We start from the raw sequence: 288,358 nt of genomic DNA, 5'->3' as shown, positions 1-288,358 counted from the left end.
CCTTTCTCATCCAACAAAATTTTTCTAAACAATTTCACCTACTGGAGTTCCCATAGTGGCACAGTGGTTAACGAATCCGACTAGGAACCATGAGGTTGCGGGTTCCATCCCCGGCCTTGCTCAGTGAGTCGACGATCCAGCGTTGCTGTGGTGTAGGTTGCAGACGCGGCTCGGATCCCGCGTTGCTATGGCTCTGGTGTAGGCCGGTGGCTACCGCTCCGATTAGACCCCTAGCCTGGGAATCTCCATATGCCGCGGAAGCGGCCCTAAAAAAGACAAAAAAAAGACAAAAACAAACAAACAAACACACAGAAAAAACCAAAATCGCCTAGTGCCACACCTTTAATTACTATCAATAAGTTATTTTAAATGGGGTAGTAAGATGAAACTTCCACTGGGAAGGGGGAAGCTTATGTCAAATCCATCAAGCGGCATTTAAAAATTACATGCCCCTCCGATCACCCAATACAATCCTCCACAGGGAATTATAGCCTTCTGTTTGGGTTCATTCCTTCCTTTCTTCCTTCCTTTCTTTTGCTTTTTAGGACCACACCTGCAGCACACAGAGGTTCCGAATGCTAGGGGTTGGTTCAGAGCTACAGCTGCCAGCCACAGCCATGCCACATGTGAGCCGCATCTGTGACTTACACCTCAGCTCACAGCAACGCCGATCCTTAACTCACTGAGCGAGCCCAGGGATCAAACCCACAGCCTCATGGTTCCTAGTCAGATTCATTTCTGCTGCACCACAATGGGAACTCCTTGTTTGGATATCATTTTTAATGTGAGTTATTGCCATAAAAAGAGGTACTGTATAAGAATACTAATGAGTGTTGAATTCTGGTGAACTCATCAGAATTTAATGTAATTTTATGCCTAAAACTTCTTTCCTGGGATCCAAACTTGTATTTCCAATGATCTGTGGACATCTGATATACACTTCAAAAGCAATATATCAGAAGTGGAATTATTATTTTCTTTCACAGATTAATTCTGCAGCTTATTTCCCCAAAACAATAAATAACATGTGGCAAATGATTCTACCTCTTAAAAAAATGAAAATTGAATATAACTACCTTCCTTCATGTACACTATTGCTACTCAAAGTCAGGTCACTGGGTTTCCTCACTTATCGTTGTTATAACAGCTTTTAATATTCAATTATGTTCCCGGTGGTAAACAAATACATAAAATTCCACACAAAACCCTGCTCAAAAAAAAAAAAAAAAAAAAAAAAAAAAAAAAAAAAGCTTTATTCATAATTGCCAAAACTCGGAAGCAACCAAGATGCCTTTCAGTAGGTGAATGGGTAAATAAACTGTGGTGCATCTAGACCACAGAATACTTTTCAGAACCAAGTATAAATGAGCCATCAAGCTATGACAAGACATGGAAGAAACTTAAATGCATATTAATAGGGGAAAAAAGCCAATGTGAAAAGTCTACATATTGCATTATTCCAACTATATGACATTCTTTAAAAGGCAAAACTATGATGACAGTAAAAAGAGCAGTGGTTGCAGGAGTTGACTGGGGTGGGGATAAGTACACAGAGCACAGAGGGCTTTTAGGGCAGTAAAAATACCTTGTATGATGTTGTAATGATGGATACATGTAATTAGACATCTGTCCAAATTCAGAGAATCTACAACACCAAGAGTGAATTGTAATGGAAACTATGGTATTTGGGTGATTATGCTATATAGCACTGCAGCTTTATCAATTATAACAAGTATTCCTTTCTGGTGGGAGATGTTGATAATGGGGAGGCTACGCATATACAGGGACAGGAAATATATGAGAAATCTCTCTCACTTTTTCTATAAAACTCAAAAAAAATCAAGTCTTAAACCACATAACATAAACGTGACCATCTTAACCCTTTCTAAGTATTCAGTTAAGTATAGTCACATTGTTTTACCCAGATCTCTTTTTCATCTTGCAAAGCTGAAACTATTGTCTAACCATTATCTCCTTCTTTCTCTCTCACTCAGGCCCTAGTAACCACCATTCCACTTTCTGTTTCTATGAGTCTGACTACATTATATATTTCACAAAAGTGAAACCAACAGTATTTGACTTTTTGTGTCTGTCTTATTTCACTTGGCATAATGTCCTCAAGGTTCATCCATATTGTAGCATGTGACAGGATTTTCTTCCTTCTTAAGGTCAATGATCTGTTATATATTGTTTTTATTTTATTTCTAACACAGACAGGCAAACCAGTTTTGTAAAGTCTAAATGTAATGACATCATTCACTTCCTTAAACACCTTTAGTAGAAAGCTTTGACATCTGGATAATTTTCAATATGACTGGTATGTAATTTGTTAATAATTTGCTCTGCTCTTTTTTTTATACATACACTCTCATCTCTCACCATTCTCCCTGCCTTGCCTTCTTCCTTATAACCTACATTTATTTATAGTAAACTTATTTTAGAGTCTCAAACTCCTTAGATTATTTTCATTTATGGGCTTTGATTTAAACTGTCCTCTCTTGGGAGTTCCCGTTGTGGCGCAGCACAAGTGGATCCAACTAGAATCCATGAAGATGTGGGTTTGATCCAGTGGGTTGGGGATCTGGTGGTATAGGTTGCAGATGCAGCTTGGATCCTGAGTTTCTGTGGCTGTGGCATAGGCTGGAAGCTACAGCTACAATTTGACCCCTAACTTGGGAACTTCCACATGCCACGGGTGTGGTCCCTCCCCAAAAAAGCAAAAAACAAATAAATTGTTCTATCATGAACATTCTATTTTTGTTTAGCAAATTTCTATTTCATATTGTATACTAAATGTTAGTATCTTGTGAGGATGGCAACAGCACCTTTATTTTTCATTATCTTATTTCAAAAGCTAACAAAATACATGCTTAGTGAATGATTACTGAATAAATCGAATATCGAAGAAATTAAATAATGAATGAAGATTCAGCCCAGTCAGTCATTTTTCTCAAACTGCATTTTTAAAATAACAAAATAAATTGCTTTGTACTAATCAAGTAAGACAGGAGATATTAGAATGAATCTTTGCGATATAATCTAGGAAGTTGTTCAACAGTGTTAAGAGGCAAGTGTTTGCAATTAAATAGGAACTCAAATTAGCAGAACTCTCCATTCCACAAGCATTGAATTTGATTAAAAATTCATCAGTAATGCAAGGTTGAGATGATGCAGTAACAAATAATTGATGTCTAGCTACAATTCCCTGGCTCCTTAGGCTTTCAGAACAAATATTTCCTTAGCAGGTGACTACAAGGAGTAATGGAACTCAGACATGAGCACAAATTCAAGTTTATTTGATTCTGGCTTGATGAACTCATTTCACAATTGAATCCTTGATAGTCTTCTTTAAGTCAAAATATACTTCATATATTTTCAGCTACATTAGGTTACTTTTGAATTTCAGTCAGTTTTACTGAGCTCCTGGAAAATAAAATTCTATCCTAAATTCTAGATCCATTGCTGAAATTGTATGGTGTATTACTAGATCTCACTTATACTGAATCATTGCCTATTAACTGGGATTTCTATATATTCTCTAAGATAACCCATTACATGGATATGCCTATGCCTGCCTACCTTAAATACCACCTGCCCCTATATTCACCTGTATCCTTTTCTACTTACCTGTACAGATGTTTGCTTATTCAACAAATCTTTGAGTGCTTACCATGAGCAAAGCATAAACGTAAAACTGCAACTGTGAGAAGTGACATAAAAGAGCATAGGTATGAAGAAGAGTGAACCTCATAGAGCACAGATTGTGGAACTGTATGGCTTAGATTTATATACACTGTATATTTTGGAGATTAGGCCCTTGTCTGTTGCATTGTTTGCAGATTTGTTCCCATTCTATAGACTGTCTTTTCATTTTTTAAATGATGTCCTTTGCCACAAAAAAGCTTTTGAGTTTAATTTGCTCCCATTGATTTATTTTTGTTTTTATTGCCATTATGTGTATCAAACAAGATGTTGCTGTTATGTATGTCAAAGAGCATTCTGTTTTCCGCTAGGAGTTTTATAGTATCTGGCCTTACAGTTATGTATTTAATCCATTTTGAGTTTATTTTTGTATGGTGTTAGAGAATGTTCTAATTTCATTCTCTTACATGTAGCTGTCCTGCTTTCTCAGCATCACTTATTGAAGAGACTTTCTTCTAATGTACGTTCTTGACTCCTTTGTCATAGGTTAGTTGACCATAGGTGTTTGGATCTATATCTGGGCTTTCTATCCTGTTCCATTGATCTATATTTCTGTGCCAGCTCCATACTCAAATCATACTGTTTTGATGATTGTAGCTTTGTAGTACAGTCTGAAGCCAGGGAGCGTGATTCCTCCAGCTTTTCTTTTTCAATATTGCTTTGGCTATTTGTGGTCTTTTATGTTTCCATGAAAATGTTAAAATATTTTGTTCTGGTTCTGTGAAGAATGCCATTGGTAATATGATAGGAATTGCATGAATCTGCAGATTGCCTTGGGTGTATAGTCATTTTCATAATATTGATTCTTCTAATCCAACAGCATGGAAAAATATTTCCATCTGTTAGTGTTTTCTTTCACTCGTGCCTTAAAGTTTTCAGAATACAGGTCTTTTGTCTCTTTAGTTAGATTTATTCCTAGGTATTTCATTCTTTTTGATGGGATGGTAAGTGGGGTGGTTTCCCTAAGAAGGCACAGAGGGAACATACATCAGAATAATAAAAGACATATATGACAATGTACTACTAACATCATTCTCATTGGTGAAAAGCTGAAAGTATTTCTGTTAAGATCAGGAACAAGACAAGAGTGTCTACTTTCATCACTGTTATTCAACATAGTTTTGGAAGTCCTAGCCACAGCAATCAGAGAAACTAAACAAAGAACTACCATATGATCCAGAAATCCCACTCCTGGGAATACATCCAGACAAAACTATAATTCTAAAAGATACATGCACCACTATGTTCACTGCAGGACTATTCACAATAGCCAAGATATGGAAGCAACCTAAATGTCCAATGAAAGATGAATGGATTAAGAATATGTGGTAAATATTTACAATGGGATACCAATGAGCCATAAAAAAGGACAAAATAATGCCATTTGCAGCAATATGGCTGCAACCAGAGATTCTCATACTAAGTCAAATAAATCAGAATAAGAAAGACAAACACCATATGATATCATTTATATGTGGAATCTAAAATACGGCAAAAATGAACCTATCTACAAATCAGAACCAGACTCACGGACATAGAGAATAGATGTGTGGTTGCCAAGGGGAAGGGGTGGAAGTGGGATGGACAGAGAGTTTGAGGTTGTTAGATGCAAACTATTCATTTATAATGGGTAAGCAATGATGTCTTACTATACACTTGATGGAAGACAGTATAAGAAAGGGGAGTTCCTGTCGTGGTTCAGTGGTTAACGAATCTGACTAGGAACCACGAGGTTGCGAGTCCAATTCCTGGCCTTGCCCAGTGGGTTAACGATCTGGCATTGCCGTGAGCTGTAGTGTAGGTCTCAGGTGTGGCTCAGATCCTGCATTGCTGTGGCTGTGGTGTAGGTTGGAGGTTGTAGCTCGGAGTTGACCCCTAGCCTGGGAACTTCCATATGCCATGGGTGTGGCCCTAAAAAAGAAAAAAAGAAAAAAATGTATATATAGGTATGACTGGGTCACTATGATGTACAGCAGAAACTGACACAAAAGTGTAAATCAACTGTACTCTAATAAAAAATTTTAAAAGAAAAATAAAAGAAAAAAATAGAAAAAAGAAAAACGAAGTTGCAAGAAGATAAACATCAGAGAACAAAAATGACTAAATTTGAAAAATCGACACTATCTCTTGCAAAACAGGAATACTGCTACTAAGTATACAGAAAAATGTAAATATTTCAATTTATGAAAATGATTATTTATATCTTAATCCACTGTATTGCCTAAATTTCACACAGCCTTGGGTCTTTTTTTTTTATGGTTCCTCATTTCTTGTTAAAATTATCACTATACTCATCTATTCTTTTCCCTATTTCAGTTAACATTTTTATTATCAATGCTTCGAATTCTTATTTGGTAAACTGTTTATTTCTATTCATTTATTTTTTCAGAGTTTTTCTCATGCTCTTTCAATTGAGAATAGTTCCTCTATCTTTTCACTTTGCTTAACTTTCTCTGGCTTTATGAATTTAGATGAAACAGTTTCCTATTATGGTCTTGAAGAGGTATTCTTATGTTGGAGCATCCCTACACAGACTATGTGTGCTCAATGCCTTTGGAGAGAGAACTGGATTTGGTGTAGATGGAAGTCACATCTTTCCCTAGGGTGTGCAGGTACTATCACTTTGGTGTTGTAGATAGAGGGGCTAGAGCTTGAGCCAAGACTTCCCTCTACTTAGTGGTGGATATCACCCTCTGGGGGCTGAGATCTAATTCCAAGGTCGTGGAGCAGAAGCCCTAAGTGTCCAGACTAGTTGGCTCAGTTCCCTTTAAGTGTGAGTCTTCTTCTATTCCAGCACTAAGATCCTTGCCTCAGAGTAAGGGAAATGCTGAAGCAATGGGGGCCCATGTGGTATCTCAGTGCTTGCTGGCCATATACAGAGGTCCGGGCTGTCTCTGATTGACAGCATGTGTAGGCACTCACTATTGTTTCTCTCAATCTGAACAGATGCAACCTTGTCCAAAGGGACAAGTCCTCTTTGTCCCTCGTAGCTGACGCTACCCCCAGCCTCCACCACATCTGCTCTATTGTGGAGTCACACCACAGGGTAGGTGGGGCCCATGCATATATTAGAACAAGTTGCAGTAGAGCAGATGCTTCGAATGTGCTGCTTGAGTAAGTGCCAGCATTGACCACCATCACTTTATCCAAGCTCTACCCCAAAACTAGGTCCCTCTGCATCCCATGACCCAGTCTTTTTCATCCTGGCCACCCAAGATCCAGTGCTAAACTGTGATGGGAAGTGAGCAAGGCAAGAGCTTCCCTTTAGCTCAAGCTGGGGAGCATGCCAGATGGCGGTGAGAAACCTGGCAGCTGCCAGAGCAGCTCTCTCTCTACCCTGCCTCAGGGGCTATCCAGTAAACACACACTCTTCACAAGCATAGTCTGGGCTTCCCACAGCCTCCCTGTTAAGCCCTAGGAGTCCTCCAACCAGCCCAAGGGGCTCATCTCTCCTGCATGGGACCCGAGATCTGGTAGTCCAATCTGTATCTCACTACCTTCTCCTTACAGCAGGTCTCTACCCATGGATTCTCTCTTTTCCTCTGAGTTTCCATCCAGGGGTGCATGTACCCCCTGGATCACTTTTCGTTCCTTCCTACTGAATATGTGGATCTTTTATACAGCCTTGGTTGTACAGGATCCTTCTACCAGTTTTCTGTTAGTTTTTGGTGAGAATTATTGTGCACATAAATGTGCTTTTGATGTGTTCATGGGGAGACGTGAGTTTCATGTCCTGTTACTCCACCATCTTGATCCCCCTCTACTATAGCCTCCACATGGGTAGATGAGGTGAGGTGAGCATTAGCATAATGGAGTTAAAGTGATCTTTTGATAATCAGCTATGGAGTGTGAAAAAAATACTCTAAAATGGTAAGGAAAAAAATAGGGCATTTACACTATCTTCTTAAGGGTTAAAATGTCCTAGAAGTTACCAAATATGTGCATGGCAGTGTATTCAAAAAAAGCTATATTTTCACATTCTTTAAAAAAAGAGATCAGTAACTTTAATGACATAGAAGTTATAGGTCTCAAGTGTCCATTACAGTTGTAGCTGATCTAATTTCTTTTTAAAAGTATACATGTGCCTAGTCTTTGTTAGACGCCCAAATAGATAAATGTTATCTTTTTCTGGAGGTCTGCTTTTTGCATATTATAATGTTCTATTTTAAAAGGCTTAAAGGGATTTCTTGGGGTAAATAAAACTTCCTAGCCCTAGTATAATTTGTTTTTAAGGACAATATTCCTGACAGGGGACAATGCACAAAATATTCTTTACACTGGGTGACATGAGTGTTATAATACCACAAAAGACAGTTTGAGGACAGAGATTTTCAAATCTCATGTCCTTAGACAAACATGATGCAATCTTTATAAAGTATTTTTTCAGAAACAGGGGTGAGGATTCACTAAATTAATTTAAAGGGGTGCACAAAATTCAACTTTGGCACTCTAGAAATCAATAATATTAAAAAGCACAAAACAAATTACTGTTATTTTGCTTGAAAATAAGAATGTTTTAAAGACTGGGATAACTACTTATTAATTTCTCAAAAATACCAAAAAAGGGGAGGAAGCTTGTCTTTGATTCATCACTAGTTATCCACTAAAACCGTATTATAGGTTCTTAGTAGTTTCATTACCACCCTTGTTTTTCCTGACCCATATTTCCCCAAATGATATTGCTTATTTTGCTTTCCTCCAAACCCTAAAGGCTGCTTTTGTTTGGCTTTCACATGTCAAAAAGGTAAATATACTAATTAGTACAAGAGATTTACACTTGATAAGACTGAGAATATATCCCTACCCTCAAAGGTAAATATCCCCATTCTCAAAGCTGTTTGCTTGCTTGCTTGCTTTCTTTCTTTGAAAGAAAACATTCATAGTTTTCATAGAAGAGTCCCTTTAGCCACAATTCTTCAATAATAGTTGAATAGAAGTGTTCTTGAAGTGTTTTAGACTCTGAAATCAGCAGTCTCACAGAGGAATACATGGTCAGGAGCAAAGAATTCCCCCTTAAGACGAGTTTGAATTTCTCTTGAGATTTATAGATTTATTAGGGTATAACATTCCCTATTTCTCCAGACAGGGCAGAAAAGTTAGGTAACATAGCTGGCGGGGGGAGGGGGGGGAGCCATGGTCTGAAGGTGATAGGGTTCACTCAAAAAAAATGACCAGTGACAGAATTGGGACACCATTTACTAGATTTTGTTATCAGAAGCCAGTAGGAGAATCAGAGACACCACGGGGGAGGGAATCCTGAAAATCAAATCAATAGCCTATGTCTCAAAGAAGAGAATAGGTCTGATATAAGTTTAACCATTTCATAACATCTCCCACGATGTCACTGAACTGTTTTAGCCAGGCAATCAGAAATAACCCAGGGAAAAGAAGACAGAGTGGGCTGGGAAGTTTTAAACCAAAAGAAGTGAAAAGAGTCTTGAATTTGATTTTGTTTTCTTAGATATGATTAAATTTTTGACAGCAGACTGAAGTAGAAATGTGAGATAAACATGAAGTTCAGTATAAATCAAAACTGACAGTTTGGTTTCTAAATATCAGAATGTGTGACTAATGAAAATCATAATCACTGAGCTTTGCATGTGAGTTAGCTAACTACCTTATGATATATCTCTTTGAACTAGAAGTTACCCTATTGGAGGTACTTTTAGAGTGCATATGAAATTTCTGGTAATCTTATTGCCTCTGGCTTAGAGTGAGCTTACAGTAAACTAAGCCCCCTAAACTTCCTTCAAATGACTTTTAATGCAAAATTCTACAGGTACTTGTATATTTTTAGAAATATAACATTTGTGAGCTTAGACTTCCCTCCACTAAAATGAACAAACAGAAACTTCCTATATGGTATGTAGTAGAAAGCACATGAGAATGAGAATTCAACCAACCTAGGTTTGCATCCAAACTGGTTACTTAAAGGAGAAAATGTGCATAAACTGTCTTGGACAAGTACACATAAAACGAAGGTTTTCCTTTCTTTTCATTCTTCATGCTATATTAAATTTGATTAATTATTCCTGTCTATAAGGTATTTGAAAATGTTGATTCTATTTGAGTTCAGTCCCTAAAATTTATAAATGTAATAAAGGCAGATGATCTGTGTTTTAATTATCTACTCATTATTCATTTCCTCAGTTTCTCTGAAGAGAGAATACATTGTTTCAGGGAAGCCACATCTTCATATTCACATTCAGTCTCCCTTATAGCAAAGAAGGCAGCCTAATTAGTGGAACACAGTGTGGGGTTTTGAGAAAGCTCTTTTTTTTCTGTTTAAGGAATACAATGTGGCTGTTATTACTGTTAGTTCCTTTTCACTCCTACTTCTGGTATTGAACATACACTTGGCATCTGAGGCTGCAGCAGCTATCTTTTGACCATGACATAACATAAAAGGGTAACATTTATAGGAAATGGAGTATAAAGACAGGTATAGCTTGCGTTATTATCAAGCTAAACAATTAAAACAACTCTAGTGCATTTTTCATGGAAATAGAAAAAAATAATCCTAAAATTTGCATAGAACCACAGAAGACTGAAAATAGCCAAAGCAATCTTGAAAGAAAAAAGCTGAAGGCATCACACATGCTGATTTCAAAATCTATTACAAAGCTATTGTACTCAAAACAGTATGGTATTGGCATAAAAATAGATACATCAATCAGTGGAACAGAACAGATATTCCAGAAATAAATACATGCTTACACAGTAAATTAATTTTCAACTAAGAAGTCAAGAATATACACTAGAGGAAGGATAGTCTCTTCAATAAATGGTATTAGGAAAACTGGATAATTACATGCAAAAGAATAAAACTGGAGCCTATCTTATATCATATAGAAAAATATTAATACTAAAATGTATTAAAGATTTTAATGAAAGAAATGAAACCATAAAACTCCTAGATGAAAACAGAAGAGGAGGTAATAAGCTCCTGAATACTGATCTTGGAAATGATTTTTTGGACTTGACAAAATGAGCAGAGACAACAAAAGCAAAAACAAAAAATGAAACTATATTAAACTAAAAAGCTTCTCCTCAGTAAAGGAAAACATCAATATGCTCATGCAATTTAAAATCAAAAACAAACAAACAGTAAGAAATTGGGCAAAAGAACTGAATAGCCATTTTCCCAAAGAAGACATGCAGATATCTAACAAGCACACAAAAAGATGATTAACACCACTAATCCTTAGGGAAATGAAAATCAAGACCACAATGAAAGACTTCACACCTGTCAGAATGGCTATCATCAAAAGGACACAAATAACAAATGTTAGTGGGATGTGGAAAAAAGGAAACCTTGTACATTTCTGGGGGGAATGTAAATTGGTACAGCCACTGTGGAAAACAGTATGGAGATTTCTCAAAAAAACTGAAAATGAAATACCATAGGACCCAGCAATTCCACTCAGGAGTATATATCCTAAAAAAACAAAAACAATAATTCAAAAAGAATTCAAAAGGAAACATGCATCTAAAGGCTCACAGCAGCATTATTTACAGTTGCCAAGATATGGAAGCAACCTAAGAGTCTATCAAGAGATGAATGGATAAAGAAGAAGTGGTACATATATGCAATAGAATATTAGGCAGTCATAAAAAGAATGAAATTTTGCTATTTGCAGTGAGATGAATGGACCTGGAGGGCATTAGGCTAAATGAAATACGTCAGAGAAAGACAAACACTGTACATTACCATTCATATGTGGAATCTAAAAAATACAACTACTGAATATAACAAAAAAGAAACAGACTCAAAAATAGAGAACAAATTAGTGGTTACCAGTGAAGAGAGGAAAGTAGGGAGTAACAAGATATGGATAGGGGATTAAGAGGTGTAGACTATTAGGTATAAAATACACTACAAGGATGTTTTATACAACTGTGTCATATAGCAAATATTTTATAATTATTAAAAAGGAACACATCCTTTAAAAAGTGTGACTTGCTATACTGTACACCTCTAAGATTAATATTCAAATATATAAGAAACTTATACAACTTGATAGCAAAATCCCAAATAAATTAAAAACTAGGCAAAATACCTGAATAGACATTTTTCCAAAGAAGATTTACACTGTATAACAGATATATGAAAGATATTCAACATCATTAATCATTGGGGAAACGCAACTCAAAAGCATAACGAGATTTCACCTCATGCCTGTTAGAATGGCTTTTATTAAGGGGGGTGGGGCAGGAGTAGAAAAGTGATGGCCAGAGTGTGGAGAAACTTAAGAGAGGTTGGTAAAAGGTACAAACATTCAATTATAAGATGAGTAAGGTCTGAGTATCTAATGTATAACATGGTGACTAAAGTTGATAACACTGTACTGCATAATAGAAATTTGCCAGGAAAGCAGAACTTAAGGTAAATATGTGAGGTGATATATGTGTTAATTCAATGTGGGAAATCCTTTCACAATATAGACATATGTTAAACCATCATGTTATACACTTGAAATATCTTATAATTTTATTTGTCAATTATACTTCAATAAAGCTAGAAAATATGACCCAGCAATTCCACTCCTGGGTATATATATTAAAAAACAAAACAAAACAAAACAATAACCCACTAATTCAATAAGACACAAGCACTCCACTGTTGCATCGGTTTAAATTTAGTATTATCACATTATTTTAAAATTAATATTCCCAGGTTCATTCAGGTTATGTGGGGAATTAGTGACAAAGCATTAGAATTATCAAAATATGTACTGGCCTGTGCAAAGACAGGCAGAGCTGTCAGTTTCCTCATTATATACTGCAATGCAGTTTTTAATTATACATAGAGAAGCAGATGAGGTATAGACCTGACTTCCTTGGTCTGTACATGGAAATGTAACTTTTCATCTTTAGAATGAGAATAAATAGGGCATACTTTATGTCTGATGATCTGTTCAGCTGTCAAAATCATTTTCTGTGCAATTTCTGACTTAATATTGTTTTACCTTGATAGATTTAGTTATAGGATTTTTCTCTCAATGGTATGGGGATAAAGATCAATAGTTTAAACAAGAAAAAAAAAAAAAAAAAAAAAAACTCTGGCATATTCCTAACTCCATATTTTCGCAGTACAATGAAAATAAAATCCTATTTGTTTAAGCCACACTGAAATGTATTTTACCACAGCTGAGAACAATCCAGAGAAAGCGATAATATGCCATCTTTGCCTTAATCCAAGTAATTATTGTTAAATATTAAACCATATATAAATAATAGAGGTCTATGACATGTTTATAATCTTTTAGATTGATGGGAATTTATTATTCATCCTATGTACAAGTGTTAAATAATTTATAAATGCATGTTAACTCAAACCTACAATTGTTAAATTTTATGATTAGTGTCATATAAAACTATTACTTATAAAAGTACTTGAAAATATTTAATAATGAAAGTATATAAAAATTAAAGTTTCAAAAGAAACAGGTAGATCCTAAAACATATTAAGTGCTTACTATCAAAAAAAAAGCCCGCAGAAAGTAACAAGTGTTGGTGAGGATGTGGAGAAACTAGAATGCTTACACACTAGTAATAAGAACATAAAGTGATGCAGCTACTATTGAAAGCAGCATGGCGGCCCATTAAATTTTTTTTAAAGAATTGTTATATGATCCAGCAATCCCACTTTGGAGTATATTCCCAAAGGAAATGAAAGCAGGATCTAGAAGAAATATTTATAAAGCTATATTCATAGTAGCACTCTTCACAAGAGTATAAAGGTAGAAATACTCTAAATGTCCTCTGGCAGATGAATGAATCAGCAAAATGTGGTATGCACATTCAATGGGATATTATTAAGCTGTAAAAAGGAAAAGAATTCTGAAGTATGCCACAACATGGATAAACCTTGAAGACATGGAACTAAATAAAATCATCTAGTCACAAAAAGACAAATTCTGTATGATCTGACTTTATATGAAGTACCTAGAAAATAAAATTCATAGAAACAGTATTTTTGTACTTCTGATGTTAATAATTAACTTGATCTGTACATCTTTTGTTTTCTATATTTCCATCACTAATTATCTGCAATGAAATTATAAATACCTCTAAATAGTAGTCTCCATTTAAAACTACACATTAATTACACAGAAATCCCTTCCTTTTAACTACATCATGATAAATCCCTCATGAAACACTTTGTTTTCCTTCTTCAATCTGTACTGTTTCCTGACTAGGTTTGATCAACAGCTATTTTCCTGAAATTCTTCTTTGCCTTTGTTCTGGTTAAACCCTGTTTCCCAGATTCCCTGCTAATTTATTTTCTGGTTGATTCTATCATTTAATGCCTCATATTATCCAAAGTTTCTTATGAATTGCACATGTTTTGAGAAATTCAGTTTGACAGAACACTGTAAACCGGCTATTATGCAAAAAAATTTAAATCATTTAAAAATAAATTCTGTTTATAAACAATCTCTTTTTATAGTCATTTTTATGGGTACAGATTTTTAACTTATAGATTTTTTCTCAGAACTTTAAAGAGATTTTTACATTGTTTTCTAGCATGCAGTGTTGTTAATAAGAAATCTTTTCAATTTGAATTTCTGATCTCTGGGAACTAATCTATTTTTTTTCCATTTCTTGGGCTTTTCTTTGGTTTCTGTGACCTTTGTGTTGAATTCTTTCTCAGATGTCTGACAACATTTGCTGTTCTGTCATATAAGTTTTAAAAGGAGTGTGTGTAGGGAAAGTCAGTCACCTGCTGTGCTTCACTATGTGGTGACCAATTAAGGAATAAATCATATTGTTAGGTAACCCCAAATAATGGAATATATAGTTTTTAAATTCTATTTCATCTGAGCCAGCTTAGTTTCTCCAAAGAAGGATCCTCTCACCTCCTTCCTTCCAGGGGGCTTAAACACTTAGCTGGACTTCAGTATTCTTAAAGTCTAACAATGCAAGAAGGTTGGAGGAATGAGTCCTTTCACTTATCCCTCTGTTTGTATTCATGGCCTTTATCAGCTTTTTACTCTGTCTTAATTTCCTAGGACTTTAACCTCTTTATTCCAATTTATGCATAGGAAATATATTAGTCTTTGTGGGAGGGGAGGTCCTTATGCAGATATGCAAACAAGAGAGGGGACATGAGGATCTCATTACATTTATGTGTGCCTTCACCTGCTCCCCTAGTCCTTAGTCACCTTGCCTTCTTCATGATACCTGCAAGCTCCAATCCCTGAGGCTTCTGGGAATATACGACTCAAATCATCTTTCTTACAAGAAGCCCCCTGTGCAAGCCCTTGGTATTTAGCTTTTTCAGCAATGATAAATGCCTTTATTCATTTCCTCTACATGTTGACAATATTTATTCATTCATGTCTCCTTTTGTGCCCCGTTAATCTCTATTTTTACAGGTTTATACATTTTGTTGTTCTCACATTAGCAAAGTTTCAGTATGGGAGAAGAGGTAAACATTTTTGTTTAAACTGCCATATGACAAACATTCTTTATACTATTTACAGGGCTGGTTAGGAAGGTCTAATGAAAAAAGAATATAAAACTATTAGGTAAACTTAAAAATATTATAGAATCTAATGCTATAATTATAAATAATATGCTCACTAGTCTAAAGCTTTATTTTCCTCTTTTATAAAACCTAATGCCACTGTGGAATCCTGAACAGAATCTGCCAGCACCTTGATCCTGGACTTCCTAGCTTCCGAAACTGTGAGAAACAGTTATCAGTTGTTTAAGCCACTCAGTCTGTTACAGTAGTCACAAATCAGACATCTGAAGACACACACTTTATGACTTGTACCACATAGAGACACGGATTTAAAATTTTCCATTTTCCATTACGAAAAAGTGAACAGTATAACATTTTAAGCCTCAGCCCCCTGCCCCTAAAAAAGTATTAGAATAATCTCAGGTATCAGTGGCAGAAAATCAGGATTCTATTTCTAACTTTGCCATTTCTCTCTATGGTTTTCATGCAAATATTTCATCATTTATGATGAATTTATTAATTTTTATAATAATAGGATTGAAATGAGTATGTATACACACACACATCCTCCTAGTCTCCTTATAGAACAACCATTCCATAAATCTATCATGTTTTAAAAATTTCAGATGATTAAGTAGAGTATACATGATGATAATAGTATTAGGAATACTGGATTCATCTACAGATTTGCCTAAATTTTCCAATCATAACGCTTTTATTAAGAGGTAGGTGATACAACTCAGCCCAGAAATAAATTTAGCTTTATGTTTATGTGTTTTATACTCATACAATGATATTACTGATTTCCCCCCATGGTTCATCTCTTGAGTCTCATTAATCCCTTGGCTTCCCCCTGTCATTTTCCTATCACTTCTTAAACCACTGTATTCTAATAGATGCTCTTTGTTTTAGAGAGTAACTTGGACTGCACATTAAGATTACAGTAAATCTCTCACTGCTGTGCATGAGTTAACAGCTAGAATAGCAAAGAAGACGTTTCAACCAAATATACTCTAGGTAACAATAAAAACCTGGATAGAGGCCTTTTATATCTTACACATTTTTGAGAAAGACGAGTGGGTTTTTTTTTTTTTTTTTTTTTTTTTTTAGTTGATTTGCTTGTTTGTTTTATGAAAGAGGAAAAAAGAGATCTACCTATCAAGATGCTGCTTTAGAACACGGAGAGAGACTATTACTGAACCTATTATTTCTCTATGCTTATCTAAAATTGAGTAATGCTGCACATTAGAAAAAAAAGGTGAGCCATTAACTGAATATAAAAATAAACGTAAAACTTTCTACCTAGTAGGAGACAGCTATCTCTGCAAGTATCTCATTGGCTGCTTAAGTGATGGGGAAGATGTGAAGCATGACAGACACCAACTCAAGTTTCATACCTCTGAAAAGCACAAAGAATCAACTTGAGTTGGAATATTTAGCTTTAATTCTCATTTTTTTTCTAAAATATTTAATACAAAGAACTATGTGAGGTGTCTGCTGGGGGAAAATTAAAAGGCCTGAATTTCACTTAGGTATGAGCAGGACAACACAAGTGAAATACAATATCATTCTCAAATTTAATTACTTTAGAAAAGCAGGATCTCAGAGCCAGCAGTAATCATGAAAATGCTAGGCCCAGGGAATGTGAAGCAGTCTTTGAGAAGGCACTGTTCTTAGGCAGAGATATAAAAAAGACACTTTAAATATTAAGGGACAAAGAGACTCTAGGTGGCATCTGGTTATAAGTGTGTGACTTTTGTCTTAAAAGTACTTTACAAGGTGTTTTAAGAAACTGAGAATTCTCAGATAAAATTAAATATTGAATATCAGTTCACTTTTTGCGTCTAGAGGGATGCTGAAATTTATTTTTCTGTGTGCGTGAAAGTATTCATCTTTTTTATCCAAAATACTTTTATTTGTTCAGAATCATATGTTCTTTAAGAGATAGGGAAAATAGAAATGCTGAATACTTTAGCGAAAATGTAAGTCATTAACTAAAATGAAAATACATTAAAATTTTATTTAGGAGTTCCCGTCATGGCTCAGTGGTTAACAAATCTGACTAGGAATTATGAGATTGTGGGTTCGATCCCTGGCCTCTCTCAGTGGGTTACGGAGCCGGCATTGCTGTGAGCTATGGTGTAGGTCACAGATATGGCTTGGATCTGGCATTGCTGTGGCCAGTGGCTACAGCTCCAATTAGACCCCTAGCCTGGGAACCTCAATATGCTGCGGGTGCAGCCCTAGAAAAGATAAAAAAATATATATATTTACGTGGTAAGATTGTAATTTTATTGGAGGAGAGGGCTAAGATTTCAGTTAATGCCAGGAATGAAGCTCACAAGCCCAAACCATTGAGTTGGGAAATACTAGCCTGTTACAGTGCAGTCTTGGACTATCTGAAAGTAAACTGTTCCAAACATTCAAATATTTGAGAGTCATCATGATTTTTAGGGATCAGTTCTTCCTGAAAGGCAAAAAAAAAAAAAAATCTTACTATTGGTAGAATAAAGAAACCGGTTGAAGAATAGCTCATTGCTTAGAGTTATACACGTATTACCAGGTCATTGACTATATTTCTTAATTTTTTTTCTTTATTTGGCTGTAGCTGCAGCACATAAAAATTCCTGAGCCAGAGGTCGAATTAGCTGCAGCTGCTGCTTATGCCACAGCAACACCAGAACTGAGCCACATCTGTGACCTATGCCACAGCGTGCAGCAATGCCAGATCCTTCTTAACCCAATGAGTGAGGCCAGAGATCAAACCTGCTTCCTCACAGAGATAACGTTGCATTCTTAATCCACTGAGCCACAATGGGAACTTCTCATATAGTTCTTAAATTTGTTTTGCATTTAATAATTATGGTTCATATACTACTAAATATTCTCTCAACCTATATATTTACATTGTGGTAACTTCTTTACATTGATTTACTGGAGATAATTGGTTATCATTGTTTTATTTAGACTAAGGTTATTTATAGGTTATACTTACATTTTTCGCAGAACCATGTTCCTAAAATGCAAGGCAACAGCAAAAGCCTGTTCAAAGAAAATCAGTCATCTCCCTTTCTTTTAGGCACAAGCAATCTGAAGAAACTAATCTTAGTCTTTTGAGTATCGTCACCCTCATCAAAAGGATTGCATTGTCAAAAGTTCCTCCTGGTGGGAAAAGAGAAACAAAGCCAGGGTCCCTTCCTTCATGATTCAAAGAAACCTCTTCTTCTCTCCAAGATTGATGGCAGTACAAAAGAGGAGATAGGCCTAGGGCGATAATTAAAGGTAACAGAACAGGCTCTTCACCTGCTAATATGCTCTCCTTTCTAAAGACTTCTTTCTTGATTCCTCTCAACCTTTAACTTGCATTTCCAGTTGCCAGTGCTGGGTAAACTGTGAAGCTCCATTCAATATCTTAGCCCTGCTTCATGAAGAAATTTTAACTTTTTGATGGAAAATGCTACAAGTAAGTTCACTGACATTTATTTTAAACATTACTCCTAAATAGACAATATGTGAAATCAAAATATTCATTAAACATATAATGTAGTAGATATTTCAGCATTTTAGAAACTATAACCTTTTTAAAGATAACCATAGCCAAAACTTCCCTCAGAGAATTTTCTCTTCTTTCTTTTTTCAGGTTAACCACCCTTAATTCTTCTCATATACACAGATATACACATTTTAAACTATCCTAAATACAGGAGACAAAGCTTTTTTTTACTTTCTGTTTTGTCTTTTTAGGGCTGCACTCGTAGCATATGGAGGTTCCCAGGCTAGGGGTACAATTGGAGCTCTAGCCGCTGGTCTAGCCGCGCCTGTGACCTACACCACAGCTCACTTCAGTGCTGGATCCTTAACCCACTGAGCAAGACCAGGGATGGAATCTGTGTCCTCACGGATGCAAGTCAGATTCGTTTCTGCTGAGCCAGGATGAGATTTCCTACTTTCCCCTTTTTTGATAGAAAAAACAAACTATGGCCAAAGGACAACAAAGTAAACTATACTGTCAAAAAACTTTTTCTCTAAAGACTAATTCCTCCAAGGACATATTTTAGCAGCAATTATACTAGGATGAAGGCATTAGTTAAAAAAAAAATCACTTTTAATTTGGAGATATAAAAAGAGAATATACATTCAGATGATATAAAACTTAGGTAGGTTGATTCAGGTTTCCAGAAGATCTAAAATTTATTCTTTTTTGATTAGTATTTCATGAGTATGGAGACCATTCCAATGTTAGGAAGATTAACTTTAGGATAATATAGCATATATCCTTTATTTATTATTCTGTGTATTCAAGAAGTTCTGATTGGAGCATCAGATTTTATGTTAAAATATTTTCTCCAATTATCTAGGTGAAGGTGCTAAATCAGAACCAGCTGAAATTCACAATTTCACAAGTTTAACAATTTTACTCTCCCTAAATATGATTTAAAAGTAACTATAGCATTTCAGTGCTTTTTTGATTTTCTATACAGAGATACCATAAACATAACTGACACTTTTTATTTAGCAATCAAAACAGTATAACTTCAAAATATCCTCATGAAAAAAGCACTATGAGTTGAATAAGTTTTCAGGATAAAGTAATATTAAAAACTTATATTTACTCATCTCAGAATCTTTACAAGGAACTAAAAAAATTATTTAACTGCTGGATGACTTATTTTTTGATAAGTATCAATAGAACATTATTATTGTAGCATTATTATGGCAGTTTTTGCTATAGAGGAAGATACAGCAAATATATTTCCTTCAGACATTTCCAATGGAAAGAATTTGAAATTTTATGTATCTAAATATGTACAGAGGAATACTTATACATACGTACATGCACGTGAATATGCATGTTCCTGTGTATATATATTTACATAAGTATAAATATTTTTGTGTGCATATATGTATGAATGTACGTGTGTGTGTATATATATATATATATAAATAAAATCAGAAACATTCACTGATTTTTTTTGGCTGCACCCACAGAATATGGAAGTTTGCCAGCTAGGGATCGAATCCAAGCTGCAGCTGCAATCTATGCCACAGCTCTGGCAATGCCAGATTCTTAACCCCCTGTCCCAGGCTGGGGATCAAACTTGTGCAACCACAGAAACAATGCCAGATCATTAACTGCTGTGCCACAGAGGGAACTCCAATACCTGTATTTTAAATCAGATGTCAGTGAACTTTTCCTTTAAAGGGCCACATAGCAATATTCTAAATTTTGCAGGCCATTTGGTTTCTGTGGCAACTACTGAACCCTGCTATTTCAGCAGGAAGGCAGCCATAGACAGTACTTAAATGAATGAATTGGCCGCATTACAATACAATGTTATTTACAAAAACAGGTGGTAGGCTGGATTTGGCCTTGTATTAGCATCCCAGAGTTACCCTAACAGGTCACCACACATTTGATGACTTAAAACAACAGGTTATATTCTCATGGTTCTGGTGTCTAGAGGTCTGAAATCAAGGTGCCAGTAGGGTTTATTCATTCTGGGTACTCTAAAGGAGAACTGGTCTCATGCTTCCATCCTAGCTTCTAGCAGTTGCTAGCAATTCTTTAGCTTTCTTTGCTCATAGATCAATCTCGCCAATCTCTGTCTCCACTTTTATATGGTATTCTCCCTTTATCTGTCTCTGTGTCTCTCCTCTTCTTATAAAGATACCACCCATATTGAGTTAGAACCCACCCTAATAGGATCCTAACTCCAAATAAGATCACTGTCACAAGTACCATAGGTTAAGTCTCCAAAACATCTTTTTAGGGAGTATAATCAACATATAAAAATTCCCTGGGCTATAGTCTCCTTATCCCTGGTTTAAATAATAAATAGTTTAGAATGACTGGTAGGAGGTAGATAACAGCAGAGGAATATAAATATATAAGATGACCTTCCAAATACTTTTTCCATAAAATTATTTCGCTGCACTTTAAGTCAGAACTGCAATTTCATGACTTGTTTGGTTATCTACTGCTGTACGACAAATCATTTGGAAACATAGCAGATCAACTAATAGACATTTATTTCCTAAGGATTCTTATGATCAGGCAATTCTTTTTTGTCTTTTGTCTTTTTTGTTGTTGTTGCTATTTCTTGGGCCGCTCCCGCGGCATATGGAGGTTCCCAGGCTAGGGGTTGAGTCGGAGCTGTAGCCACCGGCCTACGCCAGAGCCACAGCAACGCGGGATCCGAGCCGCGTCTGCAACCTACACCACAGCTCAGGGCAACGCCGGATCGTTAACCCACTGAGCAAGGGCAGGGACTGAACCCGCAACCTCATGGTTCCTAGTCGGATTCGTTAACCACTGCGCCACGACGGGAACTCCTGATCAGGCAATTCTTAACTTCTCTTGGTTTTACGTTACTGGGATTTAAAAATGAACTCACTCCATTTGGTGCTAGCTGCTAATTGAGGGCTCAACTTAGATAGCCAGAGTCCTCTATTTTCTAACATGTCAGCCTCTTCTTGAGTCTGCTTGGGCTTCCTTAGAGGGAGATATATTGGGTTCCAAGAAGAAATGCTAGCAGATGAAAAGGCAGAACCTGAGATTCTCTTAAAATTTACCCTTGAAAGTTATATAGCATCCCTTCCACAATATACCATCTATCAAAATATGTCAAAAGGTCAGCTCATAGACAAGGAGAGAAGACATATTCTCCTTCTTTTGATGGGCTAAGTTATATCTCAAAACAGGAAGTGAGGTAAAAAATATGCTGACCAATCTTAGTAGATATTCCTCATATTCAATGTTCATATATTTTGTGTAAATATAAGTACTATAATATTCTTGCAATCTAGAATCTGATATTTGGAAGTGGATTAATTATTTCTAACAGAATAAATCAATAAATATATATTGGGAACACCACATATTGTGCATATGTGTACAATATTTTAGATGCATAAGTAAAAATGCATATTTCCCTGTTATTTCCCACTACCTGCCAATCTCTTCTTCTTTTACACATCTTTTCATGTATGATGGTGTTAGAATATTTAATACTTATTACATAATGAAAGGGATACTACCATAGAAAATAGACAAAACTGACTTTTAAGCTTCAAAAGGCTCTGTTCTGAAAGGGAACTCATAACCTTGGAGTTTGAGGACGTAGAACAGACCTTCAAGAAACCAGTGATGAGCCAGAGGTAGGCTTCTAGCTGTCAAAACTACAAAAAGATTTCTAAGGCTGAGAGTTTAACTTAGGTGGCCAAATTATTTAATGCTTTAATATTACATGGGTCCCAGAGTTATATCAGGCACTCAATAAATACTTGATAAATTAATTAACTTTCCTTCAGGAAATACAGAGAAATAAAAAATCTATAGTAAAATCTGTACAGTGTAGACTCAAAGACAGAAATGTAAAAATCAACCCCACTCTGTGTATCCATATTGATCTTGAAATTTTAGGCAAAAGTACAATGTATTCATCTGAATTGCTTAGAGGAGTGTTTCTTATATATGCATTTTCTTACCTCCACAAAGTCCTCGAGCCTTTAAATTTACTGTATATTTTAAAAATTTTAATATTAATCCTAAAATTAATATAAGCACATTTGAATCATCTGGATAATCTCCCTAACAATGAATACTCAATTTTATTTTATTGACCAAAATTTTGTTTCTTCAATTGTCAGTTGACATCATTTTACTCTGCATGTATGAATAAAAATCTGCAGTATTTTATTTTATTTATTTATTTATTTATTTTCAAAATTATGCCTGAGATCCTTTTTTTTTTTTTTAATTTATTTATTTATTTTGTCTTTTTGCTATTTCTTTGGGCCGCTTCTGCAGCATATGGAGGTTCCCAGGCTAGGGGTCTAATCGGAGCTGTAGCCGCCGGCCTACACCACAGCCACAGCAACACGGGATCCGAGCCGCGTCTGCGACCTACACCACAGCTCACGGCAACGCTGGATCGTTAACCCACTGAGCAAGGGCAGGGATCAAACCCACAACCTCATGGTTCCTAGTCGGATTCGTTAACCACTGCGCCACAACGGGAACTACTGCAGTATTTTAAAAGAGATATATAAAGGAAGAATTAAGAATGAGAAGTCATATTGTAAGACAGTAAAGATGGGTCAAATTCAAAAAACCTTGTACTGTATTCCATATTATGCTCTATATGTCCTTTAAGCAGATGTATGGTATAAGCACCATATTTCATTGAAGTAAGTTTATTAGTAAGTGCAGTTGTAAATCAACAGGAAAAACATTTCACTTTTTATCAAAATTATATTTCTGGTATTAACTAGTAAAAAGATTGAAAATAATGGATCTCAATCTAAAATTATCTTTTTAGGAGTTCCCATCGTGGCGCAGTGGTTAACGAATCCGACTAGGAACCATGAGGTTGTGGGTTCGGTCCCTGCCCTTGCTCAGTGGGTTAAGGATCTGGCGTTGCCGTGAGCTGTAGTGTAGGTTGCAGATGTGGCTTGGATCCTGCATTGCTGTGGCTCTGGCGTAGACCGGCAGGTACAGTCCTGACTGGACCCCTAGCCTGGGAACCTCCATATGCCACAGGAGCGGCCCAAGAAATGGCAAAAAGACAAAAAAAAAAAGAAAAAAAATCTTTTTAAAATTAAAGTAATAATTTTTGGAATTATCTGTATGATACATGTTAAAAGAAGTCTATAAGTGAAACACAAACTATAAAATTCATATTTTATTACTGAACTAATGTTTAAGCATTAATACAATTTTAAATTATTTTCAATATATAAAAATAACATTTTATTTTGAATTGGAGTCGTTTATAAATGTTGTGTTTTTGCTGCAAATATTATAGTTTGTATTACTATATAGTAAGAATATCTCATTCCAACTTGTAAATGTTTCAACAGTGTATTTTTTTCTTGTTGTTTTTATTTTTTAAAATGAATTCAGTACTGATAGTCCTCACGACTGTTTTCTGGAGAACATTTCAAATTTGAGATGAAACCTTTCGAGACAATTTCAACTATTGACATTATTTAGCATTTATAATTTGTTTTTAACTCTTAATTTCAGGCATACATATTGATATGATATACTCATCTCCGAAATTTGTGTAAGTAATTAGATAAGAACTGCACTATTTTGGAGTTCCCATTGTGGCTCAGTGAAAACAAGTCTGACTAGTAACCATAAGGATATGGGTTCAATCCCTGACCTTGCACAGTGGGTTTAGGATATGATATTGCCTTGAGCTGTGGTACAGGTCGCAGACATGGCTCAGCTTCTATTTGACCCCTAGCCTTACATCTTCCATACACCATGGGTGCAGCCCTTAAAAAAAAAACTAAAAAAAAAAAAAAAAGAATTGAGCTATTTTGGGGGACCTAATCAAACTTAAGAGCTTTTGCACAGCAAAGGAAACCAAAAAAAAAAAAAAAAAAGAAAGAAAGAAAGAAACAAAGAAAGAAAAGATAATCTAAAGAATGGGAAAAAATAGTTGCAAATGATGTGACTGACAAGGGCTTAACCTCCAAAATATAAAATCAACTCATACAACTCAACAATAAAAAGTTAAACAACCCATTTGAAAAACAGGCAGAAGATCTAAATAAACATTTCTCCAATAATGACAACAGCCAGCAAACAGGCACATGAAAACATGGTCAACATCACTTAATTATTAGAAAAATGCAAATCAAAATTGCAATAAGGTTTCACCTCACACCAGTCAGAATGGTCATCATCAACAAGTCTACAAAAAATAAATGCTAGAGCAGGTGTGGAGAAAAAAGAACCCTTCTACACTGTTGGTGGGAATGTAAATTGTTGCAACCACTGTGGAAAACAGTATGGAGGTTCCTCAGAAAACTAAAATTAGAATTACCCTATCATCCAACTATCCCACTCCTGGGCATATATCTGGACAAAACTATAATTCAAACCACACATGCACCCCTATGTTCACAGTGGCACTATTCATAATAGCCAAGACATGGAAACAATCTAAATGTCCATCAACACATGAATGGACTAAGAAAATGTGGTACATATGTACAATGGAATACCACACACCCATAAAAAGAATAATGCCATTCATAGCAAGATGGATGTAACTAGAGATTATCATAATAAGTAATGAAGTCAGAAAGAGAAAGAAAAATACCATATATGTCACTTATATGTGCAGTCTAAAATATAGCACAAATGAACCTATCTACAAAACAGGAACAGACTCATGGACTTAGAGAATAAGCTTGTGGCTGCTAACAGGGAAGCAGGGGAAATGGGATGGATGGAGAGTTTGGGGACAGCAGGTGTAAACTATCACATTTATAACTGATAAACAACAAGAACCTATTACATAGCACAGGGAACAATATCTAATCTCCTGGGCTAGATCATGATGTAAAAGGATATTTTTAAAAAATGAATATAAATATGCATACCTCAGTCAATCTGCTGAACAGCAGAAATTGGCACAGCACTATAAACCAACTATACTTTCATTCTAAAAATTTTTTAAAAATTGTTATTTGTTAAACATCTTACTACAATTATGCCAATAACTAAACTGCCACTCCAGGTTGGCAAGCTATCTACAGTCAAATGGTGGGATGTTAGCATTTTGTTCTATTGGGAAACCTTGATACCATTGTGTGGAGAATATTAATTGCCTCGATCACATGAATGATGTGATCACGTAGCTCATTCCCCCAAATTTATTTCCTCATTCTCCTCTGTAATGTCTCCTTCCCACCATTCCTTTCCTCCCCATTTCAATTCTGCAAGCAATAACCCATCTGCTGTCACTATAGATTTCTTTGCAATTACTAGAGATTTATACAAAATGAATCATATGGTATATATTCTTTTATATAAAAGAAGTATAAATAGTTTATAGTTCACTTACAAACAATCTTAAAATTACGCCATTCCTAATCTTGGTTATTTGTTAGGATTCCCTTTACTGATATTTTCAATATATAAACATTTTTAAAATTTTATAACTTCAAACAATTGAATTTTTCATGAACAGTCCTATAAAAGTTCAAAATTCTCTCCTAAATATGTGTATGTACACTATATAGGAAATATTTTATTTATACATGATATTCTTAGGCAACTGTTAAGTTTAAAGGCATGATTCGTTGTATCACTTTTGATCTTGTGAGTGAAAAGACAAATTAAAACTGAAACATAAGAGAATGATGATGGATTATTTTCCTTTAGGTACTTTTCTAAAGAATTAACATCTTCTCAATAGAATATTTTTAAGTTCTTGTTGATTTTGTGAATAAAAGCAATAATTTGTGAAGAAAAACTGAAATGGGAAACAGGGTGATAGTAGCACTGGGAATATAAAGCTCTGCACTCTATTTTCAGTATAGATTAGATTGCAAATCCATCATTTTGGTTCAGATTATACCTTTTATAATTGGTAACTGGAGAGCACTTACCTTTCAATTAAATATGCAAAAAAGAATTTTTTTTCATTTTCCAAGATTTATCATACAGAACATATTTTATTATGCTTTTAAATGTCCTATCTGTCCTCTAAAATTGTGATACCAAGGGTAAATTGAATACTTCTGCCAAGATATTGGCTTATATGGTGAGGCTGAGGATACATTAGTAAACAATAAAGCCAAAACAAATTTCGTAAGATGAACTGGTTCAAGATTATGAACACATGAGAAAAACTCTTCATCAAAAAGAAATTTTAAACCAAAATAAAATAAAAACAGCATTTCAAAGCAGAATTTAAAGTAAACTAAGGTGATGTTTATTCAAATACAATGAGTTTTTTAAATGGTTCAACTGAATACTATTGCAAAATGTATGGAAAGTTTCTAAAGTTTCATAGGGAATGTCAACTTATTGACAATCACTAAATTAATTTGTCTACTTCATGCCTGGACTTGAATTGTTCAATTAAGTAATTTGAATGAATGAGCCAGAATCTGGTCAATAATGAGGTATTGAAGGTTAGACGTGATGCTTAGAGGAGTGGCTTTCCTTGACATCCTTTCCAATATTCACTGAAAACGTAGCTTTGCTTATGTACTAGAAACTGTTTCTTGAAATCAGTGACTAAGTGATGAAACTGTCATAAGATTCACGGTATCCATAATCATATCAGAAGTAATTATTCCAATCTAATGACTTTCCCCAACCTACTTATCCCCTTAGTGAGTACATTTTGGGTCATGGAAGAAAAAAATGTGTTCATGTGTATATATTTTGCACGGGTTAATTTGTTTTACACTACATGAGCAGAAAAGTGAAAACACCATTATTTTTCAGGCACAAAGGCAATATATAGCAACAAGAATAAGTGCAACACAGAGCTAAGACAAAACAATCAAGAGTGTCCAAATAAAAATGCATTCTTCAAAAATGTTAATATTCTGCCCTGTAAAACTTCTAAAAATTACTTTACATTCTGTTTCTCTTTTAAGTAATTTCACTGTTACCTCTCTCCCTAAGGTATTTTGCATTTTAAGAACCTTCACTAATTACATAAAAATGTGTTTGCAACCTATAATCATCAAAGGGGACATACCTTTGACTCCCTGAAATAGAATTATGTAGAAACATTAGTTTGAAGATTTGGAAAAGTATCTTATTAGAAATTTGAGCAACACAGATTATCATAGGAGTGAAGGGCGCATCCATGGTTCACAATAAGACGTCATGTGTACGTAAAGTACACATGAGGCTTTAAATATGAACTATCAGAAAACAAAATTTCCATGAGGCTTTAAATATAAACTATCAGAAAACAAAATTACTTCTGTTAAATGATTATGACTACATCCCTAAACCTCCATTGCATTTGGAAAATCCAAAACAGATGTAAATATTATTAATACGAATTTAATTTTTTTGCTTTTTAGGACCTCACCTGCAGCCTAGGGAAGTTCCCAGGTGAGGGGTCAAATCGGAGCTGCAGCTACCAGCCTACACCACGGCTACAAAGATGCCAGATCTGAGCCACATACTACAGCTCTTGGCAACACTGAATCCTTAACCCACTGAGTGAGCCAGGGATTTAACCTGTATCCTCATGGATACTGGTTGGGTTCGTTACCGCTGAGCCACAATGGGAACTCCCTATTAACACAAGTTTTAATTAGGAGAAAAGGCTTAAAAAGACATAAGGCTTAAGAAGTGCCCATCATATTCTAGTATTTAACTTGGTTTCCCAAATGTTATTAATTCTATTATTATCCAGTAATGAATTAATTTGTCATTAAAATATTTAACTATTTTAATAAATGCTTTCAAGTACTAGATCCTAGGAAAATTAAATTTTAAAATGTGGCAAGATACCTGACTGCATTGAGATTTTTCAGAAACAAGACAACAAATATGTAGCACCATTTTAAACAGTTTTGAATTCAGTAGGGAGAATCACAACAGGATAAGATGCATGGGAAGGTAGATGACAAAGTATAATACTTTAGTGGTGTTATGGACTGAATATCCGTGTTCCCCCAAATCCACATGTTGAAGTCTTAACCTCAAAAGAAATAATTAAGGTTACATAAAATCGAAAGAGTGGGGCCTTGATTCAAAAAGATTCATGTCCTTATAGGTAGAGACACCAGAGAACTTGTTTTTTCTCTCTCCATGCCCAAATGCTGAGGTAAGGCCAGGTGAGAACAAAGCAAGAAGGTAAAAAGATACATGTCATAAAGAGAGTCCCACCAGAAACCACATCTGCCAGTACTTTAAACTTGGACTTCCCAAAGTCCAGAACTAGGAGAATACAAGTTTCTATTGTTTAAGGCATCCAGGCTTGTGACATTCTGTGACAGCAGCCTGGAAAGACTATAACAAGGGATAAAGAAAACCTCTCTCTGAGATAAAGATTATGTTTCTTACATGAATAAAGACTACAGGTAAGTGAAGAAGTAAGCCAGTAAGCAGATGGGAAAGCTGGACAGAATTTCATGTAAAGGAAACAACAGTAGTAAGGTTCTAAAGCCTGAATCAGATTGGTACGTTTGGCAAAGATGAACAAGTCCCATATAGCTCATCTGGAGTATACCAGAGGAACTTGTATGGAAATTACAAAAAAATTGGAAGGGATCAAATCATATAAAATCTAACTTCTAAAACGATTACAAGGATTTTAGATTTGATTCCAAGAATGATGGGAAGCTCTTGAAATGTTGTGAGCAAAGGAGAGACCTGGTAAGATTTATGTTTTTAGAAGATCAACTACAGCAGTTGTAATTATGAATAGGCATAGGTAGATTTAAGGTGACTAATAAGGAAAATTCTGAAATACTTCATGTGCTATCTTAAATAAATACTCCATTAGGCTAAGTGGCAAAATAGACAACTGACTCTTACTTGAGTAGAATGTTGAGACCTATGGAGGAAGAGCAGTAGTGTCTTCAGTTAATGAGAAATATTTCTAGCATGTTTTATTATTTATTTTTGGTCACACCCACAGGGTGTGGAAGTTACCAGACCAGGGACCGAATCCGCAGCACAGCAGTGACAACACTGGATCCTAACCCTGTTATCCCACCAGAGAACTCTCAGCATATTTTAAAAACGAAAACTTAATGTACCAACTTTAATACATTATTTGTTATGAATTCAGTGCTGCATCAAATGTTAAGGCAGAGGGTAAAGACAGAAATAGATATATTTAATGTATATATATCTATAAAATTATATATGTAGTTTTATAATAAAATATGTATGTGAAGAGAGATGATAAATCACAAAATTATGTTTTTATAATATGGATATATCCATAAAAATGGTATTATGATTTGGATAACGTGACTTTAGGAGATATAAAATCTTAGAGGTCTCCAGTATAAAAATAAGTTTATTCCAAAGAAATAGGGGAGAGACAGAAATTCTCAATTCTAAACTTTGTAGAAATAGGACCAGGTCATAAGAAAGTTATTAGCAGATGAAAAAAAGAGAAGATGAAAACCTTGAGTAATGAGAAGTTGAAATGAATTACTTTCTTTAATACAAGGTGATTTTTTTAAAGTATCAGTTTATCCATTAAGGGAAAAGGATAACTACTAGATTTCTGAAATTCATTTGTGGATGATGAGATCACCATAGACCTAAGATAAGAAGATCTATATTCATTTTCAAGTGGATAAGTGATAGGAAATAGGTAATGACATAGTTAAACAATGAAAAATATCTTGTGCAATTGAATATAGATTTATTTTTTCAATGGAAAAGGAAGACAGATGGCATTATGAAAATAGTTTCAATAAAAAGTAGATTTCCAAAAATGAGGAGATGTTTTAGACAGAGAAATCAAAACAGAAAGTCCTCTGCAAAAGGAGGCTAGAGAAACTTGTTCAGACACTACAAACAGAAATGTGTCATACAAACTCTTAATGCATGATAAAATCATCATTGTCTTCAGAGGAAGATGGCTTCCACCAGCAACCTCTCGTTTCATACCATTTAAGAGTAAATGTCAGACAATTTGACCTTGAAATGTTCATACTTTTCAGAAGAGCCTAGGATATACCATAGTAACAAATTCACACTCTCCTCTCAATGGCTTTCATGACAATCAATCTCACTCAAGGTTCAGGTCCAGCGCAAAGATTCTACATAAGTATCCAGGGAGCCAGACTCCTAGAAATTCCGCAAACCTTAGCTGTAGATTTTGAAACACATGCCATTTTCCACTTAAAGTTTATCTTACTGTTAAATAAACAGGGCTTTATAAATATTCATAGAAAAGACAAATTAGATGAGATCAATAAATCATCCAGATCTAACGTTTTTTTGTCTCTTATTTTATAGTCATAGACCTTTAGACTGATAGAAACACCAACCTAATTCTGCCTATTGCCTTCTTTGGGCTGGTGATGTAATCAACTGATAATTTAGTTTTCTGTTTTTTTGGGTTTTTTTAAAGGCATTTTTCCAGAGATGAATAAAAACCTCATTTTAATCTGAAGAATAAAAGAGGATGACTTCTGTCAAAACATTTATAAACTGTCATGATAGAGTTTTTTCACTATTGTTACAAATTGCATAATGCAATAATTTCATGATATTGACAAAAAGCAAGATTTCTACAACTTACACATTTGGGATGAAGTCATCAAAACTGACCCTGGATACACCAGGAAAATGTATAAGTGAATCAATTATTTATATTCCATATCAAGTCAACCTCATATTGTTTGCAGAATTGCTCTGAGAAATAACATTTCATAAAGCAAGTAAGTGTGATGTTTGCTGACCTTGATGTAGTTAAAAATGAGGAACACTATCCCCATGGCCTTAATCAACTCATGCTCAGCCCTATACCTTGGTTTCAGATGGCCTTATTTAGGGGATATGATTATTTATTCAAGGGAATTTAAATCCACCTATTTCTTGGGCTGATAGCAGGAATAGCTATAACTTAGGGAAAAATATATTTTTTCTAATAAAATCATATATATTAACAAAATATATTTAAAAGAAGAAATAAATATACCTACACACAGAGAAAAAAAGCAGTATATATAATGATTAACTATAACTTTCTGCTCCAGCTTAATACAATAACATCAATGAAGCAATGCCTTAAAATACAAAATTCTTAATTTAAAATGTAAATCTTACGTAAATATTTTAGCTGCACATTACTTGAAATACATGGGCTATAGGTTACTAATGCTATGTATTGCTCAAAATATTTTCTAATTCTTATCACTTTGTGTATGTGAATATAAACTTATTTGCTGAAAGTTATACCTCTTTGAGAACATTCTCTCAGTTGTACCTTATCTGAAAATGAATAAGGCTCTCTTGATATACTCGGAAATGGCTGGATACAGAATCACTTACATTAGCCAGATTTACATAAGACAAATGAATCATCCAGAATATCAACTTCCTGAAAGTAAATAAGAAACACAACTATTAAAAACTCTGGACCATTCATACCTTTCCTAGGAGTTAAGGTAGTAATGTCATATTTTGTTTTTCAGTATTCCCTAGACATGGTAACTGAGAGCATATTCATATTCTTCATTGTAATGAAGGTCATCCAGCATACTCCCCTAAATTTTAATTGATAAAAACATATTTGGGGTTTCAATGTCAGTTTGAAGCTATAGTTTAAAAAATAAATTATATATGTAAACACTTACACAAATGGATATTAAATCACAGGTTATAATTTTTTGTTGGTGTCTCTAAAAATAAATATGGATATGAATGTTAAGCATGGCATGTAATTATGTCATTTCTCCTGATTATTCATCACCAAAAATTACCTTCCAACTTACAGATTTTCTCTTAATATTCAGAAACATTTTAGTGTTCAGATTTTTTAAGCATAAAGTAAGCTGAAGGATATTCATTAATAAGAAACTGCATTAATTCATTACACACAAAAAAATACTTATTGAGAAACTACCAAGTATTTATCATAATTACTGGCATGGGATTACAACTTTGAATAAAGCCAAGTGTTCATTTTCAAGTAGTACATGTTCCAATGGAGAATATGGACAATCAATAAGAAAATATATAAAATAATTTGACATGTAGTGTTAAGTTCCATTCTCTTTATAAAGTGGGATAAGGTCACTAGAGAATGACAGATGACCGAAAAAGGGTTACGCTTTTTTATACTGACAGTGATCAAGAAATATCTTTCTATAACATTACATTTAGTGGAGACAAGAAATTGGAAAAAAAATTAGACAAACAGCAATCTAGGGGAAAGGTAAAAGAGAATGATAATAAACAATCTTCAATGATAGAAAAAGCACATCATGAAATGGATGTATAATAAATTATTTGACAGTTTTGTTACATAAATATATGATTATTTAGTGGGTTTCTATTTCCCAATATGAAAGAATGAATAATGACCATCTTTGAAAAATCATCTATGATTTAGAGAAGTGGAATATGAAAATTTATTATTACCTCATCAGTGGGGAAAAATTAAAATTAAAAAATAGGCTTGTAAAGAAAATTTACACTTTCACTACCATTGTCTGTCTCTTCATTACTACACTGAATTTTAGCCAGTGTTGATTATTTTTGAATATTATTTTTCTTTCTGTTTTTAGTAGGTGTTTATATGAAAAACACAAAATGGGAAATTCTATATTCTTCTGATTTCTAATAACATTAATTGGTTTAATTTTTTGAGAGGTTTATATTTCAAAACTTTTCAGCTATTATTTATATAGTAAAAAATCAATTAGCTCTTGCAGGAAAGTGGCCAAAATGGCAGGGTAGGAAAACTCTGAACTCGCCTCCTTTCACAGGCACACTAAAATTAAAACTACTAACAGCACAGCTATCTATGAGAATAACCTATATAGCATAAAATATTCTCCACAACTGAATGTACAAAAAAGGAACCCACACCAAGGTGGGTAGAAGGGGTAGAACATAGCATATTCAGGAATAACACCCCCAAGTCAGCAACCCACAAATGGGAGGAATATTACAACCTTAGAGGTCTCCCCCAGGGAGCAAGGGTTCCAAGACTCATATCAGGCTCCCCATCCTGAGGGTCTGACACTGGGAAGATGAGCAGACAGTAAGCCTGGATTTAAAAATCAGAAGGGGAGTTCCTGTCGTGGCGCAGTGGTTAACGAATCCGACTAGGAACCATGAGGTTGCGGGTTCGGTCCCTGCCCTTGCTCAGTGGGTTAACGATCCGGCGTTGCCGTGAGCTGTGGTGTAGGTTGCAGACGTGGCTCGGATCCTGCGTTGCTGTGGCTCTGGCGTAGGCCGGTGGCTACAGCTCCGATTCAACCCCTAGCCTGGGAACCTCCATATGCCGCGGGAGCGGCCCACGAAATAGCAACAACAGCAACAACCAAAGACAAAAAGACAAAAGCCAAAAAAAAAAAAAAAAATCAGAAGGGCTTACATCTGGGAGATACAGGCTATAGGAAACACAGACTACTCATAAAGAACATATACAATCTCGCACATGCTCCAAGCTTCAGTACAGAAGTAGCAATTTGAAAAGAGCCTGGGAGTTCCCGTCGTGGCGCAGTGGTTAACGAATCCGACTAGGAACCATGAGGTTGTGGGTTCGGTCCCTGCCCTTGCTCAGTGGGCTAACCATCCGCGTTGCCGTGAGCTGTGGTGTAGGTTGCAGACGCGGCTCGGATCCCGTGTTGTTGTGGCTCTGGCGTAGGCCAGTGGCTACAGCTCTGATTCGACCCCTAGCCTGGGAACCTCCATATGCCGCGGGAGTGGCCCAAAGAAATAGCAAAAAGACAAAAACAAAAAAAATGAAAAGAGCCTGAATCAGATCCACTTGCTGATGTTGAAGAACTTCTGACAGACACAGAAAGCAGCTGGCATTTCCAAATGGGTATAAAGCTAATGGTAGGAGCACTTACCGAAGCTTGTTCTACTGTAACAACACTGGTCCTGGAAAGTGTCATTTTGGAATCTTCTCTCTGGTTTATTACTACCAGACATCTGGCCCTACCCACCCACTTAGCACCAGTCTGAGCCCCTCAAGGCTGCAGAGTGTGCAGTAACACAGCCTCAGTCTTCAGTGGGCTGGCATCAGCCCTGAGATTCCTATGCTAGGAAGACAACCATGTGGTTGTCTTGCCCACCCACCAGCCTAATGGCAGCAACTCCATATCTCCTGGGCAACAGAGACAGCCATGTGGGGAGACAGCCATGTGGGGACCCAGCTACTATATACCAGCAGGCCAGCCCCAGCCTGGGGCCACTTAGGCCATGAAATAACTGTATAGAAAGTCTACCAGGAGTTCCCGTCGTGGCGCAGTGGTTAACGAATCCGACTAGGAACCATGAGGTTGCGGGTTCGGTCCCTGCCCTTGCTCAGTGGGTTAACGATCTGGCGTTGCCGTGAGCTGTGGTGTAGGTTGCAGACGTGGCTCGGATCCCGCGTTGCTGTGGCTCTGGTGTAGGCCGGTGGCCACAGCTCTGATTCGACCCCTGGCCTGGGAACCTCCATATGCCGCGGGAGCGGCCCAAGAAATAGCAACAACAGCAACAACAACATCAACAACAACAACAGACAAAAAGACAAAAGACAAAAAAAAAAAAAAAAAAGAAAGTCTACCACATTTCCGATGACCCCACAGCCAACACATAAGGCAAAGCCTTATAGACAATATGATCAGGAGCCAGACCCACCTATCAGTCCAGAGTAGTCACACTGGCCACAGAAGGGTGCACTCAGTCCTCACGGGGGGGGGGGGGGGGGGGAGCCACACCTAGAAATACAGATCCCTGACCAGAGAGAAGTGTGCTACTGGTCCCACTGGATGCCTGCATAAGGCTACTTCATGACTGAGGAATGTAGCTGACCTAATCAACACATAAGCACAGAGAATTTGGAAAATAAGGAGACAGTTCTAAATGATTTTTTTTTAAAAAAAGACAACCTGAATAGACATTTCTCCAAAGAAGATCCACAGATGACCAACAAACACAAGAAAAAATGCTCAACATCACTGATTATTAGAGAAATGCAAATCAAAACTACCATGAGATACCACCTCACACTAGTCAGAATGGCCATAATTAATAAGTCCACAAATAACAAGTGCTGGAGGGGGTGTGGAGAAAAGGGAACCCTCCTATACTGTTGGTGGGAATGTAAGCTGGTACAATCACAATGGAGAACAGCATGGAGGTATCTTAGAAAACTACACACGAACTACCATATGACCCAGCAATCCCACTCTTTGGCATATATCTAGATAAAACTTTCCTTGAAAAAGACACATGCACCCTCATGTTCACTGCCAGCACTATTCCAATAGCCAAGACGTGGAAACAACCCAAATGTCCATCGACAGATGATTTGATTAGGATGATGTGGTATACACACACTCACACACACAATGGAATACTACTCAGCCATAAAAAAGAACAATATAATGCCATTTGCAGCAACATGGATGAACTAGAGACTCTCATACCGAGTGAAGTCAGAAAAAGAAAGACAAACACCATATGATATCACTTATATCTGGAATCTAATATAATGCATAAACGAACCTTTCCACAAAAAAGAAAATCATGGACTTGGATATTTGTGGTTGCCAAGGGGGAGGGGGAGGGAGTGGGATGGATGGGGTGCTTGGGGTTAACAGACGCAGACTATTGCCTTTGGAATGGATTAGCAATGAGATCCTTCTGTGTAGCACTGGGAACTATGTCTGGTCACTTATGATGGAGCATGATAATGTGAGAAGAAAGAATGTATACATATGTGTAACTGAGTCACCATGCTGTACAGTAGAAAACGGACAGAACACTGTAAACCAGATATAATGGAAAAATAAAAATCATTATATATATATAAAAAGACAAACCTCAGAAAAAGAAGTAGATGAAGTGGAGATAAGCAAAAAGAGTTCATGGTAATGATCACCAGTGTGCTCAAAAACTTGAAGAATGGATGAAAGCAGTGAGAATATCAACAAAATCATAATATATGAAGAAGAACCAAACAGAGCTAAAGAATGTAATAACTGAAATTAAAAAATAATCTAGAACAAATCAAGAGTATATCATATCACACAAAGGAACAATCCAGTGATCTAGAACACAGGGTAGTGGATATCACTCAAGCTAAATAGAAAAAAAAAGAGTTTTAAAAAATGAGGATAATTTTAGAGACCTCTTGGACAACATTAAGTGTAATAAACTTCATATTTTAAGGGTCCCAGAAGGGAAGAGAAAGAAAAGAATAGAGAACTTATTTGAAGAAGTAATAGCTGAAAACATCCCTACCCTGGGGAAAGAAACAGAAATCCAACTCCAGGAAGCCACTGTAATAACACAGAAGACCTGAAGTATAGTATTCTTAATGAACTAATTCAAACAGAGAAAGACAAATAATGTATGATTATCTCCCATTTATATGTGGACTTCAAAAAACAAAACACATCAACATAAAAAAAACAGAAAGAGAATCACAAAGAACAAACATATGGTTTCCAGAGGGGATGGGGTTGAAGGGAGGAGAGAAATATGTTAGAAAGATTAAGAGGTACAGTATTTCTGGAGATTTGATCAAGGTGATGAAGGAGGAGGATGTAAAGTTTACTTTCTCCCACAAATATATCAAAAAAAAAAACCTACACGTAGGACAATTCTCACAGAATGTCTTTTTTTTATTTTTATTTTTTTAGTTTTGTAATGGTTCATTGTTTGATACCAAATAAAAGCTGTTTGGAAGTAGACTTGTTTCCAAGAACATTTAAGAAGAGAGATCATTTTTCTTGCTTACATTAAAAAAAATATATTTTTTTGGCCATGTTCTTGGCAGTGACAAAGCCAGATCCTTAACCTACTAGGCCATCAGGGAACTCCTAAATATTTTTAAGAGTTTTTTGTTGTTGTTCTTTTGGAGGTTTTTTTTTTGTTTTTTTTTGTCTTTTTTAGGGCTGCACCTATAGCATATGGAAGTTCCCAAGCTAGGGGGCGAATGTGATCCACAGCTTCCAGCCTACATCACAGCCACAGCCACAGCAATGCCAGATCCGAACAGCGTCTGTGACCTATGCTAGGACTCATGCAATGATGGATCCTTAACCCACTGAGCAAGGCCAGGGATCAAATCACATCTTCATGGATACTAGTCAGGTTCCTTACCGCTGAGCCATGATGGGAACTCCAAGATTATTTTCACAGAATGTCTACTGAACACTGGCAGAAGACCTCAGTTTCAAAAGGGGGGAAAAATATCCACATAACTGTTCAGTATAAAAGGGAAATGAAAAAAGAGAGAGGAGATAAACAGTAATCATGACAGGACCAGCACCTGGGAAGGAGGTGTGACAGAAGAAAGGTTTCTGCATACTAGAAGGCCCTGTGACTGACAAGGAGATTAGCTGGGAGAGAGTGGGAGCTTCAAAGTCCCAAAGAAAAGTACAGCAGCTGGTCTTAGAAACGTAAAGCAGAGAGGGAGCCACATAGATGGTCAGTGCCACTACCTCAAGCACCCCAGTCTGAGACACTCATCCACTGGGGCAAGGAAGGGAGGGTCTGGGTGCTGATACTTGGATTTCAGAGGTCAGTCCTGGTCAGAGGACTAGAATTGGCTGTGTGGAAATAGCCTCAGGGGGATAGGAGTGGTGTGCCATAGCCAACAGAGTGAGGGAGGAGGCATAGTACCACCAAAGAGGCAAGGCAACATTCTTGGGAAGTGAGAGAGGAGGAAGGCTGGGATGGCCATAGGAACATCCTTCTCTGAATACACAAGCTCTCAGGTAGCAGGAAACTACTTGTGTGGGCTATGGAGGTGGGCAAAGCTACTACAGCCACTTTGGACTCCAGAGATTGGCACAGCCCACTATCAAAGGACCTGACACTGAACATGGCCTGACAGCCCCACCTCTCTGGGGGTTGCTGCCATTGCTGTGGGCTCCATTACTGGTCACTGCCTCCCTACCACCCCCCAGAAGTACACATGAGCTGTCTGCATGCACAACCTATATCAAGGAGACAATGCCTCCACATGAGGAAAGAGACAGTAAGCATCCAAGCTAAAAGCAGCCCTCATGCCAAAAAAGAAAATAAAATAAATAGTAAACCCCCACAAGCTACCCAGGGAATATCCCTCATATAAATAGCTCTCCAAGACTACAGTAGAAAACTGGTTTCCCCAAGTTCACAGAATAAGGGAAATATAAGAAAAATGAAGAGGTAGAGGAATCATTCCCAGTTTTCTTTTTTTTTTTTTAAAGAGAGAGAGAGAAAGAGAGCGCATGAAAGAGAATTCCCCTGAAGGAGCAAAGAATAAAACAGACCTCTACAGTCTAACAGGCACCAAGTTCAAAAAGGATTTGATGAAAATACTAAAGGAATTAATAAAATCTATGGACAGAAATAGAAATTAGAGTTAAAAAGAACTAGAAAGTATAAGGAGGAGCCACAAAAAATTAGAAAATTAACTTCCCAAGATGAAAGTAGAACTAAAGGCAATAAATAGCAGAATGAATAAGGCAGGGTATCAAATAAGTGGCTTGGAAGACAGAATAATGGAAATTATCTCATCAGGAAAACATATAGAAAACCAGATTTTTTAAAAAAGAAAGCAATATAAGCGATCTATGGGATAATATAAAGTGTGTCAATTTATGCATAATAGGGACCCCAGAAGGAGAAGAAAGGCAATTGAAAATTTATTTGAAGAAATTATGGCTGAAAACTTCCCAAATCTGAAGAAAAAAGATATCCAGATACAGGAAGCATGTAGGGTCCCCCAAATAGATGAAACCAAATGGACCTAACTGGAGACATATTATAATAAAAGTGGTAAAAGTTAAAACTAAAGAGAGGATTCTAAAGGCAGCAAAAGAAAAACAAAGAAGTAATTACAATGGAATCCCTATAAGGCTATTAGCTGATTTATCTACAGAAACACTGAAGTCCAGAAGGGAGTGGCAAAATATATTCAAAATTCTTAAGGGAAAAAACCTGCAACCTAGAATACTCGACTCAGCAAAATTATCGTTTAGAACAGAAGAATAAAGAATTTCTGAGAAAAGCAAAAACTAAAAGAATCCAGTAATACTAAATCTATCCTAAAAGAAATATTGCGAAGTCTCCCCTAAATAGTAAAGAAGTGCGAAGATATAGGATGAAGATATAGGGGAAATCACAATTGGAAAGTAATTACTTAAATCAGACAGTATATAGATCACAAAACAAAACCAAAAAACCTATTTGTGAAACCAATGATACACACAAGAGCAAATGGATAAATAGGAAGATATAAAAAAAGGACATCAAAATCATAAAATGTGGGCAAGGAGAATAAGGAAATCTAGAGTTTTTCTTTTTTAGAATGTGATTGAGTCTATAAGACTATTAGTCTAAAACAAGTAGATATACGAAGTTGTTAACATACTTGAAAAACAGGACAACTACAAATCAAAAACAAACAATAGATGCACAAAAAAACCAAAAAGAGGACACAAGCATCAAATAAATCACCAAACCACACAACGGGAAAAAAAAAAAAAAAAAAAAAAAAGGAACAACGAAGAACCATAGACTCACCTGGAAAACATGGTTTAAAATGGCAATACATACATATTTATCAATAATTAAAAACCAATGGAATGAATGCTCCAATCGAAAGACACAGAGTGGCACACTGGATTAAAAAAAACAAATTCCAACAATATGCTGTCTACCAGAGACCAATCTTAGGACAAAACACACAGAGATTGAAAGTGAGGGAATGGAAAAAGGTATTTCATGCAAATGGAAAGACAAAGAAGCAGGACTCAAAATACTCACATCTGACAAAACAAACTTTAAAACAAAGGCCATTGAGAAAGATAAAGAACAGTTTTTAATGACAAAAGGTTTGATACAAGAAGATTTACACTCATCAACCTAATAATACATGAACACTCAATTAACGCCCCACTCACATCAAAGGATAGATATCCTAGGAAGAAAATTAATAAGGCAAAGGATCATAAATGACATAATATAGCAACTAGACTTAACTGATATTTTCAGGACATTACATTAAAAAAAAAAAAGAATAAACTTTTTTTCAAGTGAACACAGAACATCATGGAACATTCTCTAGGATTGACCACATTCTGTGTAACAAAACTTACCTCAACAAAATTAAGAGTATAGAAATTATTTCAAACATGAAACCAGAAATTAACCACAGAAAAAGAAATGAGAAGAAACCAACTGCATGGAGATTAAACAAAATGCTATTAAAAAAAAATGGGGAGGGGCACGGTTTCTGTTGCGGCACAGTGAAAACAAACCTAACTAGTATCCATGAGGACATGGGTTTGATCTGGCCCTGCTCAGTGGGTTAAGGATCTGGCATTGCCATGAGTTGTGGTATAGTTGCAGATGTGGCTTGAATTTGGCATTGCTGTGGCTGTGGTATAGGCCAGCAACTGTAGTTCCAATTCAACACCTAGCCTGGGAACTTCCATGTGCTGTGGATGCAGCCTTAAAAAAAAAAAGGCAAAAAAAAAAAATCAATGGGTCAATGAGGAAATCAAAAAGGAAATCAAAAAAACTTAGAGACAAATGACAATAAAAACACAACCACACACTATCTGTGGGATGCAGCAAATGCAGTTCTTAGAGGTAAGTTCACAGTGATACAGACTTTCCTAAAAAGAACAAGAAATATCTCAAATAAATAACCTAATCCACCACCTAAAAAATTTAAAAAAGGAGAAAAAATCAAAACCTAAAATCAGCAGAGGAAGGAAATCAAAATATCAGAGAGGAAATCAATCCAAGAGAGATTTTTTTAAAAAGTAGAAAAAAAATCAATAAAACAAGAGCTGGCTCTTTGAAAGGGCAAACAAAATTGACAAACCTCTGGCTAGACTCACCAAGAAGAAAAGACAGAGAACCTCAAATAAAACAACAAATGAAAAAGGACAAATATCAACTGATACTGCAGAAATACAAAAAAAAAAAGAGAATACTGTGAACAATCACATACAAATAAATTTGACGACCTAGAGGAAATATACAATTTTCTAGAAACACAGAGCTCACCAAAACTGAATCAAGAAGAAAAAGATAATTTGAACAGGCTGATAACTAGAAGTTAAAAAGAATATATGAAACAAACAAATAAAAAAACCTCCCTACAAACAAATGACCAGGACCAGACGGCTTCACAGCAAATTCCATCAAACATACAAAGAACTTATACCTACCCTTTGAAAGTTGTACCAAAGATTAAAGAGAAGAGAATACTTCCAAAGACATTCTATGAAGCCACACTCAAAACCAGACAAAGATATCCCAATGAAGAAAATTATAGGCCACTGTCTTTGATTAATGTAAGTACAAAAATTCTCAAAAAATTTTAGCAAATCAAATCCAACAACATATAAAAAGATCATACATCAGGACCAAGTGGGGGTTTATCCCAAGTTCCCAAGGATGGCTCAACACACACAAATCAATCAACGTCATACACCACATTAACAAAAGAAAAGTAAAAAACCACACGATAATCTCAATTGCAAAATTTAACATCCATTCATGATAAAAACTCTTCCCGAAGTGGGTACAGAGCAAACATATCTCAATATAATAAAGGCCATTTATAACAAACCCATAGTCAATATAATATTCAATGAAGAAAAGCTGATTGTTTTCTCACAAAATCAGGAACAAGACAAGGATGCCTACTCACATCACACTTTTATTCAACATAGTACTGGAAGTCCTAGCCAAGGCAATAAGACAAGCAAAAGAAATAAATGTTATCTGTTTTGGAGGTGAAGAGGTAAATTGACACTACATGCAGATGAAATGATAATGTATGTAGAAAACCCTAAGGACTCTACACAAAAACTACTCAATCTGATAAAGAAATTCAGCAAAGTAGTAGAATACAAGACTAACATTCAGAATTGGATGCCTTTCTGCATACTAGCAATGAAATATTAGAAATAGAATGTAAAAAATTTTTTAAATCACACAAAAACAATAAAATACCTAGGAATAAACCTGACCAAGGGAGTGAAAGATTTATATGTTGAGAACTATAAAACACTAATAAAGGAAATTTAAAAAGATGCAAAGAAATGAAAAGGTACCTCATGCTCATGAATTCAAAGAATTAGTATTTTTAAATGGCCACACTACCCAAAGCAATTTAAAGATTTAATGTGATCCCTATCAAATTATTCACGACAAGAGTTCCAGCTGCAGCACAGTGAGTTATGGATCCAAATGCAGTGGCTTGGGGCACTCCAAAGGTTTGATCCCTGGCCTGGTGCAGTGGTCTAAAGGCTCTGGTATTGCCACAGCTGTGGCATAGGTCACAGCTATGGCTTGGATTCAATTTCTGGCTGGGAACTTCCATATGCCTTGGATACAGCCATAAAAATAAATAAATAAATAACCCATGACACTTTTCACATAACTAGAACAAATAAGCCACAAATTTTTATGGAAATAAAAAGACCTATAATTGCCAAAGCAATCCTGAAGAATAAAACAAAGCAGGATGTGTAACTTTCCTAGACTTCTGACAACACTAAAAAGCTACAGTAATCAAAATAGTATGGTGCTGGTACAAAAATAGACATATGGATCAATGGAACAGAAGAGACAGCCCAGAAATCACACACATAATGTCAATTTATCTTCAACAAAGGAGGCAAGAATATACACTGGGGTAAAGACAGTCTCTTCAGCAATTGGTGCTGGGAAAGTTGGAAAGCTGCATGTAACTCAGTGAAATTAGGACACACCCTCACATGATGCATAAAAATAAACTGAAAGTGGCTGAAAGATTTAAACATAACACATGACATTATAAAACGCTTAGAAGAGAACACAGGCAAAACATTCTGACATAAATCACACACATGTTTTGTTAGGTCAATCTCCCAGGACAACAGAAATAACAAAAATAAACAAATGAGATCTAATCAAACTTATAAGCTTTTTCACAGCAAAGGAAATCATTAAAAAAATGAAAAGATGACCTATAGCATGGTAGAAAATATTTGCAAATGATGCAACTGATCCCTACTTAATCTCCAAAATACACAAACAACTCATACCACTCAACAAGAGAAAAACAAAACTACCCAATATAAAAATGAGCAGAAGGCCTAAATAGACATTTCTTCAAAGAAGATAGGCAGATGGGCAACAGGCACATGAAAACATGCTAAATGTCACTAATTATTACAGAAATGCAAATCAAAACTACGACACGGTACCTCTTCATACCTGTCAGAATGGCTATCACTAAAAAGTCTACAAATAACAAATGCTGGAGAGAGCGTGGAGAAAAAGGGAACCCCTGTACTACTGGTGGGTATATATGTTGGTACACCAGTATGGAAAACAGTGTAGAGGTTCCTCAGAAAACTAAAAATAGAATTACCACATGATCCAACAATGTCACTCCTGGGAATAAATCCAGACAAAACTTTCATTCAGAAAGATACATGTACCCATATGTTCACAGCAGCATTATTCACAAGAGCCAAGACATGCAAACAACCTAAATGTCCGTCAGCAGATGAATGGATTAAGAACATGTTGTGCATAGTTACAATGGAATACTAATCAGCCATAAAAAAGAACAAAATAATGTCTTTCATAGTGACATGGATGTAACTAGAGATCATCACACTAAGTGAAGTTAGAATGAATAAGACAAATTCCATATGATATCACTTATATACAGAATCTAAAATATAGCACAAATGCATCTATCTACAAAACAGAAACAGACTCTCAGACATAAAGAACAGGCCTGTGGTTGTCAAGGGAGATGGAGAGGGAGTGGAATGGACTGGGAGTTTGGTGTTAGTAGATGCAACCTATTACATTTTAAAAGGATAAACATTAAGATCCTACTGTATAGCACAAGGCACTATTTCTATCTCCTGGGATAGACCATGATGTAAAAGAATATAAAAAAGAATGCATATATTTGTGTATAACTGAGTCACTTTGCTATTCAACAAAAAAATGGCATAATATTGTAAAGCAATGACAGTTAATAAAAAGAATTAAAAGGAGGTACAACTTCCAGTTACAAAATAAATGAACCATGGGTATGAAATGTACAGTGTGGAGAATATAGCCAATAATTATGTAATATTTGCCTACAGTGACAATGTTAACCAGTCTTACCGAGGTGATCACTGTGATATATGTAGATATACAAGAATCACTATGTTGTGCACCAAGAACTAACACAGTATTCTGATTATAATTATATAATTCAATTATAATTATAATTCAAAAATAAACAAACTCACAGAAAAATAGATCTGATTTGTGGTAACCAGAAGTCAAGGTGGAGGGAGGGGTGATTAGATATAGGTAGTCACAAGGTATAACCTTATTCTAAAACAAGTAAGTACCAGGTTTATAATGTACATTATGATAAATGTAAGTAACTGCTATAGATTATATATGAAAGTAAAAGAGTAAATCCTACGAGTTCATATTACAAGGAAAACTTTTTTTCTATTTTTTATTTTATATCTATATGAGCTGATGGATATTCACTAAACTTACTGTGGTAATCATTTCATGATATATGATATATGTAAGTCAAATCATTGTGCTGTACACCTTAAACTTATACGGTGTTATATGTCAGTAATATCTCAATAATACCAGACGACAAAGAAAAATATTGTAATATGGGAGGTGATTCTCTGATTACTGTTCAATAAAATGATAGAGATGATGATTTATTATGAAAACATCTTCTATCTGTTCATTCTAGCCAAGCCTGTATTGAGGGCTAAACTTGGGATTTCATCCTTAGTAAGTAAAAATACTACATAGGTAACAAGATTAGTTTTATTTTTCTAGGTATGAGAAAAATGGTGTCAGCTGATCTACATGTTCACAGGAACTAAAATAGTTTTCAAATGACTAATACACATATTGATTTTTTAACATCAGCTACCTTAGATGGTAACAGATATAATACTTTTTGAGATATTCATACCTTTCATTTTCTTTTGGTGCTTAAATAAACACAAATCTTTAATATTTACTTTTGTTGACGTATTTCAATATCTTAATTCAGATTGTGTTTTTTCTATTCTAAGAGTTTTAGAGCCCGATTTACTTGTATCCTTTATTAAATCATTCCTGGAGGTGCTGTCAAAAGTTACCTTGGTACTCAAACCATGTTGAATGCTGATTTCCTACGCATTAGATTTAAATGATTATTTTAGTTTGATTAGGACACTCTTTGCCTTAGGAATCATCCATATCTTTATGCTGCTCACTATAATTAAAATTAATCAGATCCTTCCCTTTCAAGGTCTTGAGATTTAATATAAAATATGCTGGAGGCTTGGGATTCTCTATGAAAGAAACTCTCATTATTACATTTTTCCCCCTTGGCAAGATGAAATATATTTTTAGGAACAACTCAAAATTTTAAATTAATAGAAAGTGCAATAGTAAACATTATGTGGTTTTGGTGTCAATCCTGGGCTTAAGGTCAGGATCTTCAGGCAAATATTACAGAAATAAATATATTACAAGCTGATAACTTATATGTCAGTGTAGTACATATTCAAATTTACTATATACAAATATAAATTCTTATTTGTTCAAACTGGACTGCTTAAATAAATTTTTGGAACTGGAAACCCTTGCTATGTAATTTAAGATACAGAAACACTTTAAAGCTAGTGCTAATCCTTTAATGTAACTGAAGAGACTCGTTTTTATGAAGACAATAAACTTTTAGAAATTAAACTCAAGCTAGGGAACACGTTAACGAAGTTAGTAACCATGGAATTTTTATATATTATTATATAAAGTAGTATAGAAAACTATGCAGAAATCATCTTGTTGTGCTTCCAGCTATTTATTTCTTATCACTAAGAATACTTAAGAAACCGTAATAAACTGGATACTAAGTTCCTCTTCTATACCAATTTCTATGGCAGACACTTTTTTCCCTGTTTTATAGCTAAACTTCTTTATTCTTAGATCAGTCCCCCCCCCTTTTTTTTTTTTTTTGCTATTTGGCTTTGCTCAGGATTGTCTATGTCATGTGAGAGAAAGCAACAAATCTAGAATATTAATCTGTTCACAATTTGCCAATGAGAGTAATACTGAAATCTTTCTGAAGTTATTACGTCTTGAATTGTTCAAACTGACAATCATTAGAAATACCTTGAATTTGAGAACTTAAAATAGTACCAACAGGATTTACTGCATTCCCTTCAGAATGTCTGCTATATGAACCTGTTTCAGAGAAATTATAACAATTTTAAAAATAATAATTGATATTTACTGAGAGCTTCTTAAATGCTGAGCAAAGGTATTAGCTTTTTCACTTCACACCCTCAACCTTTGACTTGTGGTTATTTTAATACCCAATTTTACAGATGGGAAAAGTTAGATACAGACAGATTAAGTGGTGGATCCTTGTCTCTCAGACCCATGTCTCTGACTTTAGAGCCTGCAAAAATGGTCATTTTTCTACTTCTATACCTTTAAACAAAACTTTAAAAATTAGGGACAGGAATTATATATCCCCTTATTGTTTCAGCTATCATATTTGGAAATGCCATTTTAGTACCCTGACCATTCTGGCTATGGCCCTTGTCCTCTGCTTTGCTTCAGCCACTTATAAGATGCATATACGAGAGATGTCAATACCCACAACTCTACCATCTTCACTGCAAGCATCCCCCTCTGCAACCAGCACTTCTTTTTTTTTTTTTTTTTTTTAATTTTTTTTTTTTTTTTTTTGTCTTTTTGTCTTTTGTTGTTGTTGTTGTTGTTGTTGCTATTTCTTGGGCCGCTCCCGCGGCATATGGAGGTTCCCAGGCTAGGGGTTGAATCGGAGCTGTAGCCACTGGCCTACGCCAGAGCCACAGCAACGTGGGATCCGAGCCGCGTCTGCAACCTACAGCACAGCTCACGGCAACGCCGGATCATTAACTCACTGAGCAAGGGCAGGGACCGAACCCGCAACCTCATGGTTCCTAGTCGGATTCGTTAACCACTGCGCCACAACGGGAACTCCCAACCAGCACTTCTTAATGTTGCAGCTTTCTTCTGCTAGTATTTTGTCTCCAAAAATCATTTGACCTTCTGGGACTAAAAGTAAATCTATTATACCAACTTTTCACTATTGCTCAAGTGATTCATATCATCACTTTCTTCCTTCCAAGCAAAAAATCTCACAAGCCACTGTCAATTTATTCCCTTCACTGTATCCTCACCTTCTTTGCTACTGTCTACTTTCATCACACTTACCTAGCAAAACCTCAAACCTACTTAATCCCCACCCTCTTCCTACTCTTCACCTGCATATGTATTGCACAGGATAATGTGCCTGAATTGAGGTAACAAAACCAAAACCCTACACTAAACAAAAATGTGCTCACAAACATGCCAACTATCCTCAGTGAGAACTGATAAACACTTCAGGTCATTCTAAGTGCTGCCCAGTAGTCACTCTCTATTTTCCCAGATGACTAATTTACAAAAATGCTTCACATCTTCTCATCTATGTTCAAGCTTCAAACACCTTTCCACTTTCAGCTGTGAACACTGCAACTCCATGTTCACAATATGGCCTTTGTTCTTCATTGAATCTGTGACATTTTCTTCCTTTTCTCTTGTTACTCCTTCATCAAGCATGTTAGCTACTACAATAAACCCCATCTTCTTCCACTTACTGAAGAGTCACTCCTGCTCATCTATGTATGTTTAATTTTTCTCTAGTTAATCATTTTCCCGGGACTCAATACTCATCTAGCCACTACAATGCTTTTTCTGCTCCACTTCCAACTCCTCTCTGCCCATTCTTGCATCAGCTATTTGAAGCAGACTCTTAACTTACAACTTCACCTAAACCATCCTGGTCAAGGTTACCGATGATTTCAATATTGTTAAATCGAATTGTCCATTCTCAGTCTTCATCTTACTTGGTCAGCAGCAATTAACACAATTGATTACCTGATTTTTTTTTTTTTTTTCAATCTGGCTAAGGGACATTCTACTCTGATTTTATTCCTACTTCATTAATCATTCCCCTCAGTGCCTTTTGCTAGCTCCTTCTTATCTCTCGATCTTTAAATGGTGTAATTTCCTCAGGCTTTAAGTTTTAGACTCTTGTCTTCTCTGACTGTTCACTCTTCAGTAATGATATTTAGACTTATGGCTTTAAAAATAATTTACATACGGATGACTTCCCCAAAGTAGGCCTCCAGCTATTCTTCCCTATATTTAAGATAAACATTATCTGTGCTTTCAGTATCTCCATGTGTATATCTAGTTGGCTTCTTATACCTCACACACAAAATTACAAACTCACTCTTTTTATCCAAAACCACTCTTCCCATCCCTTCCCTAGCAGTTAACTGAAATTCTTCGCAGTGGAGTAGGCAAAAAATGTTGTCTCTCTTGCCTCTTCCTATCTCCTACAGCCAGCCTTTCAAAATAAACCTGCGTTTGAAAAAAAGTCTATAACATTATGTTATTTCCATTGCTTCCACCCATGTGTTCAAGCTACCATTATATCCCTACTATCTCTTAATACTACAGTTACACTGATATTATTATTTTTTTTTTAAATTTTTTTTGCTTTTTGCCGTTTCTAGGGCCGCTCCTACAGCATATGGAGGTTCCCAGGCTAGGGGTTGAATCGGAGCTGTAGCCACCGGCCTACGCCAGAGCCACAGCAATGCAGGATCCAAGCCGCGTCTTCAACCTACACCACAACTGACGGCAATGCCAGATCCTTAACCCACTGAGCAAGGCCAGGGATCAAACCCACAACCCCATGGTTCCTAGTCAGATTCGCTAACCACTGAGCCATGATGGGAACCCCTGATATTATTTTAATTGAAATAAATAAATTTATTTTGATAAATATATTCAACTTATTTTGATAAATTTGATTTAATTGAAATATAGTTGACTTACAATGTATAATAATTACAGGTGTACAGCAGAGTGATCTAGTATTTTTGTAGACTATAGTCCCTTTAAAGTTATTACAAAATAATAGCTATATTTCTCTGAGTTGTAAAATATATCTTTGTTGCCTTACGTCATATTGATATTCTAAAAAATACGTGCGAGAATATCAAACCGCTTAATATCCTCTAAGGAGTTTTCATGTAATAGTAAAATAAAGTAAAAAAAAAACAAAAAAAAAAAAAAACAAAAAACAGTGAGATGTAATGGCTTACAAAAGCAGGACATTGGCCATCTGGCAGATACTAATTACTACCACTTCCCTCCTGGCATACTCTTTCCTATCCAAACTTCCATATAATGCCAATATAGTGAGGATGTTCCTACCACAGGGTCTTTGCACTTGCTGCTGTCCTCTCACTCCTAGGTGCTCTTTTTTCATAATATGCATGATCCATTCATTGTCTTATCTTTTCTGCTTAAAGGTCAATATATTAGCAAAGCCTTCGGTACTACCTCTACTCCTCATGATTTGTCTTTTCTTCACAGGACTCATCATCACCTCACAAAATGTATATTTTCCTTTTCATTAGTTAACTATCTTTCTCCCTCATGAGGATGAAACACTGTGAGGGCAGGGGATTTTGAAAGAGTTTTACTGTTACATGCTGTCACTAGAAAAATGCTGCCAAAACAGAAAGGCACAATACACATTGTTGAATTAATTAATTAATAATAAGAGAGACAGGTATCTTGGTAAATATCCAGATGAAGCAATACAGTATGGTAATTCCAGTGAACTGCCAAGGAACAAAACAGAAATGAACAAACAAAACACCAATAAATACAGGGGAAACCTGACTAGATCAAGTGGAATAGAGAGAAAAACAAGAGAGTTTAGCTTGCTGATAGCTACCACACTCCCCCTCCAACCCCTAATATACATTTAACCTTGGGAGCTACTTAAGAAAAAAAAAAAACACAAAAACAAACAAAAATAGTCAACTCAGTGTGCCTTGGCTTTCCAATTAATTTCAATGAATGTTTTTAATATTCTAAGATGGTCCTGGCAGATTTCTTCTCAAGAATCTTTAAAAGGAAAAAAAAGGAAATAAAATTTACCATGGGAAAGTATCAAGAAGCTTTTAACAACATGGTAGCTAATAATGCGGCTAAGTATTTCGAGTTATAATCCATTCCTGATTTATGGTAAATTTATAAATACTGTCCCCCTTTTGATTGAATGCAGTTATTATTGCTACTTCTAATCACTGAGGTGTTATCATACACCTGCCACTTTTGGGCAAAAATTTAATTATGGGTATAAGACCCCCAAGAGCTTTGTTTTCTTTCTGGCAAACTGATCAGCAGCATTTGAGACTCCTGAGTGCTTTGTTAACGACCTTGGTTTCTTACTGACTATGAGGAACAGTCATCCAATCCCTAACCTGAAGTAACCTACAGGGCAAGTAGCATGACAGAGTGAAAAAAAATATATATATGAGTATGCCTATATCCTCTATATTTCTATATCTCTGTCTCTATCTCTACCTTTATTTTGACCTCTATACTTAGCCTATTCTGAATGTTCAAAAAGGAAGCCAAGAAAGCAGCCACATCTGTTAATACAGATATAGCTATACTTTACTGCAGGTAAAATATTCTTTAATTATACAAATTTTTGAATAACCATTCAAAATATATTTTGAAATCAACTGGGCTTTTCCTTATTGTAACAGTTACATACTACTACATAACAAAATGTAGCAGCTTAAAGCAGCACACTATCTTAGAGTATCTGTGGGTTGGGAATTCAGGAGTGGTTTCACTGGGTTCTCTGTCTCTGTGATCAAGGGGTGTGGTCAGCTCAAGGTTTGACTTGGGGAAGACCCACGACTGAGATTATTTTTGCAGGCCTCAGATTCTTGCTGACCCTTGGTAAGAGTCACCTGTGCCTTGTCTTATGGGCCTCTCTGTAGGGCAGCTCACACAGAGCATGGAAACTGGCTTCCTTTCAGAGCAAGCAAGAAAGATAATCAAAGAAGGTAAGACAAGAGACACAGACTTTATAACCTAATCTCTGATGTGACATATTTTTGCTATATTCTATTTGTTAAATACCAATCATTAGGTCTAGTCCACACTGGAGACAAGGAGACTCACACGAAGGGATAAATGCCAACCAGTGGAAATCCTTGGGGGCCATTCCAGAGGCTGCCTACCACATACGACTAGATCATTTCCTACTTCTGACTCAGTCATTTGGTCAGTCGGGGCTTAATTAGTTTTAAAAAGGTAACTTAAATCATAAATTATCTCTATTTTTAACCCCACTGGTTTTAAAAAATTAAACCAATATTCCAAACTTAAAAGAAAATACACTCTCTTGATCTTATTAAGAAATTTAAAAGACTAAATGTAAACTTTCTATACCTTGAACATTCCTCATCTATAAGAATTTGTGTGGTAGATGGTATGCCTTAGAGACCTGCCAATAAACTTGTAACTGCTTAATTTTTTCCCCCTCAAATCAAGTTATCTGACTTAACAAAAGTTGAAATGCTTGTTATGGATCCACTGTTATAAGATCTAATGTCTGAGTCAACATTCCTTTTATTTTACAATCTCTGTTTTCTATCATACTTTTAGTATAAAGTTTCTCCATATACATTTCAATTCTTTAGGGGAAAAAAGTCTCAAGAATTGACAAAATTATATAAACTAAATAGACACAGAGAAGAGTGCAAAGAGACTGCTTTATGACAATTAGAACTCTGAGACATAGAGCAATTATTTAAAAACTGAAAGGGTTGATACTAGATATCTTTAACAATTCCACTGGTGAATTAAAAATAAAAACCTGTTCCTAGCTCAGTTGAGGGATACTGTTGCTTCTCATAGGATTCCTTGGGCATCAGGAATTACCCCCAGGATCACAAGTAATATTCTCTCTGATGGAGTCATCCCTTATGAACACTGTTCCCTCACACTGTTTCCTATCAAATATAGAAAATTCACAGATCCTTCAAAGTCTAAGCATCAAAAATTTCAACATCTGGAGTTCCCCTTGTGGCGCAGTGGTTAACAAATCTGACTAGGAACCATAAGGTTGCGGGTTCGGTCCTTGCCCTTGCTCAGTGGGTTAAACGATCCGTGTAGGTCGCAGACACGGCTCGGATCCCATGTTGCTGTGGCTCTGGCGTAGGCCGGTGGCTACAGCTCCAATTCAACCCCTAGCCTGGGAACCTCCATATGCCGCGGGAGTGGCCCAAGAAATAGCAAAAAAAAAAAAAAATTTCAGCATCTTTTAGTATGTTTTTCAATTCTATTTAGAAAACAAAAATCCATAAAAAAGCTTCCTCATATCCTAAAATTATCAACTTGTAGTTGAAGTGAGTAGAAAAGTTTTTTTTGTTTTTTTCCACTTTTTGGAGATAAACATAGCAAATTTCCTTATAAATTATAAGATCACAATTGTTCTATTTTGAAAGTTCTTCTGCTAATTGGCACTGGATACTTCACAAGCCAGCTGTCACTTAATTACAGAACCCAAAAATATTTTAGGACGTTTTACTCTGAATTGAAAACTCCACATAAAAAGTGAAATTGCTATTATTTTTTAAAATCCTTAAGTCTAAAGTTTCATTTATTCCTTGGTTTCATATATAACAGGGTCTAAAAAAAGAAAATACAGTGTGAGTGACAGATGAGAAAGAAAAAAAAAATCAATTTGGGGGGAGAGAGAAATGACACCGAAGTTCTGAGTGAATAAGCAATATTCTTAATGTTAATTCCCCACATGGTGCTCACTAGTTTCATTTAACCATGTTTAATTCTTGAATCTGGCAAGTGGCACAAAATACTCTAGTTTGCTTGAAAATAAACCACTTGTATTTGTTTATCATTAAATCAGTTATCTAAAGAGTAACATGAATATTTCCTTAAATTCTAGGTTTGTACTTGTCGTTTAAAAAAAGTAGATTTAGATTTTCCTCTGTAATAAAAAACAAATATTATTAGTAAGTTAGAATAGCATAACTTGCACACTGAATCAAAACTTAGCTGTGTGCCACCTTTACAAATGCAAGCCACCTTATACAAAAAAGCTATTACTTAACAAAATGTTACAATACTGAAAAAACTTTGTCATATCAGATATTTCAATATCCATAAAACAATTACAAAGCAAAGTCGTTTCTCTTCAGTGTTGGCACATTAAATGGATTAGCAATGATTTAGGATAGCAGAATAAAAAAAAATAGACTAATATAGGTAAATAACTCCCAGTTATTTATAGCTCAATATTGGCTGTATTTTTTATTTTAGATTTGGCTGAAAATTTGAATGGATGGAAGGTAGTTCTTTACAGCACAGAAAGCAAATAACTGAATCATCTCTGCTTTTATGATTCTTTTCTCTAGTGGATCTTCTGCAAATCTCTTACCCCAGGGCTACTCCACAAGCCCTCTTCATCTTCAACTGTCATTTTACAGATTCACCTGTGTGTTTAACTCACGCTTTCAAAAATCGCCGATATTGTTTTGTTATATTCCAAATACTGTGTTTTTTTTTGGTTTTTTGTTTTTTATACAGAACACTTTAGCTATCTGTTACATTGCTCCCTTGAAATCTGGGTCCTATGTCATAGATTTTATAGTTAGAAACAATTATCAAGGTACTTTCAAAATCAAATGACATGGATTCTCAAAATAAATTATAACACTGTCTTTACAAGTGGCTCCATGCTAATAAATTTAGCACATCCTCTTGTATTTTTATATTCTTAAAATTAATAAACTTTATATCTTAGTACATTTTTAGATATATAGAATAACTTACCAGATGGAATATAAAATTCTATATTTCCACCTCCCACTTTCACTGTTTCCCCTTTTATTAACATCTTGCATTACGGTGGTATACTTCTTACAAATAAACAATCAATATTATTATTAAATATAACCCGTAATTTACATTAGGGCTCACTCCTTGTTCTATGAGTTTTGACAAGTGCATATTGCCATGTATCCACCATTACAGTTTCATACAGAATAGTTTCACCACCCAAAAATCCTCTGTTCTTCACCTACTCATCCTTTCTGAGATGGAACAAAATATAGCCTCCCAAAATATGGCATTTTGTCATACTGATTTGTCATATTGATTATTTTTAGCCAGATATTTTTAAGAAACAGTTAACATAGGAGAAATTTTGAAACCTGAGTGGAAGTTACTGTGTTGTAAGATACATTTATAACATAAGGGAAATCTTTTTTTTTTTTTTTTTTCTTTTTAGGGCTGCACCTTTGGCATATGGAGATTCCCAGGCTAGGGGTTGAATCAGAGCTGTAGCTGCTGCCTATACCACAGCCACAGCAATGTGGGATCAAATCCATGTCTGTGACCTACACCACAGCTCATGGCAACATTGGATCCTTAACCCACTGAGTGAGGCCAGAGATCAAACCAGCAACCTCTTGGATGCTAGTGAGATTCATTTCTGCTGAGCTACGATGGGAACTCCGAAATCTCCATTTTTAAGTCTCTCCCCTTCAGTACCAGGAAGAGAAGGATGACCATAAATCTCCAGAAACTCTTACTAGTGCAGAAGGCAATGACTTAAATTTGCATATTAACCTTACCCTTGCTTACTGTGCTACTCCTGGTAACCTCCTGTAAGTGGCCTGTCCTCACTCCCAAAATTTTCTGTCTTTAGCTGGAGATGGTATTTAAGGTAGGGGCTTGGGCCACTTGGGGAAATTACTCAGTTTTCCTGGTTAAATCCCACATATACAGGAGGTATACATGTTTTAGCAAACTTGTTTGTTTTTCTCCTGTTAATCTTTTTTTTTTTTTTTTTTGTCTTTCTAGGGCCACACCCACGGCATATGGAGGTTCCCAGGCTAGGGGTCCAATCGGAGCTGTAGCTGCCAGCCTATGCCAGAGCCATAGCAACACATGATCCGAGCCGCATCTGTGACCTATACCACAGCTCACGGCAACGGCGGATCCTTAATCCACTGAGCGAGGCCAGGGATCAAACCCACAACCTCATGGTTCCTAGTCGGATTCGTTAACTCCTGCACCATGATGAGACTTCCCTGTTAATCTTTTATTACAGAGTGTGTCTCAGCCAAGAACCTAGAAGGGTGAAGGGAAAATTACTTTTCCTCCCCTACACTTCTCTCCCTTTCAGAGAATATCAAGCAATCACCCATCTCTTTATTGTCTCTTTAGTTTTCCCTTTACTTAATTTATATAATTCAGAATATTCATTATTCCAAGGGACTTCTTTCACTCCAGATTAGGTATGAAATGTTCCTCCAGGTCTTACCATCACTTGATCGCTCATTTTTTTTTTTTTTATTACCGAATGATATTCCACTACAGATATACATAGGTTATCCTTTCATCTCCTGAAAGATGTCTTGGATGTTCCCAGTTGTGCATCATTATTTAATATTCATGTGCATATTACCGTGTGGACTTAAGTTTTCATCTCACTTAAAGTTCCTTAAGTGGCCTGTTAATATGGTAGCAAAGTGTGTGTGTGTATGTGTGTGTATGTGTCAGAGAGAGAAGCAAGCACTTTTTTAATCCTATGATTAAGTCTCAGTCTCAGAGCAAACCTATGGCCCTGGATCATGACTTCACAAGAGCTTCTCAGTATTTCTGGTCCCTTAGTTGATGAGGAAACCTAGAGGGAGCTGGACTGGGTAATTTCCTCTCCCTCAAGTCAGATACGGCTTAGTGAAGTCTTTTCTTTTACTTGATAGACATTTGTTGTGGAAGGCATTGGAGGCTTTTTTCAAAATACATTTTCTCTAGATGTATGTCAACATAGTGGCTTTTCCTTTCCCTTTGGCCATGCACCAGGGCATTTTTCTCTGATCTTCACCATGAGAACCTGGTGGGACTCCTAGAGGTAAAACCCACAAAGTGTGTGTGTGTGTGTGTGTAGGAGATGCTAACTCAAGGGCCCTAGGGGTTTTTAAACCTCAAGCTGATGACACTCAGCTTCCAGCAGGTTACTGAAATTACTCTGTTAGTATTCCAGCTCCAGCAACTTCTGCTTCAGATAAAACTGATGTATTTTCTCTGTATTCACATTCTCTCCAGTTTTCAGAGTAGTGGTTTATATTATGACCTCAATTCTCTGCAAGATGTAGGAAATGTTGATTTTCAGTTTCTTCAACTTTTTTCCTATTGTGAGGGTGAAAGTGATGACTTACACCTATTTTACACATTTGGGTGGAAATCAAAAATCCTTCAAATGTAGTTTTAATAACAAAGTTTTTTGTTTTTTTTTTCCCTCTCTTACTCTTTGCTCAGAGCGGGAAAAAGCATATATACAGAAGCAAGAAGTAGATCAATATTGTCTGTAAAATTTATGTTTGGAATATAGGTCTAGGAAACTATTACAGTTTTTGTTTTTGTTTTTTTTTTAACTAGCGTCCTATATGGACTTTTATGTTCCCCTCAGCTTGACTAAACTTTTGACAAGTTCCTTCCTGACTAGATCCCTGACCTCCCATTTCTTAGAGCTTTTACTTTAGAAAACAGATCATTGTAAGTTTTTCTCTATCCCTTAGATATTTAAACCTTTTAATCAACAACTTAGGAATATCTTTCTTAAGGACCTGGGAGTATCTCATTGAAATGTAATCTTGAAGGGAGAGAACCCCCTATCTCCCAGTCTTTATGAAACAGCAGGAGTATAACTTCACTAGTGCTTTGCTCCAAGTCGCAAAGCTTATCACAAAAAGAAATTCAACTTTTCCTATGGGTAAAGTCGATTAGCAAACATAAACAGCTGTTGTTGTTCCACTTGCTGCATTGCTTAAAAATCTCCTATCCTTTGTTTCAGTGGAGTCAAGTTCAGACTGAGTTCTGATCTCTTTTGCTATTGCAATCAAATGCTTACATGTGGGGGAGAGGGAGAAGATAGTGACTGACAGAAATAAAACTGGAGAATGTAATATAATTCACATGATCCTCTGTTTACATAAAAGGGAGATAATAGGATTGTAAGGAGAAAATTATATTGTCTTTATGAAAGATCAGTTCACTCTACATATCTTCACAGAATCCAGTTTTCCAGAATTTATTCAACATCTAAAAATCTAAATGAATATTAAACTATCATGGATAAATTACATAATTACCTGCAATTGCTTTACTGTCAAATGTAAAAGGTCATTTGCTAAATTTGAGACTGCTTCAGTTTCCTCATAACAGATTTAGCCATATAAAAATTGGCTTTTACGTGTGGGGAAAAAAATGGTTCTATATTGGAAATTTCATGTGCATCAACCTAAATACAATGTAATTAAAATAATGGTATTTCTTGAAGAATAATTTTGGCAACCTTTTCATGGAGCATTGTAAAATGTAATAATAATGACTGTAAAAAATAATTCTTTATTGTAAATTGGGGCTGAATTTCATTAGTGCTACAATTTTGTAAAAGGGAATCACCTTAAAAATAATTCCTACTTGTGACTCAGCAATCCCACTCCTGGGTATATAGCCAAGAAAAATGAAAACACTAATTCAGAAAGATACATGCACCCTAATGTTCATAGCTGCATTATTTATCATAGCCAAGATACGGAAGCAAGTTGTCTATCAAGAGATAAATGGATAAAGATATGATGTGTGGAATACCATGCAGTAATAAAAAAGAATGAAGTTTTGCCATTTACAACAACATGAATGGAGCATGTTACGCTAAGTGAAATGAGTTAGAGGAAGACAAATACCATATTACATCACTTTACATGGAATCTAAAAAATAAAACAGACTAACAAAAAAGAAACAGATCCACAGATACAGAGAACAAACTGGAGGTTACCGGTGAGGAGAGGGAAGGAGAGAGGGGCAAGACAGGGAGAGGGGATTAAGAGGTAAAAGCTATTATGTATAAAATATATAATATGTAAGGATATACTGTACAACTCAGGGAATATAGCCAATATTTTATAATAACTATAAATGGAGCATAAAGTTTAAAAATTGTGAATCACTCTGTTGTACATCTGTAATTTATATAACATTGTATATCTACTATCTCCAAAAATTTTGTTTAAATACTAAAAAAAAAATTAATCCCTACTTTTATCCCTCTCTAAATCTATTCTCATATGTGAAGAGAGGAATTTTTCTCCCATTTAGCATCAATGTTACAGAGATAAACAGAACAGATGTATGTTCAGCTGAATATAGCACACAAATATGCATTTTAATCATTTTATCTCTTACCTACTTTTGGTATTGTAAATTATGGTCTTTTTAAATTAGAGTACACAACAGATGGTAAAGAGTTAGTTTAAAGTGATGTTTCCCTTAATATAAACTACTGTGCCAAGTAATCTCACACAACAACAGTTTATCCGTTCACTGCGCTAATTTAGATACCGCATTAAAATATATTGGATTACATGGGCATTTCAGCCACATTTGCCATATCGTGAGTCTGTAGTGTACTCACTTTATCTAAAGGCAAGAAAAATAAATGATAGTTACAGGGAACCTAGGAAGAAATCACACTCTGGGAAATTACAAGATTCAACATGATAAGAAATTCAATTTCTATCCCACTTTCCTTTATGGGAAAAGAAAGCTTACATAGCCATGATTATAATAATAATACAATTTTAACTAAAGCTCATTTCACAGACAGCAAACTATTAGCCTGCTGGAATACTTTAGCTTCTCGTGTATGTCATTATGTTTTTATTATAAATAATAAAAAATACATATATGATACATACTGCAAGTGATGTGAGTTCTGATTAATGTGTGTCTATAGATTTAATACAGGCATTCAGTACTTATATATACATGTGTGTGTGCACATATATGTTATCTTGTTCGTGCAAGAGTGTTTGGACCTTTTCTGACAAATAATCTGACTATATCATTACATTTTAGGACACACTCAATAAAACACCCCCAATTTAAAAATATTTTGAGTTCATTAATTATGCATCGTAGAAAGGCTCAACTTATTTTGAATTCAATAATAGTCTTTTTCATGGTTATAAATACAATAAATTCAATATCCAGGAAATGAAAAATCAAAATACATTACAACACCTAAAGTAATTTGATCCTTATAAACTTTTACAAATCTTGATTTCTATTACATTAATGTATACAGGCTAAAAAGGTCCAATGTATGGAAATGGAGACAAAATTTAAATTTAGTTATTTGCAAGTGCTGGAGGGGCTGTGGAGAAAAGGGAACCCTCCTGCACTGTTGGTGGGAATGTAAACTGGTACAGCCACTATGGAGAACAGTTTGGAGATACCTTAGAAATCTATACATAGAACTTCCATATGACCCTGCAATCCCACTCTTGGGCATCTATCCGGACAAAGCTCTACTTAAAAGAGACACGTGCACCCACATGTTCATTGCAGCACTATTCACAATAGCCAGGACATGGAAACAACCCAAATGTCCATCGACAGATGATTGGATTCGGAAGACATGGTATATATTCACAATGGAATACTACTCAGCCATAAAAAAGGATGACATCATGCCATTTGCAGCAACATGGATGGAACTAGAGAATCTCATACTGAGTGAAATGAGCCAGAAAGACAAAGACAAATACCATATGATATCATTTCTAACTGGAATCTAATATCCAGCACAAATGAACATCTCCTCAGAAAAGAAAATCATGGACTTGGAGAAGAGACTTGTGGTTGCCTGATGGGAGGGGGAGGGAGTGGGAGGGATCGGGAGCTTAGGCTTATCAGACACAACCTAGAATAGATTTACAAGGAGATCCTGCTGAATAGCATTGAGAACTATGTCTAGATACTCATGTCGCAACAGAAGAAAGGGTGGGGGAAAAAACTGTAACTGCAATGTATACATCTAAGGATGACCTGACCCCCTTGCTGTACAGTGGGAAAATAAAAAAAATAAAATAAAAAAAATAAAATAAATAAATTTAGTTATTTGCCTAGTATTAGTCTTTTAAGTATAACCACTTCAAATTATTTTCCAGACCATGAAAATTGTCCCACGTCAACAGAGGTGTGTGAAATGAGGAACCAATGACTGCATCTTATAAAAGTATTACAACAGATATAAGTATTTCCACTGAAAATAGCACTATGAATCTTTCAGATTAATGCCTGGTGTATCCATTCTGAGTGGGCTGAATTTAGTGAGGAAAACGCTCTAGGTAATGGACTATCAACTTTTTACCAAATAGCTCTCTTGGTATTTGTCCACAGTCATATGATCCCTAGCATCAAATGCTCCTCCTTTAGATCATTTGCAGGGGACCTGATGTGTGGATCATTCATTGGCCCTGCCAGACCCTCTGAACTGTTCAGCTCTCAGATCCTGTGATGCACTTCCCAGCTAACCTCTTTCAACCTCCTTAGCATTTGCCCACCCCTACCCCGTAACACGCTCTGTAAACACAGCTGCAGTTACTTTGTTCCAACAGACCTCCTTGGTTGGATCCCCTCCAAGATGGCAAACATCCCACTCCTATGCTGGATGTACACAGTGCCTACTAGAAACTTGGGATTTCTTGGCATGAAAATTAAAGGTAGTACAGACTTCTCTAATGCTTTTCTTTCTTCACCCTGGCCATGACGGGAAGTTCCAGCCATCTACTACCCTCAAAATTCTCCAGCATCTCTCTCTATATATACTTTATTACATGACATCCAGTTTCAGAAAACAGATGGTGACTTTTCCAAAGAACTCTCTCACTAATTTTCTCTCTAGCAGACTGATGTAATTATACAATTTTCTATTGCTCACTCAGCAAATATCTAGCCTGGAAGAAAGACACTAGTTTTCTCTTTGTGAAGATAACTCATTCTCCCAATGAGTTGTTTAAAGTGGGGCAGAAACATCTCTGGAGAGAAGAAGAGGGATTTGTAGTGATAATCCACCAGGGCAACACAGCACAGGTCCTGGACTCATTTTTTCATGAGGAATGGGTAATCAGGAAGTTATTACCAAGACTTTTTTTTTTTTTTTTTTTTGCTTTTTTAGGGCTTTATTCATGGCGTACGGAGTTCCCAGGCTAGGTGTATAATTGGAGCAATAGCTGCTGGCTTACACCACAGCCACAGCAATGCCAGATCCAAGCCGCATCTGTGAACTACACTTCAGCTCATGGCAACACAGGATCCTTAACCCACTGAGCGAGGTCAGGGATAGAACCCACAACCTCATGGTTCCTAGTTGGATTCGTTTTTGCTGAGCCAGGATGGGAATTCCACCAAGACCTTTTTTATTTCTTTATTTCTTGTTCATCCTTCACAAACTGGTCTAGCACTTCTCTTTAGAAAATGGAGATATTTATTACACATGATTCCAAGATAATAAAGAAAAAAATTAAAACCACCATCCTGCTGCACAGGTTTTTGTTGTGACTATTTTGATTGCTTAGGGTTACACCAGTTTTTAAGCATATTGTTAAGTTTTTTTTTTTATTACTCAAATGCATTTATCACATCTGTAGTTGTATAACGATCATAACAATCCAATTTTACAGGATTTCCAGTTAGGTTGATTTTAAACATAAGCAAAATGTGTTAAATTATCTTTTGAAAAATTAAGACAGCAATATTTTATGCTAATCATTCCAAATCTGAAATATTAAGCATTTATCTTTTAAATGTTGATATACTTGCTACTTCCAAGATTCTGCCAAGTGAAATCCATTAAGTGGATAACATTTGAAAATGTGAATGGGATTTATGGTAAATATGGTTCATAACTATTAGGCCAAAATGCATATATATACTTGTAAGCATTTAAATTTACCTTTTTAAATGTCATTTTTACATTGAATCAAGTAAAAAATAATTAAGTCACAGTAGAATTTTATGTCTTGTAATATTTTTCCACAACCTGAGGTATTTTTAAAGAAATTATAGATTGGAATGCTTAGGGTTTTTTTTGGTTTTGTTTTGTTTTTGTTTTTTAAGCATCTGAACGAGGCTTAAATTACTTCTATTTCTTATTCTGTTCAGGCTGCTATAACAAAATACCATAGGCTGGGTGGCTTATAAACAATAAACACTTATTTCTAATGGTTCTGGAAGCTGGAAAGTCCAGCATCAAGGTACCAACAGATTCACTGCCTGGTGAAAGGCTACTTTCTGGTTTTCACCTGGTGGAAGGGATTAGCAATCTCTCTGGAGCCTCTGCTAAAGGCTCAAAATTCATTCATAAAAAGTCCCACCCTTAAGACCTAATACCCCATTAAAAACACTGCTGTCTAATCCTATCACCTTGAAGGTTAGAATTTCAACATATGAATTTTTCTTGGGACAAAAACAATCCAGTCTAAAGCAGTATAGTTATTTCACCTTTCTAGTTATTCTAATTTTCTCTTGCAAAGAAAAATGTAAAATGTAGTATTTGACATACATATATTTGTCGAGGTTTAAATTTGTGAGTTAATGTATAATATTCATGCCGTTTGAATGTGTGGGTGTATATGTGTGTGAAAAATTACTAGCAAAGGGAGTCTGTATATTGGCTAAAATTTACTGAATTTTGTATATTATTTCACTTTTTAATACTTTTAATTTTTAAATTTATGCCTCCAATGCACAAAACACAGCTTTTAAAAAGTGTTTCTTTTTAATAGACCTCTTCAAGATCACACTATATATGATTCACTACCAAGTCATCAAAATGAAACAGCAAAGTCCAACTTTAGAGCAGTCCACCTTGATAAGTTAAAGAATAGACCTTAAATATGTTATGTTTTCTGCAATCAATGTACGAATGAAAAATATGGAAAAACAAAACAAATGGCTTTCTGAAAAATGTTTTATATATATAGAGAGAGAGAGCATAAAAAGGTTTAATTAAAATGCAAATCATAAAACAATATCTGCAAAGTAGCAAGTTTTGTCAGTATGATATTATTAGTAGCAAAGTATTTATATACATTGTTAATAAACAATTTTCAGGCTGACCATTTCTAAATTACATTTGAAAATAAATACTCTCACAAGGCAGTTTTCCCTCTAATGAAAAATACTAGAGTACTTAATCATGTATTATAAAAGTCAAGCCAATTTTATTTAAAAGCCAACACCTTTAGCAAAATTTCAAAATTTTAACAGTACATTACTTTCAAAACCAAAAATAAAAAAGTGATCATGAGAAAACAAAAATCTCTAATAGGAAATAAGTAACATTTCTGAGATTTTTTTCATTACTGCTGAGTGATTATAAATAATGGTTAGCAAATGGATATATAAATATTTATGATACCATTTTGATTGCTACAGTCCAATGATGATACAGTTTTATTGTAATTTCTCATTCTAGTTCCTCTATCTCTAATGAAAATCACTAATTGTTTCATTTTCAGGCAAAGCTAACAGGAATAGTAATAACTTGATGAGAATGTTAAGTTCTAGAAAGAGAAACTCAACCTGAAAAACACACAGGGGTAGGCTAAACTCAGGGCTGTGAGTCAGAATGATAAAATCAATCTAGATTCATGAAATCGGAAAATAAGCCAGGGTCAGGATGAAGATGAATAATGTGTCAGAAATGAGACATGGTTCATAAAACCAGAGAAAATAGGAAGCTGAAATACTTCAATATCAAAACAGCATTTAGTATGATTCAAGCAAATAACTGATTCAACGCATTATAAGCAATAAAAATTGTACATGTAGGAAAGAAAATGAGACACCATCATGACACAGATTATAAGAACTGAAGTTATTAGAGATGAGACTTAAGTAGAAGTTAAAGCATATACATGAAAGCCTTTGAGGACTATGCTAAAGAAGGTGAAGTTTTACCAAGCACTAAGAAGCTATTGGGAGTTTGAATAGAGTTAGGAAACTGTAAGGTAAAATTATTCCTATGATATCTGATGTTAAAGTACATAGGTTGAATCCTTGTTTGGTCACTTACTAGCTCTGTGATATTGGGCCAGGCAGTTAACCTCCCTGTGCTTCATATTTCTTTTCTGTAAAATAAGCGTAATAATTGTAACCACTTTATAATCTTATAAAAATTAAATAATTTAATATTTGTAAAGGTTTTAAAATAGGGCCTCTAGTACAGGATGTGCTAACTGCATTTGTATAAATAAAATATAAAAGTAAATAAAATGAGGAAAGAAAATGTTATTGGCTCTTAGAAAATGGTGAACATTTACCAACAAAGTACTAAGTGAAACCTTTTCCCTAGGAGATGGTGATAGTGGATTGCTAAAGCTTCTCATACAATTCCTCTGATACCTATTGAGTCAACTGATCATCCATTAGAAATTTCTATTGTCCACATTTACTCTAATAAAAAAGTGTCTTTCATTCCCAATTTTGGATTTGCCACAGTTACTCAAATATCAGGTAATATCTGCTGGATTATGAATCTCTACAGATTTCTGGAAATTTACCAGATTACCAGTCAAAACTTCTGATCATTTCTGGGAGAGACTCAATGATAATCAATGGTCTAAACATTATATAGAGATGATGAGGCTAGGTGGAAAGGCATGTCATGCTAGACACCGAGATAAAACTAGCAGACGTCAGTGGTAACACACCTCTCTCTCTTATTCTCTTTCTCTCTACATACACACATATCATGGTACTGCTCTTGTTTGTGACACACAAGAAAATAAGTCACAGATACCAATATTTCACGCTAAATGTTTCCATTGCTTTGGCATAAAAACAGACAAATAAATCAAGGAAGGGAACAGAGAGCCTACAAATAAATCCACATATCAACTCATCTATAAGAGTGCCAAGACTACACAGTAAGAAAAGGATAGTCTCTTCAACAAACAGTGTTGGAAAAATTAGGTATCTACAAGCAAAAGAGTGAAACTGGACCTCTACCTTATACCATACACAAAAACCAACTCAAAAAGGCTTAAAGATTTAAACATAAGTACTGAAACTATGAAACACCTAGAAAAAACAGAGGAAAATCTTCTTGAGACTGGTCCTGGCAATGATTTTAAGGATATAACACCAAAAGCACAGGCAAGAGAAGAAAAAATAAACAAGTGGCACTATATGAAACTAAAAAAAAAACTTTTGAATGGTAAAGGAAATAATCCATAGAATGAAAAGGAATGGGAGCAAATACCTGCATACCACATATCTGATAAGAAGTTAACTTTAACACATGCATAAGGAATTGCTACAACTCAGTGGCAAAAAACTAATATCCCAATTAAACATGGGCTAAGGATTTGAACAAACATTCTTTTAAATTATAAAAACAAACAGCCAAGAGGAATGTGAACAGACGTTCAACAGCTCTCACCATCAGGAAATGAAAACCAAAAACACAATGAGATATCATCCCATATTTCTTAGGATGGCCATTATCAAAAAGGAAAAAAAAAATAGGGTGAAGACTGAGGGTTTGTAATTGCTGGCTGTAGTACAGAAAGGTGGGACCATGGCAGGCATGTCATGAGCTGGTGTGAATACTAGGTAGGGAGCAAATGCTCAGAAGTATGAGAGGGTGGAGTGAGCTCTTGAGGAAGGGCAGATTCCCCTCACTGCATGTGCGTGAGCTTGAAAGATTTCTGCAGTCCATCAGGCTTCTGGACAGACGGAGTGCTTAGGCAGACTGCCCAAGATGGTGGAATAGAAGGACCCTAAGCTCACTTCCTCTCATGAGCACATCAAAAATACAACAATCTTCAGAACAACTATCAATGAAAAAGTCTTAAACCTATCAGAAAAGATCTTCCATAACTAAAGACATAAAGAAAGAATCACAATGAAAGTAGGAGGGGTGCACTCAAAATATAATCAAATCCCTATACCCTCCAGGTGGGCAACCCACAATCAACCCATAATAATATTTTTCTTCCACAAAAGAAAATTTTGAGCCTTAAATCAGTCCTGCCAGCCTGGAGGTCCATCATGGAGAACAGAAGACCCCAGAGCATTTGGCTATGAGTGCCAGCATGTCTTGATGACAGGAGTTCCATGGGATTGAGATTAACAGAGACTTCACTCTTAAATCATGCACACAAAATCTCACATGCCATAGAACAAGAATAAAAACAGTATAGGAGACTGGGACTGACCTGTCTGCTGGTCTTAGAGGGTCTCCTAGAGAGTCAAGTGGTGGTTGTACCATACCCTGGGGTCACAGAAACTCCTTGTGGACAAAGGGGAGTGGGTGTTCATTGGCATGAGCTTTCCTAGAGGCTGATACCTTGTTTGGTTCATTAGCACCAAGACCTGGCCCACGCATTAGCCTCTAGTCTCCACTACTGAGATGCCTCAGCCCAAACAACTAACTGGTTGGGGACACAGCCCTGCTCACTAGCAAACATGCTGCCTAAAGACTCCCTGAGCCCACAGCTGCCTCTACACATGCCCCCAGACATAGTCATGCCCATCAGAGGGCCAAGACACATCTCCACACATCTGTGGGCAGGCACCTGTCCATCCCAACAGGAAGCCTGTAAAAGCCTCTAAACCAGCCTCATCTACCAGAGGGCAGAACCGGAACCAAGAACACTACAATCCTACAGCCTACAGCCAAAACCTGCAAACACAGGCCAGATACTACTCTGGGACCATCAGGCCCTTTGCCCTTGAGTATTGAGAAGGAAGTGCACTGTTGGGATGCATAGGAGGTCTCCTACGGAGGGACGCTTCTCCAAGGTCTAGAACCTTAACTAACCTACCACATACATTTAAAAGTAAACAAATAATTAGAGAAAAAGAGGTGACAGATTAATAAGTTTATGATAAAAGAACAAGATAAAACCCAAGAAAATCAACTAAGTAACATGGATATAAGCAACCTAACTGAAAAAAAGTTCAGAGCAACAAGTGTAAAGATGATCAAAGTACTCAGAATGAGGCTAAGTTCCCACTGTGGTGCAGTGAATTAAGGATCTGGCATTGTCTCTGCGGTGTCTTGGGTTGCTGCTGAGACATGGGTTTGATCCTTGGCCCGGTGCAATGGATTAAGGATCAGGTGTTGCCACAGCTTCAGTGTAGGTCACAGTAGTTGTGGACTGGATTTGACCCATGATCCAGGTACCCTACCTACTGAGGGTGTAGCCAAAAAAAAAGAAAAGAAAAAGGAACTCAGGATGAGAATGGATACACAGAGCAAGTAATTAGAAGATTTTAAAAAGGACAAGAAAATATACATATACAGAACTTCCAAAAAGAATTGAGAATATAATAACTGAAATGAAAAATACACTAGAAGGAAGGAAAAGTAGACTAAACGAAGCAGAAGAATGGCTTAATGAGAAGGAAGACAGAGTAGCGGCAAATGCCACTGAACAGAAAAACAAATGAAACGAAATGAGGACAGTTTAAGAGACCTCAGAGACAACATCACGCATGCAAATATTCACATTATAGGAATTCCAGAAGAAAAGGGAGAGAAAGGGCCTAAGAAAGTATTTGAAGAGAGAATAGCTGAAAACTTCCCTAATGCTGGAAAGGAGACAGTCACTCAAGTCCAAGAAGCAGAGAGAGTCTCATATCCAATTAGCCTGCAAGGAACGTTCAAGACAAGCTATAATAAAAATGACACATATTAAAGATAAAGAGAATATCGGAAGCAACAAAGTGAAAAACAACAAATAACATATAAGGGAACTCCCATAAGGCTATCAGCTGATGTTTCAGCAGAAAAGCTATAGACCAGAAGGAAGTGGCAGGATATATTTAAAGTAAAGATAGAGAACAACCTACAGCCAAGAATACTCTACCCAGTAAAGCTCTAATTCAGATTTGATAGAGGAATCAAGAGCATTATGGACAAGCCAAAACTAAAAGAATTCAACATCAACAAACTAACTTTACAACAAATGATAAAGAAACTCAGGAGGCAGAAAAGAAAAGGCCACAACTAGAAATAATAAAATTAGGAAAGAGAAAAGTTCACAGGTAAAGGCAAATATACATTAAAGGTAAGACACAATCCACATACAGAGGTAACAGGGAGAATGAAAGACAAAAGTAGTAAAATCATTTGCACCCATAATAAGCAGTTAGAGGACTAAAAAAAACAATTAGATGTAACATATGATATCTAAATCAATAACTGTGAATGGAGGAGAGTAGAAATACAGGATATTTGAAATGAAATTAAGAGATCAGTAAAGCAATCTACAGATTCAATTTTAACCCCTAGAGATTTAACATTGGAATTTTTCACAGAAATAGAAAAAAAAAAACTTTTTTTTTTTTTTAGGGCCACACCTACAGCATATGGAGATTCCCAGGCTAGAGGTCTAATTGGAGCTGTTGCTGCCAGCCTACGCCAGAGCCACAGCAATGTCAGATCCGAGCCATATCTGTGACCTACACCAGAGCTCACAGCAGTGCCAGATCCTTAACCCACTGAGTGAGGCCAGGGATCAAACCCACAACTTCATGGTTCCTAGTCAGATTTGTTTCCACTGCACCATGACAGGAACTCCCCCCACCCAAAAAAAAAAAGTTTGAAATTTGTATGGAAACACAAAAGACTCCAAACAGCCTAAGTAATCCTGAGAAAGAAAAACAGAGTGTAGATATCAGCTGAATTCATACTACAAAACTACAAGAATCAAAACAGTATGGTCCTGGAATAAAAACAAACACAGAACAATGGAACAGGACAGAAAGCCCAAAATCAAACCCATACATGGGTAGACAATTAATCTACAACAAAGTAGGCACATAGATACAATGGCAAAAAGTCAATCTCTTCAAAAGTGGTGTGGGAAAAAAGAGCCACATATGAAAGAATGAAATGAGAGTATACACTAACACCATTTATGAAAATAAGCTAAAAATGATTAATGACCAAATATAAGACCAGATAATATAAAACTCTTAGAGGAAAACAGAGGAAGAACATTCTTTTACATAACGCACAGCAATACCTTTTGGATACATCTATTTGAGTAAGGAAACTGAAAATAAACAAAATGGAATCTAATTAAACTTAAAAGCTTTTGCACAGCAAAGGAAACCATAAACAAAATGAAGACAACCCACAGAATGGGTCTACAAAAATAGCAACTGTCCAGGGATTAATCTCCAAAATATAAAAATAGCTCATGTACCTCAATATCAAAAAAACAAACAACCCAACCAAAAAATGGGCAGAAGACCTAAACTGACATTTCTCCAAAGAAGAGAGACAGATGGTTGTCATGGAAAGACACCTAATATCACTAATCATCAGAGAAGTGCAAATCAAAACTATGATGAGGTATCACCTCAAACCAGTTAGATGGGCTATCAACAAAATAAACTATCCAAAACAAACAAACAAAAAAACACAACACATATAAATTAAGAGTTCCTGTTGTGACTCAGCAGGTTAAGAACCCAAAATAGCAGTTTACATTGTGGCCCAGCAGAAACAAATCCGACCAGTATCCACGAGGATATGGCTTCAATCCTCGGCCCCACTCAGTAGGTTAAGGACCCAGCACTGCTGTGAGCTGTGGTGTAGGTCACAGACACTGCCGGGACCTGGCATGGCTGTAACTGTGGCTGTGGCTGGCAGCTGTAGCTCGGAATCGACCCCTAGACTGGGAAGTTTCACATGCTGCATCTGTAGCCCAAAAAATAAATAAATAACTAAATAGGAAAGAAAGAAAGAAAGAAAGAAAGAAAGAAAGAAAGAAAGAAAGAAAGAAAGAAAGAAAAAGAAAGACAGACAGACAGACAGACAGACAGACCATAACCCCAAATAGTGTCTCTGAGGACGTGGGTTCAATCCTTGGCCTCAATCAGTGGATTAAGGACAAAGTGTTGCTGCAAGCTGTAGTGTAGGTTCCAGATGCAGCCTGGATCCACTGTCGCCAAGGCTGTGGCATAGGCCTACAGGTTTAGCTCTGATTTGATCCCTAGTTCAGGAAATTCTATATGTCACATGTGTGGCCTTTAGGAAAAGAAAGAAAGAAAGAAAGAGAGAGAGAGAGAGAGAGAGAGAAAGAGAGAGAGAGAGAGAAAGAGAGAAAGAAAGAGAGAGAGAGAGAAAGAAAGAAAGAAAGAAAGAAAGAAAGAAAGAAAGAGAGAGAGAGAGAGAAAGAAAGAAAGAAAGGGAGCCCTCACATATTGTTGGTGGAAATGTAAACTGGTACAACCGCCATAGAGGACAGTATGAAGGTCCCCTGAAAACTAAAAACAGAACTACCATATGGTCCAACAATCCTACTCCTGGGCATCTATGCATAGAAAATCAAAATTAAAAAAGACATATGAACCTCAATGTTCATTGCAGCATTATTTACAACAGACAAGACATGGAAGCAACTTAAATTTCCATGAAAAGAAGAATGGATAAAAAAAGATGTGGTACATATGTACAGTGAAATATTAGCCATAAAAATAATGAAATGATGCCATCTGCAGCAACATGGGTGGACTTAGAGATTTTCATATTAACTGAAGCAAGTCAGACAGAGAAAGACAAATACCATATCACTTACATGTGGAATTTAAAAAAAAATACAAATGAATTCATTTATAAAATATAAAGAGACTCATTGACTTAGAAACCAAACTTAGAGTTTGGTTACAAACTTATAGTCACCAAAGGGGAGAAGTTTAAGAGTTTAGGATTAACACATACCCATTATTATACATAAAATAGATAATCAATAAGGACTTACTGTGTAGTATAAGGAACTCTAAATATTCTAAAGCAACCTATACAGGAAAAGAATCTGAGAAAGAATGGATACATATTTATGTATAAATGAATCACTTTGCTGTGTATGTGAAACTAACACAACATTATAAATCAACTATATCCTGGAATTCCCATTGTGGCTCAGCAAGTTTAGAGCCCAACATAATGTCCATGAAGATGTGGGTTCAATCCCAGGTATGGCTCAGTAGGTTAGGGATCCAGCACTGCTGCAAGCTATGTTGTAGATCACAGATGTGGCTTGGATCCAGTGTTGCTTTGACACAGGCCTGCAGCTACAGCTCCAGTTTTACTCATAAATGGGTTACTTCTATATGCTACAGGTTCGGCCATAAAAATGGAAAAAAAAAATCAACTATACTCCAATTTATAATAAAAATTAAATAAAAAATTAAGAGATTGGCAACCTAAAACAATATAGATTGCCATACCAAAAACTCATGGGGACCACAAACCAAAAATCTACAATAGATACACATGCGAAGAGAAAAAGGAATGAAAATCTAACACTAAAGATATGTTTAATGTTAAACCTGTCTCATCAAACCACAAAAGAGAATGAAACAAGAAAGAAGGGAAAAAAGAAATATGAAAACAAATCCAAAACAATTAACCAAATAGCAATAGCAACAAACATATTGATAATTACTGTAAATGTAAACATACTCCAACCAAAAGACATAGACTGGCTGAATGAATACAAAAACAGGACCTGTATATATGCTGCCTACCAGAGACTCACTTCAGGTCCAGAGACACATACAGACTGAGAGTGAGGGGTTCGAAAAAGGTATTCTATACCAGTGAACATTCAAAGGAAGACAGTAGCAATACTTACATAAGACAAAACAGACTTTCAAAATAAAGAATGTTACAAGGGACAAAGAAGGACATTCCATAATGATCAAGGGATCAATCCAAGAAGATATGATGATTGTAAATATGTATGCACACAGCAAAGGAGCATCATAAATACATAAGGCAAATATTAATAGACATAAAAAAGAAATCAACAGTGACACAATAATAGTATAGGACTTCAATACCCCACTTACATTAATGAACAGATCATCCAAATAAAAAATCACTAAGGAAACATAGTCCTCCAATAACACATTATACCAAATGGATGCGACTAATATTTATAGAGTATTCCAGTCAAAAGCAGCATAATACACGTTCTTTTCAAGGTATATGAGGCATTCTTCAGGATAGATGACAGGCTAGGCAAAAAAACAAGCCTCAATAAGTTTAAGACAATTGATGTCATATCAAACATCTTTCTGAACAACAATGTTAAGAGACTAGAAATTGACTATATGGAAAAAAAATTCTGCAAAAAAATACAAACCCATGGAGGCTAAATAGTATGTTACTAAACAACCAATGAATTACTGAAAGAAGCAAAGAGGAAATAAAAAAAAATGTTTAGAGAAAATTAAACATAAACATGATGATCTAAAACCTATGGGACAGAGCAAAAGCACTTCTAGGAAGGAAGTTTACCTCAGGAAACAAGAAAAATCTCAGAAGTTCCCATTGCGGTGCATCGGAAATAAATCTGACTAGGAACCATGAGGTTGTGGTTTCTATCTCCAGTCTTAAGTGGGTTAAGGATCCAGTGTTACTGTGCCTGTGCCATAGGCCAGTGGCTACAGCTCCAATTTGACCCCTAGCCTGGGAACCTCCATATGCTGAGGGTGCAACCCTATAAAGACAAAAAAAGAAAAAAGAAAAATCTCAAACAAGCAACCTAACTTTATACCTAAAGCCAAAAAGAGAAAGAATAAAACCCAAGTTTGAAGAATGAAAGATCACAGCAGAAATAGATGAAATAAAGTCTAAAAAAAAAAAAATAATAAGATTGGAGTTTCCACTATGGCTCAGCAGTAATGAACCTGACTAGTTATCTATGAGGATGCAGGTTTGATCTCTGGCCTCACTCAGTGGGTTATGTATCTAGCTTTGCCATGAATTGTAGTGTAGGTCACAGACACAGCTGGATCCTCTGTTGATGTGGCTGTGGAGTAGGCCAGCAGCTGAAGCTACAATTTGACCCCTCGCCTGGGAAACTCCATATGCCATAGGTGCGCCCCCCCCCCAAAAAAAAAAAAAAAAGATACGATCAATGAAACTAAAAACTAGTTCTTTGTAAAGATAAACAAAATCAATAAACTTTTAGTCAGACTCTTAAAAAAAAGAAAGGGAAAAAATGACAATCCACATCAATAAAATCTGAACTGAAAAAGGAGAGTTACAGTTGGCACCACAGAAATTCAGAGACTCATGAGCAATTACACACCAATAAAATGGGCAACTTACAAAAAAATGGACAAATTACTAGAAATGTACAATCTCCCAGTACTGAACCATGAAAAAAATAGAAAATATGAACAGACCAATTAAAAGTAATGAAATCGAATTAGTAATTAAAAACAAACAAAAGAAAAACCCCAAACAAAAATTTAGGACCAGATGGCTTCACAGTTAAATTTTACCAAACATTTAGAGAAATGTTAATATCTATCCTTCTGAAAATATTCCAAAAACTTGGCAGGGAAGGAACACTTTCAAATTCATTCTATGAGGCCACCATCACCTTGATACCAAAACCAGACAAAGATATTAAGAAAGAAAACTGCAGGCAATATCAGTGATGACCTATAGGCAAATAGCTCAAAGACAATACTAGAAAACTAAATGCCAAATCATTAAAAATTTCATACACTATAATCAAGTGGGATTTATCCTAGGGATTCAAGAATTTTTCATTATCTGTAAAGCAATCAATGTAATATAACACATTAACATATTGAAGAATGAAAACCATATGATCATTTCAATAAATGCAGAAAAGCTTCTGACAAAATTCAACTTCATTTATGATAAAAAAAAAAAACTTTTCAGAAAGTAGGCATAGGAAAAACAAACCTCAACATAATAAAGGCCATATATGACAAACCCACAGCTAAGATCATAATCAATGGTGAAAAGGTGAATGCATTTCCTCTAAGATTAGGAACATGACAAGGATGCTCACTCTTGACATTTTACTCAGCATAGTATTAGAAGTCCTAACCACAATTATTAAAGAAGAAAAGGAAAAAGGAAAAAATATCCAAAATGGAAAAGAAAATCCAGGTGACATGATACTATACATAAAAAGCCCTAAAGATGCTACCAGACAACTTACTAGCTGAGCTTTACCAGAGCTCATCAATGAATCTGGTAAAGCTGCATGATATGAAATTAATATAAAGAAATCTGTTGCATCTATATACCATATATTTCAATATTATAAATAAATATCAGAAAGAGAAATTAAGGAAACAATTCCATTGCATCAAAAAGAATGAAATACCTAGGATTAAACCTACCAAAGGAGACAAAGATGTACTCCTAAAAAGTATAAAATGCTAATAAAATAAATTGAAGTGGACACAAATAGATGGAAAGATAGACCACAGTCCTCAATTGGGAGCATCAGTATTAAGACGGCTACACTACTGAAGGTAATTTACACATTCAATGCTGTCTTTATCAAACAACCAATGGCATTTTTCACAGTTTTGGAGCAAATGAACAAACAAAAAAAAAAGTAAATTTGTGTGGAAACACAAAAGACCACAGATAGCCAATGAAATCTTGAGAAGGAAAAAGGTAGCTGGAGGAATCATGCTGACTTCAGACTATACATCAAAGCTACTGTCATCAAAACAGTATGGTACTAGCACAAAAACAGAGATAGAACAATTGAACAGAATAGAAAGCCCAGAAATAAACCTACACAATCATAGTCAATTAATGTACAATAAAGGAGGCCAGAATACACAGTGGAGAGAAAAGACAGTCTCTCCAATAAGTGGTGCTGGGAAAACTGGACAGCTATATGTAAAAGAATGTAATTAGAACATTTTCTAATGCCATTTACAAAAATTAACTCAAACTAATTACCTAAATCTAAGACTGGATAATATAAAATTCCTACAGAAAAATACAAGCAGAACTCTCTTTGACATAAATTGCAGCAATATATTTTTTTTTGGGGGGGGGAATCTGTCTCCTAGAGTAATGGAAATAACAAAAATAATCAAATGGTCCATAATTAAACTTAAAAGCTTTTGAATATTAAGTGTAAACTATAAACAAACAACAAAAAGACAACATACAGACTGGGTGAAAATATTTGCTAATGATGGTACTGACAAGGGATTAATTCCTAAAATATATAAACAGTTCATATAGCTTAATGTTCAAAAAACTCCCACAAAAACCAGTCAAAAAGTAGGCAGAAGACCCATAGAGACATTTATCCAAAGAAGACATACAGATGGTCAATAGGCACATGAAAAAATGCTCAATACCACTAATTAGAGAAATGTAAATCAAAACTACAATGAGATATCACCTTGCATAGGTCAGAATCACCATCATGTAAAAGTCAACAAATAATACATGCTGGAGAGGGTATGGGGAAAAAGAGGCTTTCCTACACAGTTGATGGGCATATAAATTGGTATGGCCACTATGGGCATGTACCTGGAGAAAACTAATTCTAAAAGATACACACACCTGAATATTCACAGCCACACTATTTTGAAAGCCAAAACATGGCAACAAAAACTTAAGTGTCCATCAATGGATGAATGGATGAACAAGATGGATATATAAAGAATGAAATATTACTCAGTCATAAAAATAATGAATAATGCCATTTGCAGCAACATGGATGGAACTAGAGATCATATAACTTACATATAGAATCTAAAAAAATGTTATAAATGAACTCATTTACAAGGCAGAAATAGACTCACAGACTTAGAAAACAAACTTATGGTTACCAAAGGTGATATAAGGGTGGGGGAGATAAAAGAAGTTTTAGAGATAAACATATACATACTACTATATAAAACATATACATACTACTATATAAAAAAGAGATAAACAACAAGGACATACTGTATAGCACAGGGAACTATATTTAATATCTTGTAATAACCTATAATGGAAAGAATCTGGAAAAAAAATGGTACAGTTGCTGTGGAGAAGAGTATGGAGACTCTTTAAAAATTGAAAATAGAAGTGTGATATGGTCCAGCAATTCCACTTCTCAGTATTTATTGAAAAAAAAAACTAAAATCAGAATCTCAGAGACATAATATCACTCCTATGTTCAGTGCCTCTATTCATAATAGTCAGATTGGATATCAAAGGCAATCAGACATTAAGGATGGAGGGTTCTTGCTAAAAGTATATTTTATAAGGAAAAGATGAGCCTAGAAGAAGGTTCAGGAGTCTGGCTTAAGTTTGATCAAAGTTTTATTTTTTCATCAGTGAAATATAAACTTTAAATAGTTAAAAGATGTCTGGGACTAGATGTTTGCACAATTTTGAGAATTGGAAGCAAACAAAAGATATAGCATCAAAGAAGGAATCCTGATTTAGGTCGAAATAAGTAAAAATAGTACCACAAAACAAGATTGTGTAATAATGTAATTATTTATCTAAATAAAAATCTTGAAAAAGACCAAAAAGCCTTTCTGTGTCCATAATATAGAACATGTAAATTAATTTCACTAAGACCAAAATAAAATAGAAATGAGATTCACCACCATGGAAAATCAAGTGTGTGTGTTTTTCTGCAGGTAGAGTTACAGACTTTCTTCCCTCATATTACTGAATGATTGGCTTTATTTTTAAATGTTATTGTTTATTGGCTTCAGGACAGTTTATTGGCTTCGTAAGTTAAAAAGTGGTCCTTTGTAAGTTTGTTTTGACTCTCTGGAAGCTTTCATTTAAAATTGATATCATTACTTAAGTATCTCATATAATTTACCACTGAATATATTTTCTTTGTAGGAAAGGTTTTATTTACCTTTTAAATTGATTAAACAACTAAAGGATCATACGATTTTTACTACTTTTTTCACTTCAGTTACACTTTTCAAGAAATATACCCATTTATCTAGATTTTTAAATTAATTTTCTTAGACGTGTGAATTGTGTACAATATAATTTATTATTTTAATATTAAAAAAACATAGTGTTAATCACTTTTTAAATTTCCAGTTGGCAATTTGTATTTCTCTTTTTTATCAGACTTGTAGAAGACTAATAATTTTATTTAATTTTCAAGGAATTTAAGCTTTGGTTTGCTCATCTTCACTTTGAACACTTTTTAATTTTGATTTCTAATTTTATCTCAATTACTTCCTTCTCACTGTATTTGTGCTTAATATCTCTTGTCTACATTATTAAGAGAGCTCCATTCAAGGAGTTTTTGCCTACCTTATTTTTATATATTATATATATATTACATATATATGTATATGCTACAGATTTCCCTTTAAGCACTGCTTTAGCTATCAAACAGTTGTTACTTTTTGTATTTCCATTTTCCATTTTGGATTACTTTCAAATTTTGTTTTATTTCTCTTTTAACCTATGGATTATTTAGAGGTACACTGCTTGCCTGCTTAATGGAGGTTCTATTACTTAATTTTAGCTAAACACATTATTGTCAAAGAATTTTTTTTTTCTAATTTTAGTCTGGCTTTTAAAATTTGTTGACTGTTGATTTTTACAACCAGGACATGATCCATTTCATTAAGTGTTCCAAGTACAACTGAAAATACTTTTCATTGTGTAGGTGTTGCTGATACATTTTATATGTCCTTTTGTTCAAGTTTCTTTTACAAGTTGTTCAGTTAGTCTTTATTTATTTATTTTGGTTTACATGGCCTATCAGTTACTAAGAGTCATTTTATTTTTGCTTCCAAATATGATTCTGAATTTACCCATTTCTCCTTTTTATTTCTGTTATGTTTGCCTTATATATTCTAAATTATATTAATGCATAAAGATGACGTTATTATATATAGAAGTTTAACTTAGTACTTTATTGTTATGAAAAGCCCCTCTCTAATTTCATGAATGATTTTTGCCTGAAATGCTGCTTACAGATTGTTAGTACTACTAAATTGGCTTTACTATTTTTAGTTTCCTTTCCTTTTACTTGTATCATTTCCATTTTCCAGTACAGAAGGGGGATGGGGGAAATGATGCTCCTGGATAAAACCTGATGTTTTCCCTCTGCATTTTTTTCCCTCATCCTTAATGTCATCCATGTAATGTTTATACTATGGTAAGTAACAAAGAAAAATAGCATTTGTTTAATAACTTATTTTTTAGGAGAAGAGTGAAAATATCATGGGATTTTTATATGATATTAAGAATTTACTTCACCCATATCACAGATCATTGCTTAAATAAACTGTTTCATAATACCATTAAGAGAAATTTAATCATCCTTTCAAATAATACACAGCTTAATACACCTTGACATTTAAAATAGGTAAATTATTTTTATTGTTAATTTAATTCATGTATGAGAAGGATGGTCAATGATGAATTGAGGAGAAAAAAATGCATGACTGAAGTAATCATAAAGTAATTTGACAGACAGATAGGGAACTGATGCAATTGAGCAGTTCAGGGAACTAACGCAATTGAGCAGTTCAGAGAATATGAAAGGTTTTAAGGTGGAATGTTTATAATTTAGACAACTTGAATACACTGAAGTTGACAAGCATGATCTTTTACTACTTTCTTCTTTGATGCTGAGAATAAACCACTTTGCAGAAGCATGCCACGACTGACCTTACTACCTATAAGATGATAATACAATATTTTATTTGAAAAGCTGAAATAAATCAGGAGCCATTTACTTGGTGAAAAAGAATATCAAAAATATGCTCTTCAACCCTTTTTACAAATAAACTAAAACACCTTTTTGTCATCTCATTATTTCTCAAATGACCTGACATTTAGCAGATTAAAATACAATTGGCACTGAATATTAAAAATTAATCAAAGAAAATTTAGATCAAATATTTATATTTCATACTTTAAAGGGAAAATGTTAATAGCACTAGTGATCTCAATTATCAAAGGAATTTCAGGAATGTTGGACTTAGAATGTTTACAAGACAACTTTTAGATAGTTAAGTCCAGAAAAAAACCGAAGTACCTGTGGTCAACTAATCTATGAGAAAGGAGGCAAGAGCATACAGTGGAGGAAACAGTCTCTTCAATAAGTGATGCTGGGAAAACTGGACAGTTACATGCAAAAGAATGAAATTAAAACATTCTCTAACACCATTCACAAAAATAAACTCAAAATGGATTAGACCTAACCATAAAGCCAGATACTATAAAACTCCTAAAGGAAAACATAGGCAGAATGTCTTTGACGTTTATCATAGCAACACATTGTGGATCTATGTCCTAGAATAGGGTCAATAAAAATAAAATCAGTGGGACCTAATTAAAATCAAAAGCTTTTGCACAGCAAAGGAGACCATTAAAAAAATAAAAAAGATGACTATAGAATGGGAGAAAAATCTTTGCAAACGATGCAGCAGTAAAGGACCCAATCTCCAAAATATACAAACAGCTCATACAACTCAACAACAAAAAAAAATCCCAGTCAAAAAAAATGGGCAGAAGACCAAAACAGACATTTCTCCAAAGACATACAATTAGCCAGTAGGCACATGAAAAAACATTCAACATCACTAATTTCTGGAGAAATTCAAAACAAAACTACCACCTCACACAGGTCAGAATGGCCATCATTAGTAAATTTACAAATAACAAATGCTGGAGAGGGTGTGAATAAAAGGGAACCCTCCTACACTCTTGGAGGTAATGTAAATTGGTTCAACCACTATGGAGAACAGTATGGAAGCACCTCAGAAAACTAAATACAGAATTTCCATATGATCCAGCAATCCCACTCCTGGGCATCTATCTGGAAAAACATACATGAGCCCCTATGTTCATTGCAGCCCTATTCAGAGTAGCCAAGATATGGAAACAACCTAAATGTCCATTGACAGATGGCTGGATTAATATGATGTTGTACACAGGTACAATGGAATACTACTCAGCTATAAAAGAGAACAAAATAATGCCATTTGCAGCAACATGGATGCAACTAGAGATTCTCATACTAAGTGAAGTAAGCCAGAAACAGAAATACAAGTACCATATGATATCACTTATATGTGGAATCTAAAATACAGCACAAATGTGGGTTTCCATTGTGGCTCAGCAGTAACGAACCCAACAAGTGTACATAAGGATGCAGGTTTGATCCCTGGCCTCACTCAGTAGGTTAAGGATTAAACACTGCTGCCAGTTGTGGTTTAGGTTGCAGATGTGACTCAGGACTGGCATTGCTGTGGCATGGGCCAGCAGCTGCAGCTCTGATTCAACCCCTAGCCTTTCCCAGGCTTCCATATGCCACAAGTGCAGCCCTAAAAATACAATAAATAAATAAATAAATAAAATAAATAAACAAACAAGTATGGCACAAATGAACCTATCTACAAAACAGAAACAGCCTCACATAGTGAACAGACTTGTGGGTGCCAAGGGGGAGGAAGGAGGAAGTGGGATGGATGTGGTGTGTTTGGGGTTGGTATGCAAACTATTATATTTAGAATGGTTAAGAAATGAGGTCTTACTGTATAGCACTGGGAAGTCTATCCACTCTCTTGGACTAGACCATGATGGAGGATAACATGAGAAAAATAATTACATATATGTATATATATGACTGGATTACCATGCTGTACAGCAGAAATTGACAACAGTATAAATCAAGCATAAAAAAATAAATCTTTTGGAGTTCCAGTCATGGCTCAGTGGTTAACGAACCCGACTAGCATCCATGAAGACATGGGTTTGATCCCTGGCCTCGCTCAGGGGGTTAAGGATCCAGCATTGCCCTGAGCTGCAGTGTAGGTTGCAGATGCGGCTCAGATCCCACATTGCTGTGGCTATGGTACAAGCTGGCAACAACAGCTCCAATTGGACTCCTAGCCTGGGAACCTCCATATGCTGTGAGTGTGGCCCTAAAAACACAAAAGCCAGAAAAAAAAAAAAAAGAAAAGAAAAGAAAAAAAAAAAGACTTTTGCTACATGGTTAAAAAAAAAAGAATGTTTACAAGAGAAGCTTTATATTTTCATCATGAATCGTGTTGTTCTTTCTTCTCTTCTGGTTGTTCACATTTTATTGAACACCAAATATCCGTGACAATTGTAAAATAATTTGGAGTATAACATTCAAAGTATATTCTTTGAGGAACTTATTGAGGCAGAATAATAACCCAGGTAGTCAGTGTAGGAACATGGGCTGCAATGCATGTTTTGATATGGCTATTGATTATATTGATTAACATCTGTGGCTTAAGGGCTCCAGGGAGTAATATTCCCACAGGCCTTGTTTACTAAAGGGTGTGTACCTAGCCCAGATGGACAGTAATCTCTAACCCCCTGTGACTCAGTTTACAGGAATAAAAGGGCAAAGAAACCATGAGACTTATGGGACATTTTCACCCCTAAGACCTCTATTGGACAAGGACTGATATAGGTAATTGGGCAAGGTCAATGGGAGAAAACCACCTCTGTCTGGATCCCACGTTGGTACCCCCCGATCTTTAAGGGATAAAAACCCCTATAAGACAATAGAGAAGGGGGGGTCTTCTCACCCCCTCAGCAGTCCTGGGAGCTATTTGCTTTTCTGTAATAAAGACTTTGCTTACTTGCTGCCTGTGTGTTCTCGAAGTTCATTCTTCGACTGTGTGAACAAGGACCCGGATTCTGGTAACATCTTTCCGGCATCATTATCTTTGATTCTTCCCTTGTTCAGAGCACATTAAGTCTGCAATCACTTAATCTAATTTCATGAATTGAGATTATTTGAACAAATGGGTTTGTCAGGGTTCCCTGTTGTGCTCTTGATACAAACTTCTGTTGCCTTAGCCCAAAAATTATGTTAAAACTTTAGCTGATTCTTAACCTACTCATTCTCATCAAAAAGAAAAAAAAATGTACAAAACAGAGCAAAGGGGCATCACGTGCCCTTCTCATGGCATTGAACTTTGTCCAGATCTAGCCTATATTTCTACACTAAATTGTTAGATATAAAGTGCCCTCAAACATATATATCACACACTTTTTCAAGTTGAATGGCTGGCCCAAATTATGTGGTCTACCATTACTCAAAGTCTGCATAGTACTTTCGACTCTCCAAAGAGATCTTTAATTACCTGAGAACACGGTTATAACATTTTTGGAAAAAGCTAAGTACAAAATTTAGCATTCCATTTAAGTAAATACAAATAGTTTATCACTATCATCTCTTTGGAACATTTTCTTCACATGGCTATCAGACCAATTCATTTCTCTCCTGTTTACCCTCCTACTTCAATGCCTTCTACACAGGCCCTTACGTCAGTTTCTCTATTTCCTTAACACGACAATTATTCAGGGCTCTGCCTCTTGACTTCTCTTTTACTTTTACAACCACTCACTTGATGAGCTCAGTCACATGCCTTTATCTGCATGCTATGCTTATGTATATTTTCACATATTTCAAATTTGTCTCCAGTCAGATTCTCTGAATTTTGAGCAGACTAATCTATCCAATTACCTACTAGGTATTTCTAAACTTACCCATTTCAAAATGCCCTGAATGGAACTACTAGATTTCTTCATCTTTAAACCTGCCTTTTGCACAACTTTTCCCTTCTCCATTAACAAAAATTCCATCTCCAGGTGAAAACAATAGCAACATGTTCAACATCAGTCTTTCTCTTACAGCTTCCACATGCTGTTTTTGGGTTTTTTTTTTTGTTTTGTTTTTCATTTAATTAATTAATTTTATTATATTTATAGGTGTACAACAGTCGTTGCAACCAAATTTTACAGCATTTCCTCTTTGAGCACATTCTTTTGCTTCTGTTTTAGAAAAAATAAAACATCCAGTCCCTTCTTGGCATATCCACTGCTATTTGCCTAATGCAAGCCACTATCATTTCTAACTTGGATTCATGAATTAGGTTTCAATGCTTCAATATATTCTCAGCACAACAGCCAAGTTATCTTATCAAAACATAAGCCAGATCATATCACTCTTTAAAATACTCTAAATGAAAAAAAAAAAAAAAAAAAAGCTCTTGCAGGGCTGTGACCAAGTCTGTGGGGCCACCCAAGGAGCCGAAGCTGTCTTTCATCTTCCACCTCCAATTGCAAACAATAAAGGCCAGTCATACGATAGTAAAATAAAAAATAAATAAATAAATAAATACGCCAAATGTTTCCTCTGACACTTAGGGTAAATGCCAAAGTCCTTTCCATCATTTACCTTCTTGATCTCTTCAAGCACCATTTTTCCTCTTTTTCAAAGCCTCAGCTTCTTTTGTTTCATCAAACATTCAAATGGTTTTTAATTCAAAACCACTAATGAATAAATTTCATGAGGATCATGTAAACTATGAATATCTAAATACCTGACACAATTGCTAGCAAAAATGATAACCAATTTTTGTTGTTGTTTATCTTTCATTTTTATTACATTTAAAAGGACCATATTTAGGTCATGAAAGCACACACTATTTTAAGGATATATGTCTCCATATCCTTGAATCTGCCTTCCTAAATGCCTTATTTAGAGTGACTCCATAAAAATATTAACTTTCTAAAACTGTATGATTTTTATGATACTGTCTTTTTACCTAAATTAGTTTCCAGCAAGGAAAAAAAAAAAAATACTTCCTGGAATTTAAAGGATAAGCACTTAAACTTGTTAGGCAATTCACTGTGTCTATTTCGGCCTTTTTCAATGTACTTATTTTAAAAAACAGTAGAGAGACTGCTGTTACAGAGTTTGTGATTTCCACTATCCACCATATTTTAAAATTCATCTGTAAAATATTAAGAGACAGTTATTCATTGATTTGTCCTTGCACAAAGTCCACTACCTGACCATGTTTTGACCCTTAAAGGGAATTTCTCCAAAGAAGAACACTAGGTGCCCATTACGATTATCTCAGCAATATAACAAATTGCTACCTCTGTGAACTTTTAGTCACTGATAGCGGCCTTCCAGATTTTACTGCCATTACAGTAATTTTACGAGAATTTTACAAGATTATTCGGGCATGAGTTTTACAAAAGAAAACCATTGAGAGGTTTTAGGTTAAAATTCATGTAATATATGATTATTATATCATTGGTATTATACAAACAACAGCAGATGAAGTACTTTCTTAATTAGTGTAAACCTCAACTGTATCTCAGAAGGACTATTTCAATCTGTTCTTTATAATTTATCAGTAAATGTTTTACTATTTGCAGCATCTGAAAAGCATATTAGTAAAATGCATTTTACCTTCTGAATAAAATATCCAAGAACTCAAAGGAAAGAGGAATAGTGTACTTTTTACTATATAGATTCCAAGAAAATATAAATGAAACCACCATATATTCCCAATTAGTCACATGCTAATGCTAACTTTAAGTAAATAATAGTCATACAACACTAGTTTCATAGAACAATATTAAATAAAAATAAGTAAAATAAAATAAAACTACTAAGTTTAATAGATATAAATTTTTACTTAAAATAACAATGCCCATTTTCTTATCTTTTCCAAACCTCAATTATCATAGACACAATAAATTAGATACTGATTCTCCTGAAACTTTGAATCTTTCCTATTTCTACTTCTGAAATTTTAACAAGACACTATTGAGTTCTTTTGTATTTTCCCTAACCTCTCTTGGAATGTAAGGACTTGGACATACTGCTGTCAGTTCTCTGGGACAAAAATGGTCACATTCTTAAAGATTAGATAAAAACTAAACCTGACCTTTTTTTTCAACTTTTCTTCAAATTTAATTGTTTCATAGAAGAAGGTACAGACGAATGTAGTTTACCATTGCTATGTGCTTAAGCATTTCGTGTCCAGTCAATAATCACAAGTAATCCATTTCGTTAACAAGCCTCTTTAAAGTGCTACTAGATGCTGTATACCCAAGGGTAAATCATATTGTTTACCTTTAACATCTGCAGTCTAATGGAACAACCACCACTACTGCTATTGTTCCTTCTGTCTGCCAATACTACAAATTATTCCTTGCATAACAGTTAGCTTATGCCAGATAGCTTTAAATTCTTTACATATATAATTTTATGTATCACACGTTACTTATTTGTATGAACAATTGTTCTAGTTAAGTCACCTTTCTAAAAGAGACACTAACAGTAACTATCTCATAATATAGTTGTCAATAATAAATGAGTTAACATATGTAAATTAAATAACAGTACCTGGAATATTATACTATCTAAATTATAATCACTGACCTTATTACTAGTCATTATTAATCAGTACACATTATTACTCAATGTACAAAGATGATCTTTGCAAAATGAAAAAAATATGAAGAAGTCATATAATAAACTTCAAAAACTTGTCATTAATTTATTATAAAAGATTGCTTGGGCTATAGGCACTAAGCTGTACCATGTCCTTAACAAGAGGAGCTCAGAAATATTCTATATGGTCACAATACCAAAAATGATTTTGCTTCTCATTAGCAACTTTAACTGTTTTAAACAATGTTTAAAAATGGTATGGATATTGATAAGCATATAATGACAATGGGTATTTACTTTTTAGTATCAAGCCGGTTTTCACTCATTACTAAAAGGTAATTGTTTTCTTAAAACTAAAATTTAACCTGTCACAATATTTAATTTCCCATATTTATTTTTCTGATCATTAATTCTATCTCTTTTTCAATTTTTAACTGCATTGTATCCAAATTTTACCGATAATATGCACGACAAAAAGCACTAGCTAACAGTTGCAGATTACATACTTTGGAATAGACACTATGATAAATGCTATATGTATATTATTGTTTTCAAATATGTCAATCATTACAACCTTTGAAATAGGTTCTGTTATTATCATTAGGATAAAATAAGATATTTGATCTTGTGGGAGTCTTAACATGTCAAAATGACAACGCTTCTGTAGATTTTTTAATATTTAGAAAATCATGTTGCCTGCAAATAATTTTTAATTTTTCCTTTCCAATCTGTACTTTATTTATTTTACATATTGCATTGTTTAAGACTTTCACTAAAATGTTAAATACAAATGGTTAGAATGTACAACCATGCCTCATTCTCCATGTCAGAGAGAAATTCAGTCTTTCACTATTAAGTGTGCTGATGGCTGTGGGTTTTACACAGCTATCCATCATCAGGTTGAGAGGTTTTTTTTTAATCATGAAAGAAGACTGAATTCTGCCAAATTCTTTTCATGTTCCCACCTAGGGAATCATCTGGCTTTTCTTCTTTAGTCTGTGAATATAGTGAGTTACTCAGATTTTTGTGTTACTCGGTCATGATATATTAATCTTTTAATATATTACTGGATTGATATGCTAGCTTTATGTTAAGAACCTCTGTGTACAGGTCCATAGATATCATTCATTCATAGGTTTTTGGTGTTTTTAAAATGTTTTAATGTCTTCATCTAACTCAGTTATCAGAGTAACACTAGTCTCATAAGCTACATTTTGCAGTGTTCTTTCCTTTTCAATCTCCCAGAAGTATCTTTATAGAATTGGATTTAATTATTTCTTAAATGTTCAGTATAATCAGCCATAAAGCAATCTAGGAGTAAAATTCTTTTTATGGAAAGATTTTTGATTTTTTGTTTGTTTTGTTTTTGCTGTGAAACCAATTCCTTTAATGGATATAGCACTAAATATATCTATTTTTTCTTCCATAAAGCTTAGATAATTTTTATTTTTCAAGGTATTTTTCCATTTTATTTAATTAATCAGCTTTCCTAGATGGCTGTTAATAATATTTTTTTATTATTCTCATTGCATATGTATGATTTGCAGTAATGGCATCTAAATGAATCAGGATGGGACCAGAGCCCGTGGAGGGAGCTGTGAAAGAGGAAAGCTTTCCACACACTGGGAGGCCCCCTGACTGTTGGAGAGATCAGCTGGGGCAGGAGAGGAGCTCAAAGCCTCAGAGAAAAGGCAGCAGCCAGTCTAAGGAGGGCAAAACAGAGAAAGAGTGCTGCACAGATGGTCAGTGCTGCCTCTAGACGCACACCAGCCTGTCATCTGCTGGAGTGGACAGGGTCTGGATCCTGAGGGTGAGTTGGGCTTCAGGGGTCAGACCTGGGGAGAAAACTAGGGTTAGCTGGGTGGAAACAGCCTGAGGGGACTAGGGTGTGGTGGGTCACAACCAAGGGGGTGCAGAAGGCCTAGGTCCACCAGAGAAGAAAGGTGTCATTGCTGGAGAGTGCAAGAGAAGGGGACAGGACTTCCATAGGAACTTCTTTTTCCATGTTTTCAGGCTCTCAGGCATCAGGGCACCACTAGTGCAGACTACAGGAGCAGGCAAAAACCTCTGAAGCCAACTCAGTCTGCAGAAATGGGTGCAGTCTATTGACTGGCACCATCTGCCACCACTGCCTCTCCACTGCTGTTGCTCTTTAAGAGCCCTGTGACAAGGGGCCGCCCCTTGCCCCCCAGGTACCTGGGAGCACACACATTCCATCACCACCACTGCCAAGGGGTCTGCCACCAGGTGCCTTCCATCACCATCTTCCCCAGGTGTTGCAACCACTGCCGAGTCCCCCATAACCAGGCACCACCCACCTCTGCAGCCTCCCCAAGAAAACATACAGACCACAGTCACTGCTGCCAAGGGCCCTGTGACTGGGTGCTGCTTGTTGCCTTCACCTCCCTTGGGGAATGCATGTCCCACCAATACTGCTGAAGGTCTGGTGACTAGAAACCACCTGTTGCCACAACTTCCCTGGGGGATGCCACTGCTGTGGAGGGTTGTGGGCCAGGCACCACCCACCACAACTACCTCCTCAACAGTGCGAGGAGCCCACAAGCAGCACCATCACCGTCAGGGACCACAGACCAGAAACAGGTTGTCACCAGCAACTCCCTGGGGGCTGTCACCCCTGCCAAGGGCCCATGCATGAAAAGGCACCACACATCATGCTTACCTCCCTGGGAATGCATACAGGGCATGCACTTGCAAACCCCCTATCATGGGGATAACAGCCTGCACACACTAAGCAAAGAAATAGCAAGCATTCAAAACAAAAGCAGCCCTTACACCAAAAAATAGTAAACCCATACAAGCTACTCAGGGAGGTTCTAAGAGTAGATAATTGTTTCCCCTATACTCACAAAGTAGAAAAAATATAAGAGAAATGAAGAAGCCCAGGAATCACTCCCAGTTAAAAGAATAAGAGAATTTCTCTGAAGGAACAAGGAAACGGACATCTTTAGTTGAACAGACACCGACTTTAGGAAGAAGGTAATAAAAACCCTGAAGGAGTTAAGAACAGCTATTAACACAAATGGAGATTACTGTAAAAGCGAACTAGAAACTGTAAGGAGGAGCCAGGAAAAATTAGAAAATTCATTTGCAGAGATGAAAGCTGAGCTAACGGCAATGAACAGCAGAATGAATAATGTGGAGGAGCAATTAAATGACTTGGAACATAGACTAATGGAAATCACCCAATCAAGACAAGAGACAGAATGACAAAACAAAACAAAAAAATGAAAGCAATATAAGAGAGTTATGGGATAATATAAAGTGTACCAGTCTACACATAACAGGGATCCTAAAAGCATAGGAAAGAGAAAAAGGGATGGGAAAAACACTTGAAGAAATGGCTGAAAACTTTTCAAATCTAAAGAAAGAAACAGATACTCAGATATAGGAAGGATGATGGTACCAAACAAGATGAATCTAAACAAACCTACAGCAAGATATGTCATAATAAAAATGATGAAAGTTTAAAAAAAAAGGTTAAAAATAAAGAGAAAATTCTAACAGCAGCAACAGAAAAAGAGTTAATTACCACGTGAAAGACCTAGTTAAAGAAAAAACACAACCTAAAGTCAGAAATAATGAAGATCAGAGAATAAATCAACCAAGTAGAGATTTAAAAAAATAGGAAAAAGAAAATCAATGAAACTGAGAGCTGGTTCTTTAAGAGTCAACAAAACTGAAAAAAAAAAAATCTCTGGCCAGAATCACCAAGAAGAAAAGAGAGAAATGAAATAAGCAAAATAAGAAATGAAAAAGGAAAACTCCCAAAAGACATCGCAGAAATACAAAAAACAAAAACAAAAACAAAAAAAACACACACACACAAGAAAATATCATGAATACTTATATGCCAACAAATTTGACAACCTAGAATAAACAAACAAATGTCTAGAACCATACAGCAAACAATTTTGGATACAAAATTGAATCCAAAATAAATAGATAATATGTAAAGACCAATCACTAGAAGTGAAATTGAATGTGCAATAAACACACACACAGATACACACACAAAACACTCACTATCAAAAAACATCTGGGATTAGATGGCCTCAAGGGAAAATTCCACCAAACAACAAAGAACTTAAACCCATCCTTCTTAAACTTGTCCAGAAGTGTAAAGAGGCGGAGACACTCCCAATGACATTCTATGAAGCCACTCTAATACCAAACAAAGTCTAATATCAGACAAAGGTACCCTCCAAAAAGAATATTATAGGTCCATGTCTTTGATGAATATAGATGCAAAAACTAACACAATTTTAGCAAATGTAATCCAACAAAACATAAAAAAGATGATACACCACAACCAAGTGAGATCATCCCAACTTCACAAGGTTCAACATTTGCAAATCAATCAAGTAAATACAGAATTAACAAAGGAAAGTCAAACACACTTGAACATCTCAATAGATGCAGAAAAAACATTTGATAAAATTCAACATTCATTCATTCATGATAAAAACTCCTATCAAAGTGAGTACAGAGGGAACATATCTCAACAAAATGAAATTTATGACAAACCCACAGCCAATATAAAACTGAATGCAAAAAATCTTAAAGCCTTCCTGCTAAAATGTGGAACAAGACAAGGACACCCACTCTCATCACTTCTATTCCACATGGTATTGAAATACCTAGTCATAGCAATCAGAAAAACAAAGGAAATCAAAGGTAGCAAAATTGGAAGAGGTAAAATTGTCACTATATGCAGATGACATGATACTACATATAGAAAACCCTAAGGACTGCTAGGTATGATAAAAGAATTCAACAAAGTAGCAGGATACAAGATTAACATTCAGAAATTTGTTGCATTTCTATACATTTACAATAAAATATCAGAAAAAGGAATGTTGGAGTTCCCGTCGTGGTGCAGTGGTTAACGAATCCGACTAGGAACCATGGGGTTGCGGGTTCGGTCCCTGCCCTTGCTCAGTGGGTTGATGATCCGGCGTTGCAGTGAGCTGTGGTGTAGGTTGCAGACGCAGCTCGGATCCTGCATTGCTGTGGCTCTGGCGTAGGCTGGTGGCTATAGCTCCGATTCGACCCCTAGCCTGGGAACCTCCATATGCCATGGGAGCAGCCCAAGAAATGGCAAAAAGATTTAAAAAGAAAAAAGAAAAAGGACTGTTAAAAAAAATACTTTTAAAATTGCACCAAAAAATACACCCAAAGAAACAAACAACAATTTAGGAATAAACCTGGCCAAGGAGGTGAAAGATTAATATGCTGAGGAACTATGAGGCGTTCCCATTTTGGCTCAGTGATAAATAACCCAACTGGTAGCCAAGAGAAGCAGGTTTGATCTCTTGCCTCACTCAGTGGGTTAAAGATCTGGCTTTGCCATGCACTTTGGTGTAGGTGGCAAATGCAGCTCAGATCTGCATTGCTGCGGCTGTAGAGTAGGCTGGCAGTTGTAGCTCTGATTCTACCCCTAACCTGGGAACTTCCATATGCTGTGGGTGTGGGCCTAAAAAGGGGGAAAAAAAAGAACATTAATCAGGGAAATTAGACAATTCAAAGAAATGGGAAGATATCCCATGCTCAAGGATCAGAATAATTAATATTGTTAAATGGTCATACTACCCAAAGCAATCTACAGATTTAATGTGATCCCTATCAAATTACTCATGAAATCTGTCACAGAATCAGAACAAGTAATACAAAAATTTATATGGAACCATAAAAGACTCAGAATTTCCAAAGCAATCCTGAGGAATAGAAAACAAAGCAGGAGGTATAACTTTCCCAGACTTCAGACCATACTACAAAGCTAGAGTAATCAAAACAGTGTGATGCTAGTTAAATACAACAATGACAAAAAAAAAAAAAAAAAAAAAACAGTCATGTAGATCATTGGAATGGAATAGATAGTCAGAAATCCACACACCTATCTACGGTCAACTAATCTTCAACAAAGGAAGCAAGATTATGAAATGGGAATAAGACAGTCTTTTCAGGAAGCTGTGCTGGGAAAGTTCTTCAGCTGCATGTAAATCTATGAAATTAAAGACTTAATTAAATCTATTAAAGACTTAACATAAGACATGACACCATAAAGCTTCTACAAGAAAACATAGGAAAAACATTCTCTGGCATAATTTGAACAAACTTTTTATTAGGTCAGTCTCCAAAGGCAGTAGAGATAAAAACAAAAACAAAAAAATGGGACCGAATCAATCTTACAGACTTTTGCACAGCAAAGGAAATCATAAAAACACATCAAAACAAAGCAAAAAACAAACAAAAAACTCTAAAAAGACAACCTATAGAATGGGAGAAAATATTTGCAAACAATGCAATCGATGAGGGCTTAATCTCCAAAATATATAAACAACTCATACAACTCAGCAACAACCAACAGCAAAATACTCAATCAAAAAATGGGCAGAAGACCTAAATAGCCATTTCTTTAAAGAAGACAGCCAACAGGCACATGAGAAAATGTTCAACATCACTAATTATTAGAGAAACACAAATCAAAACTACAATACCACCTCATGCAGTTACAAATGGCCATTATTAATAAGTCTATAAATAACAAATGCTGGAGAGGGTGTGGTGAAAAGGGAATCCTCCTACACTGTTGGTGGGAATGTAAATTGGTAAAACCACTATGGAAAACAGTACAGAGGTTTCTCAGAAAACTAAAACTAGAACTACCATATGATCCATCTCCTGGGAATACATCCATACAAAACTATAATTCAAAAAGATCTAGGAGTTCCCATCATGGCGCAGTGGAAACGAATCCAACTAGGAACCATGAGGTTGTGGGTTCGATCCCTGGCCTTGCTCAGTGGGATAAGGATCTGGCGTTGCCGTGAGCTGTGGTGTAGGTCACAGACACGGCTCTGATCAGGCATTGCTGTGGCTCTGGCATAGACCAGTGGCTACAGCTCCAATTAGACCCCTAGCCTGGGAACTTCCACATTTCATGGGTGTGGCCCTACAAAGAAAAAAAGACAAAAAAAAAAAAAAAGAAAGATCTATGTACTCCTATATTCATAGCAGCACTATCCACAATAGCCAAGATATAGAAATAATCTAAATGTCCATTGATAGATGAATGGATCAAGATGATGTGGTACATATACACAATGGAATACTACTCAGCCATAAAAAGAACAAAATAATGTCATTTGCAGCAACATAGATGGATCTAGAGATTATCATACTAAGTAAGTCAGAACAAGAAAGACAAATAGCATACAACATCACTTATATGTGAAATCTAAGATGTGGCATAAATAAACCTATCTATAAAGCATAAACAGACCAAGGGACATAGAGAATAGACTTGTGGTTGCTGAGGTGGGAAGGAGAGGTACAGGCTGGGAATTTGGGTTAGGCCATGCCAAGTATTACATTTATAAAGCATAAACAAGTTCCTACTGCATAGCACGGGGAAATATGTCTACTCTCCTGGGATGGACTGTGATGTAAAGGAGTATAAAGGGAAGTGTATACATGTGCATAATTGAGTCACTTTGCTGTACAGCAGAGATTGGCACAACATTGTAAATCAAAAATACTTTCATAAATTTTCTTTTAAAAAAGAGTATATATACTAAGTCAATAACCTGATCCAGTTAGAATATGAGAACCATCAAAAACTGAGTTTAACTTCAGTAGATGAAAAGATCAAGTTAAGTAGCATGATGGAGCTACATGTGAGATATTCTTATCTAGTCTTTCAAGTGTAATAACAAAACAAACTAAATATTTTTAAAGAACAATCTTATGTGGAGTTTACAATTCCTCACATATATGTACTCTGCATATAAGGTTTCCAAAAATGTACCTTTAAAATTACATAGGATTTTTAGACAATAATTTGAAGACTCCCACACATACTCATAACACAATTTTTACATATAAATGTTACTCAAGAAGTATTATATAACATGACATTATATTTCTATTTTTTTCTCTAATATAAAACAATTGATTAGAGAAGTGATAAAGGTTGTCTACTTCAGGTAAATATATACCCATATAGCATAAGACTTACAAATCTTACATGACAGCGCCATACGGAAAGAGTAAAAAAAAAATTATTTATTTATTTATTTATTTGCTTTTTAGGGCCACACCCGCTGCACATGGAGGTTCCTCGCCGTCTGTTGAATTGGAGCTGCAGCTACAGCCACAGCCACGCCAGATTCGAGCCACATCTGCAACCTACACCACAGCTAACAGCAATGCTAGATCCCCAACCCACTGAGCGAGGCCAGGGATCAAACTCACATCCTCATGGATCCTAGCTGGGTTCATTAACTGCTGAGCCACAAAGAGAACTCCTGAGAATTGAAAATCTTAAAAATTATTACCACTTTATTCAAAAATAAATGTATTATTGCTTGAAATATAGGAATTCAATGTATTATGATTAACAATGTAGTCTCACCATATTATTTAACTATCCTTTCCTTTAAAACAATTTAACCTTATTTTCCCCTCATATTGTCTTTTTTCTTAATTAATACCCATTCCCTACTGGGACACAAATAACCCCCAAAATACTCTACTTATAAAGTTTTCAAATTATTAGATGTAATTTAAATTAAGATTAACCAGCATGGGCAAAAGACTACAAAGGGAATATAATACTCTGATTACATATAAAAAACCCTGTTTGACTCAGCTATTTACCTGTTTCCCTGCAGTTTATTTCTAAACTCTTGTTCTCCAGCAAAATACCCCTAAGTATTTTCACCAATTTTCTGTGAACATGAGAGAAGTAAGCAACTCCAAATACTGTGCCTCCAATATGCTGCTTATCCTCTATCTCCAGGTGAGTTTTAATCATTTACAAGTAATGTAAGTATGTATTTATCATAAATGTATATAAAGAACTAGGAACACAGTAAATGTTAAATTTGAAAATAAGGGGAAAATCATCTCTTGGAAATTTTCAAAGGGATTATTAAGAATTATTTTCACAACTATTAGACCCCTAAATTTGATGCAGTTAGAAAATAGGCAGATTTGGGAGAAAGACTTATTGACGCATAAGAGCTCTCACGATCTGTAAGAACTGCAGAGGGGTGGAGTCTGCTAATCCCCAGAAAGTGGTGAAGTGATGCAGCTGGAGCCTTCTGCAGAGGAAGACAAAGAGAACCCGGACCTATCTCAAACTAGCATAAGCTCAGGCAGGCTGAAGCAGCCCGACAGAGATGGCTCACGAGGGTAGGCCTGCATTCATCCACACAAGTCTTTCCTATAAACCAGATTCAGCCACAAAGGTTTGAGAAACAGAGTGTGTGTAGGGATGGCCCACCCCCCCCCCACTCAGGTTCAATTAATTTGCAGAGTGATTCACAGACCTCAGAGAAACATTTTACTCACTAGATGACCAGTTCATTATAAAAGGACATAACTCAGGAACAGTTAGATGCCAGACATGCATAGGGCAAGGTATATGGGGAAGGGGCACAGAGCTTCCCTGCTCTCTGGGAGCACCGTTCCCTAGCATTCCCATGTGTTTGCCAACCCAGAAGCTCTAAACCCCACCCTTTGAGGGGGTTTCAGAGACATTTTTCAACATAGGCATGACTGATTAAATCATTGACCCTTAGGTACTTACTAAAATGTAACTCTTCTCTTCTCCCCAGAGGAGAGGGGGTGGACTAAAAGTTGCAACCCCCCAGTCACATGGTTGGTTCTCCAGGCAACCAGCCCCTTCCTTAGGATGCCCCTTAGCATTCTCAGGTGCTTTCCAAAAGTCACCACATTAATATATACTCAGGTGTAGTTGAAAGGGGGTTGTAATGAGTATCAAGACATGTTTATTACTCTTGGCACCTAGGAAATGCCAATGGTTTCAGGAACTCTGTGTCAGAAATGGGAATGAAGACCAAGTACCTATTTCTTACTATAAATCACAATAGCACTGTGTGTATCTGTTAAAGGATGGCGGAATTCCAATTCCACGAGAAAAGAACTGGGGTGATGCAAGATTCCTAAAGACTGGAATAAACTATCTGCCTAGATCAAAGAAATTGTAGGACAAAGAGGCCTACAAAAGGAAATTTTGAATGTCCGTAAAAAAAGACCACCTCACAAAGTTGGCTTTAAGCATCTGTCAATACCAATGATTTTCCAGTGGAAAATCCTTTCCTATTGCACTTCTTTTCCACATCTCTGGACATAAAGTGACTACTGAGAGAGAGACTGGGTGGAGGGAGGGAGGAAGAGGAGAAGCACAATGAGAAGAAAGAGATAAAAATCAAGTCTTAGCCCTCCCTCTTTCAATAAAGGGTTTATTGACAGCAAACCTGTGCTAGTTAAAAGGAAGTTTGCCATTAAAACAAGTTCAGAGTTTGGACTAATAATTTGTACTCAAAATTCTAATTTCTTAACCAAGATTATGTTTGTAATTTTTAGAAAATTCATCATGTTAGTTTGGGTACTTAAAGAAGCAAACATCAAGATGATATGCATATATTTGGGTAAATCTCTATGAAGAGTAAGTGATGGGAGACAGAGAAGGCCGGGAGAGCCTTCAGACTTGACAGAGGCCTTATGACCGTCTCCCTGAAGGAGACTGGGTAGAAAGTGTCTCAGACCACTGAACATGTCTAAGAAAGTTTTCCCAGGCAAACAGGGAATCTGGTCAAAGTCGCCCATGAGAGGAAGCCTGCATCTTGCATAAACATCCCTTTCTCAAACACCTGCTGTGTGTTACCACTGTGAGCAATCCGTGGGATTCGGTGTTAAGTCCAAGATGGCTACAGCTGGTGGCCATTAGACTATTAAGTTGCCTTAACTACCAAAATTTCTTTGATAATTTTTATGATTATCAAAGTCATATACTTTCTTGAATTTTCACCCAAGGCACAGGAAATGATGCACACTAAATAGATGGTAGATACAATGATACAGTTCTTTTTTTTTTGTCTTTTTGTCTTTTCTAGGGCCGCTCCTGCGGCATATGGAGGTTCCCAGGCTAGGGGTCAAATCGGAGCTGTAGCCACCGGCCTACGCCACAGCAACGCAGGATCTGAGCTGTGTCTGTGACCTACACCACAGCTCACGGCTGATACAGTATTTTTAATAAATCAGGATGCCTGTGTAATTCAAATACCTGTGGCTTGGACAGCCCATGGTCCACCAGTATCCTGTGGTCCCTATTTCATTTAATATAAGAATAAAATGACTCAAGCCCCATTCCACATAATAGCTCTGTGCTGTTAATTCTCATGTGTTGTCAGTGCCAGGCCCCCTGCCCTCCAGGAAAGGAGAAAAGTCAATTTCCTTGGTTAATTTGTTGAAAACTGTTTTGCTGCATGTGTGTTTCTGAGTCATAACATCCTATATACTGCTTTACATGTGCCATTTGGCTTTCATTTATGGTTCTTCCTCCTTAGAGTTCTTAGAACAGGAAAATCTACAATAATCTACTAGAACAATTTATTTTCAAAAGTTGAAAAATGTTTCTAGGAGTTACTGCTTAACAAGTCCATGCAGCTGCAGAAACTTCCAATTTGGTATATTTGTTTGGAAGACACAGTCATGCCAGGTAAGCAAACACTCGTTTGTCACAGCACAGCTATGACTTGATAGACGAAAGTGCAGTATTTGTTCCCGCCAACCTCATGTCATACCATAAAAATCACTAGACCTAGACCACAGGTTTTAGGACAAAGTAGAAGAAACCAAGTTCTTTTGGCCTCGTGTTCCCTTTGCTGTCCTTCTTCACTGGCCTTGTTTTCTTTCTCTAAGCTTCCAGCTGCCTTTTAACTAACAGAATGAATTTTCAATCTATGAAAATCTAACAATTCCAACTCATTTATTTCCAGACATAAGAAAGTATTTTCTCTAGTTTGAATTAATCTTTTGGGCTACCAGTCAGAGCATGTCTGGGGGGCGGGGTGGGTGGAGTGTGGAGCTTCCCAGGAGGGAAAATAGGGCACAGCTGGAGCCCACAGGGTATACTGTGTGACTGGGATTTTGTGGAGACATAAGGGCAGGTCCTGATGCGGTAGGAAAAGGAGAAGTTGGGATGTGCTGAGCTACAGATAAAATGGCTTCAGGGAATGGCATAACCACGTCCAAGTTGCTGCACCCTGCCCACCTTCCCAAAAGAAGCCCACAGGACAGATCCGTTACTATAGAATCAGGAGCCAAGTCCTGGGAAGAGAAAGCACCTGATTCCAGTGCCGCTGGTGCCGGGAATCCCTTCCTATCTTGCAAACACCAATCGACTGCTTCCACTTCTCCCCCCAACGATCCAACTTTCAGACTCACGGTGCAGTAGCTCGCAGCCCCAGAGGCACAGGCAGGTGTGAGAGAAGGGCTGTCACTCGCAGACCAGCATCGGGGCTGGGAGGCAGCATCCCAACTCGCCGCAGGAACAAACTCCGCGTGCGCGGCATGCAAATCTCAAGCCTATCAGGAGCCGGAAGTGGTCTGGGCAGGAAGGTGGGCTTTTAGCGGGGAATTCTGGGGTAGCGATACCTAGTCGGCGGAGGTCCAAGGCTGCAGCAACTCCGAGAGGCTCTATTGCATGTCCTCAGGGCCAGTTATTTATATCCTGTTAGCAGCTGAAAGGTAAGAGAAAACTACCACCTGTTCCTTGAACTTTTCCGCTCTGCGGCAGGGTATTGGGCTCTTTCCGACTCAGCTTATCTATCAACAGCCTGCCATGAGGTTACTGGCTTCTTCACTTTTTAATTTATTTTTGTTTGTTGGCTTGTAAAACTTTTATTCACTTAAAAACATTTATCAGGGACACTGTTCTAACCTGGAGTAGGAGATGTCCTTAACTTCCAGGGCGTCTCTGATCTTATCCCTTACCCACGAGGGACAAACGAGACATCTCCCTCCCCAGCAAAGAAATACAGACTGGAGGGGCCCTTAGGCATCCAAGTGGACACTCCAGACAAAAAGATTAGGGTAACTTCAACAGGTCAGGGGCTCTACCTTCTAGGTGGGGAAGTGTCGGGAATTATTTGAGGTGAGGGAGAACCAAGCACCCAACTCTCCATCTGGCTGCAGGAAGCTGGGACTAAGGCCATGAGGGACCCACTTGTCACCTTCAGTCCTGTGGTGGTGGGACTGCTTTAGGAGAGTGGGAATTGGGGTGTTTTGTTTCAAGGTTTTTGATTTTTTTCTAATTCTTAAATGAGTACATAAAAATAAAGTAAAACATATATATATATGTAAATAAGTTAATTAATTAAATAAATGTTTGCGAAGTGGGGTTGTGGATGGCCTGCCCTCCAATATTATTCTAACCAAAGTTCTGTTTAGGAGGAAATTACAGCCAAGTTCTCTGCTTTTTTTTCGCAATCAAAATAGTTCTGGAAGCCCAGGGCTTCCATCTTTCTGTAGCGTCTTTCTCCTGCATTGTCAGGTGAATGTAGTTGATATTCTGGGCCTCCTCTTCTAAAGACCCACCTCATGCTCCACATCAGAGATATCCACCAGCTCCCCAGTGTGCTCATTTCAGCATTTATATGAACTGCTCCTGTTGCTGGCTCATTTGCTGCAAAAGCTGAGGGTTCTCTTGGCCCACAGTTTAATAAAGGGGAGTGCGTGGATTTTAGCCTACATCTCACAGCAAAAATCAATTTAATAGAGTAGAGGGGTATAAATGAGCAATGTGAATTTCTCAGGCATGAATTTTTTTTTTTTAATTTGCTCACCAACATTGGCAGGTATAAGATGATCTTTAGTGGGTAATATTTATACATTGTAAAAATACTCAGACTGAAAGTTTAAGTGCAAGGGATAGAACTAAGCACAGAGGAGACAGCAATTAAACAACAGCGAAAAAGAGAATCACAAATTCCTGTCTTTCTGTTTGCTTAAATTTGATTGGGAATAAAAACAAAAATTAAAATTATGGAAAGAGTACTATTATGTAATTAAATATAAATATACATGTAATTTACAAACACACACTTAAATACATATATCTATGTAAAATATTAACACTGGGCTTTGAGAAACAAACTTTAATATCATTATCAATAGGTACTGGAAAAATACAAAACATTCACACACAGTAATTCATTAGGAAAGTAGATTTTACTATTACATAAGGTAGATAAAACTAATTTTTAATTAAAATATAATTGATCTGCAACACATGTTAGTTTTAAGTGTACCACATATTTGATATTTCTACAAATTTCAAAATTATCACTATAATAACTTTAGTTGTCATTTATCACCATACAGCTATATTACAATGTTATTAACTATCTTCCCCATGCTGTGACTTTCATCCCTGTAAAGGGAAGCTTGTACCTCTTAATCCCCCTCACCTATTTTACTCATCCCTTTACCTACCAAACCTTCAGAACTGGTAACCACCAGTTCTGTGAATATCTATGAGCTTATTTCTGTTTTGTGTATTCCTTTCTTTTCTTTTCCAGATTCCACATAAAAATGAAATATGGAATTTGTCTCTCTCTGACTCATTTCACTTAGTATAATACTAACTAGCTCCATCCTTCTTGTCACATTTGTCAAAATTTCATTTTTTATGGCTAATATTCCATTGTGTATATACCATATCTTTTTATTTATTTATTCATTTTTGCTTTTTAGGACTGCACTCATGGCATATGAAGTGCCCAGGTTAGGGGTCAAATCGGAGCTACAGCTGCAGGCTATCTACAGACACAGCAGTGTGGGATCTGAGCTGCATCTGGGAACTGCACCACAGCTCATGGCAATGCTGGATCCTTAACCCACTGAGCAAGGCCAGGGATCAAACCTGCATCCTCTTGGATGCTAGTCAGATTTGTTAACTGCTGAGCCACAACAGGAACTTTTGAATTAATGTTTTCTTCAGATAAATACTCAGGAGTGGAATTGTCAGATCATATGCCAGTTCTATTTTGATTTTTTTGAGCAATGTCTACACTGGTTTCCATAGTGGCTGCACTAATTTATATTCCCGCCAATAGTACTTTTCACATTCCTGTTGGCCATCTGTATGTCTTTGAAAAATTGTCCTCTGCCTATTTTTTAATTGGATTATTTGGGTTTTTCGATGTTGAATTTAATGAATTCTTTGTATATTTTGTCTATTTTACTCTGTATCCGATATATCGTTTTCAAATATCTTGTCTCATTCAGTAGATGGCCTTTTCATTTTGTGATAGTCTTTTGCTGTCCAAAAGCTTTTTATTTTATATTTATGTATTCTCATTTGTTTATTTTTGCTTTTGTCTAATTTGCCTGAGGAGACATATAAAAAAAAATGTTTTGAAGACTAATTGCAAAGGGTTTACTGCCTATGATTTCTTCTAGAACTTTTATGGTCCCAGGTCTGATATTTAACTCTTTAGTCCATTTTGAGTTTATTTTGTATATGCTGTGAGAAAATAGTCCAGTTTTTTTTTTTTCCATATTTCCACTTTTCCCAACTTGACTTATTAAAGAGGCTGTCTTTTCCCCATGGTATATAGCCTTGTCTCATATGTCATAGATTAATTGACCATATAAATATGAATTTATTTCTGGGCTCTTTTTCCTTTTCCATTGATCTATGTGTCTGTGTGCCAATATTATACTGTTTTGATTATGGTAGCTTCATAATATAGGTTGAAATCAAGGAACATGGTATCTCCAGCTTTGTTTTTCTTTCTCAGAAGCATTTTGGTTGTTGAAGGTATTTAGTGTTTCTATACAAATTTTAGAGTTACTCGTTCTAGTTCTGTGAAAAAAATGCTTTTGTATCTTGATAGGAATTGCATTGAATCTGTAGATTACCTGGCATAGTATGATCATTTTGACAATATTAGTTCTTCCTTTCCATGAACAGTGTGCCTCTTTCCATTTGCTTAATTTATTTCAAAAATGTCTTATGGTTGGGCTGTGAGATGGAAATCCTGTGAAATCAGATTGTTACGATCATTATACAACTACAAATGTGATAAATTCATTTGAGTAATAAAAAAAATGAAAAAAAATGTCTTACGGTTTTCTAAGCTTAGGTTTGTTATCTTCTTAGTTGGGTTTATTCTTTATGCTGCAATTATGAGATTGTTAATTTCTCTTTCTGATAGTTTGTTATTAGTGTATAGAAATTCAATTGGTTTCTGTATATTAATTTGTATATACCACAACTTTAATGAATTTATATCTTAGTTATACTAGGTTTTTGGCAGCATCTTTAGATTTTTTTGTATTTGACATGGGCAAAAAGTGATTTTTTTACTTCTTTTCAATTTGGATGCCTTTTATCTCTCTATCTTTTTTTTTTTTTGGTTTCATTGCTATAATTAGGATGCCTGATACTATGTTGAATAAAAGTGGTATAGTGGGTGTTCTTGCCTTATTTCTCATCTTACAAGAAAAGCTTTCAGCTTTTTATCATTGTGTGTGATGCTAGCTATGGTCTTGTCATATCTGACCTTTATTTTTTTGAGGTGTGTTCCCTCCATAGCCACATTATTGAGAGTTTCTATCATTAGTGGATGCTAAGTTTTGCCAAAAGCTTTTTCTGCATATATTGAGATAATCATAAGGTTTTTATTCTTCAATTGCCTAACAGGATGTATCACATTGACTGATTTGAAAATACTCATTCTTGAGCCGCTGGGGTAAATCCCAGCTTGTCATGGTGTATGATCCTTTTAAAGTATTATTAAATTTAGTTTCCTAATATTTCTTTGAGGACTTTGTATTTAAATTCGTTGGTGTTATTGCCCTATAATTTTCATTTTTTTGGTGGTGTCTTTCTCTGATTTGGGGTTAAAAGTGATGATGGCCTTGTAGAATGAGTTCCCTCTTAGGATTGTTGTATAAAGATATTGCTCATACATTGAAAAGCATTAGTCTGGGTTAAGGACAGAGGAACTCTTTGATTAGTGAATCTAATGAATTTTATTTGAATTAGTTTATGCATTAAATTTTGAATGTTCAGAAGGCTCTTTGCTTTATTTTTAAAATTAAGTCAGTTTCAATGAAATGCTCAGAAAACACAGTAGATTTAAAAAATGAGTACTTGATAAGTCAGGGAAAATACTTAAAATATAACTTCTTTGTTTTATTTGTAGGCCCCAGGAGTAGTTAATTTGCAACTACTCAATAGAAAACTATGTTCAAATGTACCTATTCTAAAGGCATGAAAGAACTTTATAACAGCTAATGAAGATAAAAATTTATATGGAAATTATTAAAAGAACACTCAAAAACCATGCAATGACTCTTGCTAAGAATTAGCTGCTGAAGGATCATTGACAGTTGAGAAAATTGTGCAGAGTTCCTCAGGTGGTTGTGGCATTATTCTTACAGACTATGTGAATATGGTGAAAAAGGAATCATGGCTATAACTAAAGTTGTAAAAACTGCTTTGCTGCATGATGTTGGAGTGGCCTCTTTGTTAACTACAGCAGAAGATGCAGTCACAGAAAATTCTAAAGAAAAGGACCCTGTAATGAGTAGAATGGATGCTATGGGAGTTGTTATGGGACGTGGTATGCTATAGTTCCTAGCGTAGTTCTTTATAGTTACTAATGAACTGTGATAGGAAGCTCAAGGCAGTGTTCTTCACCAATAACTTCAGAGAAGTCAGTTGTAGGAAATGACTAGAGAAAAGCCAGCTTATTATGTAAGGAGATAACTGTAACCATCAGCTACTGGCTTCAGTGAAAAACATACAATGGTTTAATACTGTTGCTGTCTGTGCCTACTGATAATTTATTTTGTGTTTTTGACTGCAAAGACATTTGTACATTCCCAATAACTGAGTGCAAGAGCCATGTCCCAAGTTACTGCTTTCTAACTACATCCCTGAAGCATTTTCCTACACTTTTGTTAAAATAAAGATTTTAGTACTTGCCATCATCAGGTAAGTTAAAAAACAATATTCCTCTGGGGAATAAAATACTTTTGTACCATATGGAGAAATACTCAATTATGTGGAAACTTTTCTTTAATAAAAATTTGCTTAAAGTTAAAAAAAGATTTTATTTTATTTGTGAGGAAAAAATCATATTCAGCTTCTGGCATAAATATTTCCACAATAAATGTATATTTTACTAGGAAATGAAATAAGTGTTTTGTTTTTTTGTTTTGTTTTGTATTTTTGGGTTTTTTTTGGTCTTTTCAGGGCCACACTGGGGGTTCCTGAGCTAGGGGTCAAATCAGAGCTTTGGCCACTGTCCTACACGACAGTCATAGCAACGCCAGATCTGAGCTGTGTCAGCAACCTATGGCAGCTAACGGCAATGCTGGATCCCCAACCCACCGAGTAAGGCCAGGGATCAAACATGCGTCCTCGTGGATACTAGTCACATTTGTTTCCAGTGAGCCACTATGGAAACTCCAGAATAAGTATTCTTGATGATTAAAATTGTAAATAATATGGAAATACAATGTATTTTGGTATATGAAAAATACCAAAAATACCAAAAAAACTGGTTAGTTATTTCTAGGTATGTTAACTTTCTAGCAATTAATATGTTCCTTATGTTGATTACTAATGTAAAAATAGAAATCTTTATCTCATATTTAGATAGAGAAATCTTCATGAAGAAATGGAGAAGCCATATATGCACAATCCTCAATACAGTTAACCTACATGTATAAAAATAGGAGACTCTGCTTTGAACATTTTAATGCGTTTAATATCTCAGAGCCATTTAATCCCTATTATGCCAGTGGGAAAATTAAAATATGGTGTATTTATTTTAGAAGAATTCAATTTCTTTTGACTGAAGCACCAAAAACCTGCCACATTTTCTTATTCATTTTTAATCAATTTTAGTATATTGCAATTTTCCAATAATAACTATTTGGAAGGCATAATATCAGGGAAGCAGTAATCCAGAATTGAAGAATATGTAGTCTTTACCTTCTAGCTTGAAAAAATAGAAAATACATACAGAAAAGTTTAATAATAAACATTTCCTGAATGTCAGATCTGAGGAAATTACAATGAGAATATAAGGAAGGGAAAGATTGAATCTGACTGAAGGTTGTGAATTGGATTGTGCTGGTCTCTTTTGGTGAATGCAGATTATTTTAAAGGAAAAAATGCTTTTGGCTCATATAACAGAAAAGATAGAAAATCAGGATAAGTCTAGATGAGGCTGCATCAAGAAACATAAAGATATAGCTAAAAGTCTGTTTCAGCTCACACTTCTCATTGCCTTATTATCAAGTAGCCTATTACCAAGTGATAGAAAAAGTGGATCTTGAAACTAGCTATCTCAGTTGATATGATTGAAAAATCCATAATATAAATTGCGTGTAAGAAAATATGGAGAATACTTAAGCAGTAATTGCAAGTTGAAGAACTGGAATATATATATTGTCAGATGGGCAATATGATAGGGTTAAGTTAGTTTAGTTGGTTAAGTTGAATTTTGGAGTCAGTAGACATGAGTTAAAATTTCACTTATGGGTTCCTAAATGGATGCTCTTGGGCAAATCACAGCCTTGCTAAGTCTGATTCTCCACATTTCTAAGAGGTGAGGTTGAGAGAGAGAGATGTCTCAGAGCACATGTATTGTCAAATAATAAAGGCTCAAATACTCTATACCAATGTTATTGTCATTATCATTTATTATAGAGGCATTGCTTGAGGAAGTAGGTCTTTTACTATGTCTAAAGAATTGCAGAAGTGGAGATTGGAAGCCAGGAAGAGAGATTATATTCATTTCTATGAAAATATTCTCTGAGCTCCTAAAACAATGTATTTCCATAAAATTTCTGTTAACATTCCCCATCACATCTACCTACCCACCAGTATTTGAATCCCATGCATGTCACTTGGATCATTCTATTCAGCATATAAAATGAGGTTATTTTTCCAATCTAAAAAATTAAAAAACGTCTTTCTTTTTGCAATTCAAAAGATTTGTTTATAAACAGTATTTCCAGTTTTCCTCCCTCCACTATGTTTTAATTCCACTCTGACATTATTATAATGTCTTCCTATAGTCATGTTAAATGACCATATCATAAATCCATGGCAGTAGAATTGCAAGGGTAAGAGAATATTCAACTTATTAAATATTGCCAAATAGTCCTTCAGAGTTAATTGTAATGATTTATGTTTCAATAGTAATTGATAAGGGATTATGATATTCTATATTCATGTCACACACAAGTGTTTATGTTTCTCCTTTTTTTTATGTTTCTGCTGTTTATTACCAATAACCAATTGAAAGCTGAAATCAAGTTACTTTTGTTCCAAAAATTAAGCAACGTTTGTCCAAAATATTAACATAATCTGTGAAGGATTTATATATTAAAAACTATGCAAAGCCGATAAAAGAAATCAAAGGTATAAATAAGTGGAGAGATACAATGTGTTCATGAATTTGAAGGCTCAATATGAAGATGTCATTTTCTTAAAATGTTCTATAGGTTGAAGAAATTCTAGTCAAGTTCCAGCAGGACTTTTTGTGGTATCTACATGCTGGGTCTAAATTGTTTATGGAACACAATGTTATTGGAATAGCCAAAATGATTTTGAAAGGAACAAAGCTGGAAGTCTCATTCTGCTTTTAAGTATAATTATTTTTTTCTTATTTTATTTTTATGGAATTATGGTAGATTTTCAATGTTGTGCTAGTTTTAAGTGTACAGCAAAGAGATTAATTTATACATGTACATATATCCATTCTTTGTCAGATTCCTTTCCCATATAGGTTATTACAGAACATTGAGCAGAGCTTCCTGTGCTATGGAGTAGATCCTTGTTAATTATCTATTTTTATATATGGTAGTGTGTTTATATTAATCCCAAACACCCCATTCATCCCTTCCCCCAGTCTTTTCCCTCTGGTAACGATAAGCTTGTTTTCTAAGTCTGTGAGTCTATTTCTGTTTTGTAAATAAGTTCATTTTTTTTAGATTCCACATATAAGTGATATCATATGATGTTTATTTTTCTCTGTCTGCCTTACTTCACTTAGTATGATAATCTCTAGGCCCATCTGTGTTTCTGCAAATGGCATTATTTCATTCCTTTTTATGGCTGAGTATCTTCCATTGTATACATGTGCCACACGTTTATCCTTTCTCCTGTCCATGGATATTTAGATTGCTTCTATGTCTTTATTATAAATAGTGCTGCAGTAAACATTGGGGTGCATATATCTTTTAGAATTATGGTTTTACCTGGATAGATGCCCAGGAGTGGGATTGATGGATCATATGGTAGTTCTATTTTTGTTTTTTGAGGGGCCTTCATACTGTTCTCCACAGTGGTTGTACCAATATGTATTCCTACCAGTAGTGTAACAATGTTCCCTTTTCTCCACACCCTCTCCAGTATATATATTGTTTTTAGACATTTTTTGATAGCCATTCTGACTGGTGTGAGGTGATACCCCATAGTAGTTTTGATTTGCATCAAAATCAGCATCATCTCTAATGATCAGCAAAGTTGAGCATCTTTTCATGTGCTTTTTGGCCATCTGTCTTTTTTAGAGAAATGTCTACTTAGATCTTCTGCCCATTTTTTGATTGGGTTGTTTGGTTTTTTTGATATTGAGCTGCATGAACTATTTATATATTTTGGAAAGTAATCACTTTTTGGTCACTTTGTTTGCAAATATTTTCTCCCATTCTGTACACTTTTTTTTTTCATTTTGTTTATGGTTTTCTTTCCTGTGCAAAAGCTTCTGTGTTTAATGAGGTCCCATTTGTTTATTTTATTTTTTGTTTTCATTACTCTAGAAGGTAGAAGTGTAACTATATTAAGCTACATTAATCAAACTAGTGTCATCTTTGTGAAAGGATAGACAGATGTATAAAATATAATACCGTACAGAAATAGATGCACACAAACATAGTCCATTGATTTTGACAAAGATAAAAAGGTAATTAATTGGAAAAGGATAGTCTTTGCAACAGATTGTGCTGTAACAACTGAATATCATTATACAAAATAATTTAACACTGGTCTTTGCCTTTATAAGGGAGGAAAAAATCTTTTCCTCTACTCATCTCAGGTTATCATTAGGAGCCTTGTAAGGAAGACTGGGCAAAAGCAGTTTAATGAGAGAAAAACCGAGGTTTAATAGCATGTGCATAGCATTTACAAGTAGCATTTATCAATTCGAGTGAGAACTTGGGTTTATATATCATCTTAAGCTAAAACAAAGGAAAAGGGATTTTTGGTATCCAGGCAGGAAAAGTAAGTTATGGGAAGGTGACCAGGGGAAAAAAAATAATAAGCAAGTGTTCTTTAGTAAGGTTTGTTTTTCAACTTTAAGCCAGTGCCTTCTCCATTAATAAGAATTGTTAAGAGTCCTCCTCTTCCTGGTAAACATTTCTAAGGAAATGGAAACTTCCTTATAAGTATAAATTTCCTTTAAAAGGAAAACTTGTACCCTGATTTTAGAGCTTTTCTGGTGTCCGTTGATTCTCAGTAGACTTTAGCTCAAAATGTTTCATGTGCTAGAGAGGCATATTTTTGGATGGCACAATCTGATACCTTTCACCTTATACTTTATAGACAAATTAATTGAAAATGAATAATATATCTAAATATAAGTGTAACACTATAGTATTTTTCGAAGAAAACAAGAAAAATTTTAGGACTGTGGAACTCAACTGTTCTTTGTTAAAACATCAAAAACACGATTCATAAAGGAAAAATTTGATAATTGGGTTTCATCAAAATTAAAAAAATTTGCTCTGTGAAAAATACTGTTGATAGAATAAAAAAGCAAGCTAAAGTTGAAAGAAAATATTTTCTCCATATCTGTTGAAGGACTACGTTTAAAATATTTGAATAAATTTGAATATTTGAATGATAATTTATCATTGAAGATATATTAATGGTAAATATGCACAGTAAAAGATGGTAAACATCATTAGTTATTGGCGAAATGTAAAGTAAAACCCCAATGAGATACCACTCCACACCTATTAAAGTGCATACATACTTTAAAGTGACAATAGTAAATACTGAAGACCTGAGGTTCTCAGGCAGGGGGTCAGATCCTAGCCACAGTTGGCATCTGTGTCAGATACATATCCTTGTTACCCACTATGCCAGGCCAGGGATAGAACCTGCATCCTGGTGCTAGAGAGACACAACAGATCCCATTGAGCCACGCCAGGAACTCCTGAGCGAATGTAACTCTTACACATTGCTAGAGGGATTGCAAGATCATATTTCTTGTAAATTAAACATAGTATATGATCTAGCAATTCCATTCTTAATTATATATTCAGAGAAATAAAAACTTTGTTGACAACCTCCATATGAATGTTTGTAATAGTAGAATTTATAATTGTCAGAATTTAGAAACAGATGTCTCTGGGTGTACTACTAAGCAATAAAAAGAACATGCAGCAATGTAAATGAGACTCCAATATATTATTCTTCCTTAAACAGTCCAAAATCAAGGTAGCTTTGTAGTATACTTTGAAGTTTGGCAGGGTGATACCTCTATCTTTGTTCTTTTTTCTCAAGATTGCTTTGGTAATTCAAGTTCCTTTATGATTACATATGAATTTTAGGATTATTCTACTTGTGTGAAAAACATCATGGATATTTTGTAGAGATTACATTAAATCTGTAGATTGCTTAGGGTAGTATGTCCATTTTAACAATACTAATTCTTACAATCCAAAAGCATAGGATGTCTTCCCACCCTTTTATCATCTTCACTTTCTGTTATCAGTGCTTTATAGTTTTTAGAGTATAAGCCTTTCACCTCCATGGTTTATTCTCTACGAGAGGAGATTTTATTTATTTATTTATTTATTTATTTTTTATTTTCCCACTGTACAGCAAGGGGATCAGGTTATCCTTACATGTATACATTACAATTACAGTTTTTCCCCCACCCTTTCTTCTGTTGCAACATGAGTATCTAGACAAAGTTCTCAATGCTATTCAGCAGAATCTCCTTGTAAATCTATTCTAAGTTGTGTCTGATAAGCCCAAGCTCCCGATCCCTCCCACTCCCTCCCCCTCCCATCAGGCAGCCACAAGTCTCTTCTCCAAGTCCATGATTTTCTTTTCTGAGGAGATGTTCATTTGTGCTGGATATTAGATTCCAGTTATAAGTGATATCATATGGTATTTGTCTTTGTCTTTCTAGCTCATTTCACTCAGGATGAGATTCTCTAGTTCCATCCATGTTGCTGCAAATGGCATTACGTCATTCTTTTTTATGGCTGAGTAGTATTCCATTCCGAATCCAATCCTCTGTTGATGGACATTTGGGTTGTTTCCATGTCCTGGCTATTGTGAATAGTGCTGCAATGAACATGCGGGTGCACGTGTCTCTTTTAAGTAGAGTTTTGTCTGGATAGATGCCCAAGAGTGGGATTGCGGGGTCATATGGAAGTTCTATGTATAGATTTCTAAGGTATCTCCAAACTGTTCTCCATAGTGGCTGTACCAGTTGACATTCCCACCAGCAGTGCAGGAGGGTTCCCTTTTCTCCACAGCCCCTCCAGCACTTGTTATTTGTGGATTTATTAATGATCGCCATTCTGACTGGTGTGAGGTGGTATCTCATGGTAGTTTTGATTTGCATTTCTCTTGTGATCAGCGATGTTGAGCATTTTTTCATGTGTTTGTTGGCCATCTTATTTACTTATTTTTGCTTCAACTAGAAATGCTATTGAATCAGTATACCTCTTTATGTAGTTGATATAACTAATTTTTTTCTTATTTATTCCAAAATAAGTATGTTGATCAGAGTCTGGGCTAGTGAGCCAGATTGAATATGTAGAGAGGGTATAGTTGGATATAGTTGATTTGCAATGTTGTGCTAATTTCTGCTGTACAGCCAAGTGATTCCATTATACAAATATATACATTCATTTTTTTTTCAGTCTTTTTGTCAGTCACATTTAGAATTAAAGAAAGCCATTACAGAATATGGGTATATCTGAATATACTGTAGTTGATCAAGAAAAATAATTTAAATATTTACATAAATGATTATTTTAAAACATTAAAGCATAGACTTGCAGTTATCTCATTTGGTCACAAACCACATCTGGTTTATTTTTATCTGCTTCCCACCTACTCATTATAGTTGATGATAATATTGATTTTAATTAAGCAGACCACTTCAAAATTTTATGTAAACAGTTATAATTCCTCTATCAAAAGTCATAAATGTATGACTAAATAGTTCATACCTATGAAAATATTTTTTAAATGTGATAATTTTAAAACACATACAATCTAACACTGGAAAAAAATCAGCATTTTTCTCAAGCATTTTGCAATCTACCCAAGAGCACAAAGCAGGATCTTTACTAATTTTAAAAATATTGGAATGAAAAAACACTTATTCAAATGAGAATAAATAAACTCGGCATGATTATTTTAGGATATATAATTGCTAAGCTAATAATTTAAATATAGATGTAATGCTTATGAAGCTATTGGCTCATTATTCTGTAAGGGAATGAAAGGAAAATAGCTATTGAAATTCCTTGTATACATCATTATGGTCTTCACATATTTAAAATCCTTTATAGACTCTTGAATCTGCTGGTTCATTCACTAAAGTCTCTAGCTTTTCAGCCCACAGAAGTAATTCCATTGTATCTGCCAACATGAAAGTTCTAAGTCCTTTTATGTGTTGGTCTCTTATGTTTTTTATTGTCATTGACCCTGCCCTTCTACCTCAAAATACAGTGTTTGAATAAGTACTAAATAGGAAGAATAAACGGGGAACACTGGATCCTTGGAGTAGTAAAGCAGTTGTCTAGAATAAAAAGTACAAAATAGTGGGATTGAAAAGTTAGGTATCAATGTTATGAGGAAACTGAAGTTTCCACCAGTCCAGGTTTTCTGGTATGTTGATGAGCAGAGTTTTAAAGAAAAAAAATTTATTAACGAAACACACTTTGAGAGTAACTCTGTAAACTGCATCTGAAACTAGTCTTTAAGCCAAGACTTTTCTGTAGTTGTGTTCCAATAAAAATGAAGAATAAATGCCTCTCTGGAACATTACTCTTCATTCGCAGAATTCCATTGCTCTCTATAATCTTATATCCTTTCATCACACATTTTATATTACTTTCTGTTTCCTGTAGGATATGAACTTGAAATCCCTGCAAAATATACAGGTTGATTGAAAAGAAAAAATCATGCATGTGCTCTGAAAAATCAGTTTCTTCTCTTAAAATTTTAAAGCTTGCTCATAGATACTATGGCAATAATTTTAGTTACCTTGTACTATTTGATATTACTCAATCTTCTCATTTTTTTTCTAACAGCTTTATATATAGTTACAAATGCTTCTACTCCAGATTAAGGAGAAAATGGTTACATGGCATTTACAAGGGCACACAGCTATATTTTAGAAATGCTAGTTTTCTAAGACTAAACAATAGAATGAAGAATCTATACTCGAAATGATAAACACTAGATAAAATATAATCTTTCTACAGCTGTATTAAAAATTATTATTTTCCATGTCTATAATATATATATATTTCCCTGAGTTATCCAGATTTCTTTTTTTCTTCTTATATAAATTTTTCAATGTCATCATTTGTTCTGTTATTAGTGAATAATTGTAAAATACAAAAATGCAGACAATTCAGGACACATAGCATTTATAAATACAGTTGTTGAAGTAGTTCATGTGAAGCTCTATTAAAAAGTTGACTCTTTCCTCTACTAAATCATTTTTCTCTGGTCTGGCATATCTTCTCTCTTGATCCATTATCTTCACTATCTTTTAGAGGATTCACCAGTGCCTCTAGATATACTTATATTCCTAGGTATTAAATTTATTTTCATCAGGTCAGTAGATTTAAGAAGATAATAGAAATGGAATTTAAAAGATAACTGTCACATTCTGTAGCATATGACTGAAATCTGTTTGTGATACTAAAGTTCTCCCCTGAAATAGACTTGGGTAAGGTCAGATTGTATTTAACTTCACCAATAACACTTGCTTTACAAAGATATAGTAATAATAAATGTCACTACTGGTACTTTTAAGATGATCCCTTCTAGATGAACTAAAGCAACACAATTTCCTGTTTTTCTGAAACAGCTAACATACAATGTTAAATAGAATGAATTGGCCAAGTAAACTGACAAGATTAATTTTAACGCGAAATAAGCTTCATCCTTTGGGAGAACAATATAGTAAGTACACTTCTTTTTTTCTGCCAAAAAATAAATGCACATGCATTATATGGTAAACTTATATAGAAAAGCCCCAAGTAAATAGAATTTGGTAAAACTAACCAAAATATGCAAACATGCATTTAACTTGGTTACAAATTAAGAAATTAAATTTAATAAATTAATACTAAGAACCACCTTTACCTTGTAAGGCAAATGTTCATAGTACCTTAAGGTAAAGAATCCCATTTCAAGAAGTTTAGATCATGGGTGGAATAAATCAGAGAAATTTTAGAGCCTCCATGCTATAGGTTGGGCTCTAACAGGTGTAGAAAGCCATTTCACACAGTATCTAAAGGTGAATGAAAATTAAGTTTCAGAAGAAATGAATTTCCATGAAGATCTAAGGTGGTGTGGGGAGACATGAGGGAGAATGGTGGGGAGAGTAATAGTCAAAGCCAGGTGGATTGCTAGGAGAGTAATCTATTTAAAGCCCATTTGTGTAAGTTAAATTGCTTAGCAGGAAGTTGAGCTATTTCTGGACACATAGATATCTATGTCTCCATATTGTCTAGTAAGAAATTTTCAGATACTCCAGATAAAAAGAATCTCAGTGTTAAGACAAATCTAGGATCCACTAATCTTGAGGGTAATGCAAGGCTAAACGCAGACTGGCTGAGCTTCACATCAGAAACAAAGTTTCTAGGTGGGAACCAGGAGAGAAAGGAAACACTGGGGTAATAAACATATAATTTAATTATATCATTTATAAATCTTAGTGTACTCTTTCATTTATTTTAATCAAAATTTTCATGCTTTTATCAACAAAGTATTTCATCTGATATATATTTCCATTAAATTATAAATTGAGGTTAAAAAAACTACAATTCTATATCATTATGTCATTCTTAGTTAAAATAATCGATGAACTGATTATTCAGTACTGCTTAGTGATGTTTACAACGCTGATGATAATGGTGGTGATTCAGGAAGCAGTGCAAAACATAAGAAAGTAAAAGGTGTTTTTAAAAGAGGATGTAAGCATAAATACATCCGGTATTTATATTTCTTTGAGAGAAGCATATATATTTAGTTTTCTAAGAAGTTGTATTACATTGCACGTAAACATGTAACTATATTCTATGATCTTGATAGTGCATGAATAACTTTAAAAAATCTCTACACATATATTTAAATAAAAACATTCATAACTTCTTTCATATTCCCTTTTATAGGTATATGAAAAACATTATTTTCCTAACAGGTATTTAGTCAAGTCTCAATTATCTGCCTTGAATGAAAGACAGAAGTAGCACATATATCCCCTAAAAAAAGGAAAAGTAAAAATCACATACACTGACTTTTGAATGAGTTATGTTTATAACATTTATAGCTTGCTATTAATGCCACACTTAAGAGAGTGTTAAAATGAGTTTATAAACCTGAAGCACACACTTAATGGAGAGGAAATAGGAACAAGAAAATTGGTTAGTGGTGGCACAAGCCTTCCTGACATTAAACATATGGCATAAATCATGTCCTTACTAGATAGTCAATGAGAAAAATGGACTGATTTTATACTTCAGTTTGGTAATTAAGACAGTCCCTTGGAGACAATCATTTGATCCCTAGTTTATCTGCAATATGGTTAAAATTTTAGAATATTCTACAATAAAATTTTAGAATATTCTACAATTATTACAACACTAATTCTGTAGTGTTGTAATACATTTTTTACTTATCGCAAAGGTGTGGTTAAGCGTGGTGGAAAGTTCTAGTTGTTTCAGTGTCATTTGGAGACCAATTCCTTTCTTTTAATTAATTAATTTATTTATTTTGCTTTTTTAGGGTCACACCTGAGGAATATGGAGGTTCCCAGGCTAGGGGGCGAATCAGAGCTGCCACTGCTAGCATACACCGCAGCCATAGCAACACAGGATCCAAAATGCCTCTGCGATCTACACCACAGCTCACAGAAATGCAGGATTCTTAACCCACTGAGCAGGACCAGGGATCGAACTTATTTCCTCATTGATAATTGTCAGGTTCATTTCTGCTGGGCCACAGTAGGAACTCCCGAGATCAATTCTTTGCACTGTTGAAGTTCCCAATCTTTTATGACAACGGTTCTCATTCAGGCATAAAATAACAAACAAGATCCTTATTCAACAAACTCATATTAAGGCCTGAATGTCTGAATCTTAATATGTCTTCAGTACTCCTTTATATTCACATTTATGAGAAAAACATAAAGTAACATGTATTTTATAATTAACAAAATTTGAATTGTAGAACACAATCACAGTGAAGAATTTTATCTTGTGGGAAATGTCGAGAGCATGATGTGGGTAGACCATCCGTATACTGCTTCTTAAATCTCTTTTTATATGAAGGCAACTACTCTCTCTGCACATAAAGAGTTGAAGCCAGAATATTCCATTTCTCTGTTTCACTAACTAAAATAGCCATGTATTATGCTCTTTTTTCTTTCTTCTTTCTACCTATGTTTCTCCCACTCTTCAAATGCTATTTATGGGATTAATGCTATCTTATTATATAGCTTTAGTCCTTAGGGTCTAATGTGAATTCTATCCACTGCACTATTTCGAGTATCTGAAAGAATGCCAAGGTGTAACCACTTAATGATAAAGCAGAATCCTTATAAGAAAAGCAAACCGAAGGTTTTACTTCATCCAGAGGGTTTTTGAAATTTTTATTGATCTGTTTCTGAACAATGCTAAGAAGATTGCATTATTTATCTAGCGGTGATGTTAGCATCCCATATAAGCAAGAGGCCTATCCATTTTTAACTGTTATGTATTCACCTTGGACTTGGATACATTAAACAGCCACTAGTAATGTTACATTACCGCATGTGTAATAAAATGCTCCTGAGAGAGGAAGAATACATGTGGTTGATGTGTGAAGAATTACGTAATAGAACTAAAAAACAAAAAACAAAAAACCCCACAACTCTCTGGAACTATTAAATACTACAGAATCTACCAATTTTCATAAAATGCCAAGAAAGGGAACACACACACAAACACATGCAGGTAAATGTTTTTGTAAAGGTATCTTCCACAAATTCTGAAGTTTTTTCCCTCTCATTAAAATTCAGAGAATTGCATCCCACCTTAGAAGAGCAAGAAGGGACATTGGTAATAGAGAAAGTGATTTCTTGAGATCACATCTGTGTGAATAGGGACTTCAGATTAGTACTCAAAGCTACCTTATCAACCATGCTTCTAGGTGACTTCCACTCTGTTTTCTTAAGCAAAAAAATAGAACTTTGGGGCGGGTGGGGGAAAGAGGCTAGTGAGTGAGATTTATCAAGCGTAAAAAGTTATTCTAAGCCCTTTGCTATATAGAAAAGGAAATAAAACAGTTTGAAGTGATTTTTCTCAAATTTGCAAACAGCTGTTTCCTATCAGAGCTTGTAAGAGAATTAGTTCTCTGACCATTGATGAAGACTCCAGATCTACACTGTGATTAAAACTAAAAGGTGGGAAAGATGTATAGAGTTAGGGGTTTGGATACTAAATACTGACAACAAATGATCTTCCAGGGACCATATTGAGTATTGTTGTTCAATAGAATAAGGCTACATCCTCATTCTTCCAAACCACCTTTAAAGGGTAACATTAGGAAATAAAGGTATTGACTAGATATAAATATTTGAGTTTTGATACCATGAGAAAGAATCTCTGTGCTTTCTCTTTTAAAATTATATTTTCTAAACTATTTTTGCCTTTTTTTATTTTTCCTTCATTTTTTAATTTTTACTTTTGATGGCACTGAAAAACCAAAAATGTCACTTTTTTTTCTTTTCATGGCCAACCTGCAGCATATGGAAATTCCTGGGCCAGGGGTCAAATCAGGGCTGCAACTGAACTGACGGCCTACATAGTAGCCATGGCAATGCCAGATCTGTACCATATCTGCAACCTATGCTGTATCTTGTGGCAACATCAGATCCTTAACCCACTGAGTGTGGTCAGGGATCAAACCTGCTTCCTCATGGATACTATGTTGGATTTTTTTTTTTTTTTTTTTTTTTTTTTTTTGCTTTTTAGGGCCACACCTGGGGCATATGGAGGTTCCCAGGCTAGGGCTCTAATTGGAGGTACAGCTGCTGGCCCACACTACAGGCACAGCAATGCCAGATCCAAGCCACATCTGTGACCTACACCACAGCTCACGGCAACACTGGATCCTCAACCCACTGAGCGAGGCTAGGGATTGAACCTGCAACCTCATCGTTCCTAGTTGGATTCGTTTCCGCTGCGCCCTGATGGGAGCTCCCTATGTCAGATCTTTAACCCACTGAGCCCCAATGAGAACCTCAAGAAATGTCACTTTGTTTGAGGAATTCACTTTTTTGGGAGCAAAGCAATAATCTGATAAATAATAATTCGAAGCAGTAAAGAGCTCTTAGCACAGTAAGAAATGTTTCTTTTAGAATACAGACAGTACCAACCCAGTTCTTCAGGGAACTGAGAAGGCTTCACAGAGGAAGTGACTGGTCAATTGAAACTTAACCATTGAGTAGCATATTGCCAGTGGCAGCAAAATGGGCAGCAAGTTATGCTGTTGGTGAAGCTCAATACCAGAACCTAATAAACCCAACTGGCACAGTAGGTGACTAGTGTGCAATTTATGTGGCTTTCACTATCATTAAATCATAAAGCACTAATAGTCAAAGTGGTACTTTCAAGTATGTCAATGCATGGCACCTGTCCTTCAAGAATAAGTAGCAAGGAAAGAGCCTGGAAGCAGAATAGAAGAAACTATACTCTCTTTTATGCATGAGGAGGCATGCTTCTTTCCCAAGAGGAAATGACTACCATTCTCCATGCTGACCAGGAACAAGTCTTTATTGTCCTCTGCAGCACTTAGCACACTGTGGATATTTAATTAATGAAGGCTTCTCTCACTACAGTGAGTGATGTTGAATTCTAACATACAGGCTTATGTTTCACTGGTCCTACAATGGAAATTTAGAGCTTCTTCTCAAGTGCAGAGTCAAGTGACAAGTTGATAATTGTTTTCTTTCAAATGTAGGGTCAATAACACTTAACAAAAAGTTCTTTTAAATTGTCTTGTTCAGTGGCTTCTATCCTGGTGTGTGTTTCTCATAGTTCTCCGTTATAACTTAATTCATTTATACTAGACCAACTACAATCTATTATGTGTGTATTTTAAGAATATTAAACAGTACACTTTAAATATGTTTGTCAGAAGAAGCTGTATGATTTGGCATTGGCTTTTAGTGAACTTTGGAACATTTTTCTACATTTAATAGACTTCAAAGCAAAAGAAAACAAAAGTGACTGGAACCTTTATCACTACGTTTCTGGTATTAAAAGAGGTTTGTTCTACCCCAGTAAAGAACTGTATTAGTGTTGAGTATTTAAATGAGTATCAATTATAAAAAAACTCTTTACTGTTTTTTATTTTCTTATTGAAGTGTAGTTGATTTATATGTTGTGCCAATTTATGCTGTAGTTTTTTTTTTGTTTTTTGTTTTGTCTTTTGTCTTTTTAGGGGCACACCCATGGCATATGGAGGTTTCCCAGGCTAGGGGTCTAATCAGAGCTGTTGCTGCTGGCCTACTCCAGAGGCACAGCAATGCCAAATCCGAGCCATGTCTGCGACCTACACCATAGCTCATGGCAATGCTGGATCCTTAACCCACTGAGTGAGGGCAGGGACCAAACCTGCAACCTCATGGTTCCTAGTCAGATTCGTTTCCACTGCGCCACTTCAGGAACTCCTCTGCTGTTGATTTTTATGTTGTGCCAATATATATATTCTTTTTCCATATTATCTTCCTTTATTTTCTTTCATGAGAAATTGAATATAGTTCCCTGTGCTATTCAGTAGGGTCTCATTGCTTATCCATTCTAAATATAATAGTTTGTATCTGCTAACTCCAAACTCCTGGTCTACCCCACTCCCCCGCCCCACCCTCTTGGCATCCACAGGACTGTTCTCTGTCTGTGAGTCTGTTTCTGTTCTGTAGGTAGGTTCATTTTGCCATATTTTAGATTTCACATATAAATGATATCATATGGTGTTTGACTTTCCCTTTCTGTCTTACTTCACTTAGCATGATAATCTCTAGGTGCATCCATGCTGTTAAATGGCATTAATTTGTTTTTTTTTATGACTGTATACTCCATTGTATACATTTACCACGTTTTCTTAATCCATTCATCTGTGTTGGGCATTTAGGTTGTCGCCATGTTTTGGTTATTGCGAACAGTGCTGTAATTAACATAGGATATTTTTCTAGTCATACTTTTGGTGTAAACTTCTATGAGGTGAATGCTAAGTAGCAATCATGGTCATCTTAGAATATAAAATAGACCCATAGATTCCCATATAGATTTGGAATATTCACACATCCGACCTAGAAGTAGATGAAATTAAATTTTTTGACCAGTGAAGACTAATTATGAAGTAGTGATTATTAACAACTGCAAGCATCATAAAACATTTATAAACATATACACGTACATACCAGTGAACACACCCTAAATATGTTTCACCTTTGAATAGCAGTTGTGGGATATTTCATAAAGAGAGAAAAGGAACAAACAAAATCAATAAAAAACAATAACACAGAAAACCAAAATAGAAAATTCCAAGTAATATTGATATTGACCCAACATTTCTTAATATTTTTAGCAATTTGTAAGCTAGTTATAATAATTGAATAAAACGAAGGCCAAATTTCAGTTACATTGGGAATTTTTTCAGCAAACACAATGGCAATAAGTTACAATCTCTAGGAGTAAAGTGAGTTTTCGTCTTTAATCCTTGAATTTAGTGCTCTTTTTCCATTCTCTGCTGTAATGTCAACACTTCTGTTTTACTAAGATTTTCTTGCCTAAAAGAAGTGTGGCTATGGCTATGAGATATTTCTTAAATAGTTTTTTAAAACTTTTTTTTTAATTTAAAAATATGTGTAGATTTATAGAAAGACTGTAAATATATACAGAGAATTCTCATTTACCCTTCACTCAACTTTTCCTAAGGATAGCATTTTACATAAACATGATACAATGACAAAAATTTTAAAATTAGCATTACTATATAAACTATGGACTATATTCAGACTTCCTTAGTATTTTTTTTGACTAATGATTTTTTTTTAATTCGAGGATTTAATCCAAAATCTCACATTGCTTCTAGATGTTCATGTCTTACTCCTTAAATAGCTAAATGTGAAGGCTGTATCATATGTTTCATTCTTAAAGAATTGAAGGCTATTTTCCAAAGTGATTGAGCAATTTTGAGCATTGAGCATACCCACCTAAATGTACAAGTATTCCATTTCTTCCACATCATTGACAATAGGTAGCACAACTCATCTTCTTAAATTTAGTGATTCTTTTTTTTTTTTTTTCCCCGCTGTACAGCATGGGGACCAAGTTACACATACATGTGTACATACTTTTTCCTCCCATTATTGTGTTGCGATGTAAGTATCTAGAAATAGTTCTCAATGCCACACAGCAGGATCTCATTGTAAATCCATTCCAAGAACAACAGTTTGCATCTGTTAACCCCAAGCTCCCGATCCCTCCCACTCCCTCCATCCCTCTCCCCTCAGGCAGCCACAAGTCTATCCTCCAAGTCTATGATTCTCCTTTCTGTGGAAACATCCATTTGTGCTATATATTGTATTCCAGTTATAAGTGATACCATATGGTATTTGTATTCCTCTTTCTGACATTTCACTCAGTATGAGAGTTTCTAGTTCCATCCATGTTGCTCCAAATGGCATTATGTCGTTCTTTTTTTTGGCTGAGTAGTATTCCATTGTGTATATATACCACATCTTCCTAATCCAATCATCTATCAGTGGACATTTGGGTTGTTTCCATGTCTTGGCTATTGTGAATAGAGCTGCAATGAACATGAAGGTGCATGTGTCTTTTTAAAGGAAAGTTTTGTCCAGATGTATGCCCAAGAGTAGGATTGCTGGATCATATGGTCATTCTATGTATAGATTTCTAAGGTACTTCCATACTGTTCTCCATAGTAGCTGTACCAGCTTACATTCCCACCAACAGGGCAGAAGGGTTCCCTTTTCTCCACACCCCCTCCAGCATTTGTTATTTGTGGATTTATTAATGATGGCCATTCTGACTGGTGTGAGGTGGTATCTTGTGGTAGTTTTGATTCGCATTTCTCTAATAATCAGGGATGTTGAGCATTTTATCATGTGCTTGTTGGCCATCTGTATATCTTCCTTGGAGAGGGTCTATTCAGGTCTTTTGCCCATTTTTCCATTGGGCTGTTGGCTTTTTTGCTGTTGTATTGTATAAGTTGCTTGTGTATTCTAGAGATTAAGCCCTTGTTGGTTGCATCATTTGAAACTATTTTCTCCCATTCTCTAAGTTGTCCTTTTGTTTTCTTTTTGGTTTCCTTTGCTGTGCAAAAGCTTGTCAGTTTGATTAGTTCCCATTTGTTTATTTTTGCTTTTATTTCTGTTGTTTTGAGAGAATGACCTGAGAAAATATTCATGATGTTGATGTCAGAGAGTGTTTTGCCTATGTTCTCTTCCAGGAGTTTGATGGTGTCTTGTCTTATATTTAAGTCTTTCAGCCATTTTGAGCTTATTTTCATGCATGGTGTGAGGGTATGTTCCAATTGCATTGATTTGTATGCAGCTGTCCAGGTTTCCCAGAAATGCTTGTTGAATAGACTTTCTTTTTCCCATTTTATGCTCTTGCCTCCTTTGTCAAAGATTAACTGACCATAGGTGTCAAGGTTTATTTCTTGGTTCTCTATTCTGTTCCATTGGTCTGTATGTCTGTTTTGGTACCAGTACCACACTGTCTTGATGACTGTGGCTTTGTAGTATTGCTTGAAGTCTGGGAAAGTTATGCCTCCTGCTTGGTTTTTGTTTCTCAGGATTGTTTTGGCAATTCTGGGTCTTTTGTGGTTCCATATGAATGTTTGGATTGTTTGTTCTAGTTCTGTGAAGAATGTCATTGGTAAATTCAGTGATTCTAATATGTGTCTAGAGGTATCTTGCTGTTTTTACTTTGCATTTCTTTAATGACTAATAATATTGCTCATCTTTTCATGTACTTATGGGCAGACTTCTGAGATATCACAGGTTTGGTTCCAGATCATTACAATAAAGTGACTATCACTTGAAAGTCAAAATTACTTCTTGATCCATTGGCTCCAGAATGGATATTATATTAGTAGGTCTGAAAACAATATAAATCTTATTATACATCTCCATTTGAGCACTTGAGTGACCAGGTACATTGTCAATGAGCAATACTATTTTAAAGGATTGTTTTTTCTGAACAGTAGGTCTCAACAGTGGCCTTAAAATATTCAGGGAACCGTGTTGTTAAGAGACTTGATGTGATGCAATATTTGTTCTATTTATAGGGCACGGGCAGAATAGATTTTGCCTAATTCTTTAGAGCCATAGCATTTTCAGAGCAGTGAATAATCATTGGCTTCAACTTATTGTCACCAACTGCACTAGTCCCTAACAAGACAGTCAGCCTATCCTTTGAAGCCAGACATTGACTTCTCCTCTCTAGTTAAAAAAGTCCTAGATGACATCTTCTTCCAATAAAAGGCTGGTTCATCTACATTGAAAATTTGTTGTCTCATCTAGTCACCGTCATCAATTATCTTATCTAAATCTTCTGAATAACTTGGTGCAGCTTCTACATCAGTGCTTGCTGCTCCACTTTGTACTTTTATTTTATAGAGACCAATTCTTTCTTTAAACCTCATGAACCAGTCTCTGTTAGCTTCAGACTATTCTCCAGCATCCTCATCCCTCTTAGCCTTTGCAGAATTGAAGAGAGTTAGCTCCTTGCTCTGGATTAGGCTTTGGCTTAAAATATTGTGGCTGGTTTGGTCTTCTGCCCAGACCACTCAAACTTTCTCCATATCTGCAACAATGCTATTTTGCTTTCTTTTTTTTTTTTATTTTTTTATTTTTTTTTTATTTTCCCACTGTACAGCAAGGGGGTCAGGTTATCCTTAGATGTATACATTGCAGTTACAGTTTTTCCCCCACCCTTTCTTCTGTTGCAACATGAGTATCTAGACATAGTTCTCAATGCTATTCAGCAGGATCTCCTTGTAAATCTATTCTAAGTTGTGTCTGATAAGCCCAAGCTCCCGATCCCTCCCACTCCCTCCCCCTCCCATCAGGCAACCACAAGTCTCTTCTCCAAGTCCATGATTTTCTTTTCTGAGGAGATGTTCATTTGTGCTGGATATTAGATTCCAGTTAGAAGTGATATCATATGGTATTTGTCTTTGTCTTTCTGGCTCATTTCACTCAGGATGAGATTCTCTAGTTCCATCCATGTTGCTGCAAATGGCATTATGTCGTTCTTTTTTTTGGCTGAGTAGTATTCCATTGTGTATATATACCACATCTTCCTAATCCAATCATCTATCAGTGGACATTTGGGTTGTTTCCATGTCTTGGCTATTGTGAATAGAGCTGCAATGAACATGAAGGTGCATGTGTCTTTTTAAAGGAAAGTTTTGTCCAGATGTATGCCCAAGAGTAGGATTGCTGGATCATATGGTCATTCTATGTATAGATTTCTAAGGTACTTCCATACTGTTCTCCATAGTAGCTGTACCAGCTTACATTCCCACCAACAGGGCAGAAGGGTTCCCTTTTCTCCACACCCCCTCCAGCATTTGTTATTTGTGGATTTATTAATGATGGCCATTCTGACTGGTGTGAGGTGGTATCTTGTGGTAGTTTTGATTCGCATTTCTCTAATAATCAGGGATGTTGAGCATTTTATCATGTGCTTGTTGGCCATCTGTATATCTTCCTTGGAGAGGGTCTATTCAGGTCTTTTGCCCATTTTTCCATTGGGCTGTTGGCTTTTTTGCTGTTGTATTGTATAAGTTGCTTGTGTATTCTAGAGATTAAGCCCTTGTTGGTTGCATCATTTGAAACTATTTTCTCCCATTCTCTAAGTTGTCCTTTTGTTTTCTTTTTGGTTTCCTTTGCTGTGCAAAAGCTTGTCAGTTTGATTAGTTCCCATTTGTTTATTTTTGCTTTTATTTCTGTTGTTTTGAGAGAATGACCTGAGAAAATATTCATGATGTTGATGTCAGAGAGTGTTTTGCCTATGTTCTCTTCCAGGAGTTTGATGGTGTCTTGTCTTATATTTAAGTCTTTCAGCCATTTTGAGCTTATTTTCATGCATGGTGTGAGGGTATGTTCCAATTGCATTGATTTGTATGCAGCTGTCCAGGTTTCCCAGAAATGCTTGTTGAATAGACTTTCTTTTTCCCATTTTATGCTCTTGCCTCCTTTGTCAAAGATTAACTGACCATAGGTGTCAAGGTTTATTTCTTGGTTCTCTATTCTGTTCCATTGGTCTGTATGTCTGTTTTGGTACCAGTACCACACTGTCTTGATGACTGTGGCTTTGTAGTATTGCTTGAAGTCTGGGAAAGTTATGCCTCCTGCTTGGTTTTTGTTTCTCAGGATTGTTTTGGCAATTCTGGGTCTTTTGTGGTTCCATATGAATGTTTGGATTGTTTGTTCTAGTTCTGTGAAGAATGTCATTGGTAAATTCAGTGATTCTAATATGTGTCTAGAGGTATCTTGCTGTTTTTACTTTGCATTTCTTTAATGACTAATAATATTGCTCATCTTTTCATGTACTTATGGGCAGACTTCTGAGATATCACAGGTTTGGTTCCAGATCATTACAATAAAGTGACTATCACTTGAAAGTCAAAATTACTTCTTGATCCATTGGCTCCAGAATGGATATTATATTAGTAGGTCTGAAAACAATATAAATCTTATTATACATCTCCATTTGAGCACTTGAGTGACCAGGTACATTGTCAATGAGCAATACTATTTTAAAGGATTGTTTTTTCTGAACAGTAGGTCTCAACAGTGGCCTTAAAATATTCAGGGAACCGTGTTGTTAAGAGACTTGATGTGATGCAATATTTGTTCTATTTATAGGGCACGGGCAGAATAGATTTTGCCTAATTCTTTAGAGCCATAGCATTTTCAGAGCAGTGAATAATCATTGGCTTCAACTTATTGTCACCAACTGCACTAGTCCCTAACAAGACAGTCAGCCTATCCTTTGAAGCCAGACATTGACTTCTCCTCTCTAGTTAAAAAAGTCCTAGATGACATCTTCTTCCAATAAAAGGCTGGTTCATCTACATTGAAAATTTGTTGTCTCATCTAGTCACCGTCATCAATTATCTTATCTAAATCTTCTGAATAACTTGGTGCAGCTTCTACATCAGTGCTTGCTGCTCCACTTTGTACTTTTATTTTATAGAGACCAATTCTTTCTTTAAACCTCATGAACCAGTCTCTGTTAGCTTCAGACTATTCTCCAGCATCCTCATCCCTCTTAGCCTTTGCAGAATTGAAGAGAGTTAGCTCCTTGCTCTGGATTAGGCTTTGGCTTAAAATATTGTGGCTGGTTTGGTCTTCTGCCCAGACCACTCAAACTTTCTCCATATCTGCAACAATGCTATTTTGCTTTCTTTTTTTTTTTTATTTTTTTATTTTTTTTTTATTTTCCCACTGTACAGCAAGGGGGTCAGGTTATCCTTAGATGTATACATTGCAGTTACAGTTTTTCCCCCACCCTTTCTTCTGTTGCAACATGAGTATCTAGACATAGTTCTCAATGCTATTCAGCAGGATCTCCTTGTAAATCTATTCTAAGTTGTGTCTGATAAGCCCAAGCTCCCGATCCCTCCCACTCCCTCCCCCTCCCATCAGGCAACCACAAGTCTCTTCTCCAAGTCCATGATTTTCTTTTCTGAGGAGATGTTCATTTGTGCTGGATATTAGATTCCAGTTAGAAGTGATATCATATGGTATTTGTCTTTGTCTTTCTGGCTCATTTCACTCAGGATGAGATTCTCTAGTTCCATCCATGTTGCTGCAAATGGCATGATGTCATCCTTTTTTATGGCTGAGTAGTATTCCATTGTGTATATATTCCACCTCTTCCGAATCCAGTCATCTGTCGATGGACATTTGGGTTGTTTCCACGTCCTGGCTATTGTGAATAGTGCTGCAATGAACATGCGGGTGCATGTGTCTCTTTTAAGTAGAGTTTTGTCCGGATAGATGCCCAAGAGTGGGATTGCAGGGTCATATGGAAGTTCTATGTCTATTTTGCTTTCTTACCTTGCCATTTATGTGTTCACTGGAGTAACACTTTTAATTTCCTTAGGTAACTTTTCCTTTGTATTCACACCTTTGCCAACTGTTTGGCTCAAGAGGCCTAGATTTTGGCCATTCTTGGCTTTCAACGTGCCCTCTTCACTAAACTTAATCATATACAGCTTTTGATTTGAAGTGAGAGATGTGAGACTCCATTTTACTTGAACACTTGGAATCCATCGTAGGATTATTAACTAGCCTAATTTCAATACTGTTGTTTCTCAGGGAACAAGGACCCCTGAGTAAGGGAGAGAGACAAGGAACAGCAGATTGGTAGAGCAGTCAGAGCACACATATTTAAGTTCACTGTCTTATATATAAGGGTATGGTTCATGGTGCCCCAAAATAATCACAATAGTGACATCAGAGATCACTGATCACAGATCACCGTAATGGAAAAGTTTGAAATATTGCAAGAGTTACCAAAATGTGACACAGAGACACCAAGTAAGCAAATCTGTTGGAGAAAAGGCTCCAATAGACTTGCTTGATGCAGGGATGCCACAAAACTTTAATTTGTAAAAATCTCAATTATCTGTGAAGTATAATAAAGCAAAACACAAGAAAACAAGGTACATGTGTACTTGCCATACCTGTATCTTCCTTGGTGAAGAATCCTCCTTGTTGGTATATGTTGATGTGCATTTCTGTCTACAACAATCAAAAATTCAGGATTAAGAATACACAAAACAACAGATTTCAAGACAGTGGATATTAGGCAGCAAAAGATCATGATCTTGGGTGATGAAAAACAAATCACAAGCATGAAGATTACCCTAGTTTACTCCCTAGAGAGATTTAACATTCGCTTGCAAATAGGTAGATGGGCAGGGGCTCCTTGAGTTTAAGAAATGAACTAAGAATTTGGAGAATATAAGGCTAGATTTTACAAGAGAATTCCAGAGAGGAGAGAGATGGACAAAGGGTGGTGTCAGAAACCTGAAAAGTGAGAATTTGGTAGAAAACTAATTATAGATACTTCTCAACATTCTAGCTGGAAAACCATACAATTCATGGGGCATTATTGATCATATCTGGTTTTAACTGAGCTTTTTTTTCCTATGATTTAGTTTTGTTTACTTCATTTTTTCTTTTTCCTTTTTTTTTTGGTGGTGGTGGCAGGGGGGCTCCAGGAATGAGATTAATCATCTTTAATTAATCAAACTCTACTTTGAGATACTCTTGTCTTTACCAGTAGTGTAATGTTCTTTACAACAGTGTATTTCCAAATCCCCCTCATCATTTGTATAACTCTTGTCGTATGTGTCACTTTCACATGTGCAGTAAACATATAACACATTGCTAATACTTTTGTTCAGTCTATTTCAGAGAACAATAAAAAATTTGTATGAAAAAAGAGAGATTAATTTTACATTCACTTATTCCATTTCCAGTGTTCTTTATTTCTTTTGTAGAGCCAAGACTCTGTCCTCATTTGTATTCTTCCTCAAGAACTTCCTGTAACATTTACTCCTACAATTTCTGTCTGGGGAAAAACAAAAACAAAAACACAGTATTTATTTTAAAGATTTCTAGTTATAAAATCCTGAGTTGATTTCTTTTTTTTTTTTTTGCTCTGTAATAATAGAATTCCACTCTTTTCTAACTTGTATGATTTCTGAATTTAGAACATTTGAAAAATTTTCTTCTACTTTTCCACTTAACTGCATAAATTTATTACCCCTTCCTTCCCAAATTAAATTTTTATTCTATAGAGGAAATACGAAGGGGAGGATATTAGGAATTTTTTAAAAGTGTTTTCCTCTCTCCACAGCTGCTTTTCTTCCCTTCCTCTAATTCTGCACCATGAGACATGGCTCTGTTCTCTTAGTTTTTCCACTGAGGATTATGGAGAAAAGCCTACAAGGAGCTGCAAAGATAGTGGAAACTCCTCACTATATTTGTAGTCCCCAGAGGCTGTACTCTTGCATTTGATCCATCTTCACCTGTATGCCCATAAAGCTAGCTGAACTCACAGCATTGGTATCTTGGTGTGTCTTGTTTAGATATGTCAGCCAGCACTCTGATGGGTTCAAGATAAGTTGTGAACTTGCTTTTTCCCAGGTTTTTTCCAGGTTTTTTTCATTGCCAGTTTGGGAGTGATGCAAACCCATGATATCTCAGCTTCTGTAAGCACATGAAAAGATGAGCAATATTATTAGTCATTAAAGAAATTTCATATTGGAATATAGTTGATTTACAGTGTTGTCTTGGTTTCAGGTATATGAAGTGATTCAGTTATGTGTATATATATGGCCATAGCATCCTGAATTCTCCAGATCTTGTCAGATATTGTTATTACTTGTCTGCTTCCTTTATTTTCTCTTTGCAGCATACCTTTAGAAAGGCTATATTAGTTAGATTTGCTAGAGCAAGAAAATAATGCCTAAATCAGTGTATTTGAATAATAACAAATTCCTTTCGTGGGTCATTTCTTTCTGCTCTCAACAGCTTAGTTTTGTTGTGTTCAGCTCTGCTCCTCAAGTTACCTTCCTCCATGACCTATGACCTATGGCCTCTGAACTTGAGTAAGCTGTCCTCATGCAGGAAGAGAGGAGCAAGAAGCCCAACTGAACTGTGCAAGTACATTTACACCTTCCTTTCGTATATGGTGTACCCATTCTCTTGGTCAAAAAATGTCACATGTCTGAGTCTCCAAATAGGAGAAAATTTATTGCATCTAAAAGGAGACTTGGCAAAAATGGGGAGATAGGACCCTCCTACAGGAGAGAGTACATTACTGAGGACAATAATATAGGGATCTTGATGCATTTTTATGTTATCTGTTCTTAAAGATTCTCTAGGGTCTATTTGTATGAATTTTACAATCTTCTGTCATGGTGGGCATGAACACCAGAATGTTATTTTCCAAAAGTTTTTAGATCCATCCTAGTTTCATATGAACAAATATTTGCCAGATTTACATATTATTTGAATTCTAAGAATGTGTTTTAAAAACATATTTGTTTACTAAATAAGAATGCTCCTTTCAGGTATTCCCAATCTTCTTAGGATATAAATATTTATCATTATTTATCCAGGTGACATAGTCAATTGAAGCTCAAAAGCACAAAGTTTTTGGAACATAAATATAAACCTGTAAAAAACTTCCTAAAAATAAAATAAAAAGAGGACATTTCTAAAATATAAAAACATAGTTTTAACAAAGAACGTGTTCTACTGTTAAAATTAAAACATTTATTAAGTGAAATGAATAATAATAAGATACACTGGAAAGTATACCTTAGAGTTAAAAATCAAATGCCTTTAAATATGACTGTCCTGATTTAACTCTCTCTGGGATACCCAAGTTCATGGGTTTCCACAAATTTCACAAAATCTGAAGTATGAAATATAGTAGATAATTTACATTATGCTGACTAAAAGTTAAGAAATTTTACATACACCTATGAAAAGTGATAGAAAGGAGGTAAACAACTTTATATGATAATATAAAATTAATTTTTAAGTGAGCATGGCAGTTTTCCTAACTTGATTGGATATGGACACAATATTGCCACTATATGAAGAGTCACAGAAAATTTTAAGACGAAAAATTTTCCAGTAATATTGATGAGTATCCCTAACCTTCTTTAATGAATGACAGTTTAACTCTGTATAATAATGTTAGAACCACTCAAAACCACCTTAAAGACAAAGACAACTTCTATTTAAATAATCCTAATATTTCTATTCAATCAAAATTATTCCTACTATGTTGTATCAGACTGTCTATAGAGGTCATTAGAATAATTGGCAAGAGCAGATTAAATACAGCTTTTTTCCCCATGTAACAGTCTGTTTATTTTGGAAGTAGCTTGTTGAACTGAGAACACACTTATTTAAAATCATTTGCTACTTCTTAGGAAAGTGAACCCTGGTAAATGATGACAAGAGCCAAGGTTTAAAAATGGAAATCCATGTTTTTCTTTTTTTTTTTTTTTTGGAAGAACTGGAGTCAAAGTAACACATTCTTTATTGAAGGTGTGGGAAATTTGGGCAGAAACAGGAGGAATCTAGGAACTAGCAGGGAAAACAAGAGACTGGGAAGCAGAAGACTGATCAAGGGCACTAGGAATGCTCAACCTCAGCTTCCACTCTTAGTTAGCAGTTAGATTTGGGAGTAGAGGCATTTATAAAGTTGCATGTTCTGTGATATGTTAAGTCTTCTCCTGTCTCTTTCTTTCATTAAATGTCTAAGTAAGTGTATTCTGTAAAATAGTGCTAAGAATATTAATAATGCTTCCATACAATGAAAGGATGCTGGCTTAATTACTATGTAATAGTAAGTTTTGTATGACAGCAGAGCCAACATATGAAGGAGCCCAGTATCTATTAGATGTTGGTTCTAACATTGACCCATCCATCCATTTATTTATTTAGAAATAGGTTAGGTATTTATTTACATAGAAAATAAGCATACAGTGTGCATGTGTACACTGTAGTATACGGAATAACTGGCTAAACAGAACCTGCTATATAGTGCAGGGAACTCTATCCAATATATTTGATAATCTATATGGGGAAAGAATCTGAATAAGAATGGATAAGTGTATATGTATAACTGAATCATTTTGTCATACAGAAGAAATTCTCACAACATAATCAACTCTACTTCAATAAAACTTTTAAAGATAAAAAAATAATAAAAATTATATTCAGATGTTAAAAAAATACAGCAAGTAAGTATACAGGTGTTCTCTTGTGGCTCAGTGGGTTAAGGTTCTGGCATTTTCACTACTCCAGCTCTGGTTCCTGCTGTGGTGAGTTTCATCCTTGGTCCAGGATATTTCACTTGCCACAGGTGTAGCCAAAAAAAGAAGAATGCCTTTAATGAAAATCACTAATTTATATATGGCACTTTAAAATTATAAAGTATTTTCATATATTTAGTCCTCATAATAACCTTCTGGAGTAAACATTTCTATTATCTTATTTTGCTGGAGTGTTATGCATTATATCCAGGAGATAGAGTAATCAGGACTGAAATGCACATCTCTGAAAAACCAAATTCTTACAAATCACTTAAGACAAAGAACAGTATTTGAGAAATACATAAGTGTTGATCCACTGTATAAATATTTCTAGTAGAGGATATTACACCCAGACATCTGTCATTCTGACCTTTAAAGAGGTACTGGAAATGTCATGTCTAGCCTAAATAGCATACCCATTACATGCTGAAATGTTCAACAAAATACAGGCTGGGGACAAACAAGGACAGTCTGTCAAGCCAGCTGTTCCTGGCATTTGATAACACTCTCCTTCAGAAAAAGAAGCTTGTCACTGATACCATTTTCCACTTAGTGATGATAAATGCCAGTATGTCAGTTCTTCACATATTAAAAGATGTCCACATATCTAGTCTGACACAACATGTGGGGTCTCCACTCAACAGGGCAAAGAAAGCCCTAAGACACTTGCTTATAATGTAATTAGACTCTGAATTTATAGATCATTTGATATTTTTGCTAATGGGTCAAACAGAAGAAGTAGGGTAAAAATATTTCATACTTTTTCTTTTCCCAAATTCCTATCATTTATTATTTCTTATAACATTTTTTGGGGGGGGGGTTGTTTTTTAAGAGCCTCGCACAGCATATGGAAGTTCCCAGACTAGGGTTCAAATCGGAGCTACAGCTGCCAGCCTACACCATAGCCACAGCAATGTGGGATCTGAGCCATGGGATGACCTATACTGCAGCATGACCTATACCGCAGCTCATGGCAAGGCCAGATCCTTAACCCACTGAGCAAGGCCAGATATCAAACCCATGTGCTCATGAATGCTAGTGGGATTCATTTCAGCTGTGCCACAATGGGAACTCCTAACATTGTTCTTTGTTCTTTTAATTTAAGATGAATGCTCAGAATGGCAACACTGCACATAATAGGAAAATACTGTTAAGTTAATCTTAGGGCACTTCAAGCCACTTTATGTCTTTTTTGTTAGAGAAAAACATTTAAAAAATGAAAATATGAAGATAAGTATGACTGCCTATTGAATAAAAATTTAGAAGGTCATTAAACCAGAAATTCAATTAAAATTGACTTTGGAAAATGTTTTATCAGATATTATTATAAAATTAAAGAGAAAATAAAAAGTAGTGATCAAAAATGGGACAGCATTTAATATCGTTAAAAAACTTAAAGTGGTCATCACAATGTAATATTTTTGTTTTCTAACAGTTATGGAGTGTATAAAAACTAGCAAAACAGTAGGGGAGGAAAATAAAGTTCTATTGACTCAAAGTTGCGGTTATTGCCTGGATCGAAAAATACATCACATATTGGTGCCATTTCTTGGGATAAAGAAAACTTTAGGCAAAAATAGGTTTAGACAATATCTGAATCAAGTTTGAAGCATATTAAGATGCATGTGAAACTGGCTTATTTGACAGTAAAGAGACAGGAGATTTAAATTTGAGTATTTTTAGCATGAAGATATGATCGATAACTATAAGGGAAAAATAAAAATGGTGCTATCAATTAAAGTCACAGGGTAGACAGAGAAGGGGTCTAAGTCTAAATTAAACAATAGAAATATTTGGGAATCTTACATGTAAAATTACAACTCTAAGAAAATTAATAATAGTTTAAAAATGGATAAAGTTTATCTACATGTATTTCTACAATTTTGGCTCTGAAGGGAAATGAGAAATGAGGTGAAAAGTAAAGTTTAGTATTTAATAAAAGGAACATTTTTAAAAAAACCTGAGATTTTTTATTTACGTTTGAGGTTTTTGAGGTTGGTTAAAAACAAACCTTTAGTTTTTGCATTGTGCTAATTATTTTGCATTTATCTCATTTAATCTGTGAATAACTTTATGAAATATGAATTGAGGTATTAAACTATAATTAACTCAGTGGTTCAAATGAGAAAGATGAGGTTTCTAAAGTGGTAAGTGGGGAAGCCACAATTCAAACTTAGGATGATTGACCTTAAAGCCACATATTTAACCACTCTACTACCTTCATGTTGGTAATCTGGTGGGGATGACTCACCAGAGGAAGAAGTTTGATGATGCACAAAGGAGAGTAGAAAAGAAAAGGGCTGCACTTGAAAAAGGGAGGGCATATGTAGAGAGGTTGGCCTTTGATAGCGAAATAGTATGTCTTCCATGAATGAGATGCTAAGGTAGGTACATATTTAAGTAGATTTTTGGTTTTACAGTATTCATGTATGCCCATTTTTTAGAGTCATGAGGCAAAATGTTGAACTGGAAGATCCTACTAAAAAAAGTTGACATTGACACATAGTTTTCATACATGTAATTAAGTATTTTCAAAGAATGAAAATTTGATAGCTAGAAACAGGGACAACATGCATTTCAAAAATCAAGGGCATTGACGAATCATTTGTATAGGAAGGTATTTTAATGGACCAGTTGATTGCATGAAGTTAATACCAAAATCCTAATCAGAAATAGAGAAGTAATGAGACAAAGAGGAGCTAAATGCTCTATATCATGATGTAAAAAAATGTCTTTCTGAACTGCAGCGCTGCGTGTATCAGTCAAGCTGGAGACAGCTCTCAGAGAGGGGAAAACTTATATTTTCTCATCTAACACCAGGAAGTAGTTGAATACCTGATTTGGGAGTGTGAAATAGGCACTGGGGATGGTTTGAGAGTGAGAGATGGGGGAGATGGAGTATTGAATCCTTTCAACATTTTAGCATGCTTGGAGAGAGATTGGCAAGAAACCAGCCAAGAAAGAGCAAGATATAGGTAGCTACTCTAGAAAAAGCAGTATCAGCTGTCTCATTTTAGGAATTTATCATTGTATTTTTTGTGATATGTCTAAGCTTTCAGTCATGTTATTTCCAATTGTAATAATAGCTTTTAAAAGTTAATTAAGGACACTGGATTTCTAGACCATAAAACCTCTCCTTTAGAATTCTTAAAAAATAAAAAAAAATTAAAAAAAGAAAGAAAAAGAAAAAAAAAATACCTTGGGTGGAAAGTCCAATAAAAGAATGAAACTGCTGAAGTGTTGCTGAATGAGACTGCACTTTCATTGGGTTAGAGGAATGGATTACATTTTGAAAGATGGAATATTTGAGAATATTTATGTTTCCTTATAAGATCCTCTCTACAGTTTATTTTAAACTCTGGTACACCAATTAACTGTATTTTGAACTAATTTCTGTCTTTAATCTTGAACAAGGAGTACATTTCAGTCTCATCACAACTGCCAGTGTTAGATATCCAGGCCATGGATTAAAAACAGACCTTGGTCAGACATTTCTGGATATCAGGTTACAGCTAATGAAGTACGAGGTTATTTGTTAAAATTTTCCCACTATCACAGTTCCAGGTGGATGTATTATTTGAGAGTGACATTATTTTTTGAAGTAGTATCCACAGATCATAATCTATGCTCTGATAAAATGCAACAAAAAATACTCATTCTGATTTTTCTATTTAGAAGAAATTTAAAAATTGACTTTTGGCCTCTGTGGGGATTTCAGATTGTATTTTAATATTCTAAGCATATCTACATTGAGTTTCTGTAAATTACTCTCGACTAGACTTTCCTTCACCTCTAATATTATAACCTTTTCACTTTTCTCTGAAAATTCTCATACATGATTAAATTTTGCAAAGGTTAAAAAGAAGCTGAGTGTACTTCAGTCTTCACAAGGTACTTTTATGTTTATAAAGCACTGTCTTATGAGTAGGATAAAATTAATCTCATACATCATACAGGCTTTACCAGCTAATCAAATTATGTACAAAAATGAAACAGGAAATATTTTACCATAAAGAAACTAGGAAATGGCAAGATTACCAATAGATAATGAAAGGAATTTTAAGTAATTTTTTTATTAATAATAGTTTATAAATCCTAGCAAACAGCTTATTATACTCATAAGAAAGTAGAAATTACATTTTCTCTCTCAGGGAGTTCCCATCATGGCACAGCAGAAATGAATCTGACTAGGAACCATGAGGTTGCATATTCGATCCCTGGCCTCACTAGCTCAGTGGGTTGAAGATCTGGTGTTGCGGTGAGCTGCAGTGTGGGTCGCACACACGGCTCAGATCTGGCGTTTCTGTGGCTCTGGCATAGGCCAGTGGCTACAGCTCCAGTGAGACCCCTAGCCTTGTGGAATTTCCATATGCCGCGGGTACGGCCCTAAACAAAAAAAAAGGACAAAAAAGACAAAAAAATTTTTTTCTCTCTCAAGATTTTAACTTGTTTTAGAACATCATTTTCTAGTTAATTTATGACTGACCGTGTCAATATGAATTTTTGTTTTTTATGGCCACACCCACAACATATGGAGTTCCTGGGTCAGAAATTTAATCCAAGCCACAGCTGTGACCTACACCACAGCTGCATCAATGTGGATCCTTAACCCACTGCACCAGGAAGGCAATCAAACCCATGCCTCACAGCAACCATAGCTACTGCAGTTAGATTCCTCTTTTTTTTTTTTTTTTTTAATCTTTTTTGAGGGCTGCACTTGAGCCATATGGAAGTTCCCAGGCTAGGGGTCAAATCTGAGCCACAGCCACCAGCGTACGCCACAGCCACAGCAGTGCAGGATCTGAGCATGTCTATGAACTATATTGCAGCTCATGACAATGCTGGATCCTTAACCCACTGATGGAGGCCAGGGATAGAACCCAAGTCCTTATGGATACTCGTTGGGTTCATTACTGCTGAGCCATAATGGGGATTTCCTGCAATTAGATTCTTAACCCACAGTATCTCAGGCAGGAACTCTGTCAATGTGAATTTTTTTTCTGTAAATTATTTAAGTTATTAATTTTTTTTCCTACTGCAGTAGACAGTTTCCAAATTAGCTCCCATTTACCACCATTTCCTGATATTCACACTAAGTTTTCTAGCCTTGAGTGTTGTGTTTAACCTGGTTCTTCTTTCTGGCAAATATAATAGAGAAAAGGTGATGGAATGTCACTTTTGGGTTATAAAAGACTGTGGCTTCCATCGTATTCACATTCTCTCTCATGCTCTTGTGACTTGTTCAGTTTGATGAAACAAACTACCACATTGTGAAATTTGAGGGTCATGTGGGGAAGCAAATCCTCCCTCAGTCCAACTTGGAAAAACCTGTAGCCTTGGTGCAAATCTTGGTTACAACCCTTAGCCAGAGAACACAGCTAAGCCTGATCTAGATTCCTGCCCACATAACTGTGTGATAAATATTGTTGTTCTAAGCTGCAAGTTTCAGGATATCTTTTATTAGGCAGTAGTATGTAATTACTGCACACATTATATGCTTTATACTGTTATATTTTGGAGAATTTTAAATTAACTTTTTTTTTTTAACCAGTGAAATTTTCCCTAAAGAAGGGAAATTTTGCCTTAAAGAGTCTGAAATGGAAAAGTGAAAGGCAAAAAGAGAATTATTTACCCTTTTTGGTTTATTAATATTATCCTTGTACTTTGTTTCTATAGATTTTTGAAATGGGCTGTCAGATATAATATTCTGTTACTTGTTAATAAAATAGTTATCATCTACAAAACAAATATCTTCATGGATCTTGGTGGTGGCTTTCAGAATTGTTCATCTGAAAGAGAAATAAAAGAAGTTGAATGGGGAAGGACAGTTGGGGCAGGGCATGTAGGATAGTAGTAGAACTACACAAGGAATAGTGAATTGAGTGTGTATTTTAAGTAAACTTTTGATTGAAGTAAGTCACATACACATAAAGTGCAGAAATCATAAGTGTACAACTCAATAATTTTACACAAAGTTAACACACCTATATAAACAAGCATTCAAATCAAAAAAAGAACACCTTACCTGTACTTTAAAGGCTATGTTTAAACTTTGATCTAGTCATCACATTAAAGGTTAAAAATGCTAATACATTATTTTTGCCTGATATAAAATTCTGTGTACTGGAAATATACATGAAATACTCTGAGTCTGAATTATTCTCAATGCTATCTTTGTCTGGATTATTCTCAATGCTATGTTTGTGAGATCTATTTATGTTGTTGTGTACAGCTGTAGTTTGTTCATTCTCATTATAGCAGAGAATTGCGTTGTAATTTATTGTATATCCATTTTACAGTTAATTGACATTGGGTTGTTTCTGGTTTGGGAAATTATGAACAGTGCTGGAATCAATATTTCTGTTAAGTGTCTTTTGGTACACATTTATGTGCAGTTTTCTTGGTTATGGACTTAGAAGTAGAACTGCTGAGTCATCAGCATGAGACTGTTGTATACTGGTAGATAATACCGAAAGGTTTTTCAAAAGTTATTAGTCAGTTTATACTTAGAGTAAATGAAAGCTTCAGTTGTTCCAAATGCTAAATAACATATAATATTCATCTTTAAAATTTTAATCATGGGGTAGAGGATGTAAGTAAAGGTAATTAATTATAATGTGCATTTTTCAGATGAAAGACAATGTTCAGTATTTTTCATGGTTATCGATCAATTTAGTATCCACATTTATGAAGTGTCTTTTTCACTCCTTTTGCTCATTTTTAATTGTGTTTCTTTTTAAATATATTTATTGTAATTTATTGTATATTTTGAATATGGTTTATTTTCTTTTTCTTTTCTTTTCTTTTTTTTTTTTTTTTGCCTTTTAGGGTTGCACCTGTGGCATATGGAAGTTCCCAGGCTAGGGGTCGAATTGGAGCTACAGCTGCCGGCCTACACACCAACCACAGCAACTCGGGATCCAAACCACATGTGTAACTTAAACCATAGAGCCTGGCAACACCAGATCCTTAACCCACCGAGTGAGTCCAGGGATCAAACTGGCATCCTCATGAATCCTAGCTGGGTTCATTAACTGCTGAGCCACGAAGGGAACTCCCTGGTTTATTTTGTAATTTTTGTTTTCTCGTTTCTTCAAATGTGTGAAATAATTAAACAGTGATAACTTAGGACTGTAAATTCTTATTTAAAATTATTTAATTGACATTCCTTCAAAAGATATAGTAATATTCAAATTTTCCATTTTTTCTTGTATCTTTTGGAAAGTTGAAATTTCAAGAGATACAATCATTTCATCTTAATTGTAAAATTTTAACTAGGAAAAGGTACTTTTTAAAGCATAGAGAAAATACAGACACTATCACAGGCCTTGGTTTATATTTAAGAATATCACTGAAGTTAAATTGGAAAACAAGAAATGAATTATGATCAAACTGAATCTAATAAGTAAAAAAAAAGAAACAAATTTTTTAAAGTTTTGTAACTAAAAAGTAGTCATTTTGTGTGTTCAGATTTGTAGAGTTCTGGCCAAGCTACATAGGACAAGTCAAGAGAATCATTAAAAACTCTAAAATAATAAATAAAAGCCAACAATCATCTAACTGTCCTTCTTGGTACCTGCTGTAGAGGTACTCAAGGAATTATAATTGATTGCAAAATTGGTATGTGAATTTCAGAGTATCTGCTTTCCTGAATTTTGGAGGTTTTTTTTTTTTTTTTTTTTTTTTTTTTTTTCCCCACTGTACAGCAAGGGGGTCAGGTTATCCTTACATGTATACATTGCAATTACAGTTTTTCCCCCACCCTTTCTTCTGTTGCAACATGAGTATCTAGACATAGTTCTCAATGCTATTCAGCAGGATCTCCTTGTAAATCTATTCTAGGTTGTGTCTGATAAGCCTAAGCTCCCGATCCCTCCCACTCCCTCCCCCTCCCATCAGGCAGCCACAAGTCTCTTCTCCAAGTCCATGATTTTCTTTTCTGAGGAGATGCTCATTTGTGCTGGATATTAGATTCCAGTTAGAAGTGATATCATATGGTATTTGTCTTTGTCTTTCTGGCTCATTTCACTCAGGATGAGATTCTCTAGTTCCATCCATGTTGCTGCAAATGGCATGATGTCATCCTTTTTTATGGCTGAGTAGTATTCCATTGTGTATATATACCACCTCTTCCGAATCCAGTCATCTGTCGGTGGACATTTAGATTGTTTCCATGTCCTGGCTATTGTGAATAGTGCTGCAATGAACATGCGGGTGCACGTGTCTCTTTTAAGTAGAGCTTTGTCCGGATAGATGCCCAAGAGTGGGATTGCAGGGTCATATGGAAGTTCTATGTATAGATTTCTAAGGTATCTCCAAACTGTTCTCCATAGTGGCTGTACCAGTTTACATTCCCACCAGCAGTGCAGGAGGGTTCCCTTTTTGGAGGTTTATTTTTTAACCTTTCTTTCTTACCTCTGGCCATGGAGACAATGTATAACAGTGTGTCTTCTCTACTAAGAATTTAAAAAATCCTTCGTTTATGTCTTAAGTTTCAGAGAAATTTTGCAAATATGAATGTTGGAACATAAAAAACAACAACAAATAAATACATATTTGTTTTTTTTCCCCACTTCTTGACACAGAACTTCTTAAAACTCTTGAAATCTCTGGAGTAATAAATGTGTCATTTTTATAATATTAAGATGACTGGTTACTGGGGATTCCTTAGATAGCTACAGAATGGGTGTTGATCAGCTTGGCCCCTGGCTTCTGGGAAGGGGAGAGAGCTGGAATCACCAATGGCCAATAATTTAATAGGTCATGGCTATTTAATGTCCTAAACAATGAGGTTTGGAGAGTTTCTGGGTTGATGAACATGTCAAGGTCCTGGGAGGGTGGTGCCCCTGAAGACATCATGGAAGCCCTCTGCTCCATCTTCAGCCTCCCCCACCATACCTTGCCTCGTGTATCTCTTCCATTTGACTGTTCCTGAATTGTATTCTTTATAATAAACTGGTAATAATAAGCAAAGCACTCTTTCTGAGTGTTGTGAACCATTCTAGCAAATTATAAAATCTGAGGAGTGAGTAGTGGGAACCCACAGCTTTATGGGTGTTTGATCAGAGGTATGGGTGGCCCAGACTTGTAATTGGCATCTGCATTGAGAGCAGTCTTTAGGGACTAAGTTCTTAACCTGTGAAGTCTGCATGAACTCTGGGAGTTAGAGTCGGAATTGGATTGCGTTCTAGGACAACCAGTTGGTATCCCGAGAGTTGGAGAATTGGTTGCTGCAAGAAAAAAAAATCCATGTTTTGGTGTCAGAAGCATTGTGAATAAAAATGGTTCACATATTTATGGGCAGCTTCTCAGGGAAGACTAGTTTCTAGAGTCATTTTAATGGCTACATTGAGAGAGAGAAACACAAACAAGGATTAAATAAAATTTCCAGGTATAGGAAGCTTCAGGGTCCAAAATATGGGACCTTCAGAGGGAATTAAACGCTTAGAGAACACCCAACTTTCAGTATGGAAGCTTGAGATTATTTGTAGGGGGAAATCATCAAGTAGATATGAAACTTCAGTGTGTGGCCCTGGTGCAGTGATCTATAAGGGAATACAAGTGTCCTTTGCATTTAGAAGTGTACATACCACTGGTGTTCATGGTGAGAGCTTTTATCATGAAGTTTTGAGGTCAACATTTTGAGCAGTACAAACTAGTGTTGTAGATGTTGTGATAGCTGTCTTGATTTAACTGACTAAAATCCCAAGGCTACAGGATATACATTTTTAGTTATTTCAGGCATATATAATTAAAAAGTATGTATACCTAGCAAATATACATATACTTACCTATCATATATTTAGTTATTTACTTATGAATTTCTTGATAGGTTGACATAAGGTTGTGATCAAAGAAACTATTTCTAACCCTGAATGTTTCCTTCTAATGCAATAGATTTCCTCTTGAAGTGGTTTATGATGAGGCAGTTTTCAAGTAGAATTTCAGATATTGTTGCTAGGTCAGCTGAGTTTGGTGAGAGCTTACATTTGCATGACTTTAAAATATTCTCACTTGAAAATATCAGAATTATATTATTTTTTTCCTAATCCTTGAGAATTCTTCAATATTTAAGAGATTTCTAGGGAAGAAATGTGAGTGCCATTTCCTTGCTTTGTAATTAAGCATTGTTTAAAATGATCAAGATTCTCAAAAGTCTTTTTATCTGCCTAGGTAGCTATATGTCTATCCAGAGAATGATCAGAATATATTAACAGCATATTTAGAAGATTTTAAAATGCATATACATATGCAGAGACATAGAGGTAATGCTAACTGCAACACTGTTAATGTGTTTCAGATATGACCACTAATTAGGCTATTTCATGGCTCATGAGAGTACATGTAAAAGAATGCCAGAAAATACTCAAAATCTTCCTCCATGTTACACACAGAAAACAGATGCAATAAATTATATCTCACCCTTATATTTTATCCATGAAGCACCTAAAAGTTATTATTACATGGCAGGTGGCCAGTACACATTTGCTGAAGTTTTATTTAATCAACTACTCACAATTTGATTGAAATATGGTTTGGAATTTTCTTTCTTCCATGTTTAAGACTGAGTATTACTAGCAATCTCTTGGACAAGAAAGGAGAATAGAAACTAATAGGCATCTAATCCCAATTAGGTATAGCAAAAGTTTGTAAGATGATTTGTGATTGAAACCAAACAAAGCTTTAAGTAAAAATATATTTAATTGCTTTTCTTGAGAAATCTAATATAATGTTTATATTAATCAGCTTATTCATATTTGAATGTAAGGCATTCCTGTTCCTACAAACACTGAAAACATTTAGAGAGAAGATTTATAGATTAGAAACACAGTAATTCATATCAAGTTGAAAGTTTTAATATTGCGCCATTGTTGTATTCATTACTTTTTATAACTCAGCATGACTTAACGTACTCGCTTTCATATTTGATCGCTTATGATAATCCATTGCTAGTAAAAGCCAAGCATTTACTTCCATAATAGATAAATTCAGTAGCCATGGGCTTATGAATTGGCGAGTACTTTTTTCTAATCTCTTTACTGAACTGTATAAATTCACAAAGGTTTCTCAGAAGTTAAATATGAGTCAAATTCATTACAATGTGAATTCATTACATCTGAATTTTGACATTAAATACAATTATATGTTCTATATGAAATTAGTTACTTCATACTTTTTATGTTTTAAAATCATTTTTATAATCTATTTTATTCATGATTTTTGCTACTTTATTCATACTAAATTTAATTTTTTAAATATTTTCCTATGTTTTTATATAATGTAGTTTTTACTTTTTTTGACATTTCATAATCAACTTATAATTGCAAAATTGGACCAAAATTGGACCAGGGATATATATTTTGTAAAACATGTTAAAGTTGAAATTTAGTTTATAGTCTGTCAGATGCATTTGGAATGAGGTTTGCCATTTAGATGATTTACATGAGACATAGAGATTGTTGTAAACACGTTTGATTCAGAGATAAGGTGGTGTCCTTATTCTGCCTGAATTATGAATTATTTTCTTTAGCTATATCATTACAGTGGTCATTTACATATATATTGGGAAACTACCACATTATCAGTGAAATTATATGCTACTGGTTTCTATAGTAATTTTAAGAATAATTTTTGGACTAATGCTAGCATATTATTAATATATATACTATATATACATATAAACATGGTATATTTTTAAAAGCACTCAGTAAATTCAAAAAATGAAATGTGTATGTACATTATAGCATGAAAACCAGCTGATTCTGTCAGTTGCTTATTGAAATTAACTGCTGAAATATGATGTTTCACAACACCATCTCAGGTTTTCTAATTGGATTTTGTAATTTCTTTGCTGCTTTTTAAAATCATCCTGACTTTACTCAATCTGAAATTAACGTGCTAACATTGGACAATTCTAATTGTCTACTTGAATCTAAGTGTCTATACTTTGAGGATTCAAGATTGTCAGGTTTGATAATGTGGTAGCTTCCCATTATTTGGGGAGATGATTTAAATCTTTGAAAATGTCAGGTTCCTTGCACTTCTCAGTGAGGATACTTAGTAGGAAAGCATTGTGGAGCTCAGTAGAAACAGAGTTATTCGTTCTGTATGTAGTTGTATGTGGTGGTGGTATGTGTGTCTTAAACATTGTAATTTAATATGGAACCACACTGAGTAAATTAGGGTGAAAAGTAGAAAAATAACACTACAGAATCCAAGGAGTTGCGAACATTGGAAAGACTGCCCATAAAATTAGAATTTGAGAAGCAATATTCATATGCCAAGAGAGAACTTCATTGTAGAAGCCATGACACATGAGATTTCAAAAAGGAGAAAAATGTAAGAACTGCTAAATACCTCACTGAGATCAAATATAATAATAAACTAAGAAGAGGTCATTAGTTTTAGTAATTGGAAGATACCTAGTGATTTTAGTCATCACAGAACAAATTGGAAACCAGATTTTGGTTGATTCTAGAATGAAAGGTATTTGAAGAACTTAAAATAGTAAATTTTTTGGATAATAGTAAACTTTTTAATCTTATTTTAATTATAGTTAATTTATAATGGTGTATCAGTGTCTCCTATGCAGCACAGTGACCCAATAATGCATATATCTACATTTTCTCATATTATTCTCCATCATGTTCCATCACAAGAAACTGGATATAGTTCCCTGTGCTATACAGTAGGACCTCATTGCTCATCTATTCTAAATGTAATAGTTTGCATCTACTACCCCCAAACTCCCAGTCCATTCCACTCCCTCACCTTCACCCTTGAAAACCACAAGTCTGTTCTCCATGTCTGTAAAATAGTAAATTTAATGTGTAATTTTTACTTGATCTGCTTTGTGTCACAATTCTGTAGTAATAGTCAAACTGTAAATAATGTAATATCTTTGTGTTATAAATTATATGGAGCTCTTTTAATGTATAATTTTATCATAGCTTCACAAATACCTTATGAGTTAGGTACCATGCACTTTATTTATGTGAAAATGAAGAGGGATTTGGGTACTTGCCGAGGAATGTGCAGTGAGGAATGAGGGAGATAGAATATGAATCCATGAGCATAGTCCAGCTTCAGTGTCTTTGCCTGTTAATGCTAAACTCAGCTTTTCTTGGTATTCTGAATCTCCTCCAATGAGCTCTCCAATTTACCAGAATTCTGAGTTGTAAGATGTACCAGTCTGCCATGCTATTATTTTTTAAAAATATCTCTTTATTCTATATTTTCCCTGAAAAAGTCAATATCGGTGGCTTCCCTGGTTAATGATACTTGCATCCACTGAGTAGGAGGGCTCCCAGAATAATTTTGACAATACTTAGCTCTTCTTTAGCCACTCCACTCCCTCCACAATATGAAAATACCTGTCTTTATATTATTCTAAGTTTTTGCCAACCCTCAGACTATGTATTATCCGCCTAGAACTTCTCAATCTGTGCTTTCCTTCCTCTTTCATAATGTTCCTTGCTGTTTATGTTCTTAGTTCTGACACTGGAGTGTTTTGAATGTAGCTCATTATTTCACAGTCCCAAACTCCTTAAATATGATGCATTGCCTTGAGATATTTTGATGATCATTCTATCATTAACAATTTTCAAAACAGAAAGATTCAAAGAAGTAACTCTGACCCAATGATTGGTCTCCCCTCACTGTATATTCTAATGTGAACCATGCAGGATCACAAGAAAGATAATGAATGAGAAATAGTTATGAACTAAATAGGGAAGGTGCAGGAAATGAACATCAGTGTATTTGCAGCCATGTGGTATAAGGCCCCATTAATGTCATTCATGGAATTTGTGTGCCTTTGGGGAGAGGGGCTTTAAAAGGAAGCATTGATTTCAACTAACTATGTAGAAATACGTATGATGGACAGAAAGAGCTGTGAAAAAAAAGGAAAGCCCAAACAAAACAAACTATCCATTCCAGGTCTCCAGGATTTTCTCCAAGCTCTTGCTCTCTCTCAGAGAAGGTTGTATTTGTAATTGAACATGTCAGAGTGATAGTTTTGATGGTTTCACTATAAAAAGCTCTATGATCTTGTTGAATGACCCTGGATTAGTGGAATTTGTAGAGTTTTTTTAAATTGTTCCTCACATTCTCTTTTCTATACAGTACTGTCATTATTTAGGTAAGTTGACATATAAGTATGAATATATTATTCATGTAAACATGAAGATTGATTCCATTACTTTTCCAGAACAAAGAAGATGTTAATTTTTGAAAGCAAGGAATAACCATTATTTACACGGTGATTTTCTATGTTGAGAAAACAAAAGCCTGTGGAAAAAACTATGTAAACTGTTTACCCACGTAGCATAATATATTTTAGTGAGATGATACTCATGAATACAGAAATGCCTGTACTTGAAAATATACCAGTCTAAACCCAGGCAACAAAGAGATGGGCTATTCAGATGTATAATTGAGAAGAATTTAATTGAGATATAATTTAATAAGACAAAAACTATTCACGAAGGACTTAGGAAAAGGAAGGTACAATATTAAAAGCTAATGACAATAGAAAGCTGCTGACACCCCTCAGCCTGAAATTATAAGGCTGAAGCATAGCTGAACTTAGAGAGCTAGCTGTATGGATAAGGTAGCCTGCACACAGAACTGTTATTTATAGCAGAAACAACCCTTGTACAGGAACTCAGTGAAAGGGGTGGGTAACAAATACCCTGATCTTACTTTCTTCCCTTCTTAACTTCTGTTAATGTCCTTAACAGGGAAACCAACTTGAAAAACAGAAGGCAAGAAAACAATCCAGGGCACATATCAAAGCTGAGAAGTATGAGACGTGGGTGTGGGGAGAAAAAAAGATAGCTGGTACATAGGTAGAATGCATTTTCAGTGAGGGTTTACTCTTTCACACATCACGCAAGTGAGATTATATTTAAAAGTCTGAAAGGAACTTTCTCTAAACTATTTATAAAGCTTACTTTCTGGAAACAAAATTGCGCAGGGGGAAGAAAGAACTTTATTATTTGTACCTTTGACGTGAAGGAAATGGGTGGCAAGAGGATAAAAGTAAATTTTAACTTCTTTTTGATATTTCCTGTGTTTACCAAATTTACCTTATAAAGAAGTATTGAGTTTGAAATAAAAGTTGAGATTTCATAAAATGTTAAAATTATGCCTACACTGATGGTTTTGTAAATTATGCCTACACTGATGGTTTTGTAAATTACAATATAGTAGAATAGACTATCACCACATTTATCATTTGGCGATTTAACTTTTTTTTTTTTAACCAGAGCTTTTAAAAACCAATAATACATAAATAATTCACAGCATACATCATATTCATTGATTGAAAGATTTAAGAGAAAAAAAGAGAATGTCACATTAAGTTCTTCCTGTATGCTAAGAAATTTGTTAAATGCTATTACATAAATTATCTTAATGTTTAAATCAATCTTGGAAGGCAGTTATTTAAGTGTTCCATTCAAATGGGTGAAAAAATTTATTGGCTAACATAGTAAGGGAAATAATAAGAACTCCTTTGTTAAGTTCTATTTAATACATATTTGGGAGAACTTACTTTTATCAAGTATGGTTCTAAACAGGGAATAATACTTCCAAAAGGATTAAAACCACATACAATGATTTTCATCCCTGTGTGCATTTTTATTTTTAATAAGCAAAATATTTGAAATGAAAAAAAGTATAATGAGATAAAATACTAGAATATTACCACTGATGTGATATGAATAGATTTTTGGAGAAACAACACTTTTGTAAAATCATGTTATTACTCTGTTGAATAATTGATAAATTATTTTGGAAAGTAGTGCAAGAATTGTGTTTGCTGAAGTTCATAGTATGTAGCTACTAATGACTATGGGGGAAAAATATATTTTGAAAATTTTTATATGACTTTTTCAAAGCTTTTATGCGTAGATATCTTACAGAACGTTGTATTAGAAAAGGAAACAAATTGGTCTTGAAGTGTGCATTTTAATATTTATAATATAGTTTAATTTTTGTTTTATTTGTGTGATTTATAGACAACATAGAAGTGAGTGCATTTTATACAAGATTTTTCCAGCAATTCTGAAGATCAGAGAATCATTAGAGTATTTAAGGATGAAATTTAGGGAGACCACGAATGGTTTTTAAAAGTACAAAAACCATGTGTATAAATGTGTATGTTTCTGTGGAGGCGTGTGTTTGCGTATAAGATTATATGCATTTTACTAAGAAGGTGATTTTCGTAGTTTCTGTGACATATTTTGTTGTAAACCCTGAGAGTTGATTTTTCTTTTTTGTAATGCCTATACTGAGGTTAGCTCTCTTGCCAAGGCATCCACTTCAAAGACAGCTATCTTGAATAATAACATTGCCATCCAAGGGAAGAGACAAAGAGATAGGCCCCCTGCCACCCAGACTTCTTAGGTAACTGACCATTTATGCCTCTGGTTTTCTCTCCACAGTGTATATTTCTGCTCTTATATTTTAAATTCAGCAATAAAGAATGAGCCCGCCAAACCCTAGGTCACCAACCCATGACCCACCATAAAAGCAGAAGCACAGGTCCATATGCTCTCAGTCTCTCTCTACCTATGAGCTTGATATGTGGCTCCAAGTATGTCTGGCAATTTCCAGGACTTTTCAATCATAAACTTTGTCTCTTTCGAAGTTTCCCAATGGTTTTTGCTGAGGACATCTTGCAGTCGTAAGAAGCACAGAGGCCAGTCCAACCACAACACTGGTTATCAACAGGGTGAGATGGGCATGAAACACCTATTCAGATTGTTACAATATGCAAAAAAAATGTTTTAGAGCATGAGCTCTGAATTTTGGACATGTGTGTTAGCAACAAATAACTCATTCTGCCATATTCATATTTTAAAAGACATATAAACAAAAAGTATAAAATATATAAAGCAGTATCTCATGCTGAAGGTCAAGAGTCATTAAATATCATTAGATTTCTGAAAGTTTGAAGATAAACAATTTAGGCAATCTGGGACCAGATGAACAGCAGAGACACCTCTGGATGTTCTTCTTAAGCAAAGAGAATATCTGGTAAATGAAGGGTGCTCTGGAACAATTAGTATTCGTTATCTATAACTGACCTGCTGTGCGAATTATGAAGACCTGGTGATAGGTTGCAGTTGGAGTTTTAAATCAATTCATAGTGTATATTTTCTTATAAAATTTTCAAACTTTGATTAGTCAAATGTAGCAAAAAAAAAAAAAGCTGTCCTTATATTGTTTGGGATTTCTTCCCTTCTTTAATATAAAATATGTCATTTTTTTCCAAATTTTTTCAATGTTTTGTTTCTTTAAATCAATTAGTATTTATTTAAGTATATAGATATAGGAACCCTATGTTATCAAAATGTTCTGTAATCATTGACAGTACATATAGAATCATTCCACGTAAACAATTTTCATTATCTTTAGTGTAATTTTACTCTGCTTTGCTAGTATTTTTTTAAGAGAGGGAGGCAACCTAATGTCTTAAGATAATATCGAGAGGATTAACACACATAAGAACAGCTTGTCTATACTGAAGACTAGGACACATCTCTTTTATCAGAAAACATGCATAGAAAAATCAGGTCCAACTTCCTCCATCACTTTTCACTTTTGTGAATTATTAACTGTGTTATCCTTTAACTAATGCATTAGTTTCCTAAGGCTGCCATAACACTTTACTACAAAATCGGTGACTTAAATCAACAGGAGTTTATTATCTGACAGTGCTGGAGGCTAGAAGTCTGAAACCAAAGTATCAGCAAAACTGGCTTATTCTGGAAGTTCTGAATAAGAGTCTTTTCTTTGACTCTCTTCTAGCTTCTGGTGGTTGCCAGTAACCTTTGGCATTTCTTTCCTTGAGGGTCCTTCTAATTGCCACCTCCATCATCATGTGTTCTTCTTTCCTATGTGCCTCTATGTGTCCTCTCATTTTCTTAAAGGACACCAGTCATTGGTTTGTAGCCCAGCACTATTAAGTCTGACCTGTGCTACATGATTCACTTCTACAAAGACTCTTAATTCCATAGAGATCAAAATCTGAGGTGCCAGGTGAACATGAATTCTGGGAGGACACTCTTCAACACATAATAATTAGGAATCATTAAATTTGGTCAATAATTGAATATTTATTTCTATCATTTGTACAGTTTGTAGAATAAAGATCAGGAGTGCACTCATCATTCCCTGCTGTTGTTTCACTTTGTAACAGAGTTTCAGCATATGTATTTAATTTGATACCATTTAAAAAAATTACCTTTCTCAGAGTTTCCATCATGGCTCAGAGGAAAGGAATCTGACTAGTATCCATGAAGACACAGGCCTTGCTCAGTGGGTTAACGATCTGGAATTGCCATGACTTGTGGTGTAGGTCGCAAATGCAACTCGGATTTGCAGTTGCTGTGGCTGTGGCATAGGCATTCGCTACAGCTCCAATTCAGCCCCTAGCCCAGGAACCTGCATATGTTACAGGTGCAGCTCTAAAAAGACAAAAAAAAAAAAAAAAAAAAAAAAAATCCCCTTCAAACATAAGAACTTGTTTTCTAGGAGTTCCTTCGTGGCGCAGTGGTTAACGAATCCGACTAGGAACCATGAGGTTGCAGGTTCAGTCCCTGCCCTTGCTCAGTGGGTTAACGATCTGGCGTTGCAGTGAGCTGTGGTGTAGGTTGCAGACGCGGCTCGGATCGTGCGTTGCTCTGGCTCTGGCGTAGCCCGGTGGCTACAGCTCCAATTGGACCCCTAGCCTGGGAATCTCCACATGCTGCAGGAGTGGCCCAAGAAATAGCAAAAAGACAAAAAACAAACAAAAAAATAAAATAAAAAAAACAGAAAAAAAAAACAACAAACAAACAAAAAAAGAACTTGTTTTCTAATCAAACCAATTATTATTTTCAAATTCATGCTTCAGAACCCTGAAGTGGCATAACAGAAATATTCATGGTTCTCTTACCCATTTAACTAAAAACCACAGAAACTCTGAAGTTATTTTTGGAGAGAGTAGGGCAATAGATTTGTATATAAATTTATAAGGAGCATTTGAACCTGGATCAAGCTTTGTCATCCATTAAAATAGCAACCATGTTCTACCTAGGTCTGAGCTTATTGTGTGAACGCTTTTTGAATGATTTCTTCAGTGATTTTCCACACTTAAATGAGAGTACCAACAGCATGTGTGATTCCTCATCTGTTCTCACTCTAACCCCATTTGTCAGTCTAGATGATGTTAATCTGAATATCAACACACATAAAAATAAACTAATGTGCAGTTAATTGGGGAATTTGCTGTCAGTCCGTAGTGGCTGAAATTTCACTTCAGAGGATATATCTGTGCCTTTTAATTTGAGATGCAACTCAATTCAGCATGCAGGCTGCAAAATCTCCTTGCTTCTCTGAAAAATTCCCACTTCTTTCAGGAATAGATAATTATTCACAAATTCTGAGCATATAACTGGAAAAATATGGCTATGGTTCCAAAAGGGAAAGGAGATGGTGAATGTATTCACGGCTACAGAGAGCTTCTCATGCTCTTCTTTCCCCATGTGAAGCAGTAGCATAATGTAGTGAGACCTCCAACTGTTCTAGTTTCTTGGAATATCAATTAAGCCATGTACTCGTGAAATGTTTTTATTCTTCACTTATGTGCATTTTGGGGGTACATATTTATTGCCCTCTAAATCATATTCCAATTGGAGTTCCCATTGTGGCTCCATGGTTAATGAATCCAACTAGGAACCATGAGGTTGCAGGTTCGATCCCTGGGCTTGCTCAGTGGGTTAAGGATCTGGCTTTGCCACGAGCTGTGCTGTAGGTTGCAGCTGTGCTGTAGGCTCAGATCCCGCATTGCTGTGGCTCTGATGTAGGCCTGTGGCTACAGCTCTGATTTGACTCCTAGCCTGGGAACCTCCATATGCCACAGGAGCTGCCCAAGAAATGGTAAAATGACAAAAAAAAAAAAAAAATTACATTCCTATTATGCTGAGAATGGTGAAAGCATGAAATCTAAACCTAAGCTCCTTTTTGGTTGGGAAATAAATGACTCATACTATTAATGTTGATACTTCCATGAATATTGTACTAATTTAACATTGCTCTGGACCTTCAGTTTTGGTAATGACCCTTGTCAAGTTTCCACTTAAGTGGCATCATATTCAAGATTCCTAATATATATAATACCTAGAGGAAAGACTTCAATAACATATTTATGATATAAAATATAAAGGCAAGATCAAATATTAAAATGGTAATTAATTCTACACTTCAAATCTCATGAAATTTTAATTGAATATTAATAACTACAAGTGGCTTTAGGTCTGATGAAATAATTTAATTTTATGATTAAGAAAAATTATTTCCAGAAATAATGTTCTTTTTCACCGGGGTCAAACTAGTATAAGTACCTTAATAGTCACGGTGTTTAACTTGTCATTCTAGGCAGTCTAATAGCTATGTCAGAGCTCATATCTTCAAATAAAGATTGCATATAAGGTCTCATGAGAACATAGTTTGTAATTTCAGAAGGTATTCCTGTGAAATAGATAGCTCTTGTACAAAAAATAACTGGAAAAAAATATTGATGTGATTTTTTTTTATCTACCACAACCAACTTGATTTTTTTGCTCCTGCAGTGACCTGTTAAATCCAAAGGGAAATGTATATGTTCCTTTTAAAAGAGACAGATGGAAGGAGAGAGCAAGAGAGAGAAAGGTGGGAGGCATTAGTTCAAATAAACCAAGAAGCACAATTGGTAAGCTTGATTTAGACCAATTCAGATAGTTCAAAGACTGAAGCTAGGTCAAAAGAGTGAAGTTTCAAATTTTGTACAGCCATATCTCTTTGCATCTCTTCAGTGAGAGTCACTATACTACAGCACACTGATACTTTCCCTTGGTTCTTGAATCTGCTTGGCACCTAGGAAGGCAAGCCACATCCAGAGCTCAGGATCTAAACTTTAACTGAGGCTTGTTGTCATTAATTAGTACAGACATAATCAGATTAAATAATGAATTTTTTAAAAAATTGAGGTATAGTTGATTTAGAATATTATATATTTCAGGTATGCAATATACTTATTTAAAAATTTTGTATCTTATACCTTTTATAGTTTTTATACAATATTGGCTGTATTCTCTGTACAGTATAAAATATTCCTGTAGGGTATTTATTTTATACATAGTAGTTTGTTCTTAACACCCAGTTCATATCTTGCGCATGTCTTACCCATGTAAGAGAGATAGATAGACAGAGAGACACTATGTCTTTACTGATTCTTTTGCTGACAGACACTTAGGCTTCTTCCACATCTTGGCTATTTAAATATCACTGCTGTGAACACTGGGGTGCATATATCTTTTTGAATTAATGTTTTCATTTTCTTCAGATATGTACCCAGGACCCAGCAATGGAATTGGTAGATCATACAGTAGTTCTAGTTTTAGTTTTTTGAATAATTCCCTTACTATTTTCCACACTGGCTGCATCAATTTACATTCCCAAAAACAGTGTACAAGGGTTCCCTTTTCTCCACATCCTCACCAACATTTGTTCTTTGTGGTCTTTTTAATGATAGCCATTCTGACAGATGTGAGGTGATACTTTATTATAGTTTTCATTTCTCTGATGATTAGCATCAATTTTTCTTTTTTTCTTTTTTGGCCACATACACCATATAGAATTCCTAGGCTAGAGATCAGATCTGAATCACACTTGTGACCTATGCCACAGCTGTGGTGCAGCCAGATCCTTTAACCCACTGTGCCAGGTTGGGGATCAAACCTGCATCCTGGTACTATAGAGATGCTGCTGAGTGCCATTGTGCCAGAGTGGAAACTTCTGTTTTTGTTTTTGTTTTTTGTTTTGTTTTTTTTTTTTTTAATATGTATAGGGATGTATTATCTGTTTATATATTTTGGACATTAATCCTTTATTGGACATATCATTTGCAAATATTTTCTCTCATTTAGTAATTTGTCTTTCCATTTTATTGAAGGTTTCCTTTGCTATACAAAGCTTTTAAATTTGATTAGGTCCCATTTGTTTAGTTCTGGTTTTGTTTCCTTTGCCTTGTGGGAGAGATCCAAATATATATTGCTGTTATATATGTCAAAGTATGTTTTGCTTATGTTCTACTCTAGAAGTATTATGGTTGCAGATTTACATTTAGATCTTTAATGCATTTTGAGCTCATTTTTTTATATGTTGTGAGAAAATGTTCTAATTTCATTCTTTGTAGCTATCTGGGTGTCCCACTGCCACTTATGGAAAAGACTGTCTTCTCTCCATTATATATTCCTGCCTACTTTGCCATAGAATAATTGACCATAGTGTCTGTGTTTATTTCTGGGCTCTCTATTCTGTTCCATTGATCTATGTGTTAGGTTTTGTGCCAATACCATACTGTTTTGATTACTGTAGCTTTGCAGTATAGTATGGAGTTACCTTAAGCTCTTTATTCTTTCTCAAGATTATTTTGTGTTGTCTATATAAATATTTTTTCTAGTTCTGTAAAAAATTATGTTGATGTTTAGATAGGAACTGCATTGAATCTTTATATCGCTTTGGGTGGTATGGTCATTTTAACACTATTGATTCTTCCAATACATAAACACTCTATCTTTCCACCTGTTTATGTCATCTTCAGTTCCTTTTATCAGTTTGTTAAGTTTTCTGAATATAGGTTTTTACCTCTTTGGGTAGGTTTATTCCTCAGTATTTTATTCTGTTTGATGTGATTGCAAATGGGAGTGTTTCCTTAATTTATCTGATGGGGTGTTGTTAGTGTACAGAAAAGCAACAGGTTTATGTATATTATTTTTGTATTAGCAAATTACCAAATTTGTTGATTAGCTCTAGTAAATTTTTGGTGGTGTCTTTAGGATTTTGTATGTATAATGTCATGTTTCTGTGTATAATATCATGTAATCTGCAAACAGTGACAATTTTATTTTTTCCTTTCCAATTTCATTCATTCTATTTTTTTCCCTTCTCTGATAATTGTGGCTAGGACTCCCAATAAACATGAATAAAAGTGGCAAGAGTGAGCATTCTTGTCTTGTTTCTGATCTTAGAGCAAATGCTTTCAACTTTTCACCATTGAGTATGATGTTAGATGTTGGCCTATTGTATATGTCCTTTATTGTGCTGAGGTATGTTCCCTCTTTGCCCAGTTTTTGGAGAGTTTTAAAATTAATGTTGGATTTTGTCAGAAGTTTTTTTTGCATCTCTTGAGATGTTCATAAGGGTTTTATTCTGCAGTTCATTAATGTGGTGCATCCCATTGATTGATTTGTATATGTTGAACCATCCTCGCATCCCTGGGGTAATTCCCACTTGATCATAGTGTTTGATCCTTTTAATGTATGGTTAAATTTGGTTTGCTAGTATTTTGTTGAGTATTTTTGCATCTATATTCATCAGGGATATTAGCTTGTAATTTTATTTATTTGTAGTGTTTTTATCTGGTTTTGGTATAAGGATAACACTGGTCTGGTAGAATGAGTTTGGAATTGTTCCCCTCCTGTTCATTTTTTTTTTTTTTCAGAATGGTTTGAGGATAGGTGTTAACTCTTTAAATGTTTGGAGGAGTTCGCCTGTGCAGCCATCTGGTCCTCGACTTTGGTTTGTTTAGAAGTTGGTTTTTTGTTTGTTTGTTTTTGTTTTAATTACTGATTCAGTTTCAGTGCTGGTAACTAATATGATCATATTATCTATTTCTTCTGAGTTTGGTCTTGGGAGATTGCACATTTCTAGGAATTTGTCCACTTTTTCTAGGTTCTCCATTTATTGGTGTATAGTTGCTTGTAATAGTCTCATGATTATTTGCATTTCTGTGGTGTTGATTGTCACTCAGCTTTTTAAGTTCTGATTTTATTGATTTGGGCCCTCTTTTTTTCTAGATGAATCTGGCTAAAGGCTTATCAATTTTTTTTATCTTTTCAAAGAACTAGATCTTAGTTTCATTGATCATTTCTATTTTTTTTTTTTTTGAGTCTATTTCACATCTTACAACCACTTGAAGTCCAGTCGTCTTAAGCACATAAAGCTAGAGAGAAGAAGAGAGAACTAGAATAAGAAAAACACAATCCAGGTATTGAATTGAAAGATTAAAAGTCAATTTTTATAAATTAAAAATTTTAAAAATAGTGCAGGTAGGGAAGATTAGACATTCTATAGTGAAACCAATCCTTACTATATCAAATAACTTTTAAACATATTTCTTAATAAAATTAAACAACTCTTTTATTGAGGATTTTTTTTTCCTTTTTTTTTTTTTTTGCTGCACCCACAGAATGCAGAAGTTCCAGGGCCAGGGATCAAAACTGCACCATGGCAGCAACCATAGCCACAGCAGTTACAATGCCAGATCCTTAACCTCTTGAGCCACCAGGGAACTCTATGGATTTTATGTTAAATAGAGAAAAAAAGACAGTTATCTTCCATGTGTTATAAAATCTTTCTAAACCTAAAAATTGAAAAAAGTAAAGTACTCAGTTTTTTTTTTAATTTGGCTGTTGTTTATATATTCCTATCCATTAAAAGTATAGACAGTCTTGCATAGGAAAAATATCAGCCCCCAACTCTTAGTTGTTCAGAGTGGATATACAGAAAAGCAATGTCATACCTAATTAAATTAGCTAAATGTTGCTGTCTGGATTTATCTAGCTGCCGTAATTCCTCCTGCCTCCTTCCTCACTCTCACACTCCCAAGCCAGGTGGGTGTCCTGGCCCCGCGACAGTGATGGTGGTCTCTAATTCCCACCTTGGATGGCAGAATCCATCTCTCTGGACCACGGAAGCTGCCTGCCCATCCGGGCTTCTGATAATGCCTTTTCTTGGTTTGAGGCCCAGCGCCAACATTGCCTTGGTGCCTCGAAGACCCTGCTTTTGTGTCTGATTTCTGTCCTCCTTAGCCTTTACTCACTGTATCATAGTGTACATTTCATGCTTTGTAGCAGTGAAGTTTTCTGAACACAGTATTCAGAGCTGTGTACATAAACCTAAATAAGCACAAATGACATGTATAGGTTTCATGAGCTGATTGTCATAAAGAATGCATTTTATAATTCAAATGATGTTGTAGATTTACAATCTCCTATTTATTTTGTATCAATTTATTTGTAAATTTTGTGATTGTTTTAAAAGGTTTTTGTTCATTTCTATTATTCTATTTAGATAAATGATGATTTCTGTTCAAAAAAAAAAAAAAAAAAAAAAAAAAAAAAAAAAAAAAAAAACTAAATGAACTAAATGAACTAAATGAAATCATCATTTAATTAAAATTGAAACTAATTAATTGTACCAATTGTTGTTTCTATGAAAGATGCAGTTTCTTAAAAGCATTTTGATGAAGCGAGGATATCTCATGGAACATTGCCTTAGGACTATTGCTTGCTGTGAAATGAAGTTATTCACAATATTAGCATATTCTTACTTTGAATTAACATACAACATTGAAGAAAAAATTTTCACTTTAAGTATTGGGACACCCAACTGTATTTCTTAAAGCAAGTTATTTGTTTCTTTAAATAACTTTTTGAAGAAATAGAATAGGAACCAAAACAAATATGAGTTGGATTTTAAAAATTTACTCACCTCCTATTCATTGTCTGAGCCAAATTGCTCTGATTTCCATTTATACTACACTGCTTATAAATATGTTTAAGTTTTAATTTTACAAAATACTTTAGTGTTAGTTGACTTGATTGATCTTTCTATCTGTCTTAACTGATTTGTTACATTCCTCTCTCCTGAGTTTTCATATACAACTCTGCTTTGGTTAAGCACTACTCATCCTAATCCACTGAAAGTGTGATATTTCTTAGCATTTCTCCTTTTCAGTGATGATTTGAACCTAGTGTGTGGGCCAGAGAGGGGGCTGGTGTCCAGGTGCATTCCTGACATATGTAGCAGTTTGAGCAAAGCCATAGTGATGCTTGATGTCATGGTTAGATATCACTGTTTCAGCTAGATGAAAGCAAAAACAATAATTTTATTTTATGGTGCTTTTCCCCCTTCCTCAATAAATTGAAAGTATTAATAGCATTTCTATGACCCAAAAGGGAACCATACATTTCTTGCTTTATTATTCTCGACTGCATCTCATTATTTCTGTGTCATCCTTTTGCACTCAAATCCAGTATGTCCTTCCACATCACCAGGGTGACAAGGCAACCAAGAGAAGGACTCAAGACAGAATTGCCTCACTCTCTATCACACATGAGTACTCTAGTCCGGTGTACCTTGCTAGAAATGGTCTATGCTTTCTTAAGTTTAGCTCACCAAAGGGTCACTGTCCACAGTATGGATGAGAAAAATAGGGAGCTTGACTCATGAACCTTAAAGTCATGGTGGGACTATCTTTCTGTAATTATTCTTCCCATAGCTGAACTAGGGCAATGTTAAAAATTACTTTTGGCCAAATGTCAGCCTGTCCAAGTGAGATAAGCTTTTTTTTTTTTTTTTTTTTTTAAGAAAAATAGTCAAACATAATATGCCCACATTCTCAAGGTAGAGAATGATTTAGAATGTGGTAGTATTTTCCCCCCACTTATTATACTTATTCGAGCTGCTGGGTGTTTTCATGGCTCAAGGGGGAGGAAGAAATATACTGATCTCAGGATTCTAAAAAGGCTTTTGTCCTTAATTCATATGCAGTCTTTGGAATATCATCATCCTTTCAGAAACACAACAGCTCCTCTCTTTTGTTCAAGTTGTGACTGCCTGAGGGTGAGAGGAGTTGAAACTATACATATACCTAAAAATACACTGAATCATGACAAAATCCATACATTGGCTATGGGAGAACCAGTGTAATCACATTTCTGACAGAAATTGGCTTTGTGCTCTTGGAAATGATGCTACATTTTAGAGCATTTCCTCATCTCTGAATGAATGGAATGATTGGCTCATTTCAAACACACCTTCCATTACTTAATATTACTTGCTTTCTATTCCAGAATGCATAGAAAGTTCTCATGTGCTCTAACATTGTGCATACCAGCAATAAGGAGAAAAATACAATTCACCTCCTGCTTCCAGAGTCTGCATTGTAATGGGAGAAGAACAGTGAATGAGAAAGGTCTTCTGAGAAGTTACTTTTAAACAGACTTCATGTTTAGTTGTTAAATGGTAACATCTTATGTGGAAAAAAAGTGAGAATACAAAGACAATTACAAAAAGTCCCTACCCTCAAGCAAGGTGTTACCCAGTGGAGGATACAATGTGTAAACACATCAATTCAGTGTGGTGGCATTTTCTAGGATGCTGGTATACACACATTGCAGTAACATGCACATGAAAGCTACATCACACAAATTAGAAAGTCAGGGAAGATGTTATCTGAAGCTGTGTCTTGAAACAAAGCATACATTTGTAATATCAATTATTTATTAAAGAAAAATTCTCTGGACAACCAAAGACAACTAACTAGTAATACCACCCATGATATCTCCTAGGCCAGTGAACCACACCTCAATGAACTAGAGCAGAAGAATCCAGGAGAGAGACTTGTGTCTTCTCAGGAACCATCTAAATGCACGGCCTAATATATACCTAGGTATTTTAATTTAGATACTGAATACTGTATTCCAGACATTGGGCATAGTGCACAAAAGTGGCATGAGTCTTTATTAAACTGACCGTTCTGGGGGAGACTAAGAAAAACCAAATAAGCAACTAATAAATATAAAGTTGCAAATTGCGATTATTGACATACAGAAATTAAATAAAATGTCATAAAATACAGAGAGCATCAGATTGATTTTAACTTGGTGGCCAGCAAATTCTACATTCAGAGAACTTATCTGTTTGCTGATCTATGACATAGCATTTGCTAATTAGGAAGCAGTCCGTCCATGGACAAATCCACTTTAGAGTATACCAGATATAGAAAATAAAATGTGAGAAGACCCTTAAAGAATTTGTCATGCGTCCTGAATGGATACTGAACCACTGAGTTCAGTGTAGAGTATGTTTGGCAGGGTAGCATATGAAATGATGAAGGGGTCAGATTTTTCAATACTTAATTAAAATTAAGAAGTCTGAGAGTTCCTGTTGTGGCTCAGTGAGTTAAAAACCCTACTAGATGCAGGTTTAATCCCTGGCCTTGCTCGGTGGGTCTGCTGCCAACTATGATGTAGGTCGCAGACTCAGCTCATACCCAGCATTGGCGTAGCCTGCCAGCTGCAGCTCTGATTCGACCTATAGCCTGGGAACTTCCATATGCCATGGGTGTGGCCCTAAAAAGCAAGAAAAAGAAAAAGGAAAGAATGTCAGTACTCATATTTCTCATAATCTGGAGAAAGAAACTGTATTAAGAATGAGGCTAATGAGCAGACAGAAATAGAGATGGAAACTAAATGGGGAATACTGTTTGGTCACCTGTTTCCTGTTTTCAGATGCTTGTTTGGTTTGACACAAATGTATTCCTCTAACTCAGAGGCTTGGCTGTCAACCTCTTTTGCTGTTAAGCATGCCTTGAAATGGCTTATGATAGCCAACTAGAAGGTAAAGATGAATATTCAGGTAAGTCTGAGTTAAACACACACAGACACACAGTTAAAAAGGCAAACCTCAGAGTTCCTGTTGTGGCTCAGTGGAGACAAACCCAACTAGCATCCATGAGGATGTGGGTTCTGTCCCTAGACTTGTTTTGTGGGTTAAGGATCCGGTGTTGGTGTGAACTGCTGTGCAGGTTACAGACACACCTTGGGTCTGGCATTGCTGTGGCTATACTATAGGCTGTCAGCTGTAGCTCTGCTCTGATTTGACCCCTAGCCTGGGACATTCCATAATGCTGTGGGTGCAGCCATAAGAAGACCAAAAAAAAAAAAAAAAAAAGGCAAACCTTTTCCCCTGCTGTTGTATAGTTGTAATTTACTCCTATGACTATGAATAGGTCTTGATTATTTTCCATTGAGGTTTTTTTCACTTCATTGCTTAACTCCATTGACACAAATAACCAAAAATTATCCAATCTTTATAAACTTGTGCCAAAAATAGATACGAGAAAAATGTTAATACATATCATATAGTAATAATTACTGTGAGTTAAAATTATTAGGCACATATTAAAGACAGAAAAAGCAAACTCTTCCACCATTCATAGCATATGTGTTCAACTTCAAATGAAGAAATCAAGAAATTTATACCTAGAGGAGCCTAATCTATATGTTTATTCTCAGAGATACTTATCCTAGCCACTAATTTTTGTGGAAATGTTTTCATGAGCAGTCTCAGACAGAGATATGATTAGAGAAAGAGACCAGGGCAGGCTCTGCTTGTGCTTTTGCTGTAAAATCTCTTTCTGAGGATTTTTTCGGGTAATGCCATGTCAAGGGAGAGTTAATCTCTCAAAGAGTATGTCAGTTGAATGATTTCAGACAAATATCAAAGTGAATTAAATAAGCAATTAAGTTAAATGAGTCAATGCTTATTTTATCATTAAAAGTTTAAAATAAAGCTTTACAAAGTGGTCAGGTTTCCAAGCTACTTGACTATAGGATTTGAAAGTAAGGAATGAAGGATTAGAAGGAAACACATTGATACCTAGCACTTAGGTTTCTGAAGATGTTTGTCAAATCACTTAATGCCTTCCAAGATTGTTCTTATTGAATGTAAAAAAAAAAATGATTATTTTTACATAGACAAATTCCACTAAAACAAGTAGCTTATTTTACTGAAATTTAAATTTTCTTTCAAAAGGTAGAAGAAACAAATGTTGTAACTGCTATTGGACATTATTAAAATTAATGAGAATAAACAAGTGAGCACTAGAAGAGGACATGGCAAAGAATATGTGCTGGTTAAATAAATGCTTGTTAAATTATTTAATTAGCTGGAGATAGAAAAGTTACTTGAATCATACACAGTGCAATGTAGAAATTTGTAGCAAGATAAGAAAGTATTGAAAAGTATGTTACAGTTTATTATTTTCATTTTTTTAGTATTTATTTTTTCCATCATAGTTGATTTACAGTGTTCTGTCAAATCTATTGTACAGCAAAGTGACCCAGTCACATGCATATATATATTCCTTTACTCACATTATCTTCCATCATGTTCCATCACAAGTGGCTAGATGTAGTTCCCTGTGCTAAACAGCAGGATCTCATTGCTTATCCACTCCAAATGCAAGAGTTTGCCTGTATTAATCCCAAACTCCCAGTCCATCCTACTCCCTCCACCTCCCTCGTGGCAACCACAAGTCTGTTCTCCAAGTCCATGATTTTCTTTTCTGCAGAAAGGTTCATTTGTGCCATATATTAGATTCCAGATGTTAATGATATCATATGGTATTTGTTTTTCTCTTTTTGACTTATTTCAGTTAGAATGAGAGTCCCTAGTTCCATCCATGTTGCTACAGATGGCATTATTTTGTTCTTTTTATGACTGAGTAGTATTCTGTTATGTATGTATACTGCATCTTCCTAATCCACTCATCTATTCATGGACATTTAGGTTGCTTCCATCTCTTGGCTATTGTGAATAGTGCTGCAATGAACATGTGGGTGCGTGTATCTTTTTCAAGGAAAGATTTGTGCAGATACATGCCCAGAAGTGGGGTTTCTGGGTCATATGGTAATTCTGTATTTAGTTTTCTGAGGTATCTCCATACTGTTTTCCATAGTGGTTGTACCAATTTACTTTCCTACCAACAGTGTAGGAGGGTTCCCTTTACTCCACATGCTCTCTAGGATTTGCTATATGTTGAATTCTTAATGATGGCCGTTCTGACCAGTGCGAGGTGGTAGCTCATTGTAGTTTTGATTTGCATTTCTCTAATAAATAGTGATGTTGAGCATTTTTTCATGCACCTGTGGACCATGTATATATCTTCTTTGAAGAAAAGTCTATCAGGTCTTTAGCTCATTTTTCAATTGGGTTATTCATTTTGGTTTTTTTGGTTTGTTTTTGCTGTTGAGTTATGTAAGTTGTTTGTATATTTTAGAGATTAACCCTTGTATATTGCATTGTTTCAAACTATTTTCTCCCATTCTGTAGGTTTTTTTTTTTTTTTTTTAATTTCTAAAGCTTTGTCTCTTTATTTATTTATTTATTTATTGTCTTTTTTTTGCTATTTCTTGGGCCACTCCCTCGGCATATGGAGGTTCCCAGGCTAGGGGTTGAACGGAGCTGTAGCCACCGGCCTATGCCAGAGCCACAGCAACGCGGGATCCAAGCCGCGTCTGCAACCTACACCACAGCTCACGGCAATGCCGGATCCTCAACCCACTGAGCAAGGGCAGGGATCGAACCCGCAACCTCATGGTTCCTAGTCGGATCCGTTAACCACTGCGCCACGACGGGAACTCTGTTTTTTTTTTTTTTTTTTTTTTTTTTTTATGGTTTCCTTTGCTGTGCAAAAGTTTTTATTTGATTAGGTCCCAGTGGTATATTTTTGCTTTTTATTTTGTTGTCTTGAGAGATTGACCTGAGAAAACATTTGTAAAGTTGATATCAGAGAATATTTTGCCTATGTTCTCTTCTAGGTGTTTGAAGGTATCTTGTCTTATGTTTAAGTCTTTAAGCCATTTTGAGTTTATTTTTGTGCATGGTATGAAGGTGTGTTCCAGTTTCATTGATTTACATGTATGTGAGTGTCCAGTTTTCCCAGCACTACTTGCTGAAAAGACTGTATTTTTCCCATTTTATATTCTTGCCTTCTTTATCAAAGATTAATTGACCATAAGTGTCTGGGTTTATTTCTGGGTTCTGTATTTTCTTCTATTTGTCTGTATGTCTGTTTTGGTACCAGTAGCAAACTGTCTTGATTACTGTAGCTTTGTAGTATTACCTGAAGTCTGGGAGAGTTATGCCTCCTGCTTGATTTTTGTTCCTCAGGACTGCTTTGGCAATTCTGGTCTTATATGGTTCCATATAAATTTTTATTTATTTTATTTTATTTTATTTTATTTTTTTTTTGGTCTTTTTGCTATTTCTTTGGGCCGCTCCCGTGGCATATGGAGGTTCCCAGGCTAGGGGTCTGATCGGAGCTGTAGCCGCTGGCCTACGCCAGAGCCACAGCAACAAGGGATCCGAGCCGCATCTGCGACCTACACCACAGCTCACGGCAATGCCGGATTGTTATCCCACTGAGCAAGGGCAGGGACTGAACCCGCAACCTCATGGTTCCTAGTCGGATTCGTTAACCACTGCGCCACGACGAGAACTCCCATATAAATTTTTAGATTGTTGTAGTTCTGTGAAAAATGTCATGGGTAATTTGATAGGGATTGCACTGAATCTGTAGATTGCTTTGGGTCTCATGGCCATTTTACAATATTAATTTTTCCAACCCAGGAGCATGGAATATCTTTCCATTTCTTTGCATCTTCTTTAATTTCCTTGATTAATGTTTTATAATTCTCAGCATATAAGTCTTTCACCTCCTTGGTCAGGTTTATTCCTAGGTATTTAATTTTTGGGGTGCTATTTTAAAAGGTATTGTATTTTTTATTCCTTTTCTAATATTTCATTGTTAGAATACAGAAATGCAACCAATTTCTTTATGTTAATGTTATATCCTACTACTTTGCTGAATTCACTGATCAGTTGGAGTAGTTTTTGTGTGGAGTCCTTAGGGTTTTATATATATGGTATCGTGTCATCTGCATACAGTGACAATTTTACCTCTTCTTTTCCAGTTTGGATACCTTTTATTTCTTTTGTCTGTCTGATTGCTATGGATAGAATTTCCAGTACTATGTTGAATAAAAGTGGTGAGAGTGGACATCCTTTTTTGTTTCAGTTTTTAGTGTCTGGGTTTATTTTTTTATTTATTTCTTTCAATTTTTGTCCATTGAGTATTATACTGGCTGTGTTTTTGCTATTAATGGCTTTAATTATGGTAAGGTTATGTTCCCTCTATACCCACTTTGGTAAGAGTTTTTATCATGAATGGATGTTGGACTTGTCAAATGCTTTTTTGACATCTCGAGATGATCATGAGGTTTTTGATTTTTTTCGTTAATGTGGTGTATGACATTGATTGATTTGCTTAAGTTGAACCATCCTTGTGGACCTGGGATGAATCCCACCTGGTTGTGGTGTATGATCTTTTTGACAGGTTGTTGGATTTGGTTGGCTAAAACTTTGTTGAGAATTTTTGCATCTATATTGATCAAACATATTGGCCTATACTTTTCTTTTTTGGTAGTATCTTTGTCTGGTTTTGGTATTAGGGTCATAGTGGCTTCATAGAATGTCTTTGGGAGTGTTCCTTCTTCTTCAATCTTTTTGAAAAGTTTAAGAAGAGTGGGTATAAGTTATTTCTATGTTTGGTAGAATTCTCCTTTGAAGTCATCTAGTCCTGCACTTTTGTTTGTAGGGAGTAATTTTATACATATTCAATTTCATTTCTAGTGATCAGTGCATTCACTTGATCTGTTTTTTCTTGATTCAGTTTTGGCAGGCTGTAAGTCTCTAGAAAGTTGTCCATTTCTTCTAGGTTGTAAAATTTGTTGGCATATAATTGTTCATAGTATTCTATTATTATTATTATTATTATTATTATTATTATTATTATTTTATTTCTGCAGTATTCATTGAGATTTCTTCTTTTTCATTTCTTATTTTGTTTATTTTGGTTCTTTTCTCTCCTCTTCTTGGTGAGTCTGGCCAGAGGTTTATCAATTTTGCTTATCCTTTCACAGAACCATCTCTTGGTTTTGTTGATCTTTTTCTTTTCTTTCTTAATCTCTATTTTATTGATTTCCTCTCTGATCTTTATGATTTCCTTCTGCTGACTTTAGGTTTTGTTTGTTCTTCTTTTTATAATTCTTCTAGTTGTTAGGTTAAATTGTTGATTTGATATTTTTCTTTTTTTCAGAGGAAGACTTGTATTGCTATGAACTTCTCTCTAAGCACTTCTTTTGTGGCATCCCATAGATTTTGAATGGTTGTGTCTTCATTATCTTTTATCTCAAGGTATTTTTTAATTTCCCTTTTGATTTCCTCATTGTCCCATTTGGTTTGTTTAAGTGTCATGTTGTTTAGTGTCCATGTAGTCAGTTTTTTCTCATTTCTTTTCCTGTGGTTGATTTCTAGTTTCATACCATTGTGGTGAGAGAAGATACTTGAAATAATTTCTATACTCTTAAATTTGTTGAGGTTAGTTTTGTGCCCCAGCATGTGGTCAATCCTTGAGAATGTTCCATGTGAACTTGAAAAAAAATGTATATTCTGATTTTTCAGTATGTAATGTCCTGAAAATATCTTTTAAGTCAAACTTTTCTATTGTGTCATTTAGGATCTCTGTTGCCTTATTGATTTTTCTGTCTAGAGGATCTGTCCATTGATGTGAGTGGAGTGTTAGTCTCCTGCTATTATTTTATTCCCATCAATTTCTTCTTTTATGTCTTTTAGTAATTGTTGTATGTATTTTGGTGCTTCTATATTCAGTGTGTATGTGTATATATATATATATATATATATACACACACATATATATATATATATACACATATATATATATATGATTGTAATATCTTCTACTTGAGTGGATCCTTTTATCATTAAATAGTCTCGGTCTTTCTTTATGGCTTTCATTTTAAAGTCTATTTTGTCTGATATGAGTATTGAAACTCCTACTTTCCTCTCTTTTTGATTGGCATGAAATATCTTTTCCCATCCCCTCACTTTCAATTAATATATGTCCCTGTCCCTAAGGTGATTCTCTTGTAGACAGCACATTGTAGGCTCTTGCTTTTTTTTCTTTTAATCCAATCTGCCACTCTGTGTCTTTTGATTGGAACATTCAATCTGTTAACATTAAAGGTAATTATTGATAAATATGTATTTATCACCATTTTAAACTTTGTTTTCCAGTTTATTCTATGTTTCTCCTTTGTTCCTTTATTTCTTTGGTTGGATGACTTCATTATTTTATGCTTGTGTCCTTTTCTGTTAGTTTTTGTGAATGTAATATTTGGTTTTGATTTGTAATTGCCCTGTTTTTTAAGTATGTTAACCCCTTCCTATATCTGCTTGCATTAGCCTGATAGTCATAAAGGCTCAAACACATTATAAAAAAAATAGTCTAGATTTTCTTACTTTCCTTCCCCACATTCTCTGATTTTGAAGTCCTTTTTTTAACATGTTCTTATTTGTCCTTTTGCTGTTCCTTGTGTTTATTGTCACTTTTTCTTTTTTTTTATATATTCTTTTTTTTTTTTTTTTATTTTCCCACTGTACAGCAAGGGGGTCAGGTTATCCTTACGTGTATACATTGCAATTACAGTTTTTCCCCCACCCTTTCTTCTGTTGCAACATGAGTATCTAGACATAGTTCTCAGTGCTGTTCAGCAGGATCTCCTTGTAAATCTATTCTAAGTTGTGTCTGATAAGCCCAAGCTCCCGATCCCTCCCACTCCCTCCCCCTCCCATCAGGCAGCCACAAGTCTCTTCTCCAAGTCCATGATTTTCTTTTCTGAGGAGATGTTCATTTGTGCTGGATATTAGATTCCAGTTAGAAGTGATATCATATGGTATTTGTCTTTGTCTTTCTGGCTCATTTCACTCAGTATGAGATTCTCTAGTTCCATCCATGTTGCTGCAAATGGCATGATGTCATCATTTTTTATGGCTGAGTAGTATTCCATTGTGTATATATACCACCTCTTCCAAATCCAATCATCTGTCGATGGACATTTGGGTTGTTTCCATGTCCTGGCTATTGTGAATAGTGCTGCAATGAACATGCGGGTGCACGTGTCTCTTTTAAGTAGAGTCTTGTCCGGATAGATGCCCAAGAGTGGGATTGCAGGGTCATATGGAAGTTCTATGTATAGATTTCTAAGGTATCTCCAAACTGTTCTCCGTAGTGGCTGTACCAGTTGACATTCCCACCAGCAGTGCAGGAGGGTTCCCTTTTCTCCACAGCCCCTCCAGCACTTGTTATTTGTGGATTTATTAATGATGGCCATTCTGGCTGGTATGAGGTGGTATCTCATGGTAGTTTTGATTTGCATTTCTCTTATAACCAGCGATGTTGAGCATTTTTTCATGTGTTTGTTGGCCATCTGTATATCTTCTTTGGAGAACAGTCTATTCAGGTCTTTTGTCCATTTTTCCACTGATTGATTGGTTTTTTGCTGTTGAGTTATATAAGTTGCTTGTATACTCTAGAGATTAATCCCTTGTCCGTTGCATCATTTGAAACTATTTTCTCCCATTCTGTAAGTTGTCTTTTTGTTTTCTTTTGGGTTTCCTTTGCTGTGCAAAAGCTTTTCAGTTTGTTGATGTCCCATGGGTTTATGTTTGCTCTAATTTCTATTGTTTTGGGAGACTGACCTGAGAAGATATTCATGATGTTGATGTCAGAGAGTGTTTTGCATATGTTTTCTACTAGGAGTTTGATGGGGTCCTGTCATATATTTAAGTCTTTCAGCCATTTTGAGTTTATTTTTGTGCATGGTGTGAGGGTGTGTTCTAGTTTCATTGCTTTGCATGCAGCTGTCCAGGTTTCCCAGCAATGCTTGCTGAATAGACTTTCTTTTTCCCATTTGATGTTCTTGCCTCCCTTGTCAAAGATTAATTGACCATAGGTGTCAGGGTTTATTTCCGGATTCTCTATTCTGTTCCATTGGTCTGTCTGTCTGTTTTGGTACCAGTACCACACTGTTTTGATGACTGTGGCTTCGTAGTATTGCTTGAAGTCTGGGAGAGTTATGCCTCCTGCTTGGTTTTTGTTTCTCAGGATTGCTTTGGCAATTCTGGGTCTTTTGTGGTTCCATATAAATGTTTGGATTGTTTGTTCTAGTTCTGTGAACAATGTCATGGGTAATTTGATAGGGATTGCATTGAATCTGTAGATTGCTTTGGGTAGGATGGCCATTTTTACAATATTGATTTTCCCAATCCAGGAACATGGAATATCTTTCCATTTCTTTCCATCTTCTTTGATTTCTTTGATTAAGGTTTTATAGTTCTCGGCATATAGGTCCTTTACCTCCTTGGTCAGGTGTATTCCGAGGTATTTGATTTTGTGAGGTGCAATTTTAAAAGGTATCATTTTTTTGTATTCCTTTTCTAATACTTCATTGCTGGTATACAGAAATGCCACTGACTTCTGAATGTTCATCTTATATCCTGCTACTTTGCTGAATTTATTAATCAGTTCAAGGAGTTTTGGGGTTGAGTCCTTAGGGTTTTCTAGGTATAGTATCATGTCATCTGCATACAGTGACAGTTTTATCTCTTCTCTTCCTATATGGATGCCTTTTATTTCTTTTGTTTGTCTAATTGCTGTGGCTTGGACTTCCAAAACTATGTTGAAGAGCAGTGGTGAGAGTGGGCATCCCTGTCTTGTTCCAGATTTGAGTGAGAAGGCTTTCAGTTTTTCCCCATTGAGTATTATATTTGCTGTGGGTTTATCATAAATGGCTTTGATTATGTTCAGGAATGTTCCCTCTATACCCACTTTGGCGAGGGTCTTGATCATGAATGGATGTTGAACTTTGTCAAATGCTTTTTCTGTGTCTATTGAGATGATCATATGATTTTTGACTTTTTTTTTGGTTAATGTGGTGTATGATGCTGATTGATTTGCGTATGTCGAACCATCCTTGTGAACCTGGGATGAACCCAACCTGGTCATGGTGTATAATTTTTTTGGTATGTTGTTGGATTCGGTTGGCTAAAATTTTGTTGAGAATTTTTGCCTCTATATTCCTCAGTGGTATTGGGCGATAGTTTTCTTTTTTGGTGGTATCTCTGTCTGGTTTTGGAATGAGGGTGATGGTGGCCTCATAGAATGTCTTTGGGAGTATTCCTTCTTATTCAACCTTTTGAAAGAGTTTAAGGATGATGGGCATCAATTCCTCTTTATATGTTTGATAAAATTCACCTGTGAAGCCATCTGGTCCTGGACTTTTATTTGTAGGGAGTGATTTTATGACCTCTTCAATTTCATTTCTAGTGATCGGTCTGTTCAGTTGGTCTGTTTCTGCTTGATTCAGTTTTGTCAGGCTGTAAGATTCTAGAAAATTGTCCATTTCTTCCAGATTATCAAACTTGTTGCCGTATAGTTGTTCATAGTATTCTCTTATGGTTTTTTGTATTTCTGCTGTATCCGTTGTGATTTCTCCTTTTTCATTTATAATTTTGGTGATTTGGGTTCTTTCTCTCCTCTTTTTAGTGAGTCTGGCCAGGGGTTTGTCAATTTTGTTCACCTTTTCAAAGAACCAGCTCTTGGTTTTATTAATTTTCTCTATTGTTTTTTGAGTCTCTATTTTATTGATTTCTTCTTTGATCTTTATAATTTCCTTCCTTCTGCTGACTTTAGGACTTTTTTGTTCTTCTTTTTCTAATTCGTTTAGGTGGAGGGTTAAGTTGTCCATTTGGGATCTTTCCTCTTTTTTGAGAAAGGCTTGGATTGCTATAAATTTCCCTCTGAGTACTGCTTTCGCAGCATCCCATAGGTTTTGAGAGGTTGTGTCTTCATTATCATTTGTTTCAAGGTAGTTTTTAATTTCTTTCTTGATTTCCTCATTGACCCATTGGTTTTTTAGTAGCATGTTGTTTAGTCTCCATGGAGTAGGTTTTTTCTCTTTGCTTTTCCCATGGTTGATTTCTAATTTCATGGCATTGTGGTCAGAGAAGATACTTGAGATAATTTCTATGCTCCTAAATTTATTGAGATTCGCTTTGTGTCCCAATATGTGGTCGATTCTTGAGAATGTTCCATGAGCATTTGAGAAGAATGTGTATTCTGCTTTTTTTGGATGTAGTGTCCTGAAGATATCAATGAAGTCTAACTTTTCTATTGTTTCCTTTAGGATCTCTGTTGCTTTATTGGTTTTCTGTCTAGGGGATCTGTCCATTGATGTGAGGGGGGTATTAAGGTCTCCTAGTATGATTGTATTCTCATCAATATCTCCCTTTATGTCTGTTAATATTTGTTGTATGTATCTGGGTGCTCCTATGTTTGGGGCATATATGTTGATGATAGTAACATCCTCTCCTTGGATGGATCCCTTAATCATTAAATAGTGTCCTTCTTTGTCTTTCTTTATGTCTTTTGTTTTAAACTCTATTTTGTCTGATATGAGTGTTGCGACTTCTGCTTTTCTGTCTTGTCTATTGGCGTGAAATATTTTTCCCCTCCCTTTCACTTTCAGTCTATATGTATCTTTTGTCCTGAGGTGAGTTTCTTGTAGGCAGCATATTGAAGGTTTTTGCCTTTTTATCCACTCAGCCACTCTGTGTCTTTTGATTGGGGCATTCAGTCCATTGACATTTAAGGTGATAATTGATAGATGATTATTTATTGCCATTTGAAGCTCGTGTTCCAGTTGATTCTATGGTTCTCCATTCTTCCTTTCTTTTTTTTTTTTTTTTTTTTTGGTTGGATGGTCTCCTGTTGTTATCTGCTTGAGTGTATTTTTTTTTTTCATTTTTTGCAAATGCAATATTTCGTTTTGGCTTGTGGTTGCCTTGTTTTTTAAATATGCTAACCCCTTCCCATAATTGTGTGTTTTAGCCTGATGGTCCTGTAAGTTCAAACACTTCATTACTATATTAAAATTAAGAAGAGAGACATACATACAAACAAAAAGGGTTATTTACCTCCTAACATCCCTTGCCCACGTATTATCGTTTTTATGACTCTTTTTTATTTTTTTCTTTTTACTTTTATTTTGTTTGAAGCATGTTCATGATTAAATCTGTATGCTGGCTTATTTGAGTGACTGCTCTCTGATTGTGGTTTCCTCAGTCCTAGTTCTTCCTCTTCTTCTTCTTTTTTTTTTCTTTCCTTTTTTCTTCCCTTTCCTTCCTTTCTTTTTGGTTTAGAGAAGCCCTTTCAATATTTCCTTTAACCTGGGTTTTGTGTTGCTGTATTCTTTAAGTTTTTGTTTGTTGGGAAAAATTTTTATTTCCCCTTCTATTTGAAATGATATTCTTGCTGGATAGAGTATTCTAGGTTGCATATTTTTTCCTTTGAGCACTTTAAATATCTCTTGCCATTCCCTCCTGGCCTGTAGTGTTTCTGTAGAGAAATCAGCTGATATTCTTATGGGGGTTCCCTTGTAGGTAACATTCTGTTTTTCTCTTGCTGCCTTGAGGATCCTCTCTTTATCACTAACTTTTGCCATTTTTATTATGATGTGTCTTGGTGTGGGTCTGTTTGGGTTCAGTTTGTTTGGGGCCCTCTGTGCTTCTTGTATCTTGAATCCAGTATCCTTTAGATTTGGGAAACTTCCATCGATAATTTCTTCAAATATATTTTCCATCCCCTTATCTTTTTCTACTCCTTCTGGAATTCCTATTATGCGTAGATTGGCCCACTTTATATTATCCCATAGGTCTCTTCTATTGCTTTCCAGTTTTTTGATTCAGTTTTCTGTCTGTTGACCAGATTGAGTGATTTCCATTATTCTATCTTCCATATCACTGATTCGTTCTTCTGCATTATTCATTCTGGTTTTTACTGACCCTAGTTCAGTTTGCATCTCTGCAAATGAATGTTCTAGTTTTTCTTGGCTCCTCCTTATATTTTCTAGTTCCTTTCTGAGGGTATCTGCATTACTGTTCATATCTTCTCTTAATTCCTTCAGTCTTTTCACTATTTCTCTTTTGAACTCCAGGTCTGTCTGACTGCAGAGATCTGTTTCATTGTTGACTGTTTTAGGTGAGTTCTCCTATTGGTTTGACTGGGGGTGGTTTCTCAGCTTCTTCATCTTGCTTGTTGTTTTCTGTCTCCTGAGGGAGTTGTACTCTCCGTTATCGGGCAGTGTTTGCCTTGTTACTGAGGTGGATTATTTCCTGAGGGCTGGTGTTGTTGGTCAATCTTTTTTGAGGCAGTGTGGCTTTTCTGGAGTGTTGATGGGGCTAACAGTGTTTCTTTGAAGCAAAGGAGGGCTTCCTGAGGGCAGACAGGACTGGGAGGTCCACACCACGATGGTAACAGATTTCACTTGGTCATGCAGAGCTTGCTCTGGTGTTTTTAGGCTGTGGGGTTCTTGCAGGGGGTTGGCGGTGTTGGGCAGCTGTTCCTCAGGAGTGCAGCACCCCTGGGTGCTGGAGCAGCTATCTGGGTCACTGAGAACCTAAGAGGCTCTTCCCTAGGGCAGCCCAACTCAGAAGGACAGCCTGAGGATGTAGGCGGATCTTTTCACAATCTGGCCGAGCTTGTTGCAGCTTTTCTGAGCTGCAGGGGCTCTTCCAGGGGGCTGGTGGTGCTGAGCAGCTATTCCGCGGGAATGGGGCTCCCCCTGGGGGCTTGGGCGGGTAGCAGGGCCACTGGAAACCCAAGAGGCTCCTCCCCAGGGCAGCCTGACTCAGAAAGACCGTCTGAGATCTTTTCCTGACTCGGCCAGGCTTGTTGCAGCTTTTCTGGGCTGCAGGGGGTCCTGCCTAGAGCTGGCAGTCCTATGCAGCTGGTCCACTAGGTCTCAGCACCCCCTGGGGGCTTGGGCGGGTAGCAGGGCCGTTGAAGACCCAAGAGGCTCCTCCCCGGGGCAGCCCGACTCAGAAAAACCGTCTGAGAATTAGGCCAATCTATTCACGGCCTGGCTAGGCTTGTTCTAGCTTTTCTGGGCCGCAGGCCTTTTCTCGGGGGCTGGTGTTTGGTGCTGCTCTGTGGAAGTGTAGCCCCTCCAAAGGGCAAGCAGGCCTGTGCAGGGACAGCCCCTGTGGTGGTAGGCTTCAGGCAATTGTTGAGGCCAGCCCTCCTGGATGGCAGGCAGCCCCAGGTTCCGCGAGAGCGTAGGGGGTGGCGGGGGTGGGGGAGGGAATGCACTGGGAAGCACAGCTTTCTGCTAGCTAGCGGGCCTGTAAGCTTGCTGTGGCGTGGGGGGTATTCTATAGGGACCCACCCCTTCTTCTCTCCCCTCCCCCGCACGGGCACAGACCAGGCTCTTCTCCCAGGTTCCCTCTGATGTGGCTTTCCACTTCCCCGCCCCTAGAGTATTGTTCCCTTCCTCTGGGACAGCTTTGTTTTCTAGTCTCCCAGGCAGTCTCTGCCCCGTCAAATGGTTTCTAGACCTCCCAAGCAGTTTCCGCTCTGCCCCGCCCCCCTAGCCCGGGGACTAACCTCTGGAGCTGAGGTCTTGGTGCCCAGCCCCCACCCAGGCGTCCCCCGGCCCTTTCTCAGGGACTAACCTTCGGAGGCGAGGTCTCGGTGCCCAGCCCCCACCCAGGCGTCCCCTGGCCCTTTCTCGGGGACTAACCTTCAGAGGCGAGGTCTCGGTGCCCAGCCCCCACCCAGGCGTCTCAATTTTTGGTGACTGTGCCCGTAGTTCAGATGGTCCGTTGTGTTCTAGATGGGCTTTTCCGTACTCCAACTTGCTGCTACACTCTTCTTTGCATCTGGAGATTCCTCCGGTTTGTTTGATCTTTCCCCGATAGGTTACTTTCCAGGGTGCAGGATCCCTTTCTCCTCCGCAGTTCCCTTTCGGGAGCGCCCATCCCGCTCGGATTCACCTTCTCTCACTCTCCTTTTTTCTCCCAATAATGTCACGAACTTCTTGCCTTTATTGGAGTTTAGGTTCCTCTGCCAGCGATTGGTTGCTGTTCTGTGTGAGTCATTTCTTCTGTAGATGTGCTTTTTTTGTTGTGTTTGTGGGAGAGGGCGAGCGTGTCTCCCTACTCCTCCGCCATCTTGTCCTCTCCATCTATTGTCACTTTTTCAGTAGTTTTTTTTTTTTTTCTTTTAGATCTGTGCATTGGCTTATTTAAGTGATTGCTTTCCAATTTTGCTTTCCTCCACCCTGTTTATTCTTATTTCTTTTTCATTTAGAGAAGCTTTTCAGTATTTCTTTTAGAATGGGTTTGCTATTGCTGTACTCTTTTAGTTTTTGTTTGTTGGAGAAATTCTTTATTTCTCCTTCTACTTTAAATGACATTCTTGCTAAGTAGAGTATTCTAGGCTGCAAATTTTTCCCTTTTGGAACTTTGAATATATCTTGCCACTCTCTTCTGCCTGGTAGTGTTTCTGTAGAGAAATCAGCTGATAGCCTTATGGGGGTTCCCTTATAATCAATGTTTCATTTTTCTCTTGCTGCCTTTAGAATACTCTCTTTGATTTTTGCCATTTTTATTATATGTCTTGGAGTGGGTTTGTTTGGGTTCAACTTGTTTGGAGCCCTTTCTGCTTCCTGTATCTTGATATCTGTTTCCTTTAGATTTGAAAAGTTTTCAGACATAATTTCTTCAAATATATTTTCAATCCCCTTTTCATTTTCATTTTCTTCTCCTTCTGGAATTCCTATTTTGTGTAGATTGGCCCCCTTTCTGTTATTCCATAGATCTCTTATATTGCTTTCATGTTTTTTTCATTTGGTTTTCTGTCTGCTGTCCTGATTGGGTGATTTCCATTATTCTATCTTCCAAGTCACTAATTCTTTCCTCTGCATTATTCATTCTGCTCTTTAGTGCCTTTAACTTAGTTTGTGTCTCTATAAATGAATTTTCTAATTTTTTGTCCTCCTTATATTTTCCAGTTCCTATCTAAAGTAATCTGCATTACTGTTAATATCCACTCTTAATTCCTTCATATTGACCCTTAATTCCTTCAGAATTTTAACTTTCTGCTTTTTGAACTCAGTGTCCATTAGACTATAGAGGTCTGTTTCCTTGTTTGCTACTTCAGGTAGATTCTCCTGTTCGTTTAATTTGGAATGGTACATGAGGTTCTTCGTTTTGCTTATATTTTTCTTATTCTGTGAGTTTAGGGATGCCAACTGCTGTAGTCCTGGAGTTCCATTTCTATGCAAGAGTGCCCCTTTGTATTATGTGGGGGTTTACTATTTATTTTTGGTATGGTAGTTTGGATATTTGCTGTCTCTTTCCTCACTGTGAGCAGGATGTTATCCCTTGGTAGGGTGCTGTGTGTGTATACAGTGAGAAGGAGGCAGTGGGCAGGGCTAGTACTCATTATCTACTTGCTGGGCTCATGAGAGTAGCAAGAACCTGCAGGAAGATGGCACAGGCCACTCCTAGTTGAAGGTCCCTGGGGAGCACTAATGAGCCTCAGGCAGATTTAGGCTGTTCCCAGAGCATTTGGCAGTGGCAGCAGCAAGGTTTGAGAGTTCCCAGGGGAGAGAAAACAATGACAGGTGTTTTTTGGTCACAATGCCTTCCTCTGTGGTGCCCTATGAGGTGATTGGGGCCACAAATGGTGCCTGCTCATGGACCCCTAGTGGTGGTGGGCCCTTCCCACCTCTGGAATCACAGATAACTGTGGTGGTTTGCCCCTACCACCTGTAGACCACACAAGAAGCACCTTGTCCTGCTTACCCCATGCAGGGGGTACTGCACAGGCTGCTTCTAATTGCAAGGTCCTGTGAAGTGACAGTGATCAAGCATGTTTGGGTACTGCCCAGAGCATTTGGCAGAGGCAGCAGGAGGGCAGTGTGTTCCCAGGGGCATGAGAGCAGCAAGGGTGGTGCTTGGTTTCATCACCTTTTTTTTGTGTACCTCTGAGGTGACTGGGACCACAGGTGGTGCCTGTTCACAGACCCTTAGTGATGGTAGGCCATGCCTTCCTCTAGTTTATGAGATGACTGCTGTGGTTTGTCCCCATTGCCTATAGTTCATGAAAGAGGCACCATGTGATGCTTAGGCCCTTACTGCCCTTAGCCCACATAAGAGGCTCGCAGCCACCTGTAGCCCATAGTGCAGGCAAGTGGTACCTCGCCATCCAAGGCCTACCCCAGATGTGCTCCTCCCTCTGAGAGTCTGAGCATGCACAGGGAAAGATATTCCTATGGCAGTTCTCTTCTTGGACCCCTCTGCAATGGTGCCCTGCTTCTTCTGTGGGCCCAGACTTAACCCCAGGTTCCCTCAGCTATGGTGTTCTGCTCCCCAGCCCCTCAGGCTGTTTCCACACAGCCAAACCTAGTTGTCTCCCCAGAAGTGACCTCCAAAGCCTGAGTCTCTGCCCCCAGCCCCTGCCCAAGTATCTCACTCTGTGGTGTCCAGGGCAGTGGCATGGATCCTCTGTGTGGCTCTCACTCTACCTTGCCCTCCTTAGTCCAGCTGCTGCACTTTTCTTGGCAGCTTTGAAGTCTCTCCATCAGTTAGGTAGCCTCCCAGGTGGTTTGGGTTCCTTTCCTCTTTCACAGCTCCTTCTGAGGAGTGCTAGTCCTGTCCTGATGCCTTTTCTCTCTCTCTCTCTCTCTCTCTTTTTTTTTTTTTTTTTTTTGTTTTGTTTTGTTGTTGTTGTTGCTGTTGTTGTTCTTTTGTTCTACCCAGTCATGTGGAGGGTTTCTTGCCCTGTTGGAGGTTTGAGGTCTTCTGCCAGGGTTCAGTAGATGTTCTGTGTGAATCATTCTACATGTCGATTTTTTTTGTGTGTGTTTGTGACAGAAGGTGAGCACAACCTCTTACTCCTCCACCACTTGATCTTCTTCCCAGCCTGGAAATATTTCAGTTCAGCTGGGGCAGGTGCTAGGTAGCCAAAGACTGGCAGGATCCTTTCTCTTCCAGTTCTCAGTGTAAATTACTTCCTCATAATTGTTGTGTGCACACAGCAGCCAGAATAGAGGTCTATACTGAATGGCACAGCCCATGCCCCCAAAAGGAAAATCAGAAATAACAGTTTAAATGTGCAATAGATTTATTTTGAGATTCAAACACATGAGTACATTATCCCATAATGAATACATTTAACTTAAAAGTTGTAATATGTTTATACTTTTTTGTTTACACATAGACATCATACACATGTATACTGATCCTAGAAACGTACAAGTTCTTAACATATAAAACTACCACTTTTTAAAATTATAAACTCTAAATTGATAAATTAATTTTTTTACTGAGATGACTACTCTTGGCTTGAATCTGAAATGAAGTTTTGGCCATAAATCCAGTATTCAATTCCAATTTCTCAATTCATAACACATATTGGAGCAGAGATTTCTTAACCTCCACTGGATGGCCAGTTCCAAATGACTATTATTCTGCCCTAGTTAGCAGTTCACTTTCCCGTTCTCCACTATAATTACATCCCTGCCCTGAACACAAACACAGTTGATTAGAGGCCAGTTAATTTCCCTTGTACTAATAAATTCTTAGTCCCCAGAGATCAGATTTTATCTGTCTTCCCCAGCTACAGACTGGGCTCCTTCTTTAAAGTAAGATACTGACACTTACTGGATGAGTGATTTTTATTGACAAAGATCCCAGCTAAAATTCTATTCTAAAATTTTATCTTCCTCTCTCATCTTCCTCCAGTAGGAGAGTGAATCTAGATTTTTTTTTGCATGGGAGTATCATTTGATGCAGGAAAGAATCCTTTTATCATCCTGAAAATATTTATTTGTAAATATCTAGATATATTCATCTAGTATATTTAGGGAGTATTTACAGGTACCATCAAATGGACAGAATTAATTGGGTAATAATTGGCTGTTTACTTAATCAACACTATTGCCAAGCTGTAAATAAGTGACTCTTTGATGGGATGACTGATTAGGATCAGGTTAATGTCAGGTAAATACAATAAAAATAGTAAAATCACTTGTGTAAACAGGTCTAATCTCAACTCTAAGCATTAGGTGTTCATTCATGCTCTCTATTTTCTACTGGACAGAATACATATTTCTATATCTTTGCTATGTTGAGAGGGCTAATTGTGTGTTTACAAGTGTATCTTCAATATTATACTAAAAAAATTAAATAGTTTTGTAAAGTCTTTATGTTCCTTAAAAGCAACAATCTTTATTATGATGAAAGGACTCCACATTCTCTGGGGATTAGAATACTAACTTATTTATCTCTGTATCTATGTCTTGTATAGAGCCCAGCATGTAGATGATACCCCATTAATTGGTATTTTTCTTATTTTTTCCTGTGCTCTATTACACATGCATTTCTTATTAGATGTAATTATCTTAAAGTGTGGGAAACATGGCATGGAGATATTTATTGAGTTTATTCATTGAGTTACTAAATTCCTTTGCCTTTTTATCTCTTATACAGCACATATTTGAACATATGTAAAATTTAATTGAGCTTGAGATGAAGTTTTATATATCAGGTTTCTAAATTCTCAGTTTTCTAAATTCCAGATTATTGTCTAATTAAAGTAAATAAAACAACATTTATAAAGTACAATTTGATAAGGGAAAGAAGAGATTAATCCTTTTATGGTCTAAGAATGGCATGCTGTTTTTATTATCATGAAACAAATTTCCTAGTCAATAAGATTATTGAATATGATGAAGTTATAACATATTTATTAGGGAAACATAAAATATGTCTGATTTTGGTGCTGGGGTAATAGTCACCTCATAAAATAAGTTGCGAAATTTTTCTTCCTCTTCAAGTGTTTAGAAGAATTTGCGAAGCGTTGGTGTAAATTATTCTTTGTATGTTTGGTAGAATTCATCAGTAAGGTCATCTGCACCTGGAATTTTCCTTGTAGGTAATTTTTTCCTGTTTTTTTTTTTTGTCATTCCAGGAATCTGTTTATTTAATCTAAGTTGTCTCATTTGTTGACATTCAGTTGCTCATAGCATGCCCTCATATTCCTCTGTTGTTGCTGCAAGGTCAATGGCAATGCCTTGCCTTTTCATTTAATTTAATAACTTAAGTCTTTTCTTTTTTCCTCTTAGTGTAGCTGAAATTTGTCAATTTTGCTGATATTTTCAAAAAACTAATTTTGGGTTCTTTGATTTTCTCTTAGTTTTTTCCTTCTATAATTCATTAATTTATATTCAAATCCTTACTATTTTTTATTACTTTGGCTTTAGTTGCTGTTCTTTTTCAATTTATCAAGGTGGAAGTTAGGTTATTGATTTTAGATCTTTCTTCCTAATTGATGTAGATAAGTACAGCAATATATTTCCCTTTAAATACTGCCTTAATTGAATTCTCTAAGTTTTGGTATATTGTGTCTTTTCATGCATTTCAAGTCATTTTATAATTTCACTTGTGATTTGTTCTTGGCCAGTTGGTTATTTAGAAGCATATTGTTTAATTTTCACATATTTGAAAGTTCCCAAAGTTCTTTGTTTTTTTTGTTTTGTTTTTTTTTTTTTTTTTTTTTTTTTTTTGGTCTTTTCTAGGGCCGCTCCCGTGGCATACGGAGGTTCCCAGGCTAGGGATCAGCTACAGTTGCTGGCCTACGCCAGAGCCACAGCCACACCAGATCTGAGCCGTGTGTGCAAACTGCACCACAGCATGGCAACACCAGATCCTTAACCCACTGATCAAAGCCAGGGATGGAACCCACAACCTCATGGTTCCCAATCAGATTCGTTTCCGCTGTACCACAATGGGAACTCCCCAAAGTTCTTTTTGTAGTTAATTTATAATTTTATGGTCAGAGAACATATTGTGCATGATTTTATTATTTTTAAATTTATTGAAGCTTGTTTTATATTCTAGCACATCATCTATCCTGGAGAAAATCCCATGTACACTTAAGAAAATATATTCTGATGTTTTGGGTGTAGTGTTCTGTAGATATCTGTTAGATCTAGTTGGTTTGTAGTTACACATTTTTAGTATAAAGTTGTAGAGCTGCTATACCTTTTCATTCCCCAGAAGTATTATTTTGACATGTCTCTTTCAATTTTAATGTTTTCTTATATTCAGGGGATGCGTTTTATTCCATTTTGCATCCCTAGCTATCATAGTAAACAAATTTTTTAGGTTTAAGGAGATTATTTTATTTTTATGCCTCCCAAGTACTGTGATTCAGTACCTCCACTATAAAATCAGGGAACAATTTATATACACTGAAATGCAACTAAATTATTTAATGATAGTGTGGCTAGTTGGTATTAGGTTGAGCGTTCATGGTAAGTGGTTCTTTTTTTTTGTCTTATTTTTTGCCATTTCTTGGGCTGCTCCCATGGCATATGGAGGTTCCCAAGCTAGGGGTCAAATCGGAGCAATAGCTGTTATCCTACACCACAGCAACGCAGGACCCAAGCCACGCTGCAACCTACACCACAGATCACAGCAACGCCAGATCTTTAACCCACTGAGCAAGGCCAGGGATCGAACCCACAACCTCATGGTTCCTAGCCGGGTTCGTTAACCACTGAGCCACGATGAGAACTCCCATGGTAAATGGTTCTTATGCCTCGTATCTAAACCTCATTAACCTTCATGTCTATAGGACCAAATATTCTCATTCAATAACTTATGTCATATAATTGAAAATATATCTATATTAATTTGTTCTTTAAAATTATACAAGTTAAATAATTCATTTATTTTCAGTATCTTCTAAATTAAATAATAGGCATATGAAAGTCATTTTCTTTGTGTTTAGTTGAAACTAATTTAGGAGTATATATTTATAATCTCTGTCCATCATATTATGTAGCTCCAGGATCTAGTTTTAAAAATGAAAATACTTCAGGAACTATAAAATTAAACAAACTACTAGAGACAGCAGAAAGTAAAAGAGCAAAGATAAAAAACGTGGTAAAATAGATTGGCAAGTCCCTGTAAAACTGCTGCATGCACAGAACTTTCCAAATTACAAGTCATAGTCTTAGGATAAAACATCTGCAGTAGCTGACTTACTAAAGGACATTAGTTCAGGGCTTTATGGATATTTATATCGTCTGTGAAAAATTATACTTCTGGAATCAAAAGTCAGTCATCAAACATACCACAGACATACTTCCTTTTGAAAAGTGAAGACCAATTATTTAAAATAGAATTCACTTCTTTTTTCAGTCTTCTTATAAGCAAAAGAAATTGTCTCAGTAAAAAGACATTTCTTGAGCATACTGAAAATAAGTTCTCTCTGAGAACAAATATCTTTCCTGAAGTATTAAAATCTTAGTAAATTAGTTTGCTATAGGCAGTAAATAAGAATATGTAAGATTTTACAACATTTCTAAATGACCTTGAACAAATTTTAGGCAGGCTAAATAAAAGAAGGTATTCTTCCCTAAATCTTTGAATTAATGTTTAACTTTAAATGTGAACTTTTCTGTTGTACACAGAATAATGGCCCCCAAACAATTTCTATGACCTGTTCCCAGGGACCTGAGAATATGTCAGTCTCTATGGCAAAAGGGACTTGCAGATGAAATTAAAAGACATTGAGATAGGGAAATTATCCTGGGTTTTCCAAATGGACCCGATCTAATCATGTGACCTTTAAAAATAGAAGAAAGAGACAGAAGAGTGAGTCAGTGAGATAAGACATGAAAACCAGGGCCATGAGCCTAGAAACATGGCAGCCTTCAAATCTAGAGGTCCTCAACTAACAACAGCAAGAAAAGAGACCTCAATACTGCAACTGAAAGGAACTGAAATCTGCCAACAACTTCAGTCCCCTAGAGTTTCTAGAAAGGTTGCCAGCACCTTATTTTAGCCTGGTGAGACCTGTGTCAAACTTCTGACCTACTCTAAGATAATAAATTGGTGTTGCATTAATCCACTAACTGTGTTGTAATTTGCTGTGTCAGTAATGGAAAAGTAATTCAAAACTCTATTTGAGTAATGTGAAGCTTCTACTTGATTTTTTTTGTTTTTAGTAACCCTTGGCTTGCATGCCTGTTTATATCCATCAGATTCATTTTATAAAAGTGAGGTAGCTTTACACAGACATACACATCTCTTTATCTTCAGACTTATTCTAAATACTGTTTAAAAATCATTGGATTGCAGGACTTACTTTTGGTGATAATTCTATCAGGTCTTTACCTGTGAGGCATAACTGCCTTATCTGTAGATCTTTCAGAATAGTCTTAGTTGCTCTGGTAAAAACAAAACCAAAGGGAATTTGGTTATAAATAACAGACATTTATTTCCTCTTTGAAAACCTATCCCAACCCACAAATGATACAACACATTGAGTTAGAGAGGCTCAGTGAAATTATGTTATGAAGTCTCTGTTTTACTAGGTTATTCAGTTCAGCTTGAGAAAACAAAATACATAAGTCCTAATTATTGTAGGATCTTGCTAGAATAGCACAGGTTTTAAAGCTTAAATGTCTAATTTGTATTTTCCATTTGTTTCATTTTCTGTTTTTAATTCAGTTGTCAATTTCAAGGTATATTTATAGTTCCATTAGTTGTCTTCTAAATTTTGTTGAAATGCTGCCTAGTTTTGAGTGATCTCCATTTACTCTTATTCTGACATGAGGTCCTCATAACTTGTTAAAAATATGCTTATGTAAAGGTAGGATATGTTTTTCTGTGCAAGTGCTAGGTATTTTACAGTTTTCCATCCCGGTAGAACCAAGAAAATTTTGAGGCTCACAAGGATTGAATGGCTAAAACAAAAACTCATTGCTTCAGTTGTTTTCTGATAATGCAAGATTGAAAGATAAGAAATATTTAAGGTTTTTGTACAGTGAACTACTAAGTCAAAGACTTGGACATCATGCTGGTGCTGCTTTCACTTCTCTCTTCCTTTCATTCAGAGTGTCTTTTCATGGACTGTCCTAAAAGAAGTTTGGAGATTGCAACTAAATCAAAATTATGTGGGAGTTTGGGGTATTTGAAGTGGAAAAGGAGGGAGTAGAGATTTAAAAGAGAATTGGTATTTGAAGTGAAAACGAGAAAATTCAGCGGAACCGTGTGAATGTACAATTTTCCTCTCATTTCCTACATTTCATAAAAGATCTGGAAGTGATCTTAGGGTTTTTCCAGTACACGTGTACCAAGCCACTGGGTGAGTAAGGAAATGATTCAAGAGCATGAACATAATTAGTACTAGAATGGAGTCTTATCACTCCTAGTTAAGCATCTCTCTTCTCAGTAAAAGATTAACTTTGTAAACAACATGTTACATCTTTCTTAAGAAAAGAGGAGGGTAACCAAGAAAAATATTCTTTATAAAAATGTGTGCAGTCATTCATTGTACCTGGAAGGATATAGAAATAGAAAGACTACAGAGAACAGTTCTTTAAAATCATATTCATTCTAATAGGAGTTTGACAAATGCCCTAATATTTCTTTCTCAATGCCCTCATCTAATTCAATTTGTATAATAATTCTTTTCTAAATGCCTTACCCTAAACAGTATAACTGACAGTGGCTCATAAAGTTTGTGAATTTAATAGCCATAAATTGCTATGTATGCATATTCCTTAAGGTAAGTTTAGATAAAAGAAGAATCTAGAGTAAAAAATTCACATATTTTAATAGATATTTAATTATAGCATACAGTTCACCCTTCTGATAAGGAAACCATGCTATTCAATGGCCTATTAACTTGAAGTTTCAGCTGGATAGAGACCGAAGAGTTGGAAAATCAGCTTGGCTAAGTTTGTGATAACATATGCATTCTAATATCCCTAAAAGCTCATAGTAGGAGTAAACTTGGGCTTCTCGTTTTCATGCTAGAGATATACTAAAATAAATGCATGCAGTGGACAAGAGAAAAAATACATGCGGGAGAGGTATACACTCATTTCTTGAGTTCATGCATGCAGCTGCTACTGAAGTGTTGAGCATTAGCATAAACACCAGCAAGTAAACCATCCTGAAGGTAAAATAAGGCAGGGTCTACATCCTTTGTGATTTTTCTAAGTTCTTTAACTATGTCCAGGGCCCTGAATTATCTGGTTGAGTTATTCCACATTCTTGTAGGGTGCTCTTCTGTAGCTGAGAACACTGGATGTAGGAATAGTGTCGATTTAAAGAAGAATTTCTGTTCTATATAGAAAGTCTCATAGTTCTCCACTAACCGTAGAAGAAAAGAAACTATCAGTATTAGCTCCCAATTTGCAGAGGAAATTTCAAACTATATTAACTATCAAAATGTATTTTTCAGATTTCCTATTTCCTGGGTCGTAGAGTACTAATTTGATATGTAACAAAGGTTTATTTCTCCCTGCACACATTCCATAATGAGGGTTGGCTGTGGAGGTGGGTAAGTGGCTCTGCTCCATGCAGTCATTTGGGACTTAGTTTGATTCCAGATAATGGTTTGGTCATTCTGTAAGACTCGAGTATACTATACTGGAAACTCTGCATCCCACTAGCTGAGGAACAAAGAGAGAGATCTTTTGGAGTCTTCAAGGGACATTTTAGGGACCAGCCTCTGTTCACTTTTTACTGGCAAAGAGTAGGTCACTTGTTCCCAATATAGGTGCAAGGACCTTGGGGGATGTAGTCTGGAAGTTTCGCTTTTTTGTGGGGTTTTTTTTGTGTTTTTTTTTTTTTTTTTTTAATGAAGAGAGTTCATTGATATTGGTAAATAACTCTCTGTTGCAGTAAATATCATTAAATTTCATAGACACAAAATTAGCTCACAAATAGATTCCATACCCAGCACATTCTCCTCTGTAGTCTTGCATCCCACATGTACTTCATCACTGAAAAATTCTAATGAATATAATTCTGTGCTGTCTACATTCACTAAACTTCAGTATTTATACTCCTTTTAGAGTCTGTAAAATCAGCTGCAATTTTGTTGTCTAAGATCTAAGATATTTTGTGATACCTTTAATCCACCTCTAGTTCAAATACTGTAAGTAGTTACTCCAGATATCCCTGAAGATTCAGTTGAACAATTAGCCATGATAAGCATATTTTTAATCAAGGAAATAGGCATCGTTAATTATGCACATAGGCTGTGCTTTAAATGATTTTTATTAATTGTGTGCTTCACCTCCTAGCACACAACCCAGGTGTGACATGGCAGCTCTTCCTTTAACTAATGCTGGCTGAGATTACGGTTAGAGACAGACTTAATCCAATTAGCAAACCCGTCCTCATGTGAAAGGGAAAAAAATGCTGATGGTTGCAAAGACTCCCATTAGTGATTTTCTGTTGCTGTGTTCTCTAATTATGTTCCTCCACCACCACTAAGGTATCACACACAGCTAGCAAACAGACAATAAAATATGTATTTAAATATGAAAAAGATACTTTCTGATGGAAATAATGTAATCTCACAAGGATCTATGTACAGTATTAAAGATAGGTAATCCCTTGAAAATGGGATTTTACTTAAAATGTTTCAACTAACTTGCCTTTTTTTTTAAATTAAGCATTAGCTCTGTTGTGGAGAAAAAAAGTTATAAGAAAAACAAATCAATGGAAAATAAAAATCGGAAATAGCTTGGAGTTTTCCAAATTCTACTTGAATGAATTTCAGTGTGAGTACAGGGTATAATTTGGCATAATTTATTCTTAATGAGATTACTAGGTTAATTTTTTTAAAGGTAAGGTGTGTATGTGATATCTTATATCACTGAACATTATGCCCCATTTCTAGAACAAAAGCAAAATAGGAAATGGAATAGTTTGGTTCCTCACATTATAGTCTTATGATGTGTTTCACAACTATTATCAGCCCAAGACAGGCTGGGAAATGAGAGTCCCTGCTTTGTATTTAATATGAAATATTGCTTGTTTAACCTGATTCTGTCACAGGTCCACCAGAAAATATAATCTACACATGGTATTTTTTTCAGATCTAAAAGACCGAATTTAATATCTGGAAAATGTGTTTGAGACTTCCAAAAAACTGAAAGTGGAGATGATGGCATCAGTTTCATGCTTGCATGATCCTAGTCTTGTCTTAGACAGTCTTTCACGTTAAAGTCATGAAAGTTATGAGGTACACGTCTTCATTTAATTTTATGTTTTCTCACTAAATGGTATGAGCATCTTGGATATATTCATTTTTGTATAAACTGTGTGTATTCTTCTGTGAAGATAAATGTGAATTCTTCTCAGAGTCTTTATTACATTTTCTCAGAAATATCAGTATCAGGTCCAGCTAATCAAAATGAGAGAAATACTGATTGATATTTTGTGAGATGTTAAAGGCAGGAAAGATAGAATGCATAGATAGAGTTTTAGATTGATAGATTGTATGTAGATAGATAATCATGTGGATATGACCATATATAATGACATATAAATGTATATTATATATACTGTGTAATGCTTACTATCCTTAAATATACAATAGTCACTTATATTCAGTCATAGATAATAATATGTGATATCTAATATCTCAAAGCTAAAAGTGAGACTAGCAATATCCTTGAATTCTCAGCAGATTTTAGTACAACATTCAAGCTGTTAAATGCATCATTCCAGCACACTAAGGATTGGTAAGTTGGAATTGATGAGTATAGAACTGATAACTGAGATCAGAAATACAATTCAAGATGATGCAATTCACCAAAAATTATTCAGGGTGGTATAATGCTAAGTATGTAAAGAAAGTCTCTGTGAAGGCAGCAATTTTACAAACCTCATACAGGAAATAAAAATTCTGTCCTTTCTGGAGCTAATGGGTATGGTTTCCTTCTTCCATGGATGTCTAGTCTAATCAAATGATCCAGAGAATCACATAAAACTGTTACCTAGTCAAAATGCAAATATGTATTGATGTGAGATACAGTTAAGGAATATATTCTAGTCATTAAACAGGAGTTCAAAATAAACATAAATTTTAGGGTCAAGTCTTTCAAAACCTGAGTCACTACGAAAGTTGAATCTGTCAATGCTGCAATAATTTTTTAGCAGTTAAAATTCTCTGAAGTTCAAAATATTAATCTGCATATCCATTATATTCTCTTGATTGAGGAGAATGCTGCAAAACTTCTTCATTCTACTCACAAAGCAAAACAAACAAACAAACAAAAAAACCCACTCATTCTATTTCCATGATGTTAAATCAATAAGGTCTAACTACATGTTATTGTTTTATGTAAGAGCTCAAAGGTTTATATGTTAGAACTTTCAGTTTTATTTATATGGTGACTTTTGTAGAGTGAAAAAAGTTATGTAAATGGTAAAGCTTTAAAAATTATAGAGCTAAGAATCTTAGCTTTCTTTGTTGAAAAAATTTCATGAGAAAAAAAAAAACCTTTAAACTTGAACATGGTAGGTCTTATTTTATTCCAGTATATTTTATTCACTGCATAATACCATTGTATTACAAGAGATCAAATAATTCAAAGAAAATCCATCCATATATACAAATACTTAAATATATTAAAACAAAATTTTCTTCCCATGAACATTGGAGCATAATTTTAACACCACAGGAGCTACTTTGAATAGAGTAATATACATTGAAGGGTTTCTGTGTGACTGAGAAGAAGTATAGGCCCCCAAATTGGATGAAAATACACATACACACACATCACATCACATACATGATCATGATCTTAAAATCGTAAAATTCTTGGAGTTCCCATTGTGGTGCAGTGGCGTCAGAGGCATCTCCCCAATACCAGAATGTGGGTTCCATCCCCAGCCCAGCACAGTGGATTGAAGTTCAAATCTGCTGCAGCTGCAGCCTAGGTCACAAATGTGGCTTGGATCTTATCCCTCACCTGGGAACTTAGTATGTCATGGGGTGGGCAAAAAAAAAATCTTAAAATTTTCCAAAGATATTCAGAAATCTTCCAGTGATTTTCAACTGTTATTTTTTTCAAAGTTGGGGTATTTATTATTAAATGTATTAACGGATTTTAAATTTTCAACTTATAATAAACTATAAAGAAAATTTGAGAAACATTGGAATAAGACAGAGTAAAAAATGAGAAATAAAAAGAAATTAAAAATCTGAATACTTGTTTGTGATAGGAAGTTTTTTTAGTGTAATTTAAAAGAATATATTCAATAATTGGTACTTTCCTTTTAAAAATTATTTTGAAAGCTACAGATAACTAATTAAACTATTTTTCCTATTTGCATTGAAGTAGAAAAAAGATTAGTGATTTTGCTTATCCTAAATATATTTCCATCCTTAGCCATCTCATTTGGCTGAATATAGATTGACACATACATCACCAATTTTTGAGAATTTTACAGTAGAGCTTAGTAAAATAATATAACAATTTATTAATGAAAGGTGAAGATATATTGATGCTATACAAAAAGGTGAGATATGGAGATATAAGCTAGAAAGAAAGAAAGTATAAGTTACTTGTTGGATGGAGGGGTAAGGCTGTGTGAGGAACCAGAATTTTCACTATAGGCAGTGACCTGTAGATAAAGCCAGTCCTGGGTTCCTGGGTCTCTGTTGATGCTTTCATGTGGTGATAGATGGAGGCTAATTTATGCCCCTCAGTTATCTGCTTGCTAAAATTTACTTAACCTATCTCTGAAGACATAGATCAAGTAGCACTTCTCTGTCTTTTTTCCCACAATAATAATCAAACTATTTATTTCAGTATTTACCACTCTTGGCCATCCATACGACTTCTATGGAGAAAAGTCTATTTAGATCCTCTGCCCCTTTTTTATTGGGTTGCTTTTTTTTTGATATAGAACTACAGGAAATGTTTGTATACTTTGGAGATAAATCCCTTGTCAGCTGCTTCATTTGCAAATATTGTCTCCCATCTGTGGGTTGTCTTTTTGTTTTGTTTATGGTTTCCTTTGATGTGCAAAAAGTTTTAAGTTTAATTAGGCCCCAATTGTTCATTTTTTTATTTTATTGTCATTACTCTAGGAGGTGGATCTGAGAAGATACTGCTGTGGTTTATGTCAGGTGTTTGGCCTATGTTACCTCTAAGAGTTTTATAGTTTACAGTCTTACATTTAGTCTTTAATACTAAAGTTTTGAGTTTATTTCTGTGCATAGTTAGAGATGTTCTAATTTCATTCATTTGCATGTAGCTGTCCAGTTTTCCCAGCACCCACTTATTGAAGAAATTGGTTTTTTTCCCATTGTATATTCTTGCCTTCTTTGTCATAGATTAATTGACCATAGGTGCTTGGGTTTATTTCTGGGCTTTGCATCCTCTTCCATTGATCTATATTTTTGTTTTTGTGCCAGTACCATACTGTTTTGATGAATGTAGCTTTGTAGTACAGTATGAAGTCAGGGAATCTGATTCCTCCAGCTCCATTTTTCTTTCTGAGAAGTGCTTTGGCTATTTGGGGCCTTTTGGTTTCCAAACAAATTTTAAAATATTTTGCTCTAGTTCTGTGAAAAATGCTTTTGGTAATTTGATAGGAATTACATTTAATCTGTAGATTGCCTTGGGTAATATAGTAATTTTGACAATACTGATTCTAATTATTAGCAAAATGCAAGTCAAAACTAGTAAGAGGTACCACCTTAAACCAGCTGGAATGACTGTCATCAAAAAGTCTACAAATAATAAATGATGGAGAGGGTGTGGAGAAAAGGGAACCCCTGCTGGTGAGAATGTACACTGGTACAGCCACTATGGAAAAAATCATGGAGGGTCTCAAAAAACTGGAATTAGAACTACAATACAATTCAGCAGTCCCAATCCTGGGCATCTATCCAGAGAAAACCATAATTCTTTATTTTATTTTATTCATTTATTAACTGTTATTTCCCCAATACAATTTTTTTTCCCACTGTACAGCACGGTGACCCACTTACACATACATGTACACAATCTATTTTCACATATGATCATGCTCCGTCATAAGTGACTAGACATAGTTCCCAGCACTACACAGCAAGATCTCATTGGTAATCCATTCCAGAGGCAATAGTTTGCCTCTATTAACCGCAAACTCCCCATCCACCCCACTCCCTCCCCCTCCCCTTTGGCAACCACAAGTCTATTCTCCAAGTCCATGATTTTCTTATATCTGTATATTAGATTCCAGATATAAGTGATATCATGTGGTATTTGTCTCTGTCTTTCTGAGTTACTTCACTCAGTATGAGAGTCTCTAGTTCCATCCATGTTGCTGTAAATGGCATTATGTCGTTCTTTTTATGGCTGAGTAGTATTCCATCTTCTTAATCCAATCATCTGTTGATGGACATTTGGGTTGTTCCATGTCTTGACTATTGTGAGTAGAGCTGCAGTGAATATGTGGGTGCATGTGTCTTTTTTAAGGAAAATTTTGTCTGAATATATGCCCAGGAGTGGGACTCTGGGTCATATGGTCATTCTATGTATAAATTTCTAAGGTACCTCCATACTGATCTCCGTACCGGTTGTACCAGCTTACATTCCCACCAACAGGGCAAGGTGGGTTCCCTTTTCTCCACACCCCCTCCAGCACTTGTTATCTTTGGATTTATTAATGATGGCCATTCTGACTGGTGTGAGGTGGTATCTTGTGGTAGTTTTGATTCACATTTCTTTAATAATCAGGGATGTTGAACATTTTTTCATGTGTTTGTTGGCCATCTGTATATTTTCCTTGGAGAAATATCTATTCAGGTCTTTTGCCCATTTTTCCATTGGGCTGTTGGTTTTTTTGCTGTTGAGTTGTATAAGTTGCTTATATACTCTAGAGATTAATCCCTTGTCCGTTGCATCATTTGAAACTATTTTCTCCCATTCTCTAAGTTGTCTTTTTGTTTTCTTTTTTGGTTTCCTTTGCTGTACAAAAGCTTGTCAGTTTGATTAGGTCCCATTTGTTTATTTCTGCTTTTATTTCTTTTGTTTGGGGAGACTGACCTGAGAAAATATTCATTAGGTTGATGTCAGAGAGTGTTTTGCCTATGTTCTCTTCTGCGGGGAGCCGAGAAGATACAAGGAGCTGAGGAAGGGAGTTTTGCCTGAATGGTACAGTTCCGAGGGCAAGCCCATAAAAGGGGCCTGTCTAAATGGTGCAATTCTGAGGGCAGGTTCCTAAACAAGGGGATGCCTGCCTGCACAGCAGAATTCCGAGGACAGGTCCCTGAAGACAATAAGGCTCTCCCGCTGACATAGGTGGAAAATAATTACCCAGGAAATAATTTCCATTTTGTGTTGCTGAGTGGGGATTGTTCCATGATAATTTAGTCTTTTCTACTATTCACTTGTTATTCAGTTTTCCTCAGTCTTTCCTGGTTATTTACTTTCTTATTTTCCTGTGATGATTTGTGATTTAACAAAGTTAAACAATAATATAATAAGAATTTCATCCTGAAGGACTTTCCCCTATTTAAGTCCAACTTAGTTAAAACATAGTGTTTATCTATTAACTAGTTATATAGTAAACTTTAGAGTTAGGATCTTAATGAGGTTCATAAAAGTTAGACATATATTATCCAAAAAACCTAGCTGTTAGTTTTGTCCTTGATTTTAAAAGCTTTTAAGTGATAGCTAGTTTAGTTAAGTTGGTTTATATTTACTTACACTGTCTCCCTGCCATAACACTTTGAAGATAAGCACCAGTCTACAAACAAGGTTTGTGAATGCAAAATTCTTGTGTCTGTTGCCTCTTCAAATTATAAAGACTGGGTGGCCATGGGATGATTTGTACTGAGTCTCCTCCTTTCCACATGATGTATTGTACCTAATTGCCCTTAAATTGTACTAAGTTTAGTTAAGATAGAGATCTTAAAACATGATGTATTGTACCTAACTGCCCCTAAATTGTACCCACTAAGTTTAATTAAGATAAAGATCTTAAAACATGATGTATAGCTGCTATACCATGTAATAGTTAACCAGTGTACTTTTAACACTGTGATGTAATGTGTACTGAAAAACTGTCTATATAATCAACCACATATGCCAATAAAATTTGAGCAGTCCAGCACCCTGAAAGAAGGGACAAAGAGGCAGTCTCCAATGCAAAAGCCGACGTCTGTCCATCTTCTTCGGGAAAGTGTACACTCCCTGGACGCCGGAGCTGGCCTCTGGCATTCTTCTGGGAGTTTGATAGTGTCTTGTCTTACATTTAAATCTTTCTGCCATTTTGAGTTTATTTTTGTACATGGTGTGAGGGTGTGTTCTAGTTTCATTGATTTGCATGCAGCTGTCCGGCAACACTTCATGAAAAGACTGTCTTTTTCCCATTTTATGTTCTTGCCTCCTTTGTCAAAGATTAATTGACCATAGGTGTCTGGATTTATTTCTGGGTTCTCTATTCTGTTCCGTTGGTCTTTGTGTCTGTTTTGGTACCAGTACCACACTGTCTTGATGACTCTGGCTTTGTAACATTGCCTGAAGTCTGGGAGAGGTATGCCTCCTGCTTGGTTTTTGGTCCTCAGGATTTCTTTGGCAATTCTGGGTCTTTTGTGGTTCCATATGAATGTTTGGATTGTTTGTTCTACTTCTGTGAAAAGTGTCATGGGTAATTTGATAGGGGTTGCATTGAATCCGTAGATTGCTTTGGGTAGTATGGCCATTTTTACAATATTGATTTTTCCAACACAGGAGCATAGAACATCTTTCCATTTCTTTGCATCTTCTTTAATTTCCTTGATGAATGTTTTATAGTTTTGGCATGTAAGTCCTTTGCCTCCTTGGTCAGGTGTATTCCCAGGTATTTGATTTTTTGGGGTGCAATTTCAAAAGGTATTTTTGTATTCCTTTTCTAATATTTCATTGTTAGTATACAGAAATGTGATTGATTTCTGAATGGTAATCTTATATCCAGCTACTTTGCTAAATTTGTTGATCAGTTCAAGTAGTTTTTGGGCTGAGTCCTTAGGGTTTCAGAGAAAACCATAATTGTAAAAGATACCTGCACTCCAGGGTTCATTGCAGAGATATTTATAATAGTGAAGACATGGAAGCAACCTAAATGCCCATCAACAGAGGAATGGATAAAGAAGATGTTGTACATATACACAATGGAATATTACTCAGCCATAAAGAGTAATGAAATAATGCCATTTGCAACAACATGGATGGACCTAGAAACTATCAGGCAGTGAAAGACAAGCATTATATGAAATCACCACTACGTGGAATCTAAGAAAAAAAAAGAAAAAGAAAAAAAGGATGTAAATGAACTTATTTGCAGAACAAAAACAGACTTGCAGATTTTGCAAAACTTATGGTTACCAAAGGGGACAGGTCAGGCGATTTGGGGATGGACTGAGGGTTGGGTATTGGCATGTGCACACTGAGGTACACTGAATGATTATCCAACAGGGACCTGCCGTATAGCACAGAGAACTTCTCCCCAGTATTTTGTGATAATCTATGTGAGAAAAGAATCTCAGAGACAATAGACATGTGTATATGTTTTACTGGGTCACTTTGTTGTACAACATCACTTATCTTGGCTTTGTAAATTAACTGTACTTCAATAAAACTTAAAAAAATGAATTTACCACTCTTTAATCTATACTCTCCTAGTACTTTTCCCATTAATAATATTGGTAGCATATCATTTTTACTTGTTTTTCTACTTATTACTGTTGTTTGAGATCCTCAAGGGAACAGCGCAATGTTTTTTGAGGCAAAGGGAATTAGGCTCAAAATCATAGTCAAACTATTACTAGCTAGTTTACTTTTAACAAGTATGTTATAATTTCCTCCTTTCTTAAAATTTGAATAATACAATCAAGTTCATGTGGTGGTAGCAAAGACAGGTTTAGATAAAATGCTGCTTAACACATTGAATATCATAACATAGAAAGGCTCACACTTCCCTGTGCAATTCTCTTACCCTTATATGTTCAAATTTAAATGCCCAGACATCTACTACTTGTTAAGTGCTGAGTATATGGAACTTCCTTTCCAATTTTCATCCACCTATTTATCTTCAGATCTAGTCTGAGAATCAAGAAAGTACCTGACAAACAGCAAAAAAATAATTATATTGAACTGAATTATGTGTGGATATTTTTTGCTGATCTAATTTTAATAAGTCTTATTGTAAAATAAATGCAGCAACTAAAAAGGATGAAAAATAAAATAAGCAGTCATCCCATTGTCCTCAAACATCATACACACACATACACAGGTACGTGCATATACAAAATACCTTCTTCCTATCATAAAGTTGTGTTTAGGAGTGTCTGTTGTGGCTTGTCAGTTAATGAACCTGACTAGGTTCCATAAGGAAGTGGGTTCGATCCCTGGCTTCATTCAGTGGGTTAAGGATCTTGCGTTGCTGGGAGCTGTGGTGTAGGTTGCAGATGCGGCTTGGATCCCATGTTGCTATGGCCATGGCATAGGCCGGTGGCTACAGCTCTGATTGGACCCCTAGCCCGGGAACCTCCATATGCTGTGGGTGTGGCCCTTAAAAAAAGTCATGTTTAATTATATGTATTATGTATCACTTATTGTAATATGATAATTATATACTATGAATGGTATATACCATAATTCATGTATAATATAAAATATACTAGAATATGTATGCTATCCTGTAGAAATATATAAATATATTTGAGTGGACATTTTCACTCTAATATTATGTTTTAATCATCTACATATGCTTAAATATGGTAGAACATGTAATTTATAATGATTGAATACTGTTGCTTCAAGTGATGAACTATCATTTATTTACTCCCTTGCTTCAGTGAGATAAGTGCTTAACTTTTTCAAGTCCTCTCTCTAAAATTTTGCATATTCACATTTCCTTTCAAAATTTATTTTCCCTTCATATAGTCATTTTTTTTCCTTTTTATGTTTATTTTATTATCTGGAGGTTTTTTGGAAAATGTAGAGTAACTAAAAACTTAAAGCAAGATACAATCTCTTTTGCTAAGTTAAAATAATGTCGATAGAGGTAAACTGAGCAGATATATATATATATATATATATATATGCACATATATATATGAAATATCAGATGTGTAGAAATACTTTTTATTTTAATTTTCGAGGAAACTGCTGTAATCACAGGAAAAGGAAGAAAGCCAGTCAATGAAGCTATCAAAATTATTTATCAAAATGATTAGTTTACGTACTGAAAACTTTATGAATTCAAAAAAAACTATAGATTTGTTACTAAAGAGGTATTATCTAAGTAATGTCACCCAGGACATAGATTTATCCTGCTATTTTATCAGCAGTTTTATAATTTGTTTTATTTTCCTCTTTTCTATTACTCTCTTCCTTTTAATTAGCCACTTTTAATACACTTCATTTCTCCTAATTTACAAAATGCCTCACTGAAATGTTTTTAAATAACAAAATCATTAACTGAATTGAGTAATTATATATGCATGTACCAACAACTGTGGATTTTCATTCCTACTATTAGCGTGATATTCTTGGTCTAATTTCCTCTTTGGTCATCTATTTAAACCAACATATTCAATATTTTTCTAATTTGTATCTGAATAAATCAACACTAAATAAGCTAGGGTGCTTGGGGTCTGTTAATGCCAAGTCAGACTAAGAACTCTAAAGTAGAAGAGTTTACTAAAACTTTCATTTATTTATTATGTTACAGCTGCTAGTTTTGTTGTAAATGAAACAGATATTGGTAACCAAAGCAGATCCTGTAACAATAAAAATAAAAAATCCCTGAAGTTCCCATTTTTGTGCAATGGATTAGAATCTAACATCGTGTTTGTGAGGACCTGCTTCGATCTTGGCCTTGCTCAGTGGCTTAAGGATCTGGTATTGGCACAAGCTCTGGTGTAGGTTGCAGATGCAGCTCAGAACTGGGGTTGCTGTGGCTGTGATACAGGCCCGCAGTTGCAGCTCTGATTCAATCCTTACCCAGGGAATTTCCATAGGCCATGGGCACAGCCATTAAAAATAAATAAAATCCTTAATATATGCCCAGGAGTGGGTTTGCTGGACCATATGATTGTTCTATATTTGGTTTTCTGAGGAACCTCCATACTGTTTTCCATAGTGATTGTACCAATTTATATTTCCACCTATGTTCATTGCAGCACTATTCACAATAGCCAAGATATGGTATCAACCTAAATCCAAACAATAGATGGATTAAGAAGATGTGGTAGGAGTTCCCGTCGTGGTGCAGTGGTTAACAAATCCGACTAGGAACCATGAGGTTGCCCTTCGGTCCCTGCCCTTGCTCAGTGGATTAACGATCCTGCGTTGCCGTGAGCTGTGGTGTAGGTTGCAGATGTGGCTCGGATCGTGCGTTGCTCTGGCTCTGGCGTAGGCCGGTGGCTACAGCTCCGATTCGACCCCTAGCCTGGGAACCTCCATGTGCCACGAGAGCAGCCCAAGAAATGGCAAAAAGACAAAAAGACAAAAAAAAAAAAAAAAAAAAAAAGAAGATGTGGTAATATATACAATGAAATACTACCTAGCCATAAAAAAAAAAAAAAAAAAACCAAAATAATGCCATTTTTAGCAACATGGATGCAACTGGGGATTCTCATACCAAGTGAAGTAAGTAAGAAGGAGAAAGACAAATACCACATGATATCACTTATATGTGGCATCTAAAATGTGGCACAAATGAACCTATCTACAAGATAGAAACAGATTCATGGACATAGAGTACAGACTTGTGGTTTCCAAGGGGGGAGGAATTGGGATGGATGGGGAGTTGGGGTTGGTAGAATGGATAAGCAACAAGGTCATATGATATAGCATTCTTAAGATGGACCATGGTGGAAGGTAATATTAGAAAAAGAGCATATGTATATGTTTGACTGAGTCAGTGTGCTGTAGAGCAGAAATTGACACAAGGTAAATCAACTATACTCTAATAATAAACAAAACACTTTGATCAAAAAAAAAATCCTTAAAAAAAGTAGAATTTATTAGAGGTGGTTCATCGAGTATAGAGGAAACATACCACAGATGGAAATTTGGAGACAGAAACTTCTCTTCAGTAAAAGTACAGGAGATTCAGAGTTGACCAGATTTTACCTTCTGAGAATGAGGTTCTTTGGGAAAACATGAAGAGATGGAAAGTTGATGCTTGCATTTGCTATATCTGGCTGAATTCATCAAGGTATTAGAAGAAAGAGGTGAGCTCAGACAAGATTGGGCAAGTTTAAGAGAAAATAATGAAAACTAGTAGAAAGAATCTAAAATCTTGTGACATGCAGTATTTGAAAAGTCACCTGCTTCTTGTCCTCAAAAGTAAAAGATGTGATTGAAAAGGGATTTGAATGGCATAGGCCCATTATAATCTGTACCTGCAGAATCAGATTAAGAACAGGACCTTCCTTGTTCAAACTCACTCTTTCAGGCAGCCTCAAGATATTCATTAAGTTGAAGTCCCTTTGTGACTCAGCAGGTTAAGAACACGGCTAATATTCATGATAATGTGGGTTCGACCCCTGGCCTTTCTCAGGATCTGGTGTTGCCACGAGCTGCAGTTTGGGTCACAGACACAGCTTATATATCTGGCATTGCTGTGGCTGTGGTGGTGTAGGCCATATGCCACACATGTGGCCCTAAAAAAAAAAAAAAAAAAAAAAAAAAAAAAAGGAAAAAGAATAGATAGGTGATTAGACCAATAACCAAGGGAGTTCAAGACAAAGATGTAAATCAGTTTTAGAAGTTTCCTCTGGAAAAGATTTTTGTGTAGTTATTGGCTCCTAGAGCTAACTGGAAATAAACGAGTCTCAAGTCCACTAAGTTTTTGAGAAAATTATATTGTCAAATAAATTATTGATTTAAAAAGCTTTGAATATTTGTCTTTTTTTGTATTGAATGAAATACTCCTTAAATTCTAGAGTGTTTTACAATTTTCAAAAGTTTCACATGTCTAATTTTGTATAATGTGATGGTAACTCTTTTTTAAAATTCCTATCCCTATATTGCCCCTTCCCCTTTCCTTTCCCCACTGGTAACCATTAGTGTTTTCTCTGTGAGTCTGCTTCTTTTTTGTTTTATTCACTAGTTTTTTTGTATTTCTTTAGATTCCACATATAAGTGATGATCATAGAGCATATGTCTTTTTCTGACTAATTTCACTGAACATAATGGCCTCCAAGTCCATCTATGTTGTTACAGATGGTTATATATATACCACTACTTGCTTATCCACTCACCTGTTGATGAACGTTGCGATTGCTTCCATGTCTTTACCACAATGCTGCTATGAACAATGAGGTATCTTTTCAAAGTAATGTTTTTCAATAACTTTTATTTTTTCCATTATTGTTGATTTACAGTGTTCTGCCAGCATATGTCAATATACAAAGAATATGCATATTCTTTTTCTCACATTATCCTCCATCATGTTCGATCACAAGTGACTAGGTATAGTTCCCTGTGCTATACTGCAGGATCCCACTCTTGGGCATATATCCAGACAAAACTTCCATTGAAAAAGAAACATGCACCATATGTTCCTTGCAGCGCTATTCACAATAGCCAAGACATGGAAGCAACCCAAATGTCCATCAAAAGATGAATGGATTAAAAAGATGTGATACATATACACAATGTAATAGTGCTTAACTGTAAAAAAAGATCAAATTAGTGTTTTTGTTTTTCTTTTTTTTTCCTGCGTAATAAACCCAGAATGGGATTGCTGGGTCATGTGGTCGTTCCATTTTTAGTTTTTAAAGAGATTTCTTTATTGTTTTCCACAGTGACTATACCACTTTACATTCCCAAAGACAGTGTAAGAGGGATCCCTTTTCTCCAAATCCTTGCTAACATTGTTTGGATATTTGAGTCTTAACCCTTGGATCCCCAAACTTAAAGAACCTAAGTCTCTCCAAGAGAGTTCCTCCCTGATACCCCCATCAAATATAGCTATGGAAGAAAACGGACAAGGAAAACCTCTCACTGTTGAGTCTGGAGCATGAAGGACGATGGAGAGGAATTCTTCCTAGAAAGTACAGTCAAGTGATTCACAGGGAACTTTACCACCTCCATAAAAGCAGGATCCACCCACAAGAGTTTATCATTGCCATGGACTAGTGATACTGTGTTTTTTCTTGTTTTTTTCTGATGAAAGTGTTTGCTTCAGTTACCGTTGGCCTGTGCCACCAATGGGGACTAGTATATTGTCTCTGTAGTGGGAAAAGATGGAGACAGATAAATCAACTTCCCAGCACCAGATTATATGCAGCTTCATTTAAACATGGAGAGTAGTTCAAAAATTCAGATTTCTTGATCTTTGAGTTGAATAAAATAACTAAGTGGGACTGTAGCTTATTTGTCTGGGGAAGAGTGTGAGGGTGCTCTGGGTGTGGGAAGTATCAGCACATTGGTTTTTGTTGGCCTGAGTGAGAAAATCCCAAGACAGCTTGCTGTCTGTGTTCTTTCTTCCACTGCAATGTCTTGCTGGGGTGCAGCTTCCTAGAAAGATGTTACTTTTTTCAGTGTTCGTTGTCTTTTGGGGACCTGCAGGAATAATGCACTCATTTGTTAAGAAGAGAAAGCATAGGTGAGGAAAAATATTGGTGCAGAGGGAAAGTAAGTCAAGATAGTATCTTGGACAGGTTTATTTTGAAATGGCATTAGATATCTAGGTGGAAATTCCCATGTGAAATGTGCAGTTACAGATACTGTTTTGGAGTTTTTCCTATTAAGATCCTTTTGTCTTGTTTACACCAGGCATACTCCTTAGCCTGCTGTTAAAGAAGTACTTACAAAGGTCATGCTTCACTTCTTTCCTTATTTTTAGAGCTAATATTAAAAATCTATCATTCCAGAAACCATTTGTCCTGATGGTAAAATCCATTTTTCCGAAAGGAAGAAAACATACAACAGAGTGACTCAAGATAATATAGTTAGGGTATCGGATTAATATTTCATTCTCCAAGTTTCTAGCTCCTTAACGAAATGACTTCATCTGTAAAAGTTCATGTTTCCTCCACCATAAAATAACAAACCCTTGTCAACTTGATGAAGGATTAAATGAGCTAACATATTTAATATGTAAACCACAGAAAGTGTTTGAAATATTGTAAAAATATAATAATTATGGTAGGTATGTTTATAAATTCTCTGTCATGCAAATTTTTAATACTAAATTACCTTGTATACTTCTGGGGAAAATGATTCATAGTTTAAGGATTAATACCTTAATGCTACAATATTTTATTACAATATCCAATGACTTTTCTTTTTAGTAAAGTCATGATACCAAATTCCTAGTTCTGTTATTTCATTTATAAATGATATTTCAAAATTATAATTTTTAAAAACAGGGCAAATTATTACCATGTACTTGTCCTTGCCAAAAAAAGAATAAAATCTGTTACTTTCCATTTACATCATGTTGTAAACTATTTATGCAGTTTAGGCACATTAATTTTGATTAAAGGAATAGTAAGAAAAAGGACTTGCCTTTTTTTTTAAACTGTTAACTGCCATCACTCTCTAGCCTTTAATTCAAACTGAATTTTTTTTCATAATTCTCTTGTAAAATATTGGCAGTTTTTCAATGTCTTTTCACAATGTGAGGAGTATAATCAGTGGGTTTCTACCTTAAAATCTAATATCATAACAAACATTTGCTTTTAATGACAAGTTAAACTAAAGGAAATTCTCACCTGACTTTTCTTTCCTGATGTCTGTTCTAAGATGCTCATTTTTAAGATGTAATTCTTTTTTACAATATGTCAGAGGTAACAGTACATTTTGCATGTACTTCAAATGGCATGTCACAAGTTATTAGCCCATTAATTTAATTTTCTTACTAGTAGCAGAATAACTCAGTGCTTAAATCTGGCAATCTTGCCTGTAAATAGATTTTATGTGGCATATTTCCAATGATGAGAGATTAAAAATTATTTTCAGGTGTTATGTATCTTGCCCAGAAAGAGTACTCACCAGTATATAAAAATGGCAGGATGACACATTTAAAAGCAGTCCAGGTTCCAAAAGTGGACTACAAATGATCCATGTGTATATAACATTCCTAAAGTGTAATAAGTGGTGGTATTCACTGGGATAATTTTGCTACTTCACCTTTTGGCAAACAGAGGAAACAGTTTAAATCTAGTGCCTCTTCGACATAATGGTTTTTGATGATTTTAAACTTGGATGAATTTTCTAAAGTCACTCAATAAACAAACTATTAAGATTATATTTCCTGCACATAATAAAAGGGAAGAATTCCAAAGCAAACAAACATGTGCTTTATTAGTCTGCTTATGTTCCAAATAGGATAGGTTATTGACAGTCAGACAATTTGGTTTTAATATTCTAACTGATATTCCTCCAAAGGCTTTTTCTCAACAGTTTGACATTCAAAACTATTGATAAGTATACTCACATATTAAAATCACTTTTATAATTGCTTTTAAGGAGGTTCCTTATATTTGTCATTGTCCATTATATCCTCTCTATCTTAAGTCTAGAGAAGTTAAAAGACCCCTCCTTTTACTGTTTTTTTTTTTAATTTTTACATTTTTCAGTTTGCTTCTATATATATGTTGTCATTTACTCTTCACAACATCCTATGAATGAACTAAAGTAAAATTTTACCCTCACTCATTTAATGAGTAGGAAACAAGCATTGTGAAAAGTCAAGTGTCACAAGCTAGTTAATGATAGCTTCAGTATTGGAATGCAATTATAATTGTTTAAATTATGCCCCAATTTAAGGTTTCTTATATCAGAGAAATATAAGTAAATATCCTAGTGCGCTCCACCTTTTAACCCTTTCCTCTCCTATTATCTGCATAATTTCTCACATCAAGAAGCCACAGTAAGCATGGGGACCATCTCATCATACTCCCACTATTTCACTAGTATATTTGCAAGCCCTTGTTATATCAGAGAATGAAAGTATTTGGAGTCATGAGGAAAACAAGTGAAATAAAAATAGTTCAAGCAGCATGACTGGTATTGCAAAATTCCAGTGATTGATAAAATTCATTTTCTTTTCATTTCATATTTATCTAAAATGTAAAAGTATACCCACATATTAAAATCACTTTTATAATTGCGAATTATATTTAAAACTTCAAGAATAAAACAGATCTCAAAATAAGTTTGTCACTAGTAACAACATTCAACTCTTTTTAAAAAGTCTTGAGGGAATTATTTTGTGACATCTCTTTAAGGACAACCAGATTCTATTCCATAAAAGTTCATGGACTCAATTGAATCTTGTTTCTTCAATAACTACTTATTTTTTTAAGAATTATGATACATTTCTGTTAAGTTCATTTTCTTTTAAGTTCACTGCAGTCTTCTGTATAGCAAGGCACATGTTCCAAAGTCAATACTCAAAGAACTTCCCTTTAAGCCTATAATCAATAGTTGCCAATAATGAATAAGCATCAATTATTAACAATGGATGTGGTTTAGGCTGTTTTACTTATGTCTGCTTTTAAAGCACTTGTAATGGATTGCTGCTGTCAGGTGCATCCATTAAACAGTTCATTCCCCTGAAAGCACAGAGAAGGGTCAGAATTGTTGACAAGAGATGTTTAATAGTCCCAGATGTCCTCCTGTCCTTGAATCAAAAATTCACTGTCTGTGATATACTAAAAACAAGGCTTACATATGAATTTCTGCTATATTATTTATAAAAAATAAATATGATTATTACCTGTATTCAGATTTTACTGAACCTGCAACAAATTTACTACAAAATCAGAATTTATCAAAGATTAGACATACAAATTTTTGTATAACGCATTCCCAAATAAAAGGAATATTTTCTAGAATAAAGGAATATTTACAAACTCAGTTGAGATAAAGTTTTGGCATGAATCGGTACATGGCAGCATTGTAGTATGGTGACAAAATACATTAAGTGATTTTTTTTTTTAGAGGGTATTATCTAAAGACCCAGAGGAGATTATTGTGGAGCAAACTTCAGATTGAAATATATCCACAGTATCAGGCCCATGTGTGGAAAACTGAATTTTTAGTAGGACTCACTTAACATTCAAAACTAGAAACCCAATTAGAATAAAAGGCAGTCCAATGGTAAAAAAAATCACTCAACCGTTTGAATTTATGCTACAAGCGAAAATGGGTCAATAGTATAAAACCAATAAGAAAAAATACATAGATGTAAATAATTTTTCTGCAAAAAAAAAAAATGACAAGAGTTGGACCTATTCAAAGAGGAAGAAATGATGGTGAGATTAATTATAAATGGAGTATAACCTTTAAAAATTGTGAATTAGCTATATTGTACTTCTGTAACATATAATATTGTACAGAAACTATACTTCCATAGAGATAAATAAAAAGTACATCACTAATTCATCATCAGTGATATCTAATAAGTATATATCTAGTTTCTGCTAGTTTCTCAAGTATAAAATGCTATATTTAATTCTTAAACTTATAGGGAAACCATTATAATATTTATTTCAAATGGGTAACTGAGGCTCAAAAGTGTTTTACAATGCGCCCAAGACAATATAGCTAAAAATCCTCATCTGATTTATGGTCTATCATTGGTGTATTCTGTAGCAGACAGCTAAGATCAAGTGTAGAACTTAAAATGCAGTGTTTGATATGCCATTTCATTTGCAGTTTTCCCATCTCTTGCATGAACTCAATTGCCTAGAAATATATTAATGCATTAAATTAAGCTGAACAGCACTTAGCACTATTAATTTATGGATTGGTGAGTGACATCAGAATATATTTCCTCATTATCAAATTATAACTTTTCTGGGTTTCTACTAAGAATAGAATTTCTACTAACAGTAGCAGCTGAAGCTGTAGATTGTCTTTCCTTGACCGGAAGGATGCTTTCTTCCAAACTTTTCTGTGATAAGTGTTACGGTCTCTGACACATGGCTCTGGTTCTTCAAGGCTCAGTAGCCATTGGCTGCTCTCATGTCCTTCCTAGCTTACTTTCCTCTCTGAGACCTAATGAATATACACAGTAATTGGGAATTTCAAAAGGGAGATTTTCATCCTCCTTTCCGAGGGGAATTTTGTCTCTGTATTCTCTCAAAACATTAGATATTATAGGTTTCGGGCATCCATCCTTCTTCAAAGGCTTCCCACAATGCCTTTTCTCTGTAAGGGTTTTTATGTTGATTGGTTTAATCAATTAAACTGTAGAATCCTCCGAACATTTGCTATTTTTTCTGAATTACATAAAGTGAATCATTTACTTATAACTATTCATTGTCATGGAATATCATTGAAGTAAGTATTAAGACAAAGATTAAATGTAACCGATAAGTAAAATGAAAAACATTTTTACGGTGTCATTACAATTTTTTTGAAGAGTTCAGATTTATAATGTTTTGAAACACTTGACTAAAATATGATTTTCTTTTATATATTTGAGTATCCATAATGTTTTTATTTCTTATTCGTCTGAATGCAAGTGTTGAGTCCTCTGAAGATATTTGAATAGGAATTTATCAAATAATAGTTTCACTGTCAAGTTGATTCTGGCCTCAAAAGTCTGCATAATTAAGGTTTAATTCTGTAATGTAGTGAGCCCAGTATTTCCCTTAGATTTTTATCAAACCTAGTCTAAACCAAATATTTGGAGAAGAAGCTTAGTTTAAAAACTAAAAAATCTGAATTTATTGTTTATGACATTCACTTACTTGAGCATCTGTGGAATAAAGAATGACAGCTAATATGGTTTTTAAAAAATCAGTTAATTTCTATAGATGAATCTGCTTTTTCAAACGGTTTTGCAATAAACTTTACTTATTTTATCAGGTTTTATATATATATACCAATCTACAAAGATTACAAACAAAAGGAAATCTAATGTCTCGATAAAATCACATTGAATGTGTATTTTCAAATGCCTTTGTTATATAGATTTTAGTTTGAAGGTTAAATCATCTCTCCAAGATTAGAGATCTAAAGTGTTTGCTTTCTGAAAATGGTGAAGAAAGTGCTTTTACTATTTACTTCTGGGACTATTTAACGGGAGAGACTATGTATTACAAAGACTGAGAGTGCGTTATGTGAACCTTTCTTTTGTGGTCAAATGCTTTTTACCATAAACTGAAGTGATTCTATAAGACTCAATTTCACATCACTGTAATAAAATCAAACATGATCAGATTTCCATCTATTCCATTTTTTAAAATTAAGACTTTTAAAACATTCCTTAAATTGATGTAGACATTTTATTTGTTGTAAATCAAATGAGAACGGAAAATAGTTATTTTCTTTGAAGCACAAGTTATAAAAATTATGTAATATTTAGGAAAGAAAATTAAATCTACCTAACCATATGGCAAATTAATTAAAGTATAAATGGGTTATCATAATATATGATACCTTATTATGTTTTTCCAGTGTTAATTCATTACATTGAAACACTGTGTAAAAAGGAGGCACAGGGAATCAAACCTGGCACTTGAAGTAAAAAATAGTCTTGTGTTTTGGGAATGTTTAAGGGAAAACATTTCAGGATGTATATTACTAATTCCAGTTATTGTTATTTTAACTAATTAGTGAAAATACATACATTACCCCAAAAAATGATTCATTATTTTTTTCCACCAATATACTGCAGTATCTTTGTTCTTTTATGGCTAGGAAAACTGCATAACATTTCAGTTTTCTCAAATTATTCTCTGGCTATCTCTCTTTCTCTCTCTTTAATTTTTCACCCAGAATTCAGGATCTTTTTCTCTACTTCAGCTATATTTATTTGGTACCCAATACTGGGTTGGCATTACAGAGACCTTAAATCTTGTAAATAGAGAAAAAAAAATTAGTCAGTACTACTTCTTTTTTTTCTCCCAAACTACCTAAGTGCAATCCAGAGGGGGAACATAATTTTAAAAATTAAAAGAACATTGAATGTAGATCCATTTCTGTGAACAATTAAGAACCACAAAATCTCCTTGAGAAGGTAGTCTTTTGAATTTCAACACATTTTACACTGCCAGTTTTTCAGAAATTAAAAAGAAGTTCCTCTTAATCAAGAGATGTTGAAACAAAATGATTCTCTGAATAAGAGGTAAATGGTAAAAAGAAAGGTTAGATCTTTTTAGCAAAGAAATAGTAAGAAATTTCTTTGCAGGAAGCACATTCTCTTAGTTTTCCTTCTCTGACAATGTTGTGATTTCTTCTTCATTCCCGAGTATTTTCCTAGATATATAATTCTAGAGTAATTTTTTTTTTTCCTTCAGCACTTGAAAAATGGTATGCTAGCTCATTCTGATTGCTGTGGTTTCTTGTAAGAAATTTGGTGTTATTCAAACTATTTCTGCCCATATGTAAGGTACTGGCTCACTCTCAGTACTTTGAAAAATGTTTTCTTGGTCTTTAGTTTTTAGAATTTTGATAAATGATATGTTTTAGTGTGGTTTCTTTGAGTTTATTCTGTTTGGCATTTGTTCAGGTTCTTGGATCTGTGATATAAATGTCTGTTGCTAAATTTTGGAAGTTTTCAGGTCAGGGTTTACATACATATTCAGTCCTACCCTTTTGTTCTCTTTTTCAAGGACTCTGATGATACAAATGTAAAGTCCTACATGTTCCAGAGACTCTATCTTCTGTTTGTTTGTCTTCTGTCTGTCGTCTTATTTCTGTTTAAATTGGAAAATTTCTATTTTAGTTTCTCCTTCAAGTTCACCCATTCTTCTGCTTTTGAGCCAATCCATCATTTTTTAAAAAATTATCACATTTTTTATTTCTAAAATTTCAATTTAGTTCTTTTTATTTCTTTGCTAAAACTTGTTTTTTCATTTGTTTTAAGCATTTTAATAATAACCTATTAAAAAATTTTGGAATAGATGCTTTGGCATCCTTGAAAAGTAATTTTAACCTAACAGTGTTATCAACACATAAATATATAAGGAATTGTGGTATATGTGTATGGAGGTCCTGCCATTCATGACAGTATGGTTGTATGTCTGACCTGGAGGACATTTTGCTAAGTGAAGTAAGCCATTTACAGAAATTTAAAAAGTACTATATGATCTCACTTATACAGGGAATTTAAAATATCAAAGACATAGAAATAGAGATTTGAATGGTGGTGGGATAGGGAAATGGGATGATATTGTTCAAAGGATGCAAATTTGTCATTATGTAGGATGAGTAAATCTAGAGAGCTAATGTTCATGATGAATATGTTTAGTAGGAGTCTCTTGAATATTAGAAATTTGTCATGGGCCTGGTTTTCAGATAAGAGGTATACCTGTGAAAATTGAGAGCTGACAGTGGACAGGATCATCCAGAGTTAGAAGAAAATGTTGTCCAGAAGAGAAGACCTACCTAAAAATAAAGATGAAATAATAAAGAGGTTTTTTTGTTTGTTTGTTTGTTTTTGTTTGTTTATTTTAGTTTGGAAAGAAACTGTTCTTGAAACATTGGAGATGGTACCTGGCACCTAAACAAAAATTTTTTAGTAAAATATTCCACTATAGAATCTATCTTGGTAATCGGACATTTAAGTGTCCCATCACATATCCATGGTTTATTTTTTTCTTAAAATGTGGCATTTCTCCAATGCCGAGTAGACTCGTGTATCTTGAATAAAAGCTTTTAATTGAGAGCTGGTTTATATAGCTCTGTTTCTGAAGAATACAAAGCACAATCCTTGTAATTGGAGACACACGACTCATGACTAATCAGCACAGTAGATCCACATTTGAACTGGCTTACCAGTGACCCAGAAGCCTGTTAGAGCTAAGTCTATATAACAGTGTGTTAATTTTCCTGAAGCTCTTTGGAAATGAAGTGCCGTCCAGTAGTCATTAATTTTCATTATTCCTGATTAAGTAGTTCTATTGGGAAATGCATGGAAATTATGAGCTAAAATTAGACTTTGGGAATTCCCACAGATTTTCTTTACATGCTTTTCAACATTCCACATAGGCTAATTGAGACTTATTCTCTTTGATTCTCTTTATAGAGATAAAATTATTATCTTTTGTTCAGTTTTGTTTTCTGTAATTCATGCATGAAGAAATATCAAAATGACAGTTGCCTGCATTCATCGTGAGGGTGTTGGATGCTTTGTGGAAAACATTTTATCAAAGTGAAAGTCTTTTCTAATAACACAAGTCCCTGTCATTTTTTGTTATGATGGTATGTGTCTAACATTTAGATTCTAGGAGGTGCAGATCTATTAAACATTCTCCTTTCAACATCAACTTTTTAGTTTCAGTTTGAGCTGTGGGTCAGCCTTACACATCAGCATGCCCATAGCAGGCACAGCTGGACCTCTCAGCCAGCCTGGTGAGGAGCCAGCTCTGTGTACCAATGTGCCCAAAGTCCAGGCCTCACAGCTGGCCCACCTGGGGGTCAGTCTGCACACCCATAGCCATTGCAGCCCAATCACAACAGGAGGGTGCACACAGCCCACACCGGGGATAGTTTTGGAGCACCTCTCTCTGGTGACCAGAGGGAATTAGGCTGCTGGGCCCCATAGGACACCTTATATGTAAGTCCACACACTTTCAAGTCTAGGAGATATAGCTGATATACCTAAATACATAGAAATAAACACAGAAAATTAGGCAAAATGAAGAGACAGAAGGATGCCTTACAAACACAAGTCAGAACCTCAGAAAAAGAACCAAATGAAATGGAGATGAGCAGTTTATCACATAAAAAAGTTCAAGGTCATAATTCCCTTTTTACACAACTAACATGTGCTTAGAGTTGCTCTTTCTTTAAAGACTTCTCAGAAGCAAAAATTAATGCGTAGTGTAACACTGAGAAATGAATAGTGGCTATAGGCCTGTGTTGAGAAGAATTCTGAGTCCCATCTATATTCAGAGCAATAGAGTTTTATAAAATTCTTCCAGTATTTGCCCTTAATACCTACAGGTGGAAAGTGTCACTTAAGGGTACATTCATTGAGACTATATGACTAAAGATTAAGATAGTATTGTCAGAGCTTTGAAATAGGACGATTTTAGTTTCTAAGCCTGGATCTGTGAAATACTGTCTGCCCTTAGGCAAGCTCATTTGACTCCTTGTCCCTTGCTTTCCTCATCCATTAAATTGAGTAGTAATGCCTGATGAGGAATTTTAGTTTAGCCCCTAATGAGAGCCATGTAGAGAAAATTTAGTGAATGCTTTAGATGTGGTAAGATGGAAAATATATATATATGTATATGTGTAGTTAATGTTCTTATGTCTACTGACCACTCACACCACTACCTCTCCTTCTTCTGTGCAGTCAGAGCAATTGAAACATAACTCTTATATATGTATTCTGCTCTCTCTGACTATATATCAAGGCACGGATTTCTATCATTAAACTCTGGACTTCTCTAGGATAGAGCCTACATCTTATCCATTAGTATATGTCCAGCATCCGTCTCAATGCCAGACATGTAGAAACACTCAATAAATCTTGAATGATTGACTAAATAAAGTAACAAAGGAACAACTGACTATATTCTTGAATCAGGCTTAAACCCTCTCTCACTCACAGGATTTTCCCCATGATGCACTGTATCCAAATGCAACTTTCTTCCTTCTCAGTGGTAGTACTTATAGATGTTCATTGCAATGTAAAAGTAAAGGTATATACTTTTCCTTTTTAAAGTAAAATCAAGGGGAAAAAAACCACATACTCATCTTTGCATCTGTTATTGTCTCACATATAGCATGTACTTAATGGGGGAGAGGGCATGGAAACAAATGAGTTTCAGAAATAAGAAATAAATTCCTACCAAAGAGAATTACACATGTATTATAGTAATAATATAAAAGCCAAGCAAAGTGCTCAGGAATAACAGAAGAAGGGGTCATTGATTTTCATTGGAGATTTTAGGGAAACTACACTTAATATTTAGTATTTGAAATAACTTTGAAGCAGGAGTAGAGTGTTGATAGCAGAAATGAAGGTAGTTCATTTCCTATTCCCTTTTTAAAAATGTATGATTATAATAAAAATGTCTTTCATTTTCCAAGACATTTATTATGATTTATATTAAAAATATTTCCCTCGCATAAATTTAGGTTGGTCCTTGGATGAAGAAGACAATAAAGGGATACTTGTCCCACATTTCCAACTTCTTTTCAGAAGTAAATGTCATGGTAGGATAGCACAGCATACAAGAACATATATTCTTGTATGTATACAAGAAATTTAGCCATTATTTGAATAGCAATAATTTCCTCAAAACAATACCAGAGAAATATTTCATTTAAAATATTCTATTGAAATGCAATGGGCAGAATAGAAAGCATAGGAATGAAATGTGTATAGCTTCTTTAATTTTCATAGTGTGAACACACCTGTGTAAGAAACATTGACATTGTAATCTAGAAAATCGGAGTTCCCACTTGTGGCTCAGCAGAAAGAAATCTGACTAGGATCCATAAGGATGCAGATTCAATCCCTGGCCTTGCTCAGTGGGTTAAGGATCCAGCGTTGCCTTAAGCTGTGGTGTAGGTTGCAGACATGGCTCGGATCTGGTGTTGCTGTGGCTGTGGCATAGGCCCGCAGCTGCAGCTCCAATTTGGCCCCAAGCCTGGAAACCTCCATATGCCATGGGTATGGCCCTAAAAAGACCAAAAAAAAAAAAAAATCTAGACAATCATCATGAAAGCCAGAAACATTTCTTGTGCCCCGTCCTTGACACTTTTCACCCAAAGAATGTTTTTTCTGAATTCTGTCAGCAAAGATGGTTTTTTTCCCTTGGTTTTGAAATTCACATAAATGAAATTATACTGTATATATTCTTGATTCTGGCTTTTTTTCATTGATGATGATAATTTCCTTTTTTTTTTTTTTTTGTCTTTTTATAGCCATACCCACTGCATGTGGAGGTTCCAGGCTAGACAGATAATTGAAGCTGTAGCCACTGGCCTATGCCAGAGCCACAGCAACGCCAGATCCGAGACACATCTGCGACCCACACCACAGCTCACAGCAATGCCGAATCCCTAACCCACTGAAAAAGGCCAGGGATCAAACCTGCAACCTCAAAGTTCCTAGTCGGATTCGTTTCCGCTGCACCACAACAGGAACTCCTGATGATTATAATTTCAATTTCATCTATATCATTACATGTAGCCATGATTTGTGAGATTTATCAATGCTGTTGCATAGAATGGAGATTTAGTCATTTCAATTGCTAAACAGTATCATATATAAACACATGCCACACTTTATTTGCTGATTCTTACTTCCAGTTTTTTTGTTTTTTTTTCATGGAGTTTAGCTTGTTCCAGTTTGATGCTATTATAAAGCATGCTGCTTTACAGAATTTTATACATGTCTTTTGATGTGAAGTTAAACACATTTACTTTGAAAAAAATATATATATGTAGGAATGAAATTGCTATAGGATGTACGTACATTTAGCTTTACTATTTTTTATTTTCTTAAATTTTTATTATAGTTGATTTATAAAGTTCTGTCAATTCCTGCTGTACAGCAGTGACCCAGTTATACATATATATGCATTCTTTTTTTCTTTTTTTTGGCTTTTTCTAGGGCTGCACCCATGGCGTATGGAGGTTCCCAGGCTAGGGATCTAACCGGAGCTGTAGCCACTGGCCTATGCCAGAGCCACAGCAACATGGGATCCTAGCTCATCTGCAACCTACACCACAGCTCATGGCAACACCAGATCCTTAACCCATTGAGCAAGGCCAGGGATCGAACCTGCAACCTCCTGGTTCCTAGTCGGCTTCGTTAACCACAGGACCTCCTGTATGCATTCTTTTTCTCACATTATCCTCCATTATGTTCTATCAGGAGTGATTAGATATAGTTCCCTGTGCTATGCAGCAGGATCTCATTGCTTATCCACGCCAAAAGCAATAGTTTGAATCCACTAACCCCAGACTCCCAGTCCATCCCACTTCCTCCCCCTATCCCTTGGCAACCACAAGTCTGTTCTCCATGTCCATGAGTTTGTTTCTTTTCTGTAGCTAGGTTCATCTGTGCTATATATTAGATTCCCACATAAGTGATATCACATGGCATGTCTTTCTCTTTCTGGCTTATTTTACTTATTATGAGGGTCTCTAGTTCCATCCATGTTGCTGCAAAGGCATTATTTGTCCTTTTTATGGCTAAGTAGTATTCCACTTTATATGTGTACCGCATTTTCTTAATCCATTCATCTGTTGATGGACATTTAGATTGTTCCATGTCTTCGCTATTGTGAATAGTGCTGCAGTGAACACAGGAGTGCATGTATCTTTTTGAATGAAAGTTTTGTTTTGATATATGTCCAGAAGTGAGATTGCTGGTCATATGGTAGTCCTATATTTAGTTTTCTGAGGCACGACCATACTGTTTTCCATAGTGGTTGTACCAATTTACATTCCTACCAACAGTGAAGGAGGGTTCCCTTTTCTCCACACCTTCTTCAACATTTCTTATTTGTAGACTTACTAATGATGGCCATTCTGACTGGTGTGAGGTGGTACCTCACTGCAGTTTTGATTTGCATTTCTCTGATAATTAGTAATGTTGAACATTTTTTTTCATGCGCCTATTGTTCAAAATTTGTATGTATTCTTTGGAAAAATGTCTATTCAGCACTTCTGCCCATTTTTCAATCAGGTTGTTTGGTTTTTTGCTATTGACTTGTATGAGTTGCTTGTATATTTTGGAGATTAAGCCCTTGTTGGTTACCTCATTTGAAAGTATTTTCTCCCATTCTGTAAGTCATCTTTTTCGGGTTTTTTTTGGTTTTTTTGGGGGTTTTTTTTGTTGTTTTTTTTATGGTTTCCTTTGTTGTGCAAAAGTTTTTAAGTTTGATTAGCTCCAGTTGCTTTTTTTTGTTTTCATTTCTATTGTTTTGGGAGACTGACCTGAGCAGACATTTGTATAGCTCATGTCAGAGAATGTTTTGCCTATGTTCTCCTCTAGGAGTATGATGGTGTCTTCTCTTATGTTTAAGCTATTTTAAGCTATTTTGAGTTTGTTTTTGTGCATGTCCTGAGGGTATATTCTAGTTTCTTTGATTTGCATGTGGCTGTCCAGTTTTCCGAGCACCACTTGCTGAAGAAACTTTTTCCCATTTTATATTTTTGCCTCCTTTGTTGAAGATTAATTGACTGGAGGTGTCTCAGTGTATTTCTGTACTCGCTATTCTGTTCCAGTCTGTATGTCTGTTTTTGTACCAGTACCACACTGTCTTGATTACTATAGCTTGTAATATTGTCTGAAAGTCTGGGAGGGTTATGCCTCCTGCTTGTTCCCCCTGCCACCAGGATTGCTTTGGCAATTCTGGGTCTTTTATGGTGCCATGAGAAATAGATCAATTGTACAGACCCATCATTAGAAATGAAACTGAATATTTCATAACACTCCTTACAAAGGTCCACACCAGATAGCTTCACAGATGAATTCTACCACACATACAAAGAAGAACGTATACCCATCCTTCTTAAACTTTTCCAAAAGATTGAAGAAGAAGGAATAATTTCAAAGATATTCTGTGAAGCCACTGTCACCCTAATACCGAAACCAGATGAAGATGCTGCCAAAAAAGAAAACTATAGGCCAACATCTTTGTTGAAGGTGGATGCAAAAATTCTCAAAAAGATTTTAGCACAACCAAGTAGGATTCATCCCAAGTTCACAAAGATGGTTCAATTTACACAAATCAATCAACATCATACACCACATTAACGAAAGAAAAGTCAAAAACCGCATGATCATTTCAATAGATGCAGAAAAAGCATTTGACAATGTCCAACATCCATTCGTAATAAAAACTGTTACCAAAGTGGGTATAGAGGGAACATACCTTAGCTTAATAAAAGACATTTATTACAAACCCACAGCCAATATAATACTTAATGGAGAAAAGCTGAAGGCCTTCCCGCTAAAGTCTGGAACAGCACAAGGATGCCCAGTCTCACTTTTATTCAACATAGTATTGGATGTCCTAGCCACAGCAATCAGACAAACAAAAAAAATTAAAAAGTATCCAAATTGGAAGAGAAGACGTAAAATTGTCCCTCTGTGCTGATGCCATGTCTTTACTATATATAGAAAACCCTAAGGACTACACACAAAAATTAAACTGATCAATGAATTCAACAAAGTAGCAGCTTAGCAAGATTAGCAAGATTGATATTCAGAAATTGGTTGCATTTCTGTTTACTAACAATGAAATATTCAAAAAGGGAGTTCCTGTCATGGTGCAGCAGGAACAAATCTGACTAAGAACCATGAGGTTGCTGTTTATATCCCTGGCTTCGCTCAGTGGGTTAAGGATCTGGCATTGCCATGAGCTTTCGTGCAGGTTACAGATGCAGGCTGGATCTGGCATTGCTATGGCTGTGGCGTAGGCCAGCAGCTGTAGCTCTGATTAAAAAAAGAAAGAAAGAAATATTAGAAAAATGTAAAAAAAGTATCAAGATTAACATTCATAGATTGGTTGTATTTCTATATACTAACAATGAAATATTATAAAAGGAATATAGAAAACAATACATTTTAGGAGTTCCCGTCGTGGTGCAGTGGTTAACGAATCCGACTAGGAACCGTGAGGTTTTGGTTTTGATCCCTGGCCTTGTTCAGTAGGTTAGGGATCCAGCATTGCCGTGAGCTGTGGTGTGGGTTGCAGACACGGCTAGGATCCCACGTTCCTGTGGCTCTGGGGTAGGCCGGTGGCTACAACTCTGATTAGACCCCTGGCCTGGGAACCACCATATGCCACAGGAGCGACTCAAAAAAGGCAAAAAGCCAAAAAAAAAATGCATTTTAAAATTGCACCCCCAAAAATTAAATACCAAGGAATAAATTTGACCAAGGAGGTGAAAGACTTATAGGCTGAGAACTATAAAATATTAAGGAAATTAAAGAGGATTCAAAGAGATGGAAAGATATTCCTTGCTCCTCGGTTGGAGGAATTAATATTAAAATGGTCGTAGTACCCAAAGCAATCTACAGATTCAGTGTAATCCCTATCAAATTGCCTATGACATTTTTCAAAGCTTTACTATTTTATTTTTATTTTTTTAATATAATGAGTTTTATTTTTTTACCATTATAGCTGGTTTACAGTGTTCTGTCAATTTTCTACTGTACAGCATGGAGAGTAGACTTTATCGATATTGCCCTTCATAATTAATTTTTTGTTCGTTTATTGTTTTTATCTTAGAGAAATTGTTTATCCCAAGGTAAGCAGAAGATATTCTTTTATTATTTCTTCTGGAAAAATTATGTGCTTGTTCTGTCTAGAGTAAAGAGTAAGCAGATAGAACAGAATAAAAAAGTAGACTTCCTACAATTCAACTGGAAATGATTTTTTTATATATGGCGTTAGATAAGAGTGAATGAAGTTTCATTTTTTATTTTGGCCACGCCCATGGAATGCAGAAGATCCTGGGCCATGGACTGAATGCACGACACAGCAGTGATCCAAGCTGTTGCAGTGACAATGTTAGATCCTTAACCTGCTATACCACAAGAGAACTCCAAGATTCAATTTTCCCTATCTGAATATTCAGTTGATCCAGCATAAACAGAGAGACAATTATTGTTATAAAAGAACAGACTATATAGGTAGATTTGCAGCTGTAAAAGTAAGTCTACTTTTTTATTCTGTTCTATCTGCTTACTCTTTAATTTTTATTTCAAGAACACTTTTAATTGTCTCAAATTAGAAATAGGTCTCTACAACAGGTAATGCAATTGCTTCAACTCTATAGTTTCCTCACAAAAGTGTCTTCATTGTTCTTGTCATTTGCGTTTCTTTATAAGTCTTGTATTCATTTCGTCAGTTTTTTTTTTTTAAACTCTAGGAATTTTATTTTAAATTGCTTTGGATCCACAGATTAATTTTAAGAGAATTGACATTTTTACAATATTGTCTTTCTAATTCATAAAAAGGACAAACCTTTAATTTTAGTTTTTTAATGCTTCTCAGAAATGTATTTTAGTTTTATGAAAAGTTTTACAGATCTTAATTAGCTAATTCCAACTATTTTATAATTTTAATACTATTTCACATGTATTCTTTCATTCAATCTTCTAACAGCCTGTTTCTGATGTATAGAAATGCAATTAATTTGTGTATTGGCATTGTATCCAGTGATCATGCTAAAGTTTACCTAGTAGTTCAAATAGTTTACATGTGTACTCTTGGGATTTTCTATGTAAACAGTAATGCCTTGTGTTAAGACAGTTTTATTTCTCCTCTCTCTCATATCTGTCTTTATTTGTCTTGCCAGAATAACATATAAGTAGTGTTAATAAATAAGCCTCTCATATTTCCTGAGGCAAGACTCCACTATTCTACCTTGAAATATAATATGTGCTATGTATTTATTAAATGAAGGATGGTCCCTGCTATTTTTGGCTACCTAGATTTTTTGTATGAATTGTTTTTATTTTGTTTCTTGAACCATGATTGGGTGCTAAATTTTATCAAATATATTTATACATTAAATATAAATTTTGTCATTTACTCTCCTAAGTAGTGAGGTGCATGATTGATTTTTAAACAAGTTTGCATCCTGAAATCAACTGTAGTTGACTCTTATTTTGAGGTACTGGTTCTTTAGGTTTTGGATTCCTTGATAACTCAGGGAGATTGTTACATACTCAACGTTTCTGCTTTCTGATGGCCAAAAGTACCAAGAAAAAAAATGGCTGCAAATATATAGGTCACCTCAATGTGTTTTTTTCCTTCTTAAATCTTGTCCTGCATATTGACTATTCTCCAGTGCCTTCAAACAGATATTTTTGCTTATTCATTTTTTTCTTTTCTCCTTTTGATTTCCTTTCTTTAAAAAAAAAATCTAGCATTTGTGGGCTGATTATAGCTATACTGTCAATGTGGAAAGCAAAGCCTTTAGTAACTATTTTCATTGTGAAAATTCATGAATTCTTGAGATCAGGAACTAAAATGTCCCAAATCTAATTTGTGACAGGCACAGTGACATTGTAAGGTATATTTTGTTCTTATCCATCCCAGAAATTTAAACTTTCTTAAGGGACCAATCATGTAGTATAAACTCGAAAGTATAAAAGCTTTATACTCAAACAGAATAAAGGGAATGATGAGCTTCTCTGACTCCAGGAAACTCTGCTTAAACCTGCATTCTGCAAAATTACCTCTTTTGGAACTGTTTACCATAAAATTGATCCATAGTTTTGGAGAAAAATTATGTGCTGGTCTTCCTAGAAAGTGCCTATGAATGATTCTGAATCAAGAGAATAGCCAGCCACTGCAGGGTGTCATCATTTCCTGATTTCAGAAGTAACAGCATTTACTTTACTTTGGGGTGTCCTTTTATACTTTTCGTACATTGGTTATGATATAAGGGAAAGCACAAGAGTCTTTTGTGATCATGCATAATTGCAGTATGTAAATGTAGTGTATTTGTGTAAAAGTTCTAGCACAAACACAGAATCTGAAACTGATAGAAATCATATTGATCTTATACCTACATTGCATTCATATTAATAATGAATGTGACAAGAGCATCATAAATATGCAAAAGAGTAACACACCAGCCTAAACATCACCAGTAATTTGTAGGCTTACACGCATAGGAAACCACTAATGGAACATAGTGCATTTTCTTTTCTATGAATAGTCAAATGTCATGCATAATGTAACAGTGCAATTGCTAATAGCAGACTCAGGCAGGATCATTTAAACTTGTTATTATGGGCAGTATGAACTGATCTTTGAAGTGGCCAATAATAAAATACTTCTCTACCTTTACCTTGTCCTGATTGTTCTGTTATCCTTTCCCAGAGCTTGTATTTATAGGAAACACAAAAATGATTACTTTGATATTTGGGGACTACTTATCATAGTTCATCAAATGTAGGAGAATGGTGACCAGTGAATAACTAACAAATCAAAGTTAAAAGGCCCCGAAGCATCTGCTCAACCTTTTTTAATATCAGAGTATTAGAACATTCTTTCATAATATCCACTGTCACATTATACCCTCATGGTATATATTTTCAAAACAGCCTTTGTTTATGTAAAAGTTCTTACAGAAATGGTAATACTGAAGTCACCTATAAGTAAGTAGGAGCAGAGGCTTAGTTGTTGGAGCTCACAGGATAATTAACAACACCTAAACCTAGCATAAGTTTTGAAAGCTTCAGGAAAATGTTTACTAATAAAGGAATCCTGCTTAGTGTAAATATCCTCAGGATTTCTCGTTAGTCACAGGTTATACGAGGTAACATAATAGTGAATAAACATAATGATCCTAGTAATTTATTATCTTTTATTTTATTTGTGTTTTATGGCCACACCCACAGCATATGGAAGTTCCCTGGGCCAGGGCTTGAATCTGAGACCTACACCACAGCTGTGGCAATGCCTGATCCTTTAACTACTGCCCTGGGCCAGCGATTGAACTTTCACCTTCTCAGTAACCTGAGCTGGTGCAGTTGGATTCTTAACCCACTGTGCCACAGTAGGAACTCTGATCCTAGTATATTACCTCTGCTTGGACCTCCTAAGAATTTTTGAGTTCTTAAGAGTTATGGAGTACAATTCCATACTATGTTCTCAAGGCTAAGAAGAGTATGTCTAGCATCTGTTTGTTCTTGCTGTAGAAGTACTATAGCAGAAACTATTATAGAGGTATCCCAGCCTAGGATTTTTTAATACTTTGAATGGGAGATAAATAGTATTTTATTATATGGTCTTATGGTACAACATGAAATCATACTTTATTAAAAGCAATTAGTGAATGGTCTTAATATGTAATATCCAAAATAACTGATTATTTAAAATTCTATAACATATCTTCATAAAATAGCTTCATAAATATTTATTGAAATATTAAATACATAATTTTAGTATTTGAGAGATAAAGCCCCCAAAGTAGTCTACTTAAATTCTATGAAAATATGCAAAATCCCATCTTTGATTAGAAACTCATTAAGATGTAATCATATAATGCATCAATATTAAATCAGAAAGCTACACCCCACTCCCAGGGTTTGTCTTTATGAAATGACTGACAGATGCAAAGGTGAAGTTGAGCTGCTGAGCCCCAGACAGGAACATACTAAAAAGAGAAAGGGAATTTCCAAACTTTTGAAAATTATTAAACACGGGCTATGAATTGCCTAGATAATCAAATACCATTAATATTTCATACCAAGTCAAGGACCCGATGGCTTCACAGGTGAATTCTATCAAACATACAAAGAGGAAATTATACCCATCCTCCTTAAACTTTTTAAAAAGGTTGAAGAAGAAGGAACACTCCCAAAGATATTCCATGATGCCACCATCACCCTAATTCCAAAACCACACAAAGACACCACCAAAAAAGAAAACTATAGGCCAATATCTCTATGAATATAGATGCAAAAATTCTCAACAAAATTTTAGCCATCCAAATCCAACAACATATAAAAAAGATCATACACCACGACCAGGTGGGATTCATCCCAAGTGCACAAGGATGGTTCAACATACACAAATCAATCAATGTCATACATCACATTAACAAAAGAAAAGTCAAAAACCACATGATCATCTCAATAGATGGAGAAAAGGTATTTGACAAAGTCCAGCATCCATTCATGATCAAAACTCTTACCAAAGTGGGTGTAGAGGGAACATAACATAATAAAAGCCATTTATGACAAATCCACAGCAAATATAATACTCAATGGAGAAAAGCTGAAAGCCTTCCCACTAAAATCTGGAACAAGACAAGGGTGTCCACTCTCACCACTGCTGTTCAACATACTATTGGCAGTCCTAGCCACAGCAATTAGACAAAAAAAAAATGAATCCCAATAGGAAAAGAAGAACAGAAACTGTCACTACATGAAGATGACATGGTACTACATATAGAAAACCCTAAGGACTCAACCCAGAAACTACTTGAACTGATCAAAAAATTCAGCAAAGTAGCAGGATATAAGATTACCATTCAGAAATCAGTCATATTTCTGTATACTAACAATGAAATATTAGAAAAGGAATACAGGGAGTTCCCATCATGGCTCAGTGGTTAACGAATCCAATAGGAACCATGAGGTTGTGGGTTCAATCCATGGCCTTGCTCAGTGGGTTAGGGATCCAGCATTGCCGTGAGCTGTGGTGTGGGTTGCAGACATGGCTAGGATCCAACATTGATGTGTCTCTGGCATAGGCCGGGCAGCTACAGCTCAGATTTGACCCCTAGCCTGGGAACCTCCACATGCCGTGGGAGCAGCCCTAGAAAAGGCAAAAGAAAAAAAAAAAAAAAAGAAGAAGAAGAAGAAAAGGAACACAAAAATACAATACCTTTTGAAATTGCACCCCCAAAAGTCAAATACCTGGGAATATACCTGACCAAGGAGGTAAAGGACTTATATGCCAAGAACTGTAAAACATTAATCAAGGAAACTGAAGAAGATGCAAAGAAATGGAAAGATATTCTATGCTCCTGTATTGGAAAAATTAATATTGTAAAAATGGCCATACTACTCAAAGCAATCTACAGATTCAATGCAATCCCTATCAAATTACCCACGACATTTTTCACAGAACTAGAACAAACAATCCAAAAATGCGTATGGAACCACAAAAGACCCAGAATTGCCAAAGCAATTCTGAGGAACCAAAAACCAAGCAAGAAGCATAACTCTCCCAGACTTCATGCAATGTTACAAAGCCACAGTCATCAAGACAGTGCCAAAACCGATAGACCAATGGAAAAGAATAGAGAACCGAGAAATAAATCCAGGCACCTATGGTCAATTAATCTTTGACAAAGGAGGCAAGAATATAAAATGGGAAAAAGACAGTCTTTTCAGCAAGCATTGCTGGGAAACCTGGACAGCTGCATGCAAATCAATGAAACTAGAACATACCCTCACACCATGCATGAAAGTAAACTCAAAATGGCTGAAAGATTTAAATATAAAACAAGACACCATCAAACTCCTGGAAGAGAACACAGGCAAAACATTCTCTGACATCAACCTGATAAATGTTTTCTCAGGTCAGTCTCCCAAGGCAACAGGAATAAAAGCAAAGAAAAAAAAAAAAAAAAGACAACCCATGGAATGGGAGAAAATAATTTCAAACGATGCAGCTGACAAGGGCTTAATCTCTATAATATACAAGCAATTTACCCAACTCAACAGCAAAAAAGCCAACAGCGCAATGGAAGAAATGGGCAAAAGACCTGCATAGACCGTTCTCCAAGGAAGATGCACACAGATGGCCAACAGGCACATGAAAAAATGCTCAGCATCCCTTATTATCGGAGAAATGCAAATCAAAACTACCATAAGGCACCACCTCACACCAGTCAGAATGGTCATCAGTAATAAGTGTACAAATAACAAATGCTGGAGGGGGTGTGGAGAAAAGGGAACCCTCCTGCACTGTTGGTGGCAATGTAAATTGGTACAACCACTATGGGAAAAGAATATGGAGGCACTTTAGAAAACTATACCTATAACTACCATATGACCCAGCAGTCCCACTCCTGGGCATATATCCGGACAAAACGTTCCTTGAAAAAGACACATGCACCTGCATGTTCATTGCAGCACTATTCCCAATAGCCGAGACATGGAACAACCCAAATGTCCATCAACAGATGATTGGATTAAGAAGATGTGGTGTATATATATACAATGGAATACTACTCAGCCATAGAAAAGAACGAAATAATGCCATTTGCAGCAACGTGGATGGAACTAGAGACTCTCATACTGAGTGAAGTCAGAAAGAGAAAGACAGATACCATATGATATCACTTACGTCTGGAATCTAATATATGGCACAAATGAACCTTCCCACAGAAAAGAAAATCATGGACATGGAGAACAGACTTATGGTTGCCAAGGGGGAGGGAGTGGAATGGACTGGGAATTTGGGGTTAATAGATGCAAACTATTGCCTTTGGAATGGATAAGCAATGAGATCCTGCTGTATAGCACTGGGAATTTTATCTAGTCACTTATGAAGGAGCATGATAATGTGAGAAAAAAGAATGTATTTGTGTATGTGTGATTGGGTCACCTTGCTTTACAGTAGAGAACTGACAGAATACTGTAAACCAGATATAATGGAAAAAATTAAAATCATTAAATAAAAAAAATACATCACAGGAAGCAGGGTACTTGGGCATCTAAGAAGTCAGCTTACTACAATAAGATTTAGCAAATGATACCACAATATCTGGATGAAAATACACTATTGTAACAGTATATAAAAACAAACCAAGTGTTTCTGAATATTTGGTAACATGAAACCAAAGATTCATATGACAGTCTTGAATATTCATTATTACCATATATTTTTCTTGTACAACAAAACATAGCCACGAAGATAAATAAACTTACCTTGATACTTCCACAATTTATTTTTTAAATATGAGAGCATTTTGCATGTCATCTTATATAAATGACATTTTTTGAAAGATGTTCAAACTATCTGGTATTCTAAGAATTTGATTGCTTTATTATTGAATATCAATACTTTCTTCCAACAATTTGATATGCCATTAATCATGACTGTAAATCTGTGCTAGATCCTTGCAGAATTGTAATTGATGCCCAATAGTATCTAGCTAGTACCTTACATTGTTTATCAATAAAATTAATTATGTCTTTGAATCATATACAGATGTATATGAAAGTATATAAATGTATGTGTACACAATTTGTGAATACTGACACCAAATGGACCTTTTATTTTTAAGAAAAAAAGTGGTAAATCCTAAAACTGCTGCAGTTCTTAATAAAATAAAACATTTTTCATCCTGTATGTCCTCTACACTCTGATTAAACCGACTAATTTACTCATATTTCTTTAAGATTTAAAACAGACGTGTCTTAACTGCCTATCAAATGTCTGCACAGGCTCTAGAGTTAATTCCTTCAGTGCAAAACCTTGTTTCATTTTCTTTACTAACTTTGAATTTTGGGCCAATTTACTTAGTAGCCCTTGGCCTTGGTTTTCTTAGGAGAAAATCAGATTAATAACATTTTCTGCTAGATACAGATATCAGGAGGATTAAATCAGTTAATACTTACAGAAGTCCTTAAAAGAGTTCTATTATATCTCTATATAAATACATCTAGAGATAGATATAGATATGGAAGTGTAGAAGAATGATTGCTTACAGCAAAAATAAAATGTTGCAACAAATGTGTTTTTTATTTTCTCTATCTCCATTCCTTATTCTGGGAACTCCAGTTTTCAGCTTTGTATGGGGTGGAGGTAGGGATTAAAAGGTCAAAATAAGGTTGGTGAAAGACTTGGGCTTTCCAAATAAATATTAATAGTAGTTTCTGTTTTAAAACAAGCAACAAAAAAACATCCTTTTAAGTTAAGCAGTATCTTCTGGATAATTATCCAGTTCATTTAACATTTTCACTTCCTTTCAGGCTTATTTCTCTCTTCTAATTACTCCTCACTTTTTTTTCTTCTCAAATGTAACTTTTAAAAAATCTCTAAAAACAGCACTAAACCACTCAGTGAACAAAGTAATTAAAAAAAAACCTTACTGATATTCTGGTAAGGTAGAAAAGTTTAATGGGCTCCCGTTTAGTTTTTCTAATTTATTTTCCTCATGTGATGGTTCAGGGGTCTAAAATAGGAATTCTCCATTACCAAGTTTCTCTATCAACAGTGCATTGAGAGATAAAATAGTAACTGGTATGAAATATTATTTTTTATTTTATTTTTGTATTATTATTATTATTATTATTATTATTATTACTTTAAAATAGCTATTTCCCCAATACAATTTTTTTTCTACTGTACAGCATGGTGACCCAGCTACGCATACACAAATACATTCTTTTTTCTCACATTATCATGCTCCTTCATAAGTGACTAGATAAAATTCCCAGTGCTATACAGCAGGATCTCATTGCTTATCCATTCCAAAGGCAATAGTTTGCATCTATTAACCCCAAATTCCCAGTCCATTCCACTCCCTCCCCCTTGGCAACCATAAGTCTGTTCTCCATGTCCATGATTTTCTTTTCTGTGGGAAGGTTCATTTGTGCCATATATTAGATTCCAGACGTAAGTGATATCATATGGTATCTGTCTTTCTCTTTCTGACTTCACTCAGTATGAGAGTCTCTAGTTCCATCCACGTTGCTGCAAATGGCATTATTTCGTTCTTTTCTATGGCTGAGTAGTATTCCATTGTATATATATACACCACATCTTCTTAATCCAATCATCTGTTGATGGACATTTGGGTTGTTCCATGTCTCGGCTATTGGGAATAGTGCTGCAATGAACATGCAGGTGCATGTGTCTTTTTCAAGGAACGTTTTGTCCGGATATATGCCCAGGAGTGGGACTGCTGGGTCATATGGTAGTTATAGGTATAGTTTTCTAAAGTGCCTCCATATTCTTTTCCCATAGTGGTTGTACCAATTTACATTGCCACCAACAGTGCAGGAGGGTTCCCTTTTCTCCACACCCCCTCCAGCATTTGTTATTTGTACACTTATTACTGATGACCATTCTGACTGGTGTGAGGTGGTGCCTTATGGTAGTTTTGATTTGCATTTCTCTGATAATAAGGGATGCTGAGCATTTTTTCATGTGCCTGTTGGCCATCTGTGTGCATCTTCCTTGGAGAACGGTCTATGCAGGTCTTTTGCCCATTTCTTCCATTGCGCTGTTGGCTTTTTTGCTGTTGAGTTGGGTAAATTGCTTGTATATTATAGAGATTAAGCCCTTGTCAGCTGCATCGTTTGAAATTATTTTCTCCCATTCCATGGGTTGTCTTTTTTTTTTTTTTTTTCTTTGCTTTTATTCCTGTTGCCTTGGGAGACTGACCTGAGAAAACATTTATCAGGTTGATGTCAGAGAATGTTTTGCCTGTGTTCTCTTCCAGGAGTTTGATGGTGTCTTGTTTTATATTTAAATCTTTCAGCCATTTTGAGTTTACTTTCATGCATGGTGTGAGGGTATGTTCTAGTTTCATTGATTTGCATGCAGCTGTCCAGGTTTCCCAGCAATGCTTGCTGAAAAGACTGTCTTTTTCCCATTTTATATTCTTGCCTCCTTTGTCAAAGATTAATTGACCATAGGTACCTGGATTTATTTCTCGGTTCTCTATTCTTTTCCATTGGTCTATCGGTTTTGGCACCAGTACCACACTGTCTTGATGACTGTGGCTTTGTAACATTGCATGAAGTCTGGGAGAGTTATGCTTCTTGCTTGGTTTTTGGTTCCTCAGAATTGCTTTGGCAATTCTGGGTCTTTTGTGGTTCCATACGCATTTTTGGATTGTTTGTTCTAGTTCTGTGAAAAACGTCGTGGGTAATTTGATAGGGATTGCATTGAATCTGTAGATTGCTTTGAGTAGTATGGCCATTTTTACAATATTAATTTTTCTAATACAGGAGCATAGAATATCTTTCCATTTCTTTGCATCTTCTTCAGTTTCCTTGATTAATGTTTTACAGTTCTTGGCATATAAGACTTTCACTTCTGGGTATTTTACTTTTGGGGGTGCAATTTCAAAAGGTATCATATTTTTGTATTCCTTTTCTAATATTTCATTGTTAATATACAGAAATATGACTGATTTCTGAATGGTAATCTTATATTCTTCTACTTTGTTGAATTTGTTGATCAGTTTGATTTTGGGGTTAAGTCCTTATGGTTTTCTATATGTAGTGTTATGTCATCTGCATGCAGTGACAGTTTTAGCTTTTCTCTTCCAGTTTGGATACCTTTTATTTCTTTTGTTTTTTTCATTGCTGTGGCGAGGATTTCCAATAATATGTTGAATAAAAGTGGTGAGAGTGGGCACTTATTCTGAATTTGTGTGGGAAGGCTTTCAGCTTTTCTCCATTGAGTATTATATTTGCTGTGGGTTTGTCTTAAATGGCTTTGATTATGTTAATGTATGTTCCCTCTATACCCACTTTGGTAAAATATTTGATCATGAATGGATGCTGGACTTTGTCAAATACCTTTTCTCCATCTATTGAGATGATCATGTGGTTTTTGACTTTTCTTTTTTTAGTGGTGTATGACGTTGATGGATTTGCATATGTTAAACCATCCTTGTGAATCCAGGATGAATCCTACCTTCCTTCATTCGATATTATGCTTGTGTAATCCTCTTCCTCTGAATTTATCTTAGTCACTTAATTTTAACCAATATAGTAAATATGACAAAGATAATGAGATGCCACTCATGTGATTAGGTAACAAAAGATTATGACTTCTGTTTTTCCAGCATACTCTTTGTTTCTCGCTTTGATGAAAGAATCAGCCATGTTGAAAAAACCATGTGGCAAGGAACTGAGAGTGAGCACTAATGAATGAGAAACTAAGCTTCTCAGTCTGACAACCCTCAAGTAACTGAACCAACCAACAACCGTACATGTGAGTATGAAAGCAGATTGTTATTCCCTAGTTAGAATCTTCAGATGAAACTTCAGTGCTGGATAGCACATTGAATGCAATATTATGAAAGACTCTGTAGTAGAAGGCTGAGCTAAGCTGGGCATGTATTCCTGACCCATAGAGATTGTGCTTATTATTGTTTTATTTTGGCAAAATATACATAATGTTTGTCATTTTAACCATTTGTAATTTCACACTTCAGTAGCCTTATATACATTAGCAGTGGTGTGTAACTATCATCACTATATATATCCAAAAATTTTTCGTCATAATTCAAAAGGTTTTAAACATTGAACAATAATACTTCTTCCCTCTGAGCCCAAGTAGCCACTATTCCTTCTGTGTCTCTGGATTTGTCAATTCTAGTACCTCAGGTAAGTGGCATCATACACTATTTGTTGTTCTAAATCTGGCTTATTTCACCTAGCACAGCGATTATAAGGCCTATATTGTAGCATACATCAAAATTTCATTCCTATTATGGTTGAATAGTATTCCAGTGAAGCATATGCCATATTTTGTTTATCCATTCATCTAAAGATGCTCAGAGGGTTGTTTCCATCTTTTGGCTGTTGTGAATAATGCTGCTCTGAACATTGATGTACAAACATCTCTTTGAGTCCCTACTTTCAATTCTTGTAGATATATATCTTGGAGCAAAACTTCTGGGTTCTGTGGTACTTCTGTATCTAATGTTTTAAGAAACTCCTGAAATGTTATGCAGTGGCTGCACCGTTTTACAGTCTCTACAACAATGTATGAGTGTTCCAATTTCTGCACATGCTGGCCAACACTGTGTTATTTTCTGGTTCTGTTTACTTTTTTTTTGTTTGCTTATATTATTTAGCCAAGGTAGTAGGTGTGAAGTCGTATTTCATTGTGGTTTTGGTTTGCATTTCTCTAATGACTGTTAATGATGAGTGTTCTTTCTTAAGTAATTAGTCATTTGTATATTTTCTTTGAGGAACTATTTCTTCAAAGTCCATTGTCCATTTTTTATGTAGGCTGTCTATCATTGTTTGTGTTGGTGTTGTTTTGTTTGTTTTTTGGCCATGCCTGTGGCCTGTGGAAGTTCCTAGGCCATGGGTCTAATCTGCACCACAGCAGTGACAATACTAGATCCTTAACTCACTGAGCAACCAGGAAACTCATATCATTATTGAGTTTAGGGATTCTTTATATATTCTTTAATATTCTTTATATATTATACTTTTGCAATTAATTTGAAAATATTTTCTCTCATTCATTAGATCATATTTTTGTTTTCTTAATTTGGATAATTGTATTTCTTTTCACTGCCTAGCAGTTGTGTCTAAAACTTCCAGTACAATGTTGAATTGCAGTGGTGGAACTGGGTATCTGTGTTCATGATCTTGGAAGGAAAATTGTTCAGTCTTTCATCATTGTGCATGATGTCAGTTGTGGGTTTTTCATAAATACACTTTATCATGTTGGGGGATTTTATTTCTATTCTCAATATTCTGAAAATTCTTAAGAAATTTAGATGATCATGTAGTTTTTTTCCCCATACTTTTATTAATACAGTGCATTACCTTATTTTTCTCATGTTGAATCACCCTTTAATGTCCTTGATAATTCACATTTGATCATGGTTAATAATATTATTAATATGTTTTGGGATTTTATTTGCTAATATTTTGCTGAAGATTTTGCATCTTTATTCATGTAGGTATATTGTTCTGTAGTTTTATTTTCTCATGGTGTCTTTCTGGTTTTGGTTTCAGAGAATACTGGCATGGTGGAACGATGTAGTAACAGTTACCACCTCTTAAATTTTTTGGAAAGTATAAAAATGGTGTTAATAATTAGTTAAATATTTATTGGAATTCACTGGTGAAGCCATAGGGTCCACAGCTTTTCTTAGTAGGAAGGATTTGGGTTACTGATTCAATCTCGAGTTCTGGGTGTGTTGAGATTTTCTATTTTTTTCTTGAGTGTAAAGTTATAGATTTGAGATCTTTTTTCTTTTTAATGCAAATATTTATATATATAAATTTCCTTTGAGTACTGCTTTCACTGCATTCATATGCTTTGGTATATTGCATTTTTGCTTTCATTTATCTTTATTTTCTAATTTCCCTTATGATTTCTTCCTTGAATCATTGGGTATTTAAGAGTGTATTGTTTAATTTCTATATGTTTATGAATTTTTAGTTTTCCTTTTGTTGATTTCTAACTTCATCCTACTGTAGGCAGATGATATGTGTGATTTTTAAATCTGTTGAGACTAGTTTTGTGACCTACCATGTAATCTGCCCTAGAGAATTTCCCATGAGCACTGAAGAAATAAATGTCTTCTGTTGTTGAGGAATATTTATATATGGCTGTTAAAACTATTTGGTAATTGTTTTATTTAGATCCTCTATTTCCTTACTTAAATTCTAAACATTGTCTTGATAATTACTTAGATTTTTATGCTCAACTACTTCCAGACTTCTTCCAGATGAGTGCACTTTAGCTACAAATTCTAATATATCTGTTTCTTGATCTTATTTTATCTATGATTCCCTATGTCAAATATTAGAAAATCATTCTGGCAGCAGCCTTGTGATATACAGATACAAAACTAAAAACGTAGAGACCACAACCTAGGTTCCTAGAAGGAGTCATAAGGGGGTAAGTGTGAAAATAAATTCTGGCCTTAATCGGAAATTACCAGCAATAGTCCAGTCATCTCCATTAAGTGTTATTAACATCAAGGCAGCTTAAGAGGTCTGCTGAGAAGAGGAATTAATGAATGATGATGGAAGAGGTATTTTAGCCATAATCAGATAAGATAATATTAGATACTTCTTCCTCCAGAAGCACACACTTGGTATATTAGCTAAAATCTTTATTTTTTCCACATTATTCTCCTCCAAAAATAGTTTAAAATTGAAACACTGACAAGAGGTGTTGTCTTACAGAGGAACAACAAAAGGAATAATCAACATGATTGCCTATATGGGACTCAGACTCACCCACGTCTTAACCTGTAAGCACAGTCTGTGTCTAGGTCTTTGACATTTTCCCAAGATTTATCACTCACAGGTGAACATGAACTCACAGGTCAGAGTGTTACCAACCAAGAAATTATCAGCCAAAACAAAATCAGCATTACAGAAAGGGGTGGATATCTGAAGGTACTCAAATACTTATCTCATAAAATATGAGAAATAGTCATCAATAAGTATAAGAAATTTAAATATAAGATTATGATTCTTAAGGAAAGTCACTGTAAGACCAAAATAGAATGTATGCATTTTTAAAAAAGTATAGAAACTGATATCTGCTCTCTACAATAAGGGAAAGACAGGAAAGTACTTTTTTTTTTTTTTTTCTATTTTTAGGGCTGCACCTGGAAGTTTGGGCTAGGATAGCAGTTGAATTGGAGCTGCAGCTGCCAGCCTACACCACAGCTACAGCAATGACTGATCCAGGCCACATCTGTGATCTATGTCACATCTCACGGCAATGCCAATTCCACTGAATAAAGCCAGGGATCGAACCTACATCCTCATGGATGCTAGTTGGGTGCTTAACCTGCTGAGCCACAACAGGAAAGTATTTTTAATAAGAGAGAAAAGGAAAGTAACTTTAGAATATTTTTTAAAACATAGCAAGAATAAGTTCTAATGTATCAAAAAGCAATATAGGAGTTCCCGTTGTGGCTCAGTGGTTAACGAATCCGACTAGGAACCATGAGGTTGCGGGTTCGAGCCCTGACTTTGCTTAGTGGATTAAGGATCCGGCATTGCTGTGAGCTGTGGTGTGGGTTGCAGACGTGGCTTGGATCCCGCGTTGCTGTGGCTGTGGTGTAGACTGGTAGCTACAGCTCTGATTAGACCCCTAGCCTGGGAACCTCCATATGCCATGGGAGTGGCCCCAGAAAAGCTAAAAAGCCAAAAAAAAAAAAAAAAAAAGAGCAATACATGTAGAGGGGCTATACTAAATAAATGAGTGCTTGAATTTTGTTTAAAATTAATAAAAAGCCAACATACATTTTTATAAGAAATAAACTCAATTCTGATATTCATAAATTTGTGGTAATTTACTGAAAGGAGATATTTAGAATCATGTGTAATGCAACTTGAAAGAGAGTGTCCCCAAGTTAATATGAGAAAAGGGACGTCAGAATCTGAATAAAGAAATAGGCAAACACATTACAGTCAAGTGGTACATAAAGAACCAACAAAGAAGAGTATTTATTCTCCCTCAAGTGTGTGTTGGAAGCATTGCATGTTACTTTAAATATAGAAGTTGTTTTAAAAATTCTAACGTTCAATACAAATATAGCAGTTATATTAATGAGTAAAATTCATTTTTTATTTTCTTAAAACTATGATCTCATTTTCTGGTTAGAAGAAAATTACAAATCACTGGACTTGTTCCTTTCCTAGCAAAAGACACCAAAATATTTACCTCCTGAGTAAGAATATGTGACTAATCACTCCACTTCAAAGAAATACTGTATAGTCCCAATCTATAATCATAATAAGACATAGAAATGTAGCATTCAAAGACATAAAATTTCTCCAAAGTCTGTGGTTTTCAGCTTTTCAAACATATAAAATGAATTAGGAAGTGGTTAAAAATGAGAAAATTAAGACACAGAGTAAATCTCAGCTCAAATTACTAGAGCCAAAAAGATGTTTCAAAAATAATTATAATTTTAATAATTTGAAATAATTTTTACTTCTTAATAATATTTTATTTTTATTTGTCTTTAGTTATATAGCTATTTGGACATTCATAAGGTGCTCAAAAATTTTCTTATAAGATGACCAAAAATTCAGAGTTCCCATTGTAGCACAGTGGAAACTAATCAGACTTACCATGAGGTTGTGGGTTCCATCCCTGCCCTCGCTCAGTGGGTTAAGGATCTGGTGTTGCCGTGAGCTGTGGTATAGGTCTCAGATGTGACTTGGATCTGGTATGGCTGTGGTGCAGGCCGCAGCTGTACTCCAATTCGATCGCTAGCCTGGAAACCTTGATAAGCCACAGATGTGGCTCTAAAAAGATAAAAGACAAAAAAAAGAATTACTTTTGACTAAATATTGTCATAAACAACATAAATTTCTATCCTATATTTTAAAAATAGCTATATATATATAATTAAATCCCATATTATCTAATATACCCATTTATACATAATACTCTTTTGCACTGATGAAATATGAAAAATTTTATCCAGATTCTTTACTCTCCTTTTGGCAATCTCCAGAACCATTTTTCTGAGTCATATAGTTTTGCTTTCTGGAATATAATACTTTCATTTCTGTATTAGTTTTTTGAAACATAGTAATGTTTCAATTATGTGTATGTTTTCAATGGAAATTAAACCTAAAGCCACAGTTTGAATAATGTTAAGGCAGTAAACTCATTTATACTGGAGGTGTATTCCTATGACCTTCTTTAGAAATACTTTATGATTTTTAAAACAAGATAATTAAAAAATACATTTTAAAGCCAGTCAGCATTTATGAAGTCATAATCAGGAGTATTTATTAGATTTGTATTAGTTATCTTTTGTTCTTTATAATTAATTCATCCTAGTAACCTAAAATAATCTAAAACTAGCATTGAGAGAGTATTCCATTTTTCTCGGTATTAAATATTTTAAAATAAATAATTAAAAGAATGTTCCATAATATGACATTCTAGGTGAATTCCCCAAAAAATAAGGTAACCTCTTCATTTCTGAAGGATAATTTTGAAAATGCCTTTTTGTTTCAGAGCATTTTTTTTTTTCTGATAAAGCTAAGTTTGGAACTTTCCATGTAATACTAATGATAAATTAATACCCAAAGAGGTTACTTTAAAAGATAGCATGATTAGAGTATATAATCGTTATAGACATTAATGGGGTCAACTGTTACAAATATTACACAAATATGAGTATGATTTGATCCTTCTAAAAATAGAAAAAAGAGCAACACACTCAAACACTGAAATATATCGAAAGTAATTATTTGTTTAAAGGAAATGAAACATAACTGTACTTTAAAATTCCTGGTAAATAAATTTTTTGTCCTTCAGTGTATATGGAGACAAGAAAATTGTTTTTACAGACATCATCTAATCATCTTGTGATAGTTATAAGAGAAATAGATAAATTGCCTCGACTTTAGTGTATATGTATCATGTGTAATGTTTGGTGATTATTCTTATTATAAGATACCTGAGTTATGACTAATGGTGTCCCAGAATTCTTCTGAAAATAGGCTGGAATATCATAATAGGTTTCTAAAAGCAAGCATTATTTTAGTGATTCTTTGAATTAAGTATTTTAAATAAGAACTGGATTGTAATACATTTACTCTGGAGAGCCACTTTTCCCCTGCAATTTAATAAAGGGGAGTTTATTTTAAAAATATATGACTGCTATGGCAGGCTCATTTACTTTTCTAGAATTTGTTCTTCGAAATCTTAATATGTGTTTTAATAATCAGTTATTGAACATTAAATTGATGTTATAAAATATTTTGGTCAATATCTATTATAATGTATGATGCGTTTACCTTACCTATGTATGATATTTTTATTATCTGATAGTTACTATAGAATTATATATTAAACCACAGAAATAAATATATGCTTCTTTCAGCTTTCCCATTACTAAGTTCTAAAAGTGCTTTTCTCCACAGTCCTTTTGTCAATCAATCAATGATAAAAAATAAGGAAAAATATTTTCATCTCATAGGAAGTCTAGTTCCTGTGCTTGATTTCATTTTCTTCCCTTATCTACTGCTCTATATCTTTTCCAATATTATTGCTTTATAGATAATAATAAACAGAAAAAAGTTACAAAAGACAATATTGTGACAATACACCTACTGGCAACCAAGTAAAGCTTTTTTGGTAGCTTGATAATAATTTCTTTATCTGGATTTTCAGAAGTCAGCCTGACATAAAAATACTGAAGGGAATGACAATTGCCCAATAAATTGAAGCTATATGAATGATTAAAAATTTATATAACTTTCTGCTTTCAAATATAAGGAGTTTGGAGGTCAGCACTTTGTCCTAATAACATGTTAAAAACTGAACAGACTCAATAGTCAACAGCTCTTCTTGGATTCCTAAAAAAAGGGAGAATATAGGGCAAGCTCTTTAAGACTGGAGAGAAAGACAGGGAAATACAGAGAGTCACAGCTTCCTACAGCAGAGATTCAAATGCAGACATCACCACAGAAACCAGTGATGGGACAAGAAAATCTGAACTGTAATTGTCAGATTGCTGGAGGCTCAGTGTGAACGACTCAGAGTTAAAGATTTCACGGGGACTCAGTCATAAGGGGATTCCCCAAAATATTGTGAGCTATACTCCCAGGAGCTCATCCAGATTCCCAGAGTAATTACTGGAGAAAAATCTTATGCCTCCAGCAGAAGGAAAGGCAAAGGGATCCTCTTGAGATAACACCAAAGCACTCTTTTCTTTTTAAGAAGATCTGACTACACAGGAAACTAACTCACTAGACTCTAACCTAATGGGGTATTGTCAGAGCCTAACTGACCTGAAGGAGGGGAGATACATAACTCCAGGCCATTCTAGTCACCAATGAGGGGAGAAAAAAAAAAAAAAACAACTATGAAATTTACAATCCAGAGGCATGTACTCACTGAAAGAATGGGAACTAATCATAGGACTATGGCTTGTTTCCTCTCCCTTTATACCTAAGCGCCACATTACCAAGGTCTATTACAGTTGTACTACCCAGTATATCGTGTCTAGCTATCGAGAAAAATCACAAGCATACCATAGGCCAAAAAAACACAATTTGAAGAAACAGAGTAAGCATCAGAATCAGATATGTCAAAGAAGTTAGAATGATCAAATTAGAAATTTAAAACAATAACTGATATGCTGAGGATTCAGTGGATAAAGTAGACAGTATGCAGGTAAAGATGGGCATTATAAATCCTAAAAATGAACGAAAAAGTGATGTGCGACATAAGAAATGTGTAACAAAAATGAAGAATGTCTTTGATGGTTTTATTGGTAGACTGGCCACAGCTGAGGAAACAGTTTCTGAGGTAGTGGATGTATCAATAGAATCTTCTAAAATTAAAGAGCAATTGGTGAAGAAAAGGGAATCATATAAAATGTTCCATTAAATCCACAAAAGGGAGAAAAAGAGTGAAAGACAAAATAGGAACAGAGAAAAGGTTAACAAATAGAACAAAGTAATAAATGTGATAGATATATAACTAGATCAATAATCATTTTGAAAGTCAAACTGCATCAGGTAAAATAAAGAGATTGTCAGACTCGAATAAAAAAAAATAGACTCAGCCATATGTTGTCTATAAGAAACTCTCTTTAACTATAAAGACAGAGAGAGTAAAAGAAAATGGATGGAGGAAAATATACAGTGCTAACACTGACCAAAAGAAAGGGGTGGTTGTGTGAATTTCAGACAAAGCAAACTTCAAAGCAGGCAGAGTTATCAGGGATAAAGAAGGGCATTCCATAATGAAAGAGGATTAGTCCTCCAAAGAAACTTTAACAGTTCTTAACATGCCTAACAACAGACCATCAAACTACCTGAGGCAAAAACCAATAGAAATGCAAGGGGGGAAAAAATGAAATCTACTAATAAATTTCAAGACTTCAACACCCCTCTGTCAGAAATGGGCAGATCTAGCAGGCAGAAAGTCAGTAAAGACATCGTGGAACTTAACAACACCATCAATCAACTGGACACAATTGACATATATGGACTATTTCATCCAGCAACAGCAGGGTTGCAGAGTTCGCATTCTCAGCATGCTTACATGGAACATTCAACAAGACAGACTACATTTGGGACCATAAAACACCTTCTCACAGATTTAAAATAATAGGATACATACGATGTCTTCTGTCATACCACCATGGAATTAAACTAAAAATCACTAATGGAAAAATAACTGGAAAAAAACAATCATGAAGATTTAACAGCACATTTCTAAATAATACAAGTCCAAGAAAAATTTAGAAGAATATTTTGAACTAAATGAAAATAAAAACACAACTTGCCAAAATATGTCAAATGCAACAAAACAATGCTTAGAAAGTTTTTTTCCTTCTCTCTCTTTTTCTTTCTTTCTTTTTTTTTCAGGTCCTCACCAGTGGCATATTTGACCACTAGTTCCCAGGTGATCAAATCTGAGCTGCAGCTGCCAGCCTATGCCACAGTCTGGGATCCAAGCTGCATCTCTCACCTACGCCACAGCTCACAGCAGTGCCAAATCCTTAACCCAGTGAGCCAGGCCAAGGATAGAACCTGCACCCTCATGGATTCTAGTCAGGTTTCATAACCTGCTGAGCCACAACAGGAATTTCCAGGAAGAAATTTATAGCATTGAATGCGTATATTAAAAAAGAAGAAAAATCTAAAGTCAGTAACTTATGTTTCCTCCATAGGAAAATAGAACAAGAAGAGCATATTAAATTCAAAGTAAGCAGAAGAAAAGAAACAATAAGAATAGAGTAGAAATAAATGAGGCCAAAAATAGGAAATCAATAGAGACAATCAACAAAACCAAAAAGTGGTTCTTTGAAAAATGGCCATAAATTATATAATCCTCCAGCCATGTTACGTAAGGGGGAAAAAAAAGAGATAGGACACACGTTACTAATGTCAGAAATGAAAGAAGGCACCTGCCTCCAGACCCTGTGGATATTCAAGAGTATAAAGGAATGCAGTAAACAACTACTTGCTCACAAATTAGATACCTAGATCAAGTGGATCAGTGCCTTGAATAGCAAAATCTGCAAAACTCACCCAAGATGAAATAGATAATCTGAAGAGCCCTTTATCTATTGAAGAAATCAAGTAAATAATTAATAACTTTCCAAAAAGTAAACAACCGACAAAAAATGTGTTCACGGGTGAATTCAACCAAACATCTGGTGAAAAAACTGTACCAATTCTCTACACTCTCTTCCAGAGCATAAAAACAAAATACTTTTTAACTTATTTTAACTTATTCTGAGGCCAGCATTACCTTAATACTAAAACCTGATAAAGACATTTTAAGAAAACAAAACCGTAGTCCAGTATTTCTCATGAACATAGATGCAGAAATTCACAACAATGTATTAACAAACTGAATTGAACAGTGTATGAAAATAATTACACAACATGACCGGGTGTCTACCCCAGGTATGTAAGACTGCTTTAACAGTCAGTAATGAATTAATGTAATCCATCACGTCAACACACTAAAGTAGAAAAATCATGGAATTATATCAATTGATACAGAAAAACTTTTGACAAAACAACATCCATTCTTGATTAAAAACTCTAAGAGTTCCCATTGTGGTTCAGTGGTTAACGAACCTGACCAGTAACCATGAGGTTGTGGGTTTGATCCCTGGCCTCACTCAGTGGGTTAAAGATCCGGCATTGCCATGAGCTGTGGTGTAGGTCGCAGATGTGGCTCAGATCCCATGTTGCTGTGGCTGTGGTGTAGGCCGGCAGCTAGAGCTCCAATTTGAGCCCTAGCCTGTAACCTCCATATGCCAGGTGTGGCCCTCAAAAGACAAAAGACAAAAAAAAATTTTGTTAATAAAAAATAAAAACTCAATGCTAAAATAGAGAGAAATGTCCTCAACTTGATCAAAGAATAATTACCAAAAACCTACAACTAACATCACAGTTAATAGTGAGAAACTTGAGGCTTTCCCACTGACTCAGGTACATAGCAAGATTTTACCTTCTCATTAGTTGGTGTTAACATCATACTGGAATTCTGGCTAATGTAAGAAAGGAAGAAAAGGAAATAAAATATATACAAAGTGGGCAATATAAAAAAAAAAACTGTCTTTGTTCACAGATGACATGTTTGCCTACATAAAGAAGTCCAAAAAATAAAAGAATTTCAGGAACCAGTAAGTGCTATTAGCAAAGTACAGGTATAAGGTTAACATACAAAAATAAATCACTTTTTTATATATCAATAATGAAGAAGTAGAATTTAAAATTAAAAACACAATACCATTTACATTGGCGCCCCCTAAAATGAAATATTTATACATAAATCTAAGAAGTATGGATAAGATCTCTATGAGGAAAACTGCAAAACCCAGATGCATTAACAAAGAACTACATATATGCAGAGATAACCCATGGTTGTGGATAGGAAAACTCAATATTGTCAAGATGTCAGTTTTTCCCAACTTGATCTATTCGTTCAATGATTTCTCCATCAACATCACAGCAAATTATTTTATGAGTATCAACCCAGTGATTCTAAAGTTTATGTGGAGAGGCAAAAGACACAGAATATTAAAAAAAAAAAAAAAATGGAGTTCCCGTCGTGGCGCAGTGGTTAACGAATCCGACTAGGAACCATGAGGTTGCGGGTTCGGTCCCTGCCCTTGCTCAGTGGGCTAACCATCCGCGTTGCCGGTGAGCTGTGGTGTAGGTTGCAGACGCGGCTTGGATCCCGCGTTGCTGTGGCTCTGGCATAGGCTGGCAGCTACAGCTCCGATTCGACCCCTAGCCTCGGAACCTCCATATGCCACGGGAGTGGCCCAAGAAATAGCAAAAAGACAAAAAAAAAAAAAAAAAAATTTAACACATACTAAATAGGAGAGGAGTGAAATTGAGGACTGCCACTGTCTGACTTCAAGACTTAATATAAAGCTAAGGATATCAGTATAGGATGGTATTGTAGATTAGACAGAGATCCATGAAACAATAGAAATTCAAGAAATAGACCAATATAAATATAGCCAACTCATCTTTGAAAAAGGAGCAAATGTAATGAAATGTATCAAATGTAATCTTTAAATTGATGGTGTTGAAACATTTGAGCATATACCTGCTAAAAATAAATCTAGATACAGCTTTTACATTTTTCACAAAAATTCATTAAAATTATAATTTAAAACTTCTGCTTTGTGAAACACACTATCAAAAGAATGAGAAAAAAGCCACATGCTTAGAGAAAATTTGCAAAAGACATACCTGATAAATGACTATTATCCAAAACATACAAAGAACCCTTAAAATTCAACAAGACAGCAACCTGAGTTTTAAATATGCCAAACACCTTAGCAGACATCTCATCAAAGAAAACATACATACTGCAAATGAGCATGTGAAAATATGTTCCCACATCATATGTCATCAGGGAAAGAACATTAAAACAAAAGTTCACTAGGAGTTCCCACAGTGGTCCAACAGGATTGATGGTGTCTCTGCAGGGGCAGAGACACGGGTTTGATTCCCACCTGGTGCAGTGGGTTAGGGATTTGGCATTTCCACAGCTGTGGTATAGATCACAGCTCTGGCTCAGATTCAATGCCTGGCCTGGCAACTACATACACTGAGAGGCAGCCACAAAACAAAACAAACAAACACCCAAAACAAGATGCCACTATCCACCTGTTAAAATGGCCAAAATCCAGAGCACAGACAGCACCAAATGATGGTGAGGATGTGGAGCAGCAGAAACTCTCATCCATTACTGGTGGAAATACAAAATGGTACAGCCACTTTGGAAGACAGTTTGACAGTATTTCACAAAATTGAATATAGTCTGATGATACAACCAAGCAGTTGTGCTCCTTGGTATTCATCCAAAGGTATTGAAATTGTTTGTATGCGCAAAGACCTGCATTTGGAGAATTATAGCAGTTTTACTTGTATTTACCAAAATGTGGAAGCAGCAAAGATGTTCTTCAATAGGTGAATGGAAAAGTAAACTGTAGTATATCTAGACAATGAGATATTCAGCACTAAAAAGAAATGAGTTGTCAAGCCATGAAAAGACAAGACAAGAAAGAACTTTAAATGTATATTGCTATATGAAAGAAGAATTTGTAAAATCTATATGCTGTATAGTTTTACCTATATGACATTCTGGAAAAGGTAAAAATATGGAGACAGAAAAAAGATCATTGTTTTCCAGAGGTTTGGTGGTACAGAGGGATGAATAGGCAGGGATGGGGCACACAGGATTTTTAGGGCAGTGAAACTATTCCCTGTGGTAGTATATTGCTGGATACATATCTTTATACATTTTTCCAAATCAGTAGAAGGTACAGTACCAAGGGTGGATTCTAATGTTCATTATGGACTTTGGGTGATAATGGAGGTTCATTAATTATAACACATCACATGTACCACTCTGGTGGAGGGATGTTGATAATGAAGATAGTTGTGTTAAGTATGTGGGCAGGTGTATATGGGAAACCTCTGTACCTTCCCCCTCAAGAACTTTGAACTGCTCTTAAAGAGAGATCCCGTCGTGGCTCAGTGGTTAACAAATCCACCTAGGAAACATGAGGTTGCGGGTTTGATCCCTGGCTTTGCTCAGTGGGTTAAGGATCTGGTATTGCCGTGAGATGTGGTGCAGGTCACAGACAAGGCTTGGATCCCGCGTTGCTGTGGTTCTGGCGTAGGCTGGTGGCTGCAGCTCTGATTAGACCCCTGGCCTGGGAACCTCCGTATGCCCGTGGGTGCAGCCCTAGAAAAGGCAAAAAGACAAAAATAAATAAATAAATAAAAATCAAGGTCTTAATTTAGAAAAAGAAACTGACCTTAAAATATTTACATAAATGGTCATCTCAGTTTTCTTTAATGTTATCTTATTTGTCAGGAAACTTTGGTCTGATGTCTTTCATTCCCCCATAGTCAATTATGTTATTTTAAAACTTCCTAGGAATTCCTGTCGTGGCTTAGTGATTAACAAATCCGACTAGGAACAGTGAAGTTGAGGGTTCGATCCCTGGCCTTGCTGAGTGGGTTAAGGATCCGGAGTTGCCGTGAGCTGTGGTGTAGGTCGTAGATGCGGCTCAGATCCCCTGTTGCTGTGGCTCTGGTGTAGGCCGGCGGCTACAGCTCCGATTCAACCCCTAGCCTGGGAACCTCCATATGCCACAGGTGTGGTCCTAGAAAAGACAAAAAACAAAAAAACTGTATAAAATAAAACTTTCCACATTAATTTGAAACCTGAAGCCAACCTGGCTGCAGGTTTCAAATTAATGTGGAAAGTTTTTAAATAACAATATAATATTGTTATATATATTGTATATACAATATATATACTAATATAACAAAAATGTAATAACTAAGAATAACATCTTACTCAATGCATGTGTCCTCATAGTTCTTAGTTGTAAATTATGGAAATATTTTCCAATTAATATAGAAGATGGACTGCTGAAGTATAACATGAATCTCACAGAATCTATGTAAAATCTGTTAAAAGAAGCAACTAGGAAATGGAAGCAAAGAGAAAACAGCTGAAAACAGTGATATCTCCCAAGGACCTCCAGAACAGCACTGTTTATGATGGGGCACAAAAGATTGGCTGTCACAGCTGGATAATCACCCTTGCTAGATACTTTATGCAGCACTGATAGGCTTTTAGATTCCAATGACACCATCTTCAATGTACAGCAGATTCTGGTAGTCAAAGCCATGATGGATGGAATGAGTCCTAAACTGTTACTGCTGTTTTGGGTTAGTAACACTAGTGTCAGAGTTGGCTATTCATTTTCGACTTTCTGTTCCAAGTGATACCATGTGACTGGCTTAGCTTTCGTCACATACTAGTGAACCGGATGCCAAGGTCTGAAGGAAGCAGAGAAAAGGTTCTAGCTACCAGCCAACATTTAGCAAAAACTCCCAGGATAGTGTACAATGTAGCTACCCAACACCCATAGACATACTTCTTTGCTTAAATTAAAACTATACCTAATTTCATGCACCCATTCTGCATTTTGCCCAAAACACATGCACCCATTCATAAAGTATTTTAAGTTACTGACTCTAGTTCTGACATAGTATCAACTCAGTATTCTTCATATCATAAAATTAAGCATCACAGTATAACTTATATAACAAGATCAGTAAATATTTAGGCAGAAGGCAAAAAGAGTTAAATAGTTAAATACTCAGGCTGTAGCAATAAGGAAAATTAGGGTAGAGACGACAGTCTTTGTTTCTACAAGTCATACACCAATTATTTCACGGTGAATTGAGTTTCTTAATTACCCCTAGGTTTCCCAGACTCACAGCTGGTAAGTTGTAGGGCTAGATTCTAGACTAGGTGGTCAAGTTTTAGAATCCATGTTGTTAATCTCAAAGTTTTATTATGTCTCAGCTCTACCAGCTTTCAGTCCTTTTTCTGGTTTCTGTAATAGTTTTCAGATGCTTATTTGTCTCAGGATCTTTAAAATGAGGTTTTCCAGTCATTCTTCTATGAAATTTTTAGTGTTCTTATATTCCTTCTAATTTATCCCTTTGTATTTACTGAAATTCAAAAATGCAAAATGGTATTTATGTTTACAGACTGGCATGATAAGCAGTATTCCCCCGCACCCTAATTTTTCCTCTTGCAACCTTCTCACCCTTTCCTGTGATCTTCCCTTTTGCTTTCTCCTCAGAAATAATCAGTGCTGTTTCTCTTGCAGACTTCCTAACCAAAGTAAGCCTATGTCAGGCAGCCTAAATCAGCCACACCCTTGACCCTGTGTCAACTCTCAATTCTTACACCACTTTATTCTTCTTAGTGGGAACATTTCTCCTGAATTAAGTATGCTTCCTTAAATATAACAGATATAAACAATTCTGGCCTGACATTTAGATGTGGACATTTTGGGGGAAAGTCATTTGGAATTCTGTAGGTTTTCAAGTTACTGAGTATGCATTTCTATTTGATAATGCTTCTCCAAATAATGCAGCCTAATTTATCATACAGTTTATTAGATTGCAACTGTAAATTCTTCCAAAATTAAGATTTTTCTTAAGATGTATTCCATGCACATATTTTCATTGGGAACATAAAGGAAGAATAGAAGGAAGTCATACAAGATTAAGATTCAAGGGCCTTAGATCTTGTACTGTACACATAACTCTCACCTATTTCTACATTACTATTCCTAATGGGTGTGTGAAGGATAAGAGTACTTTGAGTTTCTCAAGAAAAAATAGGCCTACATAGTAGAAGATTAATTACAAGAGTAACTAGTTTTGACCCGATTTAATTAGAGTGATTCTAGAATCTCGTAAGTATAATGTCAGTTGTTACTTTTAGATATATTTTATCATGTTGGTGATATATATAGTCATTCAGATATAATTTGTCATGAGATGTTTAAGTAAAGCATATTTTAAAATATTTTCTTTCTAATTTCCCCTTTGGTTGATTTTATTTCCCTCATTCTTTTTCACCCTCAGCTCTCAAGTCTTTTAGCATTTCCTTCTTAGCCTTTTTCACATCTGAACTTCCTAGAGTCTAGACCAGTCTTTTTCATCTCTTGACTGTACCATTTTAATGGTTTCTTGTTAGAAAGATTATTATTACTATGAAAATGGGGACAGTGTCTCACTGGTTGGCCTTTGTATCCTAAATGCTGAGAACAATGCCTGGGTATAGTAAGAAGGAAGCTTTTATATATCTGTCATAAATTGATAAATGAATGAATGAATAATGAAGATAAGTTTTCTAATTCATTCTTCCCTTCTCTCCAGTAAATCCTCAGTAAATAATCAGACTAATCAACTGCTTGCATGATGGCACTCTTTGAATTACATTCATTCTACATATGAGTAAATTTATTTACATTTATGCATGAATTACATTCATTCTACTCATGAATTCATTGCTCATGAATTCCATTCTACATGTGAGTAGAGTACATATGAGTATATATGTACATGAGTACATTCATTCTACTCATGAATTCATTACTCATGAATTACATTCATTCTACCTTTGAGTAAGTGACATCTGATCCACTAGTTTGAAAACTTACTGATTTTTAAAAATTATTTAGGAAATTAATTTCACCAAACTTACATTTTTCTCTTCATGATGATAGTAGGTCACAATATCAGAAAAAGTAAAAACTCCATGTGCAAAGAATGCAGAATGTGGCAAAATGTGCAAATATTTTTATTAATGGTTAATACTGATGTTTAGAAAATTATCTTCAGTATATTGCAAAAATCCTGGAACATTGCTGTTGCTTGTATGGGTTGAATTTCCCCTCAAATGTTGCTTTCAATTGTTTCCATATGGAAGCTATCCTCTTTAATTTTCTTCTCCACGTGTCCCAACATTGTTGAAAGCTCAATGTGAGAAAAGTTGTGGAATTCAAGCAAAGTTTTAGGGCAGCAAAGTATAGCGGCTAAGAGAGTGCACTTTGGAGTTCTCTTTGGCACAGTGGGTTAAGGATTCTGGGTTGTCCCTGCAGTGGTTTGGGTTACTGCCATGATGTGGGAACTTCCACATGCCATGGGTGTGGCCAAAAAAAAAAAAAGTATGTGAACTTTGGAGTCAGATCACATGAGCTTGAATTCTTGCTGGGTACCTTTGTTACTTAATATCTGTACCTCAGTTTCTCTCTCTGTGTAACATGAATATCACAGCACTTGTTTTGTGGGGCTGATGTGAGGGGTACATAGGTACTAGTTTCTCACACACTTAATTATCACTGTTTTTTCATTCTAACCTTGGTTTTATCTTCATATGCAGAATGAAATTAGTCATTAAGTAACTAATCCATAGAATGTAGTAAAATTTAAAGGAAAGATCGACCTTTTAAAATACATATTTCAACAGAAATCTTTTTTAATGTGTAAAGTATCCAAATGATCACCTCAATGTGTATTGTTCTTTTTTAGCAGTAACAAACAGAACATAACTAATTCTGATTCTACTTTCTACAAATCAATTTATATTAAAAAAACACTATTCAATATAACTAATGTTTAATTTATGTATGAGTTTAATGTAAGTATACAATATTAATATACACATTCCTATATCTACATACTACTAATTTGCTTAAATAAATTCAGCGATTGTTCCTTTTTTCACCATAGTATAGCATCACATTGCGTGACTAGGGCTTCAGTGCTTCATGATGATATGCCTTCTGTTCTTCTGACTCACAGTTTGCTGTCATATACTGGGGCTGATGGGGAAACAGGCCTTGAAAGAGTTTTCTCTCACTCCTTTTGGTCTATTATCCACTGACCAATGGTGCTAGTCATATTTTGTTCTTCATATACAATGGAAAAGGAAAAAGAGCACCCTGAAATACCAGGACCAAAATATTCCTTGCTCTTGATCTCAGAAATCTATTTGAAGGGAGTCTACAAACAGGGAAATCTCAATAGGCAGAAACTATGTTTGCTCATATCCTATTCAACTGGAAGTAAGTTCCAGTGAGAACATTCAAGCACCTTGCCTCCTCTATGCATTATTCATTGCAAATCAACAAACATCTGCCCTAGTCTCCCAAATGTAGGTTCCAGGGCCCCAGTGGACATAATGGACGAGAGTTTAGATGTTCACTTTTTCCAATATTTGATGAAATTCAAGTTAACTGTGCTTTAGGCAGTGACCTTTTCTTTAAAGTGAGTGTACTATGTAATGCCATATTATTATCAATTTTTGTCTCCATGGAAATCGGTTTCTTCTATGTTGTTTGAGAGAAAAGTAAAAGTAGAAATGTTTTTGATAGATTAAAGCAAGATAACGTAATCTTTATGGGGTTGTTTGATGCCATTCTACTCGTAGTGGCAAAGAATTGACTGATTCAATTAAATATAAATTATATTTTTGATAAAGTAAGGTCAAATAATGATAGCAACATATTGTTCACATATAATCTTTGTTCCAAAATCATATACTAAATGGAGTTCATACACTTTGGTAGCAAGTATTATGTTGGTAGCAACATATTGTTCACATATACTCTTTGTTCCAAAATCATATACTAAATGGAGTTCATACACTTTGGTAGCAAGTATTTATAGAATTTCAGTGAACAGTTTTAGCTATCAAATTTGCTTCTGATGAGAAATCAAAAGAAAGATCAGTGACATTTCTGCAAGTTAATATAAATCCCTATAAAGAAAGTGTCAGGTCAGAGTTTTGGTAGATCGCACTATTTCATGTTGTTTTTGGTAAGACATACTAACATAGTCAAGACCTGATTACATGACGTCAGTCCTCTATGGCTGGAGGAAGGACAAAGTTGTCCTCTTTTGCAGTCATCCTAAAAAACTAGTAATGTGCGTGTCATCTAAAAAATGAAAACCATAACTTGTCTTAATAAATCATATCACCTATTGACTACCTAACAATGGGATGTGCTAAGTTAAGATTAAAAGATCATGTTTCTAACTTATAAAAGGAAAATCATAAAAATATGAAGAGAGGACTAGGGGTAATTTTTTCTTAAGGCTTTTATCCAGCTTAATATCAACTTAACAATGGTGGGAGAAATTTCATTTATATTTTTCTCTCAAACAGAATATTTATTAAAGCATACATGTTACAATAAATTTTACTTGGATTTATATGTCTTTATTTAAAAAGTAACTTAATTATTTGACTTGCTCTACAAATGCCAGTCATTTGCATAACTTTCTATCATTTCTATGTGGACTGGTTTTAGTAATAATAGAAATAATAGTAAAAATGGTTTATGTTTACTAGATACTTAACCACTTGCCATGCTCTGTACTAGGAAATCTACATTCATATTTTATGTTTCCTTATGAGGAAGGTAGTGTCTTTATTCTCCATATAAAGAAACACAAGAATAGAACAAAGTTAGTATGTTAGAGCTGTAGTTTATTTTTTCTCTTTTTTGTCCCCTCCCCCTTAGCATATGGAGTTCCTGGGCCAGGGATCAGACCCCAGCTGGAGTTGCAATCACGTCAGACCCCGCTGAAGCATTACCGTATCCTTTAACCCACTGTGCAGGGCCAGGGATTGAACCGGCATCCTGCCACTATAGAGACACTGCCAATGATCTTGTTGCACCACAGCAGGAACTCCGGAAGAGCTATAATTTGAACCCATACAGTTTTGAGACTAAATTATTTCATTAATTCAAGCATTTTTTTGCCACAGATTCGTGTTTGGTGCCATGCCTGAGTTATAGCTCTGCCTCTCTAGTCTCCTAGGGACTTGTAAGAATGAGGTGATATTCCTTGTAAGGCATTCTAGAGGAAGGCACTAATACTGAAATGGAATATTGAGCTCTTCCTAACATCTACCTTAGAAAGCACTTTCCCAGATCATATTTGTTAATACTTAGGATGAGGGCTGTCTTGGGGGAATCTTCATTCAGCTTTATTTTTCAACAAAATAACAGGCTGGCTTCATGAGGCTGTAGCAAAGTGTCTCTGGGCCGTCACCTGTAATCCTTCTCACTGCATTGCTCCAGTAGAGAACTTAATTCCTTATTTGAGTTTTCCTTTACATCTCTTGCTCCAACTTCTTCCTACTCCAATCCAATCCTTCCTGATTTGGGTTTTGTAAATTGTAAAGCCCATCATGCTACCCTATTGTTTAAAAATTTATGTGATACTTCGCTGCTTAACATAGTTGAAAACTGACTGGCTGGGTAAGTATGACCCTTAGACTCTTTCATTTAGCTAAGAAAATACTTTAATTTGAATGTCTCCTGATTTGGCACATATCCTTCAGTTCCACATCTCTTAACATTGCCCAAGGTCATATTCATATTCCAAGCTATTTTTAGATCATACATGTACACATGTAAGCAGTAGATTTTTTGACTTTTAATAAAGTAGATAAAATTGAGTATCCTTGGCAGCCTTTTATCCTTGGCTGGTCCAGGAGATGGTATGGTTTCTGAAGTTATGCTGCCTATTCAAATCCTGGCTTCATGGTAGACAAATTTGCTTTGTGCCTAGAGTAATTTTCTTGTGACAATGAAGTGAATGTAGACAAGTCGCTAAACTTGTTTTTCAATCTCTCATCCAATAAGTGGGATAATAATGTTACTACAGTGCCCTAAGGTCATTGAAATTTTGCAGGCTAAGAGCTTAACATAGCCCTTGGTCCATAGTAAATGTCCATTAGATAGTAATTAAAATTATTTGTTTTTATACCCTCCCTATTTCAAAGTAGTAAAACTGATCTCTACTCTTTAATCGATGCAATCATCTTGTGTTCTAGCAACAATGGAATACTGATCCTCACACACAAGAATATTTTTCAGCTTTTGTCTGTTCCAGTATCTTCTCTGGAATTATCTTTCCTGCTTTTTCTGCCCAACTGTATTCTCCAAGTTTCAAGTCAGGTGTCACCTCTTCTCTGTAGCTTTACCTGAGCCTTCTAGTGAGAATAATTTATGCTATGTTTTCAAAGTTCATTTTCGTACAGATCTCATGTTCCATTTATCATACTGAAATTTATTGAATTATTTATAATAGGAGCTAACATTTGCTGAACAGTTACTATGTGCCAAGTATTATCCTAAGTGCTTTACATGCATTACTTCAATTTAAGTTTCAAAGTACTTCACAATGTCATGTATTGTAATCGTTTCTCAGATTCATATACTTAGTTCAAATTTTATTTTATGTAAGGAAAAAAATAAATTGCTCAAGTACATACTCTTTGTAAGTAGCTGACCTAGGATTTAACTTGAGACTATATGACATCGGAGCACATCTCTTAATCACTATATCCTTAATGTATGAATAGTAAGTACCACATTCATTCTACAACGCTAGAGCAGGGATTATGTCTTGTTCATCATGTTTAAACCTCAGCATCCAGATGAGCTTCCAACTAGAGTAAGTGCTCAAATATGCTATAGATGTGTGCATCACTTGATTAACTTGTCTTTAGAGGTGCTGAAGTACCTGAAACTTGCTAGTAAAATATTTAGCATGCGAAATCTTTAGCATCCCTAGAAGAAACTTGCCAGAAGACTATGGTGAGAGAAGTGATTATTAGAGAGGCCTAAGGATTAGCTCTGGGTGATCTTTGCCTCTAATGGGAATAACTTGAATTCCAAAAGCAGGATGTCAAGAGAAACAGTCATGAGGATATACTAATGGTAACTTTCAAAATAGATGAAATACAACTAATTTGGCTCATTAGAATGAACAGAGCTTACAAAGGCAGTCACCTGCTGGAGCAGTTAACTATTACTATAAGTTATCATACGTATTTTATCTTAAACCAATAAGCTTTTTTCTCATTTGTCTATAAATTAGCTGGGTGGTTTGGTTGACCTTGTTGGGCTTTGCTGATCGTGGTTGGGCTAACTTATATACATGTGCACACCTGGTTGGTTGGATAGAAGCTGGCTTAAGATGGCCTTGGCTAAGACAAGATATGAAAGCACAAAGGTCTGCTTTCAAAGAAGTTACCAAATAGTAGAGTCTATACTACATAAAGAATCAATTCTAGGAGTTCCCACCGTGGTACAGTGGGTTAAAAATTCAATGCAGCAGCTCCAGTAGCTGCGAAAGCACAGGTTCCATCTCCAGCCAGGTGCTGTGGGTTAAGGATCCTGAATTCCCCCAGCTGGTATGGCTCAGATTCAGTCCCTGACCGAAGAACTTCCATATACTGCAGGTGTGGCCATAACACAAGGATCAATTCTAATTCAATACGCTATGTGATACATGATTCAGAAGTACACATAGTGCTATTGGAGTTAAAAGAAATTTTTTCATTATGATGATTGAAGATGATTTTATCAAAATCACATTACTGGAACTTGAAAAAAAAAGACTAGGTCTTTGGCAAATGGGTATTTTAACAGACAGGATGACAGTTGTAAACATACTGAGGCTAAAATGGGCAAGACATATTCAGGTAATGGCAAATTGTGCAATCTGAACAGAACATAGACACGTAATGGGAAGAGCTCAGTGGGAAGTGGAAAGCTGTGGTGTAGTTTATGCTGAATTATTTTGGATACATTTCATACCCCTTATATAGTCTCTTCTTCAAGTGTTTTATATTTAATCATGGAGCAAAAAAAAGTCAAAGGAAGGAGCAATTACTCATTCGACACTAGTAGAGAGACTGCTCATTAGCAGAATCATGCATAATAAATGGATAGTAGCTATATGCCAAATTTCAAAGTAACATTAAAACCTTGCCTAAACTTTTTCTCAAAGTTTTGGATAAAAATGTTTGAACCAAGTAGAGCTAAAATACTAACAAGTGTATATAAGTGCTCTTATTTCATAGAGTTTTCCTTAATAGAAAGCATAAATAATAATATTATAAAAACACCATGTAATTTCTCCTGTTCAGCTTTTCCTTCCTGCTGCAAAATTATTAGTGTTAAGATGTCAGGGACAATGTCTTCTTTGCTGATGGAGTGATTGAATGATGTGGAGCCTGTTTTCACTAGCACAGGTGATAATTGAATGGAGAAGAGTGACAAAAGTAACAGTACATATCCATGGAATTCTCCCTAGAACAGAAACATAATATAATAACAAAGATGCTTTCATAGACTCTAGACTGCTCTTCATCACTACTCACATCAGACATCTGAAATCGATCCCTTTCATCAACTATAATGAAATATAACAATCAATAATAAAGGTTGTCTGGGAATCTTGTTGTAACCAACTCCTTCCACTTTTGCCTTTTCTGGAGGTACTGAAATTAGCCACTTGAGGTACCATTAAATTAAGCTAAAATTTGAATCTGAATATTTTTACTCCAAAAGTAAACTGAATCACTTTATTGTATAGCATAAATTATCACAGCCTTGTAAATTAATTATACGTCACTTTAAAAAAAATGGGGGAATGAATTTTATGAGGGAAAAGTTTCATACATATACACACACCCATTCTCTCTCAGATTCTTTTCCCTCGTAAAATTCATAGCACTATTTAAGACACCAAATCATTTTCTTCTTAGGCTCAGTGGATGGCCTTAAAACCCAACTCACAAGAAAATGGAAAGCTAACAAATAATTCTTACCTCATTTTCCCAACACCGAACCCTAACAGAACAATCACTTTTCTTCTTATTGCTGTAGATCCTCTCACATTCAACTTTTCTTATTTAAATGCTATTTATTTATTTAGTTTTCATTTAGTGTTAGCTAGAAATATCACTTCTTTTTCCTGGAACATAGACATGTTTTCTAGATTAATTTCTATTCTTTAATACTTAAGCCAGTGAAAAAATTAAGCAAAACAAGAATTAAAAATTTTCAATGCCACAAAAAATATTAGCGCCCTAAAAGTACTCTGCCAGATCCAGCTATCTTTTCATCACTTAGCTGTTGTTGTGTAACAGAATGACCTGGAAACTACTTAGTGGCCTAAAAGAGTAAACATTATTTTCACATTTCCCTAAATTGGTTGAGCAATTCTAGTCTGAGCAGTCTTCTCTGTGGCTGGATGGTCTAAGGTAACCTCATTCAAATGTCTGACCATCTGTAGCCTCAATGTTCTCACGGTTGGGTAGCTTGGTAGGGATGGCTCCTGACTGCCCTCTCATCTTGCAGTAGCTTTTCTTGACTCTTATAAACTATTTATGAATTTTAGCACTATCTTGAAGGCTTCATTTATACCCTCTCCAAAAGATATTTGATAAGAGGTACTGTACCATTTCTTGGTTATATCAGAGGTTCATAATATGACTCTGATATTTATACAAATAGAATTTAAATGGTCATGCACCATTTTACACCAGAGAACACTCAAGAAACATACTTGACAAGCCAAAAGCCAAATGTCACAAAGAATTTAGGCAAAGGATTGAAAGTTGAACCTAAAATTGAGCCACATGACAGCTGCTACTCAACATTCCAAGAACTCTAAATATTTATAATTAACATTCTTACAACTTAAGTTAACCTCTTTGTGGTAGAACAGGTCATGCCAGTTATAAAATACCTTAAGAAAGACTTTGCTTTAAGAACATTATTAATATCTCAGAAATAATATTCCCAAGTGCTCACATAATGCCCAAATCATGTGATCTAACCACAAGCGTAATTCAGGAAGTTCAGCCAGTGCTTTGGATGATACAGTTCAATTTGTTGTATCCTAAATATATTGGCAAAGTTCAGTAATCCAGAGAGAATTTTTTCCTCCCCTCAAAAATTAGAATGAATCTCTGAGTCTCAGGTATACAGAGAAATGCAATAGAAATACTTTATTATAATGGGAAGTAATACCAAGAGAGAATGATAGAATCACTAAAATATACATCAGTTTTCTCTCAACTCATTTTCACATTACTCTTATGACTTCCTCCTGGAGACCCAGATCTGTATCGAGTCATTCATTCTCTGATGGGTCTGACTCTCAAAATTCATTCTTCTAATTTGAATTTACATTTATCCCTGTCTGAACCTCCCATTTCCTCTTTGTTCAGTGTTAAACCAGAAAACAGATATATAATCACATTTAAAGCAAGTTTAGAATACCGTCAAATAAAAATCCAACATTTTGATTAGAAAAGGGACCTAGGAAATTTGAATTGCCCAAGAGTCAAGACCAAATCAAGACTTATAGACTATGTTCTTTTTCTTTCAATCAGCATGAACTTTGCTAATGGTGACTCCCAAAATATCCTTTCCTTCTGGACCTTTGGGCTAGTTTTACTTTGCAATGGCCCTCTGGAGTCTAGCACATAGGTAGCAAAGTGTCATTCATATAACACTGCATGAGGCTTTGCTTATTCACATGTAATAGCAGTTGCAGCCCCATGAAGTCTGTGAAACTATCTTCAGATAATCATTTTAAATATATTAAACACATAAAATTATATATATAATTTACTTATGTAAATACCCACACACAGACACTTGAGTTTCAGATTTTACAACTAGGTGTCCCTAATGGTTTCTATGCATGTTTTAAGGCTCAAAATATTCAGGAAGAACCTTTGGTCTTTCCGTTAACTTCCTAAAAGAATGTGGATAGAGTATATGTTCCAGGAAGGGAGCTCTCACCTTAGGTAACTTTGGTATAAACTAGGTGTGGTGGACAGGTGTTTTATAGTATATCTAATTTGAATGGAGCTATGACACATCATTAATCACATTAGGAGGAGGAAGAGGATGATGACACTCTGAATCCATTTTGATGAATTCCTGGATACTTTATTTCAGTCCTTTTCTATACCTGCTGCATGCAATGCATAGCATACCACACTAAAAGGCAACGACTGCAGCTGTATTCTTTGTGATTATAGTGATTATTGCCATAGGTCAGTTTACCCATTTACCATTCACAGAAAACTCAACTATATCATTTTAGTTAATTCCTTCTGCCTGTAACACCTAAATGTATTATGTTTATCCACATGATAAATTCTGCTATGTAAATGACTTGGGGACACCTGTATAGCACTGCTAAATGATAATTAGTGCCTTAACTTTTAAACATCTTCCTTCCCTATACACATCAGTGGGAAATAAATTTATCTGGAAATAAAATCAATATAAATCTGTAGATTTCATCTATAAGGAATATTGTCAACTTGCATCATAACCTTTAGAGCTACCTCTTCTCACATGCATAGAAAGCATTAGGAATACCTACTTGTAAGATTTGAAACTCAAGTTACTGGGTTATTTTTATCAAACACCAAAGACCAACATTTCTGATCTAATAAATTTTCAATTTATTGACCCTTCAAGCTATTTGAAGAATGAGCCCTGTTCTGTTTGAAAGCTCACTCATAAGCCATTCTTTTTATTTGCTCAGTGGCTTGCATTTGTGAACTTTCTTGAAGTTTTATGTTAGTTATAATTCGAAGACTTTAAATCTGCCACTGGCCTTTAGATAAAAATCCCTGTCTAGTGAATAAATTCCTTTAGCTAAAAATTACCAAAAAGGGAGGGGGGGACTTTTTCTATTGTTAACTATGATTGATATAAAGACAGTGGAGGAAAAGGACATTGGCTAATAGATTGATTGATTTTAATCTTAACCACAAGTGGAGCAACCACAAAACATTCTGGATCTCTTTTTAAAATGAGGATGTCAGCTCAAATAACCTTTAAAGTTCTTATCAGATTAACATTTTATCAGACCTTCATGAGACAGAAGTTATATCTGTGACTAAATCTGTCAGAATTTATGAGATTCAAATAAAAGAAATAATTTTATTCTTGCCTTTACAAAAACTTCTTTTCTACCCTTTTCCCCACTGAGTATCTCACTTTATTATTGGCATCAGGGCCCCGAATACCAACTTTAATGTTAGTTATTTTCTAAATGAATTTTGATGGCTCATTGCCTTTTGATCAAATAATTGTTAATGTATTCTTTTGATTGATGTTCAAAGTATACTAAATGTGTATATGGTGTGTGTGTGTATATATATGTGTGTACATATATATATATATTAACTATAATATAAAGGCATGCCTTTTCTTTTTTTATTTCCTCTCCCTTATTAAAGTCATTGAACTTTGGCATCTATAACTTGATAATAACTGCAGGCCCTAGTTACCTTCTGTATCTGAGAGGTAAAAGGTAAATTGGCTCCCAGTAGAGACACTTGGCAAACTCACCAGCAATACACTTTTACACAGATCTCAACTAAAACAACAATAGTCAGCACTTAATGAATTGATATCACATTTTATGTCTTTCCAGACATCACTTGATGTTTCCTTGTTTGCTAATGCTTTTAGAGATTTCCCTGGTTGATAATGTTTTTGTGTTGCTACCAAGCTTAATTTGGCTTTTAGCAGAGCCTTTGAATTTTTTATAATAAAGTCATTTACAGATGCCAGTAGATAAATTAGCACCACAAATGCAGCTAAATTGCATAATCACACCAATTGATTTTGTGTTAGCCTTCAAGATGTATAGATAACTGGTGGCATCTCTGTCAAAGGAAAGCAGTGAAAGCCAAAGCCCTTCAGTTTCCAGAAAACAGAGAAAAGCATATCAAGGGACCAGAGAAAAACACAGTGCTACAAATGAAATTCCTACCTGTTTATAGATGCTCAAGAGAGTGATGTTATCTTGCCGTATTTATGTGAAGCCTAACACACACACACCCCACTGGTTCTTAAGGAAATACCTAACCATATGATTCTACTAGAGCTTCTATAATTGACCTTGACTTCTTTATCTTTGAACTATCAACTTAAAATTAACTTAAATTTTAATTACCTGTACTTATTTTTAATCTCCCCGAAGATCTGTGGTTCTTAGTATAAATAGAATTTTAGAGAATCAATGTAAACATTGCATAATATCTCTAAATTAAGCCAAAGTCCATAGTTTCTCCATTTTATATCTTGATTCCAAATAGTTGGACAATTGTAGACAATAGACTATAAAATTGTAGCTCTTTAATGGTATGGATGGTCATTGGAAATAATCACATTTGAAATCTCTTGAGAATAAAGAAAAATAGAATTCATGGTCCTGTTTTATAGAGAAAAACATATTATTAGTACATCTCATACTGGCTTGCCTTTGGGACTACCTATACTAAATAACCTTAAAGTCCTTTTGATTTGAGCTTCTAGAGTGCTTTTAAGTCATAGGATCACTTTCCTTCAGACTAAAATGAAACTGTTACCAGAATCTTTTATGTGTCATTTGTTCAGAAAAGAGTAACACAGAAAGATAAAGTAGATGGAAATAAACTAGAAAAATAACCTCTATGCTTAGTGTTTAAATATATAATTTTGTCATGAAATTCTCCTTAAAATTAATTTCTTGCTAGTCTAGAAATAGCTTTTCTAGAGGAAAGTTGGAAGTCTTGGAGTCGAATTAACTTAGGTTTGATTTCCAGCTTTAATATTTTCTTGTCACTTGCCTTTTTCAGATTCTCAATTTTCTCATCAATAAGAATGTGATAAGAATACATACTCATATGATTATAGTGAAAATCAGAGTAATGATGTTTGAGACAAATAAGCGCATCTAAGTGATGCCATTGTCTATTCTCTGTTCCTATACAAACAAAGCATGTGTAGTTGAGTCTCTTCTGTGCTCAAGTTTCTCTTTCAGGATTGAAGGAGGTATTCTCCCAGCAACTAGAAGTGATTTTGACTGTCAGTCCTCAACTGGTCAAGCTCCCTTCTCTATAAGGCCTACATTTGGCAACTGGTTGATGGAAAGTGCATAATTACTAGCCATCTCCCTTCAAATCCAGCAACTCTAAAGGGCTTTCTCAGCTTCATTCCATGCATGGAGTTGCTGGAGTCCCATCTTACTTCTTTCCAGTACCTGCTTCCTTTCTCTCCCAGTTGCTCATCTTAACAGTATTCTTCCTGGGGCTCCCAGTGTGGTGCAACTGCTTTGGCAGGCTCTTGGAAGTGCTGGGACACTGGTTGAATCCCGAGTCTGGCACAGTGGGATAAAGATCCCGCATTGCCACAGCTGTGGTTTAGTTAAGGATGACAGCTTGGATCTAAATCCTGGCCAATGAGCTCCATGTGCCACAAGGTGGTCAAAAAAAAAAAAAAAAAAAAAAGTATTTTCCATCTTATTTGGCTATCCAGAGATGATAAGACCTATATCTTGTTGCAAAATCTTTTTATATTAGATTACTTGTGGGTAGATTTCATGGGTTACAATTTTTTCTATAATTTTACTTTTAACCTTCCTAGATTACAATACTTAAAAAATGTGTCTAGTAAGCAGTATATAATTGTTTTCTTTTATCCAATCTGATAATCTTTATCCATTAATATATCTGGTGCACTTACGTTTAAGGTGATTACAAATATCTTTGGTTTGACAACTGTCCTCTTAATATTTGTTTTTTATCTGATTCTACCAGTTTTTGTTTGTTTTGTTTTCTTTCTTTCTTTTGAATTGTTTTATTTATTATTTATTTTTCCACTCTTTGAATTTGCTGATTAAATATCATTTTCCTATTTTGACATTCCTGACTTTTAATCAATATAAATTAATCTTTCGCCACATCCTACACAATGCAAAGCACTTAAAATACTTTCAGTCCAATCCTCTTACTCTTGCTTTTGTGATCTTATTCTTACGTACTATAGTTCTACACATTTTTGGAGTCCATGCTGTGGCTCTGCAGTAATGAACCCAGATAATATCCATGAGGATGCAGGTTCAATCCCTGGCCCTGCTCAGTGTGTTAAGGATGTGGTGTTGCCATGAGCAGCAGTGTAAGTCACAAATGTGGCTCGGATCTGGCATTGCTGTGGCCCTGGTGCCAGCCAGCCGCTGCAAGCTCTGATTTGACCCCTAGCCTGGGAACTTCCATATGCTGCCAGTGCAGCCCTAAAAAGAAGGCCCTGGGGGGAAAAAAAAAAAAACCTCAAAAGTCATTATTATTCTTTTTTATAAAGTCAGTTATCCTTTGTATTTGCCCACATATATATTGTTGCCTTTGTTCTTCATTCCTGCTTGCATTTACATGTTTCCATCTGGCATAAATATTTATCTGCTTGAAGAACTCCCTCTTATGTATTTTTCTCTTACCTAATCTCAGTTGTTTTGTTTTCAAAAGTTCTTTTTTGGCTTTTGTCTTTTTAGGTTGTTTTAAATGTCATTTTTGTTGGGTATAGAATTAAAAATTATCAATTATTTCCTTTTGTCCTATAAAAAGTCCATTTTGTTACACATTGTGATCCTTCATTTCTATTTAAAAGTTTATTAGCATTCTTATTCTTGTCCTTTTGAAGATAGTCTGTTCCCCCACCCACCTCCGTGCCTTTTGACTACTTTTAAGATTTTCTTTTCATTTTGATTTTCAATAATTTTACTCTCAGGTTCCTCACTGTAATCTTCTTCAAATTTATCTTGAGATTCCTACTTTTTTTTACTCCTTCTTAAAAATATATGCATTACATTGGTTTTTAAAAATTTCTCATACATTATGTCTTCCATATGGCTTCTTCCCTATGTATTTTGCTTCAGCACCTGGGAATTGTATCATATGTGTGTTTGCCTGTTCTTTAGTTCCCATATTCTATAGTCTTATTTATACTTTCAGTCCTTCTTTTTTTTTTCTGTTAACCTTCCATCTTGTAATCTCTTTAAAAATAATTATATTTATATTTATTTTCTCTTAACTCCAGTATCTAGACCTCTTGTGAATCTATTTAGGTTATGTTGGGTTTTTTTTCTCCTTATTTAATTGGTGGTTTTTTTTTTAATGTCTGATTATTTTTTTATTGGAAGACAATATTATAAGATGTAGAGATCATTTAAGATTCAGTATATTACCTTTCTGCATACAGGATTTACTTTTAACTTAATAGGAGCTAGAGTAAAGGAAGATCTCTTAATCCATTTAAGATTTAGCTGATTTGAAACTCAGTTTAGGTATTGTGCTATACACCTTTTTCCTAGAGCAATAGACTTTAAGGGTCAAAACTGAAAGCTTGGGGTTTTTAGTCATTCTTAATGGGTCTTGAACTATAATTTTTTTTCTCTCCTTGGCCTCTTTACTGTGTAAATTCTCTGCTCAACTTCTTTGCTTTTCAGCCTCTAAGCTACATAAAGCTTAATAAATTCAAATGTCGGAGGAGTTCCTGTTGTGGCTCAGTGGTTAACGGATCCAACTAGGAACCATGAAGTTGCGGGTTCGATCACTGGCCTCGCTCAGTGGGTCAAGGATCTGGCGTTGCCATGAGCTGTGGTGTAGGTTGCAGATGTGGCTCGGGTCCTGAGTTGCTGTGGCTGTGGTGTAGGCCGGTGGCTACAGCTCCAATTGGACCCTTAGCCTGGGAACCTCCATATGCCATGGGTGCAGCCTTAAAAAGACAAAAAAAAAAAATTAAAAATTAAATAAATAAATTCAAACGTCATAAATGAAAAAGAGGCACAGAATATCAGTATCATTTCCCTGCATTTCCCTTCTAGCTAGAATCTTGGCCCTTCAAGTCTTAACTAAATCGGTGGTTTTCCAAAGTCTTCAAAGAGATTGTTTTCTGTTGTTATGTTTTCATATTTTATTAAAATTTCCTAAATGTTTTCAGCAGGAGGAATAAGGTATACAAGCTGATCTACCATATTCAGAAGTGGAAGTTTCTGATTTAACTCATTTTTTTCCCTCAGAATCTAGTAAAATGCTTAATATTTCAGTAGTCATTCAATCAATATTTGTTACATAATTTAAGGCAAGAAATAGTACTTTGCTTTAAGAGAAAGGATAGTAATTGAGTTTTATTGTTGCTTAAATTGTTCGAGATATAGTTATCAGATATAAGGCTGGTATGATAATCAGAGGCTAAATTTTATTTTATTTATTTACTTTTTTTTTTTTTTTTTTTTTTTGCTATTTCTTTGGGCCGCTCCTGCGGCATATGGAGGTTCCTAGGCTAGGGGTCAAATCAAAGCTGTAGCCACCGGCCTACGCCAGAGCCACAGCAACGCGGGATCCAAGCCGCGTCTGCAACCTACACTACAGCTCAAGGCAACGCAAGATCCTTAACCCACTGAGCAAGGGCAGGGACCGAACCCGCAACCTCATGGTTCCTAGTCAGATTCGTTAACCACTGCGCCACCACGGGAACTCCAGAGGCTAAATTTTAAAGGGCTTTCCATGTGTTTGGACATTACTGTGAAAGTAATGGAAAACATTGCTTCCCTTTCTTCTATGCATTGCAGTGGAATAACCAGTTATAGATCCCTTGGTCAACAAGCATTTAATTTGGGCCCATGATATATTGTGCATATGCAATAGTAGAAGCTAGAACCATAGATAGGATGTTAGTTCTATCTGTAAAGATTACAGCACTTAAACTGTAAGGGGTGAGGATTTTGATTTGTGTAGTAAAAAGTTTCGGTTCGTGTGTTGATATTCGTATTTGCTTGCATTTAGTGATAGCGATCCTGGATGACGTAAGGCAATTATGATCTATTAAAATGATATTGAATAACTTACGAATTTTCTAGGAGACCAAGGAATCAGCCTTGCTAATCAGCAAGGATTATTTTCTGTATCCTGCCGCATTACTGGTCTGATAAAAATTCAAATCTCTCATGACCTCTTTCTTACAAAGACATTTGTTATTTATTTCTTTAAGGGCTCACGCAGATAATCCAGGACAATCTTCCTGTCTCAAGACACTTAATTATATTTGCAAAAACCTTTTTTTCATATACATATGTGTGTGTGTATATGGAAATTGTAATGGTAACACTTACAGGTTCTAGATATTAGTACCTAATCTAATTTGGATGGCCATTATTCAGCCTATTGCAAATGGTTTGTGAATGGGACTGACTTGTATTAAGACACAGAGATTAAAGAGATTTAAAAAATTTTAAAGCAGCACTGTTTCTACTATTTTTTAATTTGGAAAATATAATTATTTTTTAATTAAAATATGTTGTTGAGATTAACATGTTTTATACTTATTATTAAGTGAATTAATAAATAAATATTTTAAATGCCTTAGTATTAATCATTATAAATGGCATAAACCAAAAAGATTTTTAGAATCCTCAATAATTTAAAAGATGTAAACCAAAAAAAAAAAAAAAAAAAAAATTGGAGAACTTCTTCATTACCAGTACTTAGGAGTAAACCAAGAGACCAAGAGTGAGTTCCTAGGAACCAAGTTGTATGGTTTCCCTTTGCTCTTTAATTGTGCTTTGTATGGTGTCTTGAGTTCAAAATATTAAATCAGTATTATTTACTATGAGACTTTATTTAATACATAATATTATAAATAGAAATGCTAGGTGGAGATTCCCTACATCCTTGAAACCAAATTCTTTGAGTGGCTTTTATAATTTCTCCAAGGATATTATGGAATTTCCTTTAGTTGAAAGTTTCTCATATTAGCTACCAGGCTGTTCTCAATCTCAGAATTGTCTAGTAATGTGCTTCTTAATTGCTGCCTAACTTTTAAATCACAACATCTTTAATTCTCTACCAAGGTAGTAAGCAATCAATACCCTCCTGAGATATCTTGGAAATTTCTTGTTAAATCAAGAGTATTTGGTGGGTGTTCTAAAGGAGTTGTAAAAATATGTAAATGTGAGCATTTTCTCTTTCAAATCCATGTCCTTCAGCTACAGAAAAAGTTCTGAAAATTATAGTGACATTGTAGAGATATCCTTTAGATTAATCAGGATTTTTAGTGGGGTTATCCATGACTATGTTCTTTGTGGACAGTCACTTAACAGGGTGTATGCTTAATTTATCTCTGAATAACACAAGTTAAACTAAGAACTAGTCTTTGGAGTTAAATAGGCCTTGATTCAAATCCTGTATCAGCAATTTCCCAATTGTGAACCTTAGTGAAATCACTCAACTTTGCAGCTTAGTTTCCTCTACTATAAAAGAGGGATAACAGTATCTGTCTACAAGGTGTGTATAAAATTAAGGAAGATACCATGAATAAATCAGTTGTTCATTAAGAAAGATCCTCATTACTATACTGAGACTTTTTTTTCCCATCCTTTGCTTCCTGTTTCATATGTGCCTATTTTTCAGTCCATCAATATTTGGTCAATATCTTAGAGGAAAAAAAAGGAGAAATAACATTCTAGTCTTAGAAGCTAATATTTCTGACTCAAGGTATATCTTCAGTTAAAGCCAAAATGAAGGCAATGCACTTTATTCACCTGTAAGTAAATGCAAGTAAATGCTCTTCTTCCATCATTTTGATATTCATGCTTAGCTCACTCATTAATTGCCTTGCCTATGGGTCCTGATTGCTGCTTCAGTTTACCCATCTTTAGATACTGAAGACAAAAACCTTTGTTTAAGACACACATACGCCTAAGAATGGCATACATCGGCTAGCTGTCCTAAAGAGTTGTTTCCCAACATATATACATATTCCTAAATTTGAAGTGATTTATGGGATAGTAGAATGCCTTGCTTGTATGTTTTTCTATGTTCTAGAGTGGCCTTAGAGTTTGGACTAAAGAGAGCTTTCAGCTGGGGCTACCAAGGAGTAGATACCAAAAAGCTTCTCTAGACCATAAGTTCATTAAGAACAGAGGGTATGCTTTCATCATATCAGTAAACTTCAAGAAGTTATTGTTGGGTGAAAATACAGGCTTGATTTCTCCTTGTGGGGACTGCTTAGCATTAAGTATTTCCACCTATCAGGAAAATTATTAAGGAATATGTTATAATATTAAATAATGAATCAGTCAGGACCATCCCATATCATGTCTAGATCTTTTATTCCAAGGAGTGTTTTGAACATCAAATATTCTTGCATGTATTTTTCTGATGCAAGCATGGAGACTCTCTGGAACTTCTGGGCCTTGTAAGATTATTAGATTCATATGCCAAACTGATTTATGCTGTCATATGTAGATGCTAATGGATAATTTTGTTAACTCCCCCAGGTTATATTCATTTGGTAAAGAGATTTTTAATATATTAATTTTTAATATATCAGATACCTTTTCAAAAAGATGAAACAAATTGTAAGGGAGGAGGAATTTTAGACTCTTTAAAAAAAATACAGATAGGAGTTCCCGTCGTGGTGCAGTGGTTCACGAATCCGACTAGGAACCATGAGGTTGCAGGTTCGGTCCCTGCCCTTGCTCAGTGGGTTAACGATCCTGCGTTGCCATGAGCTGTGGTGTAGGTTGCAGACGCGGCTTGGATCCCGCGTTGCTGTGGCTCTGGCATAGACTGGTGGCTACGGCTCCAATTAAACCCCTAGCCTGGGAACCTCCATATGCCGCGGAAGCGGCCCAAGAAATAGCAAAAAAAAAAAAAAAAAAAAAAAAAAATACAGATAATAACCAAATACTAATATTACTGTTGCTAAAAGGGTTCATAAATAAATAAATTGATATAATGATTAACATTTACAAATTTAAAATATTAAAGTTGAGAAAATTAAAAGGACATTAACACTAAAAATATAGCTAAACATCCCTTTCTACTATCTATCAAACCACCTATCTATCCATTCATTTACACATCCTTGCAGTCAATGAACTTTGTTTTGTATGGATAAATTCAAGAAATTAGACAAACCTTCAGCCTCTAGCCAACAAGAAACTGAAGTACTTGGCCTAAAAGTTTACAAGGAACCAAATTTAGGCAGCACCCATCTGAGCTTGGAAACAAATCTTTCCTCAATTGAGCCTTTAGATGAGAAGCCGGTTCCAGCCAATACTTTTCCACCTCACAAGGAACAAAACTAACTTAGCCACAGTGATTGTTACTATAGTATGTTGTCTTAAGTGTCTAAGTTTGTGGTAATTTGTTACATAATACTAGATAACTCTTAAGGATATTGACCTATTTCAATTTTTTATAACTATACACAATGGCAGGAAATAAGATGCCCTTGTGTTGGTCAAATTTGAACCCAGGAGTTCCCGTCGTGGCGCAGTGGTTAACGAATCCGACTAGGAACCATGAGGTTGCGGGTTCGGTCCCTGCCCTTGCTCAGTGGGTTAACGATCCGGCGTTGCCGTGAGCTGTGGTGTAGGTTGCAGATGCGGCTCGGATCCCTTGTTGCTGTGGCTCTGGCGTAGGCTGGCGGCTACAGCTCCGATTCAACCCCTAGCCTGGGAACCTCCATATGCCGCGGGAGCGGCCCAAGAAATAGCAACAACAACAACAACAACAACAACAAAAGACAAAAAGACAAAAGACAAAAAAAAAAAAAAATTTGAACCCATTAGTTCACATTTTGTATCTAGTATCTGTTCTTTGGCTCAGATTGAAATATTCTCCAGTGAATTATATATAATTTAGAGCAAAAAAGCCAAAGAACATTTTAACTCTTAGCCATACAACCAAAGAATATCAGTAAGTAATTTAATGGGAAATAACATATTTATGAGAAAATATTTCTAGTAAATGTCACTGGCTTTTGAAAAATATCAGTTAAACATATTGTCCTTTAACAATCATGCAGAATATTACCATGTACCACTGTGCTAGTCTTGCTCAATTTATGGGGAATTCTTGTATAAATTCAAGTCAAATGCTCTTTGTTTTCACCTGAGTATTTATTAAATTAGTCTTTCATTCTCAGGAAATGTTTGATTTATGCTTAAGTCTGTTCTCAGATGCTGGGAAGAAAAGCATGAGTTTTGTGACAATACTATGTGAACAGTACATGTTTGACAGCATGCACCATGCTTCACCTGAAATGAAAGTTATTAGATTCTTGAAGTCAGTAATCAAAGTTCAATTGCATTTTCCTTAGGAAAAAAATTTCAGTGTTAATAAAAATTGTTTAGACATAAACATATCAAAGAAATAAATTTTCTATTTCATCATGTTTTGGAAATGCAGTCCACATAATGATTCCACTATTAAACTCTGAGGTATAAGCAGTTTTTGTCCAAGCCATTTAACTCTTTCCTGTTGAAGTATTGAATATTGTTACATTATTTTTCCAGCTTAGAAAAATGTTAGTTAAAAAAATACAACAAAGAAGGAAGAAGGTTCAAGATGACATGGAAAGTGAACTTGCTTCTACCCATGGACACAAAAACCTACAACTATCTCTTAAATAATTTCTTTGAAACAGGGCATGAAAACTGGATGAACAGAGCCTCCAAAACAAAAGGTAAAAGGCCACCAATGAGACAGGTAAGAGAGGCAAAAATAAGGTCTCACCAAGAACAAGGCACACATCAGCCATGGTGATCCATAATTGAATTCAAGCTACACATTTGGCACCTCATTCCCTGGATATTGTGCCAGAGAGATAAGTCCCCAAAACAACTGAATTTGGAAACAAATGGGGAAAACACTCCCCAAAACCAAAGAATTATTAGAAATGAAAAACCCGCTCTTAACAGCTTTCACATAGACTCACTTGATCCAAAAGCCAGCATACTTAACTAATCTCAAAGCATTTTCCAGATGCAGGAATCAGTTAGGACATTCCCTGGAAACTGAGACACTGGCAGGAACCACCTTTATGACATCACGCTTCCTTGATAATGCTGGTGCTGGTAGCACCATTTTGAAATTCTCCCTCTAACCTGTTAATATCAGTGGGCACCCAACAGAGAGACACCAAAATATATAAAGCAATATTAATGGATTTAAAGGGAGAACTTGAGGAGTTCTCATTGGGCACAGCAGAAATGAGTCTGAGTAGTAACCATGAGGTTGTGGGCTCGATCCTTGGTCTTGTTTAATAGGTTGGGGATTCAGTGTTGCTATGAACTGTGGATTAGGTCACAGATGTGGCTCAGATCCTGAGTTGCTATGGCTGTTTTGCAGGCAAACAGCTCTAGCTTCAATTAGACCCCTAGCCTGGGAACCTCCATATGCTGCAGGTATGGCCCTAAAAAAAGCAAAAAAACAAAACAAACAAACAAAAAACAGGGAGAACTTGAAAGCAATACAATAATAATAGAGGACTTTCACATACCACTTACATGAATGGATAGATCATCCAGAAAGAAAATCAATAAGGATTCAATGAACTTAAATGACACATTAAACAAGAGAGACAGCAGTTATATACCAAGAATTCCATTGAAATACATCAGAATTCATATTCTTCTCAAATGCACATAAAACTCTACAATAGATCACACTTTAGGTAACAAAACAAGTCTCAGTAAATTCAGGAAGACTGAAATATCAAGCAGTTTATATGACCAAAATGTTTCAAACAGTTTCAAGGAAAAAACTGCAAAAACATGAAGATTAAACAACATGCTAATAAAAAGCAAGTGGGTCATTGAAGATATCAAAGGAGAAATAAAAAAATACCAAGAGAGAAGTGAAAAACAGAAATTCAATCTTCCAAGACTGAGTCATTAATAAATATAAAATCTGAATAGACTGAGTACTAATAAGGAGCTAAAACCAGTAATCAGTAAAATCTCCTATCAAACACTGGCAAATTCTAAGAAAAATTCAAAGACTTAGTTTCTACTCAAACTGTTCAAAAAAAAAAAAAAATTGGAAAGAAGGGACATCTTCCAAACACATTTTATTAAACCAGGTTTACTCTGATACCAAAACCAGACAAAAACACCACACAAAAAAAGAAAATTATGATCTAATACATTAATGAACACTGATGCAAAAATCCTCAACAAAATGTTAACAAACCAAACCAAGGGTTGTACAGAACAATCAAGTGGGATTTATCCAGAGATACAAGAATGGTACAACAATTAAAATTGCAAGTCTATCAGCATGATACATCCCAGTAAAAAAAAAAAAAAAAAGGAAGGCTAGAAATTATACAATCATTTCAATAGATACAGAAAAAGCTTTTGACAAAACTAGACATCGATTTATAATAAAAACTCTCAAAAAATTGGGTATAGAGGAAATAACCTCAACATGATAAAGGCCATATATGATGAACCCACAGCTGACATATACATAGAAATCTAAGGTATATCTAAACACTAATAACCAGGCTATGAGAAAAACAAATTAAAACAACCATATACAGTTGCATAAAAAAGAAAAAAAATACTGATCAATAAATTTAACCACATAAGGGAAAGACCTGTACACTGAAAACTAAAAGATACTGATGAAAGAAATTGAAAAAGACACAACTAAATGGAAAGATATCCCATGTTCATGGATTGGAAGAATTAAAATTGTTAAAATGGCTAAACTACACAAAATGATCTATAGAGTCTATGCAATCCCTATCAAAATTCCTGTGGCATATTTCATGTAGCAAGAACAAATAATCATAAAATTTGTATGGAGCCACAATAGATCCCAAATAGCCAAAGTAGTCTCGAAAGAGAACGAAGACCTGAGGCATCACGCTCCCTGATTTCAAACTATACTACAGAGCTAGTATAGTTCAAACTATACTAGCAGTCAAAACAATATGGTACTGACATAAACACAGAAACACAGATAAATGGAAAAGAAGAGAGTCCAGAAAAAACCCACACATGTATAGACAATTAACCTATAGCAAAGGAACTAAGAACATACAATGAAGAAATGATAGTGTTTTGTTTTTTTGGTTTTTTTTTTTTTTTTTTTGTCTTTTGTCTTTTTGTCTTTTGTTGTTGTTGTTGTTGCTATTTCTTGGGCCGCTCCCACGGCATATGGAGGTTCCCAGGCTAGGGGTTGAATCGGAGCTGTAGCCACCGGCCTACGCCATAGGCACAACAACGCAGGATCCGAGCCGCGTCTGCAACCTACACCACAGCTCACGGCAACGCCGGATCGTTTACCCACTGAGCAAGGGCAGGGACCGAACCCGCAACCTCATGGTTCCTAGTCGGATTCGTTAACCACTGCGCCACGACGGGAACTCCGATAGTGTTTTGAATATACGTTGTTAGGAAAACTGGAGAGCTACATGCAAAAAAAAAAAAAGAAACTAGACCACTGTCTTCCATTATACACAAAAATTAAAATAGATTAAATACTTGAATATAAAACCTGAAACCATAAAATTTCTAGAAGAAAACATAGGCTATAACCTCACTGACATCAGTCTTAGCAATGTTTTTTGTGGATGTGAAGCCAAAGGCAAGAGAAACAAAAGCAAAAATAGACAAATGGGATTGTATCAAACCACCATCAAAACAAAAAGGCAACCTTCTGAATCAGAGATCTTTGCAAATCATATGTCCATTAAGAGGTTAATATAAAAAATATATAAAAAACTCAAACAACTCAATGAGAAAGCAAACAACGCTGTTAAAAAATGTGTAGAAGATCTCAGTAGATATTTTTCCAAAGACTTAGTAGGCCAGCAAGCACATGAAAAGATGTCTAACATCACAAATATTAGGGAAATGCAAATCAAAATCACAATGGGATATCACCTCATACCTGTTAGAATGGCTTTATCAAAAAAGAGAAAAGTGAACCCTTTTACACTGTTGATGGGACCCTAAATTTCTGCATGCACTATAGGAAAAGAGTATGTATGTAGATTCCTCAAGAAATTAAGACTAGAACTACCATATAATCTAGCATTTCCATTTCTGAGTATTTATTCAAAGAACACAGAAACATTAATTTGAAAAGATACGTGCATACCTATATTCATTGGAGCATTATTTACAATAGCCAAGCTATGGAAATAACCTAAGTGCCCACTGATGGATGGATGAATGAATAAAGAAGATGTGGTGTACACACACACACACACACACACACACACACACACACACAAAATATGGAATACTACTCAGTCATAAAAAAAAAGAATAAAAGCCTTCCTTTTGCAAGAACATGAATGGATCTTGAAGGTATTATGCTAAGTAAAATATTTCAGAGAAAGACAAGTACTGTATGATCTCACTTATATGTCAAATCTAAAAAAGCAAAATAAACAAAGTAAAACAAAAACAAACTGATAACAGAGATCAGACTTATAGTTACCAGAGGGGAAGGGGTAGGAGTGTCCACAAAATGAGTGAAGGGAGTCATCGCTATGGAAATGGATGGTAACTAGGATTGTGGTGATGATCACTTTTTAATGTATACAGATGTTGAGTTACATTGCTGCATACCTGTAATGTACATATTAAAAATAAAAAAGCAAACAGGGACTTGTTCTGTTATTACACATATGTTTGTACGAAGCTAACATGATCTCCATAACTGCCATAGAAAACTTCTCCTCTACCCTCTACTTTGGAGACTAAATTCCAAAATATCCAGCAGTGCTCTATTTCATCTTTTTCTTTAAAGGAATTTTGGAATTTCCCCTTGTGTCTCTGTGGTAATGAACCTGACTAGTATCCATGAGGATGTGAGTTTGATCCCTGGCCCTGCTTAATGGGTTAGGGATCCAGTGTTGCCATGAGTTGTGGTTTGGGTTACAAACATGCAGATCCTTCATTGCTGTGGCTATGGTGTAGTTCAGCAGCTGCAGCTGCGATTAGACCCCTAGCCTGGGAACTTCCATATGCTGCAGGTACAGACCTAAAAAGACAAAAAAAAAAAAGAATTTTGCATTCAAACTCTCAGCAATACAAAGATATTCCTTACTGAAATAACATTTAATTCTGAATGAACATCTGGGTTTTAATGGTAATAATTTTAGATAATCCAAAAAAAATAAGTACTCAGTTATGGTTAGGTGTATTTTATCTTAATGATCTTAGACCATGCATTGTCAGAAAAGTTTGAATTTTTAAAAACTTTCTTTTTATAACATGCATGGTCTTGGGTAGCTTATGTCTTGAACCTCAGCTGAAGTGTGCCCTTCTCTTTTCCCTCAATGTTGTTTCCCTTCCCTGAGTTACTTAGTGCCTTCATCACCTACCTCTACCGTCATCTGATTCCTCCTAAACCTGCTCTTAGGAAAATACCTGAATTGTTTTCCGTCTCTTGAAGAGAAGCTGTAAGTGTTACCCTAACTTGTCCAGACTTCTCTTTTCTAGCTGTGGTTATCCCCAGGGCAAACTTTGTTCTTAAGAAACACAAAATTACCCTGCACCATTTAAGGAATGAAAACTCCTCAAAGCAAACTTTTTATTTCTTTTTCCTGACTGTAACATCTGAGAAGCTTAGGTGTCTTTCCATTAACTCTATAATTTATTATTAGAGTAAGATTTTATATATTTGTATATACATATATATGTGTGTATATATATATATGTATGTGATAACTGATTGTCTTTATTTTTAGTTGATTTCCCTGAAACCTTTGATCTCTTTATTAGTTCACCCTTTGAAATGTATGATAGTTTATATATATAAGTCCTCCCTAATGGAAACTCTTTTCCAAGCACATAGAGAATTAGTCTCACAGATTATATTTCTACATATATAAATATGTGAGCTATCTATATTATACTTTTAATAAGAATTTTTACATGAAATGTAAAAAAGGAATCTCCTTATAAACAAAAATGACAATTTTAATGTAAAGATTTGAATAAAATAAAACAATTTTTCTTTCACCTCCTAAAACTAAATACTGCATTTTGGTTCCCCCACTATATTCTTCTTTCCAAGTGAAGAATAAACTAAGTGTGAATGTGTGATAGTTGAAAGTTTCCACTTCTAAAACTCTAATTTTCTTGACAGAGATGTCCTATAGTCAGAAATTTGCTTGCAATACATTTAATAAATTGAAATAGCAATTGCTTTTTTTTTTTTTTTTTTGATGTTCTGCCTGAAGCTAAACATGTAGATGTACGTAATTCACTCCTAGCAGGAGCTAAATTTTGGAGCTATAAGAACAAGATGAGCAAACCTCAAATTTCCAACTGCAGCAAACAGGAAGATTGTTTTGAAGGAAAATGTACTAAGGAAGAGTAAAATTCAAGCAAGTATGCTGCATAAAACACATATGCTGGCTAAGGTTTGATGAATTGCTCTTTACTCTATGCAGTTTTTATCCTTTCTCCTTGCAAATGAGGCTGTAGTTTTAAATTTTTAAATTTCCTTATTTACTAAGAAATGAAATGCTCTTTTTATCCCCCCCTCCAATGTCTTTAAACTAGCTTCTCCTTTTATATTTATTTACCAGCCAGGATACTTCATATGTCTGTTCTTTATACATGTTAAACTTTATACTTCTCACTTTGTGCATTCCTCTTCTCTTATGAACATGTACATATGTACACATGTACACATTTAGAAACACACACACACACACACACACACACACACACACACACACACACACATAGCCATAGGGAAAGTTACTAATATAACTTCTGTTGATTGTGTTAAATAGCCATGAAGGAATATAGACATCCTTAAATTCTTCAAAGATCCATGATCCTCCAGAGTTGTTGCAATAACCATGATATCGTTGCATTTCCCAGAGTTTTCAGATGGTCTCTAACTTTGCCTCATGCATCTTAAGGACATTACCTATCAAGTCAGGTGGGTACTCAAATGCCCCTAGACAATGCTGCAAATTTATATCAAGGCTCACGCAAGATGCTTCCTCAACTTTATTGCTAATATTTTAATTGAAAAACATAAAAGATAGTAAGATGTTCCAAAGGGAGTCTATTCTAAAATCTTGATGGGGAACAGGAGAAAGGAAGAGAGAACATGTATCTCTGAATAAGGTCTGACCACTTTATCATATTATTATTATGTTTCCTATAGGTTGGAAGGCTTACTCTTACCAGGTAATTAAGCAAGCAAATCTATACATGTTCCCTCAGAGGCTCGAAATGAAGTTTAAATGAATCATAGCTTTGGGATCATTTTAAAATTTTATAGCTGCACCCTCAAAGTGAACTCTGGCCACATGGAGCTATTCACATCTAAATTTAATCAAATATAATAAAATTAAAATTATAATTTTTCAATTATACAAAAAAAAAATCTAAGTACCCAATAATAGTCCACATGGCTACTAGCTGTTCTCTTGAAGGATGGAAGCAGAAATTATCCATCTTTAATAATGTTCTCCTAGTCAGCATTATTTTATAGATATAAACTGTGTGTGATTGGATGTAAGTAGTGGTGATTTATAAATGCATGCATAAAGACCAAACCATCTCCCTGTGGATATGGTAGAGACTGTTAGCTATTTCTTAGGTTTCTTTTTCCTTTCACACAATTTTCACCTAGTCATTTAATTGTCCAGAATAATTGCCATGTCCTTCCACCTTATTTACAGCTAGTTAAAGATACATATAATTGAAAGTGTTAATGGGTCAAATTCCTGGGGTTTTCCCTAAAAGATAGTGCACTCTCATTTTTGTTCCATTTTCCTAGGCCCTTTCTTCCAATCTGCTGCCTGAATGTGGATAATGTGTTCCAATCTCTAATTGCTGTATTCAGTCATTAGAACAATGCTGCCCACTAGGGTTGTTGAAGCAATAAGTAGAGAAAAGCTTGAGGTCCTGGAAACTTCATGAAGCAGGGCCACCATGCTAGCCTAGAACTGCCTCCATCCTGACTTTTATATGAAAAAGAAATATGTTTCATTTAATTTAATTACATTTTACATTTAGGCCTTCAGCAGTGAAATATAAACCTAAGAAATAACTGCTCACAAATTAGTTTGTTTTTAGACTTCTGTTTTTATTTTTGGTAAGATGAAAAATAATTTTTGAAAATGGTTTTGTTTGAGTTTATAGAAACAGACAAAAACCACTGGAATTTCTACCTTAAATAAATATTTCTGGATAGACTTAATATTTCTCCCTTTCATGTTAGAGTAATTTATAGCAAATTCCTTTGTGCAGCCTTTCTATATGTTGTACATCGTCTATCACTGTGCTTTTTGATTTTAATACCTGTTTCCTCTTAGTTGGTTGTAGGCTCCAAAAGAATATAACTAATATTTCTTTGTCAAATCCTCTGACATATGTTGGCCATTTGGATACAGACAGGCAAAAAGGAAGGAAAGAAAGAAGGAAGGAATAACTAGGAGGGATTAGAATAGGCCATGATCTGACACAAGGAAACATGCTTATGAACAAATAGGAGGCTTATAATATCTTAAAGGAATTATAAGTCAGATTCTAACTTGGAAATTACATGGGAAATCCTTAAAGTAGCCTGGTTCTTCAGAATCACAGCTTGATAAGATCATGAATGAGAATTTTTCATTTGACTAATTTCACACAGCTCCTAATAAGAAGATAGTCTTAGAGATTTTTAAATAACATAATGATAATACTTGGACCTTTGCAGTTCATGTACAGACCTCTTTGAATTAGTTACATGATTTCAAAGGAAGCACAAGTCATCTAATTGACAACCTCAAAGGGATCCTGTGAGGACTAGGAACACATATAGGAATAAAAAATAATGAGACTAGATAGATAGATAGATAATCATGTAATTATAGTTATATAATTATATGATTAGTTATATAAATATATAGTTATAGCCCAAAATATAAATATCCATGAGTCTATTGATAATTCTGAATATTTTTTTAAAATTAAAATATTTTGAAAATCATTTTAAATAAAATTTTTATTTAAGAACAGTTTTAGGTTTACAGAAGATAGTATACAAAGTCCCCACATACCCCACATTCAACTTCTCTCATTAACATTTTATAGTAGAACAATGTGTTTGTCACAATTAATGAAGCAATATTGGTGAATTATTATTAAGGTCCATGGTTTATTCTGATTTCCTTAGGTTGTACCCAGTGTCCTTTTTGGTTGGGGATGGCATCCAGAATATCACATTACATTTAGGAGTCATGTCTTTTTATGGCTTCTTTTGGTTGTGACAGTTTTTCAAACTTTTCCTGTTTTTCACAAATTTGACAGTTTTGAAGAATATAGCTCAGCTATTTTGAGGATGCATTCTTGGTCACTTAGGTTTATCAAGTTTCTCTGCTTTCCAGTTAAACTTTTCCCCCCTTTCCATACTGTGCTCTTTTGGAAGGAAGTCGCAATGTGCAGACCATGCTTAAGGAGTAGGGGTTTATGTTTTTGATCAGATGGGGCAGAGTATCCCCATGCATGACTTGAAATTTTTCTGCATAGGAGACTTGTCTGTTCTCCTCCACTGATTTATTATTTAATCATTCGTTTATATCAATATGGACTCATGGATATTTATTTTATATTTTAGCTATACTCTATTACTACTTTATGTATTATTTTGTTGAATTCTTTTCAGTTTTGAAGGTTGTGGCTTTCTTCTTAAAAATATATATATTTATTTATTTATTATTTATTTATTTTAGCTCTTTCTTACTCTCTGGCACCACAAGAGGCTCATCTTGTACATTCACTATATATTTCCTCTTCCAAATCCTAAAATCAGCATTGTCTGCTCTCACTGGTTTCTTTATCAGGCTGGGTTGCTTTTTTTCTTATTGTTATGTTTAAGAGTTTTTTTTAATATTTTAGGCACAAGTCCATTTTTAGATACATGTTTTACAAATATCTTCTGCCAGTCTGTACTAGTTGTTTTATTCTATTAAATTTTTTTTCCAGAGCAAATTTTTTAAAAATTTGATAAATGCAATTTATCAATATTTTCTTTTATAGCTTATGCTTTTGGTGTTACATTTGAAAACTTATTATCAAACCCAGAATCAAATATATTTTCTCCTAATATTCGTCTAGAAATTTTACAGTGTTATATTTATCATTTAGGTCTGTAAGCCACTCTGAGTTAATTTTTATATATAGAAAGTTTTGTATCTAGATATATTTTTTTTGGCATATGGTTGTCCAGTTATTGTAATTGGTTCTCCAATAATATCTATAAAGTTTGGTATCTAGATACATTTTTTTTTTGACATGTGGTTGTCCAGTTATTCTCGCCATTTGTAGAAAAGACTATTCTTTTTTCACTGAATTATATTTGCTCCTTTATCAAAAATCACTTCAATATGTTTCTGTTAAGTCTATTTCTGGCCTCCCTACCATGTTCCATTGGTCTATGTGTCTGTTATTTCACCAGTAATGCTCTGTCATTACTGTAGCCTTATAGTAAATCTCAGTATATAATCTTTTTATATATTTTACACATTGTAGGATAGATTTGCTAATACATAGTTGAAAACTTTTGGATCCATGTTCATGAGCAGTATTTGTCTGTTTTTCCTTCTTTGTAATATCTTCATCTGGTTTTCAAGTTACGAAAATGCTTGCCTCGAAGACCGTGTTTGGAAGTGTAGTGTTTACTTGCCTTCTACATCCTGGAAGAAACTATGGAGAATTGGTAGCATTTCTTCCTTAAATATTTGATAAAAATAACCAGTGAGACAAACTGAGACTGATGCTTTTTTATGGATGTTATTAACTCTTATTTGATATATTTAATAGATAAACATCTTTTTAGATTATTTATTTCTCCTAGGTGTGTTTTGGTAATTTTCGTCTTCTAAGAAATTGTTCACTTTATCTAAGACATCAAATTCTAGGGCATATAATTCTATAGTCGTCCTTATTCAGTTGTGGGATCAGTAGTGAAGATCTCTAGTTTATATCTGATATTAGTAATTGATGATTTTTTTCTATGTTAATGTGTTTAGAGGTTTATCAATTTTACTGAGCTTTACAGATACCTTTTTTATTTCATTGATTTTTCCCTACTGTTTTCTTATTTCCAAATTAATTTTCTACTCTAAATTGTAGTATGTCTTTTCTTTTACATGCTTTAGTGAGTAATGGCTCTTTTTTCTCTAGTTCTCCAAAGTAGGTTAGATTATTGATTTTAGACCTTCTTTTTCAAAATATGTATTTAGTGGTATAAATGGCCCTCTAAGAATTACCACAAATTTTGATAAAGTTGTATTTTTAATTTTGTTAAAAAATGCTTTAAAATTTGCCTTAAGATTCTTCTTTGACCTGGTGTTTTCTTTAAAATATATTGTTTAATCTCTTAAATATTAGCATATTTCTCATTTTTTTTCTGTTATTAGTTTCTACTTTAATTTCATTGATATCTTAAAACATAATTTATATATGTTTTCTATACATTTAAATTTAAGATGTGTTTTTCTACTCAATTCTTAGCCATTATTATTTCAGATATTTCTTCTGCTCTACTCTCCTTCCTTCTGCTGGCATTCCAATTATGCATGTTACATTGGTAGTTTGCCTGTTAACTTAAAATACTTTTTGGCTCCAAGGGGAGTTCCTTGGTGACCTAGTAATTAAAGATCTGGCATTGTCCCTGCTGAGGCTTGGGTCACTGCTATGGCATCAGTTTAATCTCTGTCCTGGGATCTTCTGCACAACCAAGGAATATTATTGGAATATTCCAAGGAATGTTACTAACTCTAAGTTTCATGTTTTTTGTGTGGTAAATGTGGGACGATTACTTTTACATCATGTACATCTCAGAGTTGAAACTGGAAGTCTTCTGAAAGTTTTTCAAATCAGTAATACAGAAAGCTGCACCAACCTTTGTACTCCTGTTCATTGCACAAGTATAGGTATAGAAAACCATAATGGCAGGTTGACAAAACTACAGTTCTGTCATTTTTAATTCTTTCAGTATGGTCCATAGTGAAATAGGAGGTATGTTAGGCAAATAGAAAAGTGCAATCATGAGGGATAATGTCCTGTGACTTGAACTTGCTTGGAACATATTTATTTGCATGAAGAATAGTATTCATGCAAGTTTTATTATGACAAACCTTAAAAGTTATTTAGATTTTCAAGAAACAAAATATCAAGTGCCAGTACATATAATCTGATGTTAAAAAAAAAAAACTGAACAAAACAAAAAATTATTGGACTATTGGGTCACTAAAAGACTCAGTATCCTCTTTTTTGTTGAACTTTTTAATAATAAAAGAGGGCAAATAATATAGCTCTTTTTAATAGTTTTTGAAAATTCAATTAATCTTTGAGAAAGGAGGCAAGAACATAAAATGGGAAAAAGTCTTTTCAGCAAGCATTGCTGGGAAACCTGGACAGCTGCATGCAAATCAATGAAACTAGAACACACCCTCACACCACACATGAAAATAAACTCAAAATGGCTGAAAGACTTAAAGATAAGACACGACACCACCAAACTCCTGGAAGAGAACATAAGCAAAACACTCTCTAACATCAACCTTATGAATATTTTCTCAGTCTCCCAAAGCAGCAAAAATAAACCAATGGGACCTAATCAAGTTTTTTCACAGCAAAGGAAACCAAAAAGGAAAACAAAAAGACAATTTAGAGAATGGGAGAAAATATTTTCAAATGATGCAACTGACAAGCAGCTTATACAACTCAACAGCAAAAAAGCCGCCAAAAATCCAATGGAAAAATGGGCAAAAGCCCTGAATAGACATTTCTCCAAAGAAGATATACAGATGGCTAACAAACACATGAAAAAATGTTCAACATTCCTGATTATTACAGAAATGCAAATCAAAACTACCATGAGATACCACCTCACACCAGTCAGAATGGCCATCATTAATAAATCCACAAATAACAAGTGTTGGAGGGGGTGTGGAGAAAAGGAAACCCTCCTGCACTATTGGTGGGAATGTAAGCTGGTACAACCAGTACGGAGATCAGTATGGAAGTACCTTAGAAATCTATACATAGAACTACCATGTGGCCCAGTAATCCCACTCTTGGGCATATACCCAAACAAAACTTTCCTTAAAAAAGACACATGCACCTGCATGTTCATTGCAGCACTGTTCACAATAGCCAGGACATGGAAATGACCCAAATGTCCATGATAGATGTTTGGATTAGGAAGATGTGATATATATATATATATATATATATATATATATATACATACATACATACACACACACACACACACAATGGAATACTACTCAGCCATAGAGAAGAACAAAATAATGCCATCTGCAGCAACATGGATGGAACTAGAGACTCTTATACTGAGTGAAATAAGTCAGAAAGAGACAAATACCATATGATGTCATATATATCTGGAATCTAATATACAGCACAAATGAACCTTTCACAGAAAGGAAAATCATGGACTTGGAGAATAGACTTGTGGTTGCCCGGCGGGAGTGGATTGGTTGGGGAGCTTGGGGTTAATAGATGCAAACTATTGCCTTTGGAATGGATTAGCAATGAGATATCCTGCTATGTAGCACTGGGAACTATGTCTAGTCACTTATGATGGAGCATAATAGTGTGCAAAAATAGAATGTGTACATGTATGTGTAACTGGGTCACCATGCTGTACAGTAGAAAAAATTGTATTGGGGAAATAACTATTAAAAATAATAGTAATAAAATAAAGAAAATGTGCATGATACATAGAAATCACTCAATATTAACAATGATGATGGTGGTGATAAGATAATGGCAGAGTTTCTTTGTTGTTGTTTCTATAATATTTAGCACATGTCAGTATCTTTAGATGTCACGGTGTCTCCTATAATTCTCTTTGGTTTATTATTAAGCATTATACAAATCTCAGAAGTACTCTTTACAGGACAAGACCAATTCTCACTGGTCTCTTTTGGGAATGATGAGCTAGAACACATCTGATTGTTAATGTAGCAAATGATCACAAAAGGCTCAAAACAATTAGGTCTGTCTTGTTGACAGAGACTTTCTTGAAGGCTTTCAGAGAGTTTGATTGTATTTTATTCCAGTACAGGTGTGTGTTAAATCATCTTATGATAAACAATGATCACTGTGTCACAAGCATTTGATAGGGAGTTTTCTGAAGCATATTTCATCTAATTAAGAGATGTTACTAGACAACTGTGTTTCCTTCAGGATAAATGGTGAGAATTTGAAGGGGGTAATAATTTCAAGAATCATTGGTGTTTAAGCCTAAATGTCACTTCCTTAGACGAGCCCTCATGAAACTCTAATCCAAATCAGGACCCTGACTATAATCTCCATTATACCTTTCACTTTTCATTCCTGCTACTTATCACAGTTTGCAATAATGTCACAAAACTAAATTTTAAATCTCTATGGACTGTAGTGTTTACTCCCAGCTTTAGAACCTATGCTTATAAAATTAAAAAATAATAATGCAGAGAGACACCAATATGCTAGCTATTTAGTAAGTCTTTAGTGGGCTTATGGCTTTCTTATAAGCATAGAACTGGCACACAACTGGCTGTGTGACTTCGAGGCTACTTTAGAATAGGCAATGCAGTTTCCAAATTAGTTTACTCAAACACTCACAGGTAGAACTTTATGAGCAAGCCAAGCGTCACAGAAAAACTACGCATAGATGCACCAGTCAGCATACCTAGTTTTTAGCCTCTAAGCCTAGGTGCCAGACATGTAAGTGGATGAGCCTTCAGATGCTTCCAGGCCCTAGCCAGGAGCCACCCCCAGTCTTGGAGTATATGCAACAGAGGTTCCAGATATTGTAGACAGGCACTAAGCTGTATCCTTTCTAAATTTATAATCTTCAAAATTTGTGAATATACCATAGTTGTTTTAAATCACTAACTTTGGAGATAATTTGTTACACAGCATTAATATCTGAAACAAGGATAATAATGGAGATGTCACAACTCTTTTGAATTTAGATAAATAACTAATTGTAGAAATTTAGGATTCAAATGATAGGCTTGGCATTCAGAATCTAATTACATATAATGAGAACCCTCTAACAAGTGCTCAGTATATCCTAATACCATGCTGATGACTTTTATATGCATAGTATCATATGATTTTCATAATAACTATTTTCATATCATAACTATCTCTATTTAAAAAATAGTAGCTCAGAGAGGTAAAATAACTTGCTAAGTGTCACAGACACAGGCATCACAGGTGCCAATGGAATGCTATGAAGCTGGATGGCCCTTCCCAGTTGACCCAATTGTGAGCAGAGAGGGAGTTCAGCCCTTTATAGCCTGTGTCAACTAATCATAGCATGAAGGCTTCCCCAAAGAATCATCTTACATCATATAAAGTTAATAAATAAGACACATACTTTATTTTTTTTATTATTATTTCCCCAACACAATTTTTTCCCCACTGTACAGCATGGGGACCCAGTTATACATACATGTATACATACTTTTTTCTCTCATTGTCATGCTCCGTTGTAAGTATCTAGACATAGATCTCAGTGCTACACAGCAGCATCTCATTGTTAATCCATTCCAAAAGCAGTAGTTTGCATTCCATTAACCCCAAGCTCCCAATCCATCCCACTCCCTCCCCCTCTCCCCGGGGAACCACAAGCCTATTCTCCAAGTCCATGATTTTCTTTTCTGTGGAAAGGTTCATTTGTGCTGTATATAGATACCAGATATGAGTGATATCATATGGTATTTGTCTTTCTCTTTCTGACTTAATTCACTCAGGATGAGAGTCTCTAGTTCCATCCATGTTGCTACAACCACTGTAGAGACTAGTATGGAGGTACCTTAGAAATCTATACATAGAATGGCCCAGTAATCCCACTCTTAGACATATATCTGGACAAAACTTTCCTTTAAAAAGACACATGCATCTGCATGTTCATTGCAGCTTTATTCACAATAGCCAAGACATGGAAACAACCCAAATGTCCATCGACAGACAACGGGGTTAGGAGGATGTGGTATATACACACAATGGGATACTACACAGCCATAAAAAAAGAACAAAATAATGCCATTTGCAAGACACATACTTTACGATGACAGAAATCAGGAGAAAGTTTCTAATTGATGGAAGCTATGAATGGAAGGAGAGGCTCAATATGTTTCTGAGGGTGCTTATTCATATATTCTATTTGCCAATCTTATTTTGGTTATAGGAGTGTGTTTTGATTTTGAATATTCATGGAGCTACACATTAATAACATGTTTGTATGTATTTTGCACATCAAAAAAATTTTAAATCTGCTATTCAAATCCTGATTACCCATCAAAACAAAGTAGAATTTATTCCAAGGATGCAAGACTGGTTTAAAATTTTAAAATAAATTATTGCCATTCACTAGACTGGCAGAAAGAAGGAGAAAAAACAGGTGATACATGTTATTATAGGAAAAAAATATTTGATAAAGCATTACCTTCTCACTAACAAGAACATTTGGGCCATCTCTTAGGTATGTTTTTCTCTAATTGCCTTTTAATCCTCTTTGTCTTCACTCAAGACTCAAATTTCCCTAGAGAAAATCTGACTGGCCTTGTTTTGGTTATGTCCATACTCCTCTGACAAAGGTAATAGAATCACTGTGATACCTGATGTACAAAAAGTAGGGATAAACCTAAAAAGTAGTCAAAAAAAAAAGATATTCATGTCAATGTTTATTTTAATAAATTTTTATTTAAATGAATCAATGGACTACCAACCTCAAAGGTAGAGTTAGATAAAACTGTATTTCATATATTCTGAGCTATGAATGGTTCATTGAGAGTGGAAAGATGGATGCAAGTGAGAAAATTACTGTATATAAAACAGCAGAAGTAGACAAGAACCAGATCTCAGATGACCTGTTAGGTTAGCTCATGTAAGTAATATGGATTTAATTATAAAGAAATAAGAAATCATTGAAACATTTAAAGCAGAATGGACATGAGCTAATGTGTGCTTTAGTTAAGAAAGAGTGTGCTGGCATATATGATGAGAATAAACATGAGAAAAGCAAACTTCAACCACAGAGATTAATTGTAATGATCCAGGTGAGAAATAAAAAAAGACCTGAATTGATTGGTAATGGAATGAAGAGAAAGGAATAGATTTAATTGCAATTTATAAAATACCTTCTATAAGGCTGACTGTCTAGCTGAGTACAGAATTAAAAGGAAAATGAAGAGTCAAGGTTCAAAGGTGAACCTAATTACCAATAGAGGGGATATAAAAGAAGGATCAGTGAATGGGAAAACATAATCAATATGATGTATTTTGATATTAAGCTTCCTGTTGCTCATGATGCTGGAGGAATCTGAAAGGAATCTGGATGTATAGGACTTTTTTTATTATTATAGTTGATTTATAATGTTCTGGCAATTTCTGCTGTACAGCAAAGTGACCCAGTTATACATATATATACATTCTTCTGGGTATAAAGTATCAGAAAGTGGTGGACAACTATTTTAAGCGTTTAGAACTTCTTTTTCTAATCCTCTTTTCCTTGACTACAACCTCTTCCCTCTTAAAGGATATATTCAAGTGTCACTTCTAGAAAGCCTTACTTGTCATGAGACCCACACCATAAGAGACAAACAGCACTTGCTATTGCTCTCTATAGTATTTTCCTTCGTGCATCCAGAGCTGTCCATATTTAATTCTAACATGAAACTTAGCCAAATGATTTATATTCATCTAGAGTTTAAATTCTGTAACAGCAAGAATTTGATATACCTCCTCCAAATTCTATCTTTAAGGCATAGCACTCTTCTTTGTAGATATTGTGTATATGATAAATATTTGGTGAACAAAACAATGAAACAATGAATGGATCAATCTACAAACAAAAACAGAGACTCAATAGTATGTAGTCCCATTATCCCAAATACTTCTCCCAGTGCCTGGCACATAGTAGATACACAATAAAGAGTTTTAATTGTGAAAGACCAGAGAACTACAGAATTCCTTACATTCTGAAATGAATCCAAGAACATGTGAACAGCATGCATTTTCTTTTATTATCATTTCCAACATTGTCTCTCTTTTGCTAGAAACACTGTATATGGGGCTGGAAGAATACATTGATGTTTGTTCATATTTTAATAATATACATTATGTTAGGAATGTGCTTTAAATACTTCCTAACTTTATGTATAATTTGCCCATCACTTCAGGGCACAAGCATTTTGCATCATTCTTTTGCATTCTTTTGAAACTCTGGCCACTAATAGATATGCTGCTCTTTTCCTCAGTATTTTACACTGTGTCTATCAATAATATTGAGAAATAATGACAAGTAAAAAGCTAAATGACATTCTAATTCACTCTGGAAGTGGCTCTTTAAACACTCATTGTCTGGCTAATGCACAATGTACAGCAGGTATTGTATTTCCCAGACATGGTGAGCCATTTAATCTTGCTACATTTACATGCACAATCCTGATTTTATCTTCCTACATTCTGGTTGTGGTTGAAGACTGTTCACAAATGGGATTATATGAGAGTTTGTGTGTGTTTGTAGGTGTAGCATTGCTGAGAAAAAACATAGTGTAATGGGAAAAGGAAATGAAGTTTAGTTATTTTAAAATTATTAATTTATTAATTAAATTATAAAGTATATCTATTAGTAATACTTTTGAAAGAGTAATTTATTATGACCTGCATCAAGTACATTACAAATGTAATGGTCTTTAAAACTAGAGAACACTATGTTTACGTTTTTTCATTTTGATGCCGTAAGTTCTATTTTGAGCATCATGTTTTGTACCACGTGTTTCTTTGTAAGATTTTATTTTTAAAATTCTCATGTTCTTTGTGTCAATCATTGAAAATTCAACAGTAATGACACTCATTTCAAATAGTCTTTATACCTTTTCTGCTGGCTTCAATCTCTTTGTGGCTAGTAAAAAATATATCAAAGTTTCTTATGAGTTATATTTAATATAAGAATCAATATAGCACAAAATGAGCCATGTGAGTAAAATTCAGGGCTTTAGTTGAGGAGCTTTGCAATAAAAAAAATTTGTTCCTAAACATTTTTTTTTTCTTTTCATGTGTTTTCAGAATCATTTGGTTTGTTCTTTGGGATTGATATTCACAGAAACCAAAGCTATGTAAAAGTAAGGCATTTCTGTGTTAAAAAAGAAGACATACATGAATAATTATTTCCAAATTGTTCTGTGGCAGAAGATTATGTTTTTTTCCTTAAACAGGAGATAAATTATCTCATGAAATTAGTGCCTGATTGGTGAAATGTGAATTTAAGCTACAGAACAGATGCTTCATTAATTATTTTAACTTATAAGAACTTAACCTGTGAACTTTAATTACTTATCTATAAAATGGGGCCACAGTCACATTGTAAGAATTCAGTGAAAATATTATACAAGGCAATAAAACTACCGTAGTGTCTGTTATGTGCCAGAGTAGTTTCTATACCCTTCACATGTATTAATTTATGTAAATCATGTATATGTTATACATAGATGTGATTTTTAGGATAGAAGCTGATATACATAATAAGGATAAATTTTATCAGGCTAAAAATAAAACTTATCGGCAATTTGAGAGTTCCAGTCACATGAGAAAAAAAAAATCTTCAGTGCTGTTTGGAGAATGAAACACCAAAGCTAATAGTTCTCTTTTGCAGTATTAGGCAGGCATGTAACATGTAATTCTTGCCATTTAAGAACCCTAGATAACATGAAAATGGACAATTGCTATTTCTTTGAAATAAAGCTCATCTACAGATCCTAAAGTCTCCACAATGGTTGACAATGCCCAGGATTAGGCAAAACAGATTAACACAGGATGAGCCACACACTCATTTTAAAGCAAATTTCCTGAATCCCTGTAATATTTACTCTGTGCAGAGCCCTGGGTAGTCAGGGTGTGGCTGCAAGAACACAAACAAAACACCTAACCTTCCCTGGTTAGAAGCTTTGTGAATTATGTGTGAGAAAAGTTCGTATCAGCATTTCAGGATGGGACCAGTGAAGATAATGGTGAATAATTAAGAAGATTATAGTTTTTGTGGTTGTGTTTTTTTGTTTTTTGGTTTTGTTTTTTTTTTTTTGTTTTTTTTTTTTTTTTTTGAGAAAAGGACTCAAAGAATATGTGTGAAACTTGGAAAACATTTCTCCCAATTGTTTAAAAAACAGAATTTGGTTATCAAAATATCATAATTGTGGGGATTAGAAATTATCTTTTTTTACTCTGAGGAATTTCAAGATCTGGCTAAAGCAATACAATTTGTTCTAATACCGTTTTTCACAGTCTGTACCTTATTATTTATTATTAGGGATTAATATCTGCCCTTGGCCCATGTCTGGGAATTTCTTTGAATACTTGCTGAACAATTACCCTCTTTAGCAGTGGGGAAGAAATAATAGGGATGAGAGGTCTAATTCTAAGTAACTTTTTTTTTACACTAGTTTTTAACACTTTCCACAATTCCTGTTGCTAAATGGCCTGAGCTTATACTTAATGCTACAAATCAGTGCTATCTAGCAGATGTTAACCAAGATGGGGACAGTTAAAATGATGTAAATATAATGTTTCCATATGTCAAGAATCTTATTGCTCAATAGACTTTAAAAAACATAAATTGGAGTTCCCATTGTGGCTTAGCTGATTGGGAATCTGACTAGTATCCATGAGGAGGTGGCTTTGATCCCTTGCCTTGCTCTGTGGCTTAAAGGATCTGGTGTTGGCTAAAGCTGCAGTGTAGTTCACAGACAGGGCTCAGATCTGGAATTGCTGTGGGCTGTGGTGTAGGCCAGAAGCTGCAGCTCCAGTTCAGCTCCTAGCCCAGGAACACCCATATGCTGCTGGTGCAGCCCTAAAAACCAAACCAAAACAACAAAAAAATCATAAATCAAGGAGCAGTTTTCTCACTCTGTTTCCAAATAGAACATGAGCATAGAATCTCAGGAATAAAAAATAAAAGTCAACTTAATGTGGCAGCGTTATGGAACCTGCAGGGAAGGGGGAAGGTCATGCCACAGAAGAATGAATTATCCACTCCTCAGACTTGTGATCAGTGATCCTGTGCTCTTCATGTGCTCACTAATCTCTTTGCCAAATGCCTTAATACTTCCAACATAGGACAGACATGAATTGACAGGATAAAGGCCATAATCCTAGAAAGTAATGAGAAAAAAGGTAAAGTATCCTATGCTTTAAATCAGAATCAAATTGTAAAGAACTTTAACTGGAGGATTGTGATACAGAGGAAAACGAGCTCTGCAGCTTAGTGGTTATCCAATGGAAGAAAGTTCTGACTAAGCATCAATAAAGAAGGAAGTGTTACATGCAGATAACAGAAAGCAAGGGGAAATCTCTTACAATCCTAAGGAGGCAGAAGTCTTTGATATTATGAGGTAGGTAAATATTTAAGGAATATAGAGAAAGCTACCTTGAATTAACTGTGGATAATTTGGATAGATGTTATGCCTTTGGTATATGCAATCTAATTTTTTGGAACCTAAGTTTCTTTGTCTGTAAAATAGTGTAGATAATAATACACATTCTTTCCAGTTTTTGTGTAGTGGGCCACTGAGATAATGCAAGAGAAATAGCAGGAAAATATAAAAGGCCGTAACTATGGGATTGAGGCCAAATGTATAACGTCCATGTTTTAGTGATAACAGCATGAGAACACAAATCCCAATACAACTAAATCTGTAATAAATAAAGCACTATTTTCTTAAGTTTTGTTCTTAATTTATCAGGATTGTGAACAAAATCTGATCATTAAATTCCTACTGTCCTATTGATCTGCAAGAAAATGGCATTTTCTATATATCAATTTTTAAATAAATATGGACACATTGTCACTATTTTTCTGTTATTTCCTTTTTAAAAAATATATTAATGATAAAGCTAGGATCCACCATTATTGAAGGATGCCATGAATTTATTTCAGAAAGAAAACTAAGTATGGATGAATAAACAACTGTAAAGTCAGTTAAATATCTAAAAATCATCACAAAATCAGATATTTCCCCCATTCTTGTATTTAACAGTCTTGTGTATGTGTGATTCAAAGAGCTAGAGAGAAAGAAATAAGGAATAAGTAGGCGTGGTCCCATTCAGTTGTAATGGACCACTTTCAATCTGTCATGACCCAGATTATATGTTATCAGCCAAACCAGTCAATTAATTGATATGAGGACTTATTGCCTATCTTAGTTTTACTTCCTTACACACCCTCTTTATTATCCATCAGTAATCCCTTTCCTGAGCAAATACTAAAATGTATACTTTTTTTTTTTTTTACACTGTGGGAGACAATCACATACATAGCATACGTAGCACACCATTATTTATTTGTGTTTGGTGTTTTGTTTGCCACAAAGCAGCAATCATAAATAACAGCCAAGAGAGGACACTCAGCCTTTAATAATATTGTTTTGGGAATACGTCACCTAGCATCGAAAGTGTCATATAAAATTCATATCCATAGCTGTTTACAGAGGGAGAAAAAGAACAGTTGCACTTTGTAACGCTAGCACAATTCTCTAAGACATTGAGAAAGATGCCGTGTGCTCTGTCTTTTTTCACACTTATTTTTGGTATCTGGAGCTATGTTTCAGTGTTATATTGATTTTCATTCTGACTCTGGTTGATTAATGTTTCAGGAAGGAGTCAGGTGCATTAGAGCAGAGCTGAATAGAAATATCAGTGCTTTTTCTCAAGTCAAAGTAGGGCCAGGGTAAAAGAAATCCAACCCACCTACTTGTTTTATCTGGTAATGTATATGCACAGTAAAATGAATCTCTCAAATTGACAGCTGCATGGACTGGTTAACAGGAAGCTCCACATTCTTTTCAACACTAGCTATTGTTATTAATGACCTGTCAACAACTTCTGGCAACCAATAAAATGTTAGTGTTTTGTGAGAACATTAGTGATCTTTTTATTTTTTCTTCAGATTTAATCTCTAGGTTAAGTGTGTTCACCTTATAAATTTGCTTCCCAGAAGGTACATTCTTTTAGTAATTGCTTTTCCTTGATAAGGATTTCTCACTCATTACAGGAAAACTGCAAATGTAATAGTTAAGGGACAATTCCTTTGTAGTAACATTTTTCATCCTGACCCTGTCCCCAAGGTTGAGAAATTGCTCGTCAGTTTAATGTTTTCTATTTGCTTCTTTGCCAGCTGCATGTTTCTATTTTAATAGCTCAGTTTCCACCATCTACACTTCTCTTCTTCATATCATCTTGGCGTTTTCATTATATGACTGTTACATGATGCTCACAGATTTGTCTGAACCTATTAAATGTTCAACATATTGTCATCCAGATAAACAATCACACCTAATTAATGGGACTTGCAAACTTCCATTCATTTCTGAGAAGGAAATACATTTCGTAGAAATAGCAGGTAACCATTTAGACTCACTGGTTATTACTGGGCTTGAAATATTTTATTTAAAGAATGTTAATGATTACAGTGAATGAAAATACATTTATTAAAAACGACTCAGTAATTCAATTCAGTTGTAATCAAAGCTTATCACAATTTGAATTTTGAAAGAAATCAATGCTTTTGTTATTTTTAGCAGTTCTCACATTTGCTAAAATTATACAGTTTACATGGAACATGATTAAAAATTCAATTTCAATGTGTCTTTAATATTGCCAAGGACTAATCAATTTCAGAAAGTCCAGCAGTCATATAATGAGGAACTGATTATGAAACTCTACATATAGTAAACAATGTCCCCTGTCAAAGTCAGATGCGCTCCTTTGCCATATACTTCCGTTCTTTAAAACAGTGCCACATGTTAGTTTGTGCCATAAGTGAATCGTGTTTTTGTTTCCTTGAAATTACTGAAAAGCTTTCACTTCTTAGTCATGTCCAAAAAAAAAAGGCAAAAAAAAAAAAAATCCCAGCAACAAATAATGTAACTTCTCACTCAACTCATGTATATCTGGTCTTAATGTCATATTTTCTGTTTTCTCAAGCTCATTTATTTTCTCTGAAAAAAGTCTCTTCTGGTACCCTGAGATTTTAATCTGGACTAATGTCCTTCCTTAACACATTTCAAAATTCTTCACTTGAGTGTATCCTGGGTTTACTGGAGTCTCACTCTTCCTCTATATTGTTTTTGGTTTTGTTTTTTGCATTGTTTTGTCGTAGTTTATTGTCAACCATAATCCTCTGAAAGGAAGACAAGGAAGAAATTTTGTGTTCTTGCCTGAGAGTCTATTTATTTGACTTCATGCTTGATTGTTCTTTGGATTGGGATAGAGTAAATAAATAAATAATGTTATTAAGTAATTAAAAAATTTGCACATGTTTTTGTTCCATTAGCCTTTTTTTAGGGGTTCTGGATTTTCTATTATTATTTTATTCAGATAATTACAGATTACACAAGGTTGTAGAAAGCAACACAGAGAAACCCTTTGTACACTTTATCTAGTTCCCCCAATTATAATATCTTGCAAAACTATGCTAGAATATCACATCCAGAATTTTAAAAATTTGAGATGAGATTAAGATGGTGGAATAGAAAGGTTAGCGTTCAACTTCTCTCCTAAAAACAATAACACAATATAAGCAACTCCATACCTCCCCAGTGGGAAGCCCACAGACTGGAAAATAACTGTATCACAGAGACTAACCTACAGAAGTGAGAGTTCTGAGCCCCACATCAGGTCCCCACACCTGGGCATCTGGCAGTGGGAGAAGGAGCCCCTAGAGCATCTGGCATTGAAAGCCAGTGGGGCTTGTGCACAGGAGCTCCACAGGACTGCGGGAAATGGAGACCCCATTCTTAAAAGGTGCACTCATAAACTTTCACATGCACTGGGTCCCAGGGCAAAGCAAAGTCTCCACAGGATCTGGGTCAGACCTGACTGCAGTTCTTAGAGGATCTCCTGGGAAAACACAGGGTGAGTGTGGCTTGTTGTGGGGCAAGGGCATTGGAAGCAAAGCTCTTGGGAATATTTAACAGGAATGTTTCTCTGGAGGTGGCCATTTTGGGAAAATCTGGCCCCACCCATCAGTGCGGAGAAGCCCCAGGCCAAACAACAATCCAGGTGGGATCACAACCCCACCCATCAGTAAATATGCTGCCTAAAGACCCCCCAGGCACACAGCTGCCTCTAATCCCACCCAGAGGGTTAGGAGTCAGGTCCACTCACCAGTGGGCAGGCATCAGTCCTTCCCATCAGGAAGCCTACAGCAAGCCCCTGTACCAACTTCAGCCACAAGAGGGGCAGACACCAGAAGTAAGAGAGGCTATAACTCTATTATCTGTAAAAAAGGTCACCACGCCAAAAACCCAGAATTTTAAAAAATTTTTGATAAGATCCAGTTTTTAATCAGTTTCTCCTTTCTGGATTATAATTCTTTTTTAAAGTCTAAGAACTTGTTGCCAGTCCCGGATCAAAAACAATTATTGCGTTCTGTATTTTTGTATTTTACTATTAAGTCTGTGTTCTATTTAGAAATTGTTCTTGAGGAGTTCCTGTTGTGGCGCAGTGGTTAACGAATCCGACTAGGAACCATGAGGTTGCGGGTTCGATCCCTGCCCTTGCTCAGTGGGTCAAGGTTCCGGCGTTGCCGTGAGCTGTGGTGTAGGTCGCAGACGCGGCTCGGATCCTGCGTTGCTGTGGCTCTGGTGTAGGCTGGTGGCTACAGCTCCGATTAGACCCCTAGCCCGGGAACCTCCATGTGCCACAGGAGCGGTTCAAGAAATGGCAAAAAGACAAAAACAAAAACAAAACAAAACAAAACAGAAATTGTTCTTGAAATATAATGACTTACAATATTATATAAGTTTCAGGTAAGGAACATAATGTTTTGATATTTTTATACATTACAAAATGATCATTGTGATAAGTCTGTTAGACTGTAAGTCTAGTCTAAGACATACAAAGTTATTCCAATATTATTGTTTATATTCCCTATGTGATACATTACATTCCTGTGACTTCTTCTATAACTAGAATTTTGTATCTCTTAATAGTTCTCACCTAATTTATTCATCCCATATGTACTACTCTCTGGCAACTACCGGTTCATTTTCTGTATCTATGAGTCTGTTTTGTTATGTTTGTTCCTTGGTTTTGTTTTTCAGATTCCACATGTAAATGAAATAATATAGTCTTTCTGTGTCTGACTTATTTAACTTAGCCTAATACTCTCTAAGTCCATCCATGTTGTCACAAATAGCAATATTTTATTCTTTTTTGTGGCTGAGTAATATTCCATGTGTGTGTATACCATAAGCACTTAAAATGAAGGTATATTCTGCTGCTATTTGTGGGACTGATATATATATTCATATATGTATATATATATATATATATATATTCATTCCATCTAATCTAATGTGTCATTTAAAGCCATTATTTCATATTGATTTTCTGTCTAGGTGGTCTGTCCATTGATATGAATGGCTAGTTAAAATCACCTACAATTATTGTGTTATTGCCAGTTTCTTTTTTTATGTTTGTTAGTATTTATTTTTATCCTCCCATGTTGGGTGCATGTATATTTGCAATTGTAATATCTTCTTGTTTGATTGATTCTTTTATCATTACATAATATCTTTCTTTGTCTCTTATTACATACCGTCTTTGTTTTAAAGTCTATATTGTCTGATATAAATACTGC

The 288,358-nt window shown here is 35.3% G+C and overlaps 1 long non-coding RNA gene across 1 annotated transcript; it reads left to right on the top strand.

Moving 5' to 3' along the window:
* On the top strand, positions 97,478-244,868 carry LOC110260691. The gene is made up of 3 exons (XR_002343997.1): positions 97,478-98,048; positions 224,997-225,145; positions 244,794-244,868. It is a non-coding gene; the product is annotated as an uncharacterized LOC110260691 (long non-coding RNA).

Source organism: Sus scrofa, chromosome 5 (genome assembly GCF_000003025.6).
Source record: "Sus scrofa isolate TJ Tabasco breed Duroc chromosome 5, Sscrofa11.1, whole genome shotgun sequence".
Taxonomy (NCBI): Eukaryota; Metazoa; Chordata; class Mammalia; order Artiodactyla; family Suidae; genus Sus; species Sus scrofa.
This window is presented reverse-complemented; position numbering and strand designations above follow the sequence as displayed.